We start from the raw sequence: 288,358 nt of genomic DNA on the forward strand, positions 1-288,358 counted from the left end.
AGGAAGCTTAGCAAGGGGAATAAAATGAGCCGCCTTAGAGAACCTGTCGACAACCGTAAGAATAACAGTCTTCCCCGCTGACGAAGGCAGTCCGGTGACAAAATCTAAGGCGATGTGAGACCACGGTCGAGAGGGAATGGGAAGCGGCCTGAGACGGCCGGCAGGAGGGGAGTTACCGGACTTAGTCTGCGCGCAGACCGAACAAGCAGCCACGAAGCGACGCGTGTCATGCTCCCGGGTGGGCCACCAAAAACGCTGGCGAATGGAAGCAAGTGTACCCCGAACGCCAGGATGGCCGGCTAACTTGGCAGAGTGAGCCCACTGAAGAACGGCCAGACGAGTAGGAACGGGAACGAAAAGAAGGTTCCTAGGACAAGCGCGCGGCGACGGAGTTTGAGTGAGTGCTTGCTTTACCTGCCTCTCAATTCCCCAGACAGTCAACCCGACAACACGCCCCTCAGGGAGAATCCCCTCGGGGTCAGTGGAGGCTACTGAAGAACTGAAGAGACGAGATAAAGCATCAGGCTTGGTGTTCTTAGAGCCCGGACGATAAGAAATCACAAACTCGAAACGAGCGAAAAACAGCGCCCAGCGCGCCTGACGCGCATTAAGTCGTTTGGCAGAACGGATGTACTCAAGGTTCCTATGGTCAGTCCAAACGACAAAAGGAACGGTCGCCCCCTCCAACCACTGTCGCCATTCGCCTAGGGCTAAGCGGATGGCGAGCAGTTCGCGGTTTCCCACATCATAGTTACGTTCCGACGGCGACAGGCGATGAGAAAAATACGCGCAAGGGTGGACCTTGTCGTCAGAGAGGGAGCGCTGAGAAAGAATGGCTCCCACGCCCACCTCTGACGCGTCAACCTCGACAACGAACTGTCTAGTGACGTCAGGTGTAACAAGGATAGGTGCGGATGTAAAACGATTCTTGAGGAGATCAAAAGCTCCCTGGGCGGAAACGGACCACTTAAAGCACGTCTTGACAGAAGTAAGGGCTGTGAGAGGGGCTGCCACCTGACCGAAATTACGGATGAAACGACGATAGAAGTTCGCGAAGCCGAGAAAGCGCTGCAGCTCGACGCGTGACCTAGGGACGGGCCAATCAATGACAGCTTGGACCTTAGCGGGATCCATCTTAATGCCTTCAGCGGAAATAACAGAACCGAGAAATGTGACGGAGGAGGCATGAAAAGAGCACTTCTCAGCCTTCACAAAAAGACAATTCTCTAAAAGGCGCTGGAGGACACGTCGAACGTGCTGAACATGAATCTGGAGTGACGGTGAAAAAATCAGGATATCGTCAAGGTAAACGAAAACAAAGATGTTCAGCATGTCTCTCAGGACATCATTGACTAATGCCTGAAAGACAGCTGGAGCGTTAGCGAGGCCGAAAGGAAGAACCCGGTATTCAAAGTGCCCTAACGGAGTGTTAAACGCCGTCTTCCACTCGTCCCCCTCCCTGATGCGCACGAGATGGTAAGCGTTACGAAGGTCCAACTTAGTGAAAAACCTGGCTCCCTGCAGGATCTCGAAGGAGAGACAGGAGTAGTAGCGCTCACCAGTAGCCCTCCGCTTACTGATGAGCTCTGGCTTTTACTGGACATGAAGTGACAAAATGACCAGCAGAACCGCAATAGAGACAGAGGCGGTTGGTGATTCTCCGTTCCCTCTCCTTAGTCGAGATGCGGATACCTCCCAGCTGCATAGGCTCAGCACCCGAGCCGGCAGAGGAAGATGGTAGTGATGCGGAGAGGGGGGCAACGGAGAACGCGAGCTCCTTTCCACGAGCTCGGTGACGAAGATCAACCCGTCGCTCAATGCGAATAGCGAGTTCAATCAAGGAATCCACGCTGGAAGGAACCTCCCGGGAGAGAATCTCATCCTTTACCTCTGCGCGGAGACCCTCCAGAAAACGAGCGAGCAAAGCCGGCTCGTTCCAGCCACTGGAGGCAGCAAGAGTGCGAAACTCAATAGAGTAGTCTGTTATGGATCGATTACCTTGACATAGGGAAGACAGGGCCCTGGAAGCCTCCTCCCCAAAAACAGATCGATCAAAAACCCGTATCATCTCCTCCTTAAAGTCCTGATACTGGTTAGTACACTCAGCCCTTGCCTCCCAGATTGCCGTGCCCCACTCACGAGCCCGTCCAGTAAGGAGAGATATGACGTAGGCGACACGAGCAGTGCTCCTGGAGTAAGTGTTGGGCTGGAGAGAAAACACAATATCACACTGGGTGAGGAACGAGCGGCATTCAGTGGGCTCCCCAGAGTAACACGGCGGGTTATTGATTCTGGGCTCCGGAGATTCGAAAGCCCTGGAAGTGGCCGGTGGATCGAGGCGGAGATGGTGAACCTGTTCTGTGAGGTTGGAGACTTGGGTGGCCAGGGTCTCAACGGCATGTCGAGCAGCAGACAATTCCTGCTCGTGTCTGCCTAGCATCGCTCCCTGGATCTCGACGGCTGAGTGGAGAGGATCCGAAGTCGCTGGGTCCATTCTTGGTCGGATTCTTCTGTTACGGTGCGTGAATGAGGACCCAAAAGCGAATTAACGTAAACAGAGCTTCTTTAATAACAAAACATAGGTAGGCTCAGATGGACCGGCAGATTCCGACAGGACAGGACAAGGTTGCAGCAAACATGACGATAGTCTGGTTCAGGCATGAAAAACACAAACAAGAATCCGACAAAGACAGAAACAAAAACAGAGAGAGATATAGAGGACTAATCAGAGGGAAAAAGGGAACAGGTGGGAAAAGGGGTGACGAGGTAGTTAGGAGGAGACAAGGAACAGCTGGGGGAAAGAGGGGGAGAAAAGGTAACCTAATAACGACCAGCAGAGGGAGACAGGGTGAAGGGAAAGGACAGAAACAAGACACAACATGACAATACATGACATTAGCAAGTTATCTGCTAACATTAGCCAGCTAGCTAGTGTTAGGAGAATGTTTTAGGGACCCCTGAGAAAACCAGCAAACCAGGCTGTCGTCTTGTGAAACAGTGGATGTAAAGAATCTAGCAAGTTAAAGTATTTACTGAAAATTGAATGTACCATTGTGTAAGCTTGAATTGTAATGCAGCTGAAGTAACATAGCTAGTTAACTATTTACTTGCTTATTGTGTAGTGGAGGATAAAAATAACTGTATGTCTATGAATGTGTAGCCGATCTGTGTATGGACCCTGAAACGTTAGGTTCTGAACTAATATTCATACCAATCTATGAACCTCAGCTATCATAGTTGATGTATCAACTTCAAGTCTGAATGGCATTAATGAAGCCTATGGATAGAGTACAAGATAATAACTTTATTGTGCCAAGGATGCAAGTCCTATATACATGTAACCATTAGGCAAGTAGCCTAGTGGTTGGAGCGTTGGGCCAGTAACCGAAAGGTTGCTAGATGGAATCCCCCAGCTGACAAGGTAAAAATCTGTTGTTCTGCCCCTGAACAAGGCAGTTAACCCACTGTTCCAAGGCTGTCATTGTAAATAAGAATTCATTCTTAACTGTCTTGCCTAGTTAAATAAAGGTTAAATAAATACAAATTTTAATTACGACGCATGAGATTCCCACATTGTAGACTGTACATTGAATATATTCACTGATCATGTACTCTTCCTTGGCAAATAAAGTCGCGGTTCAGATATGAATCTCTGAGACATTCTTTTTCAGTCATATCAAACTCCATTATTTGAATGATGCTGTGTCTGCATGTATGTATTACAATTAAACACTTCAACAGTGTTTACTACTCCTGCTCCTGGGACATCAATGATTACACATTGTAATTATGCAATAGACTAGAAACATGATTGATTTGTAATTCATACAGTTGAAGTCAGAAGTTTACATACACTTATGTTGGAGTCATTAAAACAAGTCGGTTAGGACATCTACTTTGTGCACGACACAAGTCATTTTTCCAACAATTGTTTACAGAACGATTATTTCACTTATAGTTCACTATATCACAAATCCAATGGGTCAGAAGTTTACATACACTAACTTGACAGTGCCTTTAAACAGCTTGGAAAATTCCAGGAAATGAGGTCATCATTTTAGAAGCTTCTGATAGGCTAATTGACATCATTTGAGTCAATTGAAGGTGTACCTGTGGATGTATTTCAAGGCCTACATTCAAACTCAGTTCCTATTTGCTTGACATTATGGGAAAATCAAAAGAAATCAGCCAAGACCTCAGAAACAAAATTGTAGACCTCCACAAGTCTGGCTCATCCATGGGGGCAATTTCCAAATGCCTGAAGGTACCACGTTCATCTGAACAAACAATAGTATGCAAGTAGGAGGGGTGCGTCCCTGGGAGGGGTGCGTCCCTAGGAGGGGTGCGTCCCTAGGAGGGGTGCGTCACTTGAGTGGGTTGAGTCACTTGAGTGGGTTGAGTCACTTGAGTGGGTTGAGTCACTGATGTGATCTTCCTGTCTGGGTTGGCGCCCCCCCTTGGGTTGTGCCGTGGCGGAGATCTTTGTGGACTATACTCTGCCTTGTCTCAGGATGGTAAGTTGGTGGTTGAAGATATCCCTCTAGTGGTGTGGGGGCTGCGCTTTGGCAAAGTGGGTGGGGTTATATCCTTCCTGTTTGGCTCTGTCCGGGGGTATCATCGGATGGGGCCACAGTGTCTCCTGACCCCTCCTGTCTCAGCCTCCAGTATTTATGCTGCAGTAGTTTATGTGTTGGGGGGCTAGGGTCAGTTTGTTATATCTGGAGTACTTCTCCTGTCTTATCCGGTGTCCTGTGTGAATTTAAGTATACTCTCTCTAATTCTCTCTTTCTTTCTCTATCTCGGAGGACCTGAGCCCTAGGACCATACCTGGCATGATGACTCCTTGCTGTCCCCAGTCCACCTGGCCGTGCTACTGCTCCAGTTTCAACTGTTCTGCCTGTGATTATTATTTGACCATTCTGGTAATTTATGAACATTTAAACATCTGGGCCATGTTCTGTTATAATCTCCACCCGGCACAGCCAGAAGAGGACTGGCCACCCCTCATAGCCTGGTTCCTCTCTAGGTTTCTTCCTAGGTTTTGGCCTTTCTAGGGAGTTTTTCCTAGCCACCGTGCTTCTACACCTGCATTGCTTGCTGTTTGGGGATTTAGGCTGGGTTTCATTCAGCTGATGTACGAAGGGCTATATAAATACATTTGATTTGAAGTATAAACGCCATGGGATCACGCAGCCGTCATACCGCTCAGGAAGGAGACACGTTCTTTGGTGCAAAAAGTGCAAATCAATCCCAGAACAACAGCAAAGGACCTTGTGAAGATGCTGGAGGAAACAGGTACAAAAGTATCTATATCCACAGTAAAATGAGTCCTATATCGACATAACCTGAAAGGCCGCTCAGCAACGAAGAAGCCACTGCTCCAAATCCGCCATAAAATAGCCAGACAACAGTTTGCAACTGCACATGGGGACAAAGATCGTACTTTTTTGGAGAAATGTCCTCTGGTCTGACGAAACAAAAATAGAACTGTTTGGCCATAATGACCATCGTTATGTTTGGAGGAAAAGGAGGAGGCTTGCATGCCAAAGAACACCATCCCAACGTGAAGCACACGGGTGGCAGCATCATGTTGTGGGAGTGCTTTGCTGCAGGAGGGCCTGGTGCACTTCACAAAATACATGGCATCCTGAGGAATGAAAGAAAAAAGCAACATCTCAAGACATCAGCCAGGAAGTTAAAGCTTGGTCGCAAGTGGGTCTTCCAAATGGACAATGACCCCAAGCATACTTCCAAAGTTGTGGCAAAATGGCAAAACCTCTTTTGGCGCATGAACCACTAGCGGGGCACCTACGTCAACATCCGGTGAAATTGCAGAGCGCAAAATTCAAAATACAAAAATCATAATATTAAACATTCATGAAAATACAAGTGTCATACATCATTTAAAAGCTGAACTTCTTGTTAATACAACCGCGTTGTCAGATTTTACGGCAAAAGCATACCATGTGATTATCTGAGGACAGTGTCCCACGCCAAAATAATTTTTCAACCAGCACAGGCGTCACAAAATCACAAATAGAGATTAAATAAATCACTTACCTTTGAAGATCTTCCTCTGTCTGCAATCCCAAGGGTCCCAGCTACATAATGAATGTTCATTTTGTTCGATAAAGTCCTTCTTCATGTGGAAAAAAGTCTGTTTAGTTGGTGCCATTGATCTCAGTAATCCACTCGTTCAACATGCATACAAACAAATCCAACAAGTTACCAGTAAAGTTCATCCAAACAAGTCAAACGATGCTTCTAATTAATGCTCAGGTACTCTAATATCTATATAAAGGATAACATTTAGGACGGAGAATAGTATGTTCAATAAGGAAGATAAATAACGAAGAGCGTGCACATCATTCACGCGCCAACAAGACAACTTTTCTAATGAGAGAAACCTTGTAGTTCTTCAACAACTACTTCAAAAACAAGCCTGAAACCCTTTCTAAAGACGATTGACATCTAGTGGAAGCCATAGGAACTGCAATCTGGGTCCTATCTATTTGTTTTTCCCATAGGCCAGCACTGAAATGGACTGTGACCTAAATTGTTTTATTCCGGATGGATTTTCCTCGGGTTTATGCCTGCCATATCAGTTCTGTTATACTCACAGGCAGTATTTTAACAGTTTCAGAATCTTCAGTGTTTGCTATCCAATGCTACCAAGTATATGCATACCCTTGCTTCTGGGCCTGAATAACATGCAGTTTACTTTGGGCACGTCAGTCATCCAAAATTCTGAACAAAAACCTCCAAAACAGGTTAAGGACAACAAAGTCAAGGTATTGGAGTGGCCATCACAAAGCCCTGACCTCAATCCTAGAGAACATTTGTGGGCAGAACTGAAAAAGTGTGTGCGAGCAAGGAGGCCTACCAACCTGACTCAGTTACACCAACTCTGTCAGGAGGAATGGGCCAAAATTCACCCAATTTATTGTGGGAAGCTTGTGGAAGGCTACCCGAAACATTTGACCCAAGTTCAACAATTTAAAGGCAATGCTACCAAATACTAATTGAGAGTATGTAAATTTCTGACCCACTGGGAATGTGATGAAAGAAATAAAAGCTGAAATAAATCATTCTATCTACTATTATTCTGACATTTCACATTCTTAAAATAAAGTGGTGTTCATAACTGACCTAAGACAGGGAATTTTTACTAGGATTAAATGTCAGGAATTGTGAAAAACTGAGTTTAAATGTATTTGGCTAAACTTCAACTGTATATACAGAAAAAAAACGATGCATATCTAACTCCTTTCATCTGCATTCATCTGAGGACACAGGATAGTATTTCAATTAGATATTTCATTTCAACCAGTGGTGAATGTGAAATGCTTTATTGAAAAAAGTTACATAAATGCATAATAATTATGATAATTGTAATACTATATTATAAATACAAGTTCAATCTGTACTTCAATGCACATGTGGTGTGCATTATAAAACGAGGAAGAAAGATGAGGTGTGGCGAGAGGTATAGAAGACAGAAAGGGAAAGAGGTAAGAACAGCGGTAGACAGCATATGACTCATGAATTACAGTGATGCCCTAACATTCTCTCAGTTCATCACAATTGTCCTGACCAGCCTCGGGCCCCCAGTTGGCCCGAAAGATATCTTAAGAGCAGGTGAGGTGGCGATGACGGGACTGGCTCTCACATCTAAACGTACCTGCAGACGAGAGACAGATGGATAGAGAGAGAACATGATTAAGCCTTATTTTTTTTATTCTAACACAGTCAGTCATCATAATCATCAGGAGGTGAAATGCAAAACTGACCTTGGATCATTAACTCTGGGACTAGTACATCTGTCTGTATTTCAATGTAAAGCATCTCTTTAATAATACTTCCTGTTAACCCGACCAAGTAACATCTCACCTATGATCATGCTGTGCCCTCTGTGTCAGTCAGTTCAGATGTGGGAGGGGTTCACCAAAACAGCTGATATAACCTTGAGGGTTTAGGGAGAAGGGGGAGAGGGATGAAGTAAAGAAGAGAGACTGTTATTGTGTGGTCTCACCTGGTGTCCACACTAAGTGGCTACAGAGTACTTTATGCTGAAAAACAGACACATGAGAACAAACAGTAGAAGATAATGTCAATAGAAGATACTGTATGTGTCGCAGACATCTATCAGAGTGGACCTGAAACATTTAAATATAGAGGGCTATGTGTCTCACCACTTGGTTATTGCAAGGCTAACCCCCAGGGAAATCATGACTTGGCAGCAACAGATAGCAACAGATAGTCCAGTGAAAATGGCTGTGTTAATGTGGTGTAAATCTGAAAATTAGCACCTGACATCTTATGGATTTTTTAATGAATGCATATGAGACAGGTTCCATGTACAACAAGACAGGCAGAGTTGGAGAAAATGAACACAGAACAGTTTAATTACCTCTGGTTATGGACATTTTTGCTAGCAATAAAGCTTCCACGGCCTGTTCCTTGGACAGTGAACATCTGGCAATATCTATCTTTTCAACCCCTTGATCAGCTCACACTCTGAAATTAAAGAAAACAGCTTATTTTTTATCGATATGAAAACAATAACTGAGATATGACCGTTCAATCTAAATCAGCAGATAGCATTTTTAGGATACGTCAATACAGCCCAGTGCTGCTTACCTGATGAGATGCCATCTTCAATACAGCCCAGTACTGCTTACCTGAGATGTCATCTTCAATACAGCCCAGTGCTGCTTACCTGATGAGATGCCATCTTCAATACAGCCCAGTACTGCTTACCTGAGATGTCATCTTCAATACAGCCCAGTGCTGCTTACCTGATGAGATGCCATCTTCAATACAGCCCAGTACTGCTTACCTGATGAGATGCCATCTTCAGTACAGCCCAGTGCTGCTTACCTGATGAGATGCCATCTTCAATACAGCCCAGTGCTGCTTACCTGATGAGATGCCATCTTCAATACAGCCCAGTGCTGCTTACCTGATGAGATGCCATCTTCAATACAGCCCAGTACTGCTTACCTGAGATGTCATCTTCATAGGTGTCCACTTTGACTTCCTTTGTGTTGGAAAAAGGTTGCTTTCACAGAACAATTATTTTTGATTGAAAATAAAAAAGGTTTTTCTCTTGACAAAAAGACACAAATGTACCTCCATAGCACATAACAATTTGCCTGAGAATAACCACACCTTCATACAAACGTGCTACTGTATGCACAATTCTTGATGCACAACCGAAGATGCTGCCATATCCTGCCTGCACGCCCACAAGCGAGCCACTGAGAATGATGAATGATGACACGTGGAAGAGGGAAAGGAATGAGATGGGAACAGCAATTTGTTGCAAGTTGGGGAGGAGGGCTAATAGCTGAACAATAGACTATTCAATCTTCACTAAAGAATAGTCTAATATCTGAGCTAGGTGTGAGAAAAAAAACTCCTATCACAGACCAGATTTGCCCTAACAACCAAGGGGTAGCTTGCTACTCAATGTAATAAAGTAATAACTTTTCAAATAAATTACCTTAAACGTTATGTTGGCTGACAATTTGTTAGCTACGCTGTCCTTATGAACCACATAGCATATCATTACAGTATGTACCGGTATGTTAGCTAGCTACCTAACGATAGTAGTTATACATCAAACTTGCCAGTAAATGAACTATCTAACTACCCAACGTTTATTGACTTGATTATTCTCGTCATTCTTAGCTTAGCTAAATGGTACAGTCGTTGTGCTTTCTCAATGGACATTCGGGTGTTTTTGTAAATTCGCTCTGGCTATCTATAGGCTGGACAAGAGAATGAGTCAAAATTCACCCAACGCTGAAAAACGGCTTGGCTAAACTGGAACACTAGCGCGAGCCCATAGCAAATGAATAGAATGGAACGTTCGCAGAACCTGTTTTGACTGGAGTGATGCTTAGAATTCCATTAAAAAATGTATCTTCTTTTATTTTACCATTACAATCTGCTTGTCGGACGAAACTGGAAAAAAATGACTTGTGTAGAAAGTCAACATCCGCACCTCGATGGTGGCAACTGTGCTTATGTCTGCGTCATGAAAAAGTAGGGAAAATAAAAACATATATCTTGTCTTGCGATCGATGACAAACGAGCTCGCTGCCCAGACTTACATCATTTCAAAGAGGAGATTCTCCTGATTAAAATGGTGCCAGTGTTACAGTTTTGCTTCTATCCCTCTCCTCGCCACTACCTGGGCTCGAACCAGGGAGCCTCTGCACACATAGACAACAGCCACCCTTGAAGCATCATTACCCATCGCTCCACAAAAGCCGCGGCACCTTGCAGAGCAAGGGGAACAACTACTTCAAGGTCTCTGAGCGAGTGACGTCACCGATTGAAATGCTATTAACGTGCACCCGCTAACTAGCTAGCCATTTCACACCGGTTACACCCGACTTTAAAATAATCCCAAAATACACATTGCGAGATATTTGGCGAAATAGACAGACATGCCTATATTTCCCCCATAGGAAACAATGGGAAGACCGCAGAGTTGCAATTATTTTTGTTGTTTACATTTTAACTATAAAACAACGTGAGCACGTCTCATTGCCAACAATAGCGAAGCAGGCATTGTGACTTTGAACATTAAGCTGGGAATAGAACGTTCAGAAGGCGAGTTGGTGTCACAGTGCTTAATACAACTAATAGGAACTGGCAGAGTGAAAAATGCACAAAAAATAAGGCCTGTTTTTTTGCAATTATTTCAAAACGACGGCAAGCAGCTGGGAAATATGGTCATATTATGAAACTGGATTGAACTGTTGTTCCTGTTTTGACTAAATTAATAGAGTGGGTTAGGTCTGCTCTATACCAAATTAGCATACCCCCTGAGTCTCTTCCCTGTTTCACACCTAGTAGTTTGGTGGATGGGACTACCAGCTCTCTGTAACCTAGAGGGAAACCAGTGGGTCCGTCTCCTTTATACCATGTTTCTTGTAGGATGACAATGTCTGTATTTCCAATTTCTTTGATGAAGTTCGGGTTCCTGCTTTTTAGGCCAAAGCCAGATGACCTCAGAACTTGTATATTCCAGGATGAGATAGTAAATGCTTTGTGTTCAGTGTTGTTTTTGTGTAGTTTAGGCCTGGACCATCACAGTAGGTGTGAGCAGAGCATGTTGAGCATCTGATAAAAACCTCTCAGGTCGCAGGATGGGCTTGGGCGGGTGTAATATTGGGGTTTGGGCATGTTGCTCTGCTACCGGCCTGGGCATATGTCCTGCTGTCATGTTGAGGTCCTTGCCACGTGGGGCATGGGGTGGGTAGAAGGGGCATAAGTCTGATATGGGGGGGGGCTATATAGGGTGTGGCTAGGGTTTGCTTGGGGTGGTCTTAGCTGGTTGGGGTGTGGCTGGTGATGCTGTGGTCTGGGTGTAGGTCCTCTTTGTGTGTGTTCTCTAAGTGCAGGGACTTCGGGGAGGGGGTCTTGGAGGTCTGGGACGGTGTCTCGCTGTTCTGTGCGGGGTGTCCGTTGCTCTGTTGTTCCTGTGAGGTGCTGAGGCTAAGGTTGAGAGTGATGTCATTCAGGGTCCTGGCAAAAGTTGGGATTGCTGCCTTGTTTCGGTGGACCTGGTCGTAAAGGTTGTTCAAGTCCAGGGTGGAGTGGTGAGCCAGGTAGACATTAGGTTTTGAGGAACAGTCTCTTGCATTCACCCACTGTATGGTGGCAGGGTGAAAGTATTTTCGTGCTAGCAGGGTGGATATAAACACTTCGGGTGTTGTGGAAGTGGAAGAAGTGGAAGAAGCTTTATCAATCACTCCCTTGAGTGCTGTTGAGACACTTTCATGCTGGGCCCTCAGGTGATTTGTGCCCGTGTGAATTATAATGTGGCTGGGGGAACCTCTCTCTCTCTCTTTACATGCTCTTTACTCACTCTCTCTGATTCATTCCCATGTCTCAATACTATTCTTCAGTCAAGGTCAAAGGGTCGTGAAAACACAGACGGAAAATAAACTATTTAGGAAAAAGAGGCATATTTCTCTTTTACAGTATGTAAGACACTACCATGACACAGTAGAGTACTGTAGATCTTCAGGGTGCGCGTGTGTGTGTGTGTGTGTGTGTGTGTGTGTGTGTGTGTAGCCTTAAACCTTGGACCGCACACATCACTTAGAACCCGGACCTTTACCTCTCCTATAACTCTTCTATAACATAGAAAAACATGATTTTTTAAATTATTTTTTTCTTCACAAGTTCCTGGTGAAATAGAGATAGAAAACAGAGAGAGCAAGGCTGCAAGACACAGAGTGGTCAGTGAAACTGCTGCCAGAGAAAATATTATGCCTTAATTCCATATTCCATACTTTCTTTACCATCCCATCAATTATCCCATTCAGGAGAGCACTTCAGGATATTTTGCTTTCAACCAAATGATGTTTACCTTAGCGTACACACAATGAAAGTAAAATAAACTCTGCACTTTTCACTCGCTGTACTGCACACCATATTCAGTCAACGAAAACCAAAAATCGTATCGATGCATCGCAGGAGGTTGGGTGTCATAAACAGTGGCAATTCTCACTGTTCAAACTATATTTGTAATGTACTTAAAATACCCACCTCTGTGTGTTTTCTGCTGCAACACAAAACACATTTGAAGTCATTTTCCTAATCCTACAGTAGGCCCTCTTATCCCACCCTCTCTGTCCGAGACACTTTGAATTCAAATGTGGGCTTTGAATTAGATTGCGTGTAGAACAGCCCTGTAGCTGTACAGTAGCTGTGTGTGTGTGTGTGTGTGTGTGTGTGTGTGTGTGTGTGTGTGTGTGTGTGTGTGTGTGTGTGTGTGTGTGTCTTAGCGTTTGGAAGACTGAGCGTATTGAGCGTGATTAATTGGGTCTGTCGGCCAGTTATTGTGCGGAGCTGCACGGCCAATTTAAAACAGCATAGGTGGGTCCAGAATGACTCAACACTCAGGTTCACTACTAGAACAAAGCCTAGGAATAGACTGATAGAAAGGGACAGACGGATAGAAAGGGACAGACTGATAGAAAGGGACAGACTGATAGAAAGGGACAGACTGATAGTAAGGGACAGACTGATAGAAAGGGACAGACTGATAGTAAGGGACAGACTGATAGAAAGGGACAGACTGATAGTAAGGGACAGAATGATAGTAAGGGACAGACTGATAGAAAGGGACAGACTGATAGAAAGGGACAGACTGATAGTAAGGGACAGACTGATAGAAAGGGACAGACTGATAGAAAGGGACAGACTGATAGAAAGGGACAGACTGATAGAAAGGGACAGACTGATAGTAAGGGACAGACTGATAGTAAGGGACAGACTGATAGAAAGGGACAGACTGATAGTAAGGGACAGACTGATAGTAAGGGACAGACTGATAGAAAGGGACAGACTGATAGAAAGGGACAGACTGATAGTAAGGGACAGACTGATAGTAAGGGACAGACTGATAGTAAGGGACAGACTGATAGTAAGGGACAGACTGATAGAAAGGGACAGACTGATAGAAAGGGACAGACTGATAGTAAGGGACAGACTGATAGTAAGGGACAGACTGATAGTAAGGGACAGACTGATAGAAAGGGACAGACTGATAGTAAGGGACAGACTGATAGTAAGGGACAGACTGATAGAAAGGGACAGACTGATAGAAAGGGACAGACTGATAGAAAGGGACAGACTGATAGAAAGGGACAGACTGATAGAAAGGGACAGACTGATAGTAAGTGACGAATATGGAAGAAGTCAAGATGTCATCTCATCATAGTGCCACACCCACTTCCAATTTCACTCAAACTAGGAGTGTATTCGTTACGCTGATTCTGTTGCAAAATGTTTAGTCTGTTGCAAAACATTTTGTAACAGAAACCGTTTACTCCAAACGCTGTTGAGTTCCATTTTTCCCCTTAAACGGATGTTGTAGTTCAGTTGTGTCTCTCTTCAAAAAGAATAAGCTTCTGAATGAAGTTGGAAGGAACCCCATGTATTTTAGAGCACAGAAGAATCAACCATTTACACTTGTGCTAAACACTTGTGCTAAACGCTTGTGCTAAACGCTTGTGCTAAACGCTTGTGCTAAACACTTGTGCTAAACCCTTGTGCTAAACACTTGTGCTAAACCCTTGTGATAAACCCTTGTGCTAAACCCTTGTGCTAAACACTTGTGCTAAACCCTTGTGCTAAACACTTGTGCTAAACACTTGTGCTAAACCCTTGTGCTAAACGCTTGTGCTAAACCCTTGTGCTAAACGCTTGTGCTAAACACTTGTGCTAAACCCTTGTGCTAAACACTTGTGCTAAACACTTGTGCTAAACCCTTGTGCTAAACCCTTGTGCTAAACGCTTGTGCTAAACACTTGTGCTAAACCCTTGTGCTAAACGCTTGTGCTAAACACTTCACAGACTATTTTGTTTGGAATGGGAACGTGTGAAAACCATACAATTAAAATAAACAACAACTTCTGTTTAAGAACCCCAACAGCTTTTTGGTCATCTTGAAGAGCATTTGGTGTAAACGGTTTCTGTTGAAAAACATTTTACAACAGACAAAATGTTGTTCAACAGAACCGGCGTAATGAATACACCCCAGGCGTGCGTTTAGTTCGATTTAACTTTTGCTTTGGTATGGAATGGTTGGTACAGAATATGTTTCCCGAAACGTTTTTGTACCTTCTTGAACAGACTTTGTGGTATGTTTGCTCCGTTTGGTGGGTGTGGTGGGTGTGGTGGGTTTGGTGGGTGTGGTGGGTGTGGTGGGTTTGGTGGGTGTGGCTTGATGCAGTGAGTGACCTATTAAAGTGCAGCGGTGCATTTTGAACCCACAACCCAACCCCTCCCTGTTTTTCAATTGGTTGTTCAGTACAGCACCGTTTCCCATTTAAACACAGACTACTGTATACACATCTCAAGGAACCATGGAACCTTGCTGATTACAAGGCAATGCATTTGTTTCTGTTGACTGTTGGTCTTATTCAGTGGTGTAAAGTACTTCAGTAAAAATGCTTGAAAGTACTACTTAAGTAGTTTTGTGGGGTATCTTTACTTTACTATTTATATTTTGACAACTTTTACTTTACTACATTCCTAAAGAAAATGATGTACTTTTTACTGCATACATTTTCCCTGGCACTCAAAAGTACTCGATACATTTTGAATGCTTAGCAGGACAGAAAATGGTCTAATTCACACACTTATCAAGAGAACATCCCTGGTCATCCCTACTGCCGCTGATCTGGCGGACTCACTAAACACATGCTTCATTTGCAAATGTTGGAGTGTACCCCTGGCTATCCCAAAAAAATAATAATAACAATGGTGCCTTCTGGTTTGCTTAATGTAAGGAATTTGAAATAATTTATACTTTTACTTTTGATACGTAAGTATAGTTTAGCAATTACATTGACTTTTTATACTTAAGTATATTTAAAACCAAATATTTTTTGACTTTTACTCAAGTAGAATAATACTGGGTGACTTTCACTTTTACTTGAGTCATTTTCTATGAAGGTATCTTCACATTTACTCAAGTATGACAGTTGGGTACTTTATCCACCACTGGTTTAATTAATCATTAATTAATTGACTACTGACGTAAGAGTATTTGAGTGACAAATAACAGATAAGTAACTTTCTCATACCTTTTAATTAGATTTTCCTCCCTTTTTCCTGGTGTTTATTTATACCTGACAGAAACCTTATGATCCTGGTTTGCCAGGTTGTATTTGTCTCGTCTGGATCTGGTTGTCAAGTTCTATTACCTTTCAATGTGAAATCTAGAGTTATGCGCCTTTGATTCTCATTAACCTTTTGGGTTTGCTCTGCAAACGTTGTGGGCGTCTTCGGTGGGCAGCAGGCCGCCACGAGTATCACTTCTCCTCCACTTAACCTCTAGAGAGACATGTAGAGAGGAAATTGTTTTTAACCCCCCGGTTACTGTGTCTCCTCCAGGGCCTTGCTTCAGACATGCAGTCAACCTCCCTCTCACTGAGGCTGAGTCTGAAATGCCACCCTTTTCCCTACATAGTGCACTACTTTTGACCAGAGCTCTATGGGCCCTAGTCAAATATAGTGCACTATAAAGGGTATAGAGGGCCATTCGGGCTGCAGATTGACTCTCTGATTCTGAAGTACTACATGCAGACAGAATTGGCTGAGCCAATCCCATTCTTTTGACCTGTCTAAACCTTGTATTATGTGAGGTAGAAAGAGATTAGCGTGAAAGGATGACAAATGCAATTGCAAACCGAATCAAAACAAGTGTGTGTGTGTCCTTGTCTGTGTGCATGTCCTTGTCTGTGTGCATGTCCTTGTCTGTGTGCATGTCCTTGCCTCAGACAGAGCAACAGAGAGACATTGAGAGATCTATAGTAGAAAGAAAAGAGAAAACCCAAAAGGGAAGAGAGGGAGGAAAGCCGCTCTGAATGGAAACCGTCAATGTCATCAATGGAAAAGGAACAGATGTTTGTAATTTTCTAAATGTTCCTCTGGAGAGTCAAAGGGGACGAGTTCTCACTAACCTTTCATTAGAGCCAATTGGACAAACCCATTTTCTTAATATGACTTTCTGAGCTACTATTGGGTAATGGGTGCTGTCAGTCTCCATGGTCCCTCCTCTTACATCTGTGTCCCAAGTGGCACCCGATTTCCACTACTTTTGTCCAGAGCACTCATGCTATGGTCAAAAGTAGTGCACTATATTGGGAATAGGCTGCCATTTGGGACTCAGGCTGTATGGTTGACTTCTCCTCGCCGCCTGGCTTCCTAATAAAGCCATGAGATAGTGAGTGAAGACTGCTCTGGAGAAACAGGGACTCGCGTGTCTGTTTACATTCTTACTGCAGCAGTGAGAACAGGAAATGAGAATACACAACCCAGTGAGCAAAATTGGTTGGTAGACGTCTTTTCAACCAAAAATACTTATTTTAAACGTTTTGTTTTGGAAGAAAACACAGTGGAATAAATACAAGGATTTCTTTCAAAAGGTTTAGAAGAAACTTGAAATCTATATAGTGGCACGTTTTAGTGCAAACGGCCTATAAGAGTTGATAGTATATCTATTTGTGATTTTGTAAAGATGCTATAACACTTTTATTCGTGTCACAAACATTCTGCCATTCAGACGATAACAGATTAAGAAGAGACAACCTGCTGTAATCTATAAACCTGAATGTAGTGGCCATTGTAAACACCCAACGACTTGTAAACAAATATGTTATAAAACCTTTATGTAAGCCCATTACACTGAAATGTAATCAAGAAATGTAGTGGTAAACATCTATTGTTAATCCTCCAGTGGGTGTTTCCATAAGACAGCGAATGGGGTGACCTCTGTCTTCACTGTCTGTCTACACAGAAGGATCTATTGGACTCATTCATGCTTCTTTTCCCTAAACACCTCTGTGATCACTACAGCTTGCCCAGCATTAGCCTGGTCCATGGGGTAAACACTACTGACACATCTACATGAACATACTACCTCAATCAGCCTGACTAACTGGTGTCTGTATGTAGCCTCTCTACTTTTATAGCCTCGCTACTGTATATAGCCTGTCTTTTTACTGTTGTTTTTATTTCTTTACTTACCTATTGTTCACCTAATACCTTTTTTGCACTATTGGTTAGAGCCTGTAAGTAAGCATTTCACTGTAAGGTTGTATTCAGCGCACGTGAAAATAAATTGATTTGATAGATCACAGTCCGTAATGAAGGAGGCTCTGACTGTGGTCTGCAACGCTCAATGTCTTGGTATTAAACTGAGCCAAAGGTAGATAGACACATAGTGTTGGACAGATCTAAGAAGGACACAGTAGGATATAAGCTTAAAAGGTGTGTGTGTGTGTGTGTGTGTGTGTGTGTGTGTGAGTGAGTGTATGCAGGTGTGTCTGTGTATATCAGATTGAGCTCAGATGTCATGTGATTAACATACTCTGATGGAGGGAGGTTCCCTCCAGAGAGACAGAAGGAGTGGTTGTGTTCTCCTAAGCCTGGCACATGTCCAGCATGATTGATTAGATGGAAGGGGGTTTCTCTGTCTCGGCACACACACTTACGCACGCACGCACGCACTCACACACACACACATAGACACACACACTTACGCACGCACGCACTCACACACACACATAGACACACACACTTACGCACGCACTCACACACACAAACATAGACACACACATGCACACACACAATAGGGGCATCACTGGATCCTCCAAACTTCCTGTACACCCCTGAGAGCTTATTGGGGTTGTTAGTAGAGGGGAATTCCCAACTTGAAGGCTTCAAACCCCCTGGTCCCCTACAACTTCAACAACACTGACCAACTGAGTGGATGGTTAAGCCGCCTATCACCTACAGATTAACTCTGTCAATCACAGCTGCCTCCCAGACATAGCCAATCAGCAGGGGGGACACTCAGTAGAGGCGGGCCAGTCTGGTGTGTGACAGTAGAAGATAAATAATGACTAATCTTCAGAGACACGATAGAGAGAGGGAAGGAGAGAGTGATTAGGGAAGGCGAGAGAGAGAATAATGCATGCAGAGGAGAATTAGGACGATTCCCACTAAATATCAAAATCCAGAAAAGAGCAATTCAATTCTACAACTACCTAAAAAGAAGCAATTTGCAAACCTTCCATAACAAACACTGCGACTGACCCAAATTTAAGGAAAGCTATTGAGAAAGACTGCCGTAGGCAGACCTGGCTCTCAAGAGAAGACAGGCTATGTGCACACTGCCCACAAAATGAGGTGGAAACCGAGCTGCACTTCCTAACCTCCTGCCAAATATATGACCATATTAGAGACACTTTTGCCTCAGATTACACAGATCCACAAAGAATGTGAAAACAAATCCAATCTTGATAAACTCACATATCTATTTGGTGAAAGAACACAGAGCGTGACCACAGCAGCAATATTTGTGACTTTTTGCCATAAGAAAAGGGTAACCAGTGAAGCATAATCAACAGTGTAAATACAACTTATATTTATCTGATTATTTGTTTTACCTTTCATACTTCAACTACTTGCACATTGTTACAACACTGTACATAGCCAATAATATAACATTTGTGAGTGTACTCTTTACTGTTAATTTCTGATTGTTTATTGTCTATTCCACTTGCTTTGGCAATGTAAACCTGGTTCCCATGCCAATAAAGCCTTTTGAATTGAAATTGAAGTGAGAGAGAGAAAAGAGAGAATGAACGAGAGCTAGTGAGAAGAAAGCTTTTGGATGACATAAGAGAGAGAAAACACACCAACTTAATATGCAGAACCTGTCAGTTCAAATACAAAGTTTCTAGTACTGTAGTTACAGACAGAGAGAGTGAGAACAGGCTGTTCATGTCTCTTAAGGCAGCCCCCTGCACCTCTCTGATTCAGAGGGGTTGGGTTAAATGCGGAAGACACATTTCAGTTGAATGCATTCAGTTGTACAACTGACTAGGTATCCCCCTTTCCTTTCCCAACCAATCAGACAACTAGAAGAGAGAAAAGACAGCGAGAGGGGAAAAGGGATAAGAGAGAAAGAGAGGGGCGAGAGAGAGAGGGGGGAGAGGAGAGAGAGAGAGAGAGAGAGAGAGAGGGGGGGGGGGAGAGGGGGGGGAGGAGAGAGAGAGAGAGAGAGGGGGGGAGAGAGAAAGAGAGAGAGTGAGAGAGAGGGGGCGAGAGAGAGAGAAAGAGAGAGAGAGAGAGAGAGAGAGGGGGTGGGGGAGAGAGAAAGAGAGAGAGGAGGGAGAGAGAGAGAAAGAGAGAAGAGTGAGAGAAAGAGAGAGAGGGGGGGAGAAAGGGAGATAAGAGCAAAAGACGGGGGGAGATGAGAGAGAACAGAGTTAGGCTTGGGTGATGTACCGTTTATACCCTATACCAGGGTATTTCGGCTGCGGGGGTGTGTGCTACGCCACTGCTCAAATATATTATATGCAGCTCAGGGCTCCAGCTTTGGATTTGGTTTGCTAACTTGCTAGCTAAGTGGCTAGCTGTCAAGATCAAGCTTACTTGTGCCAGCAGAGACATTCAATCCCCTCCTGGATCAAGATTCCTGTTGCCTAAATTGTTTGGTCATTTAATTTTTTTATAGCACCCCTTGTGTACGTGCATATTCAGTAATATTATATGCCGGTACGGTATGACGGTATAAAAAAACCTGCATATCGCGCCAGCTTAAACAGAGCTGCTGTGTCTAATTGGCCTGTGATTGTGTTGTGGCCCTACGGACTGAGACGCTACGAGTCATTACCCCTCGCCCAGTCTCTGCTGTCTCACTTCATTTAATAGAGCCTGGAAGGAGGCTTGTGTTTGAGTGAAGCCTGGAACTACGTTAAAAACCTCTGTCTGAGTACTTGTTCTATTATAAATTTTCCTCAGCACTGCCATTATGAAGTATTCCTTGACATTGGCGTTTGTCTGTTTCTTAAGGCCTTCTCACCAGTATGTGAATCGCACATAAAGTATAGACCACATCAGAATGTTGTCACAATAGCAAGCAAATTTAGTTCCGGGTATGATTATGTGCATGGCTGTGCTCTGTATTTACAGAGCAATCACATAATATAGTTGACAGTACAGTAAAGAACCAGACAAATGAACTTCTAAGTTATATCTCAAATATATTTTTTCCTCAGTACAGGCGATGTATGGTAGACCTGTTTATCAGTGGTGGTGTTTCTTGAGGCCTGACGCCTTGGGAAGCACATTCAAACCTTTGTCTAAATAGGTTAGCTATTCATTCAGTATCTCAATGTACATCACGAAGGTACACCACGACTCAGAGAAATGAGAATTCATGATGCTCTTCTGGGAATCAACCCAAAAAGTTAATTTACAGAATTCCAAATGTCAGGGGGAAGAGGCTGCTTCAAATATCAACCATCCATTACTTATGGGTACCTTTGTTTTGTGTGTGTGTGTGTGTGTGTCAATGTTATTTTCCTGTTTGAAAATACAACAGCTTAATGACTGTTCCTCTCTCTATACATATTGTTTTGTACTTGTTCTCTCAGATTTTGTGATAGCCAATTGGTAGTTACAGTTTTGTCCCATCTGTCACGTTCTGACCTTAGTTCCTTTGTTATGTGTCAGGGCGTGAGTTGGGGTGTGTTGTTCTAGTTTTTTTTTTTTAATGTGTTTGGCATTCTCAATCAGAGGCAGCTGTCAATCGTTGTTCTGATTGTTATTTTTTTTTAGTTATAAATGTTCTGAATTATAAATTGATATAATGAACGCTGTGTGACCTTACCACACGCTCCGATCCTTGCGACTCCTCGTCAGAAGAAGAGGACGAGCGTTACACCATCGCTGCAACTCCAGTACGGACTCGGGAGAGGCGAAGGTCAGGAGCCATGTGTCCTCCAAAACACAACCCAACACAGCCTCACTACTTCTTTACACACTGCTAGCTTAACCCGAAAGCCAGCCGCACCAATGTGTCAGAGGAAACAACTGGCGACATTGTCAGCAGGACAAAGACATCCCTGCCGGCCTAACCCTCCCCTAACCCTGTCGAGACTGTCGAGGCCAATTGTGCACCGCCTCATGGCCGGCTGCAACACAGCCCGGGATCGAACCCGGGTCTGTAGCGACGTCTCAAGCACTGCAGTGCCTTATACCGTGATGCAGTGCCTTATACCGCTGCGCCACTCGGGAGGCCACATTACCCATATTTTAATGTATGTCATTTATGTGAAATTAAAGTCATACATTGTTATTCTCTAAAAATGACTCTTTCTATGTGTCTATGCTTGTCCTCAGTTCCCTTTTGAAAGTCCTGTCTTCATGACTCTCTTTATGCTGTATATATAAACTCCATTATTGACCGCATCCCAAATGGCACCCCACTACCCCCAAGTGCACTATAGAGGTTATAAGGGGCTATTTGGAACGCTATATATGTGTAGTTGAGAATCTAAGAGACCAAAGAAACCCTATTTTGAATGAGGAACTAGAGTCCTTCAAGAGAAACAACAGGTGAACACAGCAGTTGTTCAACTCGTCTTTTATTCATTCATTCCTTTATTATTGCTGTGTTTCTCTCCTTCAAAGTGTGGGAAAGAAAAGCCGCCCTCTCTTCAGCTCCTCCGATTCCTTCTTGCCAATCACCAGTCGACACCCGTACTGCCGTCCAATCATATCTCTCCTTAACCACCTCGTCATCACCTCAAACTGCCATCCAGAATAAGCCTACATTTAGAGTAGGTACTATTGTTCAATTCATTTTAAGTCGTCAGTTTAACTCAATCTCATTATCTCACTCTCAAGGCCAGGAGTTGTTCATGACCATGTGACCTGGCCAGAAATAAAGCCCTAGACTAGTCATGCATATAAATATATCTGTTATTGTTGTAGTTGTCATACAGAAAGCCTGTGTAAGTATGGAGATGAGACAATCGCCATGTTTCTCACCATGAGACCATGTTTACAGACAATTACTGAACTAACCCTGTTTTAACCTGTTATGACACTTTTTCCTATCTCTCGCTTCCTCCCATTCCCCAAATGAACAAACACTCAGCAGTAATGTCACTATCTCCTTCATTTAAACTGAGACCCAAACTCTCAGGCTTAGCAAAAATACCCTGTCATTCCGAACTTCAGAGAGATAGATAGATAAATAGAGAAAGTGAAATAGAGAGAGAGAGAGAGAGATATAATTCATCAGTGAGTTTGTCTTTTCTCCTGAGGCCTCTCGCTGATTCCCAATTATTGTTCCACTCTGTAGGTCTTCTGATCAAAGCTAAAAATCCCTGAAAACCTTTTGCCATTAAGAGGGGCTATAAAACCTTTCATGCCTCACCATTCATCTAATAACACCATTCCACTTGGATATGTAACACCATATGTTAGGTTTCACTGCTGATCAGGCCATTTGCCAGCTTTTCCGATCAGAGCTGTTTACTAGTCCTAAAACCAACATTCAGCCAATCACATTGGCTCTTCTAGCCCTAAAACCAACATTCAGCCAATCACATTGCCTCTTCTAGCCCTAAAACCAACATTCATCAAACTACCACACTGTGAGTATGAGTGTGAGTGACCAAACACATCATCAAACTACCACACTGTGAGTATGAGTGTGAGTGACCAAACACATCATCAAACTACCACACTGTGAGTATGAGTGTGAGTGACCAAACACATCATCAAACTACCACACTGTGAGTATGAGTGTGAGTGACCAAACACATCATCAAACTACCACACTGTGAGTGTGAGTGTGAGTGACCAAACACATCATCAAACTACCACACTGTGAGTATGAGTGTGAGTGACCAAACACACAAACACAGTTCCATCACCACTTCTCTTCCATTCGCTGTTCCTTTTCTATCACTTCCCTGTTCCTTTCTTCATAACTCTTCATAGTCTGATGCCTGAGAGAGGGCAGCTGTTCTCAACGTCACAGCACTTCACATCCAATGTTCCCACAACGTTCCCACAACGTTCCCACAACGTTCCCACAACGTTCCCACAACGTTCCCACAACATTCCTACAGTATGTCACTTTGACTTCTGTAACGCTTGGTGTTGAACACCCTGTAAATGAGTTGAGAGCATGTAATGAAATACATCTAAAGCATCTTGACTACTAACTTGTCACTGACACTATAGGCTACATTAACAGTGAAAGACTTCTGCTACATGATTATTCTCAATTCTCTACTTATTTACTAATAACAAATACAATCATTATTCTCTATAAAAAATACTAGGATCTGTCCATATGGCAATAATTTATAGAATAATAGATCCTTTGATGTTCCTTTTCTGTGAATGTGTTGAAATATGTTCAGGTCATGCGCAATTCTGTCCAGCTGTGTGTTGTGAAAGGACAGAAAAACTAGTCTTGAAATCCAGCTCACTCAACATTTTAGGAATATGGACCGAATGAGGCCTACAAAACACTATTGCATTTCAGAGTGCGTTAGAAGCTCTGATAACAGTCTGTGTCAGTCATTTTATTGTGTGGTGTCTGTTGCAGCATCAGTGTCAGTCAGCTAGGAGCCCCCAGCCCCAGAGGCCTCAAATGAAGTCACGGCCTGTAGTAGCTCTCCCAGCCCGTCTTCCTAGCTCCGTTGTGGGACACTGGAGTCCTCAGGGCTGCTGTCCAGCAACTCATCCTCTGAGAAGCTGATGTGCAGACAGGTGTCATTGATGGGGGAGGAGAAGGGGAGCGTGTGCTCGTAGCTGTCCGCGTGTGTGCCTGGGGTGGTGGTGACGCATGACAGGGGCGCAGTTTCCCCCTTCATGTCTTCTAGGGGGCTGCCACAGCCGCTAGAGGCAGTCAGGAATGCCCCCCTGTCCCCAAACGGGTCCTCTTCGTCGTGGAGGGGCGAGAGATGCGATTTAGTCTCGGAGCGGACGCCGGAATCCTCGCTAGCTGAGCCGCACGAGCCGCTCTCGCCGCCTCCGTTGCTGAGCTGGTGGAAGTCTCCTGAGAGTCCGGAAGAGAGGGAGCAGGGCGTGATGTCCGGGAAGGACAGGCTCTCGCTCCGGCTCGGAACGCCACCATTCCCGTCTACTTGTGTGGTCAGGGGCATGGTCAGCGGGTTGAACTCCAACCCCGGAGAGACAGTTCGGCTGGCTCGCTTACGGTTGAAGGACGGGGGAGGCGGGTCCAATTTAGGGATGATCTGTTTAAACCTGTCAATCAGAAAAGAGAGTTGTATTTAATCGAAGGTCACATCTCAAATGACACCATATTCTCCATGTAGTGCCCTACTGTGATGAACTACTTTAGACCAGAGCTGTGTAGACCAGAGCTGTGTAGACCAGAGCTGTGTAGACCAGAGCTGTGTAGACCTGGCGATTTAAGCGCATCGAGGGGCACCCCACTCTGTTCCCTATAGTGCACTACTTTTGACAAGTAGTGCACTATATGGGGGTATTAGGGTGTCATTTGAAATGCAGGCTAAGTGAAATATGCGTCTTATATTCTTCAAAATGTCAAATAGTGTCAATAACATGAGCTACTGCTCTTAATGTAAATGTAGTGAGTGTTTTCTCTATAACATGCAGGGGCATTTCAAAGGGAAATAAGCCTCGCTGTTTACATTTTCACAGTGACACTTCCATTCTTTAAACCCAATGCACTTTGAGGTAAGCCGCTGCCCGATGGGAGCTGTGTGTGTATGTGTGTGTGTGTGTGTGTGTGTGTGTGTGTGTGTGTGTTTGGTGAGAGCAGTCTGGGCACTTATCTTGGTCCCACAGCTCCCCTGTTGGGAGGAAGAGGGGAAGAGAAAGAGAGAGAGAGAGATGAGAGAGAAAGGGAGCTGCAGGCTTTCCTCTCCTCTATCGACAGCACCAAACACACACTATAAATAGCTGCATTGCAGTCTCCCTGTTTAGACCACAGAAAACCCATGGTGGTTATACCACACACACACACAAACACACACACTATGCAGCACCAATCAAAAGTTTGAAAACACCTACTCATTCAAGGGTTTTTCTGTATTTTACTATATTCTACATTGTAGAATAATAGTGAAGACATCAAAACTATGAAATAACACATATGGAATCATGTAATAAACAAAAAAGTCCAAATATATTTTATATTCTTCAAAGTAGCCACCCTTTGCATTGATCACAGCTTTGCAGACCCTTGGCATTCTCTCAACCAGCTTTACCTGGAATGCTTTTCCAACAGTCTTGAAGGAGTTCCCACATACAGTATGCTGAGTACTGGTAACTCTAATTAAATTATTTCAGGGGGGGCGGGAGCAGACGGTTTGATGGTTTTTGCGACTGCACCTGAAGAAACTTTCAAAGTTCTTGACATTTTCCGGATTGACTGACCTTAATGTTTTAAAGTAATGATGGACTGTCATTTCTCTTTGCTTAGTTGAGCTGTTCTTGCCATAATATGGACTTGGTCTTTTACCAAATAGGGCTATCTTCTGTATACCAACCTTACCTTGTTACAACACAACAGATTGGCTCAAACACATTAAAAAGGAAACAAATTCCAATAATGAACTTTTAACAAGGCATACCTGTTAATTGAAATGCATTCCAGGTGACTACCTCATGAAGCTGGTTGAGAGAATGCTAAGAGTGTGCAAAGCTGTCATTAAAGCAAAGGGTGGCTAATTTGAAGAATCTCAAATATAACATATATTTTAATTTGTTTAACACTTTTTTGGTTACTACATGATTCCATAGTTTTGATGTCTTCACTATTATTCTACAATGTAGAAAAACCCTGGAATGAGTAGGTGTGTCCAAACTTTTGACTGGTACTGTATATACAAAAGTATGTGGACAGCCCTTCAAATGAGTGGATTCGGCTATTTCAGCCATACCTGTTACTGACAGGTGTATAAAATGGAACACACAGCTATGTAATCTCCATAGACAAACTTTGGCAGTAGAATGGCCTTACAGAAGAGCTCAGTGACTTTCAACGTGGCACCGTCAGAGGGTGACGGCTTTCCAACAAGTCAGTTTGTCAAATTTTTGCCCTGCTAGAGCTTCTGCTGCTGTTATTGTGAAGTGGAAAATTCAAGGATCAACAACGGCTCAGCATCGTGGTAGGCCACACAAGCTCACAAACACAACCGCAGAGTGTTGAAGTGTGTCGCGAGTAAAAATCATCTGTCCTTGGTTGCAACACTCACTACTGAGTTCCAAACTGCCTCTGGAATCAACGTCAGCACAAGAAGTGTTCGTCGGGAGCTTCATGATATGGGTTTCCATGGCCAAGCGTTGGCTGGAGTGGTGTAAAGCTAGCCGCCATTGGACTCTGGAGCAGTGGAAACGCGTTCTCTGGAGTGATGAATCACAGTCCGACGGACTAATCTTGGTTTTGGAGAATAGCAGGAGAACGCTACCTGACCAAATGCATAGTTCCAATTGTAAACTTTGGTGAAGGAGGAATAATGGTCTGGGGCTGTTCTTCATGGTCCAAGCCCCTTAGTTCCAGTGAAGGGAATTCTTAATTCTTAATGCTACATCAGACAAATAAATTCTAGACGATTCTGTGCTTCCAACTTTGTGGTAACAGTTTGGGGAAGGCCCTTTCCTGTTTCAGCATGACAATTCCCCCGTGCACAAAGCGAGATCCATACAGAAATGGTTTGTCGAGATCAGTGTGGAAGAACTTGACTGGCCTGCACAGAGCCCTGACCTCAACCCCATCGAACACCTTTGGGATGAATTGGAACGCTGACTGCAAGCCAGGTCTAATCTCCCAACATCAGTGCCTGACCTCACTAACGCTCTTGTTGCTGAATGGAAGCAAGTCCCCGCAGCAATGTTCCAACATCTAGTGGAAATGATTCCCAGAAGAGTGGAGGCTGTTATATCAGCAAAGGGGATCAACATATTAATGTCCATGATTTTGGAATTAGATGTTGATGAGCAGGTGTCCACATACTTTTGGTCAGTAGTGTACATCTGTAAACACAGCCAAACACACGTGTGCGCACACAAACACAAACACACACAAGCAAAGAAACACACACACATATTTGTTTGTTTTGTTTCCTAAGTGAAGCTACGACAGCCAATGAGTGAAGCCTGTTTGTAGTGTGTGAGCTGTTATGAGTTGTAACTGTCGTTAGCTCTAACTGGCTCCCTCCTATATGTACTGTGTGCTGCTATTGAACATCTATATAAAGCTTATAACGGGTTTACAAAGGCTTCATTAAGCCTTTCATGTTGTTGCCTGTTAAAGGTGACACTGGCTGGTTCCTAAGTGTGTAGTTATTGCGTTGTATGGAGCCTGGTTTCTAGTTGTGTGATGTGTAGTTATTGCGTTGTATGGAGCCTGGTTTCTAGTTGTGTGATGTGTAGTTATTGAGTTGTATGGAGCCTGGTTTCTAGTTGTGTGATGTGTAGTTATTGAGTTGTATGGAGCCTGGTTTCTAGTTGTGTGATGTGTAGTTATTGAGTTGTATGGAGCCTGGTTTCTAGTTGTGTGATGTGTAGTTATTGAGTTGTATGGAGCCTGGTTTCTAGTTGTGTGATGTGTAGTTATTTAGTTGTATGTAGCCTGGTCTCTAATTGTCTGATGTGTAGCTATTGAGTTGTATGGAGCCTGGTTTCTAGTTGTAGTTATAGAATGGTGTGTGAAGTGTAGTTATTGAGTTGTATGTAGCCTGGTGTCTAGTTGTGTGATGTGTAGTTATTTAGTTGTATGTAGCCTGGTCTCTAGTTGTAGTTATAGAATGGTGTGTGATGTGTAGTTATGTAGTTTTAATTAGCCTGGTCTCTAGTTGTGTGATGTGTAGTTATTGAGTTGTATGGAGCCTGGTTTCTAGTTGTGTGATGTGTAGTTATTGAGTTGTATGGAGCCTGGTTTCTAGTTGTGTGATGTGTAGTTATTGAGTTGTATGGAGCCTGGTCTCTAGTTGTGTGATGTGTAGTTATTGAGTTGTATGGAGCCTGATCTCTAGTTGTGTGATGTGTAGTTATTGAGTTGTATGGAGCCTGGTTTCTAGTTGTGTGAAGTGTAGTTATTGAGTTGTATGGAGCCTGGTCTCTAGTTGTGTGATGTGTAGTTATTGAGTTGTATGGAGCCTGGTCTCTAGTTGTGTGATGTGTAGTTATGTAGTTGTATGGAGCCTGGTTTCTAGTTGTAGTTATAGAATGGTGTGTGAAGTGTAGTTATTGAGTTGTATGGAGCCTGGTCTCTAGTTGTAGTTATAGAATGGTGTGTGAAGTGTAGTTATTGAGTTGTATGGAGCCTGGTTTCTAGTTGTAGTTATAGAATGGTGTGTGAAGTGTAGTTATGTAGTTGTATGGAGCCTGGTTTCTAGTTGTAGTTATAGAATGGTGTGTGAAGTGTAGTTATTTAGTTGTATGGAGCCTGGTCTCTAGTTGTAGTTATAGAATGGTGTGTGAAGTGTGGTATTAGACACAGTAGGAGCGAGGGGGTAATAAACAGTATTTTACAGTGAGTCTGACTGAGTGGTTGAATCTCTAGCTAGCAGCTCCCCAGACAGTCTGTGTGATTTCCATATGTTTGACTCAGCACTTCTGTCCTGTCTGCTGTTTGGGCTTCCATACACCTCCCTCCCAGTGCTACCACTCCTCCTCTCTTTCTCCCTCCCTCACTCCTCCTCTCTCGACCTCTCTCTTTCTCTTTCCCCCTCCTCCCCCCTCCCTCACTCCTCCTCTCTCTTTCCCCCTCCTCCCCCCTCCCTCACTCCTCCTCTCTCAACCTCTCTCTTTCCCCCTCCTCCCCCCTCCCTCACTCCTCCTCTCTCGACCTCTCTTTCTCTTTCCCCCTCCTCCCCCCTCCCTCACTCCTCCTCTCTCTTTCTCTTTCCCCCTCCCCCCCCCTCCCTCACTCCTCCACTCTCGACCTCTCTCTTTCTCTTTCCCCCCCCCTCACTCCTCCTCTCTCTTTCTCTTTCCCCCTCCTCCCCCCTCCCTCACTCCTCATCTCTCGACCTCTCTCCCTCCCTCACTCCTTCTCTCTTTCTCCCTCCTCCCCCATCACTCCTCCTCTCTCGACCTCTCTGTTTCTCATTCCCCCTCCCCCCCCTCTCGACCTCTCTCCCTCCCTCACTCCTTCTCTCTTTCTCATTCCCCCTCCTCCCCCCTCTCTCGACCTCTCTCCCTCCTTCTCATTCCCCCTCCTCCCCCCTCTCTCCCTCCCTCACTCCTCCTCTCTCAATCTCTCTCTTTCCCCCCCTCTCCCTCCCTCACTCCTCCACTCTCGACCTCTCTCTTTCTCTTTCCCCTTCTCTCCCTCCCTCACTCCTCCTCTCTCGACCTCTCTCTTTCTCTTCCCGCCCTCTCTCCCTCCCTCACTCCTCCACTCTCGACCTCTCTCTTTCTCTTTCCCCCTCCTCCCCTCCCTCACTCCTCCTCTCTCTAGCTCTTTCTCCTTCTCCTCCTCTCAATTCAATTCAGTGTAAGGGCTTTATTGGCATGAGAAACATATGTTAACATCGCCAAAGCAAGTGAAGTAGATAATATACTAAAGTGAAATAAAACTTAACAGTAAACATTAAACAAAAAGAAGCTCAAAAAGAATAAAGACATTTTATGTCTATATGCAGTGTTTTAACGATGTGCAAATAGTTGAAGTATAAAAAGGAGAATAAATCAACATAAATATGGGTTGTATTTACAATAGTGTTTGTTCTTCACTGGTTGCCCTTTTCTTGTGGCAACAGGTCACAAATATTGCTGCTGTGATGGCACACTGTGGTATTTCACGGTGGCCTTTCTTAATAGCAAAGCTATAGTACATAGTCAAAGCTTTCCTTAATTCCGGGTATGTCACAGTGGTCAGGTATTGTGCCCCTGTGTACTCTCTGTTTAGGGCCAAATAACATTCTAGTTTGCTCAGTTCTTTTTTTGTTAATTCTTTCCAATGTGTCAAGTAATTATCTTTTTGTTTTCTCATGATTTGGTTGGGTCTAATTGTGTTGCTGTCCTGGGGCTCGGGGTCTCTTTGTGTTTGTTGACAGAGCCCCAGGACCAGCTTGCTTAGGGGACTCTTCTCCAGGTTCATCTCTCTGTAGGTGATGGCTTTGTTATGGAAGGTCTGGGAATCGCTTCCTTGTAGGTGGTTGTAGAATTTAACGTCTCTTTTCTGGATGTTGATCATTAGTGGGTATTGGCCTAATTCTGCTCTGCATGCATTATTTGGTGTTTTGTGAATTATTGGTTGGTGAGCGGACCCCAGACCTCACAACCATATAGGGCATTGGGTTCTATAACTGATTCAAGTATTTTTAGCCAGATCCTAATTGGTATGTCGAATTTGATGTTCCTTTTGATGGCATAGAAGGCCCTTCCCGCCTTGTCTCTCAGCTCGTTCACAGCTTTGTGGAAGTTACCTGTGGCGCTGACGTTAGGGCCGAGGTATGTATAGTTTTTTGTGTGCTCTAGGGCAACGGTGTCTAGATGGAATTTGTATATGTGGTCCTGGCAACTGGACCTTTTTTGGAACACCATTTGTTTTGTCTTACTGAGATTTACTGTCAGGGCCCACTCTCTACCTCTCTCTTTCTACTGGCCTCCTCTCTCTACCTCTCTCTTTCTACTTGCCTCCTCTCTCTACCTCTCTCTTTCTACTGGCCTCCTCTCTCTACCTCTCTCTTTCTACTTGCCTCCTCTCTCTACCTCTCTCTTTCTACTTGCCTCCACTCTACCTCTCTCTTTCTACTTGCCTCCTCTCTCTGCCTCGCTCTTTCTACTTGCCTCCACTCTCTACCTCTCTCTTTCTACTGGCCTCCTCTCTCTTTCTACTCGCCTCCTCTCTCTACCTCTCTCTTTCTACTGGCCTCCTCTCACTTTCTACTTGCCTCCTCTCTCTGCCTCGCTCTTTCTACTTGCCTCCTCTCTCTGCCTCGGTCTCCTTCCCCCTCCTTTCGCTGCCTTTCTGTCTCCTTCCCCCTCCTATCTCTGTCTGATTCCCCTCCGCCCCCTCTCTGTCTCCCTCTCTCTCTCCCTTACCCCTCTCGTTCTCTCTCTACCCTTCTCTCTCTCCCTTACCCCTCTCTGTCTCCGTCTCGTTCTCTCTCTACCCTTCTCTCTCTCCCTCTCTGTCATTCTCTCTCCCTCTCTACCCTTCTCTCTCTCCCTTACCCCTCTCTTTACCCCTCTCTGTCCTTCTCTCTCCCTCTCTACCCTTCTCTCTCTCCCTTACCCCTCTCTTTCCCTCTCTCTTTACCCCTCTCTCTCTCCCTCTCTGTCCTTCTCTCTTACGCTCTACCCCTCTCTCACTCCCTCTCTGTCCTTCTCTCTCCCTCTCTACCCTTCTCTCTCTCCCTTACCTCTCTCTTTACCCCTCTCTCTCTCTCTACCCTTCTCTCTCTCCCTTACCCCTCTCTTTCCCTCTCTGTCCTTCTTTCTCCCTTACCCCTCTCTTTCCCTCTCTCTTTACCCCTCTCTCTCTCTACCTCCCTCTCTGTCCTTCTCTCTCCCGCTCTACCCCTCTCTGTCTCCCTCTCTGTTCTTCTCTCTACCCTTCTCTCTCTCCTGCTCTACCCCTCTCTCTCTCTCCCTCTGTCCTTCTCTCTCCCTCTCTACCCTTCTCTCTCTCCCTTACCCCTCTCTGTCTCCCTCTCGTTCTCTCTCTACCCTTCTCTCTCTCCCACTCTCTCTCTCCCTCTCTGGTCTTCTCTCTCCCTCTCTACCCTTCTCTCTCTCCCTTACCCCTCTCTTTACCCCTCTCTCCCGCTCTACCCCTCTCTCTGTCCTTCTCTCTCCCTCTCTACCCTTCTCTCTCTCTCCCGTACCCCTCTCTGTCTCCTTCTCGTTCTCTCTCTACCCTTCTCTCTCTCCCGCTCTACCCCTCTCTCTCTCCCTCTCTGTCCCTCTCTACCATTCTCTCTCTCTCCCTTACCCCTCTTTTTACCCCTCTCTGTCTCCCTCTCGTTCTCTCTCTACCCCTCTCTCGTTCTCTCTGTCCTTCTCTCTCCCTCTCTACCCCCTCTCTCTCCCTCTCTGTCCTCTCTACCCTTCTCTCTCTCCCTCTCTACCAATCTCTGTCTCCCTCTACCCCTCTCTCTCTCCCTCTCTGTCCTTCTCTCTCCCTCTCTACCCTTCTCTCTCTCCCTTACCCCTCTCTTTACCCTTCTCTCTCTCCCGCTCTACCCCTCTCTCTCTCCCTCTCTGTCCCTCTCTACCCTTCTCTCTCTCTCCCCTACCCCTCTCTTTACCCCTCTCGTTCTCTCTCTACCCTTCTCTCTCTCCCGCTCTACCCCTCTCTCTCCCTCCTTCTCTCTCCCTCTCTACCCCCTCTCTCTCCCTCTCTGTCCTCTCTACCCATCTCTCTCTCCCTCTCTACCCATCTCTGTCTCCCTCTACCCTTCTCTCTGTCCCTTGCCCCCTCTCTGTCCTTCTCTCTCCCGCTCTACCCCTCTCTCTGTCCTTCTCTCTCCCTCTCTACCCTTCTCTCTCTCCCTCTCTACCCATCTCTGTCTCCCTCTACCCTTCTCTCTCTCCCTTACCCCTCTCTGTCCTTCTCTCTCCCGCTCTACCCCTCTCTCTCTCCCTCTCTGCCCTACTCTCTCCCTCTCTGTCTGCCTCCTTCACTCTTGCCCTCTCTCTCTCTCTCCTTCTGTTCATCTCTATCCCTCCTCTTCCTCTGTTCATCCCTATCCCTCCTCTCCTTCTGTTCATCTCTATCCCTCCTCTCCCTCTGTTCATCTCTATCCCTCCTCTCCCTCTGTTCATCTCTATCCCTCCTCTCCCTCTGTTCATCTCTATCCCTCCTCTCCCTCTGTTCATCTCTATCCCTCCTCTCCCTCTGTTCATCTCTATCCCTCCTCTCCCTATGTTCATCTCTATCCGTTACTCTCTGAATGTGCATTCTCTTCCAATCTGTCACCCCTACCTCCACGCTGACTGGAAGACTTAATTTAATGAGGTGACAAACATACCAAGGTCTCCCTACTCCTCCCTACCCCTGGAGCCATTACTCTGGATGGCAGTAAGTATGTAAGGTCTCCCTACCCCCGGAGACATTAATCTGGCTGGCAGTAAGGTCTCCCTACTCCTCCCCACCCCCGGAGACATTACTCTGGCTGGCAGTAAGGTCTCCCTACTCCTCCCTACCCCCGGAGACATTACTCTGGCTGGCAGTAAGGTCTCCCTACTCCTCCCTACCCCCGGAGACATTACTCTGGCTGGCAGTAAGGTCTCCCTACTCCTCCCTACCCCCGGAGACATTACTCTGGCTGGCAGTAAGGTCTCCCTACTCCTCCCTACCCCCGGAGACATTACTCTGGCTGGCAGTAAGGCAGTAAGGTCTCCCTACTCCTCCCTACCCCTGGAGACATTACTCTGGCTGGCAGTGAGGCAGTAAGTTCTCCCTACTCCTACCTACCTCTGGCTGGCATCTACTCATGCATGCAGTTCTACTACAGTATAACACCCCAGAGACAGACGTACTTAGACAAAGCCTGCATTCCAAATGGCACCCTATTCCTGTTTAGTACACTGCTTTTGACTAGGGCCCATAGGGAAACCCATAGGGCTCTGGTCAAAAGTAGTGCAATATTTAAGAAATAGGGTGCCATTTGGGATGCAAGCAGAGGGTCAAACACCCTGTAAAGACCTACTCCTCAGTAGCTGAACACAAGCAGAGGGTCAAACACCCTGTAAAGACCTACTCCTCAGTAGCTGAACACAAGCAGAGGGTCAAACACCCTGTAAAGACCTACTCCTCAGTAGCTGAACACAAGCAGAGGGTCAAACACCCTGTAAAGACCTACTCCTCAGTAGCTGAACACAAGCAGAGGGTCAAACACCCTGTAAAGACCTACTCCTCAGTAGCTGAACACAAGCAGAGGGTCAAACACCCTGTAAAGACCTACTCCTCAGTAGCTGAACACAAGCAGAGGGTCAAACACCCTGTAAAGACCTACTCCTCAGTGGCTGAACACAAGCAGAGGGTCAAACACCCTGTAAAGACCTACTCCTCAGTAGCTGAACACAAGCAGAGGGTCAAACACCCTGTAAAGACCTACTCCTCAGTAGCTGAACACAAGCAGAGGGTCAAACACCCTGTAAAGACCTACTCCTCAGTAGCTGAACACAAGCAGAGGGTCAAACACCCTGTAAAGACCTACTCCTTAGTAGCTGAACACAAGCAGAGGGTCAGTGGATGAGTGGGATGCAAGCAGAGGGTCAAACACCCTGTAAAGACCTACTCCTCAGTAGCTGAACACAAGCAGAGGGTCAAACACCCTGTAAAGACCTACTCCTCAGTAGCTGAACACAAGCAGAGGGTCAAACACCCTGTAAAGACCTACTCCTCAGTAGCTGAACACAAGCAGAGGGTCAAACACCCTGTAAAGACCTACTCCTCAGTAGCTGAACACAAGCAGAGGGTCAAACACCCTGTAAAGACCTACTCCTCAGTGGCTGAACACAAGCAGAGGGTCAAACACCCTGTAAAGACCTACTCGTCAGTAGCTGAACACAAGCAGAGGGTCAAACACCCTGTAAAGACCTACTCCTCAGTGGCTGAACACAAGCAGAGGGTCAAACACCCTGTAAAGACCTACTCCTCAGTAGCTGAACACAAGCAGAGGGTCAAACACCCTGTAAAGACCTACTCCTCAGTGGCTGAACACAAGCAGAGGGTCAAACACCCTCGTAAAGACCTACTCCTCAGTGGCTGAACACAAGCAGAGGGTCAAACACCCTGTAAAGACCTACTCCTCAGTAGCTGAACACAAGCAGAGAGTCAAACACCCTGTAAAGACCTACTCCTCAGTAGCTGAACACAAGCAGAGGGTCAAACACCCTGTAAAGACCTACTCCTCAGTGGCTGAACACAAGCAGAGGGTCAAACACCCTGTAAAGACCTACTCCTCAGTAGCTGAACACAAGCAGAGGGTCAAACACCCTGTAAAGACCTACTCCTCAGTGGCTGAACACAAGCAGAGGGTCAAACACCCTGTAAAGACCTACTCCTCAGTAGCTGAACACAAGCAGAGGGTCAAACACCCTGTAAAGACCTACTCCTCAGTAGCTGAACACAAGCAGAGGGTCAAACACCCTGTAAAGACCTACTCCTCAGTAGCTGAACACAAGCAGAGGGTCAAACACCCTGTAAAGACCTACTCCTTAGTAGCTGAACACAAGCAGAGGGTCAGTGGATGAGTGGGATGCAAGCAGAGGGTCAAACACCCTGTAAAGACCTACTCCTCAGTGGCTGAACACAAGCAGAGGGTCAAACACCCTGTAAAGACCTACTCCTCAGTGGCTGAACACAAGCAGAGGGTCAAACACCCTGTAAAGACCTACTCCTCAGTGGCTGAACACAAGCAGAGGGTCAAACACCCTGTAAATACCTACTCCTCAGTAGCTGAACACAAGCAGAGGGTCATAAACCCTGTAAAGACCTACTCCTCAGTAGCTGAACACAAGCAGAGGGTCAAACACCCTGTAAAGACCTACTCCTCAGTAGCTGAACACAAGCAGAGGGTCAAACACCCTGTAAAGACCTACTCCTCAGTAGCTGAACACAAGCAGAGGGTCAAACACCCTGTAAAGACCTACTCCTCAGTGGCTGAACACAAGCAGAGGGTCAAACACCCTGTAAAGACCTACTCCTCAGTGGCTGAACACAAGCAGAGGGTCAAACACCCTGTAAAGACCTACTCCTCAGTAGCTGAACACAAGCAGAGGGTCAAACACCCTGTAAAGACCTACTCCTCAGTAGCTGAACACAAGCAGAGGGTCAAACACCCTGTAAAGACCTACTCCTCAGTGGCTGAACACAAGCAGAGGGTCAAACACCCTGTAAAGACCTACTCGTCAGTAGCTGAACACAAGCAGAGGGTCAAACACCCTGTAAAGACCTACTCCTCAGTGGCTGAACACAAGCAGAGGGTCAAACACCCTGTAAAGACCTACTCCTCAGTAGCTGAACACAAGCAGAGGGTCAAACACCCTGTAAAGACCTACTCCTCAGTGGCTGAACACAAGCAGAGGGTCAAACACCCTGTAAAGACCTACTCCTCAGTAGCTGAACACAAGCAGAGGGTCAAACACCCTGTAAAGACCTACTCCTTAGTAGCTGAACACAAGCAGAGGGTCAGTGGATGAGTGGGATGCAAGCAGAGGGTCAAACACCCTGTAAAGACCTACTCCTCAGTGGCTGAACACAAGCAGAGGGTCAAACACCCTGTAAAGACCTACTCCTCAGTAGCTGAACACAAGCAGAGGGTCAAACACCCTGTAAAGACCTACTCCTCAGTGGCTGAACACAAGCAGAGGGTCAAACACCCTGTAAAGACCTACTCCTCAGTAGCTGAACACAAGCAGAGGGTCAAACACCCTGTAAAGACCTACTCCTCAGTAGCTGAACACAAGCAGAGGGTCAAACACCCTGTAAAGACCTACTCCTCAGTAGCTGAACACAAGCAGAGGGTCAAACACCCTGTAAAGACCTACTCCTCAGTGGCTGAACACAAGCAGAGGGTCAAACACCCTGTAAAGACCTACTCCTCAGTGGCTGAACACAAGCAGAGGGTCAAACACCCTGTAAAGACCTACTCCTCAGTAGCTGAACACAAGCAGAGGGTCAAACACCCTGTAAAGACCTACTCCTCAGTAGCTGAACACAAGCAGAGGGTCAAACACCCTGTAAAGACCTACTCCTCAGTGGCTGAACACAAGCAGAGGGTCAAACACCCTGTAAAGACCTACTCGTCAGTAGCTGAACACAAGCAGAGGGTCAAACACCCTGTAAAGACCTACTCCTCAGTGGCTGAACACAAGCAGAGGGTCAAACACCCTGTAAAGACCTACTCCTCAGTAGCTGAACACAAGCAGAGGGTCAAACACCCTGTAAAGACCTACTCCTCAGTGGCTGAACACAAGCAGAGGGTCAAACACCCTCGTAAAGACCTACTCCTCAGTGGCTGAACACAAGCAGAGGGTCAAACACCCTGTAAAGACCTACTCCTCAGTAGCTGAACACAAGCAGAGGGTCAAACACCCTGTAAAGACCTACTCCTAAGTAGCTGAACACAAGCAGAGGGTCAAACACCCTGTAAAGACCTACTCCTTAGTAGCTGAACACAAGCAGAGGGTCAGTGGATGAGTGGGATGCAAGCAGAGGGTCAAACACCCTGTAAAGACCTACTCCTCAGTGGCTGAACACAAGCAGAGGGTCAAACACCCTGTAAAGACCTACTCGTCAGTAGCTGAACACAAGCAGAGGGTCAAACACCCTGTAAAGACCTACTCCTCAGTGGCTGAACACAAGCAGAGGGTCAAACACCCTGTAAAGACCTACTCCTCAGTAGCTGAACACAAGCAGAGGGTCAAACACCCTGTAAAGACCTACTCCTCAGTGGCTGAACACAAGCAGAGGGTCAAACACCCTCGTAAAGACCTACTCCTCAGTGGCTGAACACAAGCAGAGGGTCAAACACCCTGTAAAGACCTACTCCTCAGTAGCTGAACACAAGCAGAGGGTCAAACACCCTGTAAAGACCTACTCCTAAGTAGCTGAACACAAGCAGAGGGTCAAACACCCTGTAAAGACCTACTCCTTAGTAGCTGAACACAAGCAGAGGGTCAGTGGATGAGTGGGATGCAAGCAGAGGGTCAAACACCCTGTAAAGACCTACTCCTCAGTGGCTGAACACAAGCAGAGGGTCAAACACCCTGTAAAGACCTACTCCTCAGTGGCTGAACACAAGCAGAGGGTCAAACACCCTGTAAAGACCTACTCCTCAGTGGCTGAACACAAGCAGAGGGTCAAACACCCTGTAAAGACCTACTCCTCAGTAGCTGAACACAAGCAGAGGGTCATACACCCTGTAAAGACCTACTCCTCAGTAGCTGAACACAAGCAGAGGGTCAAACACCCTGTAAAGACCTACTCCTCAGTAGCTGAACACAAGCAGAGGGTCAAACACCCTGTAAAGACCTACTCCTCAGTGGCTGAACACAAGCAGAGGGTCAAACACCCTGTAAAGACCTACTCCTCAGTAGCTGAACACAAGCAGAGGGTCAAACACCCTGTAAAGACCTACTCCTCAGTAGCTGAACACAAGCAGAGAGTCAAACATCCTCGTAAAGACCTACTCCTCAGTGGCTGAACACAAGCAGAGGGTCAAACACCCTGTAAAGACCTACTCCTCAGTAGCTGAACACAAGCAGAGGGTCAAACACCCTGTAAAGACCTACTCCTCAGTGGCTGAACACAAGCAGAGGGTCAAACACCCTGTAAAGACCTACTCCTCAGTAGCTGAACACAAGCAGAGGGTCAAACACCCTGTAAAGACCTACTCCTCAGTAGCTGAACACAAGCAGAGAGTCAAACACCCTCGTAAAGACCTACTCCTCAGTGGCTGAACACAAGCAGAGGGTCAAACACCCTGTAAAGACCTACTCCTCAGTAGCTGAACACAAGCAGAGGGTCAAACACCCTGTAAAGACCTACTCCTCAGTAGCTGAACACAAGCAGAGGGTCAAACACCCTGTAAAGACCTACTCCTCAGTAGCTGAACACAAGCAGAGGGTCAAACACCCTGTAAAGACCTACTCCTCAGTGGCTGAACACAAGCAGAGGGTCAAACACCCTGTAAAGACCTACTCCTCAGTGGCTGAACACAAGCAGAGGGTCATACACCCTGTAAAGACCTACTCCTCAGTAGCTGAACACAAGCAGAGGGTCAAACACCCTGTAAAGACCTACTCCTCAGTAGCTGAACACAAGCAGAGGGTCAAACACCCTGTAAAGACCTACTCCTCAGTAGCTGAACACAAGCAGAGGGTCAAACACCCTGTAAAGACCTACTCCTCAGTGGCTGAACACAAGCAGAGGGTCAAACACCCTGTAAAGACCTACTCGTCAGTAGCTGAACACAAGCAGAGGGTCAAACACCCTGTAAAGACCTACTCCTCAGTGGCTGAACACAAGCAGAGGGTCAGTGGATGAGTGGGATGCTTATGGGGGTTTATGGTTGGGACCTAGTGTCCAGTTCAACACACTAGGAATAGAGTTAGAGGTGGAGGGGTATGAGTGGGGCGTGTTTGTGTGTGTGGGGGGGGGGGGGGGGGGGGGGGGGGGGGTTGAGTGAATACTTCATTTAATGTGATGTTTATGAGTACGAGAAGTTATAGTGTGATTATGCTTTTGTGTGTGTGTGTGTGTGTGTGTGTGTGTGTGTGTGTGTGTGTGTGTGTGTGTGTGTGTGTGTGTGCAGCCACCTGAGAAGGATGGTAGGTGCAATATCCTTGCTAATGGACCCACTCTGATAGCAGTGCAAACATTTCACTTCCTAATGAGCTAAAACATACAACTACGGACATAACGTCTGACCTTATCACAATCCCCATTTTCAGACAAAAATAACACTGCTAAACTATACAGTCTTTGATACCAAATCAAAAACCTCACTGTCTCTCTCTCTCTCTCTCTCCCCCATTCTCTCTCTCCCTCATTTCTCTCTCTCTCCCCATTCTCTCTCTCTCCCTCATTTCTCTCTCTCTTTCCCCATTCTCTCTCTCACCCATTTCTCCCTCTCCCTCATTTCTCTCATTCTCTCTCTGTCATAGACACAATCAAGACCCCACAAGCCCTATCATTTGAATGTCATTAAATTGATAACATGATGATCACATCTGTGATAACATGATGATGATTACATCTATGCTAGCATGATGATGATTACATCTATGATAACATGATGATGATTGCATCTATGATAACATGATGATGATTACATCTATGATAACATGATGATCACATCTGTGATAACATGATGATGATTACATCTATGATAACATGATGATTACATCTATGCTAATATGATGATGATTACATCTATGCTAACATGATGATTACATCTATGCTAACACGATGATGATTACATCTATGCTAATATGATGATGATTACATCTGTGCTAATATGATGATGATTACATCTATGCTAACACGATGATGATTACAACTATGATAACATGATGATGATTATATCTATGATAACATGATGATGATTACATCTATGTTAACACGATGATGATTACATCTATGTTAACACGATGATGATTACATCGATGATAACATGATGATGATAACATGATGATGATTACATCTATGATAATATGATGATTACATCTATGATAACATGATGATTACATATATGATAACATGATATGATTACATCTATGCTAATATGGTGCTGATTACATCTATGCTAATATGATGATGATTACATCTATGTTAACACGATGATGATTACATCTATGATAACATGGTGATGATTACATCTATGATAACATGATGATGATTACATATATGATAACATGATGATGATTACATCTATGATAACATGATGATGATTACATCTATGATAATAGGATGATTACATCTATGATAATATGATGATTACATCTATGATAATATGATGATTACATCTATGATAACATGATGATGATTACATCTATGTTAACACGATGATGATTACATCTATGACAACATGATGATTATTACATATATGATAACATGATGATGATTACATCTATGATAATATGATGATTACATCTATGATAATATGATGATTACATCTATGATAACATGATGATTACATCTATGCTAATATGATAATGATTACATCTATGATAACATGATGATTACATCTATGATAACATGATATGATTACATCTATGCTAATATGATAATGATTACATCTATGATAATATGATGATTACATCTATGATAACATGATGATTACATCTATGATAACATGATATGATTACATCTATGATAACATGATGATGATTACATCTATGATAACATGATGATGATTACATATATGATAACATGGTGATGATTACATCTATGCTAACATGATGATGATTACATCTATGATAACACGATGATGATTACATCTATGCTAATATGATTATTACATCTATGATAACATGATGATGATTGCATCTATGATAACATGATGATGATTACACCTATGCTAGCATGATGATGATTACATCTATGATAACATGATTATTACATCTATGATAACATGATGATGATTACATCTATGATAACATGATTATTACATCTATGATAACATGATTATTACATCTATGATAACATGATGATGATTACATCTATGCTAACATGATGATGATTACATCTATGCTAATATGATGATGATTACATCTATGATAACATGATGATGATTACATCTATGCTAATATGATTATTACATCTATGATAACATGATGATGATTGCATCTATGATAACATGATGATGATTACAGCTATGCTAGCATGATGATGATTACATCTATGATAACATGATATGATTACATCTATGCTAATATGATGATTACATCTATGATAACATGATGATGATTACATCTATGATAACATGATGATGATTACATCTATGCTAATATGATGATTACATCTATGATAACATGATGATGATTACATCTATGATAACATGATGATGATTACATCTATGCTAATATGATGATGATTACATCTATGATAACATGATGATGATTACATCTATGCTAATATGATGATGACTACATCACACACCACAATGCCACAGATGTCTCAAGTCTTGAGAGTGTGTGCAATTGTCATGCTGACAGCAGGAATGTCCACCAGAGCTTTTGCCAGATCATTGAACGTTCATTTCTCTACCATACCAAGATGGCAGCATGTCAAGTCGTTTGTCTGTGACTAGTACATTTTAACCTACGAATAACCTATTTATTTATGGTTGAGTAACTTCCTTGTTGTGTAGTGCAAACTACTTTGTTTTTACTGGTGTAAAGATCACGGGTCTCCCTCAACTCGGCACTTCATTAATTGAAGTTTACCAAAGTAACCCCATCTCTGGCTGGCCTGAGTTCCTTCTTCAGCTTGTCTCATCCAAGCTGCTCCTTTTAACTCTTCGCCTGGCTGTCAGTGGCAGCTCAACAATCCCCAACCCGTTCTCTCAATGGACCCCCACACCCAATCTACTCACACACAGACTCATACATACACGCTGTCTCTCTCTCCCTTTACCTTCGTTGGCCTCTATTTTTTTTTTTTTACATTTGTCAGCGAAAATTACAATTTTCATGGTGTTGCTTTGTGCACTGACTTTACTGAACTCTGGAGAAAACAAACATTGTCGCTGGGTGAGTACATCTGATTAGACATTTTGTCTGCAGGAACTCGCACTTTTTCACTCGGTCCACTCATCCAAGTGCTGATGTATTTGTGGCATGATGTGAACAGTACGAACTTGTGTCACTACCAAAGTCTAATGGTTTTAAATGACTGTTTAGTATTGTCTGGAAACTCACTTGTAGAATTCACTTGCAGTCGGTCTCTTAAAAAAAGAGAAGCTGTGCAAGGTTATTAAACAGAGGTGCCTAGTTATTCTTCTTTTGTTGATATCAGGTAACGTGCAACCTAACCATGGCCCTGATATGTAATGTCTCCAAACCCACTCTGATTTTAAATCAAGATCTGGTTTTGGTATTTTTCATTTAAATGTACGCAGCCTGTTGTCAAAAATGGATGTGGTTAGGATTTGGGCTAAATCAACTGATGCTGAATGTAATTGTGTTTTCTGAAACCTGGCTCAGCAAGTCTGTTTTTGATAAGGATATTTGTACAAGTGGTTACAATGTTTATCGCACTGATCGAGTTAAGAAAGGTGGGGGTGTGGCTATATGTAAAATCTAAATTCCCTGTAGGTGTGGCAAAGTCTGAAACTATTTGTAAACAGTTGGAATTTCTTGCTTTGAATATTGAGGTTTCAAAGGGTCTCTCTATAACTGTGATTGGCTGTTATAGACCCCCCTCTGCTCTCTATAACTGTGATTGGCTGTTATAGACCCCCCTCTGCTCTCTATAACTGTGATTGGCTGTTATAGACCCCCCTCTGCTCTCTATAACTGTGATTGGCTGTTATAGACCCCCCCCCCCCCCCCTGCTCTCAGTGATGCATTTTCTTCTTTGACGCACCTTATGTCTAAACTTCTTTACAGTGAAATGATCTTGATTGGTGATCTCAACTGGTGTTGGTTAAAGCCGGTGTCTGACAATTTAAAAATGTTTTGTAATTCTATGAATCTTACCCAGTTGATTAACTCACCCACTCGCTCAAATCTTAAATGTCAGGAGAAATCTACCCTCATTGATTTGATATTGACAAATGTTCCACATAAATATTCTGTGGTTGGTGTTTTTTTGTAATGATTTAAGTGACCACTGTGCTGTTGTTGCTGTTAGAAATACTAAGGTTCCTAAGACAAACCCACGCTTTATTCGTAAGATAAATTTGAAGTGTTTTAATGAGCAGGCGTTCCTTCATGATTTGTTTTATTTTGACTGGAGCAAGATTGAGCTTATTCCTGATGTGGAAACTGCCTGGAAATTCTTTCATGATGGTTTATTCCAAATACTAAACAAACATGCCCCATTCTGCAGGTTCAGGGTTTATGGCGGGATAATCCATGGTTTTCTTCTGAGCTGTCTTGTATTATTCACGACCGTAATCTAGCCTGAGCTAAAGCAAGGAAATCATGTTCTGATGCTGATTGGCTTATTTTTAGGCAGTTACGAAACAAGTGTTATTTTCTTCTCAGGAAGGCCAAGTCTGAATATTTTATGTCTGTTTACCACTGATAACCTGAATGACCCTAGAAAGTTTTGGAAGGCTATTAAGTCTATGTCTGGTAACAGTAATGTTAATGAATTACCGTCATGTGTTTTGAAGGACTCTGTTGATGTATATGACAAAACTGAAACGCTGAATTGTTTCAATGAGCACTTTGTATCATCTGGTAGGCTGTTTGATTCAGTGTCCTCTGTCTCTGTACAACCCTGTGTGGATGAACCAGTGAGAGCTGGTCAAACTTGTAGCTTTTTGCCATTTTCAGTGCAGGTGGTACATAAAAGCCCTGAAATCCTTAGATCAGAGAAAGCCTGCAGGTCCTGATCTTTTGGATCCCTGCTTTTTAAATCTGGCAGCTGATTTCATAGCTGATCCACTTTACATCTCTGTTCAATCAAGCCCTGGAATGTAATGAAATTCTGAAAATCAGCATTTGTCCTACCACTTTTAAAGGGGGAGATCCAACTCTTTTAAATAATTATAGGCCAATCTCAAAGCTGTCACCCTGGTGAAAATACTTGAAACCCTTGTGAGTGAACAGCTAAGAGTTTTTATTTACTAACTCTATTTTATCAATGTACCAATCGGGCTTCAGGAAGAAGCATAGCACAATTACAGCAGCCATGAAGGTTTTAAATGATATCACTGAAGCCCTTGACAAAAAAACAGCACCGTTTCTCACTTTTTATTGATCTCTCTAAGGCTTTTGATACAGTTGATCATGCTATATTAAGGCAGAGATTGTCGAGTGTAGGTCTTTCAGAGCATGCAGTTGCATGGTTTGCTATCTGTCTGATAGAACTCAGTGCACTCAATTTGATGGGCTTATGTCTGTTAAATTGTCTGTCTTTAATGGTGTGCCCCAAGGCTCTGTACTTGGTCCTCTCTTATTCACTATAAATGATTTAGACAAAAATGTCCAAAATGCGCAACTTCATTTTTATGCTGATGATACTGTTATTTACTGTTGTGCCTCGTCTCTTACAAAAGCTTTCCAGAACTTGCAAACAGCTTTTTATACTGTACAACATACCTTGTGTCAATTGAAGCTTATCCTCAATACTGACAAAACTAAACTAATGGTGTTTTCTAAAGCAAGAAATAGACCTCTGAACCTTTCACCTATTACTACCTGACAGGGCAAGGAGATTGAGGTTGTAACCTCATATAAATATCTTGGAATTTTAATTGATGACGGTCTCTCTTTTAAATTGCATATTCAACAACTTACAAAAAAAAATGAAGCTGAAATTGGGATTTTCTTTTAGGAATAAGGCCTGTTTTTCTTTTGAAGCCAGAAGGAGGCTAGTATCAGCTACATTTACGCCTTTACTAGACTATGGGGATATTTTATATATGAATGCTTCCGCTCAGTGTTTGAGATCAATTGACACTCTTTTTACCATGGGACTTTGAGATGTATTTTAAACTGCAAAACCCTTACGCACCACTGCACTTTGTATACCAGGGTTGGCTGGCCTTCTCCAGTCACTGGTAGGCTCAGGCACTGGTATACTTTTATTTACAAAGCCATTTGGGGTTTACCACCTTTTTATATTGTTCAGAAATGTGGTGGGTACTCTCTTCGTACTCTTTATCCTGCTAACTGTTCCAAATGTCCGAACTGAATTTGGTAAAAGGGCTTTTATGTACTCTGCACCATCGTCTTGGAAAGCCTTACAAAATACTTTTAAACTGGAAGAACTTGTCCCGATTGGTGTTTTTAAATCACTGATGAATGATCTTGAGACTGATTCCCTGACCTGTCAGTGTTTTTAATTAGCTGTTTTTGATTTTGTTATACTCCTGTGAATTCTATGGTTTTTACTAGATTACTTGTAGTTTTTCATGTTGTTTGTCTGTGATTTTTGTAATGACTTGGTGCTGCCTATCTTGCCCAGGACGCTCTTGAAAATAGATTTTAAATCTCAATGAGCCCTTCCTGGTTAAATAAAGGTTAAATAAATAAATACAATTTTCATCTAGGATAGCATGATGATGATTACATCTATGATAACATGATGATGATTACATCTATGATAACATGATGATTATTACATCTATGATAACATCTATGATAACATGATGATTACATCTATGATAACATGATGATTACATCTATGATAACATGAAGATGATTACATCTATGATAACATGATGATAAATACATCTATGCTAATATGATGATGATATCTATACTAATATGATGATGATTCATCTATGCTAATATGATGATTACATCTATGATAACATGATGATTACATCTATGATAACACGATGATGATTATATCTATGATAACATGATGATGATTATATCTATGATAACATGATGATGATTATATCTATGATAACATGATGATGATTATATCTATGATAACATGATGATGATTATATCTATGATAACATGATGATTACATCTATGATAACATGATGATGATTATATCTATGATAACACGATGATGATTACATCTATGATAACATGATGATGATTATATCTATGATAACATGATGATTACATCTATGATAACATGATGATGATTACATCTATGATAACATGATGATGATTACATCTATGATAATATGATGATGATTACATCTATGATAACATGATGATGATTATATCTATGATAACATGATGATGATTATATCTATGATAACATGATGATTACATCTATGATAACATGATGATGATTACATCTATGATAACATGATGATGATTATGTATATGATAACATGATGATTACATCTATGATAACATGATGATTACATCTATGATAACACGATGATGATTACATCTATGATAACATGATGATGATTATATCTATGATAACACGATGATGATTATATCTATGATAACACGATGATTATATCTATGATAACATGATGATGATTATATCTATGATAACATGATGATGATTATATCTATGATAACATGATGATTATATCTATGATAACATGATGATTATATCTATGATAACATGATGATGATTACATCTATGATAACATGATGCTGATTACATCTATGATAACATGATGATGATTATATCTATGATAACATGATGATTACATCTATGATAACATGATGATTACATCTATGATAACATGATGATTACATCAATGATAATATGATGATGATTACATCTATGATAACATGATGATGATTATATCTATGATAACATGATGATGATTATATCTATGATAACACGATGATGATTATATCTATGATAACACGGTGATGATTATATCTATGATAACATGATGATGATTACATATATGATAACATGATGATGATTATATCTATGATAACATGATGATTACATCTATGATAACATGATGATTACATCTATGATAACATGATGATGATTATATCTATGATAACATGATGATGATTACATCTATGATAACATGATGATGATTATATCTATGATAACACGATGATGATTATATCTATGATAACACGATGATGATTACATCTATGATAACATGATGATGATTACATCTATGATAACATGATGATGATTATATCTATGATAACATGATGATTACATCTATGATAACATGATGATGATTATATCTATGATAACATGATGATGATTATATCTATGATAACATGATGATGATTATATCTATGATAACATGATGATGATTATATCTATGATAACATGATGATGATTACGTCTATGATAACATGATGATTATATCTATGATAACATGATGATGATTACATCTATGCTAATATGATGATGATTACATCTATGCTAATATGATGATGATTATATCTATGCTAACATGATGATGATTACATCTATGATAACACAATGATAATTACACCTATGCTATTATGATGATGATGATTATAATATATGCTAAAATGATGATGATTGCACACATATGTTAATATGCAGTAATCATGAGTGCCCTGATATGATAGCCTGTCCTACACACTTCCCAGGGGTGACACAGGACAGGCATGCGTTCAGTAAATGAAACGTGCACAGAGGTACTTTAAGAGGGGCACCACTGCCCACACATGCCGTTGTACAACACAGTCCCATGCTTGTTTCATATACACAGTTTCACATGCCGGAGGACTGTATACTCACATCCACAGAGAGGAGGAGAGAAGATGAAAGGAGAGGAGGGGAGAGCTAGGCTGGCTATGGTTCTGTTATCAGTGGGCCCCCAAGGCTCCCAGAGAGACGGGCTGGTGCACCACAGGAATCAGGAATAGGGGGAGGTTACTGGTTAGGGATGGGGGAGGTTACTGGTTAGGGATGGGGGAGGTTACTGGTTAGGGATGGGGGAGGTTACTGGTTAGGAATGGGGGAGGTTACTGGTTAGGAATGGGGGAGGTTACTGGTTAGGAATCGGGGAGGTTACTGGTTAGGAATCGGGGAGGTTACTGGTTAGGGATGGGGGAGGTTACTGGTTAGGAATGGGGGAGGTTACTGGTTAGGGATGGGGGAGGTTACTGGTTAGGAATGGGGGAGGTTACTGGTTAGGGATGGGGGAAGTTACTGGTTAGGGATGGGGGAGGTTACTGGTTAGGGATGGGGGAGGTTACTGGTTAGGAATGGGGGAGGTTACTGGTTAGGAATGGGGGAGGTTACTGGTTAGGAATGGGGGAGGTTACTGGTTAGGGATGGGGGAGGTTACTGGTTAGGAATGGGGGAGGTTACTGGTTAGGAATGGGGGAGGTTACTGGTTAGGGATGGGGGAGGTTACTGGTTAGGGATGGGAAGGTTACTGGTTAGGGATGGAAGGGTTAGATTAAGACGAGGATGAGCAAGAGGGGTTCCTCACACCTGTGCCAAAGACAGAGAACAATTAGACTGCGGTAAGGCTCTGTATCTCTGCACAAATCACACAGAGCACAGGGACCACAGTAACTACTGCAGAGTGTATGACTCTCTTCTCCTTTAAGAGACCACAGTAACTACTGCAGAGTGTATGACTCTCTTCTCCTTTAAAACCTGTTAGGGATAGGGGGCAGCATTTTCACTTTGGATGAATTGCGTGCCCATAGTGAACTGCATCCTACTCTGTCCTAGATTGCTAATATATGCATATTATTATTACTATTGGATAGAAAACACTCTGAAGTTTCTAAAACTGTTTGAATTATGTCTGTGAGTATAACAGAACTCATAAGGCAGGCAATCTTCCAAACAGGAAGTGGAAATTCTGAAGGCAGGTCTAATTTTAAGTCATCGCCTATTCACTTCCAAACAAGATATGGATCTGTTAGCACTTCCTACGCCTTCCGCAAAATGTCAACATTCAGTAGAACGTGGAATGAACATCCTAGTGTGAATTTTGACCGAATGGCAGGGGAATGAGTCACTGTCCTGGCAGAATGCCATTTTCTGGTTGCGTAATTGTCTGTTGATATCACCTGCGTTCCATTTGACTGCAGACGAAAACGAATGCTCCGGTTGGAACGTTATTGGATATATATGAAAATAACATCCTGAAGATTGATTCTCTACTTAGTTTGACCAGTTTATTCGACCTGGAATATATATTTTTTTAAGTTTTCGTGCGAGTTCGCCTGGACCCGCGTCAGCTCTTGGGCACGTGAGCTGAAAGTGGTAGCAAATGCAGCTAATTGGACACTAGTATTGGACATTATGGAACAAAACAACGATTTATTGTGGAACTAGGACTCCTTGCACTGCATTCTGATGAAAGATCATCAAAGGTAAGGGAATATTTATGATGTAATTTCGTATTTCTGTTGACTCCAACATGGCAGAGAAATATATTTATGTCTTAGTGCCGTTTTAGATTATTGCATGGTATGCTTTTTTCGTAAAGTTTAAAAAAAATCTGACACAGCGGTTGCATTAAGAACCAGTGTATCTTTAATTATATGTAAAACATGTATCTTTCGTCAAAGTTTATGATGAGTATTTCTGTTATCTGATGTAGCTCTCCGTAATTACTCCTGATATTTTGGAGGCATTTCTGAACATGCCGTCAATGTAAACCGATATTTGTGGATATAAATATGCATATTATCGAACAAAACATAAATGTATTGTGTAACATGTCATATGAGTGTAATCTGATGAAGATTATCAAAGGTTAGTGAATAATTTTCTCTCTAATTCTGCGTTTGTGACTCTATCTTTGGCTGGAAAAAATTGCTGTTTTTTTTTTTTGGTGGTGGTGATCTAACATAAATATATGTTGTGTTTTCGCTGTAAAACATTTTAAAAATCGGACATGATGGGTAGATTAACAAGATGTTTATCTTTCATTTGCTGTATTTGGGCCTGTTAATGTGTGAAAGTTAAATACTACAAAAATATATTTTTGAATTTCCTGCGCCACCTTTTCAGCTGAATGGGGAGGTTTCCGTTAGCGAAACGGAAACCCCATTAGCCATAAGAAGCTTAGAAACTACTGCAGAGGGTGTGACTCGCCTCTCGCAGAGGGTGTGACTCTCCTCTCCTTTAAGAGACCACAGTAACTACTGCAGAGGGTTTGACTCTCCTCTCCTTTAAGAGACCACAGTAACTACTGCAGAGGGTTTGACTCTCCTCTCCTTTAAGAGACCACAGTAACTATTGCAGAGGGTGTGACTGTCCTCTCCTTTAAGAGACCACAGTAACTACTGCAGAGGGTGTGACTCTCCTCTCCTTTAAGAGACCACAGTAACTACTGCAGAGGGTGTGACTGTCCTCTCCTTTAAGAGACCACAGTAACTACTGCAGAGGGTGTGACTCTCCTCTCCTTTAAGAGACCACAGTAACTACTGCAGAGGGTTTGACTCTCCTCTCCTTTAGGAGACCACAGTAACTACTGCAGAGGGTGTGACTCTCCTCTCCTTTAAGAGACCACAGTAACTACTGCAGAGGTTGTGACTGTCCTCTCCTTTAAGAGACCACAGTAACTACTGCAGAGGGTTTGACTCTCCTCTCCTTTAAGAGACCACAGTAACTACTGCAGAGGGTGTGACTGTCCTCTCCTTTAAGAGACCACAGTAACTACTGCAGAGGGTTTGACTCTCCTCTCCTTTAAGAGACCACAGTAACTACTGCAGAGGGTTTGACTCTCCTCTCCTTTAAGAGACCACAGTAACTACTGCAGAGTTTATGACTCTCTTCCCTTTAAGAGACCACAGTAACTATTGCAGAGGGTGTGACTGTCCTCTCCTTTAAGAGACCACAGAAACTACTGCAGAGGGTGTGACTGTCCTCTCCTTTAAGAGACCACAGTAACTACTGCAGAGGGTGTGACTGTCCTCTCCTTTAAGAGACCACAGTAACTACTGCAGAGGGTGTGACTGTCCTCTCCTTTAAGAGACTACAGTAACTACTGCAGAGGGTTTGACTCTCCTCTCCTTTAAGAGACCACAGTAACTACTGCAGAGGGTGTGACTGTCCTCTCCTTTAAGAGACCACAGTAACTACTGCAGAGGGTTTGACTCTCCTCTCCTTTAAGAGACCACAGTAACTACTGCAGAGGATTTGACTCTCCTCTCCTTTAAGAGACCACAGTAACTACTGCAGAGGGTTTGACTCTCCTCTCCTTTAAGAGACCACAGTAACTACTGCAGAGGGTTTGACTCTCCTCTCCTTTAGGAGACCACAGTAACTACTGCAGAGGGTGTGACTCTCCTCTCCTTTAAGAGACCACAGTAACTACTGCAGAGGGTGTGACTCTCCTCTCCTTTAAGAGACCACAGTAACTACTGCAGAGGTTGTGACTGTCCTCTCCTTTAAGAGACCACAGTAACTACTGCAGAGGGTGTGACTCTCCTCTCCTTTAAGAGACCACAGTAACTACTGCAGAGGGTTTGACTCTCCTCTCCTTTAAGAGACCACAGTAACTACTGAAGAGGGTGTGACTGTCCTCTCCTTTAAGAGACCACAGTAACTACTGCAGAGGGTTTGACTCTCCTCTCCTTTAAGAGACCACAGTAACTACTGCAGAGGGTTTGACTCTCCTCTCCTTTAAGAGACCACAGTAACTACTGCAGAGAGTGTGACTCTACTCTCCTTTAAGAGACCACAGTAACTACTGCAGAGGGTGTGACTCTCCTCTCCTTTAAGAGACCACAGTAACTACTGCAGAGGTTGTGACTGTCCTCTCCTTTAAGAGACCACAGTAACTACTGCAGAGGGTTTGACTCTCCTCTCCTTTAAGAGACCACAGTAACTACTGCAGAGGGTGTGACTGTCCTCTCCTTTAAGAGACCACAGTAACTACTGCAGAGGGTTTGACTCTCCTCTCCTTTAAGAGACCACAGTAACTACTGCAGAGGGTGTGACTCTCCTCTCCTTTAAGAGACCACAGTAACTACTGCAGAGGTTGTGACTCTCCTCTCCTTTAAGAGAACACAGTAACTACTGCAGAGGGTTTGACTCTCCTCTCCTTTAAGAGACCACAGTAACTACTGCAGAGGGTTTGACTCTCCTCTCCTTTAAGAGACCACAGTAACTACTGCAGAGGGTGTGACTGTCCTCTCCTTTAAGAGACCACAGTAACTACTGCAGAGGGTTTGACTCTCCTCTCCTTTAAGAGACCACAGTAACTACTGCAGAGGGTTTGACTCTCCTCTCCTTTAAGAGACCACAGTAACTACTGCAGAGGGTGTGACTGTCCTCTCCTTTAAGAGACCACAGTAACTACTGCAGAGGGTTTGACTCTCCTCTCCTTTAAGAGACCACAGTAACTACTGCAGAGGGTTTGACTCTCCTCTCCTTTAAGAGACCACAGTAACTACTGCAGAGGGTGTGACTCTCCTCTCCTTTAAGAGACCACAGTAATTACTGCAGAGGGTGTGACTGTCCTCTCCTTTAAGAGACCACAGTAACTACTGCAGAGGATGTGACTCTCCTCTCCTTTAAGAGACCACAGTAACTACTGCAGAGGGTGTGACTCTCCTCTCCTTTAAGAGACCACAGTAACTACTGCAGAGGGTGTGACTCTCCTCTCCTTTAAGAGACCACAGTAACTACTGCAGAGGTTGTGACTGTCCTCTCCTTTAAGAGACCACAGTAACTACTGCAGAGGGTGTGACTGTCCTCTCCTTTAAGAGACCACAGTAACTACTGCAGAGGGTGTGACTGTCCTCTCCTTTAAGAGACCACAGTAACTACTGCAGAGGGTGTGACTCTCCTCTCCTTTAAATACCACAGTAACTACTGCAGAGAGTGTGACTCTCCTCTCCTTTAAGAGACCACAGTAACTACTGCAGAGGTTGTGACTGTCCTCTCCTTTAAGAGACCACAGTAACTACTGCAGAGAGTGTGACTCTCCTCTCCTTTAAATACCACAGTAACTACTGCAGAGGGTTTGACTCTCCTCTCCTTTAAGATACCACAGTAACTACTGCAGAGGTTGTGACTGTCCTCTCCTTTAAGAGACCACAGTAACTACTGCAGAGAGTGTGACTCTCCTCTCCTTTAAGAGACCACAGTAACTACTGCAGAGGGTTTGACTCTCCTCTCCTTTAAGAGACCACAGTAACTACTGCAGAGGTTGTGACTGTCCTCTCCTTTAAGAGACCACAGTAACTACTGCAGAGAGTGTGACTCTCCTCTCCTTTAAGAGACCACAGTAACTACTGCAGAGGGTGTGACTGTCCTCTCCTTTAAGAGACCACAGTAACTACTGCAGAGGGTGTGACTGTCCTCTCCTTTAAGAGACCACAGTAACTACTGCAGAGGGTGTGACTCTCCTCTCCTTTAAGAGACCACAGTAACATGTAAAATGTGGGTGGTTCAGTGAAATAAGTCACCTTGCGTGAGACCTAAAGACTTACATTAGCTCAGCAGGCTAACACAAAGCCTGCGTTCGAATCCAGTCACAGTGCAATATTTGGGAGGTTATTCTACACATGTTACTGTAGCTTCTCCTGCCAGGCACAAGAGTAAATGTGAGAAAATAACATCTGCCTACATGGGACAATACGAAATGACCAAATCAATGGCAATATAATTATGTTTATGTTTGAGAGTGTTGACGGCTTGCTGTACATACAGACCAACACAATGCATACTGCCTCAGCACTATCTAGCTATTGACCCCACAAATCAATACCCACAAAACAACCGGCCTGCCACTCAACCAAATAACCTTTCAACACATCGATCCCACTCAATCTCTTATTCCCAAACAAGCAACATAGACTCCGCCACCAAACAACCAGTCTTTTCTCCCAGGAACAGGACAAAGTTTGGTTTATAAAGAAAGAAGAGATCAATAAGAAACCTAGGTCTGGACAATCCTCTACACTTGATCAGAATGAATCTCCTAATAGAGATGGGCTTGTTCAAAGGACCTGTGGGACAGACAGAAAGACGAACGGACGGACAGACGGCCACCACGCACTGTGGCATCAAACCTCAGTCCCCATTGATGCAACTCTGGTTAGCTTGCTCAGAATCTAATTGGCTGCCCTGAGATTGGTCCCTCCAGGGGGGCTTGCAAGGTGGCCCATGGATATGGGCCGGGATACCCTGCTTGGTGAGAGTACAACCTCAGATTGACGATGTAATGACATGGAGTTTCTGTGGAGATATCAACAGACTGAACAGCACACAGCTCAATGTGAGAGAAGAGTGGAAGGTGGTGAAACTCCAGTCACCATGTGTCATACTGAGAGAGAGAGGAAGAGATAGAGGGAGGGAGAGACAGAGAGCAAGAGTGAAAGGGACTTGGAGAGGTGGGGGAGAGAGAGAGAGAGAGAGAGAGAGAGAGAGAGAGAGCGAGAGAGAGAGACTGTGATCTAGTCAATTTCAGCGCTCCAGCAGTGAGTATCCAACTGACAACCAGTAAATCCACAATTCCATTACACAACCAACTCACATTAGCTAGCATTAGCATAATTAGCTCAGTGGCTAACGAGGCTAATGAGGGTGGATGTCAGAACAGGAGCAGCAGGCCAGACACACACAGCCAGTCGCTACTACTAACAATAGATAGATAGAATGCCAGAGAGAGAGAGAGAAAGACATCGAAACAGAGATGAGAGATGAGCACAGGGGAATACAGGAAATAACCAGAGAGGAGTGATTCCTGACATGTTACAGAGGGAGGAGGGAAGGGAGAGAGAAAGAGAGAGGGGGTGATAAGGTAAGAGAATATGCTAGAGGGCTATGACTCACTGGAGAATTTAGTACATATGCTACAAATCACCATGTGTGTCTGTCTCTGTGTGTGTGGTACAGTAGTAACATTTCTCCCTCTCCCCTCCCCTTTCTACCTCTACCACTCCCCTTTCTACCACTCCCATTTATACCTCTACCACTCCCCTTTCTACCTCTACCACTCCCCTTTCTACCTCTACCACTCCCCTTTCTACCTCTACCACTCCCCTTTCTACCTCTCTCCCTCTACCACTCCCCTTTATACCTCTACCACTCCCCTTTCTACCTCTACCACTCCCCTTTCTACCTCTCTCCCTCTACCACTCCCCTTTATACCTCTACCACTCCCCTTTATACCTCTACCACTCCCCTTTATACCTCTACCACTCCCCTTTCTACCTCTCTCCCTCTACCACTCCTCTTTCTACCTCTCTCCCTCTACCACTCCCCTTTCTACCTCTCTCCCTCTACCACTCCCCTTTCTACCTCTACCACTCCCCTTTATACCTCTCTCCCTCTACCACTCCCCTTTCTACCTCTACCACTCCCCTTTATACCTCTACCACTCCTCTTTCTACCTCTCTCCCTCTACCACTCCCCTTTCTACCTCTCTCCCTCTACCACTCCCCTTTCTACCTCTACCACTCCCCTTTATACCTCTCTCCCTCTACCACTCCCCTTTCTACCTCTACCACTCCCCTTTCTACCTCTCTCCCTCTACCACTCCCCTTTCTACCTCTCTCCCTCTACCACTCCCCTTTCTACCTCTACCACTCCCCTTTATACCTCTCTCCCTCTACCACTCCCCTTTATACCTCTCTCCCTCTACCACTCCCCTTTCTACCTCTCTCCCTCTACCACTCCCCTTTCTACCTCTCTCCCTCTACCACTCCCCTTTCTACCTCTCTCCCTCTACCACTCCCCTTTCTACCTCTCTCTCTCTACCACTCCCCTTTCTACCTCTCTCTCTCTACCACTCCCCTTTCTACCTCTCTCTCTCTACCACTCCCCTTTCTACCTCTCTCTCTCTACCACTCCCCTTTCTACCTCTCTCTCTCTACCACTCCCCTTTCTACCTCTCTCTCTCTACCACTCCCCTTTCTACCTCTCTCCCTCTACCACTCCCCTTTCTACCTCTCTCCCTCTACCACTCCCCTTTCTACCTCTCTCCCTCTACCACTCCCCTTTATACCTCTCTCCCTCTACCACTCCCCTTTCTACCTCTCTCCCTCTACCACTCCCCTTTATACCTCTCTCTCTCTACCACTCCCCTTTCTACCTCTCTCCCTCTACCACTCCCCTTTCTACCTCTCTCCCTCTACCACTCCCCTTTCTACCTCTCTCCCTCTACCACTCCCCTTTCTACCTCTCTCCCTCTACCACTCCCCTTTCTACCTCTCTCCCTCTACCACTCCCCTTTCTACCTCTCTCCCTCAACCACTCCCCTTTCTACCTCTCTCCCTCTACCACTCCCCTTTCTACCTCTCTCCCTCTACCACTCCCCTTTCTACCTCTCTTCCTCTACCACTCCCCTTTCTACCTCTACCACTCCCCTTTCTACCTCTCTCCCTCTACCACTCCCCTTTCTACCTCTCTCCCTCTACCACTCCCCTTTCTACCTCTCTCCCTCTACCACTCCCCTTTCTACCTCTCTCCCTCTACCACTCCCCTTTCTACCTCTCTCCCTCTACCACTCCCCTTTCTACCTCTCTCCCTCTACCACTCCCCTTTCTACCTCTCTCCCTCTACCACTCCCCTTTATACCTCTCTCCCTCTACCACTCCCCTTTCTACCTCTCTCCCTCTACCACTCCCCTTTCTACCTCTCTTCCTCTACCACTCCCCTTTCTACCTCTCTCCCTCTACCACTCCCCTTTCTACCTCTACCTCTCCCCTTTCTACCTCTCTCCCTCTACCACTCCCCTTTCTACCTCTACCTCTCCCCTTTCTACCTCTCTTCCTCTACCACTCCCCTTTATACCTCTCTCCCTCTACCACTCCCCTTTCTACCTCTCTCCCTCTACCACTCCCCTTTCTACCTCTACCTCTCCCCTTTCTACCTCTCTCCCTCTACCACTCCCCTTTCTACCTCTCTCCCTCTACCACTCCCCTTTCTACCTCTCTCCCTCTACCACTCCCCTTTCTACCTCTCTCCCTCTACCACTCCCCTTTCTACCTCTCTCCCTCTACCACTCCCCTTTCTACCTCTCTCCCTCTACCACTCCCCTTTCTACCTCTCTCCCTCTACCACTCCCCTTTCTACCTCTCTCCCTCTACCACTCCCCTTTATACCTCTCTCCCTCTACCACTCCCCTTTATACCTCTCTCCCTCAACCACTCCCCTTTCTACCTCTCTCCCTCAACCACTCCCCTTTCTACCTCTCTCCCTCAACCACTCCCCTTTCTACCTCTCTCCCTCTACCACTCCCCTTTATACCTCTCTCCCTCTACCACTCCCCTTTATACCTCTCTCCCTCAACCACTCCCCTTTCTACCTCTCTCCCTCTACCACTCCCCTTTCTACCTCTCTCCCTCTACCACTCCCCTTTATACCTCTCTCCCTCTACCACTCCCCTTTCTACCTCTCTCTCTCTACCACTCCCCTTTCTACCTCTCTCCCTCTACCACTCCCCTTTATACCTCTCTCCCTCTACCACTCCCCTTTCTACCTCTCTCCCTCTACCACTCCCCTTTCTACCTCTCTCTCTCTACCACTCCCCTTTCTACCTCTCTCCCTCTACCACTCCCCTTTATACCTCTCTCCCTCTACCACTCCCCTTTCTACCTCTCTCCCTCTACCACTCCCCTTTCTACCTCTCTCCCTCTACCACTCCCCTTTCTACCTCTACCTCTCCCCTTTCTACCTCTCTCCCTCTACCACTCCCCTTTCTACCTCTCTCCCTCTACCACTCCCCTTTCTACCTCTCTCCCTCTACCACTCCCCTTTCTACCTCTCTCCCTCTACCACTCCCCTTTCTACCTCTCTCCCTCTACCACTCCCCTTTCTACCTCTCTCCCTCTACCACTCCCCTTTCTACCTCTCTCCCTCTACCACTCCCCTTTATACCTCTCTCCCTCTACCACTCCCCTTTATACCTCTCTCCCTCTACCACTCCCCTTTATACCTCTCTCCCTCAACCACTCCCCTTTCTACCTCTCTCCCTCAACCACTCCCCTTTCTACCTCTCTCCCTCTACCACTCCCCTTTCTACCTCTCTCCCTCTACCACTCCCCTTTATACCTCTCTCCCTCTACCACTCCCCTTTTTACCTCTCTCCCTCTACCACTCCCCTTTATACCTCTCTCCCTCTACCACTCCCCTTTCTACCTCTCTCCCTCTACCACTCCCCTTTCTACCTCTCTCCCTCTACCACTCCCCTTTCTACCTCTCTCCCTCTACCACTCCCCTTTATACCTCTCTCCCTCAACCACTCCCCTTTCTACCTCTCTCCCTCAACCACTCCCCTTTCTACCTCTCTCCCTCTACCACTCCCCTTTATACCTCTCTCCCTCTCTCTCTCTCACTCCCTCTCCATCCTGTATTGTCCTGCTCTGTGGCTTGTACATAACCCAGTATGTTACCATAACAGACTCAATTTCTATTAGACTGGTCCCAGATCTGTATACTGGCACAAAAAAAAAACAGAGAGAGCGAGTGAGAGAGAGAGAAGGAGGAGGGTATGAGACCACTGGTAATAAAGTTGAAGGAATAGCTCCACTATCCTCCCTCAGACATAGCCCTCTCTCACCAGCTGGCTTCAATGTCAACTTGGGCTGTTACTGTGTGACACAGCTGCTTGGGAAAAAACAAGGAAGGTTTGAACTTAACATTTGGAAGTTTCCTCATGTTTTTTTGGTGTGTTTTCCCTGCCTTTTGACAAACAGGGGTTGATTTTACCCATATGTTGGGGGATAGAGTTACAGGATTTGTGGGGAAGAGGAACTGGGATTGGTGTGTATGTGTGTGTATCTGTCTGTGGATTGGTCATAGGAAACGACAGGATGTGAGTCTGACTGCAGGGATTTAGACACAGTCTCTGAGTGCTTTGTTTCTGCCTGACCCACTCATACAGAGAGAGGGGGGGGAGACAAAGACCTTAAAACACACACATGTATGTCCACACACACACAGAGCACTCCTAAACGCTGCAGAGCCAATCACAACGTTTTATTCCCCTCGCTGTTAATGGGCTTTAGTATACACACCCTGGAGGAGTGTCACGGCCCTGTGGGTCTGAATGGTACTGAGGGACGTAGAGACAGAGAGAGAGAGAGAGAGAGAGACCTAGATATTCTGCACAGGTTCTGCCAGACCTGGGCCCTGACAGTAAATCTCAGTAAGACAAAAAACTGTAGGTGTTCCAAAAAAGGTCCAGTTGCCAGGACCACAAATACAAATCTAGACACCGTTGCCCTAGAGCACACAAACAACTATACCTACCTCAGCCTAAACATCAGCGCCACAGGTAACTTCCACAAAGCTGTGAACGAGCTGAGAGACAAGGCAAGAAGGGCCTTCTACATCATCAAAAGGAACATCAAATTTGACATTCCATTTAGGATATGGCAAAAACCCATTACTCTTTATGCTTGTGAGGTCTGGGGTACGGTAACCAACCAAGAATTCAAACACCAAATTGAGACTCTGCATAAAGAATTCTGCAAACAATATCCCCTGTGTACAACGTCAAGAGAAGACAGGCTATGTGCACACTGAACACAAAATCTATTTTCTCTTTTGTACGTGAACTATTTGTACATCGTTACAACACTGTATATAGCCATAATATGACATTTCAAATATCTCTATTCCTTTTAAACTTTTATGAATGTTATGTTGACTGTTCATTTTACTTTAGTTTATTATCTATTTCATTTGCTTAGGCAATGTAAACATACTATGTTTGAATTGAATTGAGAGACTGAGTTTTAATGTGTCCCCCATCCCTAAAAATATAGTGTGTACTACGAAACCTCAACACAACATTACTTAGTATAATACATACTAGAGAGATGTACTACCAAACATCAACACAACTACATTACCTGATATAATACATACTAGAGACATGTACTACCAAACACTCCCTAAAACACTTCAGCGAGCAGGCCTTTCTAATCGACCTGGCCCGGGTATCCTGGAAGGATATTGACCTCATCCCGTCACTTAAAGTGCTTTCCTCACCATAAATAAGCACGCCTCATTCAAAAAATAAAATAAAAAGTAACATAAATAAGCATGCCTCATTCAAAAAATCTAGAACCAGGAACAGATACAGCCCTTGGTTCACTCCAGACTTGACTGCCCTTCACCAGCACAAAAACATCCTGTGGCATTCTGCATTAGCATCGAATAGCCCCCGTGATATACAACTTTTCAGGGAAGTTAGGAACCAATATACACAGTCAGTTAGGAAGCTAAGGCTAGCTTTTTCAAACAGAAATGTGTATCCTGTAGCACTAATTCCAATAAGTTTTGGGACACTGTAAAGTCCATGGAGAGCTCCTCCCAGCTGCCCACTGCACTGAGGCTAGGAAACACTGTCACCACCAATAAATGTACGATAATCGAGAATTTCAATAAGCATTTTTTTACGGTTGGCCATGCTTTCCACCTGGCTACCCCAACCCCGGCCAACAGCTCTGCACCCCCCCCCAGCAACTTGCCCAAGCCCCCCCTGCTTCTCCTTCACCCAAATACAGATAGCTGATGTTCTGAAAGTGCTGCAAAATCTGGATCTCTACAAATTAGCTGGGCTCGACATTTTGGACCCTCTTTTTCTAAAAATTATCCGCCAAAATTGCAACCCCTATCACTAGCCTGTTCAACCTCTCTCGCTTCAAGAGGGCCACCATTGTTCCTGTTCCCAAGAAAGCTAAGGTAACTGAGCTAAATGACTACCGCCCCGTAGCACTCACATCCGTCATCATGAAGTGCTTTGAGAGACTAGTCAAGGACCATATCACCTCCACCCTACCTGACACCCTAGACCCACTCCAATTTGCTTACCGCCCAAATAGGTCCACAGACGATGCAATCTCAACCACACTGCACACTGCCCTAACCCATCTGGACAAGAGGAATACCTATGTGAGAATGCTGTTCATCGACTACAGCTCGGCATTCAACACCATAGTACCCTCCAAGCTCGTCATCAAGCTCGAGACCCTGGGTCTCGACCCCGCCCTGTGCAACTGGGTACTGGACTTCCTGACGGGCCGCCCCCAGGTGGTGAGGGTAGGCAACAACATCTCCTCCCCGCTGATCCTCAACACTGGGGCCCCACAAGGGTGCGTTCTGAGCCCTCTCCTGTACTCCCTGTTCACCCACGACTGCGTGGCCACGCACGCCTCCAACTCAATCATCAAGTTTGCGGACGACACAACAGTGGTAGGCTTGATTACCAACAACGATGAGACGGCCTACAGGGAGGAGGTGAGGGCCCTCGGAGTGTGGTGTCAGGAAAACAACCTCACACTCAACGTCAACAAAACTAAGGAGATGATTGTGGACTTCAGGAAACAGCAGAGGGAACACCCCCCTATCCACATCGATGGAACAGTAGTGGAGAGGGTAGCAAGTTTTAAGTTCCTCGGCATACACATCACAGACAAACTGAATTGGTCCACTCACACAGACAGCATCGTGAAGAAGGCGCAGCAGCGCCTCTTCAACCTCAGGAGGCTGAAGAAATTCGGCTTGTCACCAAAAGCACTCACAAACTTCTACAGATGCACAATCGAGAGCATCCTGGCGGGCTGTATCACCGCCTGGTATGGCAACTGCACCGCCCTCAACCGTAAGGCTCTCCAGAGGGTAGTGAGGTCTGCACAACGCATCACCGGGGGCAAACTACCTGCCCTCCAGGACACCTACACCACCCGATGTCACAGGAAGGCCATAAAGATCATCAAGGACATCAACCACCCGAGCCACTGCCTGTTCACCCCGCTATCATCCAGAAGGCGAGGTCAGTACAGGTGCATCAAAGCTGGGACCGAGAGACTGAAAAACAGCTTCTATCTCAAGGCCATCAGACTGTTAAACAGCCACCACTAACACTGAGTGGCTGCTGCCAACACACTGACACTGACTCAACTCCAGCCACTTTAATAATGGGAATTGATGGGAAATGATGTAAATATATCACTAGCCACTTTAAACAATGCTAACTTATATAAATGTTACTTACCCTACATTATTCATCTCATATGCATACGTATATACTGTACTCTATATCATCGACGGTATCCTTATGTAATACATGTATCACTAGCCACTTTATACTATACTATGCCACTTTGTTTACATACTCATCTCATTTGTACATACTGTACCCGATACCATCTACTGTACCTTGCCTATGCTGCTCTGTACCATCACTCATTCATATATCCTTATGTACATATTCTTTATCCCCTTACACTGTGTACAAGACAGTAGTTTTGGAATTGTTAGTTAGATTACTTGTTATTACTGCATTGTCGGAACTAGAAGCACAAGCATTTCGCTACACTCGCATTAACATCTGCTAACCATGTGTATGTGACAAATAAAATTTGATTTGATTTGATTTTCATATAGTCTGAGATTCCTAAAGATTGGAAAGCTGCCACAGTCATCCCCCTCTTCAAAGGGGGAGTCACTCTAGACCCAAACTGTTATATACCTTTATCTATCCTACCCTTCTAAAATCTTCAAAAGCCAAGTTAACAAACAGGTTAACTTCTCCACTATGCAATCTGGTTTCCGAGCTGGTCATGGGCGCACCTCAGCCACGCTCAAGGTCCTAAACGATATCATAACCACCATCGATAAAGACAGTACTGTGCAGCCGTTTTCATCAACCTGGCCAAGGCTTTCGACTCTCCGCATTGTTATCGGCAGTCTCAATAGCCTTGGTTTCTCAAATGACTGCCTCGCCTGGTTCACCAACTACTTCTCAGATAGAGTTCAAATTGGAGGGCCTGTTGTCCGGACCTCTGGCAGTCTCTATGGGGGTGCCCCAGGGTTCAATTCTCGGGCCGACTCTTTTCTCTGTATATATCAATGATGTCGCTCTTGATGCTGGTGATTCTCTGATCCACCTCTACACAGACGACACCATTGTGTATTCATCTGGCCCTTCCTTGGACACTGTGTTAACAGACCTCCAAACGAGCTTCAATGTCATACAACACTCCTTCCGTGGCCTCCAACTACTCTTAAATGCTAGTAAAACTAAATGCATGCTCTTCAACCGATTGCTGCCCGCACCCGACCCACCCACCTAGCATCACTACTCTGGACGGTTCTGACTTAGAATATACCTAGGTGTCTGGTTAGACTGTAAACTCTCCTTCCAGACTCACATTAAGCATCTCCAATCCAAAATTAAATCTAGAATCGGCTTCCTATTTCGCAACAAAGCCTCCTTCACTCATGCTGCCAAACATACCTTTGTAAAACTGAGTATCCTACCAATCCTTGACTTATGTGATGTAATTGACAAAATAGCCTCCAACACTCTACTCAGAAAATTGGATGGGGTCTATCACAGTGCCATCCATTTTGTCACCAAAGCCCCATATACTACCCACCACTGCGACCTGTATGCTCTTGTTGGCTGGCCCTCACTACGTATTCGTCGCCAAACCCACCCACTGGAGAGGAGGCCTGTTCTGTTGTGTTCTGTTGTGTGGGGATGAGAGGAGGCTAGGCCTGTTCTGTTGTGTGGGGATGAGAGGAGGCCTGTTCTGTTGTGTTCTGTTGTGTGGGGATGAGAGGAGGCTAGGCCTGTTCTGTTGTGTGGGGATGAGAGGAGGCTAGGCCTGTTCTGTTGTGTGGGGATGAGAGGAGGCTAGGCCTGTTCTGTTGTGTGGGGATGAGAGGAGGCTAGGCCTGTTCTGTTGTGTGGGGATGAGAGGAGGCCTGTTCTGTTGTGTTCTGTTGTGTGGGGATTAGAGGAGGTCTGTTATGTTGTGTGGGGATGAGAGGAGGCTAGGCCTGTTCTGTTGTGTGGGGATGAGAGGAGGCTAGGCCTGTTATGTTGTGTGGGGATGAGAGGAGGCCTGTTCTGTTGTGTTCTGTTGTGTGGGGATGAGAGGAGGCCTGTTCTGTTGTGTTCTGTTGTGTGGGGATTAGAGGAGGCCTGTTCTGTTGTGTTATGTTGTGTGGGGATGAGAGGAGGCCTGTTCTGTTGTGTTCTGTTGTGTGGGGATTAGAGGAGGTCTGTTCTGTTGTGTGGGGATGAGAGGAGGCCTGTTCTGTTGTGTTCTGTTGTGTTATGCTGTGTGGGGATGAGAGGAGGCCTGTTCTGTTGTGTGGGGATGAGGGGAGGCCTGTTCTGTTGTGTGGGGATGAGAGGAGGCCTGTTCTATTGTGTTCTGTTGTGCGGGGATTAGAGTAGTCCTGTTCTGTTGTGTGGGGATGGGAGGAGTCCTGTTCTGTTGTGTGGGGATGAGAGGAGGCCTGTTATGTTGTGTGGGGATGAGAGGAGACCTGTTCTGTTGTGTTCTGCTGTGTGGGGATGAGAGGAGGCCTGTTCTGTTGTGTTCTGTTGTGTGGGGATGAGAGGAGGCCTGTTCTGTTGTGTTATGTTGTGTGGGGATGAGAGGAGGCCTGTTCTGTTGTGTTCTGTTGTGTGGGGATTAGAGGAGGTCTGTTCTGTTGTGTGGGGATGAGGGGAGGCCTGTTCTGTTGTGTTATGTTGTGTGGGGATGAGAGGAGGCCTGTTCTGTTGTGTTCTGTTGTGTTATGCTGTGTGGGGATGAGATGAGGCCTGTTCTGTTGTGTGGGGATGAGGGGAGGCCTGTTCTGTTGTGTGGGGATGAGAGGAGGCCTGTTCTATTGTGTTCTGCTGTGCGGGGATTAGAGTAGTCCTGTTCTGTTGTGTGGGGATGAGAGGAGGCCTGTTCTATTGTGTTCTGTTGTGCGGGGATTAGAGTAGTCCTGTTCTGTTGTGTGGGGATGGGAGGAGTCCTGTTCTGTTGTGTGGGGATGAGAGGAGGCCTGTTATGTTGTGTGGGGATGAGAGGAGACCTGTTCTGTTGTGTTCTGCTGTGTGGGGATGAGAGGAGGCCTGTTCTGTTGTGTTCTGTTGTGTGGGGATGAGAGGAGGCCTGTTCTGTTGTGTTATGTTGTGTGGGGATGAGAGGAGGCCTGTTCTGTTTTGTTCTGTTGTGTGGGGATGAGAGGAAGCCTGTTCTGTTGTGTGGGGATGAGAGGAGGCCTGTTCTGTTGTGTTCTGTTGTGTGGGGGTGAGAGGAGGCCTGTTCTGTTGTGTGGGGATAAGAGGAAGCCTGTTCTGTTGTGTGGGGATGAGAGGAAGCCTGTTCTGTTGTGTTCTGCTGTGTGGGGATGAGAGGAGGCCTGTTATGTTGTGTGGGGGTGAGAGGAGGCCTGTTCTGTTGTGTGGGGGTGAGAGGAGGCCTGTTCTGTTGTGTGGGGATGAGAGGAAGCCTGTTCTGTTGTGTGGGGATGAGAGGAAGCCTGTTCTGTTGTGTGGGGATGAGAGGAGACCTGTTCTGTTGTGTGGGGATGAGAGGAGACTAGCAGCTCCTGACTCCTTTTCTTCTAGATGAAAGAGAGGGACTGTACTGTCTGTGACTGCCAAATAGGAGCTCCAATACATTGTGTATAATCATGACCAGGCAATGGTGTGTGTGTGTGTGTGTGTGTGTGTGTGTGTGTGTGTGTGTGTGTGTGTGTGTGTGTGTGTGTGTGTGCTGCATTGAATAGGCCCTCTGGCATATGGCTACTCTCAAATGTGGCTGGTCTTCAAGAAAGGTTTGTACAGTAAGATGTATAAACTAAGCTATGTTTAGATAGTTTACCTTTCATCCAGGGCTGTCAAATTCCTTGTTTCGAACCGCACAATCTCATTTGACGACACTTCCGAGCTGTCTTTCCGCCCTGGCTTCCCATTGGATGTTCTTCTGATGAGTGTGTCTGTCTCCGTCTCCCCCCCGTTTTGAGAGCCCAGTGGTTTGGTCCCATTCTCCAGGTTGAGGAGGTTGAGGTAGGACTCGGCACCATCCACCTGGGAAGCGGTGAGGGGGGGGGTTTGGAGTGGCCCTGCAGGGGTGGAGGTGATGGGCTGGTCCATGCTGCTCAAGCTGTAATGGTTTTTCAGGTTGAGTGACAGAGACCTGGTCGTCCATGACGACTCCTGATCATCTACAGGGAAGGAAGAGAAATGTCTTTAACTGCCAAAGTTGAACACAAATAGTCAAAAAATGAATATTTGAATTAAATTAAGCAAACAAGTCTAACTTTAGCCCACTCTCTCAATGTCCCTAGTTGTTAGTCAGTTTCTCTCACACCTCCTTCCCTGTCTCTTTCTCACAGACAAAAATTACTCAAAATCAAAACACACACACACACACACACACACACACACACACAGTTGTCAGTCAATTTCTTCTGTCTTTCTTTCAAATCATCATCTCATTATCAGTTTTTCTCTCTCTTTCCTTCCTCCATTTCTCTCACTTATTTATCCCTATCTCAATCTCTCTCTAACACACACACACACACAAATACACACATGCCTATGTGAGTACACTCTCCAGAGACAGAGGTTTTGGCTGTGCAGCCGGCAGCATCTGAGTGGACTGTGTCTTAGATTGGTTGGATTAGCATTTACTAGTTCTGGGTGTACCATGATTTAAGATAGCATGAAACACCATGTGTCAACCCCACATAAACAAATATACAGACACTACCACACAAATGGTGCCGTACTGGTAGCAATGGCTGATAGGTCCCATTCATTTAGATATTTTTTTGGCATCAGCTATTTGTGTTTTGATTGCTCTTTTGAATTTGTTTTAATTGGTCATCATGACCAAGATGAAAGACTGTTGTTGTCTTGTTTGGCTAAGATAACTACACTCTAAAAATGAGAGCTTCAACAAGGCTTCTTCTAAGATCCTCAAAGTTCTTTGAAGAACCTTAGGGTTCTTGGCACTGAAAATGGCCCCCAAAAGGTTCTTCCAAGAACCCCATAGGAGGTGTGGTTCATAGAGGAACCTCATTAGTTCTTTCAAGGACCTAACTGGCTGATGGAAACATTTGGATTTGAAAAGACAGCAGGTTCAGGCACTAACAGTAACTGAAACATGTAAAGAGTGAGGAGTCTGATGAGGAGGTTTAAGTTGATTCAAATTATTAAGCATCTGATAGGTTTACAAAACTTTCAAATGTACTTGTTTGTTTGATCCTTAAGTTCATGTTTATAGCAAATACTTCAGTACAATTTTGAGTTCAAGACTTCTTCAGTTGTATTCAGGCTGGGAAATTAAATCTAGCCACAGCCAAAAATGAACCAGCATCTATTTGAGCTGTATTTTATCAGGGTATTTCTACTCAAAGTAAAGGATTTGTAGACCTGCTTCCCTTGTTTCCTCTTTGTATCAGGAGACCAGTTCTATATCCACTGCACTTCTCATAACTATCTTAGCATTGTTGTTGCCCTGTTTTGACTTCTATCTACTCTTATCCAGTGTATCTAATATGTTTTGTTTATTTCATTGTGGGCCCACTGTTTGGCATTTTTGGTGCTGTACAGATAATACCTTATCAATGAACTATACTGAGATGAATGTATATGTGACACAAAAAGGACATTTATTATTATTGGAAGGTAAAATATGCTGGCTGGTGTGAGACAAAAAGTTAATTTCGGACACCACACACACACACACACACACACACTTACCCACACACCCCTCAAGCCAACTCTTTATTGCATTAACAGCATTTACAATTACACCTCCATACTGTACTCCTCCTTCATGTGTGTGTGTGTTTGTATGCGTGTGTGTGTGTGTGTTCATATGCGTGTGTGTGTGTGTGTTTGTATGTGTGTGTTTGTGTGTATGTATGTGTTTGTATGCGTGTGTGTGTGTGTGTGTGTGTGTGTATGTGTGTCTGTGTTTGTATGTATGTATGTGTTTGTATGCATATGTGTATGTGTTTGTATGCGTGTGTGTGTATGTGTATGTGTTTGTATGTGTGTGTGTGTGTGTGTGTTCATATGCGTGTGTGTGTGTTTTATATGTGTGTGTGTGTGTGTGTATGTATGTGTTTGTATGCGTGTGTGTGTATGTGAGTCTGTGTTTGTATGTATGTATGTGTTTGTATGCGTGTGTGTGTGTATGTGTTTAAATGCGTGTGTATGTATGTGTTTGTATGCCTGTGTGTGTGTTCATATGCGTGTGTGTTTGTATATGCGTGTGTGTGTGTATGTATGTGTTTGTATGCGTGTGCGTGTGTCTGAATGTGTTTGTATGCGTGTGTGTATGTGTTTGTATGCGTGTGTGTATGTGTTTATATGCGTGTGTGTATGTGTTTATATGCGTGTATGTGATTGTATGCGTGTGTATGTATGTGTTTGTATGTGTGTGTATGTATGTGTTTGTATGCGTGTGTATGTGTTTGTATGCGATTGTGTGTGTATATGTGTTTGTATGCGTGTGTGTGTGTGTATGTGTGTCTGTGTTTGTATGCGTGTGCCTGAATGTGTTTGTATGCGTGTGTGTATGTGTTTGTATGCGTGTGTGTATGTGTTTATATGCGTGTGTGTATGTGTTTGTATGCATGTGTATGTATGTGTTTGTATGTGTGTGTGTATGTATGTATGTGTTTGTATGCGTGTGTATGTGTTTGTATGCGATTGTGTGTGTATATGTGTTTGTATGCGTGTGTGTGTGTGTGTATATGTGTTTGTATGCGCGTGTGCGTATGTGTTTGTATGTGCGTGTGTGTGTGTATGCGTGTGTGTAGGTGTGTGTGCGTATGTGGGTCTATGATTGCTTAGCTTGCTTAACAATGTGCATTTCCTAAATGTTGGTATGTAAGTGTGATCTGTCCTTGATGATGAACTGTTGTACATGCAGGGCCAGTGTCCTGGATACATACAGTGGGGCAAAAAAGTATTTAGTCAGCCACCAATTGTGCAAGTTTGGTCACCTACAAACAAGCAAGATTTCTGGCTCTCACAGACCTGCAGTGCCAGACGTGTCCCCCTGCTTAAGCCAGTGTATGTCCAGGCTCGTCTGAAGTTTGCAAGAGAGCATTTGGATGATCCAGAAGAAGATTGGGAGAATGTCATATGGTCAGATGAAACCAAAATATAACTTTTTGGTAAAAACTCAACTCGTCGTGTTTGGAGGACAAAGAATGCTGAGTTGCATCAAAAGAACACCATACCTACTGGGAAGCATGGGGGTGGAAACATCATGCTTTGGGGCTGTTTTTTCTGTTTTTCTGCAAAGGGACCAGGACGACTGATCCGTGTAAAGGAAAGAATGAATGGGGCCATGTATCGTGAGATTTTGAGTGAAAACCTCCTTTCATCAGCAAGGGCATTGAAGATGAAACATGGCTGGGTCTTTCAGCATGACAATGATCCCAAACACACTGCAACGAAGGAGTGGCTTCGTAAGAAGCATTTCAAGGTCCTGGAGTGGCCTAGCCAGTCTCCAGATCTCAACCCCATAGAAAATCTTTGGAGGGAGTTGAAAGTCCGTGTTGCCCAGCAACAGCCCCAAAACATAACCTCTCTAGAGGAGATCTGCATGGAGGAATGGGTCAAAATACCAGCAACAGTGTGTGAAAACCTTGTGAAGACTTACAGAATACGTTTGACCTCTGTCATTGCCAACAAAGGGTATATAACAAAGTATTGAGATAAACTTTTGTTATTGACCAAATACTTTTTTTCCCTCATTTTGTCTGTCATAGTTGAAGTGTACCTATGACAAAAAATTCCAGGCCTCTCTCATCTATTTAAGTGGGAGAACTTGCACAATTGGTGGCTGACTAAATACTTATTTGCCCCACTGTATAAAGTCCTGGATTAACAAGCATGCTCAATGGAGAATGACTGTTTTACCTGTACTGTATATTCAACTTAATTGTTCTGGTTCGTATAGTTAGTGCAGGTGACTTACTGTGATCCTGTCTCTCCCCCGGTCCCAGTCCAGTTGTGTGTCTCTCCCCCGGTCCCGGTGCCTTGCTCTCCAGGTGTTTGAGCTGTGTGACCAGCAGGGACAGGTGCTGGAGCAGGTCTCTGTTCTGTAGTAGCAGCTGGTGGACACGAGCCTGAGCCTCTACACGAGCTGCGGTCTCCACTGACATCTGATCCTTCAGGAGCTGCACCTGAGTGGGGGAGACGAGCAGGAAAGAGGGGGGATCAGGAATCAGAACTGTGCCTAGTGGGACTGATGATAATGGGGATGTGGATAGAGTGTGAGGAAGTGTGTGTGTGTAGTGTGTGTGTGTGTGTTTATAACACTGTGTGTCTGTCAGTGAGTTTTTTTCTGTTTGAAAAATTCTACTTCATGCAACAGCCCAACCCCCCCCCCCCCCCCCCAGACATCATCCAAGAGACTGCAGTTGAAAATCTAATTAGATGGAATTTCCCGGACCTGAAATTGAAAAGAATGACGGGTTCCCACTATTACTTGTTAATATAATTCACGGTGAGCTCATTATAGTCTGACGATGCGCATCTGCAAACCTCTGGGAACGACTGGGAAAATAAATTACAAATTTAAATAACTCTGTGTTTGTGTTGTGCCTTCCAGGCTAATTTTCTACAACAATAGCAGACTGATTCACTCTGTCCCTGTTGTGTTGTGTTGTGTGCGTGTGCATGTAAGTGCACATGAATACGTGTATCCTTTCATAGCTGTGATGGCAGTGCTCCCTAGTGGTCATGCAGCAGAGAGACAGGCAGACAATGGTGCCAAATGAGGCACATGATGCCGTGATTAAGCCAGACAGTCAGTCCCCCATTGCACATCAGTACTACAGTACTGAATAAGACTTGGTTATATTATGTGCACTGTAGGGCTGGTTATATTATGTGCACTGTAGGGCTGGTTATATTATGTGCACTGTAGGGCTGGTTATATTATGTACACTGTAGGGCTGGTTATATCGTATGTGTACTGTAGGGCTGGTTATATTATGTGTACTGTAGGGCTGGTTATATTATGTACACTGTAGGGCTGGTTATATTATGTGCACTGTAGGGCTGGTTATATTATGTGCACTGTAGGGCTGGTTATATTATGTACACTGTAGGGCTGGTTATATTATGTACACTGTAGGGCTGGTTATATTATGTACAATGTAGGGCTGGTTATATTATGTGTACTGTAGGGATGGTTATATTATGTACACTGTAGGGCTGGTTATATTATGTGTACTGTAGGGCTGGTTATATTATGTACACTGTAGGGCTGGTTATATTATGTACACTGTAGGGCTGGTTATATTATGTACACTGTAGGGCTGGTTATATTATGTACACTGTAGGGCTGGTTATATTATGTGTACTGTAGGGCTGGTTATATTATGTGTACTGTAGGGCTGGTTATATTATGTACACTGTAGGGCTGGTTATACTATGTACACTGTAGGGCTGGTTATATTATGTACACTGTAGGGATGGTTATATTATGTGCACTGTAGGGCTGGTTATATTGTGTACACTGTAGGGCTGCTTATATTGTGTACACTGTAGGGCTGGTTATATTATGTACACTGTAGGGCTGGTTATATTATGTACACTGTAGGGCTGTTTTTTATGTACACTGTAGGGCTGGTTATATTATGTACACTGTAGGGCTGGTTATATTATGTACACTGTAGGACTGGCTATATTATGTGTACTGTAGGGCTGGTTATATTATGTACACTGTAGGGCTGGTTATATTATGTGTACTGTAGGGCTGGTTATATTATGTGTACTGTAGGGCTGGTTATATTATGTACACTGTAGGGCTGGTTATATTATGTGCACTGTAGGGCTGGTTATATTATGTGCACTGTAGGGCTGGTTATATTATGTGCACTGTAGGGCTGGTTATATTATGTGCACTGTAGGGCTGGTTATATTATGTACACTGTAGGGCTGGTTATATTACGTGTACTGTAGGGCTGGTTATATTACGTACACTGTAGGGCTGGTTATATTACGTGTACTGTAGGGCTGGTTATATTATGTGTACTGTAGGGCTGGTTATATTATGTACACTGTAGGGCTGGTTATATTATGTGCACTGTAGGGCTGGTTATATTATGTGCACTGTAGGGCTGGTTATATTATGTGCACTGTAGGGCTGGTTATATTATGTACACTGTAGGGCTGGTTATATTATGTGTACTGTAGGGATGGTTATATTATGTACACTGTAGGGCTGGTTATATTATGTGTACTGTAGGGCTGGTTATATTATGTGCACTGTAGGGCTGGTTATATTATGTACACTGTAGGGCTGGTTATATTATGTACACTGTAGGACTGGTTATATTATGTGTATTGTAGGGCTGGTTATATTATGTACACTGTAGGGCTGGTTATATTATGTGTACTGTGGGGCTGGTTATATTATGTGTACTGTAGGGCTGGTTATATTATGTACACTGTAGGGCTGGTTATATTATGTGCACTGTAGGGCTGGTTATATTATGTACACTGTAGGGCTGGTTATATTATGTGTACTGTAGGGATGGTTATATTATGTACACTGTAGGGCTGGTTATATTATGTGTACTGTAGGGCTGGTTATATTATGTACACTGTAGGGCTGATTATATTATGTACACTGTAGGGCTGGTTATATTATGTACACTGTAGGGCTGGTTATATTATGTGTACTGTAGGGCTGGTTATATTATGTGTACTGTAGGGCTGGTTATATTATGTACACTGTAGGGCTGGTTATATTATGTACACTGTAGGGCTGGTTATATTATGTGCACTGTAGGGCTGGTTATATTATGTGCACTGTAGGGCTGGTTATATTATGTGCACTGTAGGGCTGGTTATATTATGTGCACTGTAGGGCTGGTTATATTATGTACACTGTAGGGCTGGTTATATTATGTGCACTGTAGGGATGGTTATATTATGTACACTGTAGGGCTGGTTATATTATGTGTACTGTAGGGCTGGTTATATTATGTGCACTGTAGGGCTGGTTATATTATGTACACTGTAGGGCTGGTTATATTATGTACACTATAGGGCTGGTTATATTATGTACACTGTAGGGCTGGTTATATTATGTGTACTGTAGGGCTGGTTATATTATGTGTACTGTAGGGCTGGTTATATTATGTACACTGTAGGGCTGGTTATATTATGTACACTGCAGGGCTGGTTATATTATGTACACTGTAGGGCTGGTTATATTATGTGCACTGTAGCGCTGGTTATATTATGTACACTGTAGGGCTGGTTATATTATGTACACTGTAGGGCTGGTTATATTATGTACACTGTAGGGCTGGTTATATTATGTACACTGTAGGGCTGTTTTTTATGTACACTGTAGGGCTGGTTATATTATGTACACTGTAGGGCTGGTTATATTATGTACACTGTAGGACTGGTTATATTATGTGTACTGTAGGGCTGGTTATATTATGTACACTGTAGGGCTGGTTATATTATGTACACTGCAGGGCTGGTTATATTATGTACACTGTAGGGCTGGTTATATTATGTGCACTGTAGCGCTGGTTATATTATGTACACTGTAGGGCTGGTTATATTATGTACACTGTAGGGCTGGTTATATTATGTACACTGTAGGGCTGGTTATATTATGTACACTGTAGGGCTGTTTTTTATGTACACTGTAGGGCTGGTTATATTATGTACACTGTAGGGCTGGTTATATTATGTACACTGTAGGACTGGTTATATTATGTGTACTGTAGGGCTGGTTATATTATGTACACTGTAGGGCTGGTTATATTATGTGTACTGTAGGGCTGGTTATATTATGTGTACTGTAGGGATGGTTATATTATGTACACTGTAGGGCTGGTTATATTATGTGCACTGTAGGGCTGGTTATATTATGTGTACTGTAGGGCTGGTTATATTATGTACACTGTAGGGCTGGTTATATTATGTGCACTGTAGGGCTGGTTATATTATGTACACTGTAGGGCTGGTTATATTATGTGCACTGTAGGGCTGGTTATATTATGTGCACTGTAGGGCTGGTTATATTATGTACACTGTAGGGCTGGTTATATTATGTGCACTGTAGGGCTGGTTATATTATGTGCACTGTAGGGCTGGTTATATTATGTGCACTGTAGGGCTGGTTATATTATGTGTACTGTAGGGCTGGTTATATTATGTGCACTGTAGGGCTGGTTATATTATGTGTACTGTAGGGCTGGTTATATTATGTACACTGTAGGGCTGGTTATATTATGTACACTGTAGGGCTGGTTATATTATGTGTACTGTAGGGCTGGTTATATTATGTGTACTGTAGGGCTGGTTATATTATGTGTACTGTAGGGATGGTTATATTATGTGTACTGTAGGGATGGTTATATTATGTACACTGTAGGGCTGGTTATATTATGTGCACTGTAGGGCTGGTTATATTATGTGCACTGTAGGGCTGGTTATATTATGTGCACTGTAGGGCTGGTTATATTATGTGCACTGTAGGGCTGGTTATATTATGTACACTGTAGGGCTGGTTATATTATGTACACTGTAGGGCTGGTTATATTATGTGTACTGTAGGGCTGGTTATATTATGTGTACTGTAGGGCTGGTTATATTACGTACACTGTAGGGCTGGTTATATTACGTGTACTGTAGGGCTGGTTATATTATGTGTACTGTAGGGCTGGTTATATTATGTGCACTGTAGGGCTGGTTGTATTATGTACACTGTAGGGCTGGTTATATTATGTGTACTGTAGGGCTGGTTATATTACGTACACTGTAGGGCTGGTTATATTACGTGTACTGTAGGGCTGGTTATATTACGTGTACTGTAGGGCTGGTTATATTATGTGTACTGTAGGGCTGGTTATATTATGTACACTGTAGGGCTGGTTATATTATGTGCACTGTAGGGCTGGTTATATTATGTGCACTGTAGGGCTGGTTATATTATGTGCACTGTAGGGCTGGTTATATTATGTACACTGTAGGGCTGGTTATATTATGTGTACTGTAGGGATGGTTATATTATGTACACTGTAGGGCTGGTTATATTATGTGTACTGTAGGGCTGGTTATATTATGTGCACTGTAGGGCTGGTTATATTATGTACACTGTAGGGCTGGTTATATTATGTACACTGTAGGACTGGTTATATTATGTGTACTGTAGGGCTGGTTATATTATGTACACTGTAGGGCTGGTTATATTATGTGTACTGTAGGGCTGGTTATATTATGTGTACTGTAGGGCTGGTTATATTATGTACACTGTAGGGCTGGTTATATTATGTACACTGTAGGGCTGGTTATATTATGTGCACTGTAGGGCTGGTTATATTATGTACACTGTAGGGCTGGTTATATTATGTGTACTGTAGGGATGGTTATATTATGTACACTGTAGGGCTGGTTATATTATGTGTACTGTAGGGCTGGTTATATTATGTACACCGTAGGGCTGATTATATTATGTACACCGTAGGGCTGGTTATATTATGTACACCGTAGGGCTGGTTATATTATGTACACTGTAGGGCTGGTTATATTATGTGTACTGTAGGGCTGGTTATATTATGTGTACTGTAGGGCTGGTTATATTATGTACATTGTAGGGCTGGTTATATTATGTACACTGTAGGGCTGGTTATATTATGTGCACTGTAGCGCTGGTTATATTATGTACACTGTAGGGCTGGTTATATTATGTACACTGTAGGGCTGGTTATATTATGTACACTGTAGGGCTGGTTATATTATGTACACTGTAGGGCTGTTTTTTATGTACACTGTAGGGCTGGTTATATTATGTACACTGTAGGGCTGGTTATATTATGTACACCGTAGGGCTGGTTATATTATGTACACTGTAGGGCTGGTTATATTATGTGTACTGTAGGGCTGGTTATATTATGTACACTGTAGGGCTGGTTATATTATGTGTACTGTAGGGCTGGTTATATTATGTGTACTGTAGGGCTGGTTATATTATGTGTACTGTAGGGCTGGTTATATTATGTACACTGTAGGGCTGGTTATATTATGTGCACTGTAGGGCTGGTTATATTATGTACACTGTAGGGCTGGTTATATTATGTGCACTGTAGGGCTGGTTATATTATGTGCACTGTAGGGCTGGTTATATTATGTACACTGTAGGGCTGGTTATATTATGTGCACTGTAGGGCTGGTTATATTATGTGCACTGTAGGGCTGGTTATATTATGTGCACTGTAGGGCTGGTTATATTATGTGTACTGTAGGGCTGGTTATATTATGTACACTGTAGGGCTGGTTATATTATGTACACTGTAGGGCTGGTTATATTATGTGTACTGTAGGGCTGGTTATATTATGTGTACTGTAGGGCTGGTTATATTATGTGTACTGTAGGGCTGGTTATATTATGTGTACTGTAGGGATGGTTATATTATGTACACTGTAGGGCTGGTTATATTATGTGCACTGTAGGGCTGGTTATATTATGTGCACTGTAGGGCTGGTTATATTATGTGCACTGTAGGGCTGGTTATATTATGTACACTGTAGGGCTGGTTATATTATGTGTACTGTAGGGCTGGTTATATTACGTACACTGTAGGGCTGGTTATATTACGTGTACTGTAGGGCTGGTTATATTATGTGTACTGTAGGGCTGGTTATATTATGTACACTGTAGGGCTGGTTATATTATGTGCACTGTAGGGCTGGTTATATTATGTGCACTGTAGGGCTGGTTATATTATGTACACTGTAGGGCTGGTTATATTATGTGTACTGTAGGATGGTTATATTATGTACACTATAGGGCTGGTTATATTATGTGTACTGTAGGGCTGGTTATATTATGTGCACTGTAGGGCTGGTTATATTATGTACACTGTAGGGCTGGTTATATTATGTACACTGTAGGACTGGTTATATTATGTGTACTGTAGGGCTGGTTATATTATGTACACTGTAGGGCTGGTTATATTATGTGTACTGTAGGGCTGGTTATATTATGTGTACTGTAGGGCTGGTTATATTATGTACACTGTAGGGCTGGTTATATTATGTGCACTGTAGGGCTGGTTATATTATGTACACTGTAGGGCTGGTTATATTATGTGTACTGTAGGGATGGTTATATTATGTACACTGTAGGGCTGGTTATATTATGTGTACTGTAGGGCTGGTTATATTATGTACACTGTAGGGCTGATTATATTATGTACACTGTAGGGCTGGTTATATTATGTACACTGTAGGGCTGGTTATATTATGTGTACTGTAGGGCTGGTTATATTATGTGTACTGTAGGGCTGGTTATATTATGTACACTGTAGGGCTGGTTATATTATGTACACTGTAGGGCTGGTTATATTATGTACACTGTAGGGCTGGTTATATTATGTGCACTGTAGGGCTGGTTATATTATGTGCACTGTAGGGCTTGTTATATTATGTGCACTGTAGGGCTGGTTATATTATGTGCACTGTAGGGCTGGTTATATTATGTACACTGTAGGGCTGGTTATATTATGTGTACTGTAGGGATGGTTATATTATGTACACTGTAGGGCTGGTTATATTATGTGTACTGTAGGGCTGGTTATATTATGTGCACTGTAGGGCTGGTTATATTATGTACACTGTAGGGCTGGTTATATTATGTGCACTGTAGGGCTGGTTATATTATGTGCACTGTAGGGCTGGTTATATTATGTACACTGTAGGGCTGGTTATATTATGTGCACTGTAGGGCTGGTTATATTATGTACACTGTAGGGCTGGTTACATTATGTGCACTGTAGGGCTGGTTATATTATGTGTACTGTAGGGCTGGTTATATTATGTACACTGTAGGGCTGGTTATATTATGTGTACTGTAGGGCTGGTTATATTATGTGTACTGTAGGGCTGGTTATATTATGTACACTGTAGGGCTGGTTATATTATGTGTACTGTAGGGCTGGTTATATTATGTGTACTGTAGGGCTGGTTATATTATGTACACTGTAGGGCTGGTTATATTATGTGCACTGTAGGGCTGGTTATATTATGTACACTGTAGGGCTGGTTATATTATGTGTACTGTAGGGATGGTTATATTATGTACACTGTAGGGCTGGTTATATTATGTGTACTGTAGGGCTGGTTATATTATGTACACTGTAGGGCTGATTATATTATGTACACTGTAGGGCTGGTTATATTATGTACACTGTAGGGCTGGTTATATTATGTGTACTGTAGGGCTGGTTATATTATGTGTACTGTAGGGCTGGTTATATTATGTACATTGTAGGGCTGGTTATATTATGTACACTGTAGGGCTGGTTATATTATGTACACTGTAGGGCTGGTTATATTATGTGCACTGTAGGGCTGGTTATATTATGTGCACTGTAGGGCTTGTTATATTATGTGCACTGTAGGGCTGGTTATATTATGTGCACTGTAGGGCTGGTTATATTATGTACACTGTAGGGCTGGTTATATTATGTGTACTGTAGGGATGGTTATATTATGTACACTGTAGGGCTGGTTATATTATGTGTACTGTAGGGCTGGTTATATTATGTGCACTGTAGGGCTGGTTATATTATGTACACTGTAGGGCTGGTTATATTATGTGCACTGTAGGGCTGGTTATATTATGTGCACTGTAGGGCTGGTTATATTATGTACACTGTAGGGCTGGTTATATTATGTGCACTGTAGGGCTGGTTATATTATGTACACTGTAGGGCTGGTTACATTATGTGCACTGTAGGGCTGGTTATATTATGTGTACTGTAGGGCTGGTTATATTATGTACACTGTAGGGCTGGTTATATTATGTGTACTGTAGGGCTGGTTATATTATGTACACTGTAGGGCTGGTTATATTATGTGTACTGTAGGGCTGGTTATATTATGTGCACTGTAGGGCTGGTTATATTATGTGTACTGTAGGGATGGTTATATTATGTACACTGTAGGGCTGGTTATATTATGTGTACTGTAGGGCTGGTTATATTATGTGCACTGTAGGGCTGGTTATATTATGTACACTGTAGGGCTGATTATATTATGTACACCGTAGGGCTGGTTATATTATGTACACTGTAGGGCTGGTTATATTATGTGTACTGTAGGGCTGGTTATATTATGTGTACTGTAGGGCTGGTTATATTATGTACATTGTAGGGCTGGTTATATTATGTACACTGTAGGGCTGGTTATATTATGTGCACTGTAGCGCTGGTTATATTATGTACACTGTAGGGCTGGTTATATTATGTACACTGTAGGGCTGGTTATATTATGTACACTGTAGGGCTGGTTATATTATGTACACTGTAGGGCTGTTTTTTATGTACACTGTAGGGCTGGTTATATTATGTACACTGTAGGGCTGGTTATATTATGTACACTGTAGGGCTGGTTATATTATGTACACTGTAGGGCTGGTTATATTATGTGTACTGTAGGGCTGGTTATATTATGTACACTGTAGGGCTGGTTATATTATGTGTACTGTAGGGCTGGTTATATTATGTGTACTGTAGGGCTGGTTATATTATGTGTACTGTAGGGCTGGTTATATTATGTACACTGTAGGGCTGGTTATATTATGTGCACTGTAGGGCTGGTTATATTATGTACACTGTAGGGCTGGTTATATTATGTGCACTGTAGGGCTGGTTATATTATGTGCACTGTAGGGCTGGTTATATTATGTACACTGTAGGGCTGGTTATATTATGTGCACTGTAGGGCTGGTTATATTATGTGCACTGTAGGGCTGGTTATATTATGTGCACTGTAGGGCTGGTTATATTATGTGTACTGTAGGGCTGGTTATATTATGTGCACTGTAGGGCTGGTTATATTATGTGTACTGTAGGGCTGGTTATATTATGTACACTGTAGGGCTGGTTATATTATGTACACTGTAGGGCTGGTTATATTATGTGTACTGTAGGGCTGGTTATATTATGTGTACTGTAGGGCTGGTTATATTATGTGTACTGTAGGGCTGGTTATATTATGTGTACTGTAGGGATGGTTATATTATGTACACTGTAGGGCTGGTTATATTATGTGCACTGTAGGGCTGGTTATATTATGTGCACTGTAGGGCTGGTTATATTATGTGCACTGTAGGGCTGGTTATATTATGTACACTGTAGGGCTGGTTATATTATGTGTACTGTAGGGCTGGTTATATTACGTACACTGTAGGGCTGGTTATATTACGTGTACTGTAGGGCTGGTTATATTATGTGTACTGTAGGGCTGGTTATATTATGTACACTGTAGGGCTGGTTATATTATGTGCACTGTAGGGCTGGTTATATTATGTGCACTGTAGGGCTGGTTATATTATGTGCACTGTAGGGCTGGTTATATTATGTGCACTGTAGGGCTGGTTATATTATGTACACTGTAGGGCTGGTTATATTATGTGTACTGTAGGATGGTTATATTATGTACACTATAGGGCTGGTTATATTATGTGTACTGTAGGGCTGGTTATATTATGTGCACTGTAGGGCTGGTTATATTATGTACACTGTAGGGCTGGTTATATTATGTACACTGTAGGACTGGTTATATTATGTGTACTGTAGGGCTGGTTATATTATGTACACTGTAGGGCTGGTTATATTATGTGTACTGTAGGGCTGGTTATATTATGTGTACTGTAGGGCTGGTTATATTATGTACACTGTAGGGCTGGTTATATTATGTGCACTGTAGGGCTGGTTATATTATGTACACTGTAGGGCTGGTTATATTATGTGTACTGTAGGGATGGTTATATTATGTACACTGTAGGGCTGGTTATATTATGTGTACTGTAGGTCTGGTTATATTATGTACACTGTAGGGCTGATTATATTATGTACACTGTAGGGCTGGTTATATTATGTACACTGTAGGGCTGGTTATATTATGTGTACTGTAGGGCTGGTTATATTATGTGTACTGTAGGGCTGGTTATATTATGTACATTGTAGGGCTGGTTATATTATGTACACTGTAGGGCTGGTTATATTATGTACACTGTAGGGCTGGTTATATTATGTGCACTGTAGGGCTGGTTATATTATGTGCACTGTAGGGCTTGTTATATTATGTGCACTGTAGGGCTGGTTATATTATGTGCACTGTAGGGCTGGTTATATTATGTACACTGTAGGGCTGGTTATATTATGTGTACTGTAGGGATGGTTATATTATGTACACTGTAGGGCTGGTTATATTATGTGTACTGTAGGGCTGGTTATATTATGTGCACTGTAGGGCTGGTTATATTATGTACACTGTAGGGCTGGTTATATTATGTGCACTGTAGGGCTGGTTATATTATGTGCACTGTAGGGCTGGTTATATTATGTACACTGTAGGGCTGGTTATATTATGTGCACTGTAGGGCTGGTTATATTATGTACACTGTAGGGCTGGTTACATTATGTGCACTGTAGGGCTGGTTATATTATGTGTACTGTAGGGCTGGTTATATTATGTACACTGTAGGGCTGGTTATATTATGTGTACTGTAGGGCTGGTTATATTATGTGTACTGTAGGGCTGGTTATATTATGTACACTGTAGGGCTGGTTATATTATGTGTACTGTAGGGCTGGTTATATTATGTGCACTGTAGGGCTGGTTATATTATGTGTACTGTAGGGATGGTTATATTATGTACACTGTAGGGCTGGTTATATTATGTGTACTGTAGGGCTGGTTATATTATGTGCACTGTAGGGCTGGTTATATTATGTACACTGTAGGGCTGGTTATATTATGTGTACTGTAGGGCTGGTTATATTATGTGTACTGTAGGGCTGGTTATATTATGTGTACTGTAGGGCTGGTTATATTATGTGTACTGTAGGGTTGGTTATATTATGTGCATGAATTAATTAACCTTTGCACGTGTATGTACAATATATGCAAATTAGCAGACGCTTTTATACAATACGACTTAAAACAATGTGTGCATACATTTATATACTGACAACACCAGCGGGAATCGAACTCACCACCCTGGCATTGCTACCACAATGTCCTGAGCCACTGGACTGGTGTACAGGATGACCTAGTGAATGTAACGCAGTAGAAACCGATAAAGAGTGTGTGGTGGTCAACTGATGCCTGAGGAGGACAACTGTGTCTCACTGACCAGACATCTGGACCACAGATATACAACAGCTTGGTGTGTGTGTGTGTGTGTGTGTGTGTGTGGACTTCCGGCGCCGACAGAGATGGCCGCCTCGCTTCGCGTTCCTAGGAAACTATGCAGTTTTTTGTTTTTTTATGTGTTAATTCTTACATTAGTACCCCAGGTCATCTTAGGTTTCATTACATACAGTCGAGAAGAACTACTGAATATAAGATCAGCGTCAACTCACCATCAGTACGACCAAGAATATGTTTTTCGCGACGCGGATCCTGTGTTCTGCCTTACAAACAGGACAACGGAGTGGATCCTATGCAGCGACCCAAAAAAACGACTCCGAAAGAGAGGGAAACGAGGCGGTCTTCTGGTCAGACTCCGGAGACGGGCACACCGTGCACCACTCCCTAGCATTCTTCTTGCCAATGTCCAGTCTCTTGACAACAAGGTTGATGAAATCCGAGCAAGGGTAGCATTCCAGAGGGACATCAGAGACTGTAACGTCCTTTGCTTCACTGAAACATGGCTCACTGGAGAGACTCTATCCGAAGCGGTGCAGCCAACGGGTTTCTCCACGCATCGCGCTGACAGAAACAAACATCTTTCTGGTAAGAAGAGGGGCGGAGGCGTATGCCTCATGGCCAACGTGACATGGTGTGATGAAAGAAACATACAGGAACTCAAATCCTTCTGTTCACCTGATTTAGAATTCCTCACAATCAAATGTAGACCGCATTATCTACCAAGAGAATTCTCTTCGATTATAATCACAGCCGTATATATCCCCCCCAAGCAGACACATCGATGGCTCTGAACGAACTTTATTTAAATCTCTGCAAACTGGAAACGATTTATCCGGAGGCTGCATTCATTGTAGCTGGGGATTTTAACAAGGCTAATCTGAAAACAAGACTCCCTAAATTTTATCAGCATATCGATTGCGCAACCAGGGGTGGAAAGACCTTGGATCATTGTTACTCTAACTTCCGCGACGCATATAAGGCCCTGCCCCGCCCCCCTTTCGGAAAAGCTGACCACGACTCCATTTTGTTGATCCCTGCCTACAGACAGAAACTAAAACAAGAGGCTCTCACGCTGAGGTCTGTCCAACGCTGGTCCGACCAAGCTGACTCCACACTCCAAGACTGCTTCCATCACGTGGACTGGGAGATGTTTCGTATTGCGTCAGATAACAACATTGACGAATACGCTGATTCGGTGTGCGAGTTCATTAGAACGTGCGTTGAAGATGTCGTTCCCATAGCAACGATTAAAACATTCCCTAACCAGAAACCGTGGATTGATGGCAGCATTCGTGTGAAACTGAAAGCGCGAACCACTGCTTTTAATCAGGGCAAGGTGTCTGGTAACATGACCGAATACAAACAGTGCAGCTATTCCCTCCGCAAGGCTATCAAACAAGCTAAGCGCCAGTACAGAGACAAAGTAGAATCTCAATTCAACGGCTCAGACACAAGAGGCATGTGGCAGGGTCTACAGTCAATCACGGACTACAGGAAGAAATCCAGCCCAGTCACGGACCAGGATGTCTTGCTCCCAGGCAGACTAAATAACTTTTTTGCCCGCTTTGAGGACAATACAGTGCCACTGACACGGCCTGCAACAAAAACATGCGGTCTCTCCCTCACTGCAGCCGAGGTGAGTAAGACATTTAAACGTGTTAACCCTCGCAAGGCTGCAGGCCCAGACGGCATCCCCAGCCGCGCCCTCAGAGCATGCGCAGACCAGCTGGCCGGTGTGTTTACGGACATATTCAATCAATCCCTATACCAGTCTGCTGTTCCCACATGCTTCAAGAGGGCCACCATTGTTCCTGTTCCCAAGAAAGCTAAGGTAACTGAGCTAAACGACTACCGCCCCGTAGCACTCACATCCGTCATCATGAAGTGCTTTGAGAGACTAGTCAAGGACCATATCACCTCCACCCTACCTGACACCCTAGACCCACTCCAATTTGCTTACCGCCCAAATAGGTCCACAGACGATGCAATCTCAACCACACTGCACACTGCCCTAACCCATCTGGACAAGAGGAATACCTATGTGAGAATGCTGTTCATCGACTACAGCTCGGCAACACCATAGTACCCTCCAAGCTCGTCATCAAGCTCGAGACCCTGGGTCTCGACCCCGCCCTGTGCAACTGGGTACTGGACTTCCTGACGGGCCGCCCCCAGGTGGTGAGGGTAGGCAACAACATCTCCTCCCCGCTGATCCTCAACACTGGGGCCCCACAAGGGTGCGTTCTGAGCCCTCTCCTGTACTCCCTGTTCACCCACGACTGCGTGGCCACGCACGCCTCCAACTCAATCATCAAGTTTGCGGACGACACAACAGTGGTAGGCTTGATTACCAACAACGACGAGACGGCCTACAGGAAGGAGGTGAGGGCCCTCGGAGTGTGGTGTCAGGAAAATAACCTCACACTCAACGTCAACAAAACTAAGGAGATGATTGTGGACTTCAGGAAACAGCAGAGGGAACACCCCCCTATCCACATCGATGGAACAGTAGTGGAGAGGGTAGCACGTTTTAAGTTCCTCGGCATACACATCACAGACAAACTGAATTGGTCCACTCACACAGACAGCATCGTGAAGAAGGCGCAGCAGCGCCTCTTCAACCTCAGGAGGCTGAAGAAATTTGGCTTGTCACCAAAAGCACTCACAAACTTCTACAGATGCACAATCGAGAGCATCCTGGCGGGCTGTATCACCGCCTGGTATGGCAACTGCACCGCCCTCAACCGTAAGGCTCTCCAGAGGGTAGTGAGGTCTGCACAACGCATCACCGGGGGCAAACTACCTGCCCTCCAGGACACCTACACCACCCGATGTCACAGGAAGGCCATAAAGATCATCAAGGACATCAACCACCCGAGCCACTGCCTGTTCACCCCGCTATCATCCAGAAGGCGAGGTCAGTACAGGTGCATCAAAGCTGGGACCGAGAGACTGAAAAACAGCTTCTATCTCAAGGCCATCAGACTGTTAAACAGCCACCACTAACACTGAGTGGCTGCTGCCAACACACTGACACTGACTCAACTCCAGCCACTTTAATAATGGGAATTGATGGGAAATGATGTAAATATATCACTAGCCACTTTAAACAATGCTACCTTATATAATGTTACTTACCCTACATTATTCATCTCATATGCATACGTATATACTGTACTCTATATCATCGACTGTATCCTTATGTAATACATGTATCACTAGCCACTTTAAACTATGCCACTTTGTTTACATACTCATCTCATTTGTACATACTGTACTCGATACCATCTACTGTATCTTGCCTATGCTGCTCTGTACCATCACTCATTCATATATCCTTATGTACATATTCTTTATCCCCTTACACTGTGTACAAGACAGTAGTTTTGGAATTGTTAGTTAGATTACTTGTTATTACTGCATTGTCGGAACTAGAAGCACAAGCATTTCGCTACACTCGCATTAACATCTGCTAACCATGTGTATGTGACAAATAACATTTGATTTGATTTGATTTGTGTGGGCGTGTTCAAAAAAAAACACAAAAAAAAATACATTTTAACCAACTGGCGACATTTTGTTTGTCCCCCACAAATGCTATTTCTAGAGGATTTAGGGTTAAGGTTAGAATTAGTGTTAGGTTAAGGGTTAGGAGCTAGGATTAGTTTTAGGGTTAGGGTTAGGAGCTAGGGTTAGTTTTGTGTTAGGGTTAGGAGCTAGGATTAGTTTTAGGGTTAGGGTTAGGAGCTAGGTTTTTGGGTTAAGGTTAGGTTTAGGGTTATGGAAAATAGGATTTTGAATAGGACTGAATTGTGTGTGTTCACAAGGTCAGTTATACAAGACTGTGTGTGTGTCATAAATGTGTTTGTGAATGTGTGTTTGCATCTGTGGACGTGTTTAACTATTCTTGTGGGGCCATTTTGTTTGTCCCCACAAGGTCAAATGCTGTTTCTAGGGGGTTTAGTGTTAAGGTTAGAATAAGTGTTAGGGTTAGAATTATGTTAAGGGTTAGGAGCTAGGGTTAGTTTTGTGTTAGGGTTAGGGTTAGGTTTAGGGTTAGGAGCTAGGGTTAGTTTTGCGTTAGGGTTAGGTTTAGGAGCTAGGGTTAGTTTTGTGTTAGGGTTAGGTTTAGGGTTAGGAGCTAGGGTTAGTTTTGTGTTAGGGTTAGGAGCTAGGGTTAGTTTTGTGTTAGGGTTAGGTTTAGGAGCTAGGGTTAGGTTAGGTTTAGGGTTAGGAGCTAGGGTTAGGAGCTAGGATTAGGTTTAGGGTTAGGAGCTAGGGTTAGGTTTAGGTTTAGGATCTAGGGTTAGGTTCAGGGTTAAGGCTAGATTTTTGGGTTAAGGTTAGGGTTAAGGTAAGAGTACGGGTTAGGTTTAGGGAAAATAGGATTTTGAATGGGACTGAATTGTGTGTCCCCACAAGGTTAGCTGTACAAGACTGTGTGTGTCATAAATAAATGTATGTGTGTGTGTCTCTCTCTCTCTCTCTCACCTGTGCGACAGCCACCTGTGTGTGTTGCTGCTGCTGCTGGATCTGCTGTTGGAGGAGCTGGAGGTAGTGATGCGCCGCCAGCGGGGTCAGAAGCGGAGAGCAGGGGCTGCTGGGAGAAACCACGCCATTCGGAGACACCATGTAGCTGGAGCGGCTCTCATAGTCCTGACGGCAAGACAGTCACGATGAGAAGGGTGGACACACCACCAACCCTGGGTTCAAATACTATTTGAGATCTATCAAGGCAAGTATTAACATTGTAAAATGAACAGGGCAGCACATGGGGCAGCAGGTAGCCTTGTGGTTAGAGCATTGGACTAGTAACCGAAAGGTTGCAAGATCGAATCCCCGAGCTGACAAGGTAAAAATCTGTCGTTCTGCCCCTGAACAAAGCAGTTAACCCACTGTTCCTAGGCCGTGAATGAAAATAAGAATTTGTTCATAACTGGCATAACATAACTATTTAAATAAAGGTAAAGGCATTATTCTAGGCATGAAGATCCTTGAGTTACAAAGCATGAACATAACAGAACTACTTAGGCTGAATCCCCGGGTAGCTTACAATAGAAGCATTTCATACAACCTTATTCTATGGGCAGGACGCAGATCAAAGGCATTTCATTCCATTTAGAACATTTGAGGGTGTAACTCTTTCAAAATCAAAACAACCACCAACAATCAAACGATACCAAGTTACAGTAACCTGATCATCCAGGCCCAATCTCCACAGGGTGTCACAGCATCTAAAGGCTTGTGTGGGGGATGAGATCTAATGCAGATATGACCGAATTCCTAAAGACAACAAAACCCCTTTTTATGGACTAGTTTACAGTTCACCCTGTACAGATACCAGTTACCACAGAGATCATCATCCATATACAAGTTACCACAGAGATCATCCATATACAAGTTACCACAGAGATCATGCATCCATATACAAGTTACCACAGAGATCATACATCCATATACAAGTTACCACAGAGATCATACATCCATATACAAGTTACCACAGAGATCATACATCCATATACAAGTTACCAGAGATCACACATCAATATACAAGTTACCACAGAGATCATCCATATACAAGTTACCACAGAGATCATGCATCCATATACAAGTTACCACAGAGATCATGCATTCATATACAAGTTACCACAGAGATCATACATCCATATACAAGTTACCACAGATATCATACATCCATATACAAGTTACCAGAGATCACACATCCATATACAAGTTACCACAGAGATCATGCATCCATATACAAGTTACCACAGAGATCATGCATCCATATACAAGTTACCACAGAGATCATGCATCCATATACAAGTTACCACAGAGATCATCATCCATATACAAGTTACCACAGAGATCATACATCCATATACAAGTTACCAGAGATCACACATCCATATACAAGTTACCACAGAGAGCATCATCCATATACAAGTTACCACAGAGATCATCATCCATATACAAGTTACCACAGAGATCATCATCCATATACAAGTTACCACAGAGATCATGCATCCATATACAAGTTACCACAGAGATCATGCATTCATATACAAGTTACCACAGAGATCATACATCCATATACAAGTTACCACAGAGATCATACATCCATATACAAGTTACCACAGAGATCATACATCCATATACAAGTTACCACAGAGATCATACATCCATATGCAAGTTACCACAGAGATCATCATCCATATACAAGTTACCACAGAGATCATACATCCATATACAAGTTACCACAGAGATCATCATCCATATACAAGTTACCAGAGATCATCATCCATATACAAGTTACCAGAGATCATACGTCCATATACAAGTTACCACAGAGATCATACATCCATATACAAGTTACCAGAGATCACACATCCATATACAAGTTACCACAGAGATCATCATCCATATACAAGTTACCACAGAGATCATACATCCATATACAAGTTACCACAGAGATCATCATCCATATACAAGTTACCACAGAGATCATCATCCATATACAAGTTACCACAGAGATCATCATCCATATACAAGTTACCACAGAGATCATACATCCATATACAAGTTACCACAGAGATCATACATCCATATACAAGTTACCACAGAGATCATCATCCATATACAAGTTACCAGAGATCATCATCCATATACAAGTTACCACAGAGATCATACATCCATATACAAGTTACCACAGAGATCATCATCCATATACAAGTTACCACAGAGATCATCATCCATATACAAGTTGCCACAGAGATCATACATCCATATACAAGTTGCCACAGAGATCATACATCCATATACAAGTTACCACAGAGATCATCATCCATATACAAGTTACCACAGAGATCATCATCCATATACAAGTTACCACAGAGATCATACATCCATATACAAGTTACCACAGAGATCATACATCCATATACAAGTTACCACAGAGATCATACATCCATATACAAGTTACCACAGAGATCATACATCCATATACAAGTTACCACAGAGATCATGCATCCATATACAAGTTACCACAGAGATCATACATCCATATACAAGTTACCACAGAGATCATCATCCATATACAAGTTACCACAGAGATCATACATCCATATACAAGTTACCACAGAGATCATACATCCATATACAAGTTACCACAGAGATCATACATCCATATACAAGTTACCAGAGATCATCATCCATATACAAGTTACCACAGAGATCATCCATATACAAGTTACCACAGAGATCATGCATCCATATACAAGTTACCACAGAGATCATGCATTCATATACAAGTTACCACAGAGATCATCATCCATATACAAGTTACCACAGATATCATACATCCATATACAAGTTACCACAGAGATCATACATCCATATTCAAGTTACCACATAGATCATACATCCATATACAAGTTACCACAGAGATCATGCATCCATATACAAGTTACCACAGAGATCATACATCCATATACAAGTTACCACAGAGATCATACATCCATATACAAGTTACCACAGAGATCATCATCCATATACAAGTTACCACAGAGATCATACATCCATATACAAGTTACCACAGAGATCATACATCCATATACAAGTTACCACAGAGATCATCATCCATATACAAGTTACCACAGAGATCATCATCCATATACAAGTTACCACAGAGATCATGCATCCATATACAAGTTACCACAGAGATCATCATCCATATACAAGTTACCACAGAGATCATACATCCATATACAAGTTACCACAGAGATCATACATCCATATACAAGTTACCACAGAGATCATACATCCATATACAAGTTACCACAGAGATCATACATCCATATACAAGTTACCACAGAGATCATACATCCATATACAAGTTACCACAGAGATCATACATCCATATACAAGTTACCACAGAGATCACGACAACACCTTTTCCTCCTCAAGACTGTAAAGACCGGTTGCATCACCGCCTGGTATGGCAACTGCTCGGCATCTGACCATAAGGCACTACAGAGGGTAGTGAGTACGGCCCAGTACATCACTGGGGCCAAGCTTCCTACCATCCAGGACCTATACACTCGGTGGTATCAGAGGAAGGCCCAAAAAATTGTCAGAGACTCCAGTCACCCAAGTCAAAGGCTGTTTTCTCAAGAGGTACTGGAGCGCCAAGTCTAGGACCAAAAGGCTCCATAACAGCTTCTACATCCAGGCATAAGAGTGCTGAACAATTAATCAAATGGCCACCTGGACTATTTACATTGACCCCCCCCCCCCCCCCCCTTCCATATGTTTTTACACTGCTGCTATTTGCTGTTCATTATCTATGCATAGTCACTTTACCCCTACCTACAGTACATGTACAAAATAACTTGACTAACCCTAACCTCCACACAGAGATTCGGTACCAGTACCCCTGTATATAGCCTTGTTAATGTTATTTTATTGTGTTACTTTTTATTTGTATTTTACTATTTTTACTTTAGCTTATTTAGTAAATATTTTCTTAACTCTTTCTTGAACTGCATTGTTGGTTAAGGGCTTGTAAGTAAGCATTTCACGGTAAGGTTGTATTCAGAGCATGTGACAAATAACATTTGATTTGTGAGAAAGGTGGCCCTAGCAAAGATTCAACATCTGCTTGCAAATGTGCCTCTCCCACAGAAGGTTCTGAGGGAAATGAATAACAGAACTGTTCAAGAGGTGAGAGAGTGGCTCTGCTTCAACACACCACATGTGACATTGACTTCCTGAGCCAAAGAGAGGAGGGTTTAGGTGTCCTGAATGTTGTGTGGATTTACACTGCTACCAGACTGACTCACCTGTTGAACATGCTCAACAGTGACGATTAGCCAGAGTTAGCCAGAGCTTCCCTCCTTCTGGACCTACGGAGTCGGAAGGTTCCACTGGCCAAGGACACTGAGGACAACTTCCTGGGCTTCAGGATGAAGGCCAATGGAAAATTGGACACTCGTGCTGCGGGCTTTGGAGTCTGGTCAGACTGGCTGGACATCAACGACCTGTGGAACAGGACTGGAGTGAAGCTCAGGTGGACACGGACTGATATGGAAACTGAGCCAGTGACGGCCTCTGATGCAGTTGTGGCAGATCGTGGTGTTGTTGTGGAGACTTCTGTCACCCATGATGGAACATCTCATCCTACATGCAGGACAACACTCCTCGGTATCAGACGGATGGAGCTACTGCAACACTGGACCGGCCTGAGGCTGCAGGGGAAACTCACTGCTCCCATTCCATGTACCAGAATGCTGCCGTTGGCGAGGACATTCTCATCTTTGCTGTTAAGGCGAGGCTGCAAGTTCTATGAGCTATAAAACAAATAAAGAGTCTTACACACTATAGACTCCCAGGTATTTACTGGGTAAATCGCCAACGTTTCGGCATAACTGTGCCTTCAACAAAATACAATGTAGCACTCTGGTACCATGCAAACCATGAGTCATGTTGTATTCTACACGAGTCAAATGTAATGGAGTCCATTTCCCATGTTGTGAATGGCTGCTGTTCATACAAGGATTCACAAATCCTTGTTGACCGCCTTGTTGACCTGATAGCCAGCGAGTTGAGACAAGTGGTCTCACCAACAGCACACATGGAGAAACATTCTTGTGTAAGGGGAAGCTGGTTTTATGTTGATGATGATGTGTTTTCCTGTGTACCAAATACACCAGATATATTTGTGGGGAGGTCAGGGGGAGGTGCTGATTGGACGGCTACATGGAGCAGCCTTTTCTGACATGCTGCTTCAGTACCAGCCCCTCATGGTGCTGGGACAGCCTGGGTGGAGGTACAAGCTGGTGGTTCTGGGACAGCATGGATGGAGGTACAAGCTGGTGGTGCTGGGACAGCCTGGGTGGAGGTACAAGCTGGTGGTGCTGGGACAGCCTGGGTGGAGGTACAAGCTGGTGGTGCTGGGACAGCCTGGGTGGAGGTACAAGCTGGTGGTGCTGGGACAGCCTGGGTGGAGGTACAAGCTGGTGGTGCTGGGACAGCCTGGGTGGAGGTACAAGCTGGTGGTGCTGGGACAGCCTGGGTGGAGGTACAAGCTGGTGGTGCTAGGACAGCCTGGGTGGAGGTACAAGCTGGTGGTGCTGATATTTGGCAGTCTTAACCACGTACACAGGCTTGCAGTGTGTGGCCTCAAGATTGCGGGCTGACAAACCTACAGCAATGCAATTGGCTAGGTACTGCTCTGTTTCAGCTGTCGTGGGCAGCCTAGCTGTTTGGAGAAGGAGGTGCTTCCTGTACCCTGGAGGGCCATGCAGACAGGGACCTTCGAAATGTTTGGATCCTTCTTTTGTAAATTTGTATGGTGGATTCAAATGAAGTATTTAAAATGTGTGTGTTAGTGAAGGGCTTAGGAGACTGTGACTGGGTCTAAATGCAGTCCTCTCCAAAGTGTTCACATGTGGGTTGTTACAGGGCATCATGCACTTCTCACTGTCATGCTAGGCAAGAGGAAAGCACTCCTTATAACGACAGACACGTACAGTACATTACAGTACACCTATTTTCGGATATTCAAACATTGCTGTAATTCACTAGCAATAATAAACTAGCTGATACAACCTAAGTAATCAACTGTGTACCAGTCGCAATTCACCACTAGAGGGAGCCCAGAGACAGTGTTCGAATGCAGTGAATACACAACAAGACTTTAGACACAGGAGAGAAAGTAGAGATAGAGATACAGAGAGAGACAAAGAGAGAGAGAGATAGTAGAGAGAGAGAGGACATAGAGAAGAGACAGAGAGAGGGAGAGAAGAGACAAGAGAGAGAGTAGAGAGAGAGAGAGGGGAGACAGAGGGATGCAACATAAACTCAGCAAAAAAAGAAACGTCCCTTTTTCAGGACCCTGTCTTACAAAGATAATTCGTAAAAATCTAAATAACTTCACAGATCTTCATTGTAAAGGGTTTAAACACTGTCTCCCATGCTTGTTCAATGAACCATAAACAATTAATGAATATGCCCCTGTGGAACGGTCGTTAAAACTTCTTAGGGCTAGGCCCCTTTTTTCTCAATTTCCACCTGAATGACGTGCCCAAAGTAAACTGCCTGTTGCTCAGGCCCTGAATCCAGGATATGCATATAATTGGTACCATTGGAAAGAAAACACTTTGAAGTTTGTAGAAATGTTAAAATAATGTAGGAGAAAATCCAAAGAAAAACCAACCTGATTTTTTTTGAGAGACCATCCTCTTAGAAAGGCACGCAAAAGGTCATATTGAAAATTAGCTCCTTGGATGAAATTCCAATGGCTTCCACAGGCTGTCAGCAGTCTATGTTCAAGGTTTCAGGCTTGTAACTTCAAAAACGAATAAAAAATATCAGTTTTATTACAGGGACACAGTCTTGGACATTTGTGTTTACAAACTTCTTTCCGTAAGAAATATTATAGTTTGATTACATTTTAGGGCATCTGAGGAGTATATAGAAACTTATTTTGACTTGTTGAAACAAAGTTTAGGGGTAGATTTTCGGATTCTTTTCTCTGCACGTTGAACGAGAGGATTACTCAAATCGATGGTGCTAACTAAACTGACTTTTTGGGATATAAAGAAGGACTTTATCTAACAAAACGACAATACATGTTATTGCTGGGACCTTTGGATGACAAATCAGAGGAAGATTTTCAAAAAGTAAGTGCACCGTCCTCAAACAATCTCATGGCATGTTTTCGTTGTAATAGCTACTGTAAATCGGACAGTGCAGTTAGATTAACAAGAATTTAAGCTTTCCGCCGATATAAGACACCTAAATGTTTAATATCCATAATTTTTATTTTAATTGCACGCACTCCGCTAGTGGGACTCCTGTCCCTAAGTTAAAACACTAACAGCTTACAGACGGTAGGCAATTAAGGTCACAGTTGTGAAAATTTAGGACACTAAAGAGGCCTTTTTACTGACTCTGAAAAACACCAAAAGAAAGATGCCCAGGGTCCCTGCTCATCTGCGTGAATGTGCCTTAGGCATGCTGAAATGAGGCACGAGGACTGCAGATGTGGCCAGGGAAATAAATTGCAATGTCCGTACTGTGAGACGCCTAAGACAGCGCTACAGGGACAGCTGATCATTCTCGCAGTGGCAGACCACGTGTAACAACACCTGCACAGGATCGGTACATCCGAACATCACACCTGCGGGACAGGTACAGGATGGCAACAACAACTGCCCAAGTTACACCAGGAACGCACAATTCCTCCATCAGTGCTCAGACTGTCCACAATAGGCTGAGAGAGGCTGGACTGAGGGCCTGTTGTAAGGCAGGTCCTCACCAGACATCACCGGCAACAACATCACCTACGGAAACAAACCCACTGTCGCTGGACCAGACAGGACCTGCAAAAAGTACTCTTCTCTGACCAATAGCGGTTTTGTTTCACCAGGGGTGATGGTCGGATTCGCGTTTATCGTCGAAGGAATGAGCGTTACACCAAGGCCTGTACTCTGGAGCAGGATCGATTTGGAGGTGGAGGGTCCATCATGGTCTGGGACGGTGTGTCACAACATCATCGGACTTAGCTTGTTGTCATTGCAGGCAATCTCAACGCTCTGCGTTACAGGGAAGACATCCTCCTCCCTCATGTGGTATCCTTCCTGCAGGCTCATCCTGACATGACCCTCCAGCATGAGAATGCCACCAGCCATACTGCTCGTTCTGTGAGTGATTTCCTGCAAGACAGGAATGTCAGTGTTCTGCCATGGCCAGCGAATAGTCGGGATTTTAATCCCATTGAGCATGTCCGGGATCTGTTTGATCGGAGGGTAAGGGCTAGGGTCATTCCCCCCAGAAATGTCTGGGAACTTGCAGGTTCCTTGGTGGAAGAGTGGGGTAACATCTGTTATGTGAATTATGTTATCAATGTTCATAAACTGAACTTCAATTAAACTGCTCAGTCTGCAACCCAGAATTTGTAAGATTATGGTTGAATGAAACAGACAGTTCCAGCTACAAAAGCCCACATGTTTAATGTTTATTCACGAGGACGTCCTAGCCCGTTGTACAAAACCATCCATTTTATACTGGCTCCTTACGCACATACCTTCACACATACTGTATCACTACCCAGCCGACAAAGATTAGGGGGACCGTGAGAAGCACTCCCTGTCCTCCACCAAGATTAGGGAGACCGTGAGAAGTACTCCCTGCCCTCTCCCAAATCTCTCATAGCCAGGTCGGCACCGAATTTTGCTCAGTCTGTGTTTAAGATACTATAAAGATATATTGTACAGATATATTGTTTTACCCTAATTCTAACTAAAACTACACACATCATTAATTATAATTTTATGATTCTAATCCAGTTCATACAATTATAAGGATTCAGAGTGGAATTATTTAATCATTATCTTTCAACATTTTAATTATTTTATCAACATCTCACAGCAAGAACTGGCAAATCTGGTGCAGTCCATGAGGAGGAGGATGCACTGCAGTACTTAATGCAGCTGGTGGCCACACCAGATACTGACTGTTACTTTTGATTTTGTCCCTTTGTTCAGGGACACATTATTCAATTTCTGTTAGTCACATGTCTGTGGAACCTGTTCAGTTTAAGTCTCAGTTGTTGAATCTTGTTATGTTCATACAAATATTTGCACGTTAGTTTTCTGAAAATAAACGCAGTTGACAGTAAGAGGACGTTTCTTTTTTTATATACATCAATTGGTGAGGGCACTAGAACAGTCTGGAGTGCACGGCCTCACCCTACTGGGCTCAGAAATCCAATGTCTACTGTTTGCAGATGATCTGGTGCTTCTGTCCACAACCAAGGAGAGCCTACAGCCGAACCTAGATCTTCTACACAAATTGCGTCAGACTTGGGCCCTGACAATGAATCTCAGTAACACAAAAAAGGTCCAGTAGCCAAGACAACAAATACAAATTCTATCCTGACACTGTTCCTCTACAGCAGTGGTTCCCAAACTTTTTATAGTCCCGTACCCCTTCAAACATTCAACCTCCAGCTGTGTACCCCCTCTAGCACCAGGGTCAGCTCACTCTCAAATGTTGTTTTTTGCCATCATTGTAAACCTGCCACACACACACTATACAATACATTTATTAAACATAAGAATGAGTGTGAGTTTTTGTTACAATCCGGCTCGTAGGAAGTGACAAAGAGCTCTTATAATTTTGCTCTTTATTTAACCATCTTACATAAAAAACTTGTTAATCTAAAATTGTGAATAACTCACCACAGATTAATGAGAAGGGTGTGCTTGAAAGGATGCTCATAACTCTGCAAAGTTGGGTTGTATTGGAGTGAGTCTCAGTCTTAAATCATTTCCCACACACAGTCTGTGCCTGTATTTAGTTTCATGCTAGGGAGCGCTGAGAATCCACTCTTACATAGGTACGTGGTTGCAAAGGGCATCAGTGTCTTAACAGCGTGATTTGTCAAGGCAGAAAACTCTGAGTGCAGCCCTATCCAGAATGTAGCAGTGGCTTCTGATTAAATACAATTTTCACAGAACTGTTTATTGCAATTTAGATGGGGCTCTCTATTAACTGACAAGTTAATAAGAAGGGTGTTCTTGAAAGGATGCTCATAACTCTGCAATGCTGGGTTGTATTGGAGAGGGTTTTTTCCTGATACTCGGATACTCTGAGTGCAGCCCAATCCAAAAATCTGGCAGTGGCTTCTGATTAAATTCAATTTTCACAGAACCGCTTGTTGCAATTTTGATGAGTCTCTCTTGTTCAGATATCGATAAGTGGCCTCGAGGCAGGGCATGAAAGGGATAACAAATTGATTTGTTTGTGTCATCCATTTGAGGAAAGTACCTGTGTAATTGCGCACCCAACTCACTCAGGTGCTTCGCTATATCACATTTGACGTTGTCCGTAAGCGTGAGTTCATTTGCACACAAAAAATCATACAATGATGAAAAGTCCTGTGTGTTGTCCTTGCTAACGCAGACAGAGAGGAGCTCCAACTTCTTAATCATAGCCTCTATTTTGTCCTGCACATTGAATATAGTTGCGGAGAGTCCCTGTATTCCTAGATTCAGATCATTCAGGCGAGAAAAAACATCACCCAGATAGGCCAGTCGTGTGTGAAACTCATCATCATGCAAGGTGTCAGACAAGTGGAAATAATGGTCAGTAAAGAAAACTTTAAGCTCGTCTCTCAATTCAAAAAAACGTGTCATTACTTTGCCCCTTGACAACCAGCGCACTTCTGTATGTTGTAAAATCGTTACATGGTCGCTGCCCATATCATTGCAACTCAGTGAATGCTGCAGTTTACCCAAGTGGCATTAGGAGCAACTGCTTGCATGCGCGTTACCACTCCACGTTGTCTCCCTGTCATGGCTTTTGCACCAACAGTACAGATACCAACACATCTTGACCAGCAAAGTCCATTTGATGTCACAAAGCTGTCCAGTGCTTTAAAAAAGATCCTCTCATGTTGTCCTGGTTTCCAGTGGTTTGCAGAAGAGGATGTCTTCCTTAATTGACCCCCCATAAACATAACAGACATATACCAGAAGAGGTGACAGGCCCACCACGTCTGTTGACTCATCCAGCTGTAACAGACATATACCAGAAGCTGTGCCAGGCCCACCACGTCTGTTGACTCATCCAGCTGTAACAGACATATACCAGAAGCTGTGCCAGGCCCACCACGTCTGTTGACTCATCCAGCTGTAACAGACATATACCAGAAGCTGTGCCAGGCCCACCACGTCTGTTGACTCATCCAGCTGTAAAGCATAGAATTCACTGGCTTGTATGCGAAGCAGTAATTGTTTCAAAACACCTCCTGCCATGTCACTGATGTGTCGTGAAACAGTGTTGTTTGATGAAGGCATTGTCTGTATAGTTTTTTCGACCTTTTCCCCCAACAATGTCCCAGCCATATCCGTGGCAGCAGGAAGAATTAAGTCCTCCACAATGGTAAGGGGCTTCCCTGTCCTTGTCACTCGGTAGCTCACCATATAAGATGTTTCTAGCTCCTTGTTATTAATGGTATCTGTTGCTTTTATACATGTCTTAATTCTCGCTCAAAAAACTCGTATTTTTCAAATTGGCATGTTTTGTTTCTAAATGTCTGCGCAAGAGTGAAGGTTTCATCGAGTTGTGAGACCGTACTTTTAAACATATAACACATTCTGTGGCTGAGGAAAGGCACTACTCCCAATAGAAGTGAACCCCAAATCAATGCAGTTCTCATCATATTTGCGCCTCTTCAATGGTCCAACGTCCCTGTCTGTTGTTCTTGTGCTTTCCTGGGTAAGGGGGCAGTAGCATCAGATTCACAACTGTCAATGTCCATGCTAGCTGGGCTAACAACACATGTAGAATTACTGATGCTAGCATTGGATGTGCTCGTGGAAGCAGAACAACTTGTGTCGTCGACAGGTGCAGGTGTAGTACTGCTGGTAGTTGCAGTACTACCAGTAGAGCTGGTATGTGTCTCTATTGACACAGGCCTTACTTTTTTTAACCATGTATCAATTTCCGAGCAAACGGAATGAGCAGTAGCTACGTTTGGCTACATACGGACCGTTAGTGGAATTCCCGCGAGACAGTAACGGTTAATGTGACTGGATGTTAATTTTTTGACATGGGTACCTGCATTTGACATTGTGTTGTTATTTTGCTGAACACTAGATGGTTTAATTTGATTTTTGGCAGTGAAACGAGGCTACTCAGGCGAGAAAAAAAACTCACCCAAATGCATTACCTTGTTGAAAAATATAAATGGTATTTAAACATTTTTAAAAAGTGAATCACATTTTTATTTGGCGGACCCCCGACGGCATTGTGCTTCCCCTACCCAGTTTGGGAATACCTGCCCGAGAGCACAAAGAATTACACCTACCTCGGCCTAAACATCAACCACAGGTAACTTCCACAAGGCTGTGAACGATCTAAGAGACAAGGCAAGATGGGCCTTCTATGCCATCAAAAGGAACATTAAACTCAACATCCCAATTAAGATCTGGCAAAAAATACTTCAATCAGTTATCAAACCCATTGATTGCCCTCTATGGTTTAGGTCTGGGTTCCACTCGCCAACCAAGAATTTACAAAATGGGACAAACACCCAATTGAGACTGTATGCAGGATTCTGCAAACATATACTTTGTGTACAACGCAAAACTCCAAACAATATATGCAGAGCAGAATTATGACTATACCCACTAGTTATAAAAATCCAGAAAAGAGCTGTTCAATTCTACAACCACCTAAAAGGAAGCGATGCCTAAACCCAAAGCCCTCACCTACAGAGATAGGAAACTAGAGAAGAGTCCCCTCAGGCAGCTGGTTCTGGGGCTCTGTTCAAAAACACAAACAGACCCCACAGAGCCCCAGGAGAGCAACACAATTAGACCCAAACAAATTATGAGAAAGCAAAAAGATAACTATTTGACACACTGGAGCAAATTGGAATGCTATATGGCCCTAAACAGACAATAGACAGTGGGGGAATACCTGACCACTGTGAAAATCCTTGACTATGTACAGACTCTGTGAGCATAGCCTTGCTATTGAGAGGGGCCGCCATAGGCAGACCTGGCTCTCAATAGAAGACAGGCTATGTGCACACTGCCCACAAGATGAGGTGGAAACTGAGCTACTCTTCCTAACCTCCTGCCAAATGTATGACCACATTAGAGACACATATTTCCCACAGATTACACAAACCCACAAAGAATGTTAAACAAATCAAACATGGATAAAATCCCAAATCTGTTAGGAGAAAACCGCAGTGTGCAATCACAGCAGCAAGGTTTGTGGCCCGAAAATAGCGGAGCACAAACAACATTGTAAACATTGAAAAAAAACAAATGTATCTGTTTATTTATTTTCCCTTTCATACTTCAACTATTTGCACATTGTTACAACACTGTACATAGCCAATACTATAACATTTGAAATGTCTATATTCTTTTAAAACTTTTGTGAGGGTAATGTTTACTAATGTTTCCCTTGTTAATTTCCCTTTTGTTTATTGTCTATTCCATTTGCTTTGGCAATGTAAACATATGTTTCCCATGCCAGTAAAGCCCTTTGAATTGAATTGAGAGAGAAAAGACGGACGACCAGAGAGGGGACGTAAAGGACCCTTCATCCCTTTTTGACCACTCCTCTAAATAACAGTCTAGTTGCTGTGTCAGGCTGGGCATCACGTTGGCATGGGGAGTTAAGATGGCACTGACAGGGGCATAGGGTTTGGCATGAGTCCAGTCCCTCTCCCTCTCTCAGTGCCACGCTAGCTAGCTGCTGTGTCAAGAGCACTGAGGTTGGCATGGAGCTGTCACACTCTCCCCTGTTCTCTTCTGTTTTCTTCTCTCAACTCCCTCACTCTCTTTCTCTGTTGACGTCCTGTACATCATTCCCCCTCTCTCCACACTCAGTTCCTCTCCCCATCTCCCTGCCCCTAATCTCTTTCTTCACATCAGTATCTCCCAGTCTTCCTCTCAGTCACTCGCGCTCTCTCACTTTCTATCTCTCTATCCCCTCCCACTTCTCGTTCCATTTCTCCCCCTCTCTCTTTCTTCTTCCTCTCTCTATTGCTCTTCATCTACCCACATCTCTCTCTCTTTCTTCTTCCTCTCTCTATTGCTCTTCCTCATCCCTCTCTCTTTCTTCTTCCTCTCTCTATTGCTCTTCCTCATCCCTCTCTCTTTCTTCTTCCTCTCTCTATTGCTCTTCATCTACCCACATCTCCTCATCCCTCTCTTTCTTCTTCCTCTCTCTATTGCTCTTCCTCTACCCACATCTCCTCATCCCTCTCTCTTTCTTCTTCCTCTCTCTATTGCTCTTCCTCATCCCTCTCTCTTTCTTCTTCCTCTCTCTATTGCTCTTCCTCATCCCTCTCTCTTTCTTCTTCCTCTCTCTATTGCTCTTCATCTACCCACATCTCCTCATCCCTCTCTTTCTTCTTCCTCTCTCTATTGCTCTTCCTCTACCCACATATCCCCATCCCTCTCTCTTTCCATTTCCTTTCTATTTCTGTCTTTCCTTCTTCTTTCTCCTTCTACCCCTCTCTCTCGCTCTCTCTACCCCCTCTCTTTCTCATCCCTCTCTTCATGCTTATCTCAATGGAACAGATGCTTATGAACCCCTCAAAAGGATTATGGTGGCTTCCCTCCAAAATCAAAGAAAACATTCTGGGTTCTGGGATTAGGTGGTCTCCCTCCATAGCTGCGGAGAAGGAGAACATTCCGATTCTCTCTCCCTATCAGTTCCTGCTGCGTTCTGCTCAGATTTTCAGGAGAATGACAGACAGACAGTTAGGGTGCTACGCATGGCTACACAAGTGACATGTGTCAAAGAAAAAGACAACAACAACAAAACACGTTTGTTGTGTCTCTGAGGTAAGAAGCCTAGCGGGGAAAAAACACCTACACTGACTCAAAGTTAATTGCCCATAACTTCCAATTTCTCCTAGAGGCATCGGTGATGCAGACCATTTTCAGGAGCTACTGTCAACGGCTGACCCTGGGTCACTAGGAAAAGGCAGTGCTTCGTCTATAATACAATGAGAAGAAGCCCCAAAGAGCAGTAATAACTCTATATCATAGACTTATTACTGGGGCACCATATCATATTATTACATAGGGCGCCATATCATATTATTACATAGGGCGCCATATCATATTATTACATAGGGCGCCATATCATATTATTACATAGGGTGCCATATCATATTATTACATAGGGCGCCATATCATATTACATAGGGCACCATATCATATTATTACATAGGGCGCCATATCATATTATTACATAGGGCGCCATATCATATTATTACATAGGGCGCCATATCATATTATTACATAGGGCGCCATATCATATTATTACATAGGGCGCCATATCATATTATTACATAGGGCGCCATATCATATTATTACATAGGGGGCGCCATATCATATTATTACATAGGGGGCGCCATATCATATTATTACATAGGGGGCGCCATATCATATTGTTACATAGGGGGCGCCATATCATATTATTACATAGGGGGCGCCATATCATATTATTACATAGGGGGCGCCATATCATATTATTACATAGGGGGCGCCATATCATATTATTACATAGGGGGCGCCATATCATATTATTACATAGGGGGCGCCATATCATATTATTACATAGGGGGCGCCATATCATATTATTACATAGGGGGCGCCATATCATATTATTACATAGGGCGCCATATCATATTATTACATAGGGCGCCATATCATATTATTACATAGGGGGCGCCATATCATATTATTACATAGGGGGCGCCATATCATATTATTACATAGGGGGCGCCATATCATATTATTACATAGGGGGCGCCATATCATATTATTACATAGGGGGCGCCATATCATATTATTACATAGGGCGCCATATCATATTATTACATAGGGGGCGCCATATCATATTATTACATAGGGGGCGCCATATCATATTATTACATAGGGCGCCATATCATATTATTACATAGGGCGCAATATCATATTATTACATAGGGCGCCATATCATATTATTACATAGGGCGCCATATCATATTATTACATAGGGCGCTATATCATGTTATTACATAGGGCGCCATATCATATTTTCTAGAGAGTTATTATTCATTTTTCTTTTCTTATTTTTTTAAAGGAGTGGGGCAGTACTTTGTTTATTGGACAGGACAGAGGTAGAGAAAAAATAGAGGAGGGAGTGTGCTAAAATAGCAGTGGCTGGATTAGGACCCATGCTGGAGCGGTATATGATCCGGAGGCAGCAGCTACAGACTACTAGACCAACCTAGGCCACCTTATTCTATTTCTACAATGAACAGCATTAAAAGCTCCCCACCAGAGGGAGCCGATATAATTCCTGCCCAAGAGCAGAAATACTTGTTTATGATCCACCTCCGAAGAGGGGTGGGAAAGAATGTTGTGATGATTTCCATGTGAAGTAGAGAAACATCAACAAATGGGGAACTGACAGCTGTCACTGTAGCTAGCTAGCATGCTAACCTTAGCTAGCTATCTTGCTAATCTTATCTAGCTAGCAAATGTTATCTGTTGAGGCTGTTATTAATTTTTTTACTACACCTTATTCAAAAGATTAGCCAGCTGGCTAGGCTGGTTCTGGATTTGTGGCACAGCGGTCTAAGGCACTGCATCGCAGAGCTTGAGGCATCACTACAGACCCGCGTTCGATCCCAGGCTGTATCACAGCCGGCTGTAACCGGGAGACCTATGAAGCTGTGCACAATTGGCCCTGCGTCGTACGGGTTAGGGGAGGGTTTGGCCCGTCGGGATTTCTTTGTCCCATCACACTCTAGCGACTCGGGAAGGGCGCCTACAAGCTGACTTCGTTCGCCAACTGGATGGATCGTGTTTCCTCTGACACATTGGTGCGGCTGGCATCCGCGTTAAGCGAGCAGTGTGTCAAGAAGCAGTGCATCGTGGAAGGGTAATGTTTCGGAGGACGCATGGCTCTCGACCATCGCCTCTCCTGAGATCGTAGGAGAGTTGCAGCCATGGAACAAGTACAATATATATATATATATATTTTTTTTTAAAACATACAGTTGAAGACGGAAGTTTACATAAACTAGTTTTAATGACTCCAACCTAAGTGTTTCAACCACTCTCCAATTTTCTTCTTAATTTCAGTAGGTCAGAAGTTACATACACTAAGTTGACTGTGACTTTAAACAGCATGGAAAATTCCAGAAAATTATGTCATGGCTTTAGAAGCTTCTGATAGGCTAATTGACATCATTTGAGTCAATTGGAGGTGTACCTGTGGATGTATTTCAAGGCCTACCTTCAAACTCAGTGCCTCTTTGCTTGACATCATGGGAAAATCAAAAGAAATCAGCCACGACCTCTGAAAAAAAAGTCTGGTTCATCCTTAGGAGCAATTTCCATACGGTACCACGTTCATCTGTACAAACAATAGTACGCAAGTATAAACACCATTGGACCATGCAGCTGTCATACCGCTCAGGAAGGAGACGCGTTCTATCTCCTAGAGATTAAAATACTTTGGTGCGAAAAGTGCAAATTAATCCCAGAACAACAGCAAAGGACCTTGTGAAGATGCTGGAGGAAACAGGTACAAAAGTATCTATATCCACAGTAAAACGAGTCCTATATCGACATAACCTGAAAGGCCGCTCAGCAAGGAAGAAGCCGCTGCTCCAAAACCGCCATAAAAAATGCCAGACTACGGTTTGCAACTGCACATGGGGACAAAGATCGTACTTTTTGGAGAAATGTCCTCTGGTCTGATGAAAGAAAAATAGAACTGTTTGGCCATAATGACCATCATTATGTTTGGAGGAAAGAGGCTTGCAAGCCGAATAACACCATCCCAACCGTGAAGCACGGGGGTGGCAGCATCATGTTGTGGGGGTGCTTTGCTGCAGGAGGGTCTGGTGCACTTCACAAAATAGATGGCATCATGGGACAGGAAAATGATGTGGATATATTGAAGCAACATCTCAAGACATCAGTCAGGAAGTTAAACCTTGGTCGCAAATGGGTCTTCCAAATTGACAATGACCCCAAGCATTCTTCCAAAGCTGTGGCAAAATGGCTTAAGGACAACAAAGTCAAGGTATTGGAGTGGCCATCACAAAGCCCTGACCTCAATCCTATAGAACATTTGCGGGCAGAACTGAAAAAGCATGTGCGAGCAAGGAGGCCTACAAGCCTGACTCAGTTACACCAACTCCGTCAGGAGGAATGGGCCAAAATTCACCCAACTTATTGTGGGAAGCTTGTGGAAGGCTACCTGAAACGTTTGACCCAAGTTAAACAATTTATAGGCAATGCTACCAAATACTAATTGAGTGTATGCTGAAATAAATAATTCTCTCTACTATTATTCTGACATTTCACATTCTTAAAATTACCTGGTGATCCTAACTTACCTAAGATAGGGAATTTTTACCAGGATAAATGTCAGGAATTGTGAAAAACTGAGTTTAAATGTATTTGGCTAAGGTGTATGTAAACTTCCGACTTCAACTGTATATATATATATATATATATATATATACACACACACACTACCGGGCAAAAGCTTTAGAACACCTACTCACTGAGGGTTTTTCTTTATTTTTACTATTTCCTACATTGTATAATAATATTGAAGACATCAAAACTATGAAATAACAAATATGGAATCATGTAGTAACCAAAAAAGTGATAAACAAATCAAAATGTATTTTATATTTGAGATTCTTCAAATAGACACCCTTTGCCTTAATGACAGCTTTGCACACTCTTGGCATTCTGGGCACAGTGCAACCTTTGGTGGGCAGGATGCTAGCAGGCTTCGGAAGCGGTACACCAAAGCCAAGTTAGCCCGTGCTCATGGTTAACACAGGGAAAGTGAAATGATAGGCTACAATGACTTTGTGTCACGTTGTTATGAAGGGTCGGGAGACAGGCGCAGGAATGCATAATCGTTTTTTTTATTACACCCAAATTAAGGCGTGCTGTGTAAATGCACGGGGAAGAAGACGAAACAAACACCGTACAAAACACAGGGTAGGAACCCAAACAAACACTGTACAAAACACAGGGTTGAAACCCAAACAAAAGAGTGAGGAGTACCTCAAATAAATAACACAAGCGCACAATGATTAACACACGGGACGAGACCCCTAATTATCTGCGCAATCCACAATGGCATAAAAGCCAAAACACACAGCACAGGTACTCACATGAAACTACGGTCATTGTAACAATAATCGACAGCACAATGGTAAACCAAGGTCACCCTATACAATTACTAATCACTGGGAATAGGGGCCAGGTGTGTGTAATGAAAGTTCCGGAGGGATCCGTGACACTTTGCTCATGATGCACTTCACAAATGAAATGTTTGAGAGCATTGGACACAAAACACCAATACAAATTTAACAGCGTAATAAAATAGATAAACAAGTTCCTTGAGTTTCCCTTCGCGGGTGCCTGTTCATTATAGGATAGACACTTGTGGTTTAGCTGCACCAATCAAGCAGTGAAGTGTGTAGTGAAGCATGGCATTAGTGGTCAAAACCATTTATCTTGTGGCAACGGGGGAGCAGGGTTGCAAAATGCAGCAAAATGCAATTACATTACGCAATTATACCATTTATAAAATAGTGGTATATATATTTTTATAGACTAGCTAAAATAAATAAGTAAAAATGTACCAATGGATGATGAGAATTTTCTGTTAAAAAAGTGGAGGTGAAAAAAATATAATAACTGCACCTCCTATTTTAGTTTGCTCCATGGCTCAGGTGGCTATGTAGGCTACGATGAAAAGCTGTTTAGTGGAGTCGCGACTAGCAAAGAAGAAGACATTTGCTGGTGTTTCTGATAAATAAACAATGCCATGCTTGTGGGTGGTAACCAGTGGAGGCTGCTAAGGGGGGGCCAGCTCTTAATAATGTCTGGAATGGAGTGTAATGTCTGGAATGGAGTGTAATGTCTGGAATGGAGTGTAATGTCTGGAATGGAGTGTAATGTCTGGAATGGAGTGCAATGTCTGGAATGGAGTGCAATGTCTGGAATGGAGTGTAATGTCTGAAATGGAGTGTAATGTCTGGAATGGAGTGTAATGTCTGGAATGGAGTGTAATGTCTGGAATGGAGTGTAATGTCTGGAATGGAGTGTAATGTCTGGAATGGAGTGTAATGTGTCTGGAATGGAGTGTAATGTCTGGAATGGAGTGTAATGTCTGGAATGGAGTGTAATGTCTGGAATGGAGTGTAATGTCTGGAATGGAGTGTATAGTCTAGAATGGAGTGTAATGTCTGGAATGGAGTGTAATGTCTGGAATGGAGTGTAATGTCTAGAATGGAGTGTAATGTCTGGAACTGAGTGTAATGTCTGGAATGGAGTGTAATGTCTGGAATGGAGTGTAATGTCTGGAATGGAGTGTAATGTCTGGAATGGAGTGTAATGTCTGGAATGGAGTGTAATGTCTGGAATGGAGTGTAATGTCTGGAATGGAGTGTAATGTCTGGAATGGAGTGTAATGTCTGGAATGGAGTGTAATGTCTGGAACTGAGTGTAATGTCTGGAATGGAGTGTAATGTCTGGAACTGAGTGCAATGTCTGGAATGGAGTGTAATGTCTGGAATGGAGTGTAATGTCTGGAATGGAGTGTAATGTCTGGAATGGAGTGTAATGTCTGGAATGGAGTGTAATGTCTGGAACTGAGTGTAATGTCTGGAATGGAGTGTAATGTCTGGAACTGAGTGCAATGTCTGGAATGGAGTGTAATGTCTGGAATGGAGTGTAATGTCTGGAATGGAGTGTAATGTCTGGAATGGAGTGTAATGTCTGGAATAGAGTGTAATGTCTGGAATGGAGTGTAATGTCTGGAATGGAGTGAATGTAATGGTATCAAACACGTGTTTGATACCATTCCATTCCGGACATTATTAAGAGTCATCCTCCACTCAGCAGCCTCCACTGATGGTAACGGTAAAATAAAACCCAGCCCTGAAAATAAACGTTGACTGAAAAGTATTAGCATGTCATTTAATAGGGGAAACACACAGCATTGACACGGAAAAAACACAGATCTCCACTTTGGGTTTCCCACTTCAAGCCTGAATATATCATACTTTGACTAAAACAATGACCTATTGACTTAAATGGTAGCGCAACATCATGGGTAAGCTCTGGGCATCGTCTTTCAATTGAAAATAATTGAATGTCCGCTCGTGGTACTTTAAGCCTAAAGGGCTTGGAGAGCTAGTATTGACAGGATAGCCCCAACCCTTTGGTGTGTTCCTACGGTTCTACTGTAAGTGGATGGGTTGAGGCATGTTTCACACAGTTTTGCTTCTCTCTGAGGGCCACTAGGCCATAACGCCACCAAGACACAGGACATACAGACGAAACACTAGACTAGAACAGAATGAAGCTTTAATAGTTTAGTCAGGCATGTTAAGGCTGCCATGTCCCTCAGAGGCTGGTGTGAATAATGTAGGGAGCATTCTCTATCTCTGTCAGAGCAACACGCCATCATACGTGTGTGTGTGAGTGTGCGTGTATTTGTGTATCACACACGGCTAGTGGCGCCTTAATTGAGGAGGATGGGCTTGTGGTAATGGCTGGAGCGGAATAGGTGGAATGGTATCAAATACATCAATCACATGGTTTCCTTGTGTTTGATGCCATTCCATTCGCTCCGTTCCGGCCATTATTTAGAGCTGTCCTCCCCTCAGCAGCCTCCACTGGTGTATATGTACATGTATGTGAGTGTATTATATATGTGTGTATGCTTGCGTGTGTATGTGTGCATTCTTGTGTGTGTATGTGTGTTTAAGACTCCTCTCAGACACACAGTGGGTCACAAAACACTACATCTAAGTAACAAAGGGCTAGGACATGACTCAGGGGGGTCAATCCACTTCTGCAGCGAACTACATCATAGATATAGTTTAAATAGACACTGCAGGGAACCACAGAATAGATCTGGGTTCAATCGACACTGCCGCAGGGAAACTACAGCCAAAGATCTGGGTTCAATCGACACTGCCGCAGGGAAACTACAGCCAAAGATCTGGGTTCAATCGACACTGCCGCAGGGAAACTACAGCCAAAGATCTGGGTTAAATAGACACTGCCGCAGGGAACCACAACATAGATCTGGGTTAAATGTGGTCTACTAGCCCAGCTGACCAGTGGCCAAAATATTTAAGTTCCATCCCTTGCCCATTGTCTCACGTAAAATAGCATCTCCACTAATCTGATAACTAGCTGTGCCAGCTGTCAGATACACGCTGAGTAAAATCTCGATTTTTAGAGATGAGTTCGACGTCCTACAAGACAGACAGGTTGAGGGACAAGCGTCATGTAGGAGTACACCATCTGACATGAGACAATGATTCCTTATGTCAATATGTCCAATAGAAACTCTTATTTTCATTACAAAATGTTTCCTATGGAAATCGACTAAAGAATACACCCCTGGAATGAAGTGATGAACATTACCCAGGCTTCACTGTTGAGGCCCTGTTGAGGCCCTGTTGAGGACCTGTTAACTCCCTGTTGAAGTCCTGTTGACTCCCTGTTGAGGTTCTATTGACTCCCCATTGAGGTCCTGTTGACTCCCTGTTGAGGCCCTGTTGACCGCCTGCTCACACACAGACTGGGACTATGCCTGTTGACTCCATGTTGAGGCCCTGTGAAGACCCTGTTGAGGTCCTGTTGAGGCCTTGTTGACTCCCTGTTGAGGTCATGTTGACTCACCATTAAGGTATTGTTGACTCCCTGTTGAGGCCTTGTTGACTCCCTGTTGAGGTCATGTTGACTCACCATTAAGGTATTGTTGACTCCCTGTTGAGCTCCTGTTGACTCCCTATTGAGGTCCTGTTGACTCCCTGTTGAGCTCCTGTTGACTCCATGTTGAGGCCCTGTGAAGGCCCTGTTGACTCCCTGTTGAGAACCTGTTGAGGTCCTGTTGAGGCCTTGTTGACTCCCTGTTGAGGTCATGTTGACTCACCATTAAGGTATTGTTGACTCCCTGTTGACTCCCTATTGATGTCCTGTTGAGGTCCTGTTGACTCCCTGTTGAGCTCCTGTTGACTCCATGTTGAGGCCCTGTTGACTCCCTGTTGAGGTCCTGTTGAGGCCCTGTTGAGGTCCTGTTGAGGCCTTGTTGACTCCCTGTTGAGGTCATGTTGACTCACCATTAAGGTATTGTTGACTCCCTGTTGAGCTCCTGTTGACTCCCTATTGATGTCCTGTTGAGGTCCTGTTGACTCCCTGTTGAGCTCCTGTTGACTCCATGTTGAGGCCCTGTTGACTCCATGTTGAGGCCCTGTTGACTCCATGTTGAGGCCCTGTTGACTCCCTGTTGACTCCCTGTTGAGGCCCTGTTAACTCCCTGTTGACTCCCTGTTGAGGCCCTGTTAACTCCCTGTTGAGGTCCTTTGCTCCTCCAGGAGCAGAAAGGAATAAGTAAAGTAAGTCAGGTGCTCTTACCATGATGGTGTGTCCAGGCTGGACCACGTTAAGTTGGGCCAGACTCTGGAGGATCTCGTTGACCGCCTGCTCACACACAGACTGGGACTGTGCCTGGGGCTCCCCTTCCTCTCCACTCCCCTCCTCCTCCTCCACCCCTGTCAACTGACGACCTGTGGGAAAAGGAACACACACAAACCAATGACATCATCAAATCATCATTAATGGTCAGGTGTCCTTCTTGGTTCACACATGAACAGCGTGTTCAGTTTCTGCATCTGTTATGTCAGTCAATGAAATGATAGGACAATAAAATCTTTGTGAGACAATAAGTGTTATGGTGATATGTGTGTGTGTGTATATCTGTCTGTCTCTGTCATGTTTAGTGATCAATGTAGGAGTGTAACAGTGTTGTGGCAGTTGGTGTGTGTGCATGTGTGTGTGTCTCTCCCCCTCTCTCTCACCCTCAGCGGGGCTGTCCTCTGTGGACTTCTCACTCTCTCCGTCTGCCTGTCCATCTATACCCTGATGGGCGTGCTGCAGACTAAGCTTATGACACACCTCAAACGCCTGGCCCACCGTACGCACTATACGCATGGCCTGGGTCTGATGAGGGAGAGAGTGGGATATGACTTTCTTGTTATTCATGTCAGAGAAAGATGAGAAAGAAAGAAGGAAAGAAAGAAAGAAAGAGGGAGAGAGAGACATAACAGAACAGATACAGGTGACCTACACAGTATGGCCATTTGGCATGAGAGGAGTAATATAGCCTAGTCTCGCTCACCTTCTTCTTGGATTTGAAGACGTTACACCTGAAGGAGTTGTTGGAGCCATCTCTGGCGATGTAGCTGAAGATCTTCAGGTCCTGGGAGTCATGAGACACGTAGAAAATCCTGGAGAAACATTTGGAAGAATGTTGGACAAAAGTTGGAAGGCAGGCTTTCTCACTATGCTTACATTGGCACACAACTATTAAATAAGAGGCCAAAATGCAATGTTGAGTCAACATAGTAGCTACCAGAATACATTTTCACAGAGAGACCTATGATATAACCAACACTGTCCCAGGTTAGCATTTTCACGTTATTCCCTTCATCAGCAACAAACATAAGCTAACAGACTGAAAGAGGGAGAGACTACTTGGACAAAAAACAAACTATTGAAACGTTTCGCTACGGTGTGCCCTAATGAATACGACCTTGGTTTAGGAATAAACCACCACCAGTCATACCTATAAAAAGTAGCCAAATTCACTGTCCTTGTCCTTGTGATGTGCTGAGCTGGGATATGGTCAGCCCTCTCTCTCACACTCACACACACACACACACACACACCCACACCCACACACACACACACACACACACCCACACAGACACACACACACACCCACACCCTGATATATGGTCAGTGTCAGCCATTCTACAGCACACTAGGCTACAGGGCTATAAACAGCGTCCAGTGGGAACAAACACAGCTAATTACAGCTATAAAAAGACCTGCACTAAGAGAGATAATGTTCTGTGTGTCTCTGTCACACAAACACACAGACAAATCAAATCACATTTTATTGATCACATGAGCCGAATGCAACTTGTGTAGACTTTACAGTAAAGTGATTGCTTGCGAACCTTTCCCAATGATGCAGAGTAATGAAAAAATAAAACAATAGTAACTAACACAAGAGGAATAAAAATACAAAACTAAATAATGGATCTACTGTTGAAGTCAGAAGTTTATATACACTTAGGTTGGAGTCATCAAAACACATTTTTCAACCACTCCACAAATTTCTTGTTAACAAACTATAGTTTTGGCAAGTCGGATAGGACATCTACTTTGTGCATGACACAAGTCATTTTTCCTACAATTTCCAACAATTGTTTGACAGATTATTTCACAATTCCAGTGGGTCAGAAGTTTACATACTAAATTGACTGTGCTTTAAACAGCTTGGAAAATTCCAGAAAATGATATCATGTCTTTAGAAGCTTCTGATAGGCTAATTGATATCATTTGAGTCAATTGGAGGTGTACCTGTGGATGTATTTCAAGGCCTATCTTCAAACTCAGTGCCACTTTGCTTGGCATCATGAGAAAATCAAAATAAATCAGCCAAGACCTCAGAGACCTCCACAAGTCTGGTTCATCCATGGGAGCAATTTCCAAACACCTGAAGGTACCACGTTTATCTGTACCAACAGTAGTACGCAAGTATAAACACCATGGGACCACGCAGCCGTCATACCGCTCAGGAAGGAGAAGCGTTCTTTGGTGCAAAGAGTACAAATAAATCAAATGACAACAGCAAAGGACCTTGTGAAGATGTTGGAGGAAACAGGTACAAAAGTATCTATATCCACAGTAAAACGAGTCCTATATCGACATAACCTGAAAGGCCGATCAGCAAGGAAGAAGCCACTGCTCCAAAACCGCCATAAAAAAAGCCCGACTACGGTTTGCAACTGCACATGGGGACAAAGATCGTACTTTTTGGAGAAATGTCCTCTGGTCTGATGAAAGAAAAATAGAACTGTTTGGCCATAATGACCATCATTATGTTTGGAAGAAAAGGGGGAGGCTTGCAAGCCGAAGAACACCATCCCAACCATGAAGAACGGGGGTGGCAGCATCATGTTGTGGGGATGCTTTGCTGCAGGAGGGACTGGTGCACTAAACAAAATAGTGGATATATTGAAGCAACATCTCAAGACATCAGTCAGGAAGTTAAAGCTTGGTCGCAAATTGGTATTCCAAAAGGACAATGACAATTATTCTGACATTTCATATTCTTAAAATAACGTGGTGATACTAACTGGCCTAAGAAAGGGAATTTTTACTCTTGATTAAATGTCAGGAATTGTGAAAAACTGAGTTTAAATGTATTTGGCTAAGGTGTAAGTAAATTTCCGACTTCAACTGTACATATAAAAGGAGTAAAACAGTATTTAAACCTTATTGTACAATGACTATGTACTGTACATAGGGCAGAAGTCTCTAAGGTGGAAGGTAGAGTAGAACAGTGACTAAGGCTAGTGGTGACTTTTTAACAGTCTTATGGCCTGGAGGTGGAAGCTGTTTCTCAGTAGATGGTAGCGGGGTGAACAGGCCATTGCTCGGGTGGCTGAGGTCCTTGATGATCTTCTTGGCCTGCCTGTGACACCGGGTGCTGTAGTTGTCCTGGAGGGCAGGCAGAGTGCCCCAGTGATGTGTTGGGCTGACCACACCACCCTCTGGAGAGCCCTGCATGAAGGGACCATTTCAGGTAGTCAGTGATGTGCACTCTGAGGAACTTGAAGCTTTTGTCCCTCTCCACCGTGGCTCCGTCGAAGTGGATGGAGATGTGCCCTCTCTGCTGTCTCCTGTAGTCCACGATCAGCTCCTTTGTTATGTTGACGTCGTGGGAGAGGTTATTTTCCTGGCACCACTCTGCCAGGGCTCTCACCTCCTCCCTGTAGGCTGTCTCATCGTTGTTGGTAATCAGGCCTACCACTGCCGACAGCACACTTGATGATTGAGTTGGAGACGTGCGTGGCCACACAGTCATGGGTGATCAGGAAGTACAGGCAATGGTTAGCCTTAACTAGCCTCTCAAAGCACTTCATGTTGACAGAAGTGAATGTTAGGTGGTGATAGTCATTTAGTTTAGTTACCTTAGCTTCATGGGTACAGGAACGATGGTGGACATCTTGAAGCAAGTGGGGACAACAGACTGGGATCAGGAGAGAATCAATATGTGGGTAAACACTCCAGCCAGCTGGTCTGCACATGCTCTGAGGACATGGCTTGGGATGCCTTCTGGGCCAACAGCCTTGCGAGGGTTAACACGCTTAAATTACTTACTCACGTCTGCCACGGAGAACGAGAGCACACAGTCCTCGTAAGCTATGGGGGCCCGCGGTGGCAGCTTGATATTGTTTTCCTTGAAGTGGGCAAAAAAGGTGTTTAAATCCGCCGGGAATGAGGCGTTGGTGTGTGTGTTGTGTCGGTATGAGTGTGTGTGTTTGTAGTGTATGTGTGTGGGTTTTGTGTGAAAGTGTCAGTGTAGTGTAGTGTGTATGAGTGAGGGTGTATATAGTGCATATATACACTGAGGGAACAAAACATTAGGAACACCATAATATTAAGTTGCACCCACTACTGGCTAACGTACAATCACTAGAGAACAAACCGGACAAGCTCTGTTCTAGAGAATATCCTATCAACGGGACCTCAAGAACTGTAATATCCTATATTTCGAGGAGTCGTGGCTGAACAAGGACATGGATAATATACAGACTGTACAAAACATTAGGAACACCTTCCTTATATTGAGTTGCACCCACGTTCACCCATCAGAACAGCCTCACTTAATTTGGGCATTTACTCTACAAGGTGTCGAAAGCGTTCCATAGGGATGCTGGCCCATGTTGAGTCAAATGTTTCGCACAGTTGTGTCAAGTTGGCTGGATGTCCTTTTGGTGGTGGACCATTCTTGATACACAACAACTCGCCCAAGCCTTCCCCATTTCACCTTCTCCCAAATCTGCTCAGCTGATGTTCTGAATGAGCTGCAAAATCTGGACCCCTACAAATCAGCCGGGCTAGACAATCTGGACCCTTTCTTTCTAAAATTATCTGCCAAAATTGTTGCCACCCCTATTACTAGCCTGTTCAACCTCTCTTTCGTGTCGTCTGAGATTCCCAAAGATTGGAAAGCAGCTGCGGTCATCCCCCTCTTCAAAGGGGGTGACACTCTTGACCCAAACTGCTACAGACCTATATCTATCCTACCATGCCTTTCTAAGGTCTTCGAAAGCCAAGTCAACAAACAGATTACCGACCATTTCGAATCTCACCATACCTTCTCTGCTATGCAATCTGGTTTCAGAGCTGGTCATGGGTGCACCTCAGCCACGCTCAAGGTCCTAAATGATATCTTAACCGCCATTGATAAGAAACATTACTGTGCAGCCGTATTCATTGATCTAGCCAAGGCTTTCGACTCTGTCAATCACCACATCCTCATCGGCAGACTCGACAGCCTTGGTTTCTCAAATAATTGCCTCGCCTGGTTCACCAACTACTTCTCTGATAGAGTTCAGTGTGTCAAATCGGAGGGTCTGATGTCCGGACCTCTGGCAGTCTCTATGGGGGTGCCACAGGGTTCAATTCTTGGACCGACTCTCTTCTCTGTATACATCAATGAGGTCGCTCTTGCTGCTGGTGAGTCTCTGATCCACCTCTACGCAGACGACACCATTCTGTATACTTCTGGCCCTTCTTTGGACACTGTGTTAACAACCCTCCAGGCAAGCTTCAATGCCATACAACTCTCCTTCTGTGGCCTCCAATTGCTCTTAAATACAAGTAAAACTAAATGCATGCTCTTCAACCGATCGCTACCTGTACCTACCCGCCTGTCCAACATTACTACTCTGGACGGCTCTGACTTAGAATACGTGGACAACTACAAATACTTATGTGTCTGGTTAGACTGTAAACTCTCCTTCCAGACCCATATCAAACATCTCCAATCCAAAGTTAAATCTAGAATTGTCTTCCTATTTCGCAACAAAGCATCCTTCACTCATGCTGCCAAACATACCCTTGTAAAACTGACCATCCTACCAATCCTCGACTTTGGCGATGTCATTTACAAAATAGCCTCCAATACCCTACTCAACAAATTGGATGCAGTCTATCACAGTGCAATCCATTTTGTCACCAAAGCCCCATATACTACCCACCATTGCGACCTGTACGCTCTCGTTGGCTGGCCCTCGCTTCATACTCATCGCCAAACCCACTGGCTCCATGTCATCTACAAGACCCTGCTAGGTAAAGTCCCCCCTTATCTCAGCTCGCTGGTCACCATTGCATCTCCCACCTGTAGCACACGCTCCAGCAGGTATATCTCTCTAGTCACCCCCAAAACCAATTCTTTCTTTGGCCGCCTCTCCTTCCAGTTCTCTGCTGCCAATGACTGGAACGAACTACAAAAATCTCTGAAACTGGAAACACTTATCTCCCTCACTAGCTTTAAGCACCAACTGTCAGAGCAGCTCACAGATTACTGCACCTGTACATAGCCCACCTATAATTTAGCCCAAACAACTACCTCTTTCCCTACTGTATTTTATTTATTTATTTATTTTGCTCCTCATTATTTTTATTTCTACTTTGCACATTCTCCCATTGCAAATCTACCATTCCAGTGTTTTACTTGCTATATTGTATTTACTTTGCCACCATGGCCTTTTTTTTGCCTTTACCTCCCTTATCTCACCTCATTTGCTCACATCGTATATAGACTTGTTTATACTGTATTATTGACTGTATGTTTGTTTTACTCCATGTGTAACTCTGTGTCGTTGTATGTGTCGAACTGCTTTGCTTTATCTTGGCCAGGTCGCAATTGTAAATGAGAACTTGTTCTCAACTTGCCTACCTGGTTAAATAAAGGTGAAATAAAAATTTAAAAAATAAATACACAAGGGAAACTGTTGAGCGTGAAAACCCAGCAGCATTTCAGTTCTTAATACACTCAAACCAATGCGCCTGCCACCTACTAACATACCCTGTTCAAAGGCACTTAAATATTTTTGTCTTGCCCATTCACCTTCCGAATGCCATACACACAATCCATGTCTCAATTGTCTAAAGGCTTAAAAATCCTTATTTAAGCAGTCTCCTCCCCTTCATCTACACTGATTGAAGTGGATTTAACAGGTGACATTAATAAGGGATGATAGCTTTCACATGGAATCACCGGGTCACTATATGTCATGAAAAGAGCAGGTGTTCCTAATGCTTTGTACACTCAGTGTATCGTCTTGTGAGTGTGCATAGAGTCAGTGCAAGATAGGGTAAATGCAGACCGTGTAATCATTGAATTAACTACATATGGCTATTTAGCAGTCTTATGGCTTGGGGGTAGAAGGTATCTCGGAGCCTGTTGGTGCGAGAGCAGGGGCTCAGATTCCGTTTGCCGGACGGTAGCAGATTAAACAGTCTATGTCTTGGTTGGCTGAAGTCTTTGGCAACTTTTCAAGCCTTCCTCTGACACCGCCTGATATAGCGTTCCTGGGTGGCAGGGAGCTTTGCCCAAGTCATGTACTGGGCCGTTTGCACCCCTCTCTGTAGAGTTTTGTGGTCGAGGGCGGTGCATTTTTCATACCAAGCGGTGATGCAGCCAGTCAAGTTACTCTAGATGATGCAGCTGTAGATGTTTTTAAGGATACGAAGGCACATGCCAAATCTTTTCAGCCTCCTGAGGGAGAAGATGCGCTGTCGTGTCCTCTTCATGATTGTGTGGGTGTGTGGACCATATTAAGTCCTTAGTGATGTGGACGCCAAGGAACATGAAGCTCTCAACCCGCTCCACTACAGCCCTGTCGATGTGGATAGGGGCGTGCTCTCCCCTCTTTCTCCTGTAGTCAACTATCAGCTCCTTTGTCTTACTGACGTTGAGGGAGAGGTTGTTGTCCTTGCGCCACACTGCCAAGCAGTGGAGGATCCTCAGAGGAGGACCATCTTCCTCAGTGAATTTCCTTTAAAAAATATATATATACTAAATATAGTCACGTCACCAAATAATTGATTAAAACACACTGTTTTGCAATGAAGGTCTACAGTAGCCTCACATTCAATACAAAGACCTAGGAGGCTCATGGTTCTCACCCCCTTCTATAGACTGACACAGTAATTATAACAATTTCTAGAGGACATCCTCCAAACTATCAGAGCTCTTGCAGCATGAACTGACATGTTGTCCACCAAATCAAAGGATCAAAGAATGAATTTAGTACTGAAAGCATAAGCTACAACTAGCTAGCACTGCAGTACATAAAATCTGGCGAGTAGTTGACAAAAAGAGAGAGAAAGACAATAGTTGGAACAGTTTTGAACAAATAATTTCTTCCATATTAAGGAGAAGCAAGAGAGCGAGAGCCTGCTATATTTCGTCTTATATATTTTTTAACTTTCACTTACTTAGCTAGCATCGAATGCAGCTAACTAATTTAGCCTACTCAAACCGAGATGGATTCTATGTTAAGTAGCTGGCTATGGCTATCCAATAATAATAGTTGTGATTGTCTCCTTTCTGAAGGACAATCATGCCATGCTGACTCAATAACTCTGAAAATGCATTAGATGATGAGGAAATCCCTGATTTAGGTAAAAATATTTTAATTGAACCAGACATTGTGGAGTCTTCTGATGACAGTGATGTGGGAAGAAACGGCGATCAACAGTGTTGTTGTCATGGGAGAAGTTGACCGAGTTTTGAAATTAGTGGAATGCCCAGTGGAAGCAGAGTATGATAGCTTTTGATTACAAATATGCAGAGGGAGTCGAAAAGAGAACACTGTTGTATAAAACAAACTAAGGGCAACCATGGCATTTGTGACAGAGTGGGAGAAGCATTCATCCATCTTTGTAAGAGTTTAGCTAGCTACAGTTTCAGATATTATACATTTCTAATTTTGTCAGATAGTTGTTTTCATTAAAGTTAAAGTGTACTGTTAGCTAGCTAGCTAACGTTAGCTAGCTGGCTCACTAGCTAACATTACGTGTATGATCTGTGTAGTAATATTATTCATATTTTAGAAATCCATTTGCATTGCTAGTTATAGCCTAATATTAGCTAGCTAGCTAACATTGAACCTAGTTGGTTAGATTTAGCTACCTGAAGATTCATGCATGGTGGCTAGCTATGACAATCAGTTTGTATTGCTATGCTGTGTTCAAAACAAGTGGGAACTTGGAACTGGAAACTTGGAAATCTCCGACTTCCGACTTGTGTGTTCAAGACAACTGGGAACTCAAAAAAGTAGCTCCGAATCCCAAAATCTTTTTGAGCCCAGACTTTCTGACCTGAAGATCACTGACTCATATATTTCAATTTTCCCAGTTGTCTTGAAAGCACCATTAGGTTCATTGTTTAACTAGCTACATGTCTACACAAGACTCCACATCGCCAAATGATTACATGACCCATCAAGTTAGCCAGGTGTGTCTGGGGGTGATTACGTTCATCTATTGTATTGAGGGAGTTATAGCATTTCTTTCATCAATTTAGATGGGTCAAGTGTGTCTGGGTAAGAATCATCTAATAATTATAAAATATTTATACAATCTGGACACTTTCTGTTTTTGATATTGCTACTATGCAAATTTGCAAGTAACCATTTCACTGTAGCGTTTACACCTTCTGTATCCTGTTCATGAGACAAATACACTTGGATTTGACTTAATATTGTATGTTTTTACCAGAGATGGTAATGTGAAGAACAACATGACTTGCACCAAAGTCAGATGAAGATATAGGCCAAGAACTAGATTTTTTGCTACTACTTTCACCACTTTTAGTCTTGAAATATTTGGTTGTTTACTACACTACACTACCATGCTCACTCTGTTTAGCACATGGCCTCACGTGAATCCCTAATAAATAGATGGGTGGGGCTAAATCTTAAGAGGGTGTGAATAATGCTGAATGGGTGTAGACAAAGAAGAGCTCTCCAGTAGGTGTACTAAAACATTCAAGAGACATTTTCTCAAAAGTGGGGTTACAAGTTTAATAACTTTCAAAGTAAAATGACTTTCCCATTGTTCCTCAACTGCAGTGTATGATATATACCATTTTCTAGCTCTGATATTCTCTACTTTTATCCAGTGTAAAAAATACTATTTCAAATTTTGCTACATAATACTAAATCGAGCCAGACGTCATGTATGCTGTGGCTACAAGCCAAACCCTAACCAATATATACTGTATGAGTGTAATTGCCGATGGCACACACGTAGAGGCACATTATCAGAGTGTGTAGCAGCACATATGAATGACTTCAATGTGTTATCCGGTTGGACCATCAGTGTGGCCCATAAAAGTGGGATTCACTAAAGGAGCTTCTGCTATTTTTATACCAGGAAGGTGAATTGAGATAAAGAATGTATTTTCAAATTATGTCCGAGTGCACTACATTGGCTCTGGGTGAAGTAGTGCACTATATGGGGCATAGGTAGGGGTTCAATTGAGACAAGACCCTGGCTGATCAAAAGGGAAGGAAATGGAGTGATGCGTGAGGCAGAGCTGTACAATAGGTGTGACACTGACCTGTATATGGGGTCAGACATGATCAGCATCTTGCTCTCGTCCCAGGTCCACTCTTTCCTCTGTGGGCAAGGAAGTCAAGGTGATGTTATCAATCAATCACAACAGTCACGGATCCACCTGTACCCAAAATAATGTCACGGGTCTGGGTCAGATCTGATCACCACGGGTATGTGTAATTTTAACTGAATTGTCCCTCGGGTATGTGTAATTTTAACTGAATTGTCCCAGGGTATGTGTAATTTTAACTGAATTGTCCCAGGGTATGTGTAATTTTAACTGAATTGTCCCTCGGGTATGTGTAATTTTAACTGAATTGTCCCAGGGTATGTGTAATTTTAACTGAATTGTCCCAGGGTATGTGTAATTTTAACTGAATTGTCCCAGGGTATGTGTAATTTTAACTGAATTGTCCCAGGGTATGTGTAATTTTAACTGAATTGTCCCAGGGTATGTGTAATTTTAACTGAATTGTCCCTCGGGTATGTGTAATTTTAACTGAATTGTCCCAGGGTATGTGTAATTTTAACTGAATTGTCCCAGGGTATGTGTAATTTTAACTGAATTGTCCCAGGGTATGTGTAATTTTAACTGAATTGTCCCTCGGGTATGTGTAATTTTAACTGAATTGTCCCAGGGTATGTGTAATTTTAACTGAATTGTCCCAGGGTATGTGTAATTTTAACTGAATTGTCCCAGGGTATGTGTAATTTTAACCAAATTGTCCCTCGGGTATGTGTAATTTTAACTGAATAGTCCGGGAGGGCCCTGTACAAATCCGAACACGACTACTGCAGTAGAAAGAGTTGAGCGTGGCGCGTGTAGCTTGTTGTTGGCCAATCATAATTTATCAAAGCGAAGCAATAGGCTACAGTCATAGAGCCAGTTAGGAGATATCTAATCAATGGACGATGGAATTAAAATTACGGAATTAAAAGTTAAAAGAGAAGGATAGGCTACAATGACCAAAAACTACTTAATATTCTGAATGGAGTTGTTTTTATTTGTAACTGTAGGATGAGAAAGCGGCAGCCTCAATAAGCCTAGCAGCTAATGTTAGCTAGCTTGACTAGCATCTCCTGGTTTGGTTCAGTCAAGACAGGTACTACGTAATCATATTTGATGATAAATAACCTAGCTATGAACGTGAATAGTTTACTATAGCGCGAGTTGGCTTGGTTGGTTGCTGTCTCTCACCCCTCCCCCTTGTTGTTGTTTCACTCGCTCAGCCCCTCCCCTGGTTGCTAGAGCAGCATCACCACCTCTCTCTCTCTCCTCTCGCGATTTATCAGCTCCGGTTAATAAAGTAGCTTAAAAAATACATTTTCTGTTGCTTTCCTCACTCGGATCAGACCGAGTCTGGATCTGACCACGTCTATACGGAACAGGTCTAGTAGTCCCAGGGTCCGTTCAGAATGGGTCTCTATTGAACATTTTTATTTATGCATATTGTGTCTGAGTGGGAAAGCCCCAGGTCCATTTCGGAACAGGTCCAACTTGACCTCTAATTCAGAGTCGAAAGATAACATGAAGTCTAAATGTAATATTTTACGACAGACAAGAACACAACATTTACAAGACAGGAAAATCCCATGGATTTGTTGATGTAACAATTTTTTCCCCCTCATAATGACATTGACATAAGCCATCTCTGATTTGTCCCTTCATAATGACATCATCATAACCATGCTCTCTGATTGGTCCCTTAATAATGACATCACCATAACCCTGCTCTCTGATTGGTCCTTTCATGACATTATCATAATCCTATAATTTGATTTGTGTCTTCATAATGACATCATCATAAACCTACTCTTTGATTGGTCCCTTTCTAATGTCATCATCCCAACCCTACTCTTTGATTGGCCTCTTCATAATGACATCATCATAACCCTGCTTTCTGATTGGCCCAGCCTTACCTTCTGTTTCTTCCGGAGGACTACCTTGACTCCGTCCACAGACACGATGATGCTCACTTTTTTCTTCTTGATGTTCTTGGCCTTGAACTCATACTGGAAAACACAAACACATATAGGTCAATCACAGACCTCTATGGGAGTAAAACAACAACAACTACAATCAACTATTTGTCACATACTGTAGGTGAAGGGCTCAACACATAGGTACTGAATGAGGTGAGAGATACCACTCTTACAGTGTAAAGTGCTTAGAGCACTTTTAGTATAGACAGTTTATTGATCCCCAGGGGAAGTTACACACACACACACACACACACACACACACACACACACACACACACACCCTGCTGGCAAAGTGACAGAGGCTCCAACAGAGGAAGGCTGTCAGTGTTAGGAGATGATCCCTGCTACACACTAATATATTAGCTATCCTTTAATGGCTTGGCAGGCAGCAGCACATTAAGGAAAGAGGAAAGGACTTCCATAATTAATATCAGTAGCCAAGCTAACAATCTACTCAGTGTTTGGTACTATTGACTACAGGGACTCAGGGAGACCATTGTGAAGCAGGGTTCCGTAATACGAGCATTTATTTTAATATACACTTTCGTCCAAAGCCACTTAAACAACTGTCAACATTGACAGTGACACAGACATGTGGCCTGTCATGGCTCATGTGGGAATCAACTGGGTTTGTAGCAATGTGCTCTAACCCACTGAGCCATTGAAACCCCTATTGGGTTCCAACTGAACCATAGTGAGAGAGGCTACCTACCACACAGTGACCAGTGGCCTAGCTGAACCATGGTGAGAGAGGCTACCTACCACACAGTGACCAGTTGAGACACGGTGACTAGTGGCCTAGCTGAACCATGGTGAGAGAGGCTACCTACCACACAGTGACCAGTTGAAACACGGTGACCAGTGGCCTAGCTGAACCATGGTGAGAGAGGCTACCTACCACACAGTGACCAGTTGAAACACGGTGACCAGTTGAAACACGGTGACCAGTGGCCTAGCTGAACCATGGTGAGAGAGGCTACCTACCACACAGTGACCAGTTGAAACACGGTGACCAGTTGAAACACGGTGACCAGTGGCCTAGCTGAACCATGGTGAGAGAGGCTACCTACCACACAGTCACTAGTGGCCTAGCTGAACCATGGTGAGAGGCTACCTACCACACAGTGACCAGTTGAGACACGGTGACTAGTGGCCTAGCTGAACCATGGTGAGAGAGGCTACCTACCACACAGTGACCAGTTGAGACACGGTGACTAGTGGCCTAGCTGAACCATGGTGAGAGAGGCTACCTACCACACAGTGACCAGTTGAGACACGGTGACTAGTGGCCTAGCTGAACCATGAGGCTACCTAGACCAGTGCTGAAGTTGGAGTTGAAGACATTAAACAACATTACATGTTTTGTTCCTTGTTCTTCTCCAAATAATGGTTGGGTGAGTGATGAGAACACTGAGCTGTCTGACTGAGGTACTGATGATGTGAGTTCCCTAGGAACAAATAGTGACATTCATATTCAGTTGGCTTAACACTAAACACTACACTGAGGATGATCAGGGGACAATGAACACTCCTATACATTCCCAAAATGTTATCTTTATTTAAAGGAAAACTCCATCCAAAAACAATCTCTTGGTATTTGTTTCATTAGTCTATTGTTGACATCGTCCCAAAATGTTTTGCTTGTCAGCAATCACGTTTTCAAGATATATAACTTCAAAATACAGAAATCATCCCTGTATGATGCATTTAGCATCATACGATGCTGCGTTATGCGTCATATGGTTTTCTGTAGTTTGAAAGTTATATATCTTGAAAACTTGATTGCTGATATGCAAAACATTTTGTGACAAACCGGTTACTCGATTGCCCTCTTTCATTTGGGATTGTTACATCTGTTCTTCCTCTCATCCATTCTAATGTCATGGCACTCCACATTCACACGCAATCCAATCCCAGGCTGATTAGCTGATTAGCTCATGCTAATGGCCATATTAATGTTTATTTCTGGACAGTTGACTTCTAGCAGCTGCTGCCCTCCCCTGTGGGTGACGTTAGGCCATTGGACCTTGAAAAACGTCTGACCATAGGATAGTTTCCCAGTCAGTGTTGACTCATCTGTCTGTATGGATGGCTGAGAGCAGGAGGTCCATTATTAAAGGAAGTCAGTCCTTGACTGAGCCACATCAACCCGACACACACAAAGGAACCCACACACACGTTGATGAAAGACGAACATAGACACACGAATAAACGCATGTAGACACACACATTCGCACGCACATTGTACACAAACACCCCCATCCATATACCCCCCCCCCCCTCAAACAATCCATCCTACTATATACTGTATTTCAACATTTCAACATAAAACAGCCCAGGTTGTTCAGTTCCCAAATGTCCCGGTTCCCAGAATAGGTGTCCTGCTCTTCTCGTCTTCTGCTTGTTGGCAGGATGAGACATGGCAGCTGTGTGTCTGCTCAGAGTGGCTAACACACTTCCTGCGTGTCTGGCCATTGTGTCGGCTCAGAGGAAGTCTAGCTAGCGAAGTTAGCATGTCCGCCACGTCGCCTCCACTCAGCCTCACGGTTCCTCACTTAAACATGAACCCAGTTAGCATCAACTCCGACAACTATAAGGCCAGGATTGTGTTCAGTATGGCATGTGATGGAAATCATTTTAAAGCATTTTGCAACAGAAAACCAGGTTCAAGGCCTGAGACCAGGGTTGTGTTCATTAGGGGAACACAACAGAAATTGCTTAAAATATTTTGCAATTGGAAATGGAATTGAGCGTTCATTACTGGACGAGGAGAGGTTTACCATTTTTCAGTCTGTTTTGTTTGGTGCCTAATAAACATGTCCAAAGACCACAGAGTCTATCATAACAATATGGTAACAGTCTATCATAACAGTATAGTAACAGTCTATCATAACAATATGGTATTAGTCTATCATACCAGTATGGTAATAGTCTATCATAACAGTATGGTATTAGTCTATCATAACAGTATGGTAACAGTCTATCATAACAGTATGGTAACAGTCTATCATAACAGTATGGTAACAGTCTATCATAACAGTATGGTAACAGTCTATCATAACAGTATGGTAACAGTCTATCATAACAGTATGGTAACAGTCTATCATAACAGTATGGTAACAGTCTATCATAACAGTATGGTAACAGTCTATCATAACAGTATAGTAACAGTCTATCATAACAGTATAGTAACAGTCTATCATAACAGTATAGTATTAGTCTATCATAACAGTATGGTAACAGTCTATCATAACAGTATAGTATTAGTCTATCATAACAGTTTGGTAATAGTATATCATAACAGTATGGTAACAGTCTATCATAACAGTATAGTATTAGTCTATCATAACAGTATGGTAACTGTCTATCATAACAGTATGGTAACAGTCTATCATAACAGTATGGTAACAGTCTATCATAACAGTATAGTAACAGTCTATCATAACAGTATGGTAACAGTCTATCATAACAGTATAGTATTAGTCTATCATAACAGTATGGTAACAGTCTATCATAACAGTATGGTAACAGTCTATCATAACAGTATGGTAACAGTCTATCATAACAGTATGGTAATAGTCTATCATAACAGTACAGTAACAGTCTTTCATAACAGTATAGTAACAGTCTATCATAACAATATGGTAACAGTCTATCATAACAGTATGGTAACAGTCTATCATAACAGTATGGTAACAGTCTATCATAACAGTATAGTAACAGTCTATCATAACAATATAGTAACAGTCTATCATAACAGTATGGTAACAGTCTTTCATAACAGTATAGTAACAGTCTATCATAACAATATAGTATTAGTCTATCATAACAGTATGGTAACAGTCTATCATAACAATATAGTAACAGTCTATCATAACAGTATGGTAACAGTCTATCATAACAGTATAGTAACAGTCTATCATAACAGTATGGTAACATTCTATCATAACAGTATAGTATTAGTCTATCATAACAGTATGGTAACAGTCTATCATAACAGTATGGTAACAGTCTATCATAACAGTATGGTAACAGTCTATCATAACAGTATGGTAACAGTCTATCATAACAGTATGGTAACAGTCTATCATAACAATATGGTAACAGTCTATCATAATGGTGGAAGGCCCTGTATGTTGGGGGGACAGAAAGAGAGAGGACAGCTAACGTAATGCACTGGCCTCCCGCATGGCGTGACCTTCCCTATCCACGGTGCCATAGGCTAATTGGCTGACATGTCTGAGCATGCCATGGCCTGCTACCACACTTAATATTAATGCACTGAGATGTGCCGGTGTGTGTGAGGTTGGGTAAAAAGTATGTGTGTGCGTTCGTGTGCGTACGTTAGTATAGGCCTACATATGTGGGCAAGTACGCGTACCAGCGTGTGTACGTGAGTAAGAGTGTGTGTGTGTGCCTGTGTATGTATAATGCCACCATCTCTCTACTCTCCTCTGCTTTAGGTCTATGGTGATTAAAGTTTCAAAGCTAATTACTGAGAGCGGGGTCCTGGGAGAGCTGATTAAATAGAGTATGAGCAACGAGATGGAGAGAGGGAGCGAGACAGACAGGGAGGAAGAGAGAAAGATGGGGATGAAAGAGAAAGATAGGAAGAGAGAAATGAAAGAGGGACGAGGAAGAAGAGAGGAGACTGAGTGACAGAAGGGGATGATGAAAGAGATGAGATGGAAAAAGAGAGAGAGATTGACACAATCAGTCACAAAGCAAAAGTTTTGATTCTACACAAGCCCCTAGCTCAGACAGACAGTTCCACTGTGGCATGTTGATTGGAATTTATATCTCACATGACCATGTTCACACAACAAAACATTTGCTGAGTGCAAACCCTACTAAACAGATGACTTTAAAGATGAGGAGGTAGCAGGTAGCCTAGTGGTTAGAGCACTGGGCCAGTAACCAAAAGGTTGCTAAATCAAATCCCCGAGCTGACAAGGTAAAGATCTGTCGTTCTGCCCCTGAACAAGGCAGTTAACCCACTGTTCCTGGGCTGTCATTATAAATAAGAATTTGACTTGCCTAGTTACATTTTTTGTAAATAAATAAAAAATGAGTAAGAGAACAGTAGGACAGCTCTTTCAGGCAGGACATCTGTGCAGTGGTACCTTACCGTACCATTATATAGGCGGGACGTCCCCCACACAGATCTGTTCCAAAGAACATTGGTTTCAATGGAACATTTTGTTTAAAGAGAAACTGGATGTTGATATTACAGCATATACTCCGGCTAGACAGAGTACAAAGACAGTGAAACAGGGTCATCACTGGCCCTAAGTGCTGCTGGGTCTCAATAGCACTGTCTGCCCTTAAAGAAACACTCATTGTACTTTATACACACACACACCCTTATGCACGTTAACCAAGCAGTCATACAAACACATTTACACACACACTTTCACACACATGAACACACACACACACAGAGAGACAGAGACAGAAACACACACACACACACACACACACACACACACACACACACACACACACACACACACACACACACACACACACACACACACACACACACACACACACACACACACACACACACACACACACACACACAGACAGACATTTATATCAACATGCCACCCCCCAGAGTCCTGGACACACACTTTTCACTCCATCTCTATTTGTGTAAAAACTTTAAAATGGCAAACGGAGGTCTTTTATAATTCACATTTTGTGTCAGCATCCTGCTGGAGGAAAAACGTTTTTTTGTAACTTCATCGAAGTATGAAAATTTTATATTTTTCTTTGCTTAAGTGCAAAAGTGTTGTGAAATATTCAAGATTTAATGCACTTGCATTGTTCTCCCTGTTTCCGTCATAAACAGCAGAGCAAACAATTAAAAGTTATCACGACACGTAGCTACCTCGGGCTCACTCGCCGAGACGACATGTTAAAATAACAACTGACAAGGAAGTGTTTTCAGAGCACAAGTGAACATTTTTGTCCATTATGTTGGGCTTTTTGAGATACTTCTGAGCCCTGGGAGAGTAACATGTAGGCTAGAGAGACTGGATAACGAGAATAATGAATGATCATGTAAGAAGCACTATAGGAGTACGACACAGTTGTAATCTTTACACATACCGAGGACATTCCACTGTAACAGTGTGACACTGACTCAGATCTTTCACTTTATAATGTGTGTCAAACAAAAACCAATGATTGCAAAGTTAAACAAACTCTAGGCACAATGACTACTTTCAACAATTTCCACTCTACATTTTACAAAAACACATTTACTTGAAGAACAGTGCAGATGCAAAGTTTGGTAACAGAAATGACTGTTTGTGCCGTCATGCTGTTGCACAGTATCACTCTGTCACAATGGAATCAGTAACAACATTGATACTGAGGTCATATACTGAATAGCCGGTTGACATTTATTGTCATGAGTCTAATTCTGGAGGCAGAACTGAGCAATTTTCCCTTAGATAGGCTAGCTGCAAGTCCAAATTGGCTATATTGTAAAAAATTTACTTTTTGGTCTTAATTTAGAGTTAGGGTTAGGCATTAGGGTTAGCAGTGTGGTTAAGGTTAGGCATTAAGGTTAGCTGTGTGGTTACGGTTAGGGTTAAGGTTAGATTGAATGACTTTGTGGCTGTGCCAGCTAGTGGCCACTCTGCAGAGCGGCCCCCAGAACACGATTCATGATGAAAAACACTACTGAATATGGTCCAGAACACTTGAACTGGACTGACCACCTGCTCTGATTCTCCGCACCTTAGCACACATGCAGTCACTTATGCACACACCCACACAGAATTACACACACACATATACAGTCCATTTTGTTGTGTTACAAAGTGGGATTATAATGGATTTAATTTGGCAACAATCTTCACAAAATACTATGTAATGTCAAAGTGGAAGAAAAATTATAATATTTATAAATAAATATTTATATCTTGATGAGATAAGTATTCAACCCCCTGAGTCAATACTCTTTAGAATCACCTTTGGCAGTGAAAGACCCAGTCTTTCTGGGTACGTCTCTAAGAGATTTGCACACCTGGATTGTACAATATTAGCACATTACTATTTTTTAAATTCTTCAACCTCTATCAAGTTGGTTGTTGACCATTGCTAAGCCATTTTCAAGTCTTGCCATAGATTTTTAAGCCGATTTAAGTCAAAACTGTATCTAGGCCACTCAGGAACAATCAATGTCGTCTTGGTAAGCAACTCCAGTGTATATTCTGTTGTGTGTTTTTGGTTATTGTCCTCCTGAAAGGTGAATGTCTCCCAGTGTCTGGTGGAAAGCAGACTGAACCTGGTTTCTCTCTAGGATTTTGCCTGTGCTTAGCTCTATTCCATTTATTTTTATTCTAAAAAACCTTGCAGACGACAACCATACCCATAACATGATGCAGCCACCACCATGCTTGAAAATAGTGGTACTCAGTGATGTGTTGTTTTGGTTTTGCCCCTAACAATCTGTAACTCTATGTATCCAGGACATAAAGTTAATTTCTTAGCCACATTTTTTTTGCAGTTTTACTTTACTGCCTTATTGCAAACAGGATGCATGTTTTGGAATATTTGTATTCTGTACAGGCTTCCTTATTTTCACAATGTTATTTAGGTTAGTATTGAGGAGTAAATACAATGTTGTTGATCCATCCTCAGTTTTCTCATATCACAGCCATTACACTCTAACTGTTTCAAAGTCACCATTGGCCTCATGGTAATATCCCTGATTGTTTTTCTTCCTCTTTGGCAACTGAGTTAGGAAGGACGCCTGTATCTTTGTAGTGACTGGGTGTATTGAATTAATAACTTCCCCATATTCAAAGAGATATTCAATATCTGATTTTTTATTTTTACTCATCTACCAATAGCTGTTCTTCTTTGCGAGGCATTGGAAAACCTCCCTGGTATTTGTGGTTGAATCTGTGTTTGAAATGCACTGTTCTACTGAGGGAGCTTACAGATAATTGTATGTATGGGGTACAGAGATGAGGAAGACATTCAAAAATCATGTTAAACATGAGTGATTCCATGCAACTTATGAAGCTTGTTAAGACATTTTTTACTCCTGAAATGATTTAGGCTTGCCATAACCAAGGGGTTGAATACTTATTGACTCAAGACATTGCAGCTTTTCATTCATTTGTAAAAATGTATGAAAACATCATTCCAATTTGACATTATGGGGTATTGTTTGTAGGCCAGTGACACAAAATCACAATTGAATCCATTTTAGATTCAGGGTGTAACCAAATTAAATTTGTCCAGGGGTGTGAATACTTTCTGCTACACACACTGCCCTCCATCCCCCCCTTCCCCAAAACACCTGTAAATGTTGGACTATAGATTGTGCCTTCCTGTATTATACTTATGTGAAAATGTTTATTCTATTCTACTGAGCCGTTTACTATATGTTCATATTCATATATTTTATTATGTCTCATTGTTGTTACATTGTTGAGAAGGAACCTGCAAGTCAGCATTTAGTTGGAAAATGTACACCATGCAAACAATGAACAAAAATTTAAACAATTGGAAGACTTTAAAGCAGGGGTCGGCAACAAGACTTTAAAATCACCATGAATTCAGCTATAAGTGTTAATTTAGGAAATCTATTCCTAATTATTCTCATTGTAATCAAGCTATGAAATTATTATTTTCAAATACAATCTCTTTTTGGGCTTAGTCGTGATCAATTTGCAGTGTACAAAGGACAAAAATCGTCGGCGTACCCCGGCTTTAAAGGGATACTTCAGGATTTTGGCAGTGAAGCCCTCTATCTACTTCCCCAGAGTCATGGCTACCATTTTTATTTCTCTGCAACTAGTATGAAGAAACTTAAAGGTAGTCTTGAGAGCCAGTGCTAACTAGTGTTAGAGCAACAACTGGAAGGCTATGGTATCTACTAGCATGCTAGAAGTTACCATAGACTTCCAGTCATTTTGCTAACACTATAAATGATATCCATAACTTCATGTGACTCTGGGGAAGTACATAAAGGCTTTCATTGCCAAAATAATGGAGTATCCCTTTAAAGTCAAAACTTTGCGTAGAAGTCTGTTATTTTATTTAAAATATATAGTATATTTCACCTTAATTTAACTAGGCAAGTCAGTTAAGAACAAATTCTTATTTACAATCATGGCCTACCCCGGCCAAACCTGGACGACGCTAGGTAAAATTGTGCATCGCCCTATCCCAATCACAGCCGGATGTGATTCAGCCTGGATTTGAACCAGGGACTGTAGTGTTTCCTCTTGCTCTGAGATGCAGTGCCTTAGACCGCTTCGCCACTCGGGAGCCCAAATCACTATTAAAATCACTATACCCTTAAAAATAATACACTTCAAAGTCTTAAAAGACTAGATGGATGACTAAATAGACTGAATCATCACTCATAAGGAGGTACGCAAAAAAACATTCCTTCAGCGTTTCCGTCAGTAATTTATTATAAGAAGACAGCTTGAATAGTGATGACTTTGCGCAAAGTCACAAAATTATGGAAAGGCTCCAGATATAATATCTGATCTCAGTACAATCAGGTTCACCCTTTAAAAACACTCAGACGCTATAATTGGTCTACATTTTTCTCTTATAGAATACTACAGAGCTTTGCCAGGTCTTACTAAGTGACGCTCCGGCGTATTTGCCAGTTCAGCAGTGGAAGTGCTTTCAGTTAAGACCTTTAAACGAAGGAGACACACATACATTACAAAATTCGATAGGGAAATTGGAAAGAGGGCCGGGTGTGTCATTTTGAAACAAGCCTCTCTGGCATAAAAAGTCTATGCGGCGTAAACCAATGGTACCGTCATCCATAACATTCCACAGTGTTGTTAAAAAGAAGAGGGAAGTGGCTTTGCTTTTTCTTTCATCAAAATAAAGAGATGCCAATGACTACAGAGGAGATGAGTCTAAGGAAAGAGTAAACTCTCGTTACCTCGCAATCCAACCAAGGTGCATCAATTCAATTGAGGAACAAACTAGTGAGAGGTAATCACAGACATTATGTGACCCTGGAGTTAACGGTATGTTTCAACCTTCTCCTTTCAAAGGCCTTTTGTCCCACGACCTCCCAGTACGAATGAACCCTTTATCTTCCTGAGCCCCCAATTCTCCCATCAAAGTCGCTAGCCCACCAACATCCTCAGAGAGAGAGAGAAAAACCTCTCTTCTCATGTACTGTATGTTTCAGATACATTCCATTTGACTACAGTGTAGGTAGGCCTCAGGACAAGGCAGAGCCTAAGTCTGTGGAGAAGTCTGTCTTTCCACATGTTCCCAGAAATGGCTCTACTAAAAAATAGGATTTATTTAAGCACCATACAGTAAGGCAACAAAGCTGGATTGAGACTGGTTTTGGTGTTAACTGCCTGTTTTCTCAATGACAAAGGCGCTCTCAGTTGAGAGGAAAGGGGCCCAGTCATTTTCTACTAATTGTAGAGCTACGTGTTTTCAATGTTCAATGTCACATGCACAAGTACAGTGAAATGCCTTTCTTGCAAACTCAAAACCACAAAATTAAATAATCAATAACAGTGTAATACTAGAAAAAAAACACAAGAGAAATAAGAAGAAATATGAAAAACACAATAAGTACGTAAGTAAGTATACTATATATACGGTAAGTTCCGATACCATATTTACAATGTGCAGGGATACTGGAGTGATGGAGGTAGATACACTGTATGTATAGGGTTAAGGTGACTAGGCAACAGGATCTAAGATAAACAGAGTAGCAGCAGCTTGCAGGTGAGTGGGTGTGCGGGTGTGTAGAGTCAGTATAAATGTATGTGCATATTATGTGTGAGTGCAGATGATGGAGTGAGAGTGAGTGTGTAGAACCTTGTGAGTGCAGATGATGGAGTGAGAGTGAGTGAGTGTGTAGAACCTTGTGAGTGCAGATGATGGAGTGAGTGAGAGTGAGTGTGTAGAACCTTGTGAGTGCAGATGATGGCGTGAGAGTGAGTGAGTGTGTAGAACCTTGTGAGTGCAGATGATGGAGTGAGTGAGAGTGAGTGTGTAGAACCTTGTGAATGCAGATGATGGAGTGAGTGAGAGTGAGTGTGTAGAACCTTGTGAGTCCAGATGATGGAGTGAGTGAGAGTGAGTGTGTAGAACCTTGTGAGTGCAAAACTAAAAGGTCAATAAAGATACAAGGTTAACTCAGATAGTCTATGTAGTTATTTTTTTAAACTATTAATCCGTCTGGTTGCTTAGGGAGAGAAACTGTTCAAGAGCCTGTTGGTGCCAGACTTGATGCACCGGTACCACATGCCGTGCGGAAGCAGAGAGAATAGTCTATGGCTTGGGTCTTCCTATCACCCCGTCTTATATAGATATCCTTTATGGCAGGGAGCTCGGTCCCAGTGATGTTCTGGGCTGTCCGCACCACCCTCTGTAGCGCCATGTGATTAAGGGTGGTGCTATTGCCATACCAGGTAGTGATGCAGTCAGTCAAAATGCTCTCAATGGTACAGCTGTAGAACTTTTTGAAGATTTGAGGGCCCATCCAAAACTTTTTCAACCTCCAGAGGGAGAAGAGGAGCTGTTGTCACTTCTTCGCGACTTGAAGCTCTCGACCTGCTCCACTGCAGCCCTGTCAATGTGGATGTGGGCGTACTCTCCCCTCCATTTCCTGTAGTCCAAGATCAGCTCCATGGTCTTACTGACATTGAGGGAGAGGCTGTTGTTCTGGCGCCACACTGCTAGGTCACTGACCTCTTCCCTGTAGACTGACTCATCGTCACCGGTGATCAGGCCTACCACTGTCGTGTTGTCAGCAAACTTGATGATGGTGTTGGAGGCGTGCTTGGCCACGCAGTTGTGGGTGAACAGGGAGTACAGGAGGGGACTAAGCACACACCCCTGTGGGGTCCCTGTGTTGGGTGTCAGCGTGGTAGAGCTGATGTTGCCTACCCTCACCACCTGTGGTCGACCCTTCAGGAAGTCCAGGATCCAGATGCAGAGGGAGGTGTTCAGACCCAGAGTGCTAAGCTTGATGACGAGCTTGGAGGGGACAATGGTGTTGAACACTGAGCTGTAGTCAATAAACAGCATTCTCACATACAGTAGGTATTCCTCTTATCTAGGTGGGTGAGGGCAGTGTGGAGAACAATTGAGATTGCGTCATCTATGGATCTATTGGGGCAAATTGGAGTGGGTGACAAAACCAGCCTCTCAAAGCACTTCATAATAAAGTGAGTGCTACAGGGCGGTAATTATTGTGGCATGAAGACTTAGAGTTCTTGGGGACAGAAATGATGGATGTCATCTTAAAACATATGGGTATTACAGACTAGACCAAGGAGAGGTTGATAATGACCGTGAATATGCCTGCCAGCTGTTCTGCACATGCTCTGAAAACGCACCCTGGAATACCATCAGGCCCGCAGCCTTGCGGGTGTTGACCTGATTAAAGACCTTTCTCACATCGCCCTCGGACAGCAAGATCACCCAATCCTCTGGGTCAATGATGGCCTTCACACCCAGCACGATGTTGTTGTTGTCAAAGCGTGCATAAAATGCATTGAGTTCATCTGGTAGAGAGGAATCGTTGGGCAGATCACAGTTGGGTCTTCCTTTGTAATCTGTAATGGACTGCAGCCCCTGCCACATGTGACGGGTGTCTGAACATGTGTAGTATGATTCCACCGTATTCTTATACTGTCCTTTTGCTCGTTTGATGACTCTGTTTGATGACTCTGAGCTCTTTGTAAGGTAGCCCTGTCCTTTAGTTTACCGCCAACCTCTGTGTTTGTCCAGGGCAGTTGATTGGGGAAGCAGCGAACCCACACAGTGGGGACGACGTCACCGATTAATTTTCTAATGAATCCGGTGACAGAGGTGGTTAGCTCGTCAATGTTATCGGCGGATTCTCTAAACATTTTCCAATCAGCGCTAGCGGTCTTGTAGCATAATCTCAACAGAGCGAGTCACAGGAACTTCCTGTTTGAGTTTCTGCTTGTAAACAGGAAGCAGGAGTATGGAATCATGATCTGATTTGCGGAATGGTGGACGAGGCAGGGCCTTGTATGCTTGCTTGTGGGTAGAATAACAGTGGTCTAGGACTTTATCGCCCCAGGGTGGCGTTGGTGACGTGTTGATGAATGTTTGGCATCACATGCTTTAGTTACACCGGCAATCAGAAAAGTAGTCTTTAAATGTAGGTTTTCTTGCCCTGTACAGTTCATTAAGTGCCAGCTTGTTATTTTTCTTGTCATGAGGGGAAATGTATACAGCAATCACGATAACAGCTGAAAACTCCCTCGGGAGTTAGAAGGGTCGGCATTTGACCATCAAGTATTTCAAGACAGGTGAACAGTGGGTCGACCCCTCCACCACGCTGGAGTTAGCACACCAGTTGGTGTTGATGTAGAGGCAAAGGTATCTGTCAACATCGCTCTAATGAAAGGCTAGTCTTGTAGGATCCGTCATATACGTTGGATCAAGGTCAAATAGCCTCATTATTGTTATTTATTGTGTTACCTTTCATTTTAAAAAAGGAATTTAGTTTAGTTAGTAAATACTTTCTTAACTAATTCTTGAACTGCATTGTTGGTTAAGGGCTTGTAAATAAGCATGACCATTTTATTTTACCTGAAGAACTGAACGGAGTCCACGGTAAACTCAGCGTAGGATTGATTTACACACAGACAGGGGACTAAGGAGTGTTGTTCTAATGTTCTTCCAATGTCACTTCTCAAATGCACCTAAGCAGAGGTCCTTTATCCTTTAACCTTTATTCAACTAGGCAAGTCTTGTAGGATATGTTATGTCCGTTGGTTCACGGTTGATAAACTGAACATAGCAACGGACTACTGGATTGATTTACATACCGATGGGAGTTACAGTGAATCTTATTCATAGTTCTTTCTTTCTGTTTTCAGAGAAAGTGACTTGGTGGGAACGGAGCTACGATTTTATAAACAGATTGAGAAATTATAAACTACCCACAATCCACCATAGCTCAGCTCAAAGGATGCTCAAAGGACAGTGGAATGCAAGGAGCATTATGGGCCATTGCTGCTCCCTGTCGAACCGTTGGCTCTATACAACCCTCACAATGGCCCCTATGGACTGTATCGCGGCAACCGCCTCAATGCAATTCTCAGGATTGGGGAATTTCTAGGCATTTTCGTCTTTTTGAAAGACTCTGACAAAGAGCCTGCTGTTGAGGAACTGAGCCGAGCTGAAAAACACAACAACTGTCCAACGGCCTTCTAACATTCAACTTGAAAAGAATCTCAGAGGAATCCGAGGAACTCAAAGTTATGGCTAGTTGGTGAGAAACAAATAAAAACTGGACAGACTGACAAGAGGCCTTCACATAGTTTTTTTCAGTGGCTTTCTACATGACAATACAGTAAGGGTTTTTTCCTTGAACAGAACTCCAATTCCAAGAGCGCCTGTAAATGATTAGGTTCCCTGAAATCCTTCCTGTACCTTCTGTTTCTCAGCCATAACGTGGAAGGTTTGATAACCAGTGGTTATGTGTGTTCTATACTAATTATCATCTTAGCATCTTTCTAGACGGAGGCAGTGCAGTGATGTTGTTCCCTCCCTCCATATCAGTTCAGTCTCTCATTCTGGACCTAAGCCAGAGGAGGAGGAGGGTGGTCCAACTGTGACGTAAGAGCGAGAAAAAACACACACGACTGGAGTCTTACCCTCGGACAGCGGGGGAGTGAGAGAGTAGTTGCCGAGCAGGTCGCTATGGACAACGCCCTTGACCTGGTTCAGGAGTGTGTAAAGTGTCTGTATGTGTGTTCGCGCACGTATGCGTATCTGTGTGTATATATGAGCGTGAGTGCGTGCGTATGAAATGTGGGATTTCTGCCCGACTGCACATATTATTGATTGAACTCTTGGGCTCCAGTCTAGCCCAGTGGGAGAGAGGGTTGGGAGATACGGCTGGCTGGGAGAGAGGGTTGGGAGAGAGGGTTGGCTGGGAGAGAGGGTTGGGAGAGAGGGTTGGCTGGGAGAGAGGGTTGGCTGGGAGAGAGGGTTGGCTGAGAGAGAAGGCTGGCTGGGAGAGAAGGCTGGCTGGGAGAGAGGGTTGGCTGGGAGAGAGGGTTGGCTGGGAGAGAGGGTTGGCTGAGAGAGAAGGCTGGCTGGGAGAGAAGGCTGGCTGGGAGAGAAGGCTGGCTGGGAGAGAGGGTAGGCTGAGAGAGAAGGCTGGCTGGGAGAGAAGGCTGGCTGGGAGAGAGGGTTGGCTGGGAGAGAGGGTTGGCTGGGAGAGAGGGTTGGCTGGGAGAGAGGGTTGGCTGGGAGAGAAGGCTGGCTGGGAGAGAGGATTGGGAGAGAGGGTTGGCTGGGAGAGAGGGTTGGCTGGGAGAGAAGGCTTGCTGGGAGAGAGGATTGGGAGAGAAGGTTGGCTGGGAGAGAAGGCTGGCTGGGAGAGAGGGTTGGCTGGGAGAGAGGATTGGGAGAGAGGGTTGGCTGGGAGAGAAGGCTGACTGGGAGAGAGGGTTGGCTGGGAGAGAGGGTTGGCTGGGAGAGAGGGTTGGCTGGGAGAGAGGGTTGTCTGGGAGAGAGTGTTGACTGGGAGAGAGGGTTGGCTGGGAGAGAGGGTTGGTTGAGAGAGAGGGCTGGCTGGGAGAGAGGGCTGGCTGGGAGAGAGGGTTGGTTGAGAGAGAGGACTGGCTGGCTGGGAGAGAAGGCTGGCTGGGAGAGAGGGTTGGCTGGGAGAGAGGGCTGGGAGAGAGGGTTGGCTGGGAGAGAAGGCTGGCTGGGAGAGAAGGCTGGCTGGGAGAAAAGGCTGGCTGGGAGAGAGGGTTGGCTGGGAGAGAGGGTTGGCTGGGAGAGGGTTGGCTGGGAGAGAAGGCTGGCTGGGAGAGAAGGCTGGCTGGGAGAGGGTTGGCTGGGAGAGAGGGCCCTAGGCTGACACTTGCTGGCATGCCTGACCTACAGTGGCTCTTTAACAGGGTTACACACAGGGCTAAACACAGCAGGGGACTAGACCACATGGGGAGGGAAGGGAGACATGGGCCTTGTAAAAGGGGAAAACCCACAGGAGACTTCCTACATGCATGGCATTAGGCATGGGATAACAACTCGTACTGTAGCTTGGCATTACATAGTGCAGCTTGCTTGTGCTAATTAAGGCATCAACAAAAAAAGAAAACATATATTTTAATTTCAAGAGAAGAGCATTGGCATGATAGCCATTGTGGTTTACACTGCAGTGGACTGTCAGAGTTGTGGTTTACACTGCAGTGGACTGTCAGTGTTGTGGTTTACACTGCAGTGGACTGTCAGAGTTGTGGTTTACACTGCAGTGGACTGTCAGTGTTGTAGTTTAGACTGCAGTGGACTGTCAGTGTTGTAGTTTAGACTGCAGTGGACTGTCAGTGTTGTGGTGTAGACTGCGGTGGACTGTCAGTGTTGTGGTTTAGACTGTAGTGGACTGTCAGTGTTGTAGTTTAGACTGTAGTGGACTGTCAGTGTTGTGGTGTAGACTGCGGTGGACTGTCAAGTGTTGTCGTTTAGACTGCAGTGGACTGTCAGTGTTGTGGTGTAGACTGCAGTGGACTGTCAGTGTTGTGGTGTAGACTGCAGTGGACTGTCAGTGTTGTAGTTTAGACTGCAGTGGACTGTCAGTGTTGTGGTGTAGACTGCAGTGGACTGTCAGTGTTGTAGTTTAGACTGCAGTGGACTGTCAGTGTTGTGGTTTAGACTGCAGTGGACTGTCAGTGTTGTAGTTTAGACTGTAGTGGACTGTCCGTGTTGTAGTTTAGACTGCGGTGGACTGTCAAGTGTTGTCGTTTAGACTGCAGTGGACTGTCAGTGTTGTGGTTTAGACTGTGGTGGACTGTCAGTGTTGTGGTTAAAACTGCAGTGGACTGTCAGTGTTGTAGTTTAGACTGCAGTGGACTGTCAGTGTTGTGGTTTACACTGCAGTGGACTGTCAGTGTTGTGGTGTAGACTGCAGTGGACTGTCAGTGTTGTGGTTTAGACTGCAGTGGACTGTCAGTGTTGTGGTTTAAACTGCAGTGGACTGTCAGTGTTGTGGTTTAGACTGCAGTGGACTGTCAGTGTTGTGGTTTAGACTGCAGTGGACTGTCAGTGTTGTGGTTTAAACTGTGGTGGACTGTCAGTGTTGTGGTTTAGACTGCAGTGGACTGTCAGTGTTGTGGTTAAAACTGCAGTGGACTGTCAGTGTTGTGGTTTACACTGCAGTGGACTGTCAGTGTTGTGGTTTACACTGCAGTGGACTATCAGTGTTGTGGTGTAGACTGCAGTGGACTGTCAGTGTTGTGGTTTAGACTGCAGTGGACTGTCAGTGTTGTGGTTTAGACTGCAGTGGACTGTCAGTGTTGTGGTTTAGACTGCAGTGGACTGTCAGTGTTGTGGTTAAAACTGCAGTGGACTGTCAGTGTTGTGGTTTAGACTGCAGTGGACTGTCAGTGTTGTGGTTAAAACTGCAGTGGACTGTCAGTGTTGTAGTTTAGACTGCAGTGGACTGTCAGTGTTGTGGTTTAAACTGTGGTGGACTGTCAGTGTTGTGGTTTAGACTGCAGTGGACTGTCAGTGTTGTGGTTTAGACTGCAGTGGACTGTCAGTGTTGTGGTTTAGACTGCAGTGGACTGTCAGTGTTGTGGTTTAGACTGCAGTGGACTGTCAGTGTTGTGGTTTAGACTGCAGTGGACTGTCAGTGTTGTGGTTTAGACTGCAGTGGACTGTCAGTGTTGTGGTTTAGACTGCAGTGGACTGTCAGTGTTGTGGTTTAAACTGCAGTGGACTGTCAGTGTTGTGGTTTAGACTGCAGTGGACTGTCAGTGTTGTGGTTTAGACTGCAGTGGACTGTCAGTGTTGTGGTTTAAACTGTGGTGGACTGTCAGTGTTGTGGTTTGTTAAAGCTAGTTAGATGCTTGTTCAAGTGCACCGGCTTGTCAGAACATTGTGGTTTGTTACACAGAATGTGTTGCTTTAACAACAGTGCTGCTGGCAGAGACCACAGAATGAGACAGACCAGATCCGACACCACACAGTGGTCCCATCTGTCAGATACAGCTGTGGCTGCCTCCTCTAGATGACAGAGCTTCATCACACTCGCTGTGTGTGTGTGTGTGTGTGTGTGTGTGTGTGACAAAGACAGTTCTACAATAAATTATTCCACTTTGTGAATGATGTACAGCTTCCATCTCCAGAGCAGGGGAGGACGAGGACAAGAGCAAAACCAGACAGTGGACTCCCGAGTGGCGCAGCGGTCTAAGGCACTGCATCTCAGTGTTAGAGGCGTCACTACAGTCCCTGGTTCAATTCCAGGCTGTATCACAACAGGCTGTGATTGGGAGTCCCATAGGGTGGTGCACAATAGGCCCAGCGTTGTCCGGGTTAGGGTTTGGGCAGGGTAGGCCGTTATTGTAAATAAGAATTTGTTCTTAACTGACTTGCCTAGTTAAGTCAAATGCATTTAAAAAACGTTGACCAGAGACGATCAACTAGCAAGTCAGTCAGTCATTTAAAGATACACTATGCAGAAATCACTCTGCCATTTCCTGGTTGCAAAAATTCCAAAAGTTTGCCTAATTTCAGTTTCAGTTTCAATCAAGAATCATTGTACCATCTAAACCAATAATATAGTATTATCAGCTGTTTGAAGCTGGTGTACAAAACACAAAGTAAAGATGCCAAAACTACACTTAAGAACGGGAAGCATAGAAATAGAACACACACGTAGAACAGATCTACCGCTTCTTAGACCTGCTTCAATGACAATGACAGATCTATTAGTTATTTAGGTAGTTTCATAGTCTCAATTATAGCCTGAAAAGGGGACAATCATCCAAAAATGAAAAAATACCCCAAACTCCAACAATGCCTTTTTGTACTGTACAATACTCTAGTACTTTATGCAGTACTATAGAACCGTCTTGAAAAGCATCCTGGACATCAAGGAACCAGTGACGTTTCCAGAGCAGCCCCTGAGTGAGTCCCTGTGCTCTTGGTGTGCCGTGAGAAGCATCCCTCGCTCCAGTGACTCGCTGACGGGCGGAGCAACACGACAAGCGCTCCCAGGGTTCTGATGGCAGCCACTCAGTGGGCTACCCACATGGGAATAAAAAAGTGCAACCTGTTAGCACACACAAACTCATACAAAGATGTGCATACACACTCATGAGATCACACACACACACACACACACACGCACGCACGCACACACACTTTATAAAAGGCTATTTTTTGATCTGCTGTAAATGGAGTTTCTCAGTTTGGGAAAATGTATCCGTGTAATACCTGCTTATCAAACTGTCAAGGTGTTTCAGACGGCACTGTTAAAATGGGCATTGACTTGTGAGAGAAAATCCAGCAACTCCGACATAATGCAGGTAGCTGCCTCATAAAGTCACTGGAGCTTGAAGGAGAGAGGGGGAGGGAGAGGGAGGGAGAGGGAGAGGGAGGGGGAGGGAGCGGGAGGGAGAGGGAGGGAGGGGGAGGGAGGGAGAGGGAGAGGGAGAGGGAGAGGGAGAGGGAGAGGGAGGGAGGGAGGGAGGGAGGGAGAGGGAGGGAGGGAGAGGGAGAGGGGGAGGGGGAGAGGGAGAGGGAGGGAGGGAGGGAGGGAGGGAGGGAGGGAGGGAGGGAGGGAGGGAGGGAGGGAGGGAGGGAGGGAGGGAGGGAGGTGGGGGGGTGAGGGAGAGGGAGGGAGAGAGGGGGAGGGAGAGAGGGATGGAGAGGGATGGAGAGGGAGGGAGAGAGAAAGAAGAAAGGATATCTGAGTTATGTGGTGTGTGTGTGGCCTGTGTGTGTGTATAGGCATGATAGAGGCCATGTAGTCACATGGTTCCAACAGAGCAGAGAGGAACATTAAAAATCCTGAAAAGGTCTGTCTCTGTCTGGCTGCAGAGAGATGCTAAAACTAATAGGATTACCAGGAAGGAATCCTGTTGGATCAGAGGCCCCAAAACCCTAGCTACAGTATCCCCTGTACAGGAGTGCAGCTATCCCCTCTGTCCTCACATAGACACATAGGCACGGAGCTTAGGGTAAGATGGAGGACGAGGTGACCTGAAATGTCTGAGGGGGAAGAATTGGGATGAGGATCAGGGGCGCCATCTGCCCTTTAAATGAAGGGTCATACACATTTGTGTATGTGTGTGTGTGTGTGTGTGTGTGTGTGTGTGTGTGTGTGTGTGTGTGTGTGTGTCATAGTCTACATATTTCATAGGCATTGCTCATATAGGCTAGCCCACTCTCCAAGCTCTACCCTCTATCAACAGCGTAAACAAGAGACATACTGAACTTAATGAACAAACTCCTTGGGACGGCATGGTACTGAACACAAGTGTACAGCTTGGTACTGAACAGATGGGAGGGCTTGTTACTGAACAGATGGGAGGGCTTGGTACAAGACAGATGGGGGGGCTTGGTACAGGACAGATGGGAGGGTTTGGTACAGGACAGATGGGAGGGCTTGGTACTGAACAGATGGGAGGGCTTGGTACTGAACAGATGGGAGGGCTTGGAACTGAACAGATGGGAGGGCATGGTACAGGACAGATGGGAGGGCTTGGTACTGAATAGATGGGAGGTCATGTTACCGAACAGATGGGAGGGCTTGGTACTGAACAGATGGGAGGGCTAGGTACTGAACAGATGGGAGGGCTTGGTACTGAACAGATGGGAGGGCTTGGTACTGAACAGATGGGAGGGCTTGGTACTGAACAGATGGGAGGGCTTGGAACTGAACAGATGGGAGGGCATGGTACAGGACAGATGGGAGGGCTTGGTACTGAATAGATGGGAGGTCATGTTACCGAACAGATGGGAGGGCTTGGTACTGAACAGATGGGAGGGCTTGGTACTGAACAGATGGGAGGGCTTGGTACTGAACAGATGGGAGGACTTGGAACTGAACAGATGGGAGGGCATGGTACAGGACAGATGGGAGGGCTTGGAACTGAACAGATGGGAGGGCATGGTACAGGACAGATGGGAGGGCTTGGTACTGAATAGATGGGAGGTCATGTTACCGAACAGATGGGAGGGCTTGGTACTGAACAGATGGGAGGGCTTGGTACTGAACAGATGGGAGGGCTTGGTACTGAACAGATGGGAGGGCTTGGTACAGGACAGAAGGGAGGGCTTGGTACTGAACAGATGGGAGGGCTTGGTACTGAACAGATGGGAGGGCTTGGTACAGGACAGAAGGGAGGGCTTGGTACAGGACAGATGGGAGGGCTTGGTACTGAACAGATGGGAGGGCTTGGTACTGAACAGATGGGAGGGTTTGGTACTGAACAGATGGGAGAGCTTGGTACTGAACAGATGGGAGGGCTTGTTACTGAACAGATGGGAGGGCTTGGTACTGAACAGATGGGAGGGCTTGGTACAGAACAGATGGGAGGGCTTGGTACTGAAAAGATGAGAGGGCTTGTTACAGGACAGATGGGAGGGCTTGGTACTGAACAGATGGGAGGGCTTGGTACAGAACAGATGGGAGGGCTTGGTACTGAACAGATGGGAGGGCTTGGTACAGGACAGATGGGAGGGCTTGGTACAGGACAGATGGAGGGCTTGGTACTGAACAGATGGGAGGGCTTGGTACTGAACAGATGGGAGGGCTTGGTACTGAACAGATGGGAGGGCTTGGTACTGAACAGATGGGAGGGCTTGGTACAGGACAGAAGGGAGGGCTTGGTACAGGACAGATAGGAGGGCTTGGTACAGGACAGATGGGAGGGCTTGGTACAGGACAGATGGGAGGGCTTGGTACAGGACAGATGGAGGGCTTGGTACAGGACAGATGGGAGGGCTTGGTACTGAACAGATGGAGGGCTTGGTACAGGACAGATGGAGGGCTTGGTACTGAACAGATGGGAGGGCTTGGTACTGAACAGATGGGAGGGCTTGGTACTGAACAGATGGGAGGGCTTGGTACAGGACAGATGGGAGGGCTTGGTACAGGACAGATGGCGGGCTTGGTACAGGACAGATGGGAGGGCTTGGTACTGAACAGATGGGAGGGCTTGGTACTGAACAGATGGGAGGGCTTGGTACTGAACAGATGGGAGGGCTTAGTACTAAACAGATGGGAGGGCTTGGTACAGGACAGAAGGGAGGGCTTGGTACAGGACAGATGGGAGGGCTTGGTACTGAACAGATGGGAGGGCTTGGTACAGGACAGAAGGGAGGGCTTGGTACAGGACAGATGGGAGGGCTTGGTACTGAACAGATGGGAGGGCTTGGTACAGGACAGAAGGGAGGGCTTGGTAGAGGACAGAAGGGAGGGCTTGGTACAGGACAGATGGGAGGGCTTGGTACAGGACTATAACCAATATGCAGAAACAGTTTGTGATATATTGTAAACCTAGAAGAAAAAGAAACTAACACCTATTTAGGCGAGGTGCTGGCTAGCGGAGTAGAAAACTTGAGGAGCTCAGATGCAACAATGTAATACCAACATTTCGACAACCAAAGCTGTCTTTATCAGGGTATAATCACAAACACTGCAGGATGACTCGTTTTTATAGTGTCAAAAGACACAGTAGACTGTAATCATGGCCAAGAGTGGCCTAATATCATTGGTTAATTATCAAATATTGAAATGGTATACAAAGAACAGCATTCAAACAACAAATGGATAGCATACGATCATAAATTCATTTTTGACTACACAAGCTTACAAACAATTACAATGGCAAAGTCACAATAATCACAAGAATGGCTTCAGATCAAAGTCTACGTTGAGACCGAAGGGAGGAAGGGTCTTTAAGTTAAAGATCCAGGCAGCCTCTCGTTTTAACAATAAATTATCAAGGTCACCCTCTCCTAGGGAGGGTGACATGTTCGATGCCAATATAACGCAGAGACGAAATCGAGTGGCCTGCCTCCAAGAAGTGGGCCGCAACTGGGTAAGTAAAGTTTTTACACCTAATGGTGCTACGATGCTCTGAGATACGTACTTTTAATTCGCGCTTTGTTTTACCTACATCATTTTTACCACAAGGACAAGTTATAAGATAAATAACTGCCTTAGTGGAGGACATAATAACACCTTTTATTGGGATCGATTTCCCTGTTTGTGGGTGTTTGAAGGATCTACATTTATAAGTGCCATTGCATTGAGCACAGCCATTACATGTGTAGTTTCCATCCAGTAGGGGCGCAAATAGACGTTGTTCAGGAATATCTTGGGGTGGTAAATCTGAGTTTAACAATTGGTCTCTGAGATTTCTGCCCCGCGAGAATACGACCAAGGGAAGGTCCGAAAACACATTACCGAGACTATCATCGGATTTTAGGATGTGCCAGTGTTTGAGAACAATTCTCTTAATTTGTTCAGAACACTTTGAATAGCGGGTAGTTAGAACACAAGAATGCGTCTTTTTACGAGACTGACCTTGAAAAAGGTCATGTGTCGTTTTGTTTTTAATTTTCTTAATGGCAATATTAATCGGATCATTTTTGTAGCCCCTCTCCTTGAACTTTCTTTGCGTCTGAGCTCCTAGAGTGTGCGGTTCTCTTTTATTTTCATATTGTAAACCTAAACATAAAATGTGCTAAATACAAACAAACTAGAGGTCGACCGATTAATCGGAATGGCCGATGAATTAGGGCCGATTTCAAGTTTTCATAACAATCGGATATCTGTATTTTTGGACGCGGATTTTTCCGTTTAAAAAAACAAACACCTTTATTTAATCTTTATTTAACTAGGCAAGTCAGTTAAGAACACATTCTTATTTTCAATGACGGCCTAGGAACGGTGGATTAACTGCCTTGTTCAGGGGCAGAACGACAGATTTTTACCTTGTCAGTTCGGGGATTCAATCTTGCAACCTTACGGTTAACTAGTCCAACGCTCTAACCACCTGCCTCACGAGGAGCCCGCCTGTTACGCAAATGTGGTAAGAAGCCAAGGTAAGTTGCTAGCTAGCATTAAACTTATAAAAAACATTAAATCAATCAATCATAATCACTAGTTAACTACACATGGTTAATGATATTACTAGTTTATCTAGCGTGTCCTGCGTTGCATATAATCGATGCGGTGCGTATTCGCGAAAAAGGACTGTCGTTGCACCAATGTACCTAACCATAAACATCAATGCCTTTCTTAAAATCAATACACAGAAGTATATATTTTTAAACCTGTATATTTAGCTAAAATAAATCCAGGTTAGCAGGCAATATTAACCAGGTGAAATTGTGGCACTTCTCTTGCGTTCATTGCACGCAGAGTCAGGGTATATGCAACAGTTTGGGCCACCTGGCTCATTGCAAACTAATTTGCCAGAATTTTACATAATTATGACATAACATTGAAGGTTGTGCATTGTAACAGGAATATTTAGACTTATGGATGCCACGCATTAGATAAAATACAGAACAGTTCCGTATTTCACTGAAAGAATAAACGTCTTGTTTTCGAGATGATAGTTTCCGGATTCGACCATATTAATGACCTACGGCTTGTATTTCTGTGTGTTATTATGTTATAATTAAGTCTATGATTTGATAGAGCAGTCTGACTGAGCGATGGTAGGCACCAGCAGGCTCATAAGCATTCATTCAAACAGCACTTTTGTGCATTTTGCCACTAGCTCTGCTGTTTATAAATTCAAGCCAATCAACTCCCGAGATTAGGCTGGTGTAACCAATGTGAAATGGCTAGCTAGTTAGCGGGGTGCGCGCTAATAGCGTTTCAAATGGCTCTCGCTCTGAGAGTTGTTGGAGTAGTTGTTCCCCTTGCTCTGTATGGGTAAAGCTGCTTCGAGGGTGGCTGTTGTCGATGTGTTCCTGGTTCGAGCCCAGGTAGGAGCAAGGAGAGGGACAGAAGCTATACTGTTACACTGGCAATACTAAAGTGCCTATAAGAACATCCAATAGTCAAAGGTATATGAAATACAAATGGTATAGAGAGAAATAGTCCTATAATTCCTATAATAACTACAACCTAAAACGTCTTACCTGGGAATATTGAAGACTCATGTTAAAAGGAACCACCAGCTTTCATATGTTCTCATGTTCTGAGCAAGGAACTTAAACGTTAGCTTTCTTACACTTTTACTTTCTTCTCCAACACTTTGTTTTTGCATTATTTAAACCAAAATGAACATTATTTGAGGCTAAATTGAGGCTATATTTGAGGCTAAATTGATTTTATTGACGTATTATATTAAGTCAAAAATAAGTGTTCATTCAGTATTGTTGTAATTGTCATTATTACAAATACATTTTAAAAATCATCCGATTAATCGGTATCGGCTTTTTTTGTCCTCCAATAATCGGTATCGGTATCAGCTTTTTTGGTCCTCCAATAATCGGTATCGGTATCGGCGTTGAAAAATCACAATCGGTCGACCTCAAAAACAAACATCTGCCACAATAATCATATTACTTGTATATGCACTACATCACTCCTGCAACAGTTTTCTCCAGACAACCATTACTATGATCAGAAATCTGTGATCCAAACAGGAAACATCCCTGCTCTGACACAGACAGACAGACAGACAGACAGACAGACAGACAGACAGACAGACAGACAGACAGACAGACAGACAGACAGACAGACAGACAGACAGACAGAGCTGAGAGAGCTGAGCAAGAGAGAACAAAGTAAGAATGATATATATATATATATATATATATATATATATATATAGAGAGAAAGAGAGAGAGAGAGAGAGAAAGAGAGAGAGAGAGAGAGAGAGAGAGAGAGAGAGAGAGAGAGAGAGAGAGAGCCAGAGACCTCTGTAACACAGTGAGCCAAAGAGGACACCAGTCGCCCAGTCTATGATCTCACAAGGAGGTCGGACGACAAACACATGAAACACACACAGCAGCAACCAGGGAGAGTGGTCCTCGATCAAGCAACTCCCTGTCAGAGAAAATCCAACGCACATGTACACACAATGACAATTCTAAGACAAACATACACACATACACAGTGAAGGTTTGCTGACGACACAACGGTGGTAGGACTAATCAGTGTGGTGTGGTGCCAGGGCAACAAACTCTCCCTCAACGTCAGCAAGACAAAGGAACTGATCATGGGCTACAGGAAATGGAAAGGCGAGCACGTCCCTATTCACATTAACGGGGCTGTTGTGGGCCAGGTCGAGAGCTTCAAGTTCCTCTGTGTCCACATGACTAAGGAAGGCTGGAAATATTTGCCACGGTTTTGCAGATCCTCAAAATGTTCTACAGCTGCAACATTGAGAAGCTGCATCTTGTGTGGCTGCATCACTGATTGGTACGGCAACTGCAAGGCATCCGACCGCAAGGCGTTACAGACTTCTATACCAGGCGGTGTCAGAGGAAGACCCAGAAAATTGTCAAAGACTCCAGCCACCCGTCATAGACTGTTCTCTCTGTTGCCACACGGCAAGCAGTACCAGTGCCCCAAGTCTGGAACCAACAGGACCCTGAACAGCTTTTACCCCCAAGCCATAAGCTAAACAAGACTGCTAAATAGCTTATCAAATGGCTACCCAGGCGACCTGCATCGACCCACACACACTACATAACACATGCATACTGATGCCACACACACACACACACACACACACACACTACATAACATATACATACTGATGCCACACACACACTACATAACACATGCATTATGATGCCACACACACACACACACTACATAACACATGCATACTGATGCCACACACACACTTTCAAATTGCTACTGTCTATTATCTATCCTGTTGCCTAGTCACTTTAAACCTACCTGTATGTACATAGCTACCTCAATTACCTCGTACCGCTGCACATCGACTGGGTACTGGTACTCCCTGTATATAGCCATGTTTTTTTTGTTGTTGTCATTATTCACTGTGTATTTCCTTTCACCATTTATTTCTTTTATTTAAAAAAAACATTTATCTTTAACTCTTTCTTGTTGGAACAGGACCCGTAAGTAAGCCTTTCACTGTTAGTCTTCAGCTGCTGTTTACAAAGCATGTGACAAATACAATTTGATTTGATTTGAAATCAAAGGCCCACACACAATGGCAGGGATTCAAAGACCCACATACAAACAGGATCACACACACACACAGTGTGAATGGGAGAATATGACAGAGGCAGGGCTTTGGGGAATCTGGGTAAAACAGGATGTTCCAGATGGATGCTAATGCCCAAAGTGCAGAAGATTAGCCGGCATCTGAAGCTACACCTCTGCATCTCTCTTGTGCATCTCTCTCTGCAGGGCGTCATTATCATACCAAGTCAACGTTTCTGCCCTGATATTTTGATGAAGATGAGAAGGACGTATGTAACACAACAGTATACAGATGTTTGTCTGTTTGCAAAATATATTATATATGACATTCCCTTATTGATTTGAACGGCTTGGGTTGGGGTCAAATTCAATTTCAATTCAGTCAATCACTTCCTGAATTGACTGGATTGAAATGGAATTGATCCCAACCATGCCAATGAAATTCACAAACAGAGTTTGATTGAAAGCTCCATTAGCCAGTGTTGGGGAAAGTCAGGGTCTGAGTGACAGACAGTATGTGCCATGTGACAGCCATGTGAGTTATTTGGCTGGACAGCAGCATAGTGCCCTAAAAGCCAGACCATTCATCCATTGGGCGTCTGCCAGTCATTGCTCTAGGCGGGAAAAGAGAGGGAGGGGGAGTGCTTTCAATAGAACCGCAGACTGCACAACTTTCTAAAAACAACTGTACATTTCCCAATGGGGCTCCAGGGGCTCTTTAACTGAAATTGTAGGCAGAGGGATCTAAGGGAATGGCTGCCATGCTGTAGGAAGAGAATGAAACTAGAATGACACTAGATCACAGACAGATTGTTCACTGTCTTTAACTGTTATACGACATCACAGCTCTACTGGTGAACTTACTGGTCTGTACCACACCTATGGCACATACATGCACACACAAACATAGAGAGAGAGAGACAGACAGACAGACAGACAGACAGAGAGACAGACAGACAGACATTTGAAATGTCTATTATTTTGGTTTACTGTTAATTTTTTGTTTATTACACTTTTGTTTATCTATTTTCACTGGCTTTGGTAATGTAAACATATGTTTCCCATGCCAATAAAGCCCCTTGACTTGAGAGAGAGAGGAGACAGAGAGGCAGAGAGAGAGAGAGAGAGAGAGAGAGAGAGAGAGAGAGAGAGAGAGAGAGAGAGAGAGAGAGAGAGAAAGAGCGAGAGAGCGAGAGAGAGAGAGAAGCAACCTTGAGGCTTTCTCTGTAGCAAAGCAGCCAGTTGGAAAGAGTTGTGAGAGGGGTGATGAACACACACTCACACAAATACACTGACAGAGTGAGAGACGTAGTCAGTCAGAAGTAGGGCAGCCGATCTCTCGGCTCAACGGCCCAAAGCACTTTCCTCAATCATTACACAACAAACGGCAGTCCTATAATACAATGAGACTAAAGTTTACTTAACCCAGTCCTGATGAGGGAGATCATGAAAAAGAGAATAGGAGAGGGAGAGAGAAGAGGAGAAAAATAAAACACAAGCTATTTTTGTTTTACTATATACCCTTGACACACACTCACACACACTCACTTGCGCACACACACGCACACAGGGCCCTTCCCAACCTTGAATAAAAGTTCAGCATAGAGGGCGTTTTGGCAGTGGCTGTGGTTGCCAGGGTGATCTGAGGAGAGGCCTGATATTTGTAGTTAACTCAGGCCTGAGTGCCACCCCTAGAAACCAGAAGAAAAGAGGGGGGAAGAAAACAAAGAGAGAAAGAAAGAGAAAACTGTTCTTATATTGAGTTCACAGTGTGATGTAGGCCAACAGATGGTTGGAAATCGAAAATGAGTCATTGGTTACCCTCTGGCAGCTAGCTCTAGCTGTTAGCATTAGCTGTTAGTAGTGTTTTAGCATTAGCATTTGCTGTTAGCATTCTGCTTTTGGCTCAACACAGAAAAATGTTGCAGGTGGTGTCGAAGTACATGAAAAGCTATGAGAGAGTCCTGTGGTTCAGTTAGGAGTTAGTTTACAAGAATAGTGTGAGATGCAGGCAGGCAATTACTTTCATGTCTCTCGCTGTGTGAGCCTTGGGCAATAGGCCAAGCAGAGGCTGAATGTATGACTTGGAGCCGTAACTCACACACTTAAGGGTCTATCAGAGTACCAAACTTGTAGGCAAACGCACAGCAGTGTTCTAGAATATTAGATTGTTGGCTTTCATACTTTTAGAATTCTCAGCGCAACTCAAGCAATTTCTCCAACTATCAACACATTCAAATGAAGTGTACTGGACGTGTACCGGACAGAGATGGTGGTCTCAGAAGCATGTAGCTATGTCACAATGGGACGCTGGACTATCGCGGCTCAGTGTCTGTCGACTATGATTTACGCTTAAGGCTACTCACTTGCTCACACACGCACGTGTACTGTACACACATTGGCGCACACAGATAAAAGAACAAACACAGTCACGTGTACACGCACACACACACCCCCCCCCCTCACACACACAAACACACACTCTGATACTCCTTTCTGCCCAGCTCTAGTCCAGCCCAGCGCTGAGCCCATCTGACTCACAGAGCAGTGAGCTGAACTAAGAGATATGTTCTAGCTAAACCCACCGGGGACGTGAGGGCTGAGCGGGCTAGAGATAACATGGTGGTCAGGATGAGATAGATGTCTCTGTAGAAGTCTCAAGAGTCCTCTGGAACAAAATGGACGCCATGCATCACCTTCATAGATCACGAGCTCCAAAAATGTAAAGCATTAGCAAAACCTTAGATAAAATGTGTTGTGAAAAATGGGAAGCACTGAATCCCACCTATACTATTTTACCATAATAGACACATGCACACGCACCCATGCAAAAACACACACACACTAACTAATCTTTGCTAAGTAGTTCTGTATCTGATCTGTATCAATATCTTCATAATTGCTCCCCCCCTGAGGACCCTATCCTCATCAGTGCCACCAGAGCAGAAGACAAAGAGAAGCACAGTAGAGAGAAAACATGGCCTGAGGGCCGAGGGTAGTACAAACATGGCCTGAGGGCCGAGGGTAGTAAAAACATGGCCTGAGGGCCGAGGGTAGTACAAACATGGCCTGAGGGCCGAGGGTAGTACAAACATGGCCTGAGGGCCGAGGGTAGTGAAAACATGGCCTGAGGTAGTACAAACATGGCCTGAGGGCCGAGGGTAGTAAAAACATGGCCTCAGGTAGTACAAACATGGCCTGAGGGCCGAGGGTAGTACAAACATGGCCTGAGGGCTGAGGGTAGTACAAACATGGCCTGAGGGCCGAGGGTAGTACAAACATGGCCTGAGGGCCGAGGGTAGTAAAAACATGGCCTGAGGGCCGAGGGTAGTACAAACATGGCCTGAGGGCCGAGGGTAGTACAAACATGGCCTGAGGGCCGAGGGTAGTGAAAACATGGCCTGAGGTAGTACAAACATGGCCTGAGGGCCGAGGGTAGTAAAAACATGGCCTCAGGTAGTACAAACATGGCCTGAGGGCCGAGGGTAGTACAAACATGGCCTGAGGGCTGAGGGTAGTACAAACATGTTTGTAAACAACAGGTGTAGACTAAGGTGTAGACTAATGCAGAGAGATTCTTTTGGGAAATAATAGAAAAATAATAACAAGGAATAAATACACAATGAGTAATGATAACTTGGCTATATACACGGGGCCGAAATTGTCAGTGAAGACATTTGCCAGCTGGTCAGTGCATGCTCTGAGTATAAACGTTAACCTGTTTAACAGGTCTTACTCACATCGGCTAAGGAGAGCGAGATCAAACAGTCGTCCGGAACAGGTGGGGCTCTCATGCACGGTTCAGTTTTGCTTGTGTCGAAGCGAGCATAGAAGGAATTTAGATCGTCTGGAAGGCTTAAGTCACTGGGCGCTGGCGGCTGAGTTTCCCTTCGTAATCCATCATAATTTGCCAGCCCTGCAACACCAGATGAGCCGGCATAGTAGGATTCGATCTCGGTCCTGACATTTTGAGTGTTTGATGGCTTGTCGTAGGTCATAGCGGGATATCTTATGTGTCCTGATTAGTGTCCCACTACTTGAAAGCGGCGGCTTTAGCCTTTAGCTCAGTGCAGATGTTGCCTGTAGCCCATGGATTCTGGTTGGGATATGTACGGTCACTGTGGGAAGGATGTTGTCAATGCACTTATTAATGAAGCTGGTGACTGATGTGGTAAACTCGTCAATGTTATCGTATTAATCGCAGAACATATTGCAGGCTGCGCAAGTGAAACAGTCCTGTAGCTTAGCATCCGCTTCTTCGGACCACTTCGTATTGAGACTGCAACTGGTATGTCCTCTTTGAGTTTTTGCTTGTAAACAGGAATCAGGAGGATAGAGTTATGGTCAAATTTGCCAAATTGAGGGCGAGGGAGAACTTTGTTCTCATGCGTTTCTGTGTGTGGAGTAAAGGTGATCTAGAGTTTTGTTGCCTCTAGTTGCACAGGTGACATTCTGGTAAAAAATGAGTTAAGACAGATTTCAGGTTCCCTGCATTAAAATCACTTGCCACTATGGCCCTATACAGCTCGTTGAATGCGGCCTTAGTGCCAGCATTGGTTTGTGGTGGTCTATAGACAGCTATGAAAAATATAGATGAAAACTTGGTAAATAGTACGGTCTGCAGCTTGAGGTATTCTAACTCAAGCGAGAAAAACCTAGAGACTTCCTTAACATTAGAGATCGTGCACCAGCTGTTGTTAACAAACAAACACACATAGGGCTGTGGCAGTCATGACATTTTGTCAGCCGGTTATTGTCATGCAAAAGACTGCCAGTCTCATTGTAATTGACCGTTAATTAAAATAAACACGTTTAGCATCTCTAGAACTCCAAACATACAAGCCTCTGATACACGCCTTTGGAACATCTACATTTTAAAAAGTTGAATAAATCAATTGAATGTACACAATCACAATAAATCCATTATTTACAGTGCCTTGCGAAAGTATTCGGCCCCCTTGAACTTTGCGACCTTTTGCCACATTTCAGGCTTCAAACATAAAGATATAAAACTGTATTTTTTTGTGAAGAATCAACAACAAGTGGGACACAATCATGAAGTGGAACGACATTTATTGGATATTTCAATTTTTTTTAACAAATCAAAAACTGAAAAATTGGGCGTGCAAAATTATTCAGCCCCTTTACTTTCAGTGCAGCAAACTCTCTCCAGAAGTTCAGTGAGGATCTCTGAATGATCCAATGTTGACCTAAATGACTAATGATGATAAATACAATCCACCTGTGTGTAATCAAGTCTCCGTATAAATGCACCTGCACTGTGATAGTCTCAGAGGTCCGTTAAAAGCGCAGAGAGCATCATGAAGAACAAGGAACACACCAGGCAGGTCATGATCACTCTGGATGGGAGACTGTCCATAGGACAACAATCAGTTGTATATTGCACAAATCTGGCGTTTATGGAAGAGTGGCAAGAAGAAAGCCATTTCTTAAAGATATCCATAAAAAGTGTTGTTTAAAGTTTGCCACAAGCCACCTGGGAGACACACCAAACATGTGGAAGAAGGTGCTCTGGTCAGATGAAACCAAAATTGAACTTTTTGGCAACAATGCAAAACGTTATGTTTGGCGTAAAAGCAACACAGCTCATCACACTGAACACACCATCCCCACTGTCAAACATGGTGGTGGCAGCATCATGGTTTGGGCCTGCTTTTCTTCAGCAGGGACAGGGAAGATGGTTAAAATTGATGGGAAGATGGATGGAGCCAAATACAGGACCATTCTGGAAGAAACCTGATGGAGTCTGCAAAAGACCTGAGACTGGGACGGAGATTTGTCTTCCAACAAGACAATGATCCAAAACATAAAGCAAAATCTACAATGTAATGGTTCAAAAATGAACATATCCAGGTGTTAGAATGGCCAAGTCAAAGTCCAGACCTGAATCCAATCGAGAATCTGTGGAAAGAACTGAAAACTGCTGTTCACAAATGCTCTCCATCCAACCTCACTGAGCTCGAGCTGTTTTGCAAGGAGGAATGGGAAAAAATTTCAGTCTCTCGATGTCCAAAACTGATAGAGACATACCCCAAGCGACTTGCAGCTGTAATCGCAGCAAAAGGTGGCGCTACAAAGTATTAACTTAAGGGGGCTGAATAATTTTGCACGGCCAATTTTTCAGTTTTTGATTTGTTAAAAAAGTTTGAAATATCCAATAAATGTCGTTCCACTTCATGATTGTGTCCCACTTGTTGTTGATTCTTCACAAAAAAAAACAGTTTTATATTTTTATGTTTGAAGCCTGAAATGTGGCAAAAGGTCGCAAAGTTCAAGGGGTCCGAATACTTTCGCAGGGCACTGTATTTTAGGCAGGTCTACAGAAACATGATATGAAGAACATGTATTACAGAAGAACAGAATATGAGTTGGCCTACTGTATGTTACCTGTCTATGTGCCATAGGCTGTAGGCTTGTTCACTTAGCAGACAAGATATGCTTATAAGTCACATGCCGTTATTTTATATTATAAGATTTTATAATAAGAAGAATAAAATTGGGGAGAACAAGTATTTGATACACTGCCGATTTTGCAGGTTTTCCTACTTACAAAGCATGTAGAGGTCTGTCATTTTTATCATAGGTACACTTCAACTGTGAGAGGCAGAATCTAAAAAAAAAAATCCTGAAAATCTCATTGTATGAACATTATACCTTGATGCTATTTTATCGCCCCCAGAAACCTCCTTTTACTCTCTGTTCCTGACGTTCTAGACGAACAATTCTTATTGCTTTTAGCCGTACCCTTATTCTACTCCTCCTCTGTTCCTCTGGCGATGTAGAGGTGAATCCAGGCCCTGCAGTGCCTAGCTCCACTCCTATTCCCCAGGCGCTCTCTTTTGACGATTTCTGTAACCGTAATAGCCTTGGTTTCATGCATGTTAACATTAGAAGCCTCCTCCCTAAGTTTGTTCTAGTCACTGCTTTAGCACACTGCCAACCCGGATGTTATAGCTGTGTCTGAATCCTGGCTTAGGAAGACCACCAAAAATTCTGAAATTTTAATCCCAAACTACAACATTTTCAGACAAGATAGAACTGCCAAAGGGGGCGGTGTTGCAATCTACTGCAAAGATAGCCTGCAGAGTTCTGTCCTACTATCCAGGTCTGTACCCAAACAAATTGAACTTCTACTTTTAAAAACCATATGTGAACTGATTGCCCCCATCTATTTTCAGAGCTCGTGCTGCTAGGCGACCTAAACTGGAACATGCTTAACACCCCAGCCATCCTACAATCTAAACTTGATGCCCTCAATCTCACACAAATTATCAATGAACCTACCAGGTACCTCCCAAAAGCCTTAAACACGGGCACCCTCATAGATATCATCCTAACCAACTTGCCCTCTAAATACACCTCTGCTGTCTTCAACCAAGATCTCAGCGATCACTGCCTCATTGCCTGCATCCGTAATGGGTCAGCGGTCAAACGACCTCCACTCATCACTGTCAAACGCTCCCTGAAACACTTCAGTGAGCAGGCCTTTCTAATCGACCTGGCCGGGGTATCCTGGAAGGATATTGATCTCATCCCGTCAGTAGAGGATGCCTGGATATTTTTTTTAAATGCCTTCCTAACCATCTTAAATAAACATGCCCCATTCAAGAAATTTAGAACCAGGAACAGATATAGCCCTTGGTTCTCCCCAGACCTGACTGCCCTTAACCAACACAAAAACATCCTATGGCGTTCTGCATTAGCATCGAACAGCCCCCGTGATATGCAGCTGTTCAGGGAAGCTAGAAACCATTACACACAGGCAGTTAGAAAAGCCAAGGCTTTCCTGCAACACTAACTCAAAAAAGTTCTGGGACACTGTAAAGTCCATGGAGAATAAGAACACCTCCTCCCAGCTGCCCACTGCACTGAAGATAGGAAACACTGTCACCACTGATAAATCCAACATAATTGAGAATTTCAATAAGTATTTTTCTACGGCTGGCCATGCTTTCCACCTGGCTACTCCTACCTCGGTCAACAGCACTGCACCCCCCACAGCAACTTGCCCAAGCCTTCCCCATTTCTCCTTCTCCCAAATCCGTTCAGCTGATGTTCTGAAAGAGCTGCAAAATCTGGACCCCTACAAATCAGCGGGCTAGACAATCTGGATCCTTTCTTTCTAAAATTATCTGCCAAAATTGTTGCCACCCCTATTTCTAGCCTGTTCAACCTCTCTTTCGTGTCGTCTGAGATTCCCAAAGATTGGAAAGCAGCTGCGGTCATCCCCCTCTTCAAAGGGGGGGACACTCTTGACCCAAACTGCTACAGACCTATATCTATCCTACCATGCCTTTCTAAGGTCTTCGAAAGCCAAGTCAACAAACAGATTACCGACCATTTCGAATCTCACCATACCTTCTCTGCTATGCAATCTGGTTTCAGAGCTGGTCATGGGTGCACCTCAGCCACGCTCAAGGTCCTAAATGATATTTTAACCGCCATCGATAAGAAACATTACTGTGCAGCCGTATTCATTGATCTGGCAAAGGCTTTCAACTCTGTCAATCACCACATCCTCATCGGCACACTCGACAGCCTTGGTTTCTCAAATGATTGCCTCGCCTGGTTCACCAACTACTTCTCTGATAGAGTTCAGTGTATCAAATCGGAGGGTCTGCTGTCCGGACCTCTGGCAGTCTCTATGGGGGTGCCACAGGGTTCAATTCTTGGACCGACTCTCTTCTCTGTATATATCAATGAGGTCGCTCTTGCTGCTGGTGAGTCTCTGATCCACCTCTACGCAGACGACACAATTCTGTATACTTCTGGCCCTTCTTTGGACACTGTGTTAACAACCCGTCCAGGCAAGCTTCAATGCCATACAACTCTCCTTCTGTGGCCTCCAATTGCTCTTAAACACAAGTAAAACTAAATGCATGCTCTTCAACCGATCGCTACCTGCACCTGCCCGCCTGTCCAACATCACTACTCTGGACGGCTCTGACTTAGAATACGTGGACAACTACAAATACTTAGGTGTCTGGTTAGACTGTAAACTCTCCTTCCAGACCCATATCAAACATCTCCAATCCGAAGTTAAATCTAGAATTGGCTTCCTATTTCGCAACAAAGCATCCTTCACTCATGCTGCCAAACATACCCTTGTAAAACTGACCATCCTACCAATCCTCAACTTTGGCGATGTCATTTACAAAATAGCCTCCAATACCCTACTCAACAAATTGGATGCAGTCTATCACAGTGCAATCCGTTTTGTCACCAAAGCCCCATATACTACCCACCATTGCGACCTGTACGCTCTCGTTGGCTGGCCCTCGCTTCATACTCGTCGCCAAACCCACTGGCTCCATGTCATCTACAAGACCCTGCTAGGTAAAGTCCCCCCTTATCTCAGCTCGTTGGTCACCATAGCATCTCCCACCTGTAGCACACGCTCCAGCAGGTATATCTCTCTTTCTTTGGCCGCCTCTCCTTCCAGTTCTCTGCTGCCAATGACTGGAACGAACTACAAAAATCTCTGAAACTGGAAACACGTATCTCCCTCACTAGCTTTAAGCACCAACTGTCAGAGCAGCTCACAGATTACTGCACCTGTACATAGCCCACCTATAATTTAGCCCAAACAACTACCTCTTTCCCTACTGTATTTATTTATTTATTTTGCTCCTTTGCACCCCATTATTTTTATTTCTACTTTGCACATTCTTCCATTGCAAATCTACCATTCCAGTGTTTTACTTGCTATATTGTATTTACTTTGCCACCATGGCCTTTTTTTGCCTTTACCTCCCTTACCTCACCTAATTTGCTCACATCGTATATAGACTTGTTTATACTGTATTATTTGACTGTATGTTTGTTTTACTCCATGTGTAACTCTGTGTCGTTGTATGTGTCGAACTGCTTTGCTTTATCTTGGCCAGGTCGCAATTGTAAATGAGAACTTGTTCTCAACTTGCCTACCTGGTTAAATAAAGGTGAAATAAATAAAAGAATAAGAGGTCTAGCACGAACCATGAAAAACAGCCCCAGATCATTATTCCTCCTTCACCAAACTTTACAGTTGGCTCTATGCATTCGGGCAGGTAGCATTCTCCTGGCATCTGCGAAACACAGCCACTTCAGAAGTCACTGAGCTCTTCAGTAAGGCCATTCTACTGCCAATGTTTGTCTATGGGGATTGCATGGCTGTGTGCTCGATTTTTATACACCTGTCAGCAACAAAATAGCCAAATCCACAAATTTCAACCTCCAACACATACTTTTGTATATATATTCTACGTTCGCCAATAGAACGGAGGGTAAAGGCTGTTTATTTAATCGCCAACGTAGTCACGTCAGAGAGCCCGCTCGTTTGCCTCTCTTGCACCATCTCTTCCTCTCGAGTCCCGGGGATTAGGGCCTGGTCCGGAATGAGCAGTACATTCACAGCTGTCGACTCATTGAAGTAGAAATCTTAATCCAAATCGAGGTTAGTGATTGTTGTTCTGTTGTCGAGAAACTGTTTTCGGTCATACGAAATTATGGCGGAAATGTACAAAAAAAGTTCAGATCAGTGCAAAAAACACAAAATTGCAAAATTGGTCAGGAGACAGATGGCTGCTATCCACCTCAGCGCCATCTTCTTGTTTGCTAGGACGTGCCCTACTGAACATGACCCAGGGCTATTTGGAAGGATGTTTGGGGCAGGTAGGGGCTATAGTCTCTCAGGGGAATTGATATGGGTGGAGGTGGGGGGGGGGTCTGTAGATAAGGTATTTCCAGCCAGGACCAGGTAATGACAGGTCTGGGATAGCCAAAGGCTCGTGACTGGTAAAGAGAGAGAGAAGAGAGAATGGGACAGGAGGGAGTGGGGTACGGGACAGGAAACAGGCCAAGCCTGGGGGTAGCTGTGGCACACACACTACTCTCTTGTCCCAGATAAGAGAAAGTCTGGTAATCCATGTGTTAAAAGACCTGCTGTCATCTCTTCATCCATCAACCCCACTGGTAGCGAGCAAGGGAATACCAAGAGCAAATGACAGAACGGAGGAGAGGAGAGACAAACGAACAAGACAGAAGGAGATTAAGCAGAAATCTCCAGCATGACAGAGAGAGAGAGAGAAAGACAGAGAGAGACAGAGAGAGAGAGTGAGGCGAAAAAAGCTAAGCCAAAGTGGAGATATAGAACAATGGTCTCATTGTGTCTCAGTGGTTTCTAATGTGAGATGGAGGGAGTTAGATATCATCTACCTCCTGAGAGCTCAAGGTCTCTGTGTCCACCCCTAAAGAATTTCTGGAGAATGAGCCTTAATAACTCCCACACTGAGAAGGCTGATGAGAAAACCTTATCACACAATGTTACAATAAATTGACAATTTATCGACAATGTGCATTAATACTAATTTGAAAACTCCTGAACACAAATTAAGCCTCATCTTGGAAACTGCCAGTAATGTCTTCATTTGATGTGGGAATATCATCAATTCCACAACATAAGATCATTTGGCAGTCTTTAGTAAACTAGCAGCAATGAGATAGTATTGGAGTCTTTGGCAAGGCTAGCAGCTAAATGTAAGTAGTGGGCCTCACAGACCCTCTGATTATCACAAGGTGAGTGAGTCAAAACAGGCTGATGATAACATCTGGATTTCCAACCGCTCAAATTAAGGAACTGTTCAAAACAGTAACCAAGGCCTTCAATAAGCACCGTTCAGTCACAGCTCAGTTCCCACACTCAGACCTAGCTTGGGGCTTCCTGCTTTTCTAATCCAGTAGAGATATTTAGGCCACTATGCTACAGTACATCTGCCATTCAGTTACATTTACACAACAATCACACAATGCCCCTTTTATTTACACAATACACCACCCCTCCAAAGCACCCCCCCCCCCCCACACACACACGCACACAAACATTGATTTAGTAGCCCTATAACCTAGTTCATACATTGTTTTAATATTTTAATAACAATGGAGTCTATATTCATACAATCATCAATTTAAGATCCAATATCAAATCAAACTTAAATTAAAACTTTACTTTAAGTGTATTTAAAATAGCAACACTTAAAACAATAAAATAAAAAAATCATTAAGGGCAATAAAAGAAAGAAAATCTTATCAAAGAAAATAACACATTAAAGGCTAGCTAAGAAGGCTGGTTGACCAATATGGATAAATGAAAAAATATGCCGAAATCGCTCTGACATTTCCTGGTTGCTAAAATTCCAATAGTTTGTCAAATTTGAGTTTATGTGACAAAACAAGCAAGATAATCATTGTGCCATCTAAACCGTTGTGAAATATCTTTTCAATAACCAAAAATACTGCATTTTCAGCTGTTTGAAGCTGGTGTACAAAACTGAAAGTAAAAGACCCAAAAAACAAAACTTAAGAACTGGAAGAATAGAAAGAGCGCACGTAGAACAGCTTCTTAGACTTGCTTTCGAAGAGAATACCATATCTATAATTCACATTTCTGTGTGAATTTGGTCGGGTCACCCAAAACGTTGGGTGACCGACCACTGTATATAGCCTCATTATTGTTCTATTATTGTGTCACTTTTTAATAATTTTTTACTTTAGTTTATTTGGTAAATATTTTCTTAACTCTACTTGTACTGCACTGGTTAAGGGATTGTAAGTAGGCATTTCACGTTAAGGTCTACACTTGTTGTATTCGGCGCATGTGACAAATAAAGTTTGATTTGATTTGAAAAGTTACATATTGCAGCTCTAAGCGGTGCTTCTCCCATAGACCTAATGCGTTAGCAGCTGGGTCGGTTCTTGTATATGAACCAGAAAAAAATTTGCCAGTGCAATGTCTTGCTTCCTCTTCCATTTCTGCTGAAGCGACGCACTTATATCACAGAGTTTCTGTTTTGATGGGACAGGAAGTGTAGTTTCATGAAAGACGGCAGAAACTCATCAGCCAATCAAATGTATGGAAATAGAAGGGAGAGTTTTATTTAACCTTTATTTTGACAGGCAGTCAATGCTGACACCAAGGTCTCTTTTCCAGATGAGCCCTGTATAGCACCACAATACACATCAAAATACAATAAACATATTAAACTACACATTCATATACACAATAAAATACACCTTATTATACACAACAATACACAAAAAGCAAAACACAATCATAAAAACAGACACATTCTTATGTAAAAAGGTCCCCTAACAACTGTCTGAAATGACCTAGAGGCACCAATTCTTCCTATTTGAAAGTATATTTACAGTAGACCCACTGGAGGCTCCTCAGAGGAAGAAGGGCAGGACCATCCTCCTCAGTGAATTTCATATAAATAAAAATAGTGAAACATTAGTTATCCTTTTTAGATAAAACTATACTAAATATATTCACGTCACCAAATAATTTATTAAAACACACTGTTTTGCAATGAAGGTCTACAGTAGCCTCAACAGCACTCTGTAGGGTAGCACCATGGGGTAGCCGGAGAACGGATAGTTTCCGTGGTTCTCTGGGTATATTGACATCAATACAAAACCTGGGAGGCTCATGGTTATCCCCCCCTCCTTACACAGTAATTATGACAACTTCCAGAGCACCTTCTCCAACCTATCAGAGCTTCAAAAATGAAGGAGAAGCAAGAAAGAGAGAGCGAGAGAGAGATTTTGTTGTATTTTCTTTCAGTTAGCTAGAAAAGGCAGCTTGCTAGTTTATCCTACTCAAACACCCGGCAAAAACAGAGAGGGATGCTATGTTGGCTAGGGCTATCCAACACTGGAACTCTTCCAAGTCATGGGAAGCTTTTGTTTTTATTTATTTATTGCCACCGGGGCCCGCCGGTGTAACTGCTAAGACTGCTTGCTGACTGTACACTGTATTGCATGATTGTAGCGGGTTTACTAATGTGTTAGTTCTAGTAGCTATGTTGACTATGACGTTAGCTAATAATGGTGACAAAGATGTGTGTAGCGGTTACTGGTTATGAAATGAAGGTTTGGCTTGGAAAGTTTTTTTCGCCGGGTGTGTTGTGCAATGATGTGTTGTGCACTGAAGTCCACAAGCAAAGGGAAAAAGTGAGAGCAGGAGAGCATTTAGATGTGAGAAGGAATTATCGCTACATCGATCAAAGTGATCAAGCTGTTTGTATGTGGCTGCTATGAAAGTGAACTGTGTTAGCGTGTGATCATTCCACCGATTCTGCAGGGACATTTTTAAAGGCTGGTTTACCTAACTCTCTAGACACCAAAGGAGTCTCCCGAGTTAACCAACCCTGTGAACGGGTTTGATAGTGATTGAAAGGTAAATAATCAGATCAAACGAAGACAACCAGAAGTGAGGACGTGACGGTTGAAAATGACCAATCAAATGAATGCGATTTGAAAACTCCACCATACCACTTCCCTTTCAAAGGCACAACAATTTATGAGACTCTGCAACAAGGTAAGAAGCAGACCTATTTTTTGTCAACAAAACAATTTAGCTAGGTGGCTAGCTAGCTATCGCTGTAGGAGCTGTAACGTTAGCAGAGGTAGCTAGCTAGCTAACATTAGTTAGCAAAGTTAAATTACTACAACCAATATAGTCAATAACTACATTTACTAACTATCTACTAGATAGCTAATTAACAAACGTTGATATCAAACATTACATGTTACATGTTACATGTTACAGACTCTCTTCAACGAGGGCTATCCAGAGGGTAGTGCGGTCTGTCTAACGCAGCACACTGCCTGCCCTCCAGGACATCTACAGCACCCAATGTCACAGGAAGGCCAAAAAAATAATCAAGGACATCAACCACCCGAGGCACGGCCTGTTCACCCCGCTATCATCCAGAAGGTGAGGTCAGTACAGGTGCATCAAAGCTGGGACCGAGAGACTGAAAAACAGCCTCTCTCATCTTTTTAAGTGGGAGAACTTGCATAATTGGTGGTTGACTAAATACTTTTTGCCCCACTGTATATACAGAGGGGTACCGATACAGATTCAATGTGTGGGGCCACTGGTTAGTTGAGGTAGTATGTACAGTTGAAGTCTAAAGTTTACATATACCTTAGCCAACTACATTTAAACTCAGTTTTTCACAATTCATGATATTTAATCCTAGTAAAAATTCGCTGTCTTAGGTCAGTTAGGATCACACTTTTTTTTAAGAATGTGAAATGTCAGAATAATAGTAGAGAGAATGATTTATTTCAGATTTTATTTCATCACATTCCCAGTGGGTCAGAAGTTTACATACACTCAATTTGTATTTGGTAGCATTGTCTTTAAATTGTTTAACTTGCGTCAAACGTTTCGGGTAGCCTTCCACAAACATCCCACAATATGTTGGGAGAATTTTGGCCCATTCCTCCTGACAGAGCTGGTGTAACTGAGTCAGGTTTGTAGGTCTCCTTTCTCGCACACGCTTTTTCAGTTTTGCCAACACATTTTCTATAAAATTGAGGTCAGGGCTTTGTGATGGCCACTCCAATACCTTGACCTTGTTGTCCTTAAGCCATTTTGCCACAACTTTGGAAGTATACTTGGGGTCATTGTCCATTTGGAAGACCCATTTGCAGCCAAGCTTCAACTTCCTGACTGATGTCTTGAGATGTTGCTTCAATATATCCACATAATTTTCCTACCCCATGATGCCATCTATTTTGTGAAGTGCACCAGACCCTCCTGCAGCAAAACACCCCACAACATGATATTTCCACCCCCGAGCTTCATGGTTAGGATGGTGTTCTTTGGCTTGCAAGCCTCCCCCTTTTTCCTTCAAACAGAACAATGGTTATTATGGTCAATCAGTTCTATTTCTGTTTCATCAGAACAGAGGACATTTCTCCAAAAAGTACAATCTTCGTCCCCATGTGCAGTTGCAAACCGTAGTCTAGCTTTTTTCTTATGGTTTTGCAGCAGTGGCTTCTTCCTTGCCTTTCAGGTTATGTCGATATAGGACTCGTTTTACTGTGGATACGGATACTTTTGTACCCGTTTCCTCCAGAATCTTCACAAGGTCCTTTGCTGTTGTTCTGAGATTGATTTGCACTTTTTGCACAAAAGTACGTTCATCTCTAGGAGACAGAACACGTCTCCTTCCTGAATGGGATGACAGCTGAGTGGTCCCGTGGTGTTTATACTTGCGTACTATTGTTTGTACAGATGAACGGGGTACCTTCAGGCATTTGGAAATTGCTCCCAAGGATGAACCAGACTTGTGGCGTTTTTCTGAGGTCTTGGCTGATTTATTTTTATTTTCCTGTGATGTCAAGCAAATAGGCACTGAGTTTGAATGTAGGCCTTGAAATACATCCACAGGTACACCTCCAATTGACTCAAACAAGGTAAATTAGCCTATTAGAAGCTTCTCAAGTCATGACATCATTTTCTGGAATTTTCCAAGCTATTTAAAGGCACAGTCAACTTAGTGTATGTAAACTTATGACCCACTGGAATTGTGATACAGTGAATTATAAGTTAAATAATATGTCTGTAAACAATTGTTGGTAAAATTACTTGTGTCATGCACAAAGTAGATGTCCCAACCGACTTGCCAAAACTTGTTAACAAGAAATTTGTGGAGTGGTTGAAAACCGAGTTTTAATGACTCCAACCTAAGTGTATGTAAACTTCCGACTTCAACTGTACATGTAGGTAGAGTTATTAAAGTGACTATGCATAGATAACAACAGAGAGTAGAAGTGGCGTAAAGAGTTGGAGGGGGCGGGGGCAATGCAAATAGTCTGGGTAGCTATTTGACTAGATGTTCAGGAGTCTTATGGCGTGGGGGTAGAAGCTGTTTAGAAGCATCTTTGACCTAGACTTGGCGCTCCGGTACCGCTTGCCGTGTGGGTGCAGAGAGAACAGTCTATGACTTGGGTGGCTGGGGTCTTTGACAATTTTAGGGCCTTCATCTGACACCGCCTGGTAAAGAGATCCTGGATGGTAGGAAGCTTGGCCCAGTGATGTACTGGGCTGGTCGCACTACCCTCTGTAGTGCCTTGGTGGCCGAGCAGTTGCCATACAAAACAGTGATGCAACCAGTCAGGATGCTCTGCAGCTCTAGAACCTTTTGAGGATCTGAAGACCCATGCCAAATCTTTTAAGTCTCCTGAGGGGGAATACAATTTGTGGTGCCCTCTTCACGACTGTCTTGGTGTGCTGGGACCATGTTCGTTTGTTGGTGATGTGGACACCAAGGAACTTGAATCTCTCAATATGCTCCACTGCAGCCCCGTCAATGAGAATGGGGGCGTGCTCAGTCCTCTTTTTCCTATAGTCCACAATCATCCCCTTTGTCTTGATCACGTTGAGGGAGAGGTTGTTGTCCTGGGACCACACAGATAGGTCTCTGACCTCCCTATAGGCTGTCTCGTTGTTGTCGGTGATCAGGCCTACGACTGTTGTGTCATCAGCAAATTTAATGACGATGTTGGAGTCGTGCCTGGCCGTGCAGTCATGAGTGAACAGGGAGAACAGGAGAGGACTGAGCACGCACACCTGAGGGGCCCTTGTGTCGAGGATCAGCGTGCCGGATGTGTTGTTACTTACCCTTACCACCTGGGGGCGACCAGTCAGGAAGTCCAGGATCCAGTTGCAGAGGGAGATGTTAAGTCCCAGGGTCCTTTGCTTATTGATGAGCTTTGAGGGCACTATAGCGTTGAACGCTGAGCTGTTGTCAATGAATAGCATTCTCACATAGGTGTTTCTTTTGTCCAGGTGGGAAAGGGCAGTGTGGAGTGTAATAGAGATGGCATCATCTGTGGGTCTGTTGGGGCGGTATGCAAATCGGGGTGGGTCTAGGGTGTCCGGGAGGATGCTGTTGATGTGAGTCATGACCAGCCTTTCAAAGCACTTCATGGCTACAGACGTGAGTGCTACGGGTCGGTAGTCATTCAGGCAGGTTACCTTAGTGCTCTTGGGCACAAGCTCTATGGTGATCTGCTTAAAACATGTTTGTATTACAAACTTGGACAGGGAGAGGTTGAAAATGTCAGTGAAGACACTTGCCAGTTGGTCAGCGCATGCAAGGAGTACACATCCTGGTAATCTGTCTGGCCCTGCGGCCTTGTGAATGTTGATCTGTTTAAAGGTCTTACTCACATTGGCTGTGGAGAGTGTGATCACACAGTCTCCCGGGAACAGCTGGTGCTCTCATGCACGTTTCATTGTTATATGCTTCGAAGCGAGCATAGAAGTAATTTAGCTCGTCTGGTAGGCTCGTGTCACTGGGCAGTCTCTCAGCTGTGCTTCCCTTTGTAGTCTGTAATGGTTTGCAAGCCCTGCCACATCCGACGAGCGTCAGAGCCGGTGTAGTATGATTCAATCTTAGTCCTGTATTGACGCTTTGCCTATTTGATGGTTCGTCTGAGGTCATAGCGGGATTTCTTATAAGCTTCCAGGTTAGAGTCCCACTCCTTGAAAGCGGAAGCTCTAGCCTTTAGCTCAGTGCGGATGCTGCCTGTAATCCAAGGCTTCTGGTTGAGGTACAGTGCCTTGCGAAAGTATTCAGCCCCCTTGAACTTTGCGACCTTTTGCCACATTTCAGGCTTCAAACATAAAGATATAAAGCTGTATTTTTTTGTGAAGAATCAACAACAAGTGGGACACAATCATGAAGTGGAACGACATTTATTGGATATTTCAAACTTTTTTAACAAATCAAAAACTGAAAAATTGGGCGTGCAAAATTATTCAGCCCCTTTACTTTCAGTGCAGCAAACTCTCTCCAGAAGTTCAGTGAGGATCTCTGAATGATCAAATGTTGACCTAAATGACTAATGATGATAAATACAATCCACCTGTGTGTAATCAAGTCTCCGTATAAATGCACCTGCACTGTGATAGTCTCAGAGGTCCGTTAAAAGCGCAGAGAGCATCATGAAGAACAAGGAACACACCAGGCAGGTCCGAGATACTGTTGTGAAGAAGTTTAAAGCCGGATTTGGATACAAAAAGATTTCCCAAGCTTTAAACATCCCAAGGAGCACTGTGCAAGCGATAATATTGAAATGGAAGGAGTATCAGATCACTGCAAATTTACCAAGACCTGGCCGTCCCTCTAAACTTTCAGCTCATACAAAGAGAAGACTGATCAGAGATGCAGCCAAGAGGCCCATGATCACTCTGGATGAACTGCAGAGATCTACAGCTGAGGTGGGAGACTCTGTCCATAGGACAACAATCAGTCGTATATTGCACAAATCTGGCCTTTATGGAAGAGTGGCAAGAAGAAAGCCATTTCTTAAAGATATCCATAAAAAGTGTTGTTTAAAGTTTTCCACAAGCCACCTGGGAGACACACCAAACATGTGGAAGAAGGTGCTCTGGTCAGATGAAACCAAAATTGAACTTTTTGGCAACAATGAAAAACGTTATGTTTGGCGTAAAAGCAACACAGCTGAACACACCATCCCCACTGTCAAACATGGTGGTGGCAGCATCATGGTTTGGGCCTGCTTTTCTTCAGCAGGGACAGGGAAGATGGTTAAAATTGATGGGAAGATGGATGGAGCCAAATACAGGACCATTCTGGAAGAAAACCTGATGGAGTCTGCAAAAGACCTGAGACTGGGACGGAGATTTGTCTTCCAACAAGACAATGATCCAAAACATAAAGCAAAATCTACAATGGAATGGTTCAAAAATAAACATATCCAGGTGTTAGAATGGCCAAGTCAAAGTCCAGACCTGAATCCAATCGAGAATCTGTGGAAAGAACTGAAAACTGCTGTTCACAAATGCTCTCCATCCAACCTCACTGAGCTCGAGCTGTTTTGCAAGGAGGAATGGGAAAACATTTCAGTCTCTCGATGTGCAAAACTGATAGAGACATACCCCAAGCGACTTACAGCTGTAATCGCAGCAAAAGGTGGCGCTACAAAGTATTAACTTAAGGGGGCTGAATAATTTTGCACGCCCAATTTTTCAGTTTTTGATTTGTTAAAAAAGTTTGAAATATCCAATAAATGTCGTTCCACTTCATGATTGTGTCCCACTTGTTGTTGATTCTTCACACAAAAAATACCGTTTTATATCTTTATGCTTGAAGCCTGAAATCTGGCAAAAGGTCGCAAAGTTCAAGGGGGCCGAATACTTTCGCAAGGCACTGTATGTACGTACAGTCACTGTGAGGACGTCATCGATGCACTTATTGATGAAGCTAATGACTGATGTGGTGTACTCATCAATGCCATCTGAGGAATCCGATGGAATTGACTTATTCCAGTCTGTGCTAGGAAAACAGTCCTGTAGCTTAGCATCTGCTTCATCTGACCACTTTTTTATAGACCAAGTCACTGGTGCTTCCTGCTTTAATATTTGCTTGTAAGCAGGAATCAGGAGGATAGAATTATGGTCCGATTTGCCAAATGGAGGGCGAGGAAGAGCTTTGTATGCGTCTCTGTATGTGAAGTATAGGTGGTCCAGAGTTATTTTCCCTCTGGTTGCACATTTAATATGCTGATAGAACTTTCAATGATGTTAAAGGTAATTATGATGCAACTAAGACAGTGATACGATATGGATTACAATTATCATCATGAACATTATGGCTATACGCACTATATGTATATACACATAGACACTCAACCATGCAAATTGGCTGAGTTATAATTTATTTTGACATCACACATTATAGTTTTACTCTTATTACAGATATCTCACTAAATCACATCCAATATCATACACATCAACCTACTCCAATTTACTACACACATAATATCTTGTCTCAATGTTCTAACATCTGTGGCATTGGCTCACAGGCAAACAGGCAAAGGAATAAAACAAATATTGCTAGAACCTATTGCTTGAATTCTAAATATCAGACATTAGAAAGCTCTAATTTTGACCATCATAATACCTCTGATGGCAGTAACTTTACAAGCACTAATTATGGTCAATTTAGACTGAGAATAGTATCTAGTTATGGTAAGGGTGGAAATAAGTATAGCCAGTTATAACTGTAACGGTTTAGCTGATCATAATAAAAGAAGATGAGTCTTTATGTAGCTAAAAGAAAAGGAAAATAACATATACTGTTCACAGGAAACTCACTACATATTTAGATGAAGTTGCGTGGAAAAAGGAATGGAGTGGTGAAATAATTTTCTGTCTTGGACAAAGGAACTCAAAATTAACAAACATTTTGATCTGAATGTGCAAATAGTCAGGAATGATTCACAAGGAAGGTGGATCTTTTTTTAAATGAAAGTGGCCGAAAAAGATATAGCTCATTGATCTATATGGTCCAAATCAGGATGATCCATACTTCTTCGAAAATATTTATACCAATTTATTGAACTTACAGGCAACAAATGATCAAATCATTATGGTGGGAGACTATAACTGTCATGTATTGTCATGTTGTGTCTTGTTTCTGTCCTTTCCCTTCACCCTGTCTCCCTCTGCTGGTCGTTATTAGGTTACCTTTTCTCCCCCTCTTTCCCCCCAGCTGTTCCTTGTCTCCTCCTAACTACCTCGTCACCCCTTTTCCCACCTGTTCCCTTTTTCCCTCTGATTAGTCCTCTATATCTCTCTCTGTTTTTGTTTCTGTCTTTGTCGGATTCTTGTTTGTGTTAGTCATGCCTGAACCAGACTATCGTCATGTTTGCTGCAACCTTGTCCTGTCCTGTCGGAATCTGCCGGTCCATCTGAGCCTACCTATGTTTGGTTATTAAAGAAGCTCTGTTTACATTAATTCGCTTTTGGGTCCTCATTCACGCACCGTAACAGAAGAATCCGACCAAGAATGGACCCAGCGACTTCGGATCCTCTCCACTCAGCCGTCGAGATCCAGGGAGCGATGCTAGGCAGACACGAGCAGGAATTGTCTGCTGCTCGACATGCCGTTGAGACCCTGGCCACCCAAGTCTCCAACCTCACAGAACAGGTTCACCATCTCCGCCTCGATCCACCGGCCACTTCCAGGGCTTTCAAATCTCCGGAGCCCAGAATCAATAACCCGCCGTGTTACTCTGGGGAGCCCACTGAATGCCGCTCGTTCCTCACCCAGTGTGATATTGTGTTTTCTCTCCAGCCCAACACTTACTCCAGGAGCACTGCTCGTGTCGCCTACGTCATATCTCTCCTTACTGGACGGGCTCGTGAGTGGGGCACGGCAATCTGGGAGGCAAGGGCTGAGTGTACTAACCAGTATCAGGACTTTAAGGAGGAGATGATACGGGTTTTTGATCGATCTGTTTTTGGGGAGGAGGCTTCCAGGGCCCTGTCTTCCCTATGTCAAGGTAATCGATCCATAACAGACTACTCTATTGAGTTTCGCACTCTTGCTGCCTCCAGTGGCTGGAACGAGCCGGCTTTGCTCGCTCGTTTTCTGGAGGGTCTCCGCGCAGAGGTTAAGGATGAGATTCTCTCCCGGGAGGTTCCTTCCAGCGTGGATTCCTTGATTGAACTCGCTATTCGCATTGAGCGACGGGTTGATCTTCGTCACCGAGCTCGTGGAAAGGAGCTCGCGTTCTCCGTTGCCCCCCTCTCCGCATCACTACCATCTTCCTCTGCCGGCTCGGGTGCTGAGCCTATGCAGCTGGGAGGTATCCGCATCTCGACTAAGGAGAGGGAACGGAGAATCACCAACCGCCTCTGTCTCTATTGCGGTTCTGCTGGTCATTTTGTCACTTCATGTCCAGTAAAAGCCAGAGCTCATCAGTAAGCGGAGGGCTACTGGTGAGCGCTACTACTCCTGTCTCTCCTTCGAGATCCTGCAGGGAGCCAGGTTTTTCACTAAGTTGGACCTTCGTAACGCTTACCATCTCGTGCGCATCAGGGAGGGGGACGAGTGGAAGACGGCGTTTAACACTCCGTTAGGGCACTTTGAATACCGGGTTCTTCCTTTCGGCCTCGCTAACGCTCCAGCTGTCTTTCAGGCATTAGTCAATGATGTCCTGAGAGACATGCTGAACATCTTTGTTTTCGTTTACCTTGACGATATCCTGATTTTTTCACCGTCACTCCAGATTCATGTTCAGCACGTTCGACGTGTCCTCCAGCGCCTTTTAGAGAATTGTCTTTTTGTGAAGGCTGAGAAGTGCTCTTTTCATGCCTCCTCCGTCACATTTCTCGGTTCTGTTATTTCCGCTGAAGGCATTAAGATGGATCCCGCTAAGGTCCAAGCTGTCATTGATTGGCCCGTCCCTAAGTCACGCGTCGAGCTGCAGCGCTTTCTCGGCTTCGCGAACTTCTATCGTCGTTTCATCCGTAATTTCGGTCAGGTGGCAGCTCCTCTCACAGCCCTTACTTCTGTCAAGACGTGCTTTAAGTGGTCCGTTTCCGCCCAGGGAGCTTTTGATCTCCTCAAGAATAGTTTTACATCCGCACCTATCCTTGTTACACCTGACGTCACTAGACAGTTCGTTGTCGAGGTTGACGCGTCAGAGGTGGGCGTGGGAGCCATTCTTTCTCAGCGCTCCCTCTCTGACGACAAGGTCCACCCTTGCGCGTATTTTTCTCATCGCCTGTCGCCGTCGGAACGTAACTATGATGTAGGAAACCGCGAACTGCTCGCCATCCGCTTAGCCCTAGGCGAATGGCGACAGTGGTTGGAGGGGGCGACCGTTCCTTTTGTCGTTTGGACTGACCATAGGAACCTTGAGTACATCCGTTCTGCCAAACGACTTAATGCGCGTCAGGCGCGCTGGGCGCTGTTTTTCGCTCGTTTCGAGTTCGTGATTTCTTATCGTCCGGGCTCTAAGAACACCAAGCCTGATGCTTTATCTCGTCTCTTCAGTTCTTCAGTAGCCTCCACTGACCCCGAGGGGATTCTCCCTGAGGGGCGTGTTGTCGGGTTGACTGTCTGGGGAATTGAGAGGCAGGTAAAGCAAGCACTCACTCAAACTCCGTCGCCGCGCGCTTGTCCTAGGAACCTTCTTTTCGTTCCCGTTCCTACTCGTCTGGCCGTTCTTCAGTGGGCTCACTCTGCCAAGTTAGCCGGCCACCCTGGCGTTCGGGGTACGCTTGCTTCCATTCGCCAGCGTTTTTGGTGGCCCACCCGGGAGCATGACACGCGTCGCTTCGTGGCTGCTTGTTCGGTCTGCGCGCAGACTAAGTCCGGTAACTCTCCTCCTGCCGGCCGTCTCAGGCCGCTTCCCATTCCCTCTCGACCGTGGTCTCACATCGCCTTAGATTTTGTCACCGGACTGCCTTCGTCAGCGGGGAAGACTGTTATTCTTACGGTTGTCGATAGGTTCTCTAAGGCGGCTCATTTCATTCCCCTTGCTAAGCTTCCTTCTGCTAAAGAGACGGCACAAATCATCATCGAGAATGTTTTCAGAATTCATGGCCTTCCGTCAGACGTCGTTTCGGACAGAGGTCCGCAATTCACGTCTCAATTTTGGAGGGAGTTTTGCCGTTTGATTGGGGCTTCCGTCAGTCTCTCTTCCGGCTTTCACCCCCAGTCTAACGGTCAAGCAGAACGGGCCAATCAGACTATTGGTCGCATCTTACGCAGTCTTTCTTTTCGCAACCCTGCGTCTTGGTCAGAACAGCTCCCCTGGGCAGAATACGCCCACAACTCGCTTCCTTCGTCTGCGACCGGGCTATCTCCTTTTCAGAGTAGCCTCGGGTACCAGCCTCCGCTGTTCTCATCTCAGTTCGCCGAGTCCAGCGTCCCCTCCGCTCAGGCTTTTGTCCAACGTTGCGAGCGCACCTGGAAGAGGGTCAGGTCTGCACTTTGCCGTTATAGGGCGCAGACTGTGAGAGCTGCTAATAAGCGTAGAACTAAGAGTCCTAGATATTGTCGCGGTCAGAGAGTTTGGCTCTCCACTCAGAACCTTCCCCTTAAGACCGCTTCTCGCAAGTTGACCCCGCGGTTCATTGGTCCGTTCCGTATTTCTCGGATCATTAATCCTGTCGCAGTGCGACTTCTTCTTCCGCGATATCTTCGTCGCGTCCACCCGGTCTTCCATGTCTCCTGTGTCAAGCCCGTTCTTCGCGCCCCCGCTCGTCTTCCCCCCCCCCCCCCCCCCATCCTTGTCGAGGGCGCACCCATCTACAGGGTCCGTAGGATTTTGGACATGCGTCCTCGGGGCCGTGGTCATCAGTACCTAGTAGATTGGGAGGGGTACGGTCCTGAGGAGAGGAGTTGGGTTCCCTCTCGGGACGTGCTGGACCGTGCGCTGATCGATGATTTCCTCCGTTGCCGCCAGGTTTCCTCCTCGAGTGCGCCAGGAGGCGCTCGGTGAGTGGGGGGGTACTGTCATGTATTGTCATGTTGTGTCTTGTTTCTGTCCTTTCCCTTCACCCTGTCTCCCTCTGCTGGTCGTTATTAGGTTACCTTTTCTCCCCCTCTTTCCCCCCAGCTGTTCCTTGTCTCCTCCTAACTACCTCGTCACCCCTTTTCCCACCTGTTCCCTTTTTCCCTCTGATTAGTCCTCTATATCTCTCTCTGTTTATGTTTCTGTCTTTGTCGGATTCTTGTTTGTGTTAGTCATGCCTGAACCAGACTATCGTCATGTTTGCTGCAACCTTGTCCTGTCCTGTCGGAATCTGCCGGTCCATCTGAGCCTACCTATGTTTGGTTATTAAAGAAGCTCTGTTTACATTAATTCGCTTTTGGGTCCTCATTCACGCACCGTAACAATAACACAGTGTTAAGTACCTTAAGGAAATCCCAAATATTATGGACACATTAGAAATAGTGGATATTTGGAGACTAAAAAACCCCAACCTAGTGAGAAATACACAGAGGAGACTTAATCAAGCTAGTCGTGTTGACTTTCACTCTTGCTTCAAAGGTTGAAAAAGTTTTAATAGGAGACAGAATGCGATCGGATCTTCATCTAATTGGCATTCCCATAACTCTTATAGATTTTCCACGTGGACGGGATATTGGAAATTTCATCAAAGTTTACTGGAGGACAACTTATGTTAAACTAAGACAAAATAATGTATAAATCCTGTTATGGCAAGGAATTCCCCGAGGGGAACTCCACCCCACCCTCCCCCTTATTCAAGAATGATCTAATGTAATCTAGTACAAAAAAAAGCAAACTGGATGGAATATGGAGAAAAAAAGCACAAAATTATTTCTGAATCTCCAATACATAAGAAAAATGATTTGCAGAAACTTGATACTGAAGACGGAGTCATTTATGATTCTTTCGAATTATATTTTTGTTCTCTTTCCGTCTCATCCTCTCCCACTGAATGAAGATTACGGTAAGGAATTATTTCCAGATAATGTAAAAAATTGAAAATTAACAAATGTACAGAAAGATCAGTGTGATACCAGGCCTGGTATTTATAGCGAATTTTGAAAAGGCATTTGATAAAGTAAGACTGTATTTTATTTATAAAAGCATGGATTTTTTCAATTTCGGTGATTCTCATATAAAATGGGTAAAAATCATGTACAGCAACCCCAGGTGTAAAATAGTAAATAATGGCTACTTCTCAGAGAGTTTTGAATTGTCAAGAGGAGTTAAACAAAGGTGTCCGCTGTCACCATATCTATTTGTTATGGCCATCAAAACCCTAGCTATTAAAATCCGATCCAATAACAACATTAGAGGACTAGAAATCCAAGGCTTAAAAACAAAGGTGTCCATCTTTGCCAATTCCTTAAGTTTTATATTAAGTCCGCAAGCTAGATCCCTGCAATGTCTCATTGAAGGGACAGCAGGGAGCCTAGCGGTTAAGAGCGATGGACTAGTAACCGAAAGGTTGCAAGATCGAATCCCCGAGCTGACAAGGTAAAAATCTGTTGTTCTGCCCCTTAAAAAGGCCATTGTTCCTAGGCCGTCATTGAAAATAAGAATTTTTCATTACTGACTTGCCTAGTTAAATAAAGGTTAAAAAAAATCTAAATCAATTTTCTGTACTCTCTGGACTAAAACCTAATTATGATGAGTGTACAATATTAAGTATTGGATCTTTAAAAATTAAAACTTTTACATTACTCTGCAGTTTACCTATAAAATGGGCTGACGGTGAAGTAGACATACTTGGTATTCATGTCACAAAATATATAAATAAGCTCTCCACAATGAATTTCAATAGAAAACTTGTAAAAATAGACAAGATCCTGCAACCATGGAGAGGTAAAGACCTGTCTATTTATTGAAAAATTGCCCTGATTAACTCCTTAGTCTTATCTCAGTTTACTCACTTACTTGTGGCGCTGCCTACTCCTGATGATTCGTTTTTCAAATCATAAGACAAAAAAATATTTTGCTTTATCTGGGACGCTAAACCAGACAAAATAAAGCATGCCTATCTATATAATGAATAGGGTGGGTTGAGATGATTAAATATAAAAACACTAAACCTCTCTGAAAGCTTTACTTATTCAAAAGTTTTACTTGAACCCTAAATGGTTCTCATGTAGATTACTAAGAAAAGCTCATAAATAAATAATAAATATCACAACAAATATTATGGCTGAACTCAAATGTGCTGGTTGATAAAAACACCTGTCTTTACGGGAAAGTTTGAAATGTGTTTTTTGTTCTTAAATTATATTGTAAATTGGAATGGTAGAGTTATGTCTTTCATGGAGTCATCAGAATTGTTTGGGAATGTCTGCTCAATCCAACAGTACAACCAATTGATTACAGCATTACCCCAAAAATGGAGGAGGCTGGTGGCAGCGTGAGGAGGTAGGGAACTGGTGTCTGCCCAATAAAAGTATCAAAACTGGCAGAGGAATAAAAATAGCATACATTGGAAGGTATATCAGTAACATTTGAGGACCAGGATGTTGACAACTGTGCTATGCAGATTGCAAAAGAGTTGGGAAGAGATTTTTTAAAGTACTGATTCCATGGTACAGGGTCTGTGAGTTGATATATGAAACAACGCAAGATTGAAGACTTCGTGCTTTTCAGCTAAAATTATTATGTAGAATTCTTGCCACCAACAAAATGTTGAATATTTGGGGAACAAAATCATCAAAGCTCTGCAGATTTTGTTGTAAGGATACAGAATCAATAGAACATTTATTTTGGTATTGCCCTCAGGTAGCCTGTTTTTGGTCTCAGGTTCAGGAATGGCAAAAAATGCATAACATTGAACCAAAATTGACCCTAGAAATAGTACTGTTAAGAGATCTGGAGAGACTGAGTCAGTCAATTACTAATATACTAATACTCTTAGTAAAAGTATTTATCTTCAACTCGCAATCTGTGAATTCTATTAGATTAGATAGATTGAAATCGTACGTTAAACATCACAGCATAGTTGAAAGATATATGTTCCGTAGAAATCCAAAGTAGGTGGCCAGCAGAGACAGGTGGGATGGGCTGAGGGAAGTCGAGGGTTGGGATGTGGAATTGGAGACAAGTGGGAGTGGAGTTGCTGTGCGGAAGATAGAATGATGGTCAAAGATAAAAGTCAAAAATAAAGTCAAAATAAAACATAATAAAAAGTATGTTTGAATGACACTGAGGGGCAGTGTTTTTACAGCTAATGCCGGTTTGCTGAGGCTGATGCCGTGCAGGTGTTTGTACACATTCATATACACACACTCCCATTCAAATAAACGCATACAAGAACACACACATACATGTACTAGTGCCAGACATGCACACAAATATACAGTTGGCATTGCTGTTCTGATTTTAGTTGTCCTTGATGTCCTTTGTTGTTGTTTTTGCATTGTTGTTGTCTTTTACTTTTTTCTCTTTAGTTCATTCTGTTGGTTGTCGGAGCATTGGGGGGTTGTGGGGGTGGGGAACGGAATTCATTGTCTTTTTTATTTTTATTTTTCTTCTTGGGGGGCTGTGGGAGGGGTCTCGAATGGTTGAGGGACAGCTATTGGGGAACTGTGGGTGGATCTTGGAAGGTTCGGTTTCACGTCATCTTGTGTTCCTTTTAAAAAAAAAATGTATGTACTTTAGTTTATGTAGTAAATATTTTCTTAACTATATTTATTGAACTGCATTGTTGGTTAAGGGCGTGGTGTGGTTTCTCTGTCCTGATCATGTTGAGGGAGCTCGCATAGACGTTCCTGGTCTGCTGCACAGAAATGTAGGAAAGTGTTTTTTTAGCATCCATTGCAAATGATAATATATTAAAACTATAGTTCCTAACAGTAAGCTATTTGAAAACACTGCATTGGCCTATAGGCTATGAGTTCCAAGCGCTCATTTATTTTGCCTCCAATGGATCATGGTGTATCGATGTGTCCATATGGCAGAGGCTGGTGATCTCGCATTAGTTGACTTTCAACTTTTACATTTTTAGCTTTTTAATTCAGATTATTATGATTAACCACGTGACAATTATTTTGAGAAACAAAAACGTTATAATATGAAATAAAACATTCAGGTTTCAAACAATGAAGTATGTTTTCAAAATGCATACTCACTCCAGCTCACACTGTACAGTGGTGGGTGACATGGTGATAGCCTGTTGACTGCACTTTGTTAATGGGAATTGTTAATGGGAGGCGCACACCAATTACCAGTTGAGAAATACAAATAGCTCTTTTTAATCATGCACCAAAACTGTTAACACGCGATTGCATTTAGAATTGTTCCACAAAAGCTCATGTTTTACTTCAACCAGCGTAGGAGCTGCAAGAGAAATCCGAGTGCTAATTGCCCCCCCCCCAAAAAAGGTGAAAACTGAGCTGCACAGACTAACCTCCTGCCAAATATATGCCCACATTAGAGATACATATTTCCCACAGATCACACAAGCCCACAAAGAATTTGAAAACAAATCAAACATTGATAAACTCCCATATCTGTTAGGAGAAATACCGCAGTGAGCAATCACAGCAGCTAGATTTGTGGCCTTTACCACGAGAAAAGGGCAACCAGTGCAGCATAAACACCATGGTAAATACCACCAATATGTATCTGTTTATTTATCTCTCCCTACTATTCGTACTACAACTATTTGCACATTGCTAAAACACTGTGCATAGTTGAAACGGTTTCTAACGGATAAAGACTTTGTGAGTGCAATGTTTATCACTCATTTCTAATTGTTTTTGTTGATGTTGTTTTGTCTTCTCACTTTTGTTTATTGTTAATTTCACTTGCTTTGGCAAAGTAAACATGTTTCCCATGCCTTAAAAGCCCCATTGAATTGAAAATATAAATGAAATGAGAGTGAGATACAGAGAGAGACAGAGAGACCGAGAGACAGAGAGAGACAGAACTACAGAGAGACAAAACTACAGAGAGACAGAGATAGAGATACAGAGAGACAGAACTACAGAGAGACAGAACTACAGAGAGACAGAGAGAGACAGAACTACAGAGAGACAGAACTACAGAGAGAGACAGAACTACAGAGAGACAGAGAGAGACAGAACTACAGAGAGAGACAGAGCTACAGAGAGACAGAACTACAGAGACACAGAACTACAGAGAGACAGAGAGAGACAGAACTACAGAGAGACAGAACTACAGAGAGAGACAGAACTACAGAGAGACAGAGAGAGACAGAACTACAGAGAGAGACAGAGCTACAGAGAGACAGAACTACAGAGAGACAGAACTACAGAGACACAGAACTACAGAGAGACAGAGAGAGACAGAACTACAGAGAGACAGAAACTACAGAGAGAGACAGAACTACAGAGAGACAGAGAGAGACAGAACTACAGAGAGACAGAACTACAGAGACAGAGAGAGACAGAACTACAGAAACAGAACTACAGAGAGACAGAGAGAGACAGAACTACAGAGACAGAACTACAGAGACAGAGAGAGACAGAACTACAGAGATACAGAAAGAGGCAGATAGAGACAGAACTACAGAGAGACATAACTACAGAGAGACAGAGAGACAGAACTACAGAGACAGAACTACAGAGACAGAACTACAGAGAGACAGAGAGAGACAGAACTACAGAGAGACAGAACTACAGAGAGACAGAACTACAGAGAGACAGAACTACAGAGACAGAGAGAGACAGAACTACAGAGACAGAACTACAGAGACAGAGAGAGACAGAACTACAGAGATACAGAAAGAGACAGAACTACAGAGAGACAGAACTACAGAGACAGAGAGAGACAGAATTACAGAGAGACAGAGAGAGACAGAACTACAGAGAGAGACAGAGACAGAGATACAGAACTACAGAGATACAGAACTACAGAGATACAGAACTACAGAGAGACAGAACTACAGAGAGAGACAGAGAGACAGAACTACAGAACTACAAAGAGAGACAGAGAGAGAACTACAGAGAGACAGAGATACAGAACTACAGAGATACAGAACTTCAGAGAGAGACAGAGATACAGAACTACAGAGAGAGACAGAGATACAGAACTACAGAGAGACAGAACTACAGAGAGACAGAACTACAGAGAGAGACAGAGATACAGAACTACAGAGATACAGAACTACAGAGAGAGAGAGAGACAGAACTACAAAGAGAAAAGGTTAAAGAGGTGAAAGATGGAGCGAGTGGAGAGAAAGACAGAGGGAATGGTGATGTAACGGAGGAAAATGACTCCCCCTCTCCCTTTTTCCCTGTGTTGTTACCGTGGTAATGGAAGCGTGACATAGGGTCACACGTGTGTGTATGACTTTAGGATTCATCACCAGACCAGACACTGCTCCTCCAGAGAGACAGAGCCAGGACAACACAACACCATTACTGGAACAACATTCCCACTGGCAACACACTTCCACATCATTTCAACAACATTATTTATAGTGAACAAAAATAGAAACGCAACATGCAACAATTTCAACGCTTTTACTGAGTTACAGTTCATATAAGGATATCAGTCAATTGAAATACATTTATTTGACTCTAATCTATGGATTTCACATGACTGGGCATTGTCCAGCCATGGGTGGGCCTGGGAGGGCATAGGCCCACCCACTGGGGAGCCAATCAGACTACGTTTTTCCCCACAAAAGGGCGTTATTATCAGCTGACCGGGTGGCTGGTCTCAGACGATCCTGCAGGTGAAGAAGCCGAATGTGGAGGTCCTGGGCTGGCGTGGTTACACGTTTCCTGTGGTTGTGAGGCTGGTTGGACATACTGCCAAATTCTCTAAAACGACATTGGGTGGCAGGCCTCAGACGATCCCGCAGGTGAAGAAGCCGGATGTGGAGGTCCTGGGCTGGCGTGGTTACACGCTTCCTGTGGTTGTGAGGCTGGTTGGACATACTGCCAAATTCTCTAAAACAACATTGGACGCGGCTTATGGGACAGAAATGAACATGACAGTCTGTCAACAGCTCTGGTGGACATTCCTCCAGTCAGCATGCCAACTGCACGCTCCTTCAAAACTTGAGACATTTATGGCATTGTGTTGTGTGACAAAACTGCACATTTTAGAGTGGCCTTTCATTGCCCCTTGTACACCTGTGTAATGATCAAGCTGTATACTCAGCTTCTTGATATGCCACACCTGTCAGGTATATTGATTATCTTGGCAAAGAGAGGTTTGCTCACTAACTGAGATGTAAACAAATTTGTGCCAATGTTTTTAGAGAAATATGCTTTTTGTCCATATGGAACATTTCTGGGAACTTATTTCAGCTCATGAAACATGGGACCAACACTTTACATGTTGTGTTTATATTTTTGTTCAGTATAAATTAAATGATGCAGAATCAACATGAATAACTGATTGGATTTGCAAAGCGTAATCAAGAAATTGCGGGAACTTTGTATTTTTTCACCCAACTTGCAACCTAAATCCAATCAACTTTGAAATTACGTTAGTTAGCAACTGAATCAAAAGTAAAACTAGACTTTAGCTAATGTCTGTGTCCAATGAGATGGTTTTCCCAAAATGCCCTACTAAGACACACCCTATATCAGCGTTTCCCAAACTCTGTCTTGGGGACCCCAAGGAGTGCACGTTTTGGTTTTTTGCCCTGGCACTACACAGCTGATTCAATCAAGGGACGTGTCAAGGTCAAACACTTAAGGTCATATAATTCAGCCTTGGTTAACCCCACAAATTCAAATGAAATAGTATATGTTCCATGCTTTGTAAACAACAGGTGTAGGCTAACAGTGAAATGCTTACAATGCATGAAGATATGAGTAACAATATCTTGGCTATATACACAGGGTACCAGTACCGAGTCCATGTGCAGGGGTACGAGGTGCACTTCTCTATTCTCCAGAAAAAGCACAGCTCCAGACTGCTATTACAGGTCTGTGTGTCACACATTGAGGATTTGGAGGCTGGGAAAATAAATCTCTGTTGACAGATTTCTTCAGGATTGGCAGGATCTGAGAGGTGTAATTCCGTTGTTTGTGCGTCAGAATGTGTATATTTGCTACCCAGCAGCACGCTACTGTTTCAACATGTCTATACATTTGAAACAGACACTTTCAGTCCTAAATGGAATTTACTAACGGAACATAAAAAGACAGACAGACAGACAGACAGACACACACACACACACACACACACAAATCCCCCATCCATCACATACACACACACACAAGCCACCCAGGTCAGAACACTTCTGTATTTTCAAAGGAAACGGATGTGGGAGTTTTCTGACACCCAACATTCATTGTCACCATGACATGACAAGTCTTCCTCTCTACCTGTCATTTCAGGATGTAAAACAGATCAACCTACCACAGACATCACTCTCTTCTTGTCATAATGACACAGCATGATCAGCCACTTGTCCATACAGATGAACGGGCGGACTGACTGATGTAGATAACAGGACTATTTGACAGATTTTAATTTTACATTACAGATATTCGGTTTATCTGAAAGACAGACAGAGACTGAGCCGAGCACATTTACACACAGTGAGACAGGGCCATTTTAGTTATCAGTGAGATACTGGTGGAAGCAGGAGTACTCAGCATCCTGACAGACAGACATGTGTGAGTTGTGAAATCCCATTACAGGCAATCAGATTTCAGAGGAACGAGTCCCTCCCTGCCCTCAGCCTTAAATGTATTTCTGTCAAGGGGAGTGTAAAGATATTCAGAGGCTGGGCCTGAACCTATAGCAGGACTATTTTATATGGAGATAGACAAGAGAGGAGAATGACGAGAGAGCGAGAATGACGAGAGGGACAACGACGAGAGAAGGAAAACGAAGGGAGGGAAAAAGGAAGAGAAGGGAAGAGAGAGAGAGAGAGTGGAAGAGAGAGAGGGGGAGAAGTGAGAAAGAGAGAGAAAAGAGGAGGAGAGAGAGAGGGGACAAGAGAGAGTGGAGTGAGAGAGGAGAGAGAGAGGAAGAGAGGCGACAAGAGAGAGTGGAGGGAATAGGAGGAGAGAGAGGAAGAGAGAGGGGACAAGACAGAGTGGAGGGAGAGAGGAGAGAGAGAGGAAGAGAGGGGACAAGAGAGAGTGGAGCGAAAAGGAGGAGAGAGAGAGGACGAGAGAGAGTAAGAGAGAGGGGACAAGAGAGAGTGGAGGGAGAGAGAGAGAGGGGACAAGGGAGAGGAAGAGAGAGGGGACAAGAGAGAGTGGTGTGAGCGAGATAGAGGGGACAAGAGAGAGGAAGAGAGAGGGGACAAGAGAGAGTGTAGGGAGAGAGAGAGAGAGAGGGGACAAGAGAGAGGAAGAGAGAGGGGACAAGAGAGAGTGGAGGGAGAGAGAGAGGGGACAAGAGAGAGGAAGAGAGAGGGGACAAGAGAGAGTGGAGGGAGAGAGAGAGGGGACAAGGGAGAGGAAGAGAGAGGGGACAAGAGAGTGTAGGGAGAGAGAGAGAGGGGACAAGAGAGAGGAAGAGAGAGGGGACAAGAGAGAGTGTAGGGAGAGAGAGAGAGGGGACAAGAGAGAGGAAGAGAGAGGGGACAAGAGAGAGTGGCGGGAGAGAGAGAGGGGACAAGAGAGAGGAAGAGAGAGGGGACAAGAGAGAGTGGAGGGAGAGAGAGAGAGCAAGAGAGAGGGGACAAGAGAGAGTGGAGGGAGGGAGAGGAGAGAGGGAAAGAGGGAAAGAGGGGACAAGAGAGAGGTGGGAGAGAAAGGGGAAGAGAGAGGGTAGAGAGAGAACGAGAGCGAGAGGGTGGGTTGAGAGAGAGAGAGATAGATATCCCTAAACAGACTGAAAATAGCAGTACTGTACAGAGAGAGACAGTTCACACAGTGTGTCCCAAAGGCAAAAACCGACAGAGAAATAGAGATCAGCTCATAGCCCTCAGCTCTCAGCCCTCAGCTCTCAGTTCTCAGCACTCAGGCCTCAGCTTTCATGCCTCAGTTCTCAGCTCTCAGGCCTCAGTTCTCAGGCCTCAGTTCTCAGTTCTCAGGCCTCAGTTCTCAGGCCTCAGTTCTCAACTCACAGGCCTCAGTTCTCAGCTCTCAGGCCTCAGTTCTCAACTCACAGGCCTCAGTTCTCAGGCCTCAGTTCTCAACTCACAGGCCTCAGTTCTCAGCTCTCAGGCCTCAGTTCTCAACTCACAGGCCTCAGCTCTCAGCTCAGACTACTTGTTCTCCTGACTGACGGTTTCATGGCAAATTAACATGCAGGTCGCTTTGGCCTTAGAGAAGCAATGAAACAGCACAGTTTCTCTCTCACACACACACATACACGCAAATACACACACACACCAAATCCCCCTCCTCACAACACCTCCAGTGTGGGCTTCAAGAGCAGCTTTCTACGCCACTGCTCAAAGTGAAAGGAGCCCAATCTTATAAAACACCACAACAGCCTGCCAGCAGCTAGCCACAGAGGAGAACTGGCCACAATAACTTCTGCTGAAAAGATCCACAGGACACAAAATGGCTTCTTTTCACTTCCTTTTCACATCCTCCCAGCCAGAGCTGCAGGTGTGTGTGGAAACTGTAGACTAGCTTAGGCTTTGGCTCAGTGTGGGCTCAAACACTGTTTCAATCCCAAACATTGTTTCTCTTCAGTCGTTTGCAATGTCGCCATGAGGCCTGCTAACTACATCGTTACAGAAAAGATGTCTTCTCTTCTACTTCCCCTCCTTTCGATTCCTCTCTCATCCTCTTTTCACTCCCCTGCACCCAGTGAAAGGATAATATCATTGATCTACTCACTCACTCCCAATTGTATCCCATTTAACATCTTCCCGTTCTCTCCAAAGATCAAAACAACACAGAGAAAAAATGAGGAAGACACATTTCAGTTGAATGCAACTGACTAGGTATCCCCCTTTCCCTTCGTCACAAGACCACAATGTTCACTACGATACCAGGTTTAGTATCACAGCACTCGATACCATCATGATACTCAATACCAAAGCAATACCACCGCAAAAAAAGAAGGCGCATTAGCCACAGTTTCAGAATGGCACTCGATCCAGACAGATAAACTACTGCTCTGTTCAATCCTTGGGCATCTTCTGACTTCCATATCATTAGCCACAGTTTCAGAATGGCACTCGATCCAGACAGATAAACTACTGCTCTGTTCAATCCTTGGGCATCTTCTGACTTCCATATCATTAGCCAAAGTTCCAGAATGGCACTCGATCCAGACAGATAAACTACTGCTCTGTTCAATCCTTGGGCATCTTCTGACTTCCATATCATTAGCCAAAGTTCCAGAATGGCACTCGATCCAGACAGATAAACTACTGCTCTGTTCAATCCTTGGGCATCTTCTGACTTCCATATCATTAGCCAAAGTTCCAGAATGGCACTCGATCCAGACAGATAAACTACTGCTCTGTTCAATCCTTGGGCATCTTCTGACTTCCATATCATTACATTGGAATTTTTTTACGTTTATTTTTAATTCAATCAATTTGACAATCAATCTAACTGCTTAACTACATAATGGTAATAATCTATTTGAATGGTAAATCTCTATTGATAAACTGAGTCAATCAGGATGTAGCCTAGACCTATACACAATACAGGTGAATGCACATTCAATATGAGTGTGCAAGCATTGAGTTATTGAGCTTGTTTTGTCTGATTTCATGTGGCTACTACAGATGACAAACACAGGCTGTGTGTGTGTGTGTGTGTGTGTGTGTGTGTGTGTGTGTGTGTGTGTGTGTGTGTGTGTGTACTTCCTACCTCATCTATTACAAACAAACTGTTCCTGTCTGTTATGCAGTGGGCCAATTGGGTCAGTGTGATGTAAAGCTATATACTGTTGTCCAAGCAGCTACACATCAAATCAAATTGTATTTATCAAATGCTTACTTACAAGCCCTCAACCAAAAATGCAGTTAAGAAAATATTTACGGAATAAATAAAAAAGTAAATAATTAGATCAATGGTCAGACACGCAGAACCACACAACGTAGATCAAAAATTAGATCAATGGTCAGACTCGCAGAACCACACTAAATAGATCAATAATTAGATCATTGGTCAGACTCGCAGAACCACACTAAATAGATCAATAATTAGATCATTGGTCAGACTCCCAGAACCACACAACGTAGATCAATAATTAGATCAATGGTCAGACTCGCAGAACCACACAAAATAGATCAATAATTAGATCATTGGTCAGACTCGCAGAACCACACAACGTAGATCAATAATTAGATCAATGGTCAGACTCGCAGAACAACACAACGTAGATCAATAATTAGATCATTGGTCAGACTCGCAGAACAACACAACGTAGATCAATGGTCAGACTCACTCTTGCAGCTCTTCTCGTTAACATCCTCACCGTCGGTTGTAGTCTTCAGAGACCCAGATCACATTGTGTGTCCATTAGCACCACAACATGGCTGTTACTCTGTATAGACTACTATTCCCATCGGGCAAAGCAAATATATAATCTAATTATTCATTATTGAAACCATATTTTATTGTCAAGGTAACTTAATGCAGACACATGCACACACACACACAATGATGACACAGTGTATTGAAGGGGATAAATAGGGAAGAAGAGTATTCCATTGAGAAATGAACAATCACAAAGAACAATTGGTGCCCCTCTAATTCTGAGTGGAATCTTCTCTTGTAATCAAACCATATCCCGGCTGCCAGTCTGAAGGCTTTGTTCTGTCTACCTTTCCTCCTTCCTCTCTCCCCTGCCTGTCTGTCTACCTCTCTGTCCGTCTGCCTGTCTTCTTGCTCACCGGTCTCCCTGCCAATGGCTTGCAAGAGAAGCCAGGCATTCCCAAAAATTTGACTAATAAATCAATTAAAATTATAAAATTATTTATCTTTCATCTCTCTCTGTTTTCATAATTTTCTGTCAATTCGCAAGTCCTGAATCTCACTGGCGAAATCATCAGAGCGAGGGAAACAGCACCCCTCTGTCTCAGTATGTGTAGCCCATGTATCTGACGCTGTCTGAACAGGGAAACAGCACCCCTCTGTCTCAGTATGTGTAGCCCATATATCTGACGCTGTCTGGACAGGGAAACAGCACCCCTCTGTCTCAGTATGTGTAGCCCATGTATCTGACGCTGTCTGGACAGGGAAACAGCACCCCTCTGTCTCAGTATGTGTAGCCCATGTATCTGACGCTGTCTGGACAGGGAAACAGCACCCCTCTGTCTCAGTATGTGTAGCCCATGTATCTGACGCTGTCTGGACAGGGAAACAGCACCCCTCTGTCTCAGTATGTGTAGCCCATGTATCTGACGCTGTCTGGACAGGGAAACAGCACCCCTCTGTCTCAGTATGTGTAGCCCATGTATCTGACGCTGTCTGGACAGGGAAACAGCACCCCTCTGTCTCAGTATGTGTAGCCCATGTATCTGACGCTGTCTGGACAGTGAAACAGCACCCCTCTGTCTCAGTATGTGTAGCCCATGTATCTGACGCTGTCTGGACAGGGAAACAGCACCCCTCTGTCTCAGTATGTGTAGCCCATGTATCTGACGCTGTCTGGACAGGGAAACAGCACCCCTCTGTCTCAGTATGTGTAGCCCATGTATCTGATGCTGTCTGGACAGGGAAACAGCGCCCCTCTGTCTCAGTATGTGTAGCCCATATATCTGACGCTGTCTGGACAGGGAAACAGCACCCCTCTGTCTCAGTATGTGTAGCCCATGTATCTGACGCTGTCTGGACAGGGAAACAGCACCCCTCTGTCTCAGTATGTGTAGCCCATGTATCTGACGCTGTCTGGACAGGGAAACAGCACCCCTCTGTCTCAGTATGTGTAGCCCATGTATCTGATGCTGTCTGGACCAAAAGAGTATAACATGTGGCCGCCACTGTATTTGATTGATTGATGCCAGCAGGCATTTAGCCTCCCTTCTTTAAAAAAAAAAGCCAATCGGCGTTAAGCTGAGCAGAGCTCAACTGTGGGTTTTCCTGGTGAAGCAAAACACCCCCCCAGTTTGAATTTGGCTTCAGACCAATGAAATCACTTTTTCAAAAAAGTTAATTTTAAGAAAAACTTGACTGTTTCTGGTCTGCTTGTGTTGATGTACTGCAGTAGCTAGCTTGTGTTGATGTACTGCAGTAGCTAGCTTGTGTTGATGTCCTGCAGTAGCTAGCTTGTGTTGATGTACTGCAGTAGCTAGCTTGTGTTGATGTCCTGCAGTAGCTAGCTTGTGTTGATGTCCTGCAGTAGCTAGCTTGTGTTGATGTACTGTAGTAGATAGCTTGTGTTGATGTACTGCAGTAGCTAGCTTGTGTTGATGTACTGTAGTAGATAGCTTGTGTTGATGTACTGTAGTAGCTAGCTTATGTTGATGTACTGCAGTAGCTAGCTTGTGTTGATGTACTGCAGTAGCTAGCTTGTGTTGATGTACTGCAGTAGCTAGCTTGTGTTGATGTACTGCAGTAGCTAGCTTGTGTTGATGTCCTGCAGTAGCTAGCTTGTGTTGATGTACTGCAGTAGCTAGCTTGTGTTGATGTCCTGCAGTAGCTAGCTTGTGTTGATGTCCTGCAGTAGCTAGCTTGTGTTGATGTACTGCAGTAGCTAGCTTGTGTTGATGTACTGCAGTAGCTAGCTTGTGTTGATGTCCTGCAGTAGCTAGCTTGTGTTGATGTACTGTAGTAGCTAGCTTGTGTTGATGTACTGTAGTAGCTAGCTTGTGTTGATGTACTGCAGTAGCTAGCTTGTGTTGATGTACTGCAGTAGCTAGCTTGTGCTGATGTACTGCAGTAGCTAGCTTGTGTTGATGTACTGTAGTAGCTAGCTTGTGTTGATGTACTGCAGTAGCTAGCTAGCTAAATTGGACCTTTCCTAAGCCATGGATGGAGATGGGGATTTGGACTTGTGGTTTTGACTTAATTCTCTGTACAGGCCAATGAGTATGGCGGGGATTCTGATATAACCATAAATGAATGTTGTAATGTAGTTAATGTTGTAACTGGCCTGAGACAATTGTAGTTCAATATGTAGCCTAGTAGTCTCACATTAACTAGCTAACTAACTAACTTAGCTGGTTCATTGTTGCCCATGTGAAGAAGTCAGGCTAGCAAGCATTTTATCTAGGTAGCCTATAACAACAGAAACTAAAAGTGGACTGTATGACAGAGCCGTAGTCCTTTTTGCCAACATGAAAGAGAGGAGGATGGCATTGGCATTCAACTAGTCTACAAGTAGAGTGAGCAACAAAAAAATGTTTTACTTGCGCGCACACAGACAGAAATCAGTACAAAAAGAAAGAGAGTTTGTAACAGTAAAAAACAACAGTATTCTGTCACGGTGCGTGAATGAGGACCCAAAAGCGAATTAACGTAAACAGAACTTCTTTAATAACAAAACATAGGTAGGCTCAGATGGACCGGCAGATTCCGACAGGACAGGACAAGGTTGCAGCAAACATGACGATAGTCTGGTTCAGGCATGAAAAACACAAACAAGAATCCGACAAAGACAGGAACAAAAACAGAGAGAGATATAGAGGACTAATCAGAGGGAAAAAGGGAACAGGTGGGAAAAGGGGTGACGAGGTAGTTAGGAGGAGACAAGGAACAGCTGGGGGAAAGAGGGGGAGAAAAGGTAACCTAATAACGACCAGCAGAGGGAGACAGGGTGAAGGGAAAGGACAGAAACAAGACACAACATGACAATACATGACAGTACCCCCCCACTCACCGAGCGCCTCCTGGCGCACTCGAGGAGGAAACCTGGCGGCAACGGAGGAAATCATCGATCAGCGCACGGTCCAGCACGTCCCGAGAGGGAACCCAACTCCTCTCCTCAGGACCGTACCCCTCCCAATCTACTAGGTACTGATGACCACGGCCCCGAGGACGCATGTCCAAAATCCTACGGACCCTGTAGATGGGTGCGCCCTCGACAAGGATGGGGGGGGGGGGGGGAGACGAGCGGGGGCGCGAAGAACGGGCTTGACACAGGAGACATGGAAGACCGGGTGGACGCGACGAAGATATCGCGGAAGAAGAAGTCGCACTGCGACAGGATTAATGATCCGAGAAATACGGAACGGACCAATGAACCGCGGGGTCAACTTGCGAGAAGCGGTCTTAAGGGGAAGGTTCTGAGTGGAGAGCCAAACTCTCTGACCGCGACAATATCTAGGACTCTTAGTTCTACGCTTATTAGCAGCTCTCACAGTCTGCGCCCTATAACGGCAAAGTGCAGACCTGACCCTCTTCCAGGTGCGCTCGCAACGTTGGACAAAAGCCTGAGCGGAGGGGAGTTACCGGACTTAGTCTGCGCGCAGACCGAACAAGCAGCCACGAAGCGACGCGTGTCATGCTCCCGGGTGGGCCACCAAAAACGCTGGCGAATGGAAGCAAGCGTACCCCGAACGCCAGGGTGGCCGGCTAACTTGGCAGAGTGAGCCCACTGAAGAACGGCCAGACGAGTAGGAACGGGAACGAAAAGAAGGTTCCTAGGACAAGCGCGCGGCGACGGAGTGTGAGTGAGTGCTTGCTTTACCTGCCTCTCAATTCCCCAGACAGTCAACCCGACAACACGCCCCTCAGGGAGAATCCCCTCGGGGTCAGTGGAGGCTACTGAAGAACTGAAGAGACGAGATAAAGCATCAGGCTTGGTGTTCTTAGAGCCCGGACGACAAGAAATCACGAACTCGAAACGAGCGAAAAACAGCGCCCAACGCGCCTGACGCGCATTAAGTCGTTTGGCAGAACGGATGTACTCAAGGTTCCTATGGTCAGTCCAAACGACAAAAGGAACGGTCGCCCCCTCCAACCACTGTCGCCATTCGCCTAGGGCTAAGCGGATGGCGAGCAGTTCGCGGTTTCCCACATCATAGTTACGTTCCGACGGCGACAGGCGATGAGAAAAATACGCGCATGGGTGGACCTTGTCGTCAGAGAGGGAGCGCTGAGAAAGAATGGCTCCCACGCCCACCTCTGACGCGTCAACCTCGACAACGAACTGTCTAGAGACGTCAGGTGTAACAAGGATAGGAGCGGATGTAAAACGATTCTTGAGGAGATCAAAAGCTCCCTGGGCGGAAACGGACCACTTAAAGCACGTCTTGACAGAAGTAAGGGCTGTGAGAGGAGCTGCCACCTGACCGAAATTACGGATGAAACGACGATAGAAGTTCGCGAAGCCGAGAAAGCGCTGCAGCTCGACGCGTGACTTAGGGACGGGCCAATCAATGACAGCTTGGACCTTAGCGGGATCCATCTTAATGCCTTCAGCGGAAATAACAGAACCGAGAAATGTGACGGAGGAGGCATGAAAAGTGCACTTCTCAGCCTTCACAAAAAGACAATTCTCTAAGAGGCGCTGGAGGACACGTCGAACGTGCTGAACATGAATCTGGAGTGACGGTGAAAAAATCAGGATATCGTCAAGGTAAACGAAAACAAAGATGTTCAGCATGTCTCTCAGGACATCATTGACTAATGCCTGAAAGACAGCTGGAGCGTTAGCGAGGCCGAAAGGAAGAACCCGGTATTCAAAGTGCCCTAACGGAGTGTTAAACGCAGTCTTCCACTCGTCCCCCTCCCTGATGCGCACAAGATGGTAAGCGTTACGAAGGTCCAACTTAGTGAAAAACCTGGCTCCCTGCAGGATCTCGAAGGCTGAAGACATAAGAGGAAGCGGATAACGATTCTTCACTGTTATGTCATTCAGCCCTCGATAATCTATGCAGGGGCGCAGAGACCCGTCCTTCTTCTTGACAAAAAAAAACCCTGCTCCGGCGGGAGAGGAGGAGGGGACTATGGTACCGGCGTCAAGAGCTACAGACAAATAATCTTCGAGAGCCTTACGTTCGGGAGCCGACAGAGAGTATAGTCTACCCCGGGGGGGAGTGGTTCCCGGAAGGAGATCAATACTACAATCATACGACCGGTGTGGAGGAAGAGAGGTGGCCCTGGACCGACTGAACACCGTGCGCAGATCGTGATATTCCTCCGGCACCCCTGTCAAATCACCAGGCTCCTCCTGTGAAGAAGAGACAGAGGAAACAGGAGGGATAGCAGACATTAAACATTTCACATGACAAGAGACGTTCCAGGAGAGGATAGAATTACTAGACCAATTAATAGAAGGATTATGACAAACTAGCCAGGGATGGCCCAAAACAACAGGTGTAAAAGGTGAACGAAAAATTAAAAAAGAAATGGTTTCGCTATGATTACCAGAGACAGTGAGGGTTAAAGGTAGCGTCTCACGCTGAATCCTGGGGAGAGGACTACCATCCAAAGCGAACAAGGCCGTGGGCTCCCTTAACTGTCTGAGAGGAATGTTATGTTCCCGAGCCCAGGTCTCGTCCATAAAACAGCCCTCCGCCCCAGAGTCTATTAAGGCACTGCAGGAAGCTGACGAACCGGTCCAGCGTAGATGGACCGACAAGGTAGTGCAGGATCTTGAAGGAGAGACAGGAGTAGTAGCGCTCACCAGTAGCCCTCCGCTTACTGATGAGCTCTTGGCTTTTACTGGACATGAAGTGACAAAATGACCAGCGGAACCGCAATAGAGACAGAGGCGGTTGGTGATTCTCCGTTCCCTCTCCTTAGTCGAGATGCGGATACCTCCCAGCTGCATAGGCTCAGCACCCGAGCCGGCAGAGGAAGATGGTAGTGATGCGGAGAGGGGGGCAACGGAGAACGTGAGCTCCTTTCCACGAGCTCGGTGACGAAGATCAACCCGTCGCTCTATGCGAATAGCGAGTTCAATCAAGGAATCCACGCTGGAAGGAACCTCCCGGGAGAGAATCTCATCCTTTACCTCCGCGCGGAGACCCTCCAGAAAACGAGCGAGCAAAGCCGGCTCGTTCCAGTCACTGGAGGCAGCAAGAGTGCGAAACTCAATAGAGTAGTCTGTTATGGATCGATTACCTTGACATAGGGAAGACAGGACCCTGGAAGCTTCCTCCCCAAAAACAGAACGATCAAAAACCCGTATCATCTCCTCCTTAAAGTCCTGATACTGGTTAGTACACTCAGCCCTTGCCTCCCAGATTGCCGTGCCCCACTCACGAGCCCGTCCAGTAAGGAGAGATATGACGTAGGCGATACGAGCTGTGCTCCTGGAGTAAGTGTTGGGCTGGAGAGAAAACACAATATCACACTGGGTGAGGAACGAGCGGCATTCAGTGGGCTTCCCAGAGTAACACGGCAGGTTATTGATTCTGGGCTCCGGAGATTCGAAAGCCCTGGAAGTGGCCGGTGGATCGAGGCGGAGATGGTGAACCTGTTCTGTGAGGTTGGAGACTTGGGCGGCCAGGGTCTCAACGGCATGTCGAGCAGCAGACACTTCCTGCTCGTGTCTGCCTAGCATCGCTCCCTGGATCTCGACGGCAGAGTGGAGAGGATCCGAAGTCGCTGGGTCCATTCTTGGTCGGATTCTTCTGTCACGGTGCGTGAATGAGGACCCAAAAGCGAATTAACGTAAACAGAACTTCTTTAATAACAAAACATAGGTAGGCTCAGATGGACCGGCAGATTCCGACAGGACAGGACAAGGTTGCAGCAAACATGACGATAGTCTGGTTCAGGCATGAAAAACACAAACAAGAATCCGACAAAGACAGGAACAAAAACAGAGAGAGATATAGAGGACTAATCAGAGGGAAAAAGGGAACAGGTGGGAAAAGGGGTGACGAGGTAGTTAGGAGGAGACAAGGAACAGCTGGGGGAAAGAGGGGGAGAAAAGGTAACCTAATAACGACCAGCAGAGGGAGACAGGGTGAAGGGAAAGGACAGAAACAAGACACAACATGACAATACATGACATATTCAGCAGTGTGGACAAAAACAATAAAATAAACAATTTGACACAAAAGAGATAAAGGTATAGAACATCTAAACAGAAAGTCATGCTACTAGGGTTGTAGAACTGTAATGGACAGTAGGTGCCTCTTAAAAAAAATGTAAACAACGGCAGGAATAGCTTGGTTAAAATCAGGCAGGAATGAGTTCCAGATCATATGGCCTCTATAGGTAATTCGGGAATTGAGAATTAGTTGTTCTTGAATATGAGTGGCGTAGCTGTTTCTTGTTGAGTAGTTATGGCTGTAAAATCATTTTTGAGGATAGAGGGTAATAAGTGAATTAAAGTGCCATAAACAAATTGAGCAACTTGAAAAAAATTAATTTGATAAATATTCAGGAGTCAGGAGAATTCAGGAGAATTTTTTGAAAAGTGGTGCTGAATGGTCTCTAAAAACCGACAGCCCTTCTGCTGGTGATAGATTGATAGTAGTTTGGTATGGTGTGTGCTGGCCCATATAATGTTATAGTAACTGATGAATGGGAAGATAATTGTGTAATAGAGACGGAGAGCAGAGCTTCAGTTTAGGACACATCACATTTAGCCAAATATCCCAGTATTTTTGGCGATCTTAGAGGTTGTCTTTATGAGTGGTTTCCATGACAATTCATCATCAATCAGAACACCAAGAAAGCGGGTTGTACAGGCATGATCAACAGGTATATTATCAATATGGACCCCTATATAATCTGTATTGTATTTTATTTTATTTGGATTTAGTGACAATTTGTTTATTTTAAACCACTTTGAGATATTACCTAGTTCCTAATTAACAACATTAATAAAGTAATTTACATTTTTGTGAGAGTAAAATACACCTGTATCATCAGCAAATAATATTTGGGAGAGCACTTTCGATGCATTGAGCAAATCATTTATATAAATAAAAAATAATAGTGGTCCAAGTATTGATCCCTGAGGCACACCACACTTAATGTCCGGAGGGGGGAATCTATTCCTTTGAAAGTCACATATTACTTTCTATCCTTTAGATAGCTGGAGAACCAAAGCAGAGATTGTTCAGTTACTCCCATAATTTCACCTTTTTGTAATAAAATATTATGATCAACAGTATCAAATGATTTTGATTTAAAAAAAAAGACCCAATGTATGATAGTTGCGATTATTTGCCTTATGTATTTCGTCAATTAAGTAAGTGTAACAGTATAGCTTCCGTCCCTCTCCCCTACCTGGGCTTGAACCAGGGACCCTCTGCACACATCAACAACAGTCACCCACGAAGCATCATTACCCATCGCGCCACAAAAGCCATGGCCCTTGCAGATCAAGAGGAACAACTACTTCAGGTCTCAGAGCGAGTGAAGTCACCCGATTGAAACGCTATCAACAATGTGGGCAAGAGGTGTGATAATGAAATCAACCACTTCTTTAGCCAGTTTAGCATCCAATCTGTCGTGACCAGAGGCAGTGTTATAGAGCAAACAACGTAATTATCACAACAGGTTGTAATATGGCTTTTTTTACTGGCTTGGCTTGGCTTCCTCAGTGATTTTACCCACGCAGCTCTACTGCTCCCTGCCCTGCCTGCCTACCTGCCCGTCTCCCTGCTCTGCCTGGTTGTCTCCCTGCTCTGTCTGTCTGTCTGTCTCCCTGCCTGCCTACCTGCTCGTCTCCCTGCTCTGCCTGGTTGTCTCCCTGCCTGTCTCCCTGCTCTGTCTGTCTGTCTCCCTGCCTGCCTGTCTCCCTGCCCTGTCTGCCTGTCTCCCTGCCTGCATGTCTCCCTGCCTGCATGTCTCCCTGCCCTGTCTGCCTGTCTCCCTGCCTGCATGTCTCCCTGCCCTGTCTGCCTGTCTCCCTGCCTGCATGTCTCACTGCCTGCATGTCTCCCTGCCCTGACTGCCAGTCTCCCTGCCCTGCCTGCCTGTCTCCCTGCCTGCATGCCTCCCTGCCTGCATGTCTCCCTGTCTGCCTGTCTCCCTGCCTGCATGTCTCCCTGCATGCATGTCTCCCTGCCCTGCCTGCCTGTGTCCCTGCCTGCATGTCTCCCTGCCCTGTCTGCCTGTCTCCCTGCCTGCATGTCTCCCTGCCCTGACTCCCTGCCTGCCTGTCTCCCTGCCTGCATGTCTCCCTGCCTGCATGTCTCCCTGCCTGTCTGTCTGTCTGTCTGTCTCCCTGCCTGCCTGTCTACCTGCCCTGCCTACCTGTCTCCCGGCCTGCATGTCTCCCTGCCTGCATGCTCCCTGCCTGCATGCTCCCTGCCCTATCTGCCTGTCTCCCTGCCTGCATGTCTCCCTGCCTGTCTGTCTGTCTCCCTGCCTGCATGTCTCCCTGCCCTGTCTGTCTGTCTCCCTGCCTGCATGTCTCCCTGCCCTGTCTGCCTGTCTCCCTGTCTGCATGTCTCCCTGCCCTGTCTGTCTGTCTCCCTACCTGCATGTCTCCCTGCCTGCATGTCTCCCTGCCTGCATGTCTCCCTGCCCTGTCTGCCTGTCTCCCTGACAGCATGTCTCCCTGCCCTGTCTGCCTGTCTCCCTGCCTGCATGTCTCCCTGCCCTGCCTGCATGTCTCCCTGCTCTTAATGTCTGTCTCCCTGCTCTGCCTGTCTCCCTGCCTGCACGTCTCCCTGCCTGCATGTCTCCCTGCCCTGTCTGCCTGTCTCCCTGCTCTGCCTGCCTGTCTCCCTGCCTGCATGTCTTCCTGCCCTGCCTGCCTGTCTCCCTGCTCTTCCTGTCTGTCTCCCTGCTCTGCCTGCCTGCATGTATCCCTGCTCTGGCTGCCTGCATTTCTCCCTTTCCTGCCTAGTTTCTGTACATTAGCAGTGAACCGTCCTCCAGTCAGGGGGCTTTGGGATAGTTTGTGTTTGCACTCGTTTGAACACTGGTTTAAGATCACTTCAGGGAGCTCGAGGGAGTGGGTGATTTTGCAGATGGTTTAACATTAGTTTAGTTTAGCTCACTCCGGTGGCTCCGTGCGATCAAGGTGGAGGTGATGCTTAAAACGCCAGGGAGGAAAGAAGAGAGGAAGGAGAGAATTGTCAAGTGAGGAGAGAGGGATAGAGATGAGGGCTAAAAGAGAGGTATTTCTATGGGGGATTACACTGGAGAGAAATAAAGAAAGAGTAGACAGACATTTTTAGCTGGGTCAGGGTTTGTTCCCCGTTTCATCAAAATAAAAACATGAGTGCAGAGCCAATTGACAATTTATTGTGGCCTTTTATACTTGACCTCTCCCCGAAGCAGATTGTTAAGCAGACTATACTATAAAGCAGACTGGGCACTAGCTAGAATAGTAGAGAGCAACTCTCTCTCACTCACACACATGGAGCTTTCCCATTCCAGAGACCCATATTTTGTGTGCTGATTTAGCAGGCCAAAAATATCTCTGCTGTTTCCCCTCCAGTCCTCCAGAGAGCTCATTTACCCACTCGACAGAGGCAGCCAGCGGGGTGCCTCTGATGACACACACACACACACACACATTCTCTCTCACACACACCACAATGTCAACACACCACCACCCACTAACCTAATATTACAGACACCAAATCTCATAACATTCAGTACTCTGTCCACACCCACCCCTTAAACAGAGCCAGCGCCACCCACTAACCTAGTATTCCAGTTGGAGACGAAACAAAGTTTTGCTGTAAATAAAAGAAAACTTCAGACAGAGAGAAAACGTGTGTGTGTGTGTGTGTGTATGTGAGAGCAATCGAGAGAGAGAGAACAGAGAGAGAGAAGGGACACAGAGATTTCTGGACAAATCAAATCAAAGTTGATTTGTCACATGGGCTGAATACAACAGGTGTGCAACAACCTTACAGTGAAATGCATACTTACAAACCCTTAACCAACGGTGCAGTTTTTAAGTAAAAAAGAGGTATTAGGTAAACAATAGATAAGCAAAGAATAAAAATGAAAAAAAGTAAAAAATAACAGTAGCAAGGCTATATACAGACATAAATACAGAAAGAGACCGACGGACGGACACATGCAACAGAGAGCTCAAGCCTAGGCTTACTGTAAAATCAATACACTCTAACCTCCAACTGCACCTAAGCTTACTGTAAAAACAATACACTCTAACCTCCAACAAAAGATAACCTAAGCTTACTGTAAAAACAATACACTCTAACCTCCAACAAAAGATAACCTAAGCTTACTGTAAAAACAATACACTCTAACCTCCAACAAAAGATAACCTAAGCTTACTGTAAAAACAATACACTCTAACCTCCAACAAAAGATAACCTAAAATAACTGTAAAAACATTACACTCTAACCTCCAACAAAAGATAACCTAAGCTTACTGTAAAAACAATACACTCTAACCTCCAACAAAAGATAACCTAAGTTTACTGTAAAAACAACACACTCTAACCTCCAACAAAAGATAACCTAAGCTAACAGTCAACAAAGATAGCCTAAGCTTACAGTAAACACAATTCACTCTAACCTCCAACAACAGATAACCTAAGCTTACAGTCAACAAAAGATAACCTAAGCTTACAGTAAACACAATTCACTCTAACCTCCAACAAAAGATAACCTAAGCTTACTGTAAAAACAATACACTCTAACCTCCAACAACAGATAACCTAAGCTTACTGTAAAAACAATACACTCTAACCTCCAACAAAAGATAACCTAATCTTACAGTAAACACAATATACAGTGGGGCAAAAAAGTATTTAGTCAGCCACCAATTGTGCAAGTTCTCCCACTTAAAAAGATGAGAGAGGCCTGTAATTTTCATCATAGGTACACTTCAACTATGACAGACAAAATGAGAAAAAAAATCCAGAAAATCACATTGTAGGATTTTAAATGAATTTATTTGCAAATTATGGTGGAAAATAAGTATTTGGTCAATAACAAAAGTGTGCTTCAACGTGGAAAAGTAAGTCAGCTAGCAAGACATTGTTGTCATTTTATGACAGGTGATAAGCAGAAATATGGGAGTACTATCTCTCATTGTAGTAGATGTGAGTTTCTCTTTCAAACAATCCCCTTGTACACAACTAATATCTAGCTAGCTAACATTAGCTAGCTAGAGGAACCCTAAGTAACAGTACAGATGAAGATGAAACATGATCAGGCCTACTGTACTACTTCTACTTTACTGTAGAAATTATTGTTGAAAAAAGTCTAGGTTGGAACTGTTGCTAGTAAAATAAAAGTAATCATTTTTATTCCGAAGTGGAATAAACTGATTGAAGCAAGATCCTCTTTGAGGCAAACACTCACACAGTTCTGGGTTGCTCATCTACAGCAGGAAGCAATTTCCTGCCTGACTGAGAAAGCAGTAGATGTTCTGATCCAGTTTGGCACCACATACCTATGCAAGTCAGGGCTCTCACAGAAACAGTGTCAATGCTGAGCATGACCCCAGTGTTGCACTGTGAAAAACTGAGCCCAGAATAGACATGCTTGTTGAAAACTTCAACAAGCCACACACCTCAACAATAATGTCTACAGTAAGATGTACAGTAGGCCTGATCATTTTATCTGTACTGTTACTTAGGGTTGCACTATAAAAAATGGTGTGTGTGTGTGTGTTCTGTTACACATTTGTGTGATGTGATCAATCAGTTTATTCCAGTTCAGAATGAAAATGATTGATTGTATTTTAACAGCAACAGGTCCAACCTAGACAGATATGTAAGAGTGTTTTAAATGGGAAAAACATAAACATGAATAGCTACTTATATGGGTATTTCATGTCATTTGTATTTGTTTTTGTCTAAATTGCATTTGTTTTAGGCATAAGGGCAATGAAATGTACCGATATTTACGTGTATTTGCATGTTTTCATAAACTTGGGTCCCAGGAAAACACAGAATTTCCCATTTGGGTCCCAGGAAAACACAGAATTTCTCATTTGGGTCCCAGGCTGAAAAACTCCAACTAGGGCTGTGGTTGTCATTTAATTTAACTGTGTAACTGATGGTTATGGATGAAGACCGTCATCAAAATAAAATAATGATCAAAACTGTTTAAATAGGCCTTTGGAAAAACATAGTTTTTATTATTAACTTTACCTAATAGCGGGAGTATTCACTAATGGTTATAAACAATTGTTTTGCTAACAGTGTATTAAACCTTGCACATCTCCTCCTCTTTCCAGCAGTCATCTGATGCTCCAGCAGTTAAACCTCTAGATGTGCAGCAATGTGGAAGCGCTAGATTACAGGCTATGACACTTGATGTTTGGACTTGCTTTTATACAATGCACGTTTTCATTGCTTGCTAGTAAATAAATAAAGCAGTCTTCTTTTAAAAAAGGTTGGATGTGTCTGACTATTCATAAATGATTTAACAGCAGTCGACAAGGCTGTTCTGTCTCTGAGGCCTGTAACGAGCCAATGTTGTGTCAAATGGACAATGCACCAAACCTCTCCAACCTGGCATGTTATAGTTTGATACGAAATCTGTTGTTAATTTATAGATTAATCAACGGCGATAAATAGGCTATGGACATGCTGCGTGTATTCGCTTCTATTTTTATGATGATTATTCATTTCATACTATCGCATAGCTGTCTCTCTCTCCCCTTCATACTTTCCTTGTCAATTCGTTATCTTATAGCTGGCTTTCGGAAAGCCTACGGTAGGCTAGGTTTTTTTGTTGGGTTTTAAGGAAATGAGAAATATTTGCATGTGTCTGACATACGCTGGTGACTTTGATTGACGGGTCCTTTTACGGGGATGAGAGTTTGATGATTATCTCTATAGGCCTATATGTCAATTCAGAAAGTTTCCTAAAGTAGTCTGTCTGGACTCCATGTCTTTAATAAGAATCAAACGCTTCTGTCATGATGTAATCTTGTAAAAGGCCTGTTTTCAGAAGCTTAGGCTACATTATTTATCTCATTACGGCGTACTCTATTTGAAGAGTCTGGATTGGTGCCTCCCCTTGGGTTGTGCCGTGGCGGAGATCTTTGTGGGCTATACTCGGCCTTGTCTCAGGATGGTAAGTTGGTGGTTGAAGATATCCCTCTAGTGGTGTGGGGGCTGTGCTTTGGCAAAGTGGGTGGGGTTATATCCTTCCTGTTGGCCCTGTCCGGGGGTATGATCGGATGGGGCCACAGTGTCTCCTGACCCCTCCTGTCTCAGCCTCCAGTATTTATGCTGCAGTAGTTTATGTGTCGGGGGGCTAGGGTCAGTTTGTTATATCTGGAGTACTCCTGTCTTATCCGGTGTCCTGTGTGAATTTAAGTATGCTCACTCTAATTCTCTCTTTCTCTCTTTCTTTCTCTCTCTTGGAGGACCTGAGCCCTAAGACCATGCCTCAGGACTACCTGGCATAATGACTCCTTGCTGTCCCCAGTCCACCTGGCCGTGCTGCTGCTCCAGTTTCAACTGTTCTGCCTTATTATTATTGGACCATGCTGGTCATTTATGAACATCTTGGCCATGTTCTGTTATAATCTCCACCCGGCACAGCCAGAAGAGGACTAGCCACCCCTCATAGCCTGGTTCCTCTCTAGGTTTCTTCCTAGGTTTTGGCCTTTCTAGGGAGTTTTTCCTAGCCACTGTGCTTCTACACCTGCATTGCTTGCTGTTTGGGGTTTTAGGCTGGGTTTCTGTACAGCACTTTGAGATATCAGCTGATGTACGAAGGGCTATATAAATACATTTGATTTGAAGAACAGTCCCAGCAGCAGGATTTGTGACATTATGCGAATATTTCGGTAAAATTTGGGGAAAAAACATCAGACTTCATGTGAATGGATTTGTGCATCATAATAGGATCCATATTTATTTTCCTTTTTTCAGGAAAGCCAACAGACAAGGACAAGTAGGCCTATCTTTATTTTGGCTCCGTCATGCTCTAATGTTGTGTCAATACAAAAATGCGATGGATCCTCTCCTGCCTGGCATTTCTTAATTTGTAGATTCATATTTATAAGTAATAACCTTAATAACAAAGAAGTGTAATGGCTTGTTTCAAATAGGTTTTATTAAGAAGCATATCCATGTTAACAAGTGTACAAACCGAATTGTGACCTCCCCTTTTTACATAGGGCCTTTATTTGATTTTTTTTATGTTTATTTAACCTTAATTTAACTAGGCATTTATAACCTCAAAACAACAGTATCATACATTTAAACAAAATGGACACCTACGAAAAATGAATGACAAGGGAAAGAAAAGGATAAAACAATAACGAAGTGGAATGCAATAGTGAAATTGCAGATGTTTCTTTTGAGTCTGATAGCCTACGCCAGGGATTATCAACTCGATTCAGCCGCGGACCGATTTTCTTCTTGAGCAAATGGTCAGGGGGCCGGAACATGATTACAAATCATTTGTAGACTGCAAATTGACCGCAAGAAGCCCAAACAGGTATAACATTTGACAAAAACATAATTTGAAACCTTGTTACATGTGTAAACGATCACATATACAGTGCCTGAGTTATGTTTCAGCCTGAATTCAAAATGGATTATATAGATATTTTTCTCACCCATCTACACACAATAACCCATAATGACAAAGTGAAAACATGTTTTTAGACATTTTTGAAAATGTATTGAAAATTAAATACAGAAATATCTAATTTACATAAGTATTATCCACACCCCAAAGTCAATACTTTGTAGAAGCACCTTTGGCAGTGATTACAGCTGTGAGTCTTTCTAGGTAAGTCTAAGAGCTTTCCACATCTGGATTGTGTAACATTTGCCCATTATTCTTTTCACAATTCTTCAAATTGTTTGTTGATCATTGCTAGACAACAAATTTCAGGTCTTGCATTATATTTTCAAGTAGATTTAAATAAATAAAAACTGTAACTTGGCCACTCAGGAACATTCACAGTCTACTTGCTAAGCAACTCCAGTGTAGATTTGGCTTTGTGTTTTAGGTTATTGTCCTGCTGAAAGGTGAGTTCATCTCCCAGTGTCTGGTGGAAAGTAGACTTCACCAGGTTGTCCTCTAGGATTTTGCCTGTGCTTATCTCCATTCCGTTAATTTTTTAAATCCTGAAAACCGACCCAGTCCTTAACTATTACAAGCATACCCATAACATGATGCAGCCACCACTATGCCTGAAAATATGAAGAGTGGTATTCAGTTATGTGTTGTATTGGATTAGCCCCAAACATAAGACTTTGTATTCAGGACAAAAAGTGAATTGCTTTGAACAGCTTCTATCCCCAAATGGATAAATAGCTAACAAAATAGCTACAAGGACCGAGTTCACCTTGAATCTTTATTTACCTTTGATTTCAGTACTGCACTGTCTCTATGCACACTCACAGGGCCCTACACACTCACACACTATCACTCCAACACACACACAAACACTCACTCACACATAATATGCAATTCTTTTTTTTATTTTTTTTATTTTACCTTTATTTAACCAGGCAAGTCAGTTAAGAACAAATTCTTATTTTCAATGACGGCCTGGGAACAGTGGGTTAACTGCCTGTTCAGGGGCAGAACGACAGATTTGTACCTTGTCAGCTCGGGGGTTTGAACTCGCAACCTTCCGGTTACCAGTCCAACGCTCTAACCACTAGGCTACCCTGCCGCCCCAAATACATTTATACTGACACACCCGCACACCCACTCACATGCAAGATGCTGCTACTCTGTTTATCTTATATCCTGTTGCTTAGTCACCTTACCCCTATACATATCTACCTCCATCACCCCAGTATCCCTGTCACCTTACCCATACATATCTACCTCCATCACCCCAGTATCCCTGTCACCTTACCCCTATACATATCTACCTCCATCACTCCAGTATCCCTGTCACCTTACCCCTATACATATCTACCTCCATCACCCCAGTATCCCTGTCACCTTACCCCTATACATATCTACCTCCATCACTCCAGGATCCCTGCACATGGAAATATGGTATTGGAACTGACTTTTTACATATTTGCTGTATATAGTATGCTTGCTTACTTAATTTGCATTTCGTACAGTGCCTTGCGAAAGTATTCGGCCCCCTTGAACTTTGCGACCTTTTGCCACATTTCAGGCTTCAAACATAAAGATATAAAACTGTATTTTTTTGTGAAGAATCAACAACAAGTGGGACACAATCATGAAGTGGAGCGACATTTATTGGATATTTCAAACTTTTTTAACAAAACAAAAACTGAAAAATTGGGCGTGCAAAATTATTCAGCACTCTTAAGTTAATGCTTTGTAGCGCCACCTTTTGCTGCGATTACAGCTGTAAGTCGCTTGGGGTATGTCTCTATCAGTTTTGCACATCGAGAGACTGACATTTTTTCCCATTCCTCCTTGCAAAACAGCTCGAGCTCAGTGAGGTTGGATGGAGAGCATTTGTGAACAGCAGTTTTCAGTTCTTTCCACAGATTCTCGATTGGATTCAGGTCTGGACTTTGACTTGGCCATTCTAACACCTGGATATGTTTATTTTTGAACCATTCCATTGTAGATTTTGCTTTATGTTTTGGATCATTGTCTTGTTGGAAGACAAATCTCCGTCCCAGTCTCAGGTCTTTTGCAGACTCCATCAGGTTTTCTTCCAGAATGGTCCTGTATTTGGCTCCATCCATCTTCCCATCAATTTTAACTATCTTCCCTGTCCCTGCTGAAGAAAAGCAGGCCCAAACCATGATGCTGCCACCACCATGTTTGATAGTGGGGATGGTGTGTTCAGCTGTGTTGCTTTTACGCCAAACATAACGTTTTGCATTGTTGCCAAAAAGTTCAATTTTGGTTTCATCTGACCAGAGCACCTTCTTCCACATGTTTGGTGTGTCTCCCAGGTGGCTTGTGGCAAACTTTAAACGACACTTTTTATGGATATCTTTAAGAAATGGCTTTCTTCTTGCCACTCTTCCATAAAGGCCAAATTTGTGCAATATACGACTGACTGATTGTTGTCCTATGGACAGAGTCTCCCCCCTCAGCTGTAGATCTCTGCAGTTCATCCAGAGTGATCATGGGCCTCTTGGCTGCATCTCTGATCAGTCTTCTCCTTGTATGAGCTGAAAGTTTAGAGGGACGGCCAGGTCTTGGCAGATTTGCAGTGGTCTGATACTCCTTCCATTTCAATATTATCGCTTGCACAGTGCTCCTTAGGATGTTTAAAGCTTGGGAAATCTTTTTGTATCCAAATCCGGCTTTAAACTTCTTCACAACAGTATCTCGGACCTGCCTGGTGTGTTCCTTGTTCTTCATGATGCTCTCTGCGCTTTTAACGGACCTCTGAGACTATCACAGTGCAGGTGCATTTATACGGAGACTTGATTACACACAGGTGGATTGTATTTATCATCATTAGTCATTTAGGTCAACATTGGATCATTCAGAGATCCTCACTGAACTTCTGGAGAGAGTTTGCTGCACTGAAAGTAAAGGGGCTGAATAATTTTGCACGCCCAATTTTTCAGTTTTTGATTTGTTAAAAAAGTTTGAAATATCCAATAAATGTCGTTCCACTTCATGATTGTGTCCCACTTGTTGTTGATTCTTCACAAAAAAATACAGTTTTATATCTTTATGTTTGAAGCCTGAAATGTGGCAAAAGGTCGCAAAGTTGAAGGGGGCCGAATACTTTCGCAAGGCACTGTATTTCTCTTTTTTTTCTAGTAATACATTGTTATTGATTATTGAGTTGTTGGGCTTTGAGTTGGCAAGAAAGGCATTTCACTGTTTTTGTGCATGTGACATGACATTTTTTTTTTTGTATTACTACTTTAGTGCCTTGTTGCAAACAGGATGTATGTTTTGGAATATTTTTATTCTGTACATGCTTCCTTTTCATTCTGAAATTGTAACTACAATGTTGTTGATCCATCCTCAGTGTTCTCCTATCACAACCATTAAACTCTAACTGTTTTAAAGTCACCATTGGACTAATGGTGCGATCCCTGAGCGGTTTCCTTCCTCTCCGGCAACTGAGTTAGGAAGTACGCCTGTATCTTTGTAATGACTCTGTGTACTGATACACCATCCAAATTGTAATTAATAACTTCACCATGCTCAATGGGATGTCTTTTTTATATTTTTACCCATCTACCCTTTTTTCGAGGCGTTGGAAAACCACACTGGTCTTTGTGGTGGAATCTGTGTGTGAAATGCACTGTTCTACTGAGGGACCTTACAGATAATTGTATGTGCGGGGTACAGAGATGAGGTAGTCATTTAAAAATCATGTTAAACACTATAATGGCACACAGAGTGAGTCCTTGCAACTTATGTGACTTAAGCACATTTTTACTACTGAACTTATTTAGGCTAGCCATAACAAAGGGCTTGAATACTTATTGAACAGCTTCTTTTTTTATTCATTTGTAAACATTTTGAAAAACATAATTCTACTTTGACATTATGGGGTATTGTGTGTAGGCCAGTGACAAAACAAATCTCAATTGAATCCATTTTAAATTCAGGCTGTAACACAACAGAACTTGGAAAAAGTCAACAGGTGTGAATAGTTTCTGAAGGCACTGTACAGTATATCTCTATTATGTGTGTGTCACACTCTGACCATTATTTGAGTTGTTTGTTTCTATGTTTTGTTTGGCCAGGGTGTGATATGAGTGGGCATTCTATGTTGCATGTCTAGTTAGTCTGTTTCTATGTGTTTTGGCCTGATATGGTTCTCAATCAGTGGCAGGTGTTTGTCGTTGTCTCTGACTGGGAACCATATTTAGGTAGCCTGTTTTGTATTGTGGTTTGTGGGTTATTGTCTATGTGATGTTGCATGTTTGCACTCAGTTTTGATAGCGGTCACGTTCGTCTTGTTATTTTGTTTGTTTGTTTAGTGTACTTCGTGTTTTTTCGTCTTTCATTAAAAAGAGGTATTCACACCACGCTGCGCTTTGGTCTCCTCACTACGACAATCGTGACAGTGTGGGAATAATTTGGAACAGTTTCCAAAATAAAAATCACTTGGAGCTGATTTGCAGGTATTCTTACAGTCTTTTATGTCCACAATTATTAAAAAACTTGGGGGCCCAAATAAAATCACCCACTGGCCAAATTTGGCCCACGGGCCGCCAGTTGGGGAACCATGGCCTATGCTTTAAGTTGTGTCAATACAAAAATTTGACAATCCTCTCCAATCTGATTTTTTTTTATTTGTATAATATTTAGAGGTAATAATAACTTGAATAATAATTATAAAATGCTACTGATAATAACGAAGTGTAATGGTAATAGTGAAGTTGCAGATAAAAATGTACATGTTTGAGTCTGATATGTGCCAGTGACCGTGTACATTGGCCTGGCCAAATACCATAACCTCAAATCCCAAGACGTCACAGCCCTACATCCAAGAAAAGACAACCTCTCCCTCAACGTCAGCAAAACAAAGGAGTTGATTGTTGACTTCAGGAAGTAGAGGAGGGAACATGCCCCGATCCACATCAATGGGACTGTAGTAGAGAGTCACAAGTTTTAAGTTGCTCGGCGTCCACATCACAGAGGACTTGTCATCACCACCACTCTTGTCAAGAGGGCACAACAACGACTCTACTTCCTAAGGCGGTTGAAAAAAGCTCACTGTAAACACAATACACTCAAACCTACAATAACAGATGTTGACAGACTGAGAAGAAACAGTCTTTTGCTCAGTCAGAGCTGCTCACTAATCTGTCTGTTATTTCCACTGGGTCTGCTCCATGCATGGTGTTAAGTCAGGCTTTAGTAAGAGCCTTGTCATGTCTCAGCCTACCGGCTGACTCATGGTTACTCAGTCACTCTCTCAGTTACTTTTTACATGCTCTGACCTGTGTCGTTCTAAAACCTTTACACAAGTCTTCCTGTTAGGAAATAAAACTTGGGCAAATGAAAGGGTAAGGCTAAACGATGACGGCAGCAATGATTCTGCAGAGCACAATAATAATCATGCCACTATCCACGGCAATGAAAACGCCACACACCTTCCTATCTCACACTCACGATACCCTCCAGTAGTGTGTATGCAAGACATCTCTCTCGCCTTACACTCTCTCCCTTCGCATTTCGGCAGAATACACATATCCCTGGCCTGTCACAGTATGCCCATATGAGAGGGTGAGCTTAGTTGTCCCATAAACAGCTACATTTTGAAAGACCATTGTGAACACCACCGACACACAGTGTTTGCATTGTGTGTCTTAATCACTGTGTGTTGTAATCACTGTGTGCTGTAATAGCCACTGTATTACTCTGCTGTAGTTAGTGTGTAACAGGGACCGAGCACAGATCTCATGGAACTGGGTCCTGGACTTCCTGACGGGCCACTCCCAGGTGGTGAAGGTAGGAAACAACACATCCTCTTCGCTGATCCTCAACACTGGGGCCCCACAAGGGTTCGTACTCAGCCCCCTCCTGTACTCCCTGTTCACCCATGACTGCGTGGCCATGCACGCCTCCAACTCAATCATCAAGTTTGCAGATGACACAACAGTAGTAGGCTTGATTACCAACAATGACGAGACAGCCTACAGGGAGGAGGTGAGGGCTCTGGGGGTGTGCTGCCAGGAAAATAACCTCTCACTCAATGTCAACAAAACAAAGGAGATGATCGTGGACTTCAGGAAACAGCAGATGAAGCAACCCCCTATTCACATCGAGGGGACCGCAGTGGAGAAGGTGGAAAGCTTCAAGTTCCTCTGCGTACACATCACTGGCAAACTGAAATGTTACACCCACACAGACAGTGTGGTGAAGAAGGCACAACAGTGCCTCTTAAACCTCAGGAGGCTGATGAAATTTGGCTTGGCACCTAAAACCATAATAAACTTTTACAGACACACAATGGAGAACATTCTGTCGGGCTGTATCACCGCCCTGGTATGGCAACTGCACTGCCTGCAATTGCAGGATTCTCCAGAGGGTGGTGCGGTGTGTCCAACGCATCACTGGGGGCAAACCACCTTCCCTCCAGGACACCTATAGCCCCCGATGTCACAGGAAGGCCAAAAATACCATCAAGGTCAACAACCACCCGAGCCACTGCCTGTTCACCCCGCTATCATCCATAAGGCAAGGTCAGTACAGGTGCAGCAAAGCTGGGACCGAGAGACTGAAAAACAGCTTCTATCTCAAGGGCATCAGACTGTTAAATAGCCATCACTAGCACATTAGAGGCTGCTGCCTATATACATAGACTTGACACCACTGGCCACTTTAATAAATGGAACACTAGTCACTTTAATAATGTTGACATATCTTGCATTACTCATCTCATATGTATATAATGTATTATATTCTACTGTATCTGAGTCTATGCCGCTCTGACATTGCTCGTCCATATACAGTGGCAAGAAAAAGTATGTGAACCCTTTGGAAATACCTGGATTTCTGCATAAAGTACTGTATGTGAACCCTTTGGAAATACCTGGATTTCTGCATAAAGTACTGTATGTGAACCCTTTGGAAATAACTGGATTTCTGCATAAATTGGTCATAAAATTTGATCTGATCTTCATCTAAGTCACAACAATAGACACAGTCTGCTTAAACTAATAACACACAGAAATTATACTTTTTCATGCCTTTATTAAACACACCGTGTAAACATTCACAGTGGAGGGTGGAAAAAGTATGTGACCCCTTGGATTTAATAACTGGTTGACCCGCCTTTGACAGCAATAACCTCAAACAAACGTTTTCTGTAGTTGCGGATCAGACCTGCACAACGATCAGGAGGAATTTTGTACCATTCCTCTTTACAAAACTGTTTCAGTTCAGCAATATTCTTGCGAAGTCTGGTGTGAAGCATCTCAAATCGGGTTAAGGTCAGGACTCCAACTGGGCCACTCCAGAAAGTGTATTTTCTTCTGTTGAAGACATTCTGTTGTTGATTTACTTCTGTGTTTTGGGTTTTGTCCTGTTGCATCAGCCAACTTCTGTTGAGCTTCAATTGGAGGACAGATAGCCTAACATTCTCCTGCAAAATGTCTTGATACTGTTGGGAATTCTTTACATACTGTACAGTTGGGGTGAGGTTTTGATGTTGGTGTGTTGTGCTGTACCTTTTTCTCTTCACACAGTGTTATGCGCTCCTTCCAAACAACTTGACTGTAGTTTCATCTGTCCATAGAATATTTTGCCAGGAGCGCTGTGGAACATCTAGCTACATTTGTGCAAACTTCAGACGTGCAGCAATGTTTTTTTTGGACAGCAGTGGCTTCTTCCATGGTGTCCTCCCATGAACACCAATCTTGTTTAGTGTTTTACCTATCGTAGACTCGTCAACAGAGATGTTAGCATGTTCCAGAGATTTCTGTAAGTCTTTAGCTGACACTCTAGGATTCTTCTTAACCTCATTGAGCATTCTGCGCTGTGCTCTTGCAGTCATTTTTGCAGGATGGCTACTCCTAGGGAGAGTAGCAACAGTACTGAACTTTCTCCATTTATAGACAATCTGTCTTACCGTGGACTGATGAACATCTAGGCTTTTAGAGATACTTTTGTAACCCTTTCCAGCTTTATGCAAGTCAACCATTCTTAATATTTGGTCTTCTGAGATCTCTTTGTTCGAAGCATGGTTCACATCAGGCAATGCTTCTTGTGAATAGCAAACTCACATTTCGTGAGTGTTTTTTTTGTAGTGCAAGGCAGCTCTAACCAACATCTCCAATCGCGTCTTATTGATTGGACTCCAGGTTAGCTGACTCCTGACTCCAATTAGCTTTTGGAGAAGTCATTAGCATAGGGGTTCACATACTTTTCCCAACCTACACTGTGAATGTTTAAATGATGTATTCGATTTGTGTGTTATTAGTTTAAGCACACTATGTCTGTCTATTGTTGTGACTTAGATGAAGATCAGATCAAATTTGATGACCAATTTATGCAGAAATCCAGATATTTCCAAATGGTTCACATACTTTTTCTTGCCACTGTATTTATATATTCTTAATTCATCATTCCTGTACTTAGATGTGTGTGTATTGGGTATATGTTGTGAAATGGTTAGTTATTACTTATTACTGCACTATCAAAGCTAGAAACACAAGCATTTCGCTACACCTGCAATAACATCTACTAAACACGTGTATGTGACCAATAATAATGATTTGATTCTCAAAGGAACAAACAGCTGTATAGAAAAATGCCAACAAACAGAAACACAGGGCGAGAGAAAAGGATAGACTTCTTCATCACGCATGTCAACCACCACTCCAGCATCTCTATAAGTGTATGTTAGTGAGTGAGTGAGTGAGTGAGTGAGTGAGTGAGTGTGAGAGAGAGCGCGAGAGAGAGAGAATGAGAATGAGAGAGAATGAGAGAGAGAGCGCGAGAGAGAGAATGAGAGAGAGCGAGAGCGAGAGAGAGAATGAGAGAGAGAGAGCGAGAGAGAGCGAGAGAATGAATGAGAGAGAGAGAGAGAAAGAGAGAGAGAGAGAGAGAAAGAGAGAGAGAATGAGAGAGAGAGAGAGAGAGAGAGAGAGTGAGTGTGAGAGAGAGCGCAAGAGAGAATGAGAATGAGAGAGAGCAAGAGAGAGAATGAGAGAGAGCGAGAGAGAGAAAGAGAGAGAGCGAGAGAGAGAGAGAATGAATGAGAGAGAGAGAGAGAGAGAGAGAGAGAGAGAGAGAGAGAGAGAGAGAGAGAGAGAGAGAGAGAGAGAGAGAGAGAGAGAGAAAGAGAGAGAGAGAATGAGAGAGAGAGAGAGAGAGAGAGAGAGAGAGGATAAATGCATGTCAGTTCTGCTGTTGGAGAGGATGTACAGTATTATTGTAGGTTCACATGTCACACAAGTTGGTTTTTATGTGATCTGTGCAGTGGGTGGATGCTCTCAGAATAACAACAGCAGAGAAGCAGATCAAAGTGTTGATGATGTGTGTCTTACCCTGATCCTCCTCATGGCTGCTACGATCTCCATACGACTGTTGGGCCTGGGAACATCCAGACTGCCCACATACTGAACAACACACACAATACATATGTTATAGATAAGACAGGTATACAAAACCCAGTTCTACATAGGACAATACACTCAACATACGCAACAAAACACAACAGTATGTTTTGATAACACTATATAATGCATGACACCTCTCCTTGCAATTATCCTGTGTAAGTGGTAATGCATAGCCTAGTAGCCGATTGCAACCAATAAGTAATTATATGTAGCCTTCTAATATTGTTTAGGACTATATAACTAGTTATTGATTTTTTGACTGTTATTATACTGCTATACACACTTGTAGTGTTTTATTGTAAGCATCTTGTAGGATGCATCTCAAATCTTCAAACATTGGGATTTGTTATATGTGTTTTACAAACTTAAATGTATATAATGTTCTGTGTTTTCTGTTTTGCCTCCTTTTGACTAATTCATTAACAATAGTTTGAGTAAGAACCGTCAATTTTGAGTCCTCTGGTGAAAGTAGGCTACAGAAATGGAGGGAAATGTGAATGTTTGCAGGTTTGGAAAACTTACTCCTAGAAAGCACATTTGCAACATATGGGGGTGGGGGAAATTTGACAAATTATCTAAAGTCACTGGAAATAAGTCACGTCGTTACCACAAACGTGCACCTGTCCTGAGTTTCATAACGCAACCATGTCAAATTAAATTATCGGCTAGTCCTACCCCAAATGAGACCTTTGAAGTTGGACACCAAAACATAACGCGGCGGCAGAACTGTTTCAAGACGCTCAATGGGAAAGACAATGAATACAGGGAAAACATCAAAGTGCCTTGTTTATTCTAGAAAATGTACATATACATTTCACCTTAGCTTGAAAATGTATCCCGTGTTGGTACGCTTCTTCGTTATGGAGGGGGACCCGCGAATCCGCGACATCGTCCACCAGATTGTACCTGTTCCGTCCAGGCATCTTCAGTCCTATTCCTCTGGACCTACCAAACGCGAGTGAAGGAAACACTACCAGAGAACGATGTTAACATGGGAAAGAACACACGTTACGAGGCATATCCACCACTGACCCACTGAGATGTGGCACACAGAGTGGGCTCCCCGTGGAGACCTGAGTCCATTGTTGCGATAGCTCCGCGAGAGTGGCGCTCAAAGCGCAGAGAGGGGACCCGTCCACGGAAGGGACAGATTTGGGCGCCTCTTTTTCTTTTATTCCAAGAGCGCCTAGTCTTGCTGCTGACACTCCTTCTGTCAATACAGGGTTCTCTGCTTAGCTAGCCTAATCAACCCATAGACTGTCCAATACTAAACCACAATAGTAACTTCTCTCAGGTAGCCCTAGCATGGGTCTGTTGCAGGTGGCTGTTGGCCGCTTGCTGGTGGATGTCGCTTTGCCGGTGTTTTTGAATCTCGGCCATTGTTGGTAGCATTGACGCTGAGCCCTCCCGCTTCAAAGCCATAGACGTTAGTTCAGAGCGAGTCCTGATTGGAGCAAAGTTCCAATACATGACGTAACCCAGTGTTTTTTGGAAGCGTCGACAAAATAAACACTCAACCATAAATAATAGTACATGTCCCACCCTTTCTGTCCTGTCAAGGCCGTTTCTTTAAAATCACATCACAGTGTAACATGGTTTTTGACTTTATTGATTTCAGATTGTAAAAACTAACCCTGGTGAAGAGCCTATTGAAGCCAACTTTTGATGACCAGTACCACTACACCACTGCCTACAATGTAGCAACAGTAGAGTGTATCTTAGAAAAAAAGGTTATTTGGGGATCTATACATTACGTTTTGGTTCTTTGTACGAGATTAAATAACCCTTTACTTAAAAAGGACGTCGGGCCCTCATACCACCCTCATGGAGTCTGTTTGTGACCGTTTGAGCAGACACATGCACATTTGTGGCCTGCTGGAGGTCATTTTGCAGGGCTCTGGCAGTGCTCCTCCTGCTTATCCTTGCACAAAGGCGGAGGTAGCCGTCCTGCTGCTGGGTTGTTGCCCTCCTACGGCCTGTTGCCCTCCACGTCTCCTGATGTACTGGCCTGTCTCCTGGTAGCACCTCCATGCTTTGGACACTACGCTGACAAACCTTTTTGCCACAGCTCGCATTGATGTGCCATCCTGGATGAGCTGCCCTACCTGAGCCACTTGTGTGGGTTGTAAACTCCGTCTCATGCTACCACTAGAGTGAAAGCACCGCCAGCATTCAAAAGTGACCAAAGCATCAGCCAGGAAGCATAGGAACTGAGAAGTGGTCTGTGGTTATCACCTGCAGAACCACTCCTTTATTGGGGGTGTCTTGCTAATTGCCTATAATTTCCACCTGTTGTCTATTCCATTTGCACAACAGCATGTGAAATGTATAGTCAATCAGTGTTGCTTCCTAAGTGGACAGTTTGATTTCACAGAAGTGTGATTAACTTGGAGTTACATTGTGTTGTTTAAGTGTTCCCTTTATTTTTTTGAGCAGTATATATATATATATATATATACACATACATACATACACACACACACACACACACACATATACACAATGCTCACATAATATAATTTAAAAGTATGCATTAGGGTGTGTGTAATAGAATAAACGTGGCTTCCAAAATATTTTTAAAAATGGAGGAGTACTAAGATGACTGTGCGGTGGCTTCAATACAGCGCCCCTGTCAGTCCAGGGTTTATATACATAATTGGTTCTTTCCCTATCCCAAAGTGAAGGCCTAATGGGGATTTTAGAAATCAACAGCTAACAAAAGCTAACCCCAAAAAAGCTAACCCAACAGCTAGCATTCCTTTTTAATTTGTTTTAGCTGTTTTCCATTGACATTTACATGCATGTTAATGATGCTGCTGCATGATTTCGCCTGGTCAGAAAAACAGTTAGCGGACGTCCCGACATCAGCTCTCTTTGGCAAGGGGAAGATCTAATTCATATTTTGCAATAGTGTTCCTGACCATAGAAAGCCTATATTTTCTATGGTAGAGTAGGCCAGGACTTGACTAGGGGTTTTAGTCTAGTTTATTATTTCTATGTGGGGTTCTAGGTTTATTTTCTATGTTGGGGTTTGTGTATGATTCCCAATTAGAGGCAGCTGGTAATCATTGTCTCTAATTGGGGATCATACTTAAGTTCAATTTTTTCCACCTGTGGGTTATGGGATATTGTTTGAATGTATGTGTTTTGAGTTCGTGCACATAGCATATCTGTAGTCACGGTTCGTGGTTAGTTTATTGTTTATTTGTTTTTGTCGTTGCTTAGTTTCACTTTCATTAAAATATGTGGAACTCAACTTACGCTGCGCCTTGGTTATTAGGAACAACGTGACAGTTGCAGAGGTCTGAGTGGTAAAGATCAAGGTTCTTACACACCCGTGCTGTTGCAAACTAAATGCTAGCTAGAAGCAACAGGAAATAATGTGCTTAATAAAAGCATGCACTCTATATGTAGAACATTTGGGTCAATTCAACATTTGACTGCAATTCTGATTTTAAAAAACAACTGCCAATCCATTCCTGCTTGATGACACAAGAGGACGGTGGTTGAACCAACTTCCAAGTAGGGTTGATTTGCAGGTTGACTCATAACCCGCAGTCCCCGCAGTTATATCCGCGTGGTGGGTCGGTTTAGGGTCATTAAATACTGTGTGGATGAAGGGCCGGAGTGTGGCAGGCGGCTTGAATAAAGAGAAAACAATCGTCTAACTATAGGCTACATTGAGCTTTTTCTTTTATATTTAGACTTTCTGGCATTATTGTGTAAACTTAAGCTTTAGGGTCTAACTGTAGCTACGCAAAAATAGCCCACACACCAATCACCAAAAGCTTTTGGGAATGGGCAGAAAGTCAGTTTAATTCAATAAGAGAAAAGCTGCGAAATGGAGAGTTGGTGAATGGTAAAAGATAATGACTGCAGTGCCAGCTATGTTTTGTGTGATGATGAGGCGTGCTATACGAATTTGGCAGTCACAAGACGGGGACTTCAAATAGGCCTATGGCACGTCAAGGGAACTGTATCCTTTTCTGTTCAGATGGGTTCAATGGAAACTGAAATCTGGACACTGACAGTAGGTCTATAACCTCTTGCATAGCCTTCATTTTTACTCCTGCATAATTAAGCATTTTTTTGCAATGAAATTATAGGCCTACACCAAAATGTAGCCTACATTTAGACTTGGGAACAGGTTTTGAGAAATATTGATTTCTTTCAACATCTTGAGAGAACGAAAATGTGCAGTTAGCACCTTTACAGACGGTCCCGATCTTTATCAGCATCATGAAAGCTGAAAGTATTTCCACCACATCAAGTAACCATCCAAGCAGACATTACATCTTATCAGAAACATGTTGAGTCCTTTTCACAGTTTTCTATTTCCTTACAACAGGTCAAACTCATTTTACGCAGAAAATCTTTCCCGTTTTTTAGTTATTGCATTCTCCCCAGTCCCTAAACATCTTTCCTGTTTTTTAGTTATTACATTCTCCTCAGTCCCTAAACATCTTTCCTGTTTTTTAGTTATTACATTCTCCCCAGTCCCTAAACATCTTTCCCGTTTTTTAGTTATTGCATTCTCCCCAGTCCCTAAACATCTTTCCCGTTATTTAGTTATTGCATTCTCCCCAGTCCCTAAACATCTTTCCTGTTTTTTAGTTATTACATTCTCCCCAGTCCCTAAACATCTTTCCCGTTATATAGTTATTACATTCTCCCCAGTCCCTAAACATATTTCCTGTTATTTAGTTATTACATTCTCCCCAGTCCCTAAACATCTTTCCCGTTATATAGTTATTACATTCTCCCCAGTCCCTAAACATATTTCCTGTTTTTTAGTTATTACATTCTCCCCAGTCCCTAAACATCTTTCCTGTTTTTTAGTTATTGCATTCTCCCCAGTCCCTAAACATCTTTCCCGTTATATAGTTATTACATTCTCCCCAGTCCCTAAACATATTTCCTCTGTGAAAGAAGCAAAGATGACTTTAACAACGTCAACTAAATTGAAGCATTCATTCCATCAATTTATGACATTCCAGTGAGCAAGGCTTTATTTTAGTCTTCTAGGGCAACATATAGGCTAATGACAGAAGAGAAGCTGCATGTATATACAGTTGAAGTCGGAAGTTTACATACACCTTAGCCAAATACATTTAAACTCAGTTTTGCACAATTCCTGACATTTAATCCTAGTAAAAAATATCCTGTTTTAGGTCAGTTAGGATCACCAATTTATTTTAAGAATGTGAAATGTCAGAATAATAGGAGAGATAATTATTTATTTCATTCATCACATTCCCAGTGTGTCAGAAGTTTACATACACTCAATTAGTATTTGGTAGCATTTCCTTTAAATTGTTTAACTTGGGTCAAATGTTTCAAGTAGCCTTCAACTAGTTTCCCACAATAAGTTGGGTGAATTTTGGCACATTCCTCTTGACAGAGCTGGTGTAACTGAGTCAAGTTTGTAGGCCTCCTTGCTTGCATGTGCTTTTTCAGTTCTGCCCAGAAATTCTCTACAGGATTTAGGTCAGGGCTTTGTGATGGCCACTCCAATACCTTGACTTTGTTGTCCTTAAGCCATTTTGCCACAACTTTGGAAGTATGATTGGGGTTAATATCCATTTGGAAGACCATTTGCGCCAAGCTTTAACTTCCTGATTGATGTCTTGAGATGTTGCTTCAATATATCCACATAATTTTCCTACCTCATGATGCCATCTATTTTGTGAAGTGCACCAGTCCCTCCTGCAGCAAAGCACCCCACAACATGATGCTGTTATGTCGATATAGGACTCGTTTCACTGTGGATATAGATACTTTTGTACCCATTTCCTCCAGCATCTTCACACAATGTCCTTTGCTGTTGTTCTGGGATTGATTTGCACTTTTCACACCAAAGTACGTTCATCTCTAGGAGACAGAACGCATCTCCTTCCTGAGCTATGATGGCTGCGTGGTCCCATGGCATTTATACTTGCGTACTATTGTTTGTACAGATGAACGTGGTACCTTCAGGCATTTGGAAATTGCTCACAAGGATGAACTAGACTTGTGGAGGTCTGCACTTTTTTTCTGAGGTCTTGGCTGATTCCTTTTAAATTTCCCATGATGTCAAGCAAAGAGGCACTGAGTTTGAAGATAGGTCTTGAAATACATCCACAGGTACACCTCCAATTGACTCAAATGATGTCAGAAGCTTCTAAAGCTATGACATAATTTTCTGGAATTTTCCAAGCTGTTTAAAGGCACAATCAACTTAGTGATTGTACACTAAGCACTGGAATTGTGATACAGTGAATTATAAGTGAAATAATCTTTCTGTAAACAATTGTTGGGAAAATGACTTGTGTCATGCACAAAGTAGATGTCCTAACCGACTTGCCAAAACTATAGTTTGTTAACAAGAAATTTGTGGAGTGGTTGAAAAATGTGTTTTGATGACTCCAACCGAAGTGTATGTAAACATCCGACTTCAACTGTAATTATAGACAAGTTGACTAACAACCTGCCTACCAAAATGTCAAAAATTATAAGCAGAAACATATCTGCTGAAAAAACATCCTGCACCCCCTGTCAAAAAAAATCCTGCACCCCCTGTCAAAAAACATCCTGCACCCCCTGTCAAAAAAATCCTGCACCCCCTGTCAAAAAAAATCCTGCACCCCCTGTCAAAAAACATCCTGCACCCCCTGTCAAAAAAAATCCTGCACCCCCTGTCAAAAAAAATCCTGCACCCCCTGTCAAAAAACATCCTGCACCCCCTGTCAAAAAAAATCGTTCAGCTGTTTCTCAATGGCCTACAGCCATTTTTTATATTTGCGGATTATAGACCATTTATACTCGCTCTGAAAATGTGATCCGTAAGAATCATACGGAGGATGCAATTGCAGAGCCTCTGGAGGGCTTGCTGAAGCCAAATCGAGTTCTTATTATACATAATTTATTATAAATAATTGATACATAATCTACCTCCTCTCAGTCAGCAACAGTCTTCTATTGGCTTCATGAAACATAGGCTAGTCCCGCAATCGACTCCACACTGAAATACGGAAATAAAATAAACAATTAACTATTTTCCAATGTCAGGCTGGGTATGTAGCTCTTTTTGACATATCCCATAATAAAAAAATGACGTTTATTTGAGAGTTAGCTGGCTAACTTGTAAAGTGGCAAATAAAAGTAGCCTTTTCTGTCTAGCTAGCCGCTTACAAACGTGCTCAAAACACTTTATCTAGCCTATAGTTTATCATATGACTTTGGATTCATATATTTGAATTAAATAAATCAACTTTGCTTACCTTAACACATTGAAAAATAACTTGCTTATTGGTAAGAACAGAGCAAAAGACACTAATGGACAAGGTATATCATATTGCATTGGTAAAGTTGACATGGACTATCATTGGGCAGCAGGTAGCCTAGTGGTTGGAGCGCTGGACCAGTAACTGAAAGGTTGCAAGATCGAATCCCTGAGCTGACAAGGTAAAAATCTGTGCATATTTCCAAACTATCTTTGCATATAATGACAATCAATTCTAAAAAATATTGCTGATATTCTTGTTTATTAAATTATATTCTTCACTCAAATTATGACTATTTAATAACAGTAGACAATTCATAAATTACACAGGCTTCTATATGGAACCATTTTGGTTCAGTGAAGAAAAACCTCTAGGGTTCGGATCAAAGAACCCTATAAAAGGGTTCTATTTAGAACTTTTAGGAGTTCCATATGAAGCAAACGATACCCCTTTTGGTTCTATAAGGAACCTTTTTTCTACAGTGAGGGTAAAATAGCTTAGTAACAATGTAGCACACAGTGTGAACAGTACTATGATGTTAGCATTCAAGATACAGAAGAATCAGAAAACAAAGAGGTGAAGCTGTTCCCAGGGTGAATGATTTTTTTTTTTTTAACACACACAGCAAATATTAATTTAAAATATGTGTTACATTTATTATAAGCTACCAATAATTCAATGGATAGCTTTTAGAATCAAGTCTTAAGCTTTTTATCAGATCAGGCTCGAATTTAATCGTAATCAATCACACGTTTACTCAGGTGTCATATACATGTGTAATGAGCCTAATCAAATGATATCTGGCATTTTAGCTGCAAATTTCTTTAGTGACACGAGCACCAGGGGCTCCCGAGTGACGCATTGGTCGAAGGCGTCACTACAAAACCTGGTTCGATTCCAGGCTGTATCACAACCGGCTGTGATTGGGAATCCCATAGGGCGGTGGACAATTGGCCCAGCGTCATCCGGGTTGGGGTTTGGCCGTCATTGTAAATAAGAATTTGTTCTTAACTGACTTGCCTGGTTAAATAAAGGTTAAATAAAGGTTAAATAAAAATAAATAATAAAAAAACAACAGACATATGCAGAAAGAGGCGAGTAAAGACGCATGGCTAAAGTAGTGCAGGCACGCCCTCTACTGGTCAGATATAGATCTGCTCCAAAAGGAGGCTCAGCAGCAGGTACACCAGTGAGGTTTCGGCACATCTTGGACTGGTAACTCCGATAGACCTAGCTACTCAAACGTAAAACTACAGCTAAACTAAAACACAACCAGCTATAACACATGACACACCATGTTCTAAAAAATAAAAGTGTTTAATACAAACAAAGGCCTTTCCAGTGATGTACAACTTTTATAAATCCTCTTTTCACTTCTGTACAAATCAAAATGTAGTTTTCATTACACCTCACAAAATAGTTTAAAAGAATGGTTCAAACAAAAACCCTGTACATTTATGTCAGTGCCATGATACTCTTAGGGAAACATAATATGAAACTCTGAATGTGAAATAAGGTGCTTCGTCATAAGGTGCCCAGTACATTGGGGATTCACTCTCAAAGGTAAAGTAAAGACAGTGAACTTGGATCATTACCTATTGACCGTGTTTGTATGTACCGGTCAGTATTGGTGCTGTACTCCATATTCGTCCATGATGTCTGGTCTGGGCATGACCAGGCCTCTCTCCTTCAGGGCCAGGTGTTTGGTCTTCTCTGCCTCCTGCCTGCTCTGCTGCTGCAGTCGCTGTTCCTCCAGGATGTCCTCAATACACACCTGCTGCAGACTGGTGTCACTCTCCTTCTCCAGGTCCTTCACAGGAGTAGACACACATTCAGACATCGGTGTTCGTGTGTGTAGGAGAAGGGGGAAGTTGCATCCCAATATGGCGACTGGAGAATAGGCGATTTGGCGTGTGGAAAGCAGTGGGCGAGTGGAAATCAAAGCAGTGGGCGAGTGGAAAGCAAAGCAGTGGGCGAGTGGAAAGCAAAGCAGTGGGCGAGTGGAAAGCAAAGCAGTGGGCGAGTGGAAAGCAAAGCAGTGGGCGCGTGGAAAGCAAATCAGTGGGCGAGTGGAAAGCAAAGCAGTGGGCGAGTGGAAAGCAAAGCAGTGGGCGCGTGGAAAGCAAAGCAGTGGGCGAGTGGAAAGCAAAGCAGTGGGCGAGTGGAAAGCAAAGCAGTGGGCGAGTGGAAAGCAAAGCAGTGGGCGAGTGGAAAGCAAAGCAGTGGGCGAGTGGAAAGCAAATCAGTGGGCGCGTGGAAAGCAAAGCAGTGGGCGCGTGGAAAGCAAAGCAGTGGGCGCGTGGAAAGCAAAGCAGTGGGCGAGTGGAAAGCAAAGCAGTGGGCGCGTGGAAAGCAAAGCAGTGGGCGCGTGGAAAGCAAAGCAGTGGGCGAGTGGAAAGCAAAGCAGTGGGCGCGTGGAAAGCAAAGCAGTGGGCGAGTGGAAAGCAAAGCAGTGGGCGAGTGGAAAGCAAAGCAGTGGGCGAGTGGAAAGCAAAGCAGTGGGCGCGTGGAAAGCAAATCAGTGGGCGCTTGGAAAGCAAAGCAGTGGGCGAGTGGAAAGCAAAGCAGTGGGCGAGTGGAAAGCAAAGCAGTGGGCGAGTGGAAAGCAAAGCAGTGGGCGAGTGGAAAGCAAAGCAGTGGGCGAGTGGAAAGCAAAGCAGTGGGCGAGTGGAAAGCAAAGCAGTGGGCGAGTGGAAAGCAAAGCAGTGGGCGCGTGGAAAGCAAAGCAGTGGGCGAGTGGAAAGCAAAGCAGTGGGCGCGTGGAAAGCAAATCAGTGGGCGCGTGGAAAGCAAAGCAGTGGGCGAGTGGAAAGCAAAGCAGTGGGCGCGTGGAAAGCAAAGCAGTGGGCGCGTGGAAAGCAAAGCAGTGGGCGAGTGGAAAGCAAAGCAGTGGGCGAGTGGAAAGCAAAGCAGTGGGCGCGTGGAAAGCAAAGCAGTGGGCGCATGGAAAGCAAAGCAGTGGGCGAGTGGAAAGCAAAGCAGTGGGCGAGTGGAAAGCAAAGCAGTGGGCAAGTAAAAATAAAATTTAAAAAATGTATTACATTTTTTATTTTTAATCGCTAGGTTAGATGGTTTTGACTGAGCTGTGTTTAATTTTTCTTCCGTTTCTTACCATGAAATTACCTTACATTGAGCTACCTTCTGTTAAGAAGCCTGAGTCGTATTTGTGTCTGAGTCGTATTTCACTGTTAGTTTTACACAAATAATTGTAAATGTTCAGTTATAAAACTGACAATAGTTTATTTTTTATTAAAGTATTGATTGGTCTACTGTTGCTTCATGCGTTGTATGCGTGTGCTTACTGTGACTGCCACTCTGATATTGGCTCATAGGTAGCTACTTCCCGCGGCGTTGCCAGACAGTAGCACTTGTCAAGTGGGAGCAAAGGGCACTGTGTCCCGGTGTTGTTGCCATTCATGTCCTCCCCATTGAGTAGTAGACTGTATATATAGTACCAGTCAAAAGTTGACACACCTACTCATTCAAGGGTTTCTGTATTTTTACTATTTTCTACATTGTAGAATAATAGTGAAGACATCAAAACTATGAAATAACATATATGGAATCATGTAGTAACCAAAAAAAAGTGTTAAACCTATCAAAATATATTTTAGGTTACTCAAAGTAGCCACCCTTGGCCTTGATGACAGCTTTGCACACTCTTGGCATTTTCTCAAGCCAGCTTCACCTGGAAGGCTTTTCAAACAGTCTTAAAGGAGTTCCCACATATGCTAAGCTCAGTTTGGCTGCTTTTCCTTCACTCCGCACTCCAACTCATCCCAAACCATCTCAATTGGGTTTAGGTTGAGTGATTGTAGAAGCCTGGTCATCTGATGCATCACTCCATCACTCTCCTTCTTGGTCAAAGCCATTACCCAGCCTGGTGGTGTGTTGGGTCATTGTCCTGTTGAAGAACAAATGCGCAAACCAGATGTGATGGTGTATCGCTGCAGAATTTTTTCGTAGCCATGCTGGTTAAGTGTGCCTTGAATTCTAAATAAATCACAGGCAGTGTCACCAGCAAAGCACCCCCACACCTCCTCCATGCTTCACGGTGGGAACCACACATGTGGAGATCATCCGTTCACCTACTCTGTGTCTCACAAAGACACGGTAGTTGGAATCAAAAATCTCAAATTTGGACTCATCAGAACAAAGGACAGTTTTGAACCAGTCTAATGTCCATTGCTCGTGTTTCTTGGCCCAAGCAAGTCTCTTCTTATTGTTGGTGTCCTTTAGTAGTGGTTTCTATGCAGCAATTCGACCATGAAGGCCTGATTCACGCAGTCTCTTCTGAACAGTTGATGTTGAGATGTGTCTGTTACTTGAACTCTGAAGCATTTATTTGGACTGCAATTTCTGAGGCTGGTAACTAATGAATTATCCTCTGCATCAGAGGTAACTCTAGGTCTTCCTTTCCTGTGGCGGTCCTCATGAGCGCCAGTTTCATCATAGCGTTTGATGTTTTTTTACGACTTGAAGAAACTTTCAATGTTCTTGAAGTTTTCCAGGTTGACTGACCTTCATGTCTTAAAGTAATGATGGTCTGTCATTTCTCTATGCCTATTTGAGCTGTTCTTGCCATAATATGGCCTTGGTATTTTACCAGATAGGGCTATCTTCTGTATACCACCCCTACAATGTCACAACACAACTGATTTGCTCAAACGCATTGAGGAAATCAATTCCACAAATTAACTTTTAACAAGGCACACCTGTTGATTAAAATACGTTCCAGGTGACTACCTCATGAAGCTGGTTGAGAAAATGCCAAGAGTGTGCAAAGCTGTCAAGGCAAAGGGTGGCTACGTTGAAGAAACGCAAATATAAAATGTATTTTGATTACTACATGATTCCATGTGTTATTTCATAGTTTTGCTGTCTTCACTATTACTCTCAAAACTTTTGACTGGTACTGGATGTATCAAGGTGACAACTAGATGGTTATCAATATTAGTTATTTATTGTGTAGGCTGCTATCATACTTGAAATAAAATCATGTGAGAGAAAAAGAATGGCCACGTAGCTACCGCCAGCGACCCGACACCCAGTAGGAATCACTTCAAGTCAGCAGGCACAACACTGGAGTACTGGTCGGCGGCTTACTATCGACTCGTAGTGCAGCCCAATCAGCCACAAATAAACGTTCGAGTGGCAACAAATCTTCCCATTTAGCCGATTCACTTTTCATACACCCATTCCCGAGTGGCGTAGCGGTCTGAGGCACTGCATCTCAGTGCTAAAGGCATCCCTACAGACACCCTGGTTCAAATCCAGGCCGTGATTGGGAGTCCCATAGGGCAGCGCACAATTGGCCCAGCATCGTCCGGGTTTGGCTAGGGTAGGTTGTCATTGTAAATAACAATTACAACTACACATACTTGGAGTGTAAGGGGGTCTGTGTGTTTGTTGCCGACTTACGATCTCCCCCAGGAGGACTACGTTCTCTCCCCTGACGATAAAGATTCCTCGAGGGATGTCTCCATACCTCTTGCCCACGTGGATCCTCTCCACCGTCTGCTGCAGCACCAGGTTGGCTACACACACAAACACGCACACAAAAATGCTTGGTTGCTTTCCGACTATGTTGTATGCAATACTATCGTATTGCAATGGTTGGAATACTTACATACCAAACTGATCAATGCTTCTGAGAAAGCCGATCAACGTTCTTCCATCTCTGAGCAGGACAAGATGTTTTTCTGTCAATTCAAACAGGCAGCAAAATCATTGTATATTTGATGCAATTACTACTGTGCATTTTTGTTGGGGGTTTATGAAAAGAGATCATGATTATTGATGGTTAGATTAGTAGCCTACTGGTCATGCTCTGCTTACAATCGCGGCCTACAGACGTTGCCCCTGACCTAGGGAGGTAGCTATGTTGACAGTTGATTTGATAAGTGTTCAGGTGTGCACTCATCTAAGTGTCAGGCGCACATATCAAGTCCTCTGGTAATGCCATGTGTGTGCATGTCATGTTGGCGCTGCTTTACAAGCTGTTATCTAACAAATATATCAATGGACAATATTTCTAAAACCCTCTACCAGAACCAACCAACGGTAAAAACCGGTGCATCTCGACACAACACCGGCTATGTTAGCATGCCTTGGAATGGCCAAGCAGCGCCATCGACTTACTATCGATATCCTCGATGAGGCTGGCTGTTCCTGGCATGTAGTTCATTTTTGGTCGGCTTGTAAATCTCATGTACACGATGTTTGGTGCGAATTTAGAGGGGTTATTTGCTGTTGTGTCACTGTCCTTTCAGGCCATCGGACTCTCGTGCAGTTCGGTTTGGGCGATAGTGAAACACTTCCTGTTATGTAATGTACGCACAAGACAGTTGGGTAGCCCCGTTCTCTGCTACTATTGGTCAAACCAAATTTGACGCCGCTTGAAGTTTTAATTCTAGAGTGTTATTACAAAATAGATGTATTTGTCTGTAGGTTATAATATTAAACCAAAATGGACACCAGTAATTATATAATCTTCAACAACAAAAATCCACCCACTTCTTATCCCCGTACAACACCATGGTTGTCACTAGTTACCACAGCCACAAAGTAAAAATTGTCCTAATTTAAGGTTAGGCATAAACAGTGTCGGATTTAGGCATAGGCGACATAGGCAGGCGCACAGTGCGGCATCTTGCCGGGTATGGCACAGAGGCGCTGCACGAATTATGTTCAGAATGGTGTCATTTACGCGATCGTTTTTTTATCACTCATTTTACCTTTATTTAACTAGGCAAGTCAGTTAAGAACACATTCTTATTTTCAATGACAGCCTAAGTGGGTTAATTGCCTTGTTCAGGGGCAGAACGACAGATTTTTACCTTGTCAGCTCAGGGATTTGTTCTTGCCACCTTTCAGTTGCTAGTCCAACGCTCTAACCACTAAGCTACCCTGCCTCCCCACTTCATGTCAATGGTATCATGTCACCGTGTGGGGCTGTTGGTCAATTAACCTTGTCGGAGTAGGTGCCCTGTTTCTAGTTTGTGAGCTAGGCAGGTTACTGCCTGGGAAGGTCTCCCACTCAGAAGTACGAGATGGGGCGGAGGCGGGGGCGAGAGTAGGTTGACCTCAGGTCTCCCCACTGGAAGCCCAAGGTACCGTGAGCAGGGGAATCTATCAAATAGCCCACCTCTATATTTGTACAGTACTAATTACTTATTTTTTTATATTTACGAGTCTTATTTTTATATATATTTATATAGTTTTAAATGTTTTGATTATTTATTTGTGTTGTTCCAAATGTCTGAATAAAAATGACAGTTAGTGCAGAATGGTGTTTTGGGTGGGGGGGTTCGCCCAGGGAGCCATACAAGCTAGAACTGGCACTGGATAAGGTTAGCAGTGTGGTTAAAGTTAGGGATAAGTTTAGGGTTAGGCTTAAAATCTGATTTTGAGTAGAGAACTTGTATAAATAGGTGGAGTTTAGCCATAATTATGACTTTGAGGCTGTGGTAACTCGGGACGACCCAGTACCATACTTGATTGGTTTCATCATCTCATTCCACAGTGACGCCACAAGAGAGAGTATGATCATGTGTACATGTTAAGAGTTTGACCATGGATGGAAATTCTGGCCATTATCTACTTTTATAAAATACAAATATATTACAGTCTTAAACTTTCTTCCTGCTTCTATTGGTCTACACATGCTTCCCTAAGTTTATTCAGAGACTATACCATATGGACTCATTTAACCCAAACATCTGCCTTCCTTTGCTGGAACATACACTGAGTGTACAAAACATTAGAAACACCTACTCTTTCCATTACATATTGATGTCACCTGTAGTTGAAGGGGAGGAGAATGACATTCAGAGGGTGAATGGGCAAGACAAAAGATTGAAGTGCCTTCGAACGGCAACACTGCTGGGTTTTTTAATCTCAACAGTTTCCCGTGTGTATCAAGAATGGTCTACCACCCAAAGGACATCCAGCCAACTGGACACAGCTGTGGGAAGCATTGGACTAGCATCCCTGTGGAATGCTTTCAATACCTTATATAGTCCATGCCCCTACACAGTGGCGATTTTAGCATGTAAATCTTGGTGGGGCAAACACACAAAAAAATGTGGGATGCATGCCAGAAAAGCCACTACACAACACAACACTAAACAATACATTAATTACACTATAACAATGACAAACGGTGCCCACAAACTGTTAGGGCCTACATAAAGCTGACCCAACAGCAGAATCCCAACAGCTGAGTCCCAACATCTTACCACTGCTACACCTGGCTATCATCCGAGCCTTGTCTGGCAGCGAAACAGTTCATTCAGCCTCAATTACTGCCTTTTAAAAAAAACATAGCTGATACGGCTGACTTGCTTAAACAAATGTGGTTTCTAAAAAAAAAAATGAGATGTACAAGTTATGGCATAAGGGGACGACAAGCAGATAAGAGGCCATCCGTAATTTCGATTAAGACATTCATGAGCAAGCGACGACGGACATAGTCAATATAACTGTGTGTGTTCAGCACTTTTGAAATGTACAACGACAGAATTCAGAACATGGGCCGTTCTTACAACGTACTCCCTGTACCAGTCAGAACCGTAGAATAAATAAATGGGGTTTATAAACAGACAATGAAAGCTCTTACAATATTTGATTATTACATTTCTCTAAAACAGGTTATAGGCTATTTGTGCACCACCAAGTTAGAACAGTAGGTGAAATTAAGAGGTGAAAATAGACACAATTATTAGGCACATTGAATGTCGTTTGGGTCTTTGCGTGTCAAAAAAGATACACGTCATATAACGCTATTTGACGCGTTAAATAACACAATTGTATTATAGAATGTTGTGTGTGCTGAATTTGCACCTGCAAGCCATTACCACAACTACTAACGTTATGTGTTTACAATACCGCGTTTGTGAAAATAGACCAAATTATTAGGGTGAGGCACATTGGTGACTAACAGCTTACTACACAACATACGTACACTTAGTATTACTTTCTTAACTTCATTATACATTTCTCCCTTGTATATAACATAATTTATGCAGCAGCATACAATACATTTTGTGAAGGTGGCGCAGCGGTCCTTGGTGGGCAAATTTTGTCTCAAATTTTGACATGAAAGTCTGCAATTCTCTGGATTTATGGTTGGAACTCTGAAAAAACAGCCATTCCATTGAATAGCAGGCTAACATTAGTGTTTTTTTGCAACTGATTCATTCCAAACTACTCATTGTTGTGTAATCTTTATGTACAATGGCCAATGAGCATGGATACTTTTTATCTATAATTTCTCTTCATTATTTATCTTCAATGACAAAGATTAAAAAGGATTTGCCAGTAGATTGTCGACTTGATGATAACTGATGATGACTGCTAGCTAAGACTTTGAAAGTAAGATGTTGACATGATCAGTCCAGTCAAAGCTACTGTAAATATAACGTGATTTGATGTAATACGATCTGTGGCCAATGACCTTGAGCCTTCTTGGATGGGCGCTTCTAATATAACTCTATGGCAGAACTCAAGGGGCTAAAATTTTAGAGCTCTAACCTTAGAATTGGGGATGACGTTCTGTCCCATGAGTGACATAAAACTGAGCCAATCATGACAGAAAACTGAGCCAATCAGGCGCAACGCTCTGTATTTTCTGCTGGCTAGCCCCACCACCACAGAAAGCACTGAGCTAGGCTGAAACACAATTTTGCATCTGCCTTACTCAAGAAAACAAAAAAGAGACAATGTTTGTATGCGGCTTTATTAACTTAATTATTTATTTATTTATTTTACATTGTTTGCAAACTGATATGTGACACGTATTAATGCCAAAATAACATGAAAAACAGATTATTATTATTTTTTACCTTAAAGTGTTCCTAATGTTTTGTGCAGTCAGTGTACAGTAGGCCTATTCGTGATTTCACAAAGATGGATGCATGCAGATAACCTGGCTGACAGAAAATGGAGAGTTGGGGGCACTAGTCGCCAAATTCAATTTCCATGGATAAATCCTAAGTAGGTAAACATCTTATAGGCCTACATTTATATCCTCAAACTAACTCGGTATAATTGAAGGATGTGCTTAACTATCTGTTAATGCTTAGGCCTATAGTTTACATTGGCATTTGAGTAATTTAGCAGACACTCTTATCCAGAGTGACTTACAGTTAGCTAGGTGGGAAAACCACATATCTCAATCATAGTAAGTACCTTTTTTCTCAATAAAGTTGCTATAGGCAAAGTCATTGCTAGTAGGGAAAAAAAACTCAAGTGAGAGTGTTTGTTCACAAAAGGCATTTTTTTGGGGGGGGGGGGGCTGCAGGATTATTTAAGATACTCTTTTAAGAGGTATGGTTTCAGATGTTTTCGGAAGAGGGTCAGGGAGAAGCTTGTTCCACCATTGGAGTGCCAGGACAAAGAAGAGTTTTGTCTGGGCTGACGGGGGCTGCCCTACCGTAGGGGTAGAAGGACCAGAACAGAGTACTCAGGTTGGGGTGTAGAGTTTGAACATAGCCTGAAGGCAGGGAGGGGCAGATCCCCTTGCTGCTCTGTAGGCAAGCAGCATGGTCTTTTAGTGGATGCAAGTCAGTGGAGTGTGCAGAGGAGTTTGTGGTCTTTGGTTCAATGTTTTTACCCTCTGAGTTGTCCTGAGCTGCGGAGGAATAACTGTACTGCTGAACATCTTTTCACTTTGATGCTCAGGGTTTGGGTCCTGAGAGATGGAGAGAGAGAATGAGTAGGAAACCCAGATACCCAGCTCACACTGCAGAGATGGAAGAGAGAGAGATCTACAGAACCCCAGCTCATACTGCAGAGATGGAAGAGAGAGAGATCTACAGAACCCCAGCTCACACAGCAGAGATGAAGGAGAGAGAGAGACAGAACCCCAGCTCACACTACAGACATGAAGGAGAGAGAGAGACAGAACCCGAGCTCACACTACAGACATGAAGGAGAGAGAGAGACAGAACCCCAGCTCACACTGCAGACATGAAGGAGAGAGAGAGACAGAACCCGAGCTCACACTACAGACATGAAGGAGAGAGAGAGACAGAACCCCAGCTCACACTGCAGACATGAAGGAGAGAGAGAGACAGAACCCCAGCTCACACTACAGACATGAAGGAGAGAGAGACAGAACCCCAGCTCACACTACAGACATGAAGGAGAGAGCGAGAGACAGAACCCCAGCTCACACTGCAGACATGAAGGAGAGAGAGAGACAGAACCCCAGCTCACACTGCAGAGATGAAGGAGAGAGAGAGACCGAACCCCAGCTCACACTACAGACATGAAGGAGAGAGAGAGACAGAACCCCAGCTCACACTACAGACATGAAGGAGAGAGAGAGACAGAACCCCAGCTCACACTGCAGGCATGAAGGAGAGAGAGAGACAGAACCCCAGCTCACACTGCCACAGACACCCACACCTAAGCCTGGTTCATGTTTCCCTCCAGACCACAACCCAGTCTTAATGTGGTTCTAAGACATTTAGATAAAGTCCAGATATGAACTCCCTTTGCCTAAAAAAAATACACAGATCTTGAGACTAAATAAATAGTAATAGATACAATAAACATAGTCTGTATCCACACAGGAAACAAACCCTGGTCATAGACATAGCTCAAAAACCACAATGTCCTCCAACATGAAGCTGCTTTACCGGAAGACTGATGGTTTTAGGTCAACTCATTCCATGATGTCATGATACATTACCACTGAGCTATACAGTACATTATATTGTTCACTCCAAGTCAGGAAACTGCTTTTGATTCATCAGAATTTCCCACACAAACCCACAGAACATAGAGCTCACATCATTAGTAGTGTCTTTAAAAATGGTTTATTAGCAAAGCATTCATATTCCATTTATAAAGCTGGAGAACATAGACAGAATGGTATTCCAAGGCTCTGATTCAAGGGAGAGGATTTGTTAAAGGAAAACTCCACCCAAAAAACTGTCTTTTGGTATTTGTTTCATTAGTCCATTGTTGACATCGTCCCAAAATGTTTTGCTTGTCAGCAATCAAGTTTCAAGATATGTAACTTTAAAATATCCCTACGATGCAAAATGACCAAATATCAACTATGAATCAACTTAATAACTATCTGTCAACAACACTTTGGTCATCATGAGTTCCATTTTACAAGTACACATAGGCTAACCATGAAACATATACATATACACACACTTGAGATGTCTGTTAAACACATTGAATAACTTTTCCATAGTGAGTGAATGTGAGAGTGTGTCCACAGTGGTGTGTGAAGTGATACTCCAAGCGGCACCTCAGAGGTTTCTACTCATCCTCAGTTTGACCTCGGAGTCGGTTTGTCCTATGCTTCACCACAGCCATGATGGTGCACAAGAGGAAGACCACTGCATTAACAGTTTTCGGCAGGTAGAATAATGTTCGCTCCCATCTGTAGAAGAATAGCATTGCTTTGAGATAGTAATTCATGAAATCTTTGCATAATGACTATAGGATAGTGTAGCCTACCGCTGGGCTCCATGGTGTGTGTTGTTGACTGAGGCCTGCGAGGTGGAAGAGGAGAGTTCAAATTCTCCCGTCATAACTGAGAGCTCTTGGGTAGTTGGCATTGGCATTGCTGTCAATGTTTAAGAAAAAACGTAGTATCAGTACTTCACAGACTAGGATCAAAGTGTGAATATAAAGCAGAACCTACATCAAAATGGGAAGTTTTCGTATTACTGATTCACAATATTGTGTGAAAAGAGATTGCGCAGTACTTACTGATGGTGGTGGTAAACTGTGTTGTGGTTTGAACTGCAAACATCTCTTGAATAGTTGGTATTGATGTAAAAACACTACCCCCCTCAATTCCAGTCTCCTCTTGGTCAACAATAGGACTGTCTGAATAGAGAGGTTCAGAACACAAGAACTCAGGAGCAGAAAAACAACGTCCATTCAAGACTCTTGATTCAACAGACCACTAAGTTACATGATGTGTAAGTTTCATTATCAAAATAGATTGTATTTCAAATGTCATTCTTCTACAGTACTGATATTAATGCCATTCAACATTTTATCTACATTTCTTGGGTCAGCTTGCTAGTTGATAGTTATCAGAAAAATGAAGCAATAATGTCAGTAAATGTCTAAGAATGTCAGTGACACACTCATCAACAGGACTATCCATTGGACATTACTGAGCATTATTCATTGTGCTTTACTAAACACAGACACAAGCAGTGCAGGGATCTTCTTACCTGTAATGACTAGTTTGAACAATTCTAGCCATTCATCTGGTCCGTTCTTCTCCACTACACACCAGTAAATATCAGAATCACTTTGTTCTAGACTTTTCATAGTCACGGTAAAGGTTCTCAGATTGACGGCATCAGATATTGAGGTTTTACCACTGCTATTGGGATGGTCAGTGCGTACCACATAAGAGCATGTAGTCCAGGAATCCCCTTTACACCAGTATTTTACATAGTTTAGGTAATCCTGATGATAGATACATGGGATGTCGATGGAGTCTCCTGTCCACACAGACATCAACCTAATCCCGTCCGTTCCTGTAGACATAGAAACAGAAAACATTCAATTCGATTTTAAGATGTCTTGTGATTTTAGGGTTCTTTTTCTTGTCAGTGCAGGAATGATGTACCTTTTTTCCATGGTAACTGTAAGTGAACATTTCTCGGGCTATACCGTATATATACATACTACCGGTCAACAGTTTTACAACACCTACTCATTCAAGAGTTTTTCTATATTTTTACTATTTTCTACATTGTAGACATCAAAACTATGAAGACATCAAAACTATGGAATCATGTAGTAAGCAAAAAAGTGTTAAACAAATCAAAATATATTTTATATTTGAGGTTATTCAAATAGCCACACTTTGCCATGATGACAGCTTTGCACACTCTTGGCATTCTCTCAACCAGTTTCACCTGGAATGCTTTTCCAACAGTCTTGAAGGAGATCCCACATATGCTGAGCACTTCTTGGCTGCTTTTCCTTCACTCTTCGGTCCGACTCATCCCAAACCATCTCAATTTGGTTGAGGTTGGGGGATTGTGGAGGCCATCTGATGCAGCACTCCATCACTCTCCTTCTTGGTCAAATAGCCCTTACACAGCCTGTGGGTGTATTGGGTCATTGTCCTATTGAAAAACAAATGATAGTGGGACTAAGTCCAAACCAGATGGAATAGCGTATCGCTGCAGAATGCAGTAGTGCCTTGAATTCAAAATAAATCACAGACAGTGTCACCAGCAAAGCACCCCCACACCATAACACCTCCTCCTCCATGCTTTACAGTGGGAAATACACAGTTGATGTTGAGATGCGCCTGTAAATGTAACTCTGTGAAGCGTTTATTTGGGTTGCAATTTCTGAGGCTGGTAACTCTAATGAACTAATCTTCTGCAGCAGAGGTAACTCTGGGTCATCCATTCCTGTGGCGGTCCTCATGAGAGCCAGTTTGATCGTAGCGCTTGATGATTTTTGCAACTACACTTGAAGAAACGTTCAAAGTTATTTTAAGAAGGCACGCCTGTTAATTGAAATGCATTCCAGGTGACTACCTCATGAAGGTGGTTGAGAGAATGCCAATAATGTGCAAAACTGTCATCAAGGCAAAGTGTCGCTACTTTGAAGAATCTCAAATATAAAATATATTTTGATTTGTTTAACACTTTTTTGCTTACTACATGATTCCATAGTTTTGATGTCTTCATAGTTTTGATGTCTACAATGTAGAAAATAGTAAAAATATAGAAAAACTCTTGAATGAGTAGGTGTTCTAAAACTTCTGACCAGTAGTGTATTTAAAAATAAATCAGGTTTGATCAAAACATATTCACATCCAAAGTATAGATACAACTTTCTTGTATGAAACCAACAGAAGCCATCTGCTGCTCCTGTCTTCAATGTCAGTTCCTAAGTTCATGGAGCACAATCACTTCAGAGAAACATGGTGCCCTTACCTGAGAGTCTGGAGAAGATGAGGAGGAGGGAGAAGGAGAGACGAGAAACCATGTGTGAGCTTGTGTCTGTGTGTTATATAGTACCTGTGCACAAATGTGTGTGTGTGAAGGACCAAAGCACCAAAGACAATGACTTTACTTAAACATCATTGTCTGTAACTCTCTTCCTGGTTCTGTTTGTGCGCACCTGCCCCCATCTGTGGCAGGAAGTAATATCTTATCTGGGTTAGTTGTAACCCAAGGCGTCCAGTCACCTGAATTTCATTCTTTATTTACGTAGAGTTCATTTGTTTCTTTATCCAATACGCTTACACTCCGGGAACAGAGCACCTAGCTACAAAAGAGGCCTCAAAATGTCAGACATTTCTGTTTTAGTCCTTTACACAGCACATGTCTATGGGTAAGATAGCAACAATAACCTAGTGTGTGTGTATATAGTACCATTTGATAAGTGTTTCTACAGCCAGCCTTGGTCTCTCCTACCTGTCCTGCAGGCTGTAGAAGGACCGTAGGTGGGGGTCGTGAAGGCTGTTGTGAGCCCCATCCAACAACTGCATGTTGAGGTCTGACAGGACAAAGTTGAGGCTGTCCTGGAAGAGCTGAGGAATAGATCATTTTTTTGTTTTTAAAGTGAGAAGCTAAATGTGTTGAGGTACAGTAGCCTATAGCACTTTCATGGATAGTTATGTCAATAATACCTTCTTCAGCAATCAGTCCCTGTTTTTTTGAAGACAGAACTTGTGATAATAAATGGTATATAACAGTAGGGTAGCCTAGTGGTTAGAGTGTTGGACTAGTAACTGGAAGGTTGAAAGTTCAAACCCCCGAGCTGACAAGGTACAGCAATTGTCGTTCTGCCCCTGAACACTGTTCCTAAGCTGTCATTGAAAATAAGAAACTGACTTGCCTAGTAAAATAAAGGTTAAAAAATAAAACAACATAGCAAGTCAGATCCTCTCTGGTTACCTAAATGGTATGTCTTCTAGGTATAACATAGCAAGTCAGATCCTCTCTGGTATATCTTCTAGGTAATACATAGCAAGTCAGATCTTCTCTCCAAGGCTTGTTCTGTGGTACTGGAGAGCAGGCCTGCTCTAAATAGGGGCATTGAAATGATTTATACTTTTACTTTTGATACTTAGGTATATTTTATCAATTACATTTACTTTTGATACTTAAGTATATTTAGAACCAAATATTTTTAGACTTTTACTCAAGTAGCATTTTACTGGGTGACTTTCACTTGAGTCACTTTCTATTAAGGTATCTTTACTTTTACTAAAGTATGACAATTGGGTACCTTTTCCACCACTGCAACTACTTTGCAGTGAATAGTCTGTGTGCATGCAGTACTTTATCTAAACACAAGATGGTGAAACACACCACGATTCTTAAATGGCGCTTCAATAAATAGGCATATTTTCATCCTGCAATGCAACTACAAATCCACAACCGAATGTAATTGTGTTCAACTCACACACACTACATTATTCAAATCTGATTAAACCATCATTGAAAAACCTGCGATTCTTCTTCAAATATGCTTTACATGGTGGCTTTCCTGGTCCTTACAGGGATACTTTGGGATTTCTACTTCCCAGAGTCAGACTAAGTCGTGGATACCATTTTTAGGTCTCTACATGCTGTTTGAAAGAAGTTGCTAACTAGTGTTAGCGCCATGACTGACTTCCAACGCTAGTTCGCATTGGCTCGTGAAAATACACTACATGGCCAAAAGTATGTGGAAACCTACTCGTTGAACATCTCATTCCAAAATCATGGGCATTAATATGAAGTTGGTTCCCCTTTACTGCTATAACAGCCTCCACTTTTCTGGGATGTCTTTCCACTAGATGTTGGAACATTGCTGTAGTGACTTGCTTCCATTCAGCCACAAGAGCATTAGTGAGTTCAGTCACTGATGTTGGGCGATTAGGCCTGGCTCGCAGTTGGTGTTCCAATTCATCCCAAAGTTGTTCAATGGGGTTGAGGTCAGGGCTCTGTCCAGGCCAGTCAAGTTCTTCCACAATGATCTCGACAAACCATTTCTATATGGACCTCACTTTGTGCACGGAAGCATTGTCATACTAAAACAGGAAAGGACCTTCCCAAACTGTTGCTACAAAGTTGGAAGCACAATTGGCCCAGCATCGTCTGGGTTAGGGAAGGGTTTGGCTGTCTGGGATGACCTTGTCCCATTGTGCTCTATCATGCACTCTGACACGGTCACCAGTTGTGTTTCCTCCAACATATTGGTGCGGCTGACATCCGGGTTAAGCGAGCATTGTGTCAAGAAGCAGTGCGGCTTGGCAGGGTCGTGTTTCAGAGGACGCATGGCTCTCGACTTTCGCCTCTCCTGAGTCCATACGGGAGTTGCAGCAATGGAACAAGACTGTGTCTACCAATTGGATATCACGAAAAAGGGGGGATTTTTTAAATATTTTTTAATACAATAGATTTCCCTTCACTGGAACTAAGGTGCCTAGCCCGAACCATGGGGGCAGGTAGCGATCTCCTGGCATCTGCTAAAGCACAATTCATCCATCGGACTGCCAGATGGTGACGCGTGATTCATCACTCCAGAGAACACGTTTCCACTGCTCCAGAGTTCAATGGCGGCGAGCTTTACACCACTCCAGCCGACGCTTGGCATTACACATGGTGATCTTAGGCTTGTGTGCGGCTGCTTGGCCATGGAAACCCATTTCATTAAGGTCCCAACGAACAGCTCTTATGCTGACCTTGCTACCGAGGCAGTTTGGGACTACGACTGGAACTGCTCTACGTGCTTCAGCACTCTGCGGTGCATTCTGTGAGCTTCTGAGGCCTATCACTTTGCTCCTAATTGTTTCTACTTCACAATAACAGTGCTTACAGTTGACCGGGGCAGTTCTAGCAGGACAGAAAGTTGTTGGAAAGGTGGCATCCCATGACAGTGACATGTTGAAAGTCACTGAGCTCTTCAGTAAGGCCATTCTACTGCCAATGTTTGTCTATGGAGATTGCATGGCTGTGTGTTCGATTTTATACAGCTGTCAGCAACGGGTGTGTCTGAAAAAGCCGAATCCACCAATTTGAAGGGGTGTCCACATACTTTTGGTGATGTAGTGTACCTCTAACTTCCTTCATACTGCACACAGAGACATAAAAATGGTATCCACAGGTTCATCTGACTGATAAAGGGCATCATTGCCAAGTAACATTTTAGTAATTTAGTGGACAAGTAATTTACAGGAACAATTAGGGTTAAGTGCCTTGCTCAAGGGCACATCGACAGATTATTCACCTAGTTAGCTTGGGATTTGAATCAGTAACCTTTCAGTTACTGAACCACCCTCTTAACAGCTAGGCTACCTGCCATGTTGTTGTGTTTTGGTCTAAATTATTGTACCCTTCATCATCTATAGCAGCCTTTATTGAATATTATTATACTAAATGTTTTATTGGTCAGTATCAAAAGCCCCTTTCTGTAATACAATCTAATAATCGAATTAGTTGCTATCAAAACAATGTTTTGTAAACATAATAAAGTAATAACATTGGTATGCTACAATATTGAGGGGGGGAGGGGAAAGTAATGTGTTGCTGTGACCCTGTTTATGGTCAAATATGGTCCAGGTTTATTGATGATTTTTTACATCATTTTACATCCTACTGTTGCTGTATCATGTTCAATAGGCGAGGAACATGGCGGATAGTATGGGCGCCCTGTAGTCGCGTGAGGAGAGGAGAGGAGGGGTGACGCTCGAGAGATAGAAAGTGAAACGAGAAGGAAGAAGGTGAATGATTCTTATTGTGGTATTTTTTTTCCTCCGGTTTGTACTGTTGTTAGAAGATGTAAGGCATTGTGTAGATAACTCTAATTAATACTGTGTAGCATCAAGCATAAACTCGAGAATAAACAGACAAAGAAATTCAAGCGAATCAGAGAAATAGATGCGCTTTAATGTAGATTATTCGCTCTCGTATTATTGCAGAGAGAAATGTCGCCCACCGTTAAAACGAGGATATTCTTTCTATGTTCATATAGCTATGTTTATGCTCTGCAAGCCAATTGTGTGTTATCTGATGGTAATTTCACCAGCATATGCACGCAACAACAAAAATATGTTTTCTGATTAACGAAATCTATTCACTCATAGGCTACATGAGTGGGCCACGTTTTTGGCAATTACATATCGAGTATTAAATATTGTTAACAAAGTAACGTTGTGCAGATAAACATATCTCATAATGTCTTGAGAAGCATTTAACGTTTTAGGAACCATTAACAGAGCTGATAAACCAATCTTGTCATATGCGCATGCTGCTGTGATATTGATGGTCTGGAACGCAACCAACAAAAATTTATTATTTTTCTACCAGAAGCACACGCCCCAGATGGCGTTCATGTCCCGGTTCTCCCGGTCCCGGAGCAGCTCGAGATCTCCCAACAGGAAAGATTCGGGGCGCGGGTCCCCGGTGCTAACAGTGTCTGAGCTGGAACGGCTCCTCTACACCGGGAAAACAGCGTGTAACCATGCCGACGAGGTCTGGCCAGGGCTCTACATTGGAGACCAGTGAGTAACCTAGGCTGCAAAACATTGTGCATTTTCCTAAGTCTAATATGATATCCAAACATTTTTTAGACATAAGATATAGAGGCCTATCTTAATTTCAGCTAATTTTGTGATTGGTTGCTTGAATAATTGATCAATTTACTGATTGCCCTCCCCAACCCAACTGTACTGCAGAGACATTGCATCAGACCGGCGTGAGCTGGCACGGCTTGGCATCACCCACATCCTGAACTGTGCCCAGAGTAAGTGGCGCGGCGGGGCGGAGTACTACGCTGGCATGGATATCACCTACCAGGGCATCGAGGCCCACGACACGCCCTCCTTCGACATGAGTGTCAACTTCTACCCCGCTGCAGAGTTCATACACAGAGCCCTCAGCAGCGGTGGTGAGTCAATTTGTCTTCCTCTCTCACACACATACACTCAACACACTCAGCAAAACCGAGGCTTGAGTCAGCACAATCGATTCACCTGCAACAATTCAAGCATGGCCCCCCTCGCATGCAGTAGTTCACGCAGACACACACACACAAAAACACATACACATACACACCTTCACATCTGCACACATATACACCTTAACACGTACTTAGGTGCACACCATCTACAAATATTCATCCCACACCTGTTGATCTGTTCAGATGTTCTTGTGTGTGTACTATTGCCCTGGAGGTCAACACGTCCTCATCTCTTTCTCTCTCCTTCTCTTCTTTCTCTTTCTGTACCTCCCTCCCTCTCTCTCCCTCCTTCCTTCGCTCTCTTTCTCTCTCCCTCCTACCCTACTTCTCTCTCCTTACCCCCCTCCCCTCCCCTCTAGGTAAGGTGCTGGTGCACTGTGCGGTGGGTGTGAGTCGTTCGGCCACGCTGGTTCTGGCCTACCTGATGATCCGTCAGAACCTGACCCTGGTGGATGCCATCAAGGCAGTGAAGGACCACCGTGGCGTAATCCCCAACCGGGGCTTCCTACGCCAGCTCAACGGCCTGGACAGCATCCTCCGGGACAACCGCAAGGCTCTACACTCCCCAACCTCCCCAACCTCTCCAACCTCTCCAACCTCTCTTTAGAGCTAACAGGCTAACACAGCTAAATACACTACTTTAGAGTTGTAACAATGCTAACCCATCTACAAAACCTGGGTTAACCAGGGTAAACCATTTTTTAAACCAGAAAAATACATCAGCAACGGGTGTCATTGTCTTTCCCATGTCTTGATCTCGTCATGAAAAAGGCGTCTTTACCTGGTTGAAACAGAGACCAATTGGTCGGAATCTGGTTTTATGACATCTTCAAAACCAGAAAAACAGTTTACAACCAGAAATTGATATAATTCAAACGTCAGGCAGAATTTCTTTCCTGCTGTGTGGTCGTGTGACAATCGTTGTCTGTTTCCCTTTTTATCTTTGGATAAAAGCGCCTGGGTCTTGACTAACAATCCCAGGTATTGTGGTCAGTTATACAGTACTAACTATATGGTAGAATTAAGTATCAAAGGGATATAAATCATGCCTTATATAGACGTAACTTCAACCTATACAGTGCAGTAGAGACATGGAGACATTTTGATGACATGTACAATCATATCATTCCCAAATGGCCATTCCAAGACATTTATATGTTTCCCCTTAAACCACTCGAGTGTTGCTTTAGCAGTATGCTTAGTATCATTGTCCTGCTGGAAGGTGAACCTCCGTCCCAGTCTCAAATCTCTGGAAGACTGAAACAGGTTTCCCTCAAGAATTTCCCTGTTTTTAGCACCATCCATCATTCCTTCAATTCTGACCAGTTTCCCAGTCCCTACTGATAAAAAACATCCCCACAGCATGATGCTGCCACCACCATGGCAGCATCATGCTGGGGATGGTGTTCTCGGTGAGTGCATTACGCACTCAAGCCACCATCAGTACGCACACCTGCCTTCCCCCCGTAACATGCATCAGCGATCATTGGACTCACGTGGACTCAATTACTTGTGTCATTACCTTCCCTATATCTGTCTGTTCCCAAGCTCTGTTCCCTGCTTTGGGATTAATTGTCTCATGTCCGTTTTACCCGTGTCCTGATGCTGTTCCTGTCTTGTTTCCTTGTCTGTTCCCAAATAAATTTCTGACTCCTCATTCCTGCTTCTCCTGTCCGGCGTCGGTCTTTACAGACCTTGCGTTTTCCTTGATGGACAAAAAGCTAAATTTTAGTCTCATCTGACCAGAGTACCTTCTTCCATATTTTTGGGGAGTCTCCCACATGCCTTATGGCGAACACGAAACGTGTTTGCTTATTTTTTTCTTTAAGCAATGGCTTTTTTCTGGCCACTCTTTTGTAAAGCTCTGTTGAGTGTACAGCTTAATGTGGTCCTGTGGACAGATAATCAGAGATAAAACACTGGACTGTGGACTTTTTAAACGAATTATGTGACTTATGAGGGTAATTGGTTGCACAATCTTATTTTGGGGCGTCATAGCAAAGGGGGTGAATACATATGCACGCACAGATTATTGCTGTGACAATACAAGTAAAATTAAAATACTACATCTGTAGCTACCTACTACCTACTGTGTTTTTTGTTATTTTATGTGCTAGGCTTCTGTACCAGCTGAACCTTGGGGATTTATTTTGCATAATGGCAAGCTGGTTTGAGCTCAATCAAATCAAATCAAATGTATTTACATAGCACTTCTTACATCAGCTCATATCTCAAAGTGCTGTACAGAAACCCAGCCTAAAACCCCAAACAGCAAGCAATGCAGGTGTAGAAGCAGAGTGGCTAGGAAAAACTCCCTAGAAAGGCCAAAACCTAGGAAGAAACCTAGAGAGAAACCAGGCTATGAGGGGTGGCCAGTCCTCTTCTGGCTGTGCCGGGTGGAGATTATAACAGAACATGGCCAAGATGTTCAAATGTTCATAAATGACCAGCATGGTCAAATAATAATAATCACAGTAGTTGTCGAGGGTGCAGCAAGTCAGCACCCCAGGAGTAAATGTCAGTTGGCTTTTCATAGCCGATCATTGAGAGTATCTCTACCGCTCCTCTACCGCTCCTCAATCCCATTTCAGTTCAGTTCATTCAGCAAGTGCCGATTATTTGGAGTAGTTTTCAATTTATGCTCCTGGGTGGCGCACCGGTCTAAGGCACTGCATCTCAGTGCAAAAGGCATCACGACAGTACCTGGTTTGAAACCAGGCTGTATCACATCTGGCTGTGATTGGGAGTCCCATAGGGCGGTGCGCATTGGCCCAGCGTTGTCCGGGTTTGGCCGGGGTAGGCCGTCATTGTAAATAAGAATTTGCTTTTAACTTAACTTGCCTAGTTAAATCAAGATTAAAAAGTATATATACAAAAAATAGGAATGTTAATTGGCAGAATTGATATGGACCTCAACCCTGCATGCAGACAATGTCAAGAAGGCTTGCGTATGGAATAGATGACAAGTCAGAATGATTGATTATCCAATGCTGGCATTTACTCCAACTGGAAATATTCCTGTTCGTTGATTATGAATACCTCAAGTAGCCTCTATGTGTGTGACACATACCATTTGATATACCATCTCTAAACAGTGCCAGGATGTTAGAGTTGCACCTACAGTATTACTATAGTATTACTATGTTATTACTACAGGTGTACTATAGTATTACTATGATATTACTAGGGTTGCACATTTTGGGGAATATTCAGAGGTGAAAACTTTCCGTGGGAATTAACAGGAATATATGGGAATTAAGGGGAATATATGGGAATTAACGGGAATATATGCAAATGAATATTAATACAATTTAAATGTAGATGTTTTTTGCATTGGATATATTTACCATATAATATGGAGACAGAAACATAAACCTTTTAACTTATCGTAGACATAATTGGAAATTATTAAATCCTTCCAATAGAAATGAAACAAAAACAATTTAGTTCCGAATTTAACTTTAATTAAATGAGTTGACTCTTCACATGGGATGATTTCACTGAACAACAAAAGAAAGGGAATATTGAATGATCCCCAATGATCCATCGCATCTCCCAAAAACATTTTCACCATATATCTGGAAAATGATAGTCTAGAAACTAAAGCCTTGGTTGTCTTCCTCTCAGGCTTCCATGTCTTCTCCCTGGACCTCCTCAATGTCCACCTCTTGAACATCATCATCTTCACTGTCACTTTCCAACCTTGTTGAGGATGGCTCAAAGTTTGTCTCAAAAAGACTCAAATTTTCCCAGGTGGCCACCAATTTGTTTACCCTTGTATTGGTCAGCCTGTTGCGTGCTTTGGTGTGTGTGTTCCCAAACAAGGACCAGTTGCACTCTGAGGCGGCTGATGTTGGTGGGATTTGGTGGATGATGGAGGCAACAGGGGAAAGAGCCTCAGATCCACAAAGTCCCTTCCACCAGGTGGCTGATGAGATATGTTGGCACAACTGCCATATTGCATGTCCATCCCAAAGCCCTTCCTTGGAAGTGTGCTTCGCCAGACTGCCAAGAACCTTGCCCTCATCCAGGCCAAGGTGGTGAGACGTGGTAGTGATGACACCATAGGCCTTGTTGATCTCTGCACCAGACAGGATGCCCTTGTCAACATACTTGGGGTCCAACATGTACGCTGCGGCGTCTATGGGCTTCAGGCAGAGGTCTTCACGCTTTTTGATGTATTTCACAACTGCAGCTTCCTCTGCTTAGAGCAACAGTGAAGTGGGCAGGCAGTACAGATTTCTTCTCTTACATCTGCAAGCAGAGTCTGAACATCAGACAGGATAGCATTGTCTCCCTCAATCCATACAATAACTACTGCTTTAGGTTTTAGGAGTTTCAGACTGCTTACTACTCTCGCCCAAAATACAGTGGGCAAAAAAGTATTTAGTCAGCGACCAATTGTGCAAGTGCTCCCACTTAAAAAGATGAGAGAGGCCTTTAATTTTCATCATAGGTACACTTCAACTATGACAGACAAAATGAGGAAAGAAAATCCAGAAAATCACATTGTAGGATTTTTAATGAATTTATTTGCAAATTATGGTGGAAAATAAGTATTTGGTCAATATACCCTTTGTTGGCAATGACAGAGGTCAAACGTTTTCTGTAAGTCTTCACAAGGTTTTCACACACTGTTGCTGGTATTTTGGCCCATTCCTCCATGCAGATCTCCTCTAGAGCAGTGATGTTTTGGGGCTGTTGCTGGGCAACACAGACTTTCAACTCCCTCCAAAGATTTTCTATGGGGTTGAGATCTGGAGACTGGCTATGCCACTCCAGGACCTTGAAATGCTTCTTATGAAGCCACTCCTTTGTTGCCCGGGCGGTGTGTTTGGGATCATTGTCATGCTGAAAGACCCAGCCACATTTCATCTTCAATGCCCTTGCTGATGAAAGGAGGTTTTCACTCAAAATCTCACGATACATGGCCCCATTCATTCTTTCCTTTACACGGATCAGTCGTCCTGGTCCCTTTGCAGAAAAACGGCCCCAAAGCATGATGTTTCCACCCCCATGCTTCACAGTAGGTATGGTGTTCTTTGGATGCAACTCAGCATTCTTTGTCCTCCAAACACGACAAGTTGAGTTTTTACCAAAAAGTTATATTTTGGTGTGATCTGATATGACATTCTCCCAATCTTCTTCTGGATCATCCAAATGCTCTCTAGCAAACTTCAGACGGGCCTGGACATGTACTGGCTTAAGCAGGGGGACACGTCTGGCACTGCAGGATTTGAGTCCCTGGCGGCGTAGTGTGTTACTGATGGTAGGCTTTGTTACTTAGGTCCCAGCTCTCTGCAGGTCATTCACTAGGTCCCCCCATGTGGTTCTGGGATTTTTGCTCCCCGTTCTTGTGATCATTTTGACCCCACGGGGTGAGATCTTGCGTGGAGCCCCAGATCGAGGGAGATTATCAGTGGTCTTGTATGTCTTCCATTTCCTAATAATTGCTGCCACAGTTGATTTCTTCAAACTAAGCTGCTTACCTATTGCAGATTCAGTCTTCCCAGCCTGGTGCACGTCTACAATTTTGTTTCTGGTGTCCTTTGACAGCTCTTTTGTCTTGGCCATAGTGGAGTTTGGAGTATGACTGTTTGAGGTTGTGGACAGGTGTCTTTTATACTGATAACAAGTTCAAACAGGTGCCATTAATACAGGTAATGAGTGGAGAACAGAGGAGCCTCTTAAAGAAGAAGTTACAGGTCTGTGAGAGCCAGAAATCTTGCTTGTTTGTAGGTGACCAAATACTTGTTTTCCACGATAATTTGCAAATTAATTCATAAAAAATCCTACAATGTGATTTTCTGGATTTTTTTTTCTCATTTTGTCTACCATAGTTGAAGTGTACCTTTGATGAAAATTACAGGCCTCTCTCATCTTTTTAAGTGGGAGAACTTGCACAATTGGTGGCTGACTAAATACTTTTTTGCCCCACTGTATGTCATATAAAATATATTCACCCTACCCAGTATTGTAATCAAAACCCGGCTCAGACAGTCTAGTAGTATAGGTTGAATAGCATCTCATTAGTGTGCAAGGTCTTGAGAATCAGATGTACATGTGATGGAAGAATGCATGCAGAGGGTTGAAATTTCATTGAACTGCTGATAGTTTAACCAAAATATTCCATGAGACCTAGAATTGCCTTATGTGTATGCCACAAAAAAGGTTCACTGTTATAAGCTAACTTTTTTGATGAATTTAACTTCTTGTCGCACCCATTCCGTTACGGGGATAAGTTTCGTCAACATCCGCGAAATTGCAGAGCGCCAAATTCAAATTAAATTACTTAAAATATTTAATTTTTATGAAATCACAAGTGCAATATAACAAAACACAGCATAGCTTGTTGTTAATCCACCTGGCGTTTCAGATTTCAAAAAAGCTTTACAGCAAAAGCTATCCAAGCATTTATGTTAGGACATCTCTCTCAGCAGACAAAACATTACAAACAGCTAGCAGCAAAGTAGATTGGTCACGAAAGTCAGAAAAGCAATATAACGAATCGCTTACCTTTGATCTTTGGATGTTCGCACTCACGAGACCCCCAGTTACACAATAAATGTTCCTTTTGTTCGATAAAGATTATTTTTATATCCAAAAACCTCCATTTGGTTGGCAAAACTCTGCTGGCACCCAGCCTTCCACTGACGCGATGTGATCCTTCTCGCTCATTTTTCAGAATAAAAGCCTGAAACTATGTCTAAAGACTGTTCACACCATGTGGATTGCAAACAAATGTTTCTGTACCAAATCTTAAGTTCTGCTTTTCTGATATATCAAATACTTATGTCATGCAATAAAATGCAAATTCATTACTTAAAAATCATACAATGTGATTTTCTGGATTTTTGTTTTAGATTCAACCTCACAGTTGAAGTGTACCTATGATAAAAATTACAGACCTCTACATGCTTTGTAAGTAGGAAAACTAGAAAAATCGTCAGTGTATCAAATACTTGTTCTCCCCACTGTACATTCCTTTCTTCCTAGGTCTATGCTACATAACCCCTTCCTAATGAACAAACATTACTCATCATTATATAAATACAGGGTAGAATTCTGTTAGTTATAGTTCTACGTTAAAGTATACATCATTTAGTCATTATTCATAAAAATCCCATAACAGGCATGCAATGGAACAGGGAGATTTGTTTATCTTAGGCACTTCCTTGTTGGATTTTCCTCAGGTTTTCCCCTGCAATATCAGTTCTGTTATACTCACAGACAATATTCTGACAGTTTTGGAAACTTTAGAGTTTTTTCTATCCTAATCTGACAATTATATGCATATTCTAGATTCTGGGCCTGAGAAATAGGCAGTTTCATTTGGGTATGTTTTTGTTAATGTAATTTCATGAATTCTCTAAGAATTTGTAAGATTCTTATTTGCATAAAATAGACAGAGACCAGTCTAATCAAAATTAGATAATAGTATTTATTCTCAAAGTGCGCTGCCATGTAACCACGAACAACGGTTTATATACAAAATATGACGTCATAGGTTATAAAACGTCCTTTCTCCCAACAGTTCAAAAGTTTTTTCCCACCCCATCTCTCTCTCACTCCAGACACACAGTTAAGTCGAGATTAAACTTCTGAAGTCTTTATCCATCACCATTCAGAAGACAGTTCCAGCTAATGGAAAACCTAAGAAAACACACACTGCCTTATCTAAACATCCCAGAGCTAAGTTGAGTCGGTTCAACCATAGGTTAATGACCCTTTTTGCTTACTTAAAAACCCACAATTCCAGTCCTATCCAACCTGGCTGGAATGGTATTTATTTTATTTAATTACCCACTGTTTCATGCTCCACAATCATGTAACGATTTGGGTGTTGTGAGTGTGAAGTCAGGCGCAGGAAACAGAGAGTTCCTCTCTCTGCTCTTTTAATGCACACACGGTGAACAACGGCCACCCCACAAAACACTGGCTGCTCAAAACAAATGCCCCAAACGCGGGGACGAAAACAGTCCAGTAAAATCCACGAACAGAAACAAACACGTTCGCCTCCAACATAAACAAATGTACAAAGAAACTGGCGGGCCGGCTGACTAATAAAGCCCAACTAATTACCACAAACTCATAACAGGTGTAACCAATAAACACATAAGGAGGGGGAGGAAAGAATCAGTGGCAGCTAGTAGGCCGGCGACGACGACCGCCGAGCGCCACCCGAACGGGAAGGGGAGCCACTTTCAGTCGGAGTCGTGACAAATCCCTTCCTTATGAATTAATATTGTTAATCAGATATAATACAACAGAGTAGAGTTTAATTAGTTATAGTTCTATTTAAAATGTATATATTGTTTAGTCATTATTCATAAAATTCCTAACAGTTTTTCATCCAAACATCAAAATACTGCCCCCTACACTCAACAGGTTAAGCAAAATTCCCCAAATTCCTTAACTTCCCATGGAAGAATTATGGAAAGTTTCCAACCCATTGCAACCCTAGATATTACTTCAGGTGTACTATAGTATTACTATAGTTTTACTATGTTATTACTACAGGTTTACTACAGTATTACTATAGTATTACTATGTTATTACTACAGGTGTACTTCAGTATTAGGTGTGAGAAGTTAGCTAATGTGGCAAAATGTTGATAGATGTACAGTACAGTATGTAAGAGTTGGACTTGACGATGTGATCGTGCTCAGTCAGTGGAGTGTTGAAGTGATCTGTTGACTTGTATGTATCTTGTGTACAGCAGAACATTTGGGGTTTTGCACATACAGAATTATCATTATTTGGCTGATAATGGGGGCCTTGAAGGAAAAAATGGGCTGATTCTGGTCCCAGTCCGTCCCTTGTGTGCAGAGGTTTGTTTACAGGCCTCTGTAACTGTGATCTTGTCATTCTGTCCCTATGTAGTGTGTATCTGTAGGGTTCGGTGAGGTTACTGATCATGTATGTCTCTGTGTCTGTTTATACTCTACACTTCTACCTTTCCATTTGGTATAGAGACCCTTTCTATAGGAATTCTTTAATATTTTTTTTAGCTTTGTTATTTCCGTGTCCTCGGTCTGTGAAATTGTATATAAAGAACAAAATGAGCAGAGAGGTTGTCGCCTTAAGTGTAGATCAATAACCTGACAGTTTAACCTGTGTAACAGTTCAATAACCTGACAGTTTAACCTGTGTAACAGTTCAATAACCTGACAGTTTAACCTGTGTAACAGTTCAATAACCTGACAGTTTAACCTGTGTAACAGTTCAATAACCTGACAGTTTAACCTGTGTAACAGTTCAATAACCTGACAGTTTAACCTGTGTAACAGTTCAATAACCTGACAGTTTAACCTGTGTAACAGTTCAATAACCTGACAGTTTAACCTGTGTAACAGTTCAATAACCTGACAGTTTAACCTGTGTAACAGTTCAATAACCTGACAGTTTAACCTGTGTAACAGTTCAATAACCTGACAGTTTAACCTGTGTAACAGTTCAATAACCTGACAGTTTAACCTGTGTAACAGTTCAATAACCTGACAGTTTAACCTGTGTAACAGTTCAATAACCTGACAGTTTAACCTGTGTAACAGTTCAATAACCTGACAGTTTAACCTGTGTAACAGTTCAATAACCTGACAGTTTAACCTGTGTAACAGTTCAATAACCTGACAGTTTAACCTGTGTAACAGTTCAATAACCTGACAGTTTAACCTGTGTAACAGTTCAATAACCTGACAGTTTAACCTGTGTAACAGTTCAATAACCTGGCTTGCCATAACAAAAGGGTTCAATACTTGTTGACTCAAGACATTTCAGCTTTTCATTTTAAATTAATTTGTAAAAATAAATTGAAAAACATAACTCCACATTGTGGGGGTGTAAGGGCTTTCTTCCGCTGAAGGAGAGGAGGACCAAAATGCAGCGTGGTTAGTGTTCAACATCTTTAATATCGACGATAAACGAGAACACTATAAAATACAAAACAACAAAAGTGAAAACCGAAACAGTCCTATCTGGTGCAATGACACAAAGACAGAAGACCCACAAAATACCCAAAGAACATGGCTGCCTAAATATGGTTCCCAATCAGAGACAACGACAGACAGCTAGCTGCCTCTAATTGAGAACCAATCTAGGCAACCATAGACATACACACCTACCTAGAAAGGAAACAGCCCCATAAACATACAAAACCCCTAGACCAGGCGAAACACATAAATCCCCCATGTCAAACCCTGACCGAACCAAAATAATAAAGAAAACAAAGATAACTAAGGCCAGGGCGTGACAGGGGGGAAAAAAATCTACATTTAATATATTTTAAATTCAGGCTATAACACAACAAAATGTGGAAAAAGTCAAGGGATGTGAATACTTTCTGAGGGTACTGTATATGAAATATATCTACAAGGAAAATGGAATGTGTGTTTAAAGTCTATTCTACTCTTTTCTATTCTGTTTAGTCCATTGTATGATATTAGACCTCTAGGTGGTAATGTGGAGTTGTTTCCTGATTCTGGTATTCCAGTAAAAATATATTTTACAGTAACATAATTATGCTGTAATATTTGTATAGAGAAATTACGTCCCTTTGGGAGACATGGTCCTGTGTGCCATTTGCACATGTGTATAAAAACTCACAGATGTCCCTTCCTTTCTGCCTCTCTTGGGACAACCCAAGTGTGTGTGTGTTTTGGGGTGCGTACACATGCGATGCGTATACATTTGTGTGCATTTGCGGTGTATATGCCCGCATGTGTGTGGATGTGTGTTTGCGGTGTGCTTATGTGCGTGCATGTGTGTATGTGCGTGCATGTGTGTATGTGCGTGCATGTGTGTATGTGCGTGCATGTGTGGTTGTGCGTGTGTAACGGATGTGAAACGGCTAGCTTAGTTAGCGGTGGTGCGCGCTAAATAGCGTTTCAATCGGTGACGTCACTTGCTCTGAGACCTTGAAGTAGTAGTTCCCCTTGCTCTGCAAGGGCCACGGCTTTTGTGGAGCGATGGGTAACGATGTTTCGTGGGTGTCAGTTGTTGATGTGTGCAGAGGGTCTCTGGTTCGCGCCCGGGTATGGGCAAGGGGACGGTCTAAAGTTATACTGTTACATTGGTGCCGTGACCCGGATCACTGGTTGCTGCGGAAAAAGGAGGAGGTCAAAAGGGGGGTGAGTGTAACGGATGTGAAACGGCTAGCTTAGTTAGCGGTGGTGCGCGCTAAATAGCGTTTCAATTGGTGACGTCACTTGCTCTGAGACCTTGAAGTAGTAGTTCCCCTTGCTCTGCAAGGGCCGCAGCTTTTGTGGAGCGATGGGTAACGATGCTTCGTGGGTGTCAGTTGTTGATGTGTGCAGAGGGTCCCTGGTTCGCGCCTGGGTATGGGCGATTCGACGGTCTAAAGTTATACTGTTACACGTTCATGTGTGTATGTGCGTGCATGTGTGTATGTGCGCGACGAGCTTGGGACAGATGGAGAAAGTAATCTCCTTTGACGCGATTCCCTGATATCTTCCACTGCCCATCTATCACTTAGAGTACTGGAATCGAATACAGAGGTTGTAGTTGGTAAGTGACGTTTAGATATTATTTCAGGGCTCTCTCCAAGTGTTTACTTCCCTGACCTCATTCTAGTCACAACCAGGGCCGGCCAGCTCATTCAGCAGGATTAGGTGGCCGCCTGCGGCGGCAGATTGACGAGGGCAGCATTTTCTGAGCTAAACTGACCAAGATGCATCTTCAACAACACATAAAACATCACATAATGCTGCCCCAAAACAATGACAATTTCTCTCTCAACCAGTGGCACATGGGCCTTTTAGATGAGAGCTGATGCTGCCCTGTGATAGGCAGTGCCCCCTTTGTCAAAGGCAGGGATGCAAAATATTTATCTTGTCCATTCCCAGTGCGCCTCTCCAGGGTGCTGTTGGAGAGACGCATCGCTGCTGAGCTCCACCAACATTCTGTTAAAAAAATGTTATCTAACATAAATCATTTAGCAGATATAGCATATGGTAGAAAGAGTTATGTATGTGGCCTTTTCTGTAGCCTATAGGTAGGAGACAAAAATATATGACGATGTCAATGATACAGAAACTTTTTACATCATGCAGGTTTCTCCAATCAAATAGCCTGACCTAAATGGTACCCAATCAAATAGCCTGACCTAAATGGCACCCATTCAAATTGCCTGACCTAAATGGCACCCAATCAAATAGCCTGACCTAAATGGCACCCAATCAAATAGCCTGACCTAAATGGCACTCAATCAAATAGCCTGACCTAAATGGCACCCAATCAAAACAAAATGCGCTGACATGTTAACAAACAACATATTCTAAAAACAGGACAGGTCAAAGTCAAATGGACAATATGGAATGGATGGTCAGGCTACTCACAACTGCTGTCCAGGAGTTTGATCCAGTGGGCTAAATGTTCATGATCAGTTGTTTTAAGTTCGTATCCATACACATTTTACCAGCTGATCATAGCTAAAAAGAAAATACTTGTGCATTTCCCGCTGTGTAAACGCATTGCAAATAGGCTCAGGATAACTCCTCCTGATAAAGTCGGGTAGCTCATATTCAGAGCTTAAATAGCCAAATTGATTAGTCACAGGAATCTGGACTAATGAATCCAATGCAACGGCCTGTTTTAAAAAACAATGGGCCTACCACATGGATGGGCATTCATAAAATTCCATCGCTAGCTGACATGGTAGGCTACACCCCAGTAAGCACGGACTGACGCCAATGTCTTTTTTTGGGTCCTGTATGAACCAGCTGTCTTTTTTTGGTGTTTTACAAACGGTAGGCCAACCCCTCTTTTACGCTACTGCTACTCTCTGTTCATCACATATGCATAGTGACTTTAACCATATCTACATGTACATACTACCTCAATCAGCCCGACTAACCAGTGTCTGTATGTAGCCTCGCTACTTTTATAGCCTCGTTACTGTATATAGCCTCGCTACTGTATATAGCCTGTCTTTTACTGTTGTTTTATTTCTTTACTTACCTATTGTTCACCTAATAGTTTTTTGCACTGTTGGTTAGAGCCTGTAAGTAAACATTTCACAGTTTTATTTATTTATTTTATTTTACCTTTATTTAACCAGGTAGGCGAGTTGAAAACGAGTTCTCATTTGCAACTGCGACCTGGCCAAGATAAAGCAAAGCAATTCGACACATACAACAACACAGAGTTACACATGGAATAAACAAAACATAGTCAATAATACAGCAGAACAAAATAAAACAAAATGTCTATGTACAGTGAGTGCAAATGGGGTAAGATAAGGGAGTTAAGGCAATAAATAGGCCATGGTGGCGAAGTAATTACAATATAGCAATTGAAACACTGGAATGGTAGATGTGCAGAAGATGAATGTGAAAGTAGAGATATTGTGGTGCAAAGGAGCAAGATAAATAAATAAATACTGTAGGTAGATAGATGGGCTGTTTACAGATTGGCTTTGTACAGGTGCAGTGATCTGTGAGCTGCACTGACAGCTGGTGCTTAAAGCTAGTGAGGTAGATATAAGTCTCCAACTTCAGAGATTTTTGCAGTTTGTTCCAGTCATTGGCAGCAGAGAACTGGAAGGAAAGACGACCAAAGGAGGAATTGGATTTGGGAGTGACCAGTGAGATATATCTGCTGGAGTGCATGCTACGAGTGGGTGCTGCTAAGATGACCAGTGAGCTGAGATAAGGCGGGGCTTTACCTAGCAGAGACTTGTAGATAACCTGTAGCCAGTGGGTTTGGCGACGAGTATGAAGCGAGGGCCAACCAACAAGAGCGTACAGGTGGCAATGGTGGGTAGTGTATGGGGCTTTGGTGACAAAACGGATGGCACTGTGATAGACTGCATGCAGTTTGTTGAGTAGTGTTGGAGGCTATTTTATAGATGACATCACCAAAGTCGAGGATCGGTAGGATGGTCAGTTTTACGAGGGTATGTTTGGCAGCATGAGTGAAGGATGCTTTGTTGCGATATAGGAAGCCAATTCTAGATTTAATTTTGGATTGGAGATGCTTAATGTGAGTCTGGAAGGAGAGTTTACAGTCTAACCAGACACCTAGGTATTTGTAGTTGTCCACGTATTCTAAGTCAGAGCCGTCCAGAGTAGTGATGTTGGACAGGCGGGTAGGTGCAGGTAGCGATCGGTTGAAGAGCATGCATTTAGTTTTACTTGTATTTAAGAGCAATTGGAGGCCACGGAAGGAGAGTTGTATGGCATTGAAGCTCGTCTGGAGGTTAGTTAACACAGTGTCCAAAGACGGGCGAGAAGTATACAGAATGGTATCGTCTGCGAAGAGGTGTACCAGAGAATCACCAGCAGCAAGAGCAACATCATTGATGTATACAGAGAAGAGACGGCCCAAGGATTGAACCTTGTGGCACCCCCATAGAGACTGCCAGAGGTCCGGACAACAGGCCCTCCGATTTGACACACTGAACTCTATCAGAGAAGTAGTTTGTAGACCAGGCGAGGCAATCATTTGAGAAACCAAGGCTGTCGAGTCTGCCAATAAGAATGTGTTGATTGACAGAGTCGAAAGCCTTGGCCAGGTCGATGAATACGGCTGCACAGTAATGTCTCTTATCGATGGCAGTTATGATGTCATTTAGGACCTTTAGGACCACTGTATTCGGCGCACGTGACTGTAACGCTCGTCTGAAGAAGAGGACCAAAGCGCAGCGTGGTACGTGTTCATGATAATCTATTCAAATTGAACACTGACGCAAAATAACAAAGTGGAACAAAACGAAACAGTTCTGTCTGGTGCAGACACAAAACAGAAAACAACTACCCACAAACCCAGGTGGGAAAAAGGCTAGCTAAGTATAATTCTCAATCATAGACAATGATAGAGAGCTGCCTCTGATTGAGAACCATACCTGGCCAAACACAAAGAAATAGAAAACATAGAAATAAAGAAACTAGAATGACCAAAATAGAGAATAAAAACCTCTCTATGGCTAGGGCGTGACAGTGACAAATAAACTTTGATTTGATATAGATGGCCATTCCTAAAATTTAATTTCAGGTGACACTGTAGGCTATACTTCAGTAAGACCGGACTGATGCATTTTGGATGTCTTTTTTTGGTCTTGTCCAGACTGGATGTCTTTTTTTGGTCCTGTCCAGACTGGATGTCTTTTTTTGGTCCTGTCCAGACTGTCTATGATTAGTTCAGATTTTGTCCGGTCGAGACCAGCCTTGATTTGGCCCAAACATACATAAAATTAAGTCTATAAATTATGTGTTTTCAACTCTAATTCAGAACTGAAAATGAACCTGATTTCAACGTCCGGAAAATACGTATTTTCAACATTTCATTCAAAACCGAAATGGAACCGAACTTCAATGTCTGGAAAAATAAGTATTTTAGACTGGGACTATCCTTGTATGGGTGGCAATTTTTTTGTCTGGCCTAGGAGGGCAGAATGGCCATCAACTGTACATTTCGGTGTTCCTCAAGGTTCCGTTTTAGGACCACTATTGTTTTCACTATATATTTTACCTCTTGGGGATGTTATTCGAAAACATAATGTTAACTTTCACTGCTATGCGGATGACACACAGCTGTACATTTCAATGAAACACGGTGAAGCCCCAAAATTGCCCTTGCTAGAAGCATGTGTTTCAGACATAAGGAAGTGGATGGCTGCAAACTTTCTACTTTTAAACTCGGACAAAACAGAGATGCTTGTTCTAGGTCGCAAGAAACAAAGAGATCTTCTGTTGAATCTGACAATTAATCTTAATGGTTGTACAGTCGTCTCAAATAAAACTGTTAAGGACCTCGGCGTTACTCTGGACCCTGATCTCTCTTTTGAAGAACATATCAAGACCATTTCAAGGACAGCTTTTTTCCATCTACGTAACATTGCAAAAATTAGAAACTTTCTGTCCAAAAATGATGCAGAAAAATTAATCCATGCTTTTGTCACTTCTAGGTTAGCCTACTGCAATGCTCTACTTTCCGGCTACCCGGATAAAGCACTAAATAAACTTCAGTTAGTGCTAAATACGGCTGCTAGAATCCTGACTAGAACCAAAAAATGTGATCATATTACTCCAGTGCTAGCCTCTCTACACTGGCTTCCTGTCAAAGCAAGGGCTGATTTCAAGGTTTTACTGCTAACCTACAAAGCATTACATGGGCTTGCTCCTACCTATCTCTCTGATTTGGTCCTGCCGTACATACCTACACGTACGCTACGGTCACAAGACGCAGGCCTCCTAATTGTCCCTAGAATTTCTAAGCAAACAGCTGGAGGCAGGGCTTTCTCCTATAGAGCTCAATTTTTATGGAACGGTCTGCCTACCCATGTCAGAGACGCAAACTCGGTCTCAACCTTTAAGTCTTTACTGAAGACTCATCTCTTCAGTGGGTCATATGATTGAGTGTAGTCTGGCCCAGGAGTGGGAAGGTGAACGGAAAGGCTCTGGAGCAACGAACCTCCCTTGCTGTCTCTGCCTGGCCAGTTCCCCTCTTTCCACTGGGATTCTCTGCCTCTAACCCTATTACGGGGTCTGAGTCACTGGCTTACTGGGGCTCTCTCATGCCGTCCCTGGAGGGGGTGCGTCACCTGAGTGGGTTGATTCACTGATGTGGTCATCCTATCTGGGTTGGCCTTTCTAGGGAGTTTTTCCTAGCCACCGTGCTTCTACACCTGCATTGCTTGCTGTTTGGGGTTTTAGGCTGGGTTTCTGTACAGCACTTTGAAAAAAGTGAATTTGATAAAAATAAAAAATAAAAACATTTGATTTGATTTGATTTGACTGGCCCTGGTCACAACCCTGCCCACTGACATCCAGATGTGGCGAGTTGAGCCATATTGTGTTGCTGTCATTATTTTTTATATCCTAGTCAGAGGAAACAGAGGACATGGCAGATCTTTGTCTAATTGTCTCCTTCCTGTCACAGGATGAAATGTGATCACTGTGCTGACATCACCACTACACACAATATTGTATGACTCTATTGTCTATGTGTATGGCTCTATTGTCCATGATTAGGCTTGTATTGGATGGATGCAGCTTTACCCCAGACTAAAAGCTGAGCGTGTTTAGAGGCAATTTGTGTTGTATGGAATGAACACAGTTACCATAATTGCCACATGGTTATTATTGGCTCCAAGGTCATGTAGCCTTATCATCATCATTTGGCTGCATGACAATCAACCATAAGCTTCCCCAAGTTGCTACGGTGGTTGAAAGCCACTTGTCTTCATCCATCCCCCATCAGGCCTTGAATGTATATGTAACCCTCGTCGTTGTAAGGAAGTGTGGACCAAAGCGCAGCGTGGAAAGCGTTCATGATTTTTATTGTCAAGAATCACTAAAACAAAAATAACGAATACAAAAACGAAAGCAAACAGTTCCGTCAGGCACAGATACTAAACGGAAAACAACACCCCACAAAATCCAAACAGAAAATTAGAACTATTATATGATCCCCAATCAAAGACAACGATAGACAGCTGCCTCTGATTGGGAACCACACTAGGAAAAAACAAAAAAGAAATAGAAAACATAGATTCTCCCACCCGAGTCAAACCCTGACCTGACCAAACATAGAGAATAAATAAGGATCTCTAAGGTCAGGACGTGACAGTATGTGAGATATGTTCACTGGTGCTGTGGTCTTCTTTTACCAAGTGATGGATTGTAAGGGTATATCACTTTGCAGGCTTTTTGCTCTTCATGTAGAAAAAACATAGACGCCAAGCCTTAAATAACACACCTTATTCAACTGAAATCTTGATTGAAGAATATGATATGATATGTTGAAACAGGTCTCATACTGCATGGACTGGAGGTCAGGGCCACGGCTTTAGACTAGATTCTAGACACATACGTCTGTTTGACTTTGTATGTTAGCTCAACAGCACTGAACAGTCTTGGAACCACAGGGTAAAACATTCAGCCATGCAGGAATCAAACTGGCATATCACAAAAATCCTGAGGACAGTTTAAGATGTTGTTGGTGGTATTTGGGTTCCTCTTTCTGACATGTAGCAGACAGCAGTACAAGGCCATGGGTCATTTCCTGCTCATATACATAGTTGGGACTTGACAGCAGTGTTTGGTCTTCATCGTGGTTCAAGTTCTTAGATGGTTCATGAGATTGGTACAGAGATTGGTACATAGTACAGCCACTGTGTGAGATGATGAAACATTGTCCACTAGTGAAAACTTTTTCACCTGGTGTAAAATGTTGTTATACAGTATAAAATGGTATCTGTTTTATAGGTACACTACTGTTCAAAAGTTTGGGGTCACTTAGAAATGTCCCTGTTTTTGAAAGAAAAGCACATTTTTTGTCCATTAAAATAACATAAAATGTATCAGTAATACAGTGTAGACAATGGTTGCTGATAACGGGCCTCTGTACACCTATGTAGATATTCCATTAAAAATCTGTCGTTTCCAGCTACAATAGTAATTCACAACATTACTATTGTAGCTGGAAATGGATGATTTTTAATGGAATATCTACATAGGTGTACAGAGGCCAGTTATTAGCAACCATCACCCCTGTTTTCCAATGACAGTTTGTGCTAGGAAGTCCAAGTGTATCATTTTAAAAGGCTAATTGATCATTAGAAAACCCTTTTCCAATTATGTTAGCACAGCTGAAAACTGTTGTACTGAGGTCAGAAGCAATAAAACTGTCATTCTTTAGACTTGTTGAGTATCTGGAGCATCAGCATTCGTGGGTTCGATTACAGGCTCAAAATGGCCAGAAACAAATAACTTTCTTCTGAAACTTGTCAGTCTATTCTTGTTCTGAGAAATGATGGCTATTCCATTGAAAAATTGTCAAGAAACTGAAGATTTCGTACAACTATGTACTATGTTCAATATATGCATCATAATGCATATCATCAGCTTAGCAGCACTGTCTGAACTTCAAGCTCTGTCTCAGAAGTGTACGCGCCTCCCCGCGTCTCTCTCATTGTGAAAGGGCGGGGAAGGAGAGAGGAGGCAAGGAAAAGGAATTGTTTCCAATCCTCGCATTCATCAACATTAGCAGCAATTGTAGCTGTAACGGTAATGATGTGTATGACGATACCAAGGCAGGACTTGTGTCCTTAGGATAATAACGACAGATGTATAACAATCAAGCCAAATTGTCTACAGATGCAACCCAGCACAGATGTGGTAAGATACGATACACATCACTCATCACTTGCCTGTCAACTTTTTTTCGAAATCTTTTTTTGTCTCACATTTAATACCTCATGGCAAGCCACTTGCACAAACGTAAGTTCAACATCTAGTTTCGATTTACATTTGCTTGAGTTGTCAACTAACGTGAATTGAACGTGAAATCAACGGGAGAAAATAAATTCCCTTACGTTGTTGGCGTTTTGCAAACCTTGAAATGACGTGGAAACCACGTTGATTCATCCAGTTGTTGCCCAGTGGGAAGATTCTTTTTTTTAATCGTTTGTCTTTTTGGGGTGGGACATTGTAAAAGAGGGCCAGAGAGAGAGAGAGAGAGAAAGAAAAAGACAGAGAGAGAATAGTCCAGATGTGAGATGTGACGCGCTGGCGGACGAGCCAGACACGACGATCCAGTGTTATTGATGAAGAATAGAAAATGTTCTACCATCGAGGGAAAGTCTGCGCTGTTGATGGGCTTTCTAATTTATAACGGTAAGCATTTAAGCATAGGACACATATGTTTCTCTGAACGTTTCTTGTTTTTCAAAATATTTACTTAATCGCTGTGTGATATTACATTTTTTTGATGGCCATGCAAGAAGATTTATGAGCTGACACCATTTGACTTTTTTTAATGAGAAACTGTATGATAATGCGCAATTTTAGCGGATAACACTAGGATTACATGGATTCGGTATATATCATATTTTCTAATACATTGGAACGTCGACGATACATATCCTCCGTTGATAAATACATAATAGGCTAAGATCATCATGATGTTTTCATGTCATTGTCCCTTGGTGACTTGACGTCACCGTGAATGTGCAGTGTGCACAACTTAACTTTTGTGCGCAGACAAGTGTGTTTATGGCAAGTTTACGACAAGAGTAAACTTTCTTCAGAATGATTACCTCCTTTATATTACACACACCTATACATTTATCTTCAGATACTCTTAGCAAAGAAACTGGATGAAGTGTTTCGAAATCACAGTCTCATATCCAGTTTCTCTTCCAACAGTGACCCACACCAACATCTGCCCATTAATGTGCAGGCACACACACAGACACACACACACCACAAACATGCAGTGTGTGTGTGTGTGTGTGTGTGTGTGTGTGTGTGTTGTACTTGCCTGACAATACCGCAAGAGGCATTAGTGCTGTAAAGTCTTACAGAGGACTAGGGCATCAGTAAGCCCATAGATAGACAACAGTCAGAGATCTATGATCATCATTCCTCCCCCAATCCTTACTATCCTTCCATTAGATACTAACTGACCTTTCATCAGTGTCTAAGGGCATCCTTATACCGTCAGAGTCTATATCCTGGCAACTGCACAACAGCCAGACTGTATCACTTCCTGCTTTTACCAGGGCTTGTTGCCTGAACCCTCACCCACCAACAGAGACAGCCTGGGTTACATACTGTTTCTGTGTGTGTGCATGTGTGTCTGTGTTTTTGTGTTATGGTTACTGTATGTGCTTTTCATTATTTGTGATGAACATAAAAAATAAATCATGTGTCTCTCTCCAGGGTGTATGTGTGTGTCTGGTTAACCGTCAGAGGTGAAAGATCAGAGGTCACAGCAAGTCGGAGGCAAGAGGTCAGGGGTCATGTCTACAGTGGCATTCCAGAACCTTCCTCTCAACATTTATATGGTCATCTTCGGGACCGGAGTCTTCGTTTTTGTCCTGAGCCTCATCTTCTGCTGCTACTTCATTAGGTAAACATATCCCTCCTATCTATCTATCTACACTGAACACAAAGATAAACGCAACAATTTCAACATTTTTTTTATAAATGATTTATTTTGATTGAAAAACATACAATATACTTGCAGTGAAGCCGCTCAACAACTACATCACACCAGTCATCCAACAGACTCCCATTCAGAGCGACACACAGAGGCTGCCAGGGTCAAAGCCCTGCTCAAGGGCACGTCGACAGATCTCCCACAAGGCCAAAAACGGGGACCCGAACCCTCCAAGATCCCCCACAGTTCCCCAAACCCAAGAATAAATAAATAATAATAATAATAATACAAAATACAATGAATTCCATTCCCCACCCCCAAGAACCCCCCCAATGCACCAACAACCAAGAAAATTAACTAAAGAGAAAAAAGAAAAAGACAAAGGAAAACAGAAAACAACAATGCAAAAAAACAAAGGACATTAAGGACAACTAAAAGCATAACAGCAAGACCAACTGTATATGTTTGAGGGAATGTCTGGCACTATTTACATGTGTGTGTCTGTGTCTGTGTATGTGTGTGTATGTACAGTGCCTTGCGAAAGTATTCGGCCCCCTTGAACTTTGCGACCTTTTGCCACATTTCAGGCTTCAAACATAAAGATATAAAACTGTATTTTTTTTGTGAAGAATCAACAACAAGTGGGACATAATCATGAAGTGGAACGACATTTATTGGATATTTCAAACTTTTTTAACAAATCAAAAACTGAAAAATTGGGCGTGCAAAATTATTCAGCCCCCTTAAGTTAATACTTTGTAGCGCCACCTTTTGCTGCGATTACAGCTGTAAGTCGCTTGGGGTATGTCTCTATCAGTTTTGCACATCGAGAGACTGAAATTTTTTCCCATTCCTCCTTGCAAAACAGCTCGAGCTCAGTGAGGTTGGATGGAGAGCATTTGTGAACAGCAGTTTTCAGTTCTTTCCACAGATTCTCGATTGGATTCAGGTCTGGACTTTGACTTGGCCATTCTAACACCTGGAAATGTTTATTTTTTGAACCATTCCATTGTAGATTTTGCTTTATGTTTTGGATCATTGTCTTGTTGGAAGACAAATCTCTGTCCCAGTCTCAGGTCTTTTGCAGACTCCATCAGGTTTTCTTCCAGAATGGTCCTGTATTTGGCTCCATCCATCTTCCCATCAATTTTAACCATCTTCCCTGTCCCTGCTGAAGAAAAGCAGGCCCAAACCATGATGCTACCACCACCATGTTTGACAGTGGGGATGGTGTGTTCAGGGTGATGAGCTGTGTTGCTTTTACGCCAAACGTTTTTTTTGCATTGTTGCCAAAAAGTTCAATTTTGGTTTCATCTGACCAGAGCACCTTCTTCCACATGTTTGGTGTGTCTCCCAGGTGGCTTGTGGCAAACTTTAAACAACACTTTTTATGGATATCTTTAAGAAATGGCTTTCGTCTTGCCACTCTTCCATAAAGGCCAGATTTGTGCAATATACGACTGATTGTTGTCCTATGGACAGAGTCTCCCACCTCAGCTGTAGATCTCTGCAGTTCATCCAGAGTGATCATGGGCCTCTTGGCTGCATCTCTGATCAGTCTTCTCCTTGTATGAGCTGAAAGTTTAGAGGGACGGCCAAGTCTTGGTAGATTTGCAGTGGTATGATACTCCTTCCATTTCAATATTATCGCTTGCACAGTGCTCCTTGGGATGTTTAAAGCTTGGGAAATCTTTTTGTATCCAAATCCGGCTTTAAACTTCTTCACAACAGTATCTCGGACCTGTTCCTTGTTCTTCAAGATGCTCTTTGCGCTTTTGACGGACCTCTGAGACTATCACAGTGCAGGTGCATTTATACGGAGACTTGATTACACACAGGTGGATTGTATTTATCATCATTAGTCATTTAGGTCAACATTGGATCATTCAGAGATCCTCACTGAACTTCTGGAGAGAGTTTGCTGCACTGAAAGTAAAGGGGCTGAATAATTTTGCACGCCCAATTTTTCAGTTTTTGATTTGTTAAAAAAGTTTGAAATATCCAATAAATGTCGTTCCACTTCATGATTATGTCCCACTTGTTGTTGATTCTTCACAAAAAATACAGTTTTATATCTTTATGTTTGAAGCCTGAAATGTGGCAAAAGGTCGCAAAGTTCAAGGGGGCCGAATACTTTCGCAAGGCACTGTATATGCGGAAGGTAGCCTAGTGGTTAGAGCATTGGACCAGTATCTGAAAGTTTGTTAGATCAAATCCCTGAGCTGACCAGGTAAAAATGTGCCCGTGAACAAGGCAGTTAACCCACTGTTCCTAGGCCGCCATTGTAAATAAGAATTTGTTCTTAACTGACTTGCCTAGTTTAACAAACACCTGCATGGCCTCAGGCAAACTGGCATTAGCTGTAACAAAACAAAAATTAACAACTGCCCCTCAGTGTTATTCAAACAAACTTTTTATTATCTATTAGTTTGAATTTATTTTTTACACTTATCTTTGGCCATCATTCTACCTCCCGCCCAGCAACTCCACTCCCACTTGTCTCCAATTCCACATCCCAACCCTCGACTTCCCTCAGCCCATCCCACCTGTCTCTGTTGGCCACCCTCTTCGGATTTCTACGCAACATATATCTTTCAACTATGCTGTGATGTTTAACGTACGATTTCAATCTATCTAATCTAATAGAATCCACAGATGAGTTGAAGATAAATACTTTTACTACGAGTATTAGTATATTAGTAATTGACTGACCCGGTCTCTCCAGATCTCTTAACAGTACTATTTCTAGGGTAAATTTTGGTTCAATGTTATGCATTTTTTGCCATTCCTGAACCTGAGACCAGAAACAGGCTACCTGAGGGCAATACCAAAATAAATGTTCTATTGATTCTGTATCCTTACAACAAAATCTGCAGAGCTTTGATGATTTTGTGCCCCAAATATTCAACATTTTGTTGGTGGCAAGAATTCTATATAATAATTTTAGCTGAAAAGCATGAAGTTTTGAATGTTGTGTCATTTCTATATTTCAACTCAACAATGGAATCGGTACATCAAAAATCTATTCCAAACTATTTTTCAATCTGTATGGCACAGTTGTCAACATCCTGGTCCTCAAATGTTACTGATATACCTTCCAATTTATGCTATTTTTATTCCTCTGCCAGTTTTGATACTTTATATTGGGCAGACACCAGTTCCCTACCTCCTCACGCTGCCACCAGCCTCCTCCATTTTTGGGGTAATGCTGTAATCAATTGGTTGTACTGTTGGATTGAGCAGACATTCCCAAACAATTCTGATGACTCCATGAAAGACATAACTCTACCATTCCAATTTACAATATAATTTAAGAACAAAAAACACATTTCAAACATCTTTCCCATAAAGACAGGTATTTTATCAACCAGCACATTTGAGTTCAGCCATAATATTTGTTGTAATATTTGTTCTATCTTTTCAGGGGGATGAAATTGAAATTGTAGCCAGCTCTGCAATGCTTGTTTGAAAAAGAGATACTTTTTTCAACGTATCATTTTCAATGAATCGAAAATGAGACATGGCAATCTGCACAAATGCAAAAAGGCAAATTTTAAACAATGGCTTTTCTTGGTAATCTACTTGATAACCATTTAGGGTTCAAGTAAAACTTTTGAATAAGTGACGCTTTAAAGAGGTTTAGTGTTTTTTATTTAATAATCTCAACCCACCCTATTCATTATATAGATAGGCATGCTTTATTTTGTCTAGTTTAGCGTCCCAAATGAAGATAAATATTTTTTTGTCATATGATTTGAAATACAAATCATCAGAAGTAGGCAGCGCCATAATGTCACGAACGTCGTCTTGAAAATGACCGGACCAAGGTGCAGCGTGTTGAGCCTAAATTTTTCTTTATTTTTAAATGTCGCCAACAAAACAACAAAAATGAACGTGAAGCTCCGTAAGGCTATACATGCATTAAACGAAGACAACAACCCACAAATGAGAAAAGGAAAAAAGGCTGCCTAAGTATGATTCCCAATCAGAGACAACGATAGACAGCTGTCCCTGATTGAGAATCATACCCGGCCAAAAACAAAGAACCAGAAAGCATAGACTTTCCCACCTGAGTCACAGCCTGACCAAACAAACATAGAGAATAAAAGGATCTCTACGATCAGGGTGTGACATATAAGTAAGTGAGTAGACTGAGATATGACTAAGGAGTTAATCAGGGCAATTTTTCCAGAAATAGACAGGTATTTACCTCTCCATGGTTGCAGGATCTTGTCTATTTTTACAAGTTTTGTATTGAAATTCATTGTGGAGTGCTTATTTGTATATTTTGTGATATGAATACCAAGTATGTCTACTTCACTGTCAGCCCATTTTATAGGTAAACTGCAGGGTAATGTAAAAGTTGTATTTTTTAAAGATCCAATACGTATTGATTGTACACTTATCATAACTTTTCTGGACTCAAATATAATTATCTAGATCTTCAATGAGACATTGCAGGGATCTAGCTTGCACACTTAATATAAAAGTTGAGTTATCGGCATACATGCACACCTCTGTTTTTAAGCCTTGGATTTCTAATCCTCTAATGTTGTTATTAGATCAGATTTTAATAGCTAGCACTTCGGTGGCCATAACGAATAGATATGGTGACAGCGGACACCCTTGTTTCACTCCTCTTGACAATTCAAAACTCTGAGAAGTAGCCGTTATTAACTATTTTACCTCTGGGGTTGCTATACATTACTTTCACCCATTTTATAAGACAATCACCAAAATTGAAAAAATCCTGGCATTTATAAATAAAATCCAGTCTTACTTTATCAAATAATTTTTCAAAATCCGCTATAAATACCAGGCCTGGCTTCTTAGATGTTTCATGATCTATTATTTCCCGTAGTTCCAGTAATCTCCAATGTATCATCCACGTAAAAAAACCTGTCTGATCAGGATGAACAATACCTGGTAAAAAACATAATAATTCTGAGTGCTATGCATTTCACTAGTATTTTTGCATCACAACATTGAAGTGTAAGGGGCCTCCAGTTTTTTAGATAGACTGGGTCTATATATTTGCCGTCTGAGTCTTGTTTTAATAATAGTGAAATCAGACCTTCCAGCTGAATACCTGACAGACTACCATTTATATAGGAATAGTTAAAACAATCTAACAATTGAGCTTTTAGTATATAAAAAAGGCATGATATACCCCTACCAGTATGCCATCAAGCCCTGGGGTTTCTCCAGACTGAAAGGATTTAATAGCCTCAAAGTTCTTCCTCTGTAATTTGGCCTTCACACGGATCTTTCTGTACATTTGTTAATTTTCAAATTTTTGTATTATTTGGAAAGAATTCCTTAACGTAATCTTCATTCAGTGGGAGAGGATGAGATGGAAAAGAGAACATCTGCTTAAAATACTTAGCTTCCTCTTAAAATATAATTTGGAGAATTATAGATGAGTCCGTCTTCAGTAACGAGTTTCTGCAAATTAATTTTGTTAGCGTTCCTTTGTTGGAGATTCAGGAAGAATTTTGTGCATTTTTCTCCATATTCCATTCAGTTTGCTCTATTTTTGTAATAGATTACATTAGATCATTCTTGAATAAGTTCCTCAAGTTCTTTTTGTTTTTCCTCTCACTTATTTTTTTATCTCCGTAGTATCAGAGATCCCTTGTTAGTCCTGTCTCTTTAGCCAGAAGCTGCCTTTTTATTGTTGATGAATATTGAATATAAGTTTCTCTGAAGGTACATTTAAAGGTATCCCAAACAATAAAGGGATTTGTTGAACCTAGGGTGGGGCAAAAAAGTATTTAGTCAGCCACCAATTGTGCAAGTTCTCCCACTTAAAAAGATGAGAGGCCTGTAATTTTCATCATAGGTACACTTCAACTATGACAGATAAAATGAGGAAAAATAATCCCGAAAATCACATTGTAGGATTTTTTAATTAATTTATTTGCAAATTATGGTGGAAAATAAGTATTTGGTCAATAACAAAAGTTTATCTCAATACTTTGTTATATACCCTTTTTTGGCAATGACAGAGGTCAAACATTTTCTGTAAGTCTTCAAAAGGTTTTCACACTGTTGCTGGTATTTTGGCCCATTCCTTCATGCAGATCTCCTCTAGAGCAGTGATGTTTTGCGGCTGTTGCTGGGCAACACAGACTTTCAACTCCCTCCAAAGATTTTCTATGGGGTTGAGATCTGGAGACTGGCTATGCCACTCCAGGACCTTGAAATGCTTCTTACAAAGCCACTCCTTCGTTGCCCGGGCGGTGTGTTTGGGATCATTGTCATGCTGAAAGACCCAGCCACGTTTCATCTTCAATGCCCTTGCTGATGGAAGGTTTTCACTCAAAATCTCACGATACATGGCCCCATTCATTCTTTCCTTTACACGGATCAGTCGTCCTGGTCCCTTTGCAGAAAAACAGCCCCAAAGCAGGATGTTTCCACCCCCATGCTTCACAGTAGGTATGGTGTTCTTTGGATGCAACTCAGGATTCTTTGTCCTCCAAACACGACGAGTTGAGTTTTTACCAAAAAGTTATATTTTGGTTTCATCTGACCATATGACATTCTCCCAATCTTCTTCTGGATCATCCAAATACTCTCTAGCAAACTTCCGACGGGCCTGGACATGTACTGGCTTAAGCAGGTGGACACGTCTGGCACTGCAGTATTTGAGTCCCTGGCGGCGTAGTGTGTTACTGATGGTAGGCTTTGTTACTTTGGTCCCAGCTCTCTGCATGTCATTCACTAGGTCCCCCCATGTGGTTCTGGGATTTTTGCTCCCCGTTCTTTTTTACGTACGGGCTCGGGAGAGACGAAGGCTGAATGTCATGCGTCCTCCGATATGCAACCCAACCAGCCGTACTGCTTCTTAACACAGCGCGCATCCAACCCGGAAGCCAGCCGCACCAATGTGTCGGAGGCTACACCGTGCACCTGGCAACCTTGGCTAGCGCGCACTGCGCCCGGCCCGCCACAGGAGTCGCTGGTGCGCGATGAGACAAGGAGATCCCTACCGACCAATCCCTCCCTAACCCGGACGACGCTAGGCCAATTGTGCGTCGCCCCACGGACCTCCCGGTCGCGGCCGGTTACGACAGAGCCTGGGCGCGAACCCAGGGACTCTGATGGCACAGCTGGCGCTGCAGTACAGCGCCCTTAAACACTGCGCCACCCGGGAGGCCTGCTCCCCGTTCTTGTGATCATTTTGACCCCACGGGGTGAGATCTTGCGTGGAGCCCCAGATCGAGGGAGATTATCAGTGGTCTTTTATGTCTTCCATTTCCTAATAATTGCTGCCACAGTTGATTTCTTCAAACCAAGCTGCTTACCTATTGCAGATTCAGTCTTCCCAGCCTGGTGCACGTCTACAATTTTGTTTCTGGGGTCCTTTGACAGCTCTTTTGTCTTGGCCATAGTGAAGTTTGGAGTGTGACTGTTTGAGGTTGTGGACAGGTGTCTTTTATACTGATAACAAGTTCCATTAATACAGGTAACGAGTGGAGGACAGAGGAGCCTCTTAAAGAAGAAGTTACAGGTCTGTGAGAGCCAGAAATTGCCCCACTATATATTGTACTGGAAAAATTCAGTTATAAATGATTTTGTCTTAGTTAAAAATAAGTTGTCCTCCAGTAAACTTTGATTAAATTTCCAATATCCCGTCCACGTGGAAATTCTATAAGAGTTATGTGAAGACCAATTAGATGATGATCCGATCGCATTCTGTCTCCTATTAAAACTTTTGGATCAGAAAACCAGTCAGTATCTGGTGTGAACACCATTTACCTCCTTCAGCGTGACACATCTCCTTCGCATAGAGTTGATCAGGCTGTTGATTGTGGCCTGTGAAATGGTGTCCCACTCCTCTTCAATGGCTGTGCGATGTTGCTGGATATTGGCGGGAACTGGAACACGCTGTTTTACACATTGTTCCAGAGCATCCCAAACATGCTCAAATGGTGACATGTTTGGTGGGTACGCAGGCCATGGAAGAACTGGGACATTTTCAGTTTCCAGGAATTGTGTACAGATCCTTGCGACATGGGGCCGTGCATTATCATGCGTATATGAGGTGATGGCGGGTGGATGAATGGCACGACTATGGGTTTCAAGATTTTGTCACGGTATTTCTGTGCACTCAAATTGCCATCGGTAAAATGCAATCGTGATTGTTATCCATTTCTTATGCCTGCTCATACCATAACCCCACCTCCACTATGGGCCACTCTGTTCACAACATTGACATCAGCAAACCGCTCGCCCACACAATGCCATACACACTGTCTGCCATCTGGCCAGTCCATTTGAAACCGGGATTCATATGTGAAGTGCACACTTCTTCAGCGTGCCAGTGGCCATCGAGGGTGATTATTTGCCCACTTAATTCGGTTACTCAGGTCAAGACCCTGGTGAGGACGACAAGCACACAGATGAGCTTCCCTGAGACGGTTTCTGACAGTTTGTACAGAAATTCTTCAGTTGTGCAAACCCACGGTTTCATCAGCTGTCCAGGTGCCTGGTCTCAGACGATCCCGCAGGTGAAGAAGCCGGATTTGGAGGTCCTGGGCTGGCGTGGTAACACGTGCTCTGTGGTTGGGAAGCCGGTTGGACGTACTACCAAATTCTCTAAAATGACGTTGGAGGCGGCTTATGGTAGAGGAATTAACATTCAGTTCTCTGGTAAAAGCTCTGGTGGAGATTCTTGCAGTCAGTATGCCAATTTCACACTTCCTTAAAACTTGAGACATTCGTGGCATTGTGTTGTGTGACAAAACTGCCAGTTTTTGAATGCCCCCCCCAGCACAAGGTGCAACTGTTTAATCAGCTTCTTGATGTGCCACACCTTTCAGGTGAATGGATTATCTTGGCAAAATATAAATGTTCACAAACAGGTATGTAAACACATTTGTGCTCAACATTTGAGAGAAATACACTTTTTGTGCATATGGAAAATGTCTGTGATCATTTATTTCAGCTCATGAAACATGGGACCAACACTTTACATGTTGCGTTTATATTTTTGTTCAGTCTCTCTATTTATCATTCTATTTATCGTTCTATCATTCTGTCTTTTGGAACCCTTTTGTCTAAGAGTGTAGTGGTGGCTGCATCATGTTATGGGCATGCTTGTAAGTATTAAGAGTTTTTCAGGATAAAAAAATTAATGGAATGGAGCTAAGCACAGGCAAAATCCTAGAGGAAAACCTGGTTCAGTCGGCTTTTCACCAGAGACTGGGAGATGAATTCACCTTTCAGCAGGACAGTAACCTAAAGCACAAGGCCAGTGATCAAAAATCTCAATTTAAACAATTAAAAATTCAGGCTGTAACAAAATGTAGAAAAGTAATGGGGTTTGAATACTTTCTGAAGGCACTGTAAGTGATGGGACCTGAGTTATGAAAATACATCTATGGATGTGAGTGTGTGTGAGAGAGACTGTTATTACTGTTACTGTGACTAAGGTTTCTCTAAAATTGTTTGCATGGGAGATCCCCTTCTGACCCCCTCCTCACCCCTCCCTAGGTTTCCTCTGTCCTTAAGTACTTCCCAACTCAAACAATCAGTTGCAAATGCTTATCAGCATAGTTTGAGTCTATTTAAGGCTTCGGGCAGCAGCCTCAGGCTGGAACTAAAAGTATGGTGTGTGTCTCTTGTGACAAAGAGGATATATGACTGGTAGCTGGAGACTGCTCTGGTGTCTGAAGAGCTCTTGAGACGTTTTACATTTTTTACTAGGCAAGTCCGTTAACAACAATTTTATTTTCAATGACGGCCTAGGAACAGTGGGTTAACTGCCTTGTTCAGGGGCAGAACGACAGATTTTTACCTTGTCAGCTAAGGGATTTGACCTTGCAACCTTTCGGTTACTAGTCCAATACTCTAACCACTAGGCTACCTGTGCACAACACAGCACTGTGTCCAGGGTATGACCCTCTCTGCTCCACAATGTGGTCCTTTCACCGTGGCAGAGAGGAGAGGAAAGGGGGCCCATTGAAACTGAGTGGGCACAGTGAGCGCGTGCCTCTTTACTAAGATTTATCTTTTGGATAAACACGTAGTACCATATATGGTCATTTGTACACAGAATTAATGAAAAAATATTGAACTTGGTCAATCCCAAGACTGAGATGACAAATATCATCATAACTATCTCTGTGTATATTGCTCTTGGAAGCTGCCAGTGTCAGCGGATGCCACTCAAACAGGTTGATTCGTGTGTGTGTGTCTCTGTCTGTCTGTCTGTCTTCTCACTCAGTTGTACTAACAGTCTCTCCTCTATTTCTGCTCTCTCCTCCCTCCCAGTAAACTGAGGCACCAGGCCCAACGAGAGAGGTTTGGATATAAAGCGGTAAGCTAACTCAGGGTCCATTCTAAATCACCTTTAGTGCAGTCGTGCTGTGCAGATCTTCAGAAGCACCTGGAGAAGTGTTTTAACATCTCAGGAATGCATTAGAGAAATCTATTGTAACTGCAATAAAGACAGCCTGGAATGCCATCTCAATTCTCATAGTGTCTCAGGCCCCCTAGTGATGAGTGCAGAAATATTTTAGTCATCAAACATCCCTTCATCTTTTGAACTAAAAATGTGTTTAATTCTGTTAATCTCGTAATTCTAGCTCTAATCAATTATGCTTTTTCACAGGTGGTGTTCAAAGGGGATACAAAGAAACTCAATCTACACGGGGTTAGTTCTGTCACCTGTTTAGTCTCTCTCTCTGTCTCGCTCTCTCTCATCCCCTGGTTTATTTTTCTCTCTCCCCATTGCTCTCCCTCCCCTTCTCTCAATCACAGCAGACATGTGCGGTCTGCTTGGAGGACTTCAGAGTGAAAGATGAGCTAGGAGTGTTGCCATGCCAACATGCCTTTCACCGGAGGCAAGTGTCACCTCACCACACACTAAGCAGATATAAATTATGTGCCTGTGTGTGTGTGTTACTGGGGTGTTGTTTGTCCTACAGGTGCCTGGTGAAATTGCTAGAGGTGCTGTGTGTGTGTACACAGTACCAGTACCTAATCATTCAAGGGTTTTTCTTTATTTTTACTATTTTCTACATTGTAGAATAATAGTGAAGACATCAAAACTATGAAATAACACATATGGAATCATGTAGTAACCAAAAAGATGTTAAACAAATCAAAATATATTTTAGATTCTTCAAAATAGCCACCTTTTGCCTTGATTGGAGCTTTGCACACTCTTGGCATGCGCTCAACCATCTTCACCTGGAATGCTTTTCCAATAGTCTTGAAGGAGTTCCATCATATGCTGAGCACTTTTTGGCTGCTTTTCCTTCACTCTGCGGTCCAACTCATCCCAAAACATCTCAATTGGGTTGAGGTCGGGTGATTGTGGAGGCCAGGTCATCTGATCCAGCACTCCATCACTCTCCTTCTTGGTCAAATAGCCCTTACACAGCCTGGTGGTGTGTTGGGTCATTGTCCTGTTGAAAAATAAATGATAGTCCCACTAAGCCCAAACAAGATGGGATGGCGTATCACTGCATGATGCTGTGGTAGCCATGCTGGTTAAGTGTGCCTCGAATTCTAAATAAATCAGTGTCACCAGCAAAGCACCCCCACACCATCACCTCCTCCTCCATGCTTCACTGTGGGAAACACACAGGCAGAGATTATCCATTCACCTACTCTACGTTCACAAAGACACGGCGATTGGAACCAAAAATCTAACGTTTGGACTCATCAGACCAAAAGACAGATTTCCACCAGTCAAATGTCCATTTATTTGGGCTGCAATTTCTGAGACTGGTAACTCTAATGAACTTATTCTCTGCAGCAGAGGTAACTCTGGGTCTTCCTTTCCTGTGGCGGTCCTCATGAGAGACAGTTTCATCATATCGCTTGATGGTTTTTGCGACTGTGCTTTAAGAAACGTTCAAAGTTTTTGAAATGTTCCGTATTGACTTACCTTCATGTCTTAAAGCAATGATGGACTGTTGTTTCTCTTTGCTTATTTGAGCTGATCTTGACATAATATGGACTTTATCTTTTACCAAATAGGGCTATCATCTATAAACCCCCTTACCTTGTTACAACACAACTGATTGGCTCAAACACAGTAAGAAGGAAAGAAATTCCACAAATTAACTTTTAACAAGGCAAACCCGTTAATTGAAATGCGTTCCAGGAGACTACCTCATGAAGCTGGTTGAGAGAATGCCAAGAGTGTGCAAAGCTGTCATCAAGGCCAAGGGTGGCTACTTTGAATAATATAAAATATATACTGTATTTGTTTAACACTTTTTTGCTTACTACATGATTCCATATGTGTAATTTAATAGTTTTGATGTCTTCACTATTATTCTACAATGTAGAAAATAGTCAAAATAAAGAAAAACCCTTGAATGAGTAGGTGTGTCCAAACTTTTGACTGGTACTGTATGTATGTGTTGTACTGACTTGTTGCTTGCCCCTGCAGATGCCTGGTGAAGTGGCTGGAGGTGCGCTGTGTGTGTCCCATGTGTAACAGGCACATCGCTGGGCCACCTGAACAACGCCACAGCCTGGGCACACTGCTGGATGAACTGGTGTAGTGGGATGCTATGGCGATACAGCTGGAAATGAGTGGTGTAGCAAGTTGATATGACGATGCAGCTGGAAAGGACTAGTGTAGGATGTTGCTATGGTGGTACGACCGGAACAGACTGGTTTAGAGGTCCCGGTACGGACTATACATTGCTGAAGCAAAATGACCTGACAATCTATTATTAGGGACCAGTGACGAAACCACATGACACCATAACTATAGGGAAACAGATCTTCAGACTTCACACCCTCATGTATTGATAAGGAGATGGGACACACGGGCGGCAGGTAGCCCATCAGTTACAGCTTTGGGCCAGGTTGCTTGTTTGAATCCCCGAGCTGACCAAGGTGTAAATCTGTCGACGTGCCCTTGAAAAAGGAGCAACCCTAATTACTCCAGGGTTGCTGTTGATAATGGCAGACCCTGGCTGTGACCCCACTCTCTGGGGGTGTCCCAGGGAGAGTTGGGATCTGCAAAAAACAAATGAAATATGACAAATATAAGCACCCACCAAATTATTACCATTATGGGTACTGTAGTATGTCATGCTACACCTTATCATGTAGAATCAGTCATTTAATGACTGAATGCCGAGCCTCTACAATACGCACTCCACCAGCATGCCCACTTTTAAACAGACTTCTTCATGAAGAACAGATTCACAAAGCCACAAAATCTGGGACAAAAACTCTGCTCTCAACCCTGTCACTGTCTGGAAGAGGGGCTACCTGTGAAAAGAGAGCTTGAGAACTCAAGGGATGTATTGCTGAATGCCCAGATAGAAATATATGATGTAGAACAGACATGCCTTTCTGAAATCTGGAGTGAGGAATTGTGTCAGCTCTGTTCATGGCATATCTATCTGCAATGTCCAGTATGTTACAGCCTGGGGATGATGACATACAGGTATCAATATTGTGATACATTTTTTTCTGACTGTGTCACATGTCTGTCTGTCTGTCAGGTCTGTGTGTGTGTCTGTGTGTCAGGTCTGCATCCTGCTTATATTAAGTGGGTGTGACATATTATGTTATGAACTGTAGGAGGGACCAACAACTTTTTTTATCCTGACTAGTATTTCCTTGCCAAACAAGCCTTTCCAGTTAATTATATTTAAAGTGAAGGGAGATTTGGAACAATTCCTTTCTGTCTGGGGACGTGTCTGAAGCACAGGCACTGCCCAATGGCAAAGTAAACATTCCCCATGTGTACAATATCTGCTTTTGTAAATATCTGAAAATACAACGTGTCCTGTTTTGATCTATGTCCAACCGTGTTTGTGGTGTGTGAACGAACAAGTCGCTTTTCTTGAATTGACAATCGCAAAGCGAACAAAAGCAACAATATCGTCAGAACTGACAAGCAAATCTTTTAGGGGTTAAAATCATATTTGTGATTAGAAATCTCTTCCGTCCTCTCTACCATGACCAGAGTCGTAACTTCCCGTAGCTATCAGGAGTGTCACTAGAAGATAGTCCCATTGATGCACAGACGGTGGCCTGTATGAGTCATGTCATTCCTGGGTTTTTAGGTCAGAACACTACGCACCAGAAATCAATGAATATGATTGTTTCCAAAATGGCACCCTAATCCCATGGTGCAGTAGAAATAGAATGCCATTTCAAACAGCCCAAGTCTTGAGGTAGGCTATATCACTTTCTGACCATGCTGAAGACGACAGAAGCAGAGCACTTTTCAAACGTAATGATTTTAACTAACCTTTACTCTTAATCTCACTCCTAATCCCAGCCCTTGATTTAAAATAATGGTTCAATATGGACAGTTTGGTTCTTTCTACCATGGTCATCAAGCGATTACCTAATTCCTAAGGGTTAAGGGACAAACAAAACTCGAGCTATAAGTCAATAGGCCCAGTAATATGATCCTCTGAAACAACTACAACAGATAAAATAGAGGAAGTTGATCAATAGTGAGCTATAGACTACAGGAGCTTCACATCTCACATAACAATGACAGAATATACCGATTTGGGTAACACTTGACTTGACACACAGCATCATAACACGTTATGACAGTCTTAACATGTCATAACAGCTGACATAACTTGTTAACCAGTTATAATATAGTCATAACACTGTCATGACACATTTAGACCTGTTATGATATACATAGCATTATTTTAGGGCTGGTTACAAGACCTACATAAGCATGTAAAAATCAACATAACCTACCACGGTAGTTATTTTATGGCTGTTTATGAGACCTTCATACAGTGCCTTCAGAAAGTATTCAGACCCCTTGATTTTTTCCACATTTTGTTACGTTACAGCCTTGTTCTAAAATGTATTAAATAAATGTGTTTCCTCAGCAATCTATACACAATACCCCATAATGACAGTGAAAACATTTATTTTTGGGGGCAAATTTAAAACAAAACAAACACTTTGCCCCTTTGCTATGAGAGTCAAAATTGAGCTCAGATGCATCTTGTTTCCATTGATCATCCTTGAGATGGACTCCAATGAAGTTGTAGACACACCTGTGGTAAATTCAATTGATTGGACATGATTTGGAAAGGCACACACCTGTGTATACAAGGTCCCACAGCTGACAGTGCATGTCAGAGCAAAAACTAAGCCATGAGGTCAAAGGAATTGTCCGTAGAGCTCCGAGAGGATTGTGTTGAGGCACAGATCTGGGGAAGGGTATCAAAAAATGTGTGCAGCATTGAAGGTCCCCAAGAACAGTGGCCCCCCTCATTCTTAAATTGAAAATGTTTGGAACCACCTGATGGTCACTCAGAGCTCTAGAGTTCCTCTGTGGAGATGGGAGAACCTTCCAGAATGACAACCATTTCTGTAGCACCCCACCAATCAGGCCTTTATGGTAGAGTGGCCAGACGGAATCACTCCTCAGTAAGTCACATGAAAGCCCTCTTGGAGTTTGCCAATAGGCATCTACACAAGATTCTCTGGTCTGATGAAACCCAAGATTTAACTCTTTGGCCTGAATGCCAAGCGCCACGTCTGGAGAAAACCTGGCACCATCCATACGGTGAAGCATGGTGGTGGCCGTTTCATGCTGTGGGGATGTTTTTCAGCAAAAGGGACTGAGACTTATCAGGATCGAGGCAAAGATGAATGGAGCAAAGTACAGAGAGATCCTTGATGAAATCCTGCTCCAGAGCTCTCAGGACCTCAAACTGGGGTAAAGGTTCACCTTCCAACAGGACAATGACCCTAAGCACACAGCCAAAACAACACGAGTGGCTTCAGGACAAGTCTCTGAATGTCCTTGAGTGGCCCAGCCAGAGCCCGGATTTGAACCCAATCAAACATCTCCGGAGAGCCCTGAAAATAGCTGTGGAGCAACGCTCCCCATCCAACATGACAGAGCTTGAGAGAATCTGTAGAGAATAGGAGAAACTTCCCAAATACAGGTGTGCCAAGCTTGTAGCACAATATGCAAGACTCGATGCTGTAATCGCAGCCAAACGTGCTTCAACAAAGTACTGAGTAACGAGTCTGAATACCTATGTTGTGTCATTTCAGTTAGCAACAATTTCTAAAAAGCTTTCTTTGCTTTGTCATTATGGGGTATTGTGTAAACTTTTGAATCAATTTTAGGATACGGATGGAACGTAGAATATGGAAAAGGTCAAAATGGTCTGAATACTTTCTGGAGCCACCAAGTGTCAAAACATTTCATTACACCATAGGTTACATGTCACTGTTATATGTATTAAATTACCATTGTAATTGCACACACATTGATGTCTGCCACACACCTACCCCAATATGCTCTTGCTGATGACTGGGACAAATGGACAAGCCACCCTCTTACTGACATTAGGGCATATGTGACTGGCTTGTATGAATAAGGGCATATGTGACTGGCTTGTATGAATATGGGCATATGTGACTGGCTTGTATGAATATGGGCATAATGCTTGACGTGTCAATAGTATTTCAGTCCAAGTCGTGGTACTGAAAGGGTCATAACGCGCTGACAGTATTTAGATTTAAAATAAGCATTAAACGATGTAAGAAAACAGCTTTCAAAAAGGAAAATTCTTTGGTGGTAAAAAATGGAATGTTGGGTTTGACACTTCCGTGTCACCACAGGTATATATGGGTCAAGACACTGGGTGTCCAGTGTTAGACAGTAACAGGCTGCCCTTCAGTGTCTGTTGTAAAGGACATGCTGCACAACACCTGGGATTTTAAACCAAATAACAGTATTAAAACAGAACTGAGAAATAGTTGAGCATGGGCTTGTAATCAAGCTTCACATTGTCTACAAGACTGTCAGTAAAGTGGAAAAGCTGCAGGGGTGTTTGTGAGGGTAACCATGTGCTTACCGGTCTAGATAACTCACATTTCCAGCCCAGTCAAAAGCACGATTCGTTCTATTTCCACCCTGAAAATGACAACGCCCATTTAGTGTACGAGGCGTTTGTAAACAGGTTGTTCCCCTCCCCACTGACCGTCCTGCGAAATCCTTACTTGATAAATTCAATTTTGCTAAGCTTTGCTTACCATTTACATTGAACAAATCACAGTATGTACTTCATTGTGAAATGAGTAGCAAAGAGCTGCATTGGACCTTTAAAGCATAGCACTAAACAGTAAGACTCGGCTCACCTCCCGGTGGTGAAAGGTGTGAATTGCAAACTCAGCAATTTTAGCCTACAGGTTTGTGTATGTCCTCTAGACAAAGGTACATGTCCAACTAAGTCTCCAGGGTGAGTAAAAGAGCAAAGCAGTTGTGAACTGAAATAAGTGTCCTGTATTGGTAGAGCATGACTTGTGACATTGGCTCAATCCAGGTCACCTAATCAGGTGGGCCAGGGACAGAAACTGGAACATGAGGGGAGCCATACCCCTGGTTACTGTTAATGATGTTTGAAAGAACCATTCAGAATTTGTAGGATATTAACTGGGTAATGAACTCCCAATGCATGCAAGAGTAACATGCTTTGAGCTGGTTGTTGAATAACTTGTATGTAGTGCCAAATACCAAACACTTCAAATTCACACATCCACTCTTATGCAGTCAGTTAAGGAGTCTTTTGCCACTTTATTCTGATTTTGTTAAACAAAAGTGGTCCACATGGGACAATTCAAAATGCAAAATAAAGGCAAGCCACAAATGAAACAAGTTCAGACACAGGACAAACCGTTCCCTAAGGGAGAGGAATGGTAAAAAAACTAATCTCAATATTAGGGAATATTTTTGATTCTGGGGAGGGGAGAGATCAAGGGGAAGTAAGGAGAGGTTGATGCTTAGAGCTGCATGGAGGGAACAAGGGAGGAAAGGCTCAACGCTGGGTGAAGGAGGGGTGGGAGGGACGCTCAGAGCTCTCCGCAGTCAGCGATGGCGACCTTGGCGGAACACTTGCCGCTGCTGGAACCCTTCTTCTCCATGCTAGCGATGATGTTGAGGCCCTCGACCACCTTGCCAAACACAACATGCTTGCCGTTCAGCCTAAAGACAGAAAGAGGTAAGAGTCAGTGGGTACCAATGCTGAGGGGGTATGGCAGTGTCCTTCCTGAACTAGCAGACAGGATTTGTGAGGTTTAAGGCAAACAAAATGTTTGTAGCCATAGGGCTGTGACAAATATGGACTTTGGGGTAACGATTGCCTGACAAAGGTAAATGTACAACCACTCAAAATAGACATTCTCTTGCCCTTCTCCCTGGCATGTTACCCTAGTAGTGGGAACTACAGCAGGACCAGGGCTAATGTGTCAACTACAACATCCTGAAAATAGTATAAACATTTTAGTCTTCATCCATAATCACTGGTAACACCATTATATAACTCCAAAAACAGCCCTATTGCTTGGTGAAAACATTCAGGCCAATGGTGCACTTCCCTGAAGGACACTACAGTGTGCTGCCAGTGTGGAGGAAGTATCTTGCCAGTCAGTTTGATTGTTGGTGTTCGTCACCAGTCACTTCAGAGCATTAGGCTGTTTACACAGGCAGCCCAATTCTCAACTTCCTTCTACCAATTGGTCTTTTGACCCATTCCTTTCAGATCTGATCATCAAAACGAGTGATAAAAAAACCCGAACCAATCTGCCTGTTTAGACAGCACGAGTAGTGCACGCATGTATCAGAGGCACCATTGAAGGGGCTGAGGAGTGTTGGAAGGTTGGACTGCATCAGTTGTTGCCATTAGGCAGTGTCGTCACAACCACAAGGCTTGGAAGACCATCGTGAGAAACATCACTTGCAGAATGTAAAGGTGCATTAATTTCTACTGCATGTCAGTGTCAACTGCGTGTCCGCATGCCTCACCAGTCAGTGTTCGCAGTGCAGATAAAGAACTGGGACCCGTTGGTGTTAGGGCCAGCGTTGGCCATGGACAGACAGCCCATGCCTGTGTGCTTCAGGGTGAAGTTCTCGTCAGCAAACTTATTGCCGTAGATGGACTTGCCCCCAGTTCCATTGTGGTTGGTGAAGTCTCCGCCCTGAAGGTAAGGAAATATATTAATATTGTCACATGTCATGACACGCTCACTTACAAGCCCTTCCCCAACAACGCAGTTAAACACAATTTTGCACCAAAAAAAGGAAATCATTACATAAACATTGCCTAGCCTACATAATATTGTATGTAGGCTAAGCAATCAGGACAGTCAGTGAGATCAGGGTCATTTTATTTGTATAACTCGCTTTTTTAACCATGCCACTGGAAAGGATCCTGTTTTCTAAAAAAATACTGGGAGTGTTGGAACTGCAGTGTTGCCATTTGGCAACGTCGTCATAACCACAAGGTTTGGAAGACCATCATGAGAAAAACATCAGCTGCAAAGAACCTGTGTAAATCAGTCAATTAAACATATGGTGGGTGGGAGTCCAGCACTGGGCCTGGTTGCAGCCGTCAGCTATGATCAGATCAGAGCCTGTATTCAGAAAGCGTCTCGGAATATACACGTTGATCTAGGTTCAGGTCATAACCCCCCGCTCACCTGGCACATGAAACCGGGGATGATGCGATGGAAGCTGGAGCCCTTGTAGCCAAACCCCTTGTCCCCAGTGCACAGGACACGGAAGTTCTCTGAGGGAAAACAGGCAACGTCACGATCAGTGACTGCATAGCAGCTTAAAGGCATAAAGGTTGCATCAAGTCAAAATGCAGGGGTTCTCTGATCATTGAAATATCAAACTGAAAAGGTTGGTTTCAAGTACACTTCATTATATCTTTGAAAAAGATTTGATGTAGAAGTCGATGCTTTTTGGGGTGATAAAGCATCGCAGCTACATTAATTACTGAAAAGTAGAATCATTGAGTCAAACAGATTGGCCCATAATGTTTGACATAACTAGAATATGGTCGCTAGCTAACCACATGTGCATCACAACCCCAGTCTGTCTATTGCAGAGGCAGCAAATAGGCCATCTCTGCAGGGCCTAATTCACAGGCTGTCAACACGGCCACGAGGACTAACAATAGGCAGGGGCCCCACTCTGCCGAGTAAACCCATTCACAGCACAGCGGGCCACACAATGCTCCTGCTTACTTATCGGAAGCAGACCTGCCCTTTTGAATTTACATGCATCAGCAGTTCATTGTATATCTGGGGGGGGCATGAAAGAGGCACCTTTGGAAGGGGCTGAGGAGCGTTGGGAAGATGACTGCATCAGTTGTTGCCATTAGGCAGTGTCGTCACCACCACAAGGCTTGGAAGACCATCGTGAGAAACATCATTTGCAGAGAATGTGTGAATTATTCAGGCAATTTCAATTATTGAAGCCGTCTTACCTGCAGTCTTGGGGACAACATCTGCAAAAAGCTGCAAGAAAAGATGGCTTTACATTAGCATACAATCAATGAGGAGCACAAACAGCATGCAGAGAAAGCCTTTGACACTGAACATGAGGGCAAGGCAGGGCTGGAAGGGAACGACTTAAAGCACTGACTACAGGAACCAAGGCAGACATGGGCAAGACCTTTGGTTCAAGGTGTCGTGTTCTAGATTCACTCAGTTAAGATCCACCAGAAGTCCCATGTGAGAACAAGACTGGTGTTAGCCGAGGTGAAGCTACAGAAGCTCATTTCCAACCTATCATGTGACAGTCCGTTGCAATAGACTAGCAAACATCTTCAGGCAATGATGTCAGAATCAGAGCAGTGTGCACCATCTCATATTGCCTTATACAATACAACTGCTCACAATACATCAGCTAACCACTCATAGTAAAAGTTTAAATTATACTTTTCCTTATGACACTAATCTAGGATCAGTTAACACATTTTGAATGCATTAGGAGGGATGGGAAGATATTATATTCCTGACAAGTGTCAACATCTGAAGTGATAACAGCAACATACAGGCCCCTCCACAACATGCCTTTACTGCCAATGGGCAGCTACAGTGCTGGGAGGGCCTCTGCATGGAACACCATGCGCCAGCCTACACAGCAGCTCTCCTCCCTCCTAGCCCCAGACACACCCACATCTGGAGCCAGTACTTTTCCACTCAGGAACAAGTTCAATGCAGAAGGGAAGTCACCAGTTAACACAGCCACAAAGTCAATGGCTAAACCCCACCTATTTCTAATGCTTGATTTTTACAATCTAACCCCACTGCTGACCTTGTCCAATCTTACAATAGGACCAAAGTGCAAATGTTTGTTTTAATGAATCTATCATAGACCATTGACTGTGATAAGGCCAACCCACTCCACCGCTAGAGCTGACCAATGCTGAAGGACCAAGTGGCCAAGCACCATAAAGGCTTATCTAAGGGCAGTTGTGTCCCATGGCCAAATGATCCCGAATCTTATTGACCGAGCTTTACAGCCAACTTGTTAGTTTGGCAAGCACCAACAGGCAATGCCTGTTGCTGGCGTCGGTATGGCCTCTGCTCAAACAATGGAGTCTGCTACATGGACACGTGCTCCCTCCCACAGGATGACAAAGGTCTGAGATCAAATTGTACAAAATGCAGAAGTCAGCCCTACAAGAATCGCCACTAGTCACTTTTGCCGTTTGGAAGGTAATGTTGAATCTGATAAAGTAGGAATTGCATTTTATTCTCCTGGATTTCGTTGAGGCCTTGCGGGTGGACAAGCGTGTCTTCATGTCCACGTGCTCCTGGAAGGGGCAACAACCGGTACACGCGTGCAATCTGGTGCCAACGCTGCACCTACAACTTTAGTCAACGAAATCTCGAGATTTCATTTCATAAATATTAACGTAACGAGATCTCGTGAAATTAATGGGCACTAGGGATATGCAGGGGCCTTGGGAACCAGGGCCTTGTTTGAATGGAACACAATTATTGAACAGTCGCAAAGACAATAGCAGCAATATTTTACCACATGGCCAGATGACTGAACATGTCTGGCATTTAACAAAATACAGCTTACTTAATAACGATGAATACCGATTGTTCTGGTATGCTGCGGTTATACTGAGGGCGCATAGGCCACATACTCCTTGGGCCATTGCAAATATGGCTGGTAGACAGCATTAATATAATTCAGATGCATCAATCTAAATGTATTCACATTTTAACGATTGTACTTAATCAAAGCATGGGCTGTGGGCGAATGCTTTTTGGTGCGTTTTGTCTCCTTCCAAACCTGCATCCCCTCCTTTTTCAAAATGGCATCTGGCGCGACGAAAAGGGGATGCTGAAAATGGCGACCGGCTAAAATTGCATGTGCGGTGACTAGCTAGCTACAGCACATTACCTAGCTAGTTATGTTAATCGAATCAACGTAATTACAACATTACGTTCACATGTCTAAGACTGCGGTAAACTGTGACTAAGTTAACGAAAGCGATGGACATTTTACACCATCATAGCAAGTTTTTCAAACTCTGCTTCCGAAAGAAATGCGATTTAGTTAAGAGTACCGGTATGAAAATGCAATACCGCGTTAAAGGCCAGTCAACGCTAACAGTAAATAAACCACAATCAATTGACAGTTTAAAATGTAGGCAAATCAAGCGAGGTACGTTAGTGTTCGTTAAGTACGAGAAGAGTTAAGCTTTCAATGAAGTTAAAGTTGAATTGTTCGTAAGGTAGCTAACATGTTAGAGCACGTGGACCTCTGACAGCATCCCGAGTGCAGTCACCTACCAGGCAGCGAGTTAGAATAAACCGAACGAGAAATTTACAATTATTTTAAAAGTTCAGTTGAGCAGAAAGTTAATTGAGTCCAAAAAGCCGATCTGCTTTACTCCTTACCTCCATTTCAATCCTTCCGGCGGGGGTATCGCCGATAGTGATGTCGAAGTAAACTCTGGGGTTAGGCATGATTGGGATTAAACTTTATTTTTTTGTGAAACTACACGAGTGCAGACAGTAGATACAAGGACGGTGCCGCAGCTGAATCGGAACGGAAATGCTGCCGTTTATACGAGATATATATGCGCACCAAGGGAAGCCCCCGGAGGCAATGAGAACCAATAAGAAGACTGGGGCTGCTGAGTGACATCGGATTTAACCAATTAAAGGTCTTGCGGCTGAATAAATTAGAACAATGGTCACTTCCCCTGCACACCCGTTTGATCAGCAAGGTTTAGGGGACGGACTAGTGATTTACATCTCGATTGGCCCATTGTGGTTCATACATATGACGATATAGCATTCTGCCCAATGCGCTGCCAGGGGAAATGTGGGTGTGTTCTGGTGGTGGCGCGTTGGTGGATTCCAGGGCGTCTCCCGCCGAATAAAATCGCCATTATGGCTCAAATATAAATGTGAGTTATCAATGGATCTGTATGGTGCAACGGGTCGGGAATGGCCTGTTTCTCTCGATCACCGCTGGACAAAGCGCTCACGGAATGTATGCGACATCATCACGAATGATTGTAATAAAATACAAAGCTTTTATGTTGCATTGTGAATAATCTTCTGATTGTCATATTTGAAAAAGTGCTGTGTGTGTGTGTGCCTGCGTGATGCCACAGCATGCGTTGGGGGCCACGCCTGAAATGTTGCGGATGAATCGATTGTATCGGGTTGCTGACTCGAGCCTGAGTTCTGCTGAACATGGAATGACATCAGGGTGTTTCCTGTAGCCTACCCTGCTACACCAGCTAGGGGGACCGAATACAGTAAATAGAAAACTAGGGAAACTTGATCATTCAGAAGTTACATTTTTTACTTAGAAAACGGATGGAAAATATGGAAATCATCTTTAGAAAAACTGGTGTGCAGTTAAATAGGACAATTCAACATTTCATTAATTGTATTATTAACTGACATTAGCCTCTAAGCATCATCATCTAGAGAATAATAAACCATTAAAAATTCTTACATAGCATGTGCTATTCATGTCTCACATAGTAACCATGGCCCATATTCACAAAGCATCTCAGGGCAGGAATGCTTATCTAGGATCTGGTCCATATAATCCATATAATTTTACTCATTATGATCAGAAAATGTGTGAATACAGGCCCCCATATGTCTTCTGACATTATGAATGACACATTTCCTAACTCATAGCCTCTGTTAGTTTAAACACATATAGGACAGATGTGCACAGCTTCACCAACACTTTAATTACTCTAATAACAACAATATTATCATGATTATAAAAAAAAATGAATTGGATACAGATGTTCTTAAACTAAACATTGCACATCCAACATCTGGTGCTCTAAACAGTTAGGCCTACAAACCAATGACAACCTCAGAGGGGTGGGAACAGACAGATAGTCCCCTCAGGCTAAGGACCCAGAGAGAGGAAGCATAAAGGCTGTTTAAACCTTGGAAATTGGTGGTTTTAAATGTGTGTTACTGGAGAGGAAGAGAGAGGGAGGAAGGAATGGAGGGAGAATACACATTCACTCCTTGACATATGGGAAACACATGGTGAGCATAATCTGTCCACCTGTCCTCTCTCCATCAATTCACAGGAGTTCACTTGAGATGCTTCGATCCATTCCCATGGTCTTGAAAGTGTGTGTATATTTGTGCATGTTTAAATGTCTCTGCAGTATAGTTATAAAAGAGAGACAGAGAGTGAGAAGGGAGGAGTGCCAGAGACAGATAAGGGTGCGAGTGAAGGTGAGTTCCCCATGTCTGGCTTCTGACACACCCTCTCAGGGAAAAACAAACCATTCAAACATCTAGTAGTTTCCTTATTTACCAACTGGCCTGATATGAGACACCTCTCTGTCTCAAAAATCCCTCCCATCTCATTTTGTGTGCTGGCTTTGTATGACCTCATCTGTATAGAGACATTAAGGTGTGTACTGTTGGCATTACCCAGGGCCCAGTTTCCTGATGGAACTTGGCTTAATGGTTTTATGTCTGGAGCAGACCAACTGCTTCATTGCATTTTGGTACACCAGAAGTACATCCATTTACAATGGAATGCTGCAGCGCGTTTGTTCTGTGTTGTGCATACATTGGATTTATCCAACATGGGCATCAAATTGTATGCGTAGCAAAAGATGAATGTTGAACTTTTGTTGCTCATATATCAAGTAACAACTTTGGATTACATAATGACTGCAGAATGTATTATGCAGCATTGATGCAACGGCAATGTTGGTCTGTTCCAGGCGTTAAATTATGCACATTTCCTACAACATCGAATAGGTAACGCGTTTCCCAAAACGCAACGTAGATTGAACGGTCGCTAAATGAATCATTGGAGCACTTGTCGATACCGATAGGATCGAAAGAACGGGAGCGCTGCTGTCAGATCAGCTTTCTCCATCCAAATCTTACTTTAACATTATAATTATTTCACAATACTGACGACGGATAAGCTGCTAGAGAAATATTACCGCCTACTGCTGCAAATATTGACGCAGCTTATTCTATTTGGCACATCACTAAGCACGTTAGGCTACACATGAACTATATTGACTAATTACAGACAGTAGCCTAGCCTAAAAGTAGCAAAATAGAACTCGATTGAACATTAAATATATTTGAATATGACTATAATAGGTCTATAGCCTACTTTTTATTTGAATAGTCATCTTGGTTTAATTTGGAAAATGTTCATACGTTGCTTGTTTGTATCAATTGCAAAGACATTGGCAACTTAGTATTTGTATTCAACTTTGTACTGAAGTTTTCGGCGGTCATAGAGATGGATAAACCATGTGATTCTATGATTAGCGAGATCGGTGTAATAAAGTGACGCGGGAGGGTAAAATATTCTAAGCACTTAGCTGTTCTACTAGCGGTCGGAGGCAGGCGATAAATCAGGCCTATGAGCGTTTAAGTGCAATGTTAATAACGATGGTTTTGGGAAAAAGCTCAATAAATTTAACTATTCTCCTATGAAGGTTCTAACGATTAATTTAGCCTTCGATGCTTTTCGGAAACCGGGCCCTGGTGTAAACACTACATATCTTCATTTCAGCATTCATAACTCCCATTTAGAATGAACAACAACAACTCTTAGTTTTATTTATGACACTAAGTAATGTAATGTCATGTCAGAGATCCACTGTCTGTTTCTCGTTTATTGACAAGTTCCACAATCATAAATACACAATGGAAAGTCAACATAACACTTAATTTTTCTGGTTTCTAAAAAGGTCCTTTAAAAAGTTGAAAATCCTTCGGCTTGTGATTTTTTAAGAACATTACAGTTATAGTGGCTGGCCAGTGCAGGCAGTCCCAGTTTTCACTGGATTATTATTTTTTCATTTATTTGATGGATCCAGAGTGCAAAGGGATGCTTTATAATGAGTCTAAAAACACTACAGTCTTGACAGAGTTTCCAGACAGAGAAAGTAATGTCTGTCTCTCACTACCCTCTGCACCTTCCTGTTGGTCTGGTCCACAGAGGGTAGGGATGGGCAGGCATGGGGTAGAAAAACATGAATCCCTCTCTGTCCCGTCCCCTCCCCCCTCTCAATAGGATGAAGCTGTCCCTAAACGAGGAAGAAAGTGAGTCTTCAGTTGTTCTCGAACAGAGAGAGCAGGTCATCGTTGCTGTTGCTAGGTAGATCTGGAGGACCTAGGTAGGACAACAGCTCATCTGGATTGGTCAGCTCAGGGAGAAGCTGGAGAGGGGGAACAAAGAGAAAGAGAAGGGAGAGAAAGTGTTATTGTTGTTATTGTTGCTTTAACGTTTTCCTTCGCTTTTCATGCCAATAAAGCGTCTTGAATTAAAATAAATGGATTTTGAAAAAGCAGAGAGAAAGGGGTAGAGAGAGAAAGAGAGAGAGAAAGGTTTGTTTGTGGCACATGGATGTGGCAAAAAACAAGCTCTTTCCAAGAGTGAAGGTAGCTTCAGTTCGACATGCCCAATATAACTCAATCTACAGTATCGCTGAACGAGCAGCTAGCTGGCTTTCTGTGTGGTTGCCTTACGGTTGTCTAACGGTTGTCTTATGGTTGTCTTACGGTTGTCGAAGTAGAATGATCTGTGGAAGTTCCTCCCCTGCAACCGGTTCACCCCGTCCCCAGTGAAAGAGGGAGGGTGGGGGTTAGTATAAAACCACCCACATGGGCCCAGATCCAATGTCCCACCAGCAATATCACTTAGGATGTATGCCCAATATAGGACTTGGTAATGGCATCGCATGCATCACATGTACACACTTAACTTAAACCTGCATGAATCATAACCACTTCCTCATTGGTGTTGCATTTTCAAACCAATGTGTACCTTACAGATTTGCAAAGTGGATGTTTTCTATCGCAGCGGTTGCCCAATCTCACAAGGAGAAAACTTGTTTTTGCCATATCTGTATCGGCTATCATTGTGTCTAGAAAATATCAGTTATCGGTATCGGACACCATTTCCATATGGGTGTGACAGGGCTAAGGTGGTGACTTACGTCCAGGGTGTGATCCGCTCCCTCTCCTCCTCCCGCTCCACCCAGGCCGAACGAACCCTCCGTCTGCAGCCGGGCATTCTGGGTATTGGAGTTCCGCTGCTGCATCTGTCCGCCAACGCCGCCTCCGATACTCTGGTTACCGTGGACACCCTGCTGGTGCTGCTGCTGTTGTTGCTGCAGGGCATTATGGGAAGGGTCCATACGGCCAGAGTGGGACATCTGATGGAGAGCGAAAGAGAAAGGGAAGAGAGGGATAGGAAGGGAGAAAGAGAACATTGAGTTTCACATTGTATGATGTTATTTGGAGGTTACGTTCAGGGCAGGTGCGAAAGAATCCTTCACGACTTTTTCTCCACAGTCTGTGTGTGTGACAAGAGAGAGAGAGAAGTGAAGAGGAGGAATGGTGGATGCTTTGTGCCCTCTCTAAAATACTTTCTTGGACAGCTGAGCAGCTGTCTGTGACAGGCGTGAGCGCCTGCAGGTGTGTGTGTGTGTGTGTGTGTGTATGTGTGTGTGTGTAAATACTGTCTCCTCCAGGCCCAGTCAAAAGGCTCTTCACTGTACACACAAGCCAGAAGGGCTTGACAGTCACTCTTAGAGAACTTAGATAAATACATCACTTTATATAAACGTGCGCACGCACACAAAGTAGCCTCACGCAAAACTAATGTAACATGGTCAATCAGCTGATGCCTTTATTCAAAGCCACTTACGGTGAACACAAACACACGATATTCACCCTACTCAGGATCCACCTAACTGCCGTTTCCAACTGTACCATTGGAACCACAGCAAGACAGTGTTTGTGTGTCTCTGATTTACTACTCTACTGTGTCAATGGTTGAATCTCAAATGGCACCCAATTCCCTATATAGTTCACTACTATTGACCAGG

The 288,358-nt window shown here is 43.3% G+C and overlaps 7 protein-coding genes, 1 long non-coding RNA gene and 3 other non-coding genes across 24 annotated transcripts in view; 2 read left to right on the forward strand and 9 right to left on the reverse strand.

The window, feature by feature from the left end:
• Positions 1-7,333: 7,333 nt before the first annotated feature.
• LOC118964745 lies at positions 7,334-8,646 on the reverse strand. Its single transcript, XR_005051938.1, has 3 exons — positions 8,411-8,646; positions 7,891-7,963; positions 7,334-7,681 (listed from the first exon to the last, which is right to left on the reverse strand). It is a non-coding gene; the product is annotated as an uncharacterized LOC118964745 (long non-coding RNA).
• Positions 8,647-21,957: 13,311 nt separating this feature from the next.
• On the reverse strand, positions 21,958-213,897 carry si:dkey-34e4.1 (carboxyl-terminal PDZ ligand of neuronal nitric oxide synthase protein). Of its 2 annotated transcripts, none has more exons than XM_036976925.1 (11): positions 212,883-213,887; positions 211,993-212,064; positions 122,306-122,398; positions 120,390-120,448; positions 111,075-111,183; positions 110,755-110,896; positions 110,312-110,463; positions 86,799-86,963; positions 70,087-70,294; positions 65,965-66,307; positions 21,958-24,618 (listed from the first exon to the last, which is right to left on the reverse strand). In XM_036976925.1, exons 1-11 carry the CDS (start codon positions 212,985-212,987, stop codon positions 24,042-24,044), a joined length of 2,025 nt encoding a protein of 674 aa, XP_036832820.1. In that variant the 5' UTR covers positions 212,988-213,887; the 3' UTR covers positions 21,958-24,041. The 2 variants fall into 2 exon arrangements, with proteins under 2 accessions (XP_036832820.1, XP_036832821.1); XM_036976926.1 differs by lacking the exon at positions 21,958-24,618 and adding an exon at positions 48,561-48,853 and having other exon boundaries at positions 212,883-213,897.
• Positions 213,898-220,624: 6,727 nt separating this feature from the next.
• LOC110523325 (U6 snRNA-associated Sm-like protein LSm1) lies at positions 220,625-225,666 on the reverse strand. The gene is made up of 4 exons (XM_021601918.2): positions 225,468-225,666; positions 224,960-225,028; positions 224,748-224,863; positions 220,625-221,136 (listed from the first exon to the last, which is right to left on the reverse strand). The coding sequence occupies exons 1-4, from the start codon at positions 225,535-225,537 to the stop codon at positions 220,948-220,950; spliced, it is 444 nt and encodes a 147-aa protein (XP_021457593.1). The 5' UTR covers positions 225,538-225,666; the 3' UTR covers positions 220,625-220,947.
• A 5,480-nt stretch (positions 225,667-231,146) lies between these two features.
• LOC110522841 (CMRF35-like molecule 3) lies at positions 231,147-234,424 on the reverse strand. Its single transcript, XM_021601311.2, has 5 exons — positions 234,275-234,424; positions 232,541-232,852; positions 232,065-232,184; positions 231,810-231,918; positions 231,147-231,732 (listed from the first exon to the last, which is right to left on the reverse strand). The coding sequence occupies exons 1-5, from the start codon at positions 234,324-234,326 to the stop codon at positions 231,609-231,611; spliced, it is 717 nt and encodes a 238-aa protein (XP_021456986.2). The 5' UTR covers positions 234,327-234,424; the 3' UTR covers positions 231,147-231,608.
• Positions 234,425-237,906: 3,482 nt separating this feature from the next.
• On the forward strand, positions 237,907-241,376 carry LOC110523326 (dual specificity protein phosphatase 26). 2 transcript variants are annotated; one of them, XM_021601919.2, is made up of 4 exons: positions 237,907-238,053; positions 238,640-238,833; positions 239,008-239,219; positions 239,651-241,376. In XM_021601919.2, the coding sequence occupies exons 2-4, from the start codon at positions 238,655-238,657 to the stop codon at positions 239,896-239,898; spliced, it is 639 nt and encodes a 212-aa protein (XP_021457594.1). In that variant the 5' UTR covers positions 237,907-238,053; positions 238,640-238,654; the 3' UTR covers positions 239,899-241,376. The 2 variants fall into 2 exon arrangements, with proteins under 2 accessions (XP_021457594.1, XP_021457595.1); XM_021601920.2 differs by having other exon boundaries at positions 237,919-238,053; positions 238,643-238,833.
• A 16,862-nt stretch (positions 241,377-258,238) lies between these two features.
• LOC110523327 (RING finger protein 122) lies at positions 258,239-273,986 on the forward strand. Of its 4 annotated transcripts, XM_021601922.2 has the most exons (7): positions 258,239-258,430; positions 258,750-258,928; positions 259,976-260,165; positions 270,477-270,522; positions 270,817-270,858; positions 270,966-271,048; positions 272,611-273,986. In XM_021601922.2, the coding sequence occupies exons 3-7, from the start codon at positions 260,056-260,058 to the stop codon at positions 272,723-272,725; spliced, it is 396 nt and encodes a 131-aa protein (XP_021457597.1). In that variant the 5' UTR covers positions 258,239-258,430; positions 258,750-258,928; positions 259,976-260,055; the 3' UTR covers positions 272,726-273,986. The 4 variants fall into 4 exon arrangements, with proteins under 4 accessions (XP_021457597.1, XP_021457599.1, XP_021457600.1 ...); XM_021601924.2 differs by lacking the exon at positions 258,750-258,928; XM_021601925.2 differs by lacking the exon at positions 258,239-258,430 and having other exon boundaries at positions 258,443-258,928; positions 270,969-271,048.
• A 3,747-nt stretch (positions 273,987-277,733) lies between these two features.
• Positions 277,734-283,222, reverse strand: ppiab (peptidylprolyl isomerase Ab (cyclophilin A)). Its single transcript, XM_021601941.2, has 5 exons — positions 282,891-283,222; positions 280,454-280,484; positions 279,660-279,748; positions 278,986-279,158; positions 277,734-278,166 (listed from the first exon to the last, which is right to left on the reverse strand). Exons 1-5 carry the CDS (start codon positions 282,957-282,959, stop codon positions 278,034-278,036), a joined length of 495 nt encoding a protein of 164 aa, XP_021457616.1. The 5' UTR covers positions 282,960-283,222; the 3' UTR covers positions 277,734-278,033.
• Positions 278,841-278,922, reverse strand: LOC118964764. Its single transcript, XR_005051957.1, has one exon. It is a non-coding gene; the product is annotated as a small nucleolar RNA SNORD35 (small nucleolar RNA).
• LOC118964765 lies at positions 279,421-279,500 on the reverse strand. The gene has a single exon (XR_005051958.1). It is a non-coding gene; the product is annotated as a small nucleolar RNA SNORD35 (small nucleolar RNA).
• Positions 280,323-280,404, reverse strand: LOC118964763. Its single transcript, XR_005051956.1, has one exon. It is a non-coding gene; the product is annotated as a small nucleolar RNA SNORD35 (small nucleolar RNA).
• A 569-nt stretch (positions 283,223-283,791) lies between the features above and the next one.
• The window catches only part of zmiz2 (zinc finger, MIZ-type containing 2), a 36,680-nt gene continuing 32,113 nt past the window's right edge, over positions 283,792-288,358 (reverse strand). For 7 of the 9 annotated variants that reach the window (XM_021601930.2, XM_021601928.2, XM_021601934.2 and 4 more), the window contains 2 exons: positions 287,465-287,683; positions 283,792-286,684 (listed from right to left, as the gene is read on the reverse strand). In XM_021601930.2, the coding sequence (XP_021457605.1) occupies positions 286,577-286,684; positions 287,465-287,683 (327 nt within the window). In that variant the 3' untranslated portion in view covers positions 283,792-286,576. Of the gene's footprint in view, positions 286,685-286,994; positions 287,065-287,464; positions 287,684-288,358 lie in introns of all 9 variants that reach the window. The other 2 variants (XM_021601935.2, XM_021601932.2) reach the window with 2 other exon arrangements.

This window comes from Oncorhynchus mykiss, chromosome 5 (genome assembly GCF_013265735.2).
Source record: "Oncorhynchus mykiss isolate Arlee chromosome 5, USDA_OmykA_1.1, whole genome shotgun sequence".
Classification (NCBI taxonomy): Eukaryota; Metazoa; Chordata; class Actinopteri; order Salmoniformes; family Salmonidae; genus Oncorhynchus; species Oncorhynchus mykiss.

Coding starts and splice junctions, on each gene's coding strand:
- LOC110522841 (XM_021601311.2), bottom strand. CDS start 234,326: ATGGTTTCTCGTCTCTCCTTCTCCCTCCTCCTCATCTTCTCCAGACTC. Junction 231,919..232,064: donor ACAGTTTACCACCACCATCA/GTAAGTACTGCG, acceptor AAACATTGACAG/CAATGCCAATGCCAACTACC. Junction 231,733..231,809: donor ACACACCATGGAGCCCAGCG/GTAGGCTACACT, acceptor ATTCTTCTACAG/ATGGGAGCGAACATTATTCT.
- LOC110523327 (XM_021601922.2), top strand. CDS start 260,056: ATGTCTACAGTGGCATTCCAGAACCTTCCTCTCAACATTTATATGGTC. Junction 270,523..270,816: donor AGAGGTTTGGATATAAAGCG/GTAAGCTAACTC, acceptor GCTTTTTCACAG/GTGGTGTTCAAAGGGGATAC. Junction 270,859..270,965: donor AGAAACTCAATCTACACGGG/GTTAGTTCTGTC, acceptor TCTCAATCACAG/CAGACATGTGCGGTCTGCTT.
- LOC110523325 (XM_021601918.2), bottom strand. CDS start 225,537: ATGAGATTTACAAGCCGACCAAAAATGAACTACATGCCAGGAACAGCC. Junction 225,029..225,467: donor CCTCATCGAGGATATCGATA/GTAAGTCGATGG, acceptor TTGAATTGACAG/AAAAACATCTTGTCCTGCTC. Junction 224,864..224,959: donor CAGAAGCATTGATCAGTTTG/GTATGTAAGTAT, acceptor TTGTGTGTGTAG/CCAACCTGGTGCTGCAGCAG.
- si:dkey-34e4.1 (XM_036976925.1), bottom strand. CDS start 212,987: ATGCCTGGACGGAACAGGTACAATCTGGTGGACGATGTCGCGGATTCG. Junction 212,065..212,882: donor GGATACATTTTCAAGCTAAG/GTGAAATGTATA, acceptor TGTGTTGTTCAG/TATGTGGGCAGTCTGGATGT. Junction 24,619..65,964: donor TTGACAGCCCTGGATGAAAG/GTAAACTATCTA, acceptor TCTGATTGACAG/GTTTAAACAGATCATCCCTA.
- LOC110523326 (XM_021601919.2), top strand. CDS start 238,655: ATGGCGTTCATGTCCCGGTTCTCCCGGTCCCGGAGCAGCTCGAGATCT. Junction 238,834..239,007: donor GGGCTCTACATTGGAGACCA/GTGAGTAACCTA, acceptor ACTGTACTGCAG/AGACATTGCATCAGACCGGC. Junction 239,220..239,650: donor CAGAGCCCTCAGCAGCGGTG/GTGAGTCAATTT, acceptor CCTCCCCTCTAG/GTAAGGTGCTGGTGCACTGT.
- ppiab (XM_021601941.2), bottom strand. CDS start 282,959: ATGCCTAACCCCAGAGTTTACTTCGACATCACTATCGGCGATACCCCC. Junction 280,485..282,890: donor CCGGAAGGATTGAAATGGAG/GTAAGGAGTAAA, acceptor CTTTTCTTGCAG/CTTTTTGCAGATGTTGTCCC. Junction 278,167..278,985: donor TGCACTGCGAACACTGACTG/GTGAGGCATGCG, acceptor TTCTGTCTTTAG/GCTGAACGGCAAGCATGTTG.